Below are 270,953 nucleotides of genomic sequence, written 5' to 3' on the forward strand. Positions count from 1 at the left end.
AGTGCGATAAATGTGGCCAACTGGGGTGCTTTAAAGATACAAGAAGGCAGAGGCATCTTCATTATTGTCAAAGAAAAGGAAGAATCCTGTGAAAGGAAAATGCCCGAAAAATGGAAATTATATGGTGAATCAAGGTTTAGGAACTTGAAGAACAGAAAGTTAAGACAACATTCTTAGGTTTCTTCATTCACTCTTGGGATGTGGGTATCACTTGCTGGCCAGCATTCATTTCCTGTCCCTAGCTGCCCTTGAGAAATTAACGGTGACCCACCTTTTGTACCACTGCAGTTCAACTGCTGTAGGAAGACCCACACTGCTGTGAGGGAGGGATTTCAGAATTTTGATCTAGCAACGGTGAAGGAGTGGTCATATATTTCCAAGTCAGGATGGTGAGCAGCTTGGAGGGAACTTGCAGGAGAGTGTGTTCCATGGATGCACTGCCCTGGACGTTCGAAATGGAAGTGGTCACGGGTTTGGTTGGTGCTGTCTAAGGATCTTTGGTGAATTTCTGCAATGCAAGTTGTAGATAATACACACTGCTGCCACTGAACATTGGTGGTGGAGAGTATTGATTTTTGTGGATGTGGTGCAAATCCAAGCAGGATGCTTTGTCCAGGATAGTATTAGGTGTCTTGAGTGTTGTTGGAGCTGCACCTGTCTAGGCAAGTGGGGAGTGTTCCATCACACTCCTGGCTAGGGCCTTGTAGATTTCTTCCTTTTAGGAAGTCAGGAGGTGAGTTACTTGTTGCAGTACTCCTAGTCCCTGACCTGCTGTTGTAGCCACTGTATTTATATAGTGAGTTCAGTTAAGTGTATGATCAATAGTAACCACCCATCCCCCAGGATGTTGACAGTGGGGGAATTCAGTGATGGTAACACCATTGAATGTCAAGCCATGATAGTTAGATTGTCTCTTGTTGGAGATGGTCTAAACCTGGCATTTGTATGTTGCAAATGTTACTTCCTACTGTCAGCCCAAGCCAGAATATTGTCCAAGTGTAGGTACATTTGGACATGAACTGCTTTAGTAGCTGAGGAGTCACAAATGTTGCTGAACATTGTGGAATCATTGACAAACATCTCTACTTCTGGCCTGATGATGGAGGGAAGGTCATTGATGAAGCAGCTGAAGATGGTTGACTCAAGCACCCAACACTGAGGAACTCCTGCAGAGATGTAGTGGAGCTGAGATGACTGGCCTCCAACAACCACAAACATCTTCCTGTGTACCAGGGATGACTCCAGCCTGGAGAGAGTTTGCCTCCTGATACTCATTGATTCTAATACTCATTGATTCCAATTTTGCTAAGGCTCCTTGATGCACACTTGGTCAAATGTGGTTGTCAGTCTCACCTCACGTCTGGAATTCAGCTCTTTTGTGTTTGAACCAAGGCTGAAATGAGACCAGGAGCGAGTAAGCCTGGCACAACCTAAACTGGGCATCGCTGAGCAGGTTCTGCTTGATAAACACTGTCAATGAAGGTTTCAATCACTTTACTGATGATCAGTAGTAGATTGTTCGCATGGGTAATTGGTTGGGTTTGATTTGGGTGGTTTTCCACATTGTCGGATGGATACTAGTGTCGTAACTGTGCTGGATGAGCTTGGCTGGGGGAGCAGCTAGTTCTGGAGCACAAGTATTAAGTACTAATGCCAAAATGTTGTCAGGGCCAATAGCCTTTGCAATATCAACTGTTTCTTTTTATCACATGGACTGAATCAATTGGGTGAAGACTGGCATCTGTGATGCTGGGGATCACTGGAGGAGACTGAGATGATCTCACACTGGACACTTGTGGTTGAAGATTGCTGAAAAAGCTTCAGCCTTATCTTTTATACTGATGTGCTGGGCTCTTCCGTCATTGAGTGTGGGGATATTTCTGGACCTTCCTTTACCACTGGGTTGTTTAATTGTCTACCAACATTCGCGACTGGATGTGGGAGGACTTCAAAGCTTGGGTATGATCTATTGGTTGCAGGATCACTTAGCTCTGTTTGTCACTTGTTGCTTATGCAGTGTGACATACAATAGTCCTGTTTGGTAGGTTACTGGTTTGACACCTCACTTTTGGATGTGTCCAGTACTGCTCCTGGCATGCCATCCTGCCCTCTGCATTGAACAAGGGCTGATCCTCTTGCTTCATGGTATTGGTTGAGTGGGAGTAATGCTGGGCTATGAGGTTGCAGATTATGTTAGAGTACAATTCTGCTGCTGAAGGTGAAGATAAAGAGAGTCAACAAAGTTTTTGCATAATTGACTTAAAGGTACAGGCTGTTAAGCAGAATTTAATTGCAAAACAGAAGCTGCTAGTCAACAGCTTGCTGCGGTTGAAGTCTGTGAAAATTTGACTTGCAAACAGAAAACGCCAAGGTCCGGGAGGTGCAGGTATTCAGGACTGTGGTCAAATCATGTGAAACTGGATCACAACCGGGAAGTATCTAACTACGCTATCAGCAATATTAACCGGAGGTGTAGAATAGAACAGCTACAACATAGGAGCAATTTTTTGTATGCCTGGCTGTGGAAGCAGCAAGAAATGAAACTAAGAGACCCCACAACCATTTCGTAAGATTGAAGCTCTGCATTCTGAACATCCAGCTGTGAATTGTGGATGTTATTTAAGCAACTATGTGTAGATGATGCTTCGAAAATGTTCCTATCTTCAACAATGAGGGAAAACTACACATCAGTGCAGAAGACAAGGCTAAAACATTTTCAGCTATCTTCAGCCAGAAATTCAGAGTGGATGATCCACCCTGGCCTCTTCTTCAGGTTCTTAGCTGCATAAATACTATCCTTGAGCCAATTCGGTTTACTCATAAAATCAAGAAATGACTGAAGATTCTGGATAGTCCAAAGTTATGGGCCTTGACAACGTTGCAGTGTAATGCTTGAACACTTGTCCTACAGAACCAGCTGTGTACCTAACAATGCTGACCAGTACAGCTGTAACACTGGCATCTATGCAACAATATGAAAATCTGTGCCTATCTACAGAAAGCAGAATGAATCCAGTCTGGTCAATTCTAGAGGTGGAATGAGATTGGCTTCCTTTAATATCAAGGTGGTATTTGACTGAACATGACATCAAGAAGATCTACTAAGTCTGGAGTCAGTTGGAATGGAGGGGAAATTTCTCCACTGGCTGGAGTTATCTGAAGTACGAAGGAAAATGATTACAAAGTTTGAATATCAATCATCCCAATTGCAGGGCATTGCTGCTGGTGTACTTCAGGGTATAGCATCTTAGTCCCAAAACATCATCAGATGCATCATCAATGACTTTCTTACCATGAGGTCAGAAGTGAAGATAATTATATGATTATTCAATTCCATTTATAAATGAAGGGATCCATGTCTAGAATGAAGTACCAGGCAATGATAATTTCTAACAAAGGAGGGTCTAACCTAGCATTCATTGGCATTGACGTCCTTGAATTCCCCACTATCAACATATGGAAGTGGGTGGTCACCAAAATCAGTAAGTTCCCACATAAATAATGCATGAATGAGGGCAGGTCCGAGCCTGGGAATTCTGTAATGCATGGGCTTAATACCTGACTCCCCACATTCTGTCCAATGTCTACAGGCAGAAGTCACAGTGTGAGGGAATACTTGCTTGGATGAGTGCAGCAACACTTGAGAAATGTGACACTATCCAGGACAAAACAGTCAGCTTGATAGACACCCAATCAACACGTTCAACACTCACTTCCTCGACCACCAGTGCACGCTGGCAGTAGTGTGTACCATCTCTAAGATACACCACAGCAGTGCACCAGGGCCCTTTTGACAACAGCTTTAAAGCCCATAACCCCTACGATCTAGAAGGACAAGGGCAGTACGTGTACAGCAGCCTCACCATCTAGAAGTGCCCCGACAACCACATACCATCTGGATATGTATCGGTGTTCATTTCATTGTCAAAATCCAGGAGCTCTTTTCCAAATAACAACGTACATCATGTTCAAAAAGGTGGCTCGCCACCACCTGCTCAAGGGCAATTAGTGACGGGCAATAAATGCTGGCCTTGTCAGTAATGCCTGCTTCCAATAAATAAATGGACAAAAAGCAACATACTTCTTCTAACTTACTGGGCAGTGACAGCAATGAAAATCTTTGTGGTCGGATACCAGAACACAAGGGCAGAGTAAAAAACGTTCCTGCTGAGGCCACTATAAGTCAGATACAGCTCACTAATGATACTGTTCCATGCCTCCGCAATGGCAGAGTGAAAACCTGGCTCCGCTCCCACTTTTCCATTATGTCATCTGAACAAAAGTGAATAATAAAATGAAATAGCCTCTATGCAGCAGTGTTTGGTTTGGCTGACTTGTACTGCTTAGTTCAAATTAGATTAGGCCCTTAGTGCTGAGAAATCACCTTCCATCCCATCACTGGATTAGAGAAATTACTTTTACATTAATGGCATTATGCTAACAATGTGCATTAATTAATTTTACACAAATTTATCATGTTCCACTTTCTAGCAGAATTGCATATGGAGACAGCCACAATGTTAAGGCTATTTAGTTTGCTTCCCTTGTGATTCAATTGATATGTTTGATGTTCAATATTGAACTTAACACACAGATCACAACAGCACTAAGTTGAAGCCCTAATTTGTGATTTAGTGGATCTCGCTAGCTGAGTTGTAGTTTGATCTCAGCATTACTGGTGCAGGGGCAGGGAAGGGGGAAAATGCCAGGGTTCCTTATTATAGTTCAGTGATTACTGTTGGAACGCACTTACGTGGACCTTAGACAAAACCTGGACCAGAGCTGTGATGCCCATTGCAGTTGGGAACATAGAAAGGCAGACACTAAAGTAGGCTTAGTCTCAGTGATAATGGGAACTGCAGATTCTGGAGAATCCAATATAACAAAGTGTGGAGCTGTTATCTTAGGCTGTTAGTCTCTCAAGCTTGACGTTCTTTGCACTAAGATGATAGCTTACCTGCATCTTAACCTATTTACTTCTGCCCTGATTCCATGTTCCAATGAAATAGCAAGTTGGTTCTCGCTATGTAAACTCTCACACAAAGAATGTCGAACTGGATTAGGTACTAGAGGCTGAGTGGAGTTGGGAGAACTGTCCTCAGCCATTTCAGAAGAGGTGGGATAAAACCTTAAGGAATACTTTGCAGTGGAAAGCTTTTACAACAGTATGAACACAAAGACTCTTCCTGGCTGAACTGTTGCTGCAATTTTTTTTCTGCATAGTTGAAAGGGTTTATTTTTGTGCTGTTTTCCCCCTTTTACTTTAGTTAGGTTTTAAGCTCAATTGACTAGTTTACTCTCATGAGAAGACCCCTCACTTCCTCAGAGTGTTTCCATTTCTTCCGATAGTTGCTTGATTTGATAGCACGCCAAGCATAACAAACAAAAAACCTTTCTTCCAATTACTTTAGCTTTAGAAATCCAATCCACACTTCCACTGACTTTCTTTGCCTCTGAGATGTGCTTTTAGATTTTAGCTGTCAAACGGCTATATGAAGTGGTAAATAAACAAGCTGATAAGTATTATTTAGTATCATGATTATTTAATAATTTGAATTCTCTACACTACACAATATGTTATAATCTGATATACAGCAATTATTTTTCTGTTATCACAAGGGTAGCTGCAGAGTTTATACTTTGAAAGCTTTCTACAGATTTATTTTGAAGTTTGTTTGAAAGGTCTTCATTATGTGAAAGCATCAGGTTGAATCAAATATGTTGAAAAGGAGCAAACCGATTTTAAAAAAAAATGATTTTGGAACCTGGAGAATGTAATTGTTCGATAAGAAAGACTTCCAATTACCAAAATATCTGAAAAAAGCAAGCAGGATGCTCATATCTGCATTGTAGGTGCATTGTGTCACTTGGCTCCTCTCACAGGTTTGAAAATAGCTGGTAGTAGTGTCATTATTATGATTCTGAGCAGTCTAGAGCTTAAATTACAACACAGCAACTTGTAAAACTGAATTTAACCGATTTGATGATTTCTGTTCTGGGACTAGGAGTGAAAATATCTATGAAGACTTGACTACTTCACCAAAGCCTTGAAGCATCCTACCTGCTCTATGTTTCCAGTACATGGTTCATGAAATACCATTTGAAGTGGTCAAGCAAGTCAATGAATTATCAAGGACAGTCAATAATTGTGTCTTTGCCAGCACTGCCCATCTTCTGAAGATAAATTTCAAACATTGCTCTCCCCTTTTCTTGAGTGGCATGGGTTCTATTTGCAAGCCAGTTTTTAATGCCTTGGATATTGTGAATAAAATGAGGTAGTCAATACCAAGCTAGAAGTGAAAACAACTACTTCATGTTGTCACAGTGAGTATTCAGGGGCAAAGGCATTGCCTCCTCCTCATATACACATGTACATTTGGATGTTCTGAAGCGCTAGTCTACACATTTGCATAATATTATGTCACAGTTGAGAGAGAGAGTTTGCCTCTGGGATTCAAAGATCTAGTGGGAAGAGGACTCAATCTGTGCCTCATCATAATTTAACTCTCATCAACTGGATATTTATTTTATTTCCTTCCTTTCTGTTGATTTGTTATGACAATAAATCAGACTATACATATTGTACAATGCAATGTGATAAACCCGAGATAAAGGTTTGAATTAGCTTCTGTGCAAAAACATGTGGGATTTTGACAAGGATTAAGCACTAATAACTGCTGAGAAGCTTTCCTTTGTCAGTGATGGACAGCTAAGAGAAAGAAGCAAGGGGGAAAAAAAACATTGGCCCTTTATTTAATACAAATGCCAGTCTGTGTTATTTACTGACTAATATATTTAATGGCGTTTAACTAGATTATATAATTTGTCTTTGTCAAGATTTGGAAATTGGTTTTAATTCCTTGAATGTAGAATATTCTTCACAGTTTTCGTACACATATTTTTATCGTAATAACTTCTCATAAAACTCAAAGGCACTGTAATGTAGAATATGGCACTTCTAAATTCAAATTCAGGGTAATATAGAGTGCTGTATATCTTCCTGCATTTAAAAAAAATGCCAAAACCTTGTTTCAAACTTCAAACAGCTTGCTAGATCTTGAAAGCAAATGTCCTGCACTACGCCTAGATTTCTGGTAATAGCTCAGACCCATGTCGGCTATTTTTGCTCGAACTCATAAATCTGGTCATTTAATCAGACAGGCTTCTCTTTCCAGTCCCCACAGCTTTTGACATTTTGCAGCCAATTCAATTTCATGATTAGTTTTCTGAAGCAAATTAATCCTGGGATGAATCAGAGATTGGCAGAAGCTGGAGTCATTATGTAAATGGTTGTGTTTGAGTTTGGGTACATTTTTAAAAAAAACTTCCATTATACTCTGACAAGGAAAAATAGCAAACCGATGTATTCATTGCTCTCTAGGCTTTCAGATTGCCTGGAAGGAGTGAGAACAAAGTGAACTGTAGTTGGACAGCATAACATTATTAATGTGATTACATTTCAAAAGGTGAAGCTATAGAGGACGTTGGTGAAATTTCAAGATCAGTTTTCTCAATGCTGTTTCACTTTTTTCAGATAGATGACAAACATCCATTTCTTAATGTTTAATAAAAACAGAGAATGCTGGGAACATGCAACTGAAGCATACAACATCAGTCAAGATCAAAGATAGCAAAGTGTGGAGCTGGATGAACACAGCAGGCCAAGCAGCATCTTAGGGGCACAAAAACTGATGTTTCGAGCCGCGACCTTTTTCTGCTGAAGGGTCTAGGCCCGAAACATCAGCTTTTGTGCTCCTAAGATGCTGCTTGGCCTGCTGTGTTTATCCAGCCTCACACTTTGTTATCTTGCATTCTCCAGCATCTGCAGTTCCCATTATCTCAGTCAAGATCAAAGATAGGTTAACAGAGCTGAGTTTTCTCCGTGCTAGCTTGGAGGCCCCTCTCTTTACAGATGTTGGCTGACATGCTGTGCATTTCCAACATTTTCCCTTTGCACTTCAGGTTTCCAGCATTTTCAATTTGGTTGGAATAATTCTGAATAACTTTTAGAAAGGTGTGTAGACCAAGTTAATTGGAGTAGGGGTGGGGGTGGTGGGTGGGGGGCAAAGGTTCCAGGCTGAATGTAATCATATTTTGAGTGCAAATTTTGCAGAAATTCATGGAGACTTCTCTTGTCAGGCCTAGTAAGAGTTCTCACCGTATCCTATATTAGCCTGATTTTATTACATCAGAGTTCACTCTAATCCTTCCTCATCTTCCACAGACTCCTGGAGTTCCATGCCTGGCAGCAGCTTCTGGAAGCAGAAGTTATGGGGCAGCTTGATGATCGAGACGGGCAGGTCATAGAGTCATACAGCACAGAAACAGCCCCTTCAGGGGTCCATGCCGAACATAATCCCAAACTAAACTAGTCCCACCTGCCTGCTCCTGGCCCATATCCCTCCAAACCTTTCCTGTTCATGTATCCATCCAAATGTCTTCTAAACATTGTAAATGTACTTACATCCACCACTACATCACAAAGCTCATTCCATAAGTGAACTACCCTCTTGTAAAAAATTTGCCTCTTGTGTCTTTTTTAAATCTCTCTCCTCTCACCTTTAAAAATGTGCCCTCTAGTCTTGAAATCCCCCATCCTAGGGAGAAGGCAACTACCATCAACTCTATCTATATCTCTCATTCTTTTATAAACTTCTATCTCAACTTCCTATGCTCTGATGAAAAAAGTTTCAGCTTTTCTTTACAATTCAAACCTTCCTTTTCCAGTAACATCCTGGTAAATCTCTTCTGAACCCTCCCCAGCTTGATAATTTCCTTCCAATAACTGGGCAACCAGAATTGGGCGCAATATTCCAGAAGAGGCCTCGCCAATGTCCTGTGAAACTTCAACATAGCCTTTCTAACCATCCTGACTTTCCAATGACTGTGAAGTTCAGAGGGAATGCTGCTCACCACTTGGTGGATATCCTGGGCCTTCATGCCCACCACTTATTGGCACACCCAGACAATAACTGGCATTCTGAAGTTGCTGCTGGATGCCAGATTAATTTGGAAGGATGTCGGACAGGAGGATTCTGGCACTCAGATTCTCTGGCAGGAACCTGGAGGCCCTGCTGGACAGGGGCCTGTAGAAGAGCGGTGTAACTCTCTAGGAGGCCCTGCTGAGAAATCCATCCTGGCTTGAGATTGTCACCTAGATCAGTGCCATTCAATGACCTGGAAGGATGCACTGGAGGAATGAGGTGAATGAGCTTTTCTGTTCTGCCATGGTAAGGGCCACACTCTTCCTATCTACTCTTTACTTCCTTTCACACTGGCTCCATCTTTGCTACTGCACACACCCCTCACTATGGCTCATGCTCTTTCATTCTCACTATTGCACGTACCCACTCTCTCTCCCCTGCTGCACACCCTTAGAATGCATCCCTCCATGCCCCCTGCGCTGCTTGCTGACTCGCTCACTCACTTGGATATCTCGTCATTCCGTCAGCTACACCAGCATGAACAGCTCTACCAGCCACTTTCATTGTGCTCAATCCCTCCCTCTTTCTCAGTCCAGGCGAAAACAAGTCCGAACAAGGGAAAAATAGCTTAGACTTGTGATGGAATACCTGACATTATGCTCCATACCTGCTACGAAGGTGGAATCCTGGCCTGCACTGGGGAAGACTGGAGCCACTCTTACAAAGATGCAGAGATACCCCATATCTTGTCAACCGAGTAAGTACCATTATCCACTGCAACTTAACATGAACTTGATTCAATGCGCATCACTGACCATAATGTCTTCTTTCTCTCTCTCGTGTCTTCCAGGTTTGAGTAAGATGTCAACTGTTTTGACAATCCATCAACAGAGCCGTCCACAAGAAAGTCTGTCCGGGATCTCTGAGGAGGTGAGTTCTGAAGCCTCACACAAAGCATTGTCAGTGCTGCCTTCTGCACATCCCATCAGCCCAGATACAGACACCTCAGCAGGAACATTAGCCAGATGAGAGCTTGTAACACAAACTTCTGACTGTATCACTGCCACATCTCTATAGCTGGACAAGGAATAACTGCCCCCCATGCTGGCACTCAGAGAACTATTGGAGACCAAGTACCCACTCAGCTCCCAGGCAGGAGAGGATCCTGTGATGTTGGCAGTCAAGGACTTTGCCCACATGCACAGGGAGGTACAGCAGCAGTGGGAAAGTTATATGGGAAGCAATGATCCTCATAGCCCAGAGGCTGCAGGACTGCAGCCACGCTATGGGGACCCAGCTGCTTCAAGCATGTGATGATCTGGCTGCCTTCACCAACAGATTGGCAGCTTTTACGGAGAACCAGATCCAGCACTCACACGGTCTGCTGGATACATGCCAAGATCTATATTCCATCACCCCAGCCACTGATCCTCAGCAGAAACAGCAAGGTGGCAGGTGGACAGACCACTTTGACCTTACTCCAGGTGCCCCTTTCTCATGAGGAGTCAGGGTGGTGCCAGGAGGCGTCCAATTGGAAGAAGATCAATACACGAACTCCTCCAAAATCTCCTCTCAGGGCACTCCAGACTTTCCACTTCCATCCTGCCTGACATGCTCAGGGCCCTGTGGCAGTTCAAATCAACAGGGGTGTACTCACCTCTGGGCAGGGCACACTTGTCCCTGAACATCCAAATCTTCGTCCAGGCAGCTCCCCCTGTCAACCCCATAGGCTTCACATCTCAGGTCAGGTCCCTACCTAACTTCACACATGAGCCTGTACCTGTCCACCTTCCCCACCAGGTCCTGCCTCCTCCCTAACCCCGTCCTTGAAGTATGAGGTACTTTAATGTATCCTCCCTTGACATATAACAGGTGCCGCGGTTCATAATCATCATTCCCCTGCCTCCCAGTCTGGAGCCCCCAGGCCCCGCAAGTAGATTCCCTAGTCTCATATCTGCAGCAGTAGACCACTTTATACCCTGCCCCCACCCCCCACTCCCCTTACTCGTTGCTATCATTTGACAGACTGACTGTGGCCCACTCCCTTGAGAGACCTAACCTGACAGTCCTGGATAAAACATGCTCATAGCTTTGACTGATGCCTGTACATTTCCTGACCATGTTAGTTCTAACCTCTGGATGGACTATTAAGAAGCCACAAGACTGATTGTGACCCACTCTTTGGATTGTAAAGGCTCAATCCCCCGAACAGAGAACATGCTGACTGACTGCAATCAAGCCCGAGACTGATTTTGGAAGCTCCTGTTGCTGTGAAAAAACTCCCCTGACTGGCCTTCATGGATTTCATTTCGGACCACTCCCCTTAGAATTTGAAACAAGACTGTGCATGCATTATGTTTGTTGCATCAATTGATGGTACAGTACACAACATGCAATCCCCTTTTATAAAGGTTTAAATACCTTCTGAAAACCCAAATACAGTACATTGCCATGCTAACACTTACTGATGACATTGAGTTTTTCCAAATGCCCAGTTATAAACTTCTCAATGATGAATGTTAACGCCTCCTCTACCACAAACATCAAGCAAATGTTTCTTGTTGCTTCCCACCCCCCACTTCTTGGATAAAATGATCATATTTGATATTTTCCAGCCTAATGGAACCTAACAACACCTACACATCAATTGTCTTATTAGCCATCTTTTTTAAGACCCTTGGATGAAGTAAATCAAGACCCAAAGACTTATCAACTGTGGCTCTAACACGTTACTCCTTACTGGTGATTTGTAATTATAACTTCCCTAGTGGTTATAATTTCAACAATTTCCTCTCTTCTTCCAACCTCCTAATTTATAGGCACTACTGGGATTTATTTTTTGTGTCCTGTATAGTAAAGGCAGAAGTAGTTATTCATTACATTGGCTTTTCTTTATTATCTACTATTAACTTCTTAAGTTTCATGGTAACAAAGTATGGAGCTGGATGAACACAGCAGGCCAAGCAGCATCTTAAGTACTCCTAAGATGCTGCTTGGCCTGCTGTGTTCATCCAGCTCCACACTTTGTTATCTCGGATTCTCCAGCATCTGCAGTTCCCATTATCTCTGATCTCCTTAAGTTTCACCCTCTGTTGGACGAACACTTACTTCAACTACCCTTTTTCTTTTTAGGTAGCTATAAAAACTCTTGCTATCTGTTTTTACATTTCTAGTTACCTGCCTATCAAGCTCTCATTTACTTGTTCTTATTAATCTCTGATTCATGGAGACTCCAGGCCAATCCTAGAGGATTGTCAACCCTAAGATAATAAAATGTGAGGCTGGATGAACACAGCAGGCCAAGCAGCATCTCAGGAGCACAAAAGCTGACGTTTCGGGAAGGGTCTAGGCCCGAAACGTCAGCTTTTGTGCTCCTGAGATGCTGCTTGGCCTGCTGTGTTCATCCAGCCTCACATTTTATGATCTTGGAATTCTCCAGCATCTGCAGTTCCCATTATCTCGGATTGTCAACCCTGCTTGGTTGTAAATAGCAATTTTCAGCTTGGTAAAACACTAAAGAGAAAGCATTCCACTCCTGAACATGCCAGATGTCCTCTTTTATCAAAATCCGCAATTTCCCCTCCTCAGTGATCAAAAATGCCCTCGACCTGGTCGCCCACATTTCCCGCAACTCATCCCTCACACCACCTGTTTGCAATAATAACCAACACAGAATCCCCTTCGTCCTCATGCACCACCTGACCAACCTCCAAATCCAACGCATCATCCTCTAACATTTCTGCCATCTGCAATCCGACCCCACCACCAAAGACAATTTCCCTCCCCACCCTTGTGTGCTTTCCAGAGGGACCACTCTCTCTGTGACTCCCTTGTCTGCTCCACACTCCCCTCCAGCCCCACCACCCCCGGCACTTTTCCCTGCAACTGAAGCAAGTGCTACACCTGCCCCTATACCTCCCCCCTCACCCCAATCCCAGGCCTTAGGAAGACTTTTCACATCAAACAGATGTTCGCCTGCACATCTGTTAATGTTATATACTGTATCTGCTGTTCCCGTTGTGGCCTCCTCTACATCGGGGAAACCAAATGGAGGCTTGGGGACCGCTTTGCGGAACACCTACGCTCTGTTCGCAACAAATAACTACGTCTCCCAGTCGCGAACCATTTCAATTCCCCCCCTACCATTCCTCGGACGACATGTCCATCCTGGGCCTCCTGCAATGCCACAATGATGCTACCTGAAAGATGCAGGAACAGCATCTCATATTTCGCTTGGGAATTTGCAGCCCAAGGGTATCAATCTGGAATTCACAAGCTTCAAAATCTACCCTCCTCAACCACCAGCCAAAACCAGCCCAGCTTGTCTCTGCCTCTCTAACCATTCCTCCCACCTCAAACCCCACCCCCATCCCCTAACCAATAACCTCATCCCCCACCTCTGACTTGTCCGTCCTCCCTGGACTGACCTATCTCCCCCTAACTCCCCACCTAGATTCACCTTCAATGGCTCTAACCTCACCTCTTTGAACTGCCTGTCTCCTCTCACCCTATCTTCTCCTTTATCCATCCTCTATCTGTTTTCCCCGTCTCCCTATTTATTTTGGAATCCCCTGCCCCTCCCCTATTTCTGAAGAAGGGTCCCGAGCCAAAACGTCAAGCTTCCCTGCTCGTCTGATGCTGCTTGGCCTGCTGTGTTCATCCAGCTTCACACCATGTTATCTTAAAGAGAAAGCAATGCTTGTCATTGGGCATTAGTTGAAAACTCAGGGAGTGGTTAATCCTGCCCTTTTATGAATTGACCCTGGCCAATGCTGATGCCAGTCGTGGAGCCAAAAAATTGGGAAAATGGCTGCTTACAGCAGAGGATCCTTCAGGAATAGGACTTGCACTTTCTTTAAGCACGTGCAAGGAGTAGAACTGGAAATCACCTCTTATATTCTTTTCCCCAGCCATTTACTCATTCCTCCTGAACTTGACAATGGTTCCTCTCTAGTCCCATTTACCAGCATTTGGCCCACTTCCTTCTGAACCCTTCCTATTCATGTAACCCATCCAGATGCCTTTTAAATGATGTAGTTGTACCCACCTCCACCATTTCCTCTGGCAGCTCATTCCATACATGCATCACACTCTGCTTGAAAAAGTTACCCCTGATGAAGGGTCTAGGCCCAAAACGTCAGCTTTTGTGCTACTGAGATGCTGCTTGGCCAGCTGTGTTCACCCAGCTCCACACTTTGTTATCATGTATTGAGTTGAATGTGACTCTAATGCAAGTGAGTTCTGAAGATTTTGAGGTTCTTACAAAGGGCCACTGGACTCAAAACATTAATTCTGCTTTCTCTCCACAGATGCTGCAAGACCTACTGAATTGCTTGAGCCTTTTCCCTTATTTCAGAATTCTAGCATCTGCTGGATTTTGTCTTTATTCAAGAGTTTAATATTCCAGCAGGATTTGAATATCTGCTGCCCCTCCATGCCGTGCAAGCTTGTCAGCCATTTGCGTGCACCAGGTGGGTAGAGTATGCATACCACGAGGACCGCAATGGAGCTTTATCAGGTTGGGTGCAATCCAGAGATTATAAACTTGTGACATATGACTTGTCAAGTGAGCAAATTACCATCCACTCTTATTGTTTTGAATGTGAATGTGTGAACTGCGAACAGTTTGATAATCCCTTCCCCTGTTTAGGATTACTCCTGAGGGACTGAATGAAGCTCTCTCTCCCATTTTACAGCATAATTTGGAAAAAAATTTTGAAAGATGCGGCATGCCCTTTCAGGCTTAATCTTTATTTCCGATGTACGAGGAGACTTTAATGAGTATGGTGTCACAGATGCTTTAAATTCCTTGACAGTCAGGCGTTTAAAGGAGTGTAGATTTGCCTGCTACAGTAATCGTTTCAATTTAAATGTATGAAGGTCCAGTGCAGACTCCATTGACACTGAACATCAAAGTCACTTGTCAAAGCGTCTATGAGTCTGCCATTAATATTCTACACATTGCAGAGTCTCGACCTTCCCAATGTCAACTAATTTCTTCGGATGTATCTAGAACTGCATTGATCTTACCCATACCACATTTTTGGCATAATGTAGACAGGCACTTTCAATAAACAGGAGGAAAAATGTTGCAGACATTGGAAACCTGAAATAAACCTTAGATCCCAAAGCAGTCCATGTCCAAATAGATATGGACAACATCCAGGCTTAGGCTGGTAAATGACAGGTAACAAGTGTTAAGCACTGACCACCCCCAACAAGAGACAATCTAACCATCTCCCCTTGACATTCCCCACCATCAAAGTCCTGGAGATTACCATTTGTCGGAAACTGAAGTGGGCCAGCCACATAAATGCGGTGACTACAAGAGCAGATCAGAAGCTAGGAATTCTGTAGCAAGTAACTCACCTCCCATCTCCCCAAAGCCTGTCCACCATTTCCAAGGCACAAGGCAGGAGTGTGATAGAATATTCTCCACTTACCTGGATGGGTACAGTTTCAACAACACTCTAGAAGCTTGATACCATCCAGTACAATGCAGCCTGCTTAATTAACACCCTCTGATACCCTCAGCAATCACGCTGTCAATGCCCCTCCCACCCACCCTCGACACTCACTGGCAGCACAGTGTACCATCTACAAGATTCCATGCAACCACTCACCAAGGGTCCTTTGCATCTTCCAAACCTGGTGACCTCTGCCACCTTAGGAGCACAAAAGCCAACGTTTCGGGCCTAGACCATTCATCAGAAAAGGGGGATGGGGAGAGGATTCTGAAATAAATAGGGAGGGGGGGAGGCGGATCAAAGGTGGATAGAGGAGAAGATAGGTGGAGAAGAGGGTATAGGTGGGGAGGTGGGGAGGGGATAGGTGAACCTGTTCTTCCTCTCACCTATCCCCTTCTTCCACCTCAAGACGCACCTCCATTTACTACCTACTAACCTCATCCCGTCCCCTTGACTTATCCATCCTCCCCGGATTGACCTATCCCCTCCCTACCTCCCCACCTATCCTCTCCTCTCCACCTATCTTCTCCTCTATTCATCTTCAGTCTGCCTCCCCCTCTCTCCCTATTTATTTCAGAACCCTCTCCCCATCCCCCTTTTCTGATGAAGGGTCTAGGCCCAAAACGTCGGCTTTTGTGCTCCTAAGATGCTGCTTGGCCTGTTGTGTTCATCCAGCTCCACACTTTGTTATCTTGGATTATCCAGCATCTGCAGTTCCCATTATCTCTGATCTCTGCCACCTAGCAGGATAAGATGAATGGGAACAGCTGCAAGTTCTCCTCCATGTCACATACCATCCTGACTTGGAAATATATCACTATTCTTCCAGCATTGCCAGGTCAAAATTCTAGATTTCCCTTCTATCAACATTGTAAGTCCACATGCACTCCATGGACTGCAGCAGTTCAAGAAGGCAGCTCAACAGCACCATCTCAAGGGCAATTAAGAATGGGCAACAAATGTGACCTAGCCAGCAAGTAATATATGAAATATATAGATACTAATTGCCAGAACTAATGAATTGCAATGGCAACTTTTGTCAAGTAAGAAACAGTAAACCCGTGACCTTAATCAGAACTGGAAAATGCGAGTGATGTAACAGAAGAGGTGAAATTAAAAACCAGGGGTTAGGAAAGAGCAAATGAGAAGTTCAGATGGCTGGATGGCTGGAGTAATTAAATGATAAAAGGAAATAATAATTGGACGAGTAAAGATGCAAAAGATAGGTCTCAAGAAGCTGAAAATGACAAAAACAGATTTGTTACCTGCAACTACTGTTTTGAGAAAATGGGAGCCATGGTTATGATCTGAAATTGTTGAACTCAGTGTTGAATCTGCAAGGTTGTACAGTACCTAATGACAAGATGTGGCATTCACTTTGCAGTCAGTATAGTTCAGAGATAATCCTGTGAGATTTGCTTCCCCTTTATAAGGGCACTTATATGCTGTGTCTCTCTGGGATTATGCTGTTAAAGCAACAACAACTTTTATTTATATAGCATCTTGGAATGTAGAATAACAGATAAGGAGCATTTTTATTACAAAAACTTTGGCATTGCACAATCTCAGTAAATGCATCAGCTCATGATTGAGGCAACTAACTGTAAGCTGCACATCCATTTTTAATAGTATGTGTAAAATTATAGGCTGTTGTAAACCAGACCAAAGCTCCTAGAGACCAAGATAACTTGACTGATATGTTGTCATAGATACGGAATGAATAAAAGCAAAGCAGTGTAGTCCTTGCTGTGAAGTGTCTACTTAAGTGCATGGGGTAAAACTTGAACACTAAATCAGCAATTCTCGATACAAAGCACATTTTAAACCATCTTGTGAAATCAGTCAAAAGGATACGCTTCTGAATTTGATTTAGCAGTTTGACAAAAGTTTCAACTTTGAAGTAAGGGTGATAAATTGACACTGTAGATAATTGAGATACAAACAACTTGAGAACAAAATAAAAGTGCATGAAAAAGGCAACAGTATTAATTGATATTAACTTATAAAAATTGATACAAATGAATAAGCATTGAGATGTCTTAACGTTGAAACTTTGCTTCATGATTTAGATTACCTGTATGAAATCTCCTCAATTCAGACTTCCAGAAGGCTTTTGATTAAATTGCACACAGGAGACTGTTAGTTAAGGTAGAAACGCACAGAGTGAGGGCAAATTACTGACCTGGTTAAGAAATTGGTTGAGGGGCAGGAAACAGAGAGTTTGAATAATGGGTAGTACTCAAATTGACATTATATATAACTGTCGGTGTCCCACAGGGACCTATATCGGAGCTTCAATTATTCTCGATATCAGTAATGATTTGGATAATAGAATAAAGAGTCAAATATTCAAATTTGCTAATGACACTGCCTTGGATCACAGAGGGTATCCAAGTGATTTTTTTCAGATTCAGTTAAATGTAGTTAAGAGAAGGCTGAACAACAGCAATTTGCTTAAATATGAATGATTAATAAGTAATAGTAAAAGACAAAAAAAGAAAGAAACGTTTATTCAATAAATAAAAAGAATGGATAAAAGAGGGGAAACAATAAAACTCACGCCCTTCTGGGCATCGGGGACGCCTCGATTGACGGCTGGTCTGGAGGCTGACCCCGTTCCTGGCACCATTCATGATCCCAGTCTGAGGTGAAGTCCAACGACTTGGAACAAAACTCCCTCTCTGCTATACAGTTATAACAAACAGCAAGGTACAGAAAACAGCAGGTACAATAGACAAAGCTGTTGGCCAGAACAGAAAACACAGCTACAGAAACAACAAGCTGTAGGTGCTGTCTGTGGCCCATAGGGGAATGTTCATGGGTCTCACTCAAGGCCCTGCAGCTTGCCAGGTATCATCCTGAACTTTCCCAGCCTGATTTCCCCATCCTCTACAATCTGTTTTCCCATGTAGCTGTTGAATATCGTCATTCTGGTTTAGTCCTTCAGCCCATCCTATACATTTCACCCCAATGAAATTTGACAGCGCATATTACAATTGCAAATGCATAAGCAAGTGAGCAACAGCCACATGAGAATGTATAATAAGCGTATGTAACCTACACCAAAAAAATAAAACTACAGTGAAAATAATTATTGTCAATACAAATGAAACAACAACAGCGTGTATCATCAAATTAACAACTACAGTGGTCTTTGGGGACCAACTCTTAAAGATTTATTCCACCCCAGATATACAGTCCAGGCTGTGATGGAACCAGCAAGTTGTGCCACCTGACTGAGGTGATCAGGATATCATCTACATTCTTTGTCAGTTAATCTATTTACATGATTTGCTCTCAAATTCAGTATATTCCAGATTCAGATTCCCTTATTTGTGTTCTTTTTAATCCTTCAATTCCTGTCTACAGATCACTTCACTCAATAACAAGAAAATAACATCATACATGGACTCAAAATTTCTCCAGCTCTCTTCACCTGTATCCATCTTGAGGATACTTCTCTAACATGTTTCCCTCCTTGCCAGCTGTATGAATGTTTGCTCCCTTGAGTGATAGCAGTCTCCAAATGCAGGGTACCCCCTTTTGAGCTACAATATACGTGGTAAACACTGAAGTGTATGCAGCATACAAATGCCCAAGATGGGGTATCTGTATGTCATCCAATGGGCCCTTTCATTCATACCACCACTACTCCTTCCAGATTCCATTTTCTTTCAATTCCATAAAATTTTGACATAATAGCCAATCACACTTTTCATTTTGATTGTAATTCGTTTTACATCCCTTTCACTGACACTACTTCCAATGTTTTAAAGCCAGTTTCTCTACTGTTTTTGTGTCAGAGTCATATCGTTTAATCTATGTTATTGTGCTCTTCCAAGCCACACTAATCCTTTTGTCAAGTCGGTGTACATGTCTGAGATCTGTTCTCCAATGCATGTTTTTTGCTGTCTCATGTTTGTTACCTCCGAGGTAATATTCACTTTGGCACACTTACATCGGTATCACAAGACCATGTCATGCATTCTTGACTCCCGCAAGATCTTACCAAACGATCTATGAGGTTTTACTTATCTCTCCACGTATGATCCCAGTGCCTCAGGTCACCAATTCACTTCTCTTAAAAGAAAAGACAAGGACAAAAACATCACCAAGAGAAAGCTGAGATAACACGGTGTGAAGCTGGGTGAACACAGCAGGCCAGGTAGCATCAGAGGAGCAGGAAGGTTTGATGTTTCGGGTCGGGACCCTTCATCAGAAATGGGGGAGGGGAAGGGGATTCTGAAATAAATAGGGACACAGGGGAGGTGGCTAGAAGATGAATAAAGGTGAAGATAGGGTGAGAGGCCCAAGAGAAAGCTATCAGCTCTCGTCTAAACCTTCTTTTCACGACTGTAATAATTTGATCTGAATTGCTGCTTCAACCCATTATTCTAAATTTTTTTGTCAATGAAAGCAAGCATGCAGGTACAGCAGGCAGTTTAGAAAGCTAATAGCATGCTGGCCTTCATAACAAGAGGAATTGAGTATCGGAACAAAGACATCCTTCTGCAGCTGTACAGGGCCCTGGTGAGACCGCACCTGGAGTATTGTGTGCAGTTTTGGTCTCCAGATTTGAGGAAGGACATTCTTGCTATTGAGGGAGTGCAGCATAGGTTCACGAGGTCAATTCCGGAATGGCGGGACTATCATATGTTGAAAGATTGGAGAGACTGGGCTTGCATACACTTGAGTTGAGAAGGATGAGAGGCGATCTGATTGAGCCTTATAAGATTATTAAGGAATTGGACACTCTGGAGGCAGGAAGCATGTTTCTGCTGATGGGTGAGCCCAGAATCAGAGGACACAGTTTAAAAATAAGGGGTAAGCCATTTAGAACAGAGTTGAGGAAAAGCTTCTCCACCCAGAGAGTGGTGGATATATGGAATGCTCTGCCCCAGAAGGCAGTGGAGGCCAAGTCTCTGGATACTTTTAAGAAAGAGATGGATAGAGCTTTGAAAGACAGTGGAATCAAGGGTTATGGGGATAAGGCAGGAACAGGATACTGATTGTGGATGATCAGCCATGATCATAATGAATGGTAGTGCTGGCTTGAAGGACTGAATGGCCTGCTCCTGCACCTATTGTCTATTGTCTTCTGCCACCAGTTTCCACCCTTAATTGATTTGTCTCATCCAATTTTGCCACTTAACTATTATCACTGTATCTAATTCCAGAGATTTGTAGTTAAAGAACACAATCTTATAGTATTTTAAAACAGAAGTCAAACATTTCTGTTTGATTCAGGCACAACATGCTTTGTTCTTTTTCCAAGATAACACATTTTTAAAAAAAAGTTACTTGAAGACTCATTTTAAACATTTGAGATATTTCTATGTAAATTTGTCCAAATTCAATATTTTGTTTGCAACAACAAGGTGTAGAGCTCGATGAACACAGTAGGCCAAACAGCATCAGAGGACCAGGAAAGCTGACGTTTCGGGTCTAGACCCTCCTTCAGAAAATTTCTGAGGAAGGGTCTAGACTCGAAACATCAGCTTTCCTGCTCTTCTGATGCTGCTTGGCTTGCTGTGTTCATCCAGCTCTATACCCTGTTACATCATTATTTTGTTTACTCCCTAGAGTTACTAACGATTTTTGTATGCATTGAAACCATTGAGATTGTGAACATGCACTTTATAATTTCCCAGAATCTCTTTAAATTTTCAGGTAACTATTCCATTTAAATGTTTTAGAATACCAGGGCATGTGAGTCTTAATATAGTTTTTGTCATGACGTGCTTAAGTGTACCCAGGCTCAGTGGTTTTGAGATTCCTGACACTCTCTACAATTAATATTTTTACAGTACTTCCCCAACACTGCAATGTGTTATTGATGAATGGTTTGATGGATTGAGGGTGCCTCATCTATCACTGTATTGTGACGTTGAAATTCTGCAAATGGGTTCAGCCTTCAGCATCTCCAGTTTCTAAAAAATAGCAAACAAGCTCTATCCATGCCACAGGAAAAAAAATGGGTTAATTAGTATTAATCTACTAAAGATTCAAAAAGAAGGGGGTGGAACATGAACACTTGCATGTAATTATATCATCTGTCTCTCCTCCTCAAATGAAGGAAAAGCCCACAACTTTATTAAATTTGCCTTTCTGAAATTCCTTGTACACTAGGAGTTGCATTTTCAACATTCCAATGTCCTGATCACTTGGATATTAACAATGAGTCAATCTTATCAATGGGAATTAAAGATTTTTGGAAGTTCCCTTCTCTGCTCTAACAACTCATGTTTTCCCAGTCTTTCCTCATAATTGAAGTCTTGCATTGTTGATGCCATTCCAGTAAATCTCTTCTACACATTCTCTAAGCTTTGACATTCTTCCTAAAGTGGTACTCAAAATTTTACACTGTATGCCAGCTGGGGCTTATCCATCATTTTAAAATGTTCCACAAACCTTGCTTTTGGCTATGAAACTTAGGGCCTCATTACCTTATTATAAGCCCTTCTTCAACTTGTCCTGCAACTTTCATTGACCTATGAGCGTACAGTACCAAGTTACTTTGTTCCTGTACTCCCTTTAACATGGTACCAGTTTGTTTGTATTTCCTTACCTCAATCCTCCTAATGAACTATTTCACACTTCTCTACATGAAACTTAGTTTCATAGAATCCATATAGTGCAGAAAGAGGCCAACCGGCCCATCGAGCCTATACCTACCCTCTAAAGTGCATCCCTGGACACTATGGGCAAAAGCTAGAGCACCTGAGGGAAAACCCACACAGACATGGGGAGAATATGCAAACTCCACACAGACAGTTGCCTGAGGTTGACATTAGAGCTTGGGTTCCTGATCTGTGTGGCAGTAATGCTAGCCACTAAGCCACTGTGCCACCCCAATTTGGCACATGTTCATTTCATTAGTTTGTTATCTCTGGAAATCAGTATTTTGTAAAATCTAAACACATTGTATACTGTACACTGTATATATGAAGTTCTGGTCTTTAACGTTACAAAAGAAACAGTGTTCCGACAGCTACAACTATGGGACATCATTGTTGTCTGTCCCTTAGCCAACTTCATTTCCACACAACACTGCCACTTTCATCCCAACTTTACCTGAGCAATTTACCCATTACCTGTTTTACTGTCAAATTGGTAATGTTCTGTCTTCTTTTTAATCAAGATTGATGCAACATATTATCATTTAGTTTCTCAGCCTGTCCCCTACCCCAGAAGAATATTTATTTTCTCATCGCTAATTGTTTTCCAGTCTTCCTTTGACGAATAATTTACAATTAAATTAATATGTTCAGAAAAGACTTTTTGATTCTCTTCTATATTTTCCACCAATTCTGTTCCTTTTGTCCCTCTCATCGACTTCCTGAGTTTTGCCTTGGATAGGTTTGTCTTCAGTTTGGTCTTCTACTGAATTATGAACTTGACAGCTACTGCAATTTTCTTATTTCTGTTTCATTTTAATCTACCTTTCAGCCATTTAAGAAGCTTTAGATTTAAATGTCCTTCCCTTCCCACTTCCAGTCTCTATCAGTTTTACATTCCTTTTTAAATGTGTCCAGTTGTTCACTTACTACTTACCTGCCAATCTTTGATTGTAACACACCTCATCCAGTTCCCTTTTCAACTTAGTGAAATTATTCTGACTCCAGTTGTGTTTTTTGACATTAGATTTTCCTTATCACCATTTCCATAACAATTCTAAACCTAATGTGATTGAAATCACTGTTTCCTAAATGATGCCCCATTGAAACACTATTCGATTGCCCTTGTTCATTCTTTGAAATCAGATCTATTGTTCTGACGAAGGGTCACAGGATCCAAAATGTTAACCCTGACTTCTCTTCACAAATGCTGCCAGACCTGCTGAGCTTTTCCAGCAACTTCTGTTTTTGTTTCAGATCTATTGCTGCTTCCTTTATCATTGGACCAAAGACATTCTTCTTAAGAAAGTTCTCTTGAATATATTTCAGGAATTCCTCCTGCTCTTTGTCTTTTATGCTACTGCCTTTCCCTATCTGCTTCTTTCACGACTTGTATTTACTGCTGCCAGGAGCTCTGCTTCATGGTGCCAGACATGTCTGTCTTGTGCCATCCTCACACATTCACTGTGGTTTGTCTGTAAACTGCTTTGTGATATCAATTATTGAAGTGTGCCAGCTCAACCCTCCTTCCAGAAAAGATCTATGTGGCTTCTTAGCTCAGATCAAAAGGCTGAAATATTAGATTTTCTTTTCTGACTGTCACTTATTATAGCCCTTTCTACTTCTACAAATTTGAGAAATTGTTCACTGGTCTTATGGTCTGTAAGAGAATTTTTAGCATCTGTCATATCATCCATATTTAAAAGGCTTCAATGCTTGAGACCCTCAATATCAGTATTCCAAATACATTGACTTTGTTTTCTGAAATTTACCTGCAAGTTTCCTCCTGCATCTTCATTTCATTATTTGCTGGCTGTTATGGACCAGACTAACGCCCCTGCCAAAATATATTAAGAAGCTGGCCTAAATCCCAAAATTTTTTTTAATTTTTAAAAGCAAGTGTAAAGCATTGTCTTCTGGGCACAATTCAATTGGTCAAACTACTAGGCTTGAAACAACACACACTTTCTTCTTACACCATAGCTAAAATAGAAAAAAAGAGAATTGTAGTCATTTAACTTTGTTAGAAAACTTCACAGAATAACAGATTATTTAACTTCTAAACATCAACTGTTCCAGTATGTTAACATTCCACAGCACACCATTTGCAAGGGGAAATTCAGTGAAACAGATTGTCTTACATGCAATTCTAGAGCAGGAAGAGAACCGAAGCTTTTAACTGTAACAGAGAGAGGAATAACAACTTCTACGTCCAGCTTCAAGACCCCAGATCTGTCTGAAAATTCTGTCAAGGACTCACTGCTGGAGGAGTTCATTGGGTAAAATGAGCTGGACCAAAATCCTGGTTCTGTAGGAGCTTGACTCCACCCCTTTCTGCTGCTTCTATTGTTCCAACTTTTTTGAAAAAACCAAGTCCTTACAGTCCCTCTTCCGCACCTACACAGGCCCCAAACCCCACCTCTTCCTCCGTTACATTGACGACTGTATTGGCGCCGCCTCTTGCTCCCCAGAGGAGCTCGAACAGTTCATCCACTTCACCAACACCGTCCACCCCAACCTTCAGTTCACCTGGGCCATCTCCAGCACATCCCTCACCTTCCTGGATCTCTCAGTCTCCATCTCAGGCAACCAACTTGTAACTGATGTCCATTTCAAGCCCACCGACTCGCACAGCTACCTAGAATACACCTCCTCCCACGCACCCTCCTGCAAAAATTCCATCCCCTATTCCCAATTCCTCCGCCTCCGCCGCATCTGCTCCCACGATGAGGCATTCCACTCCCGCACATCCCAGATGTCCAAGTTCTTCAAGGACCGCAACTTTCCCCCCACAGTGGTTGAGAACGCCCTTGACCGCGTCTCCCACATTTCCCGCAACACATCCCTCACACCCCGCCCCCGCCACAACCGCCCAAAGAGGATCCCCCTCGTTCTCACACACCACCCCACCAACCTCCGGATACAACGCATCATCCTCCGACACTTCCGCCATCTACAGTCCGACCCCACCACCCAAGACATTTTTCCATCCCCACCCCGTCTGCTTTCCGGAGAGACCACTCTCTCCGTGACTCCCTTGTTCGCTCCACACTGCCCTCCAACCCCACCACACCCGGCACCGTCCCCTGCAACCGCAGGAAATGCTACACTTGCCCCCACACCTCCTCCCTCACCCCTATCCCAGGCCCCAAGATGACTTTCAACATTAAGCAGAGGTTCACCTGCACATCTGCCAATGTGGTATACTGCATCCACTGTACCCGGTGCGGCTTCCTCTACATTGGGGAAACCAAGCGGAGGCTTGGGGACCGCTTTGCAGAACACCTCTGCTCGGTTCACAATAAACAACTGCACCTCCCAGTCGCAAACCATTTCCACTCCCCCTCCCATTCTTTAGATGACATGTCCATCATGGGCCTCCTGCAGTGCCACAATGATGCCACCCGAAGGCTGCAGGAACAGCAACTCATATTCCGCTTGGGAACCCTGCAGCCCAATGGTATCAATGGTCAAACATATTTACCATCTGCCATGAAAATTGACACATTGGCTCTAACCTTGTTTCAGCCTGCCTCACATTTCCCCAGTCTTGTCTGTCCAATGTCTGAAGACTCTGCCTTCAAATGCTGTACAGATATGCTAGCTACAAGGAAGCAGAGATGAAAAAGGCTCCAGGAAAGCCTCTGATAATCCAGTGAGCCCTGGCTTTATTCTTGACAAAGTTCAAACCCAACCTTCTTTCTTTAAGAATCCGCAATCCATTAATGGGCTACAGGATGAGTACATGAGGTAGAAAAGAAGGACAAGCCGATTACGTGAAACAGTGTGAATAGGACGGAAGGAGACTCCTCTGGATCATAAGCCAAATGACTTGTACCTGGCGATAAATTCAGTCCAATTCTTTTTAATTGTGTTCAGTCATAAACCTCCTGGAAAAAGCTGACTCAGGATGACTCTGAAAATAAAACTCATTCATCTCACTTTTACAAGCACTCTTTAACAGCATTGCAAAATGCAAATTAATTATTGCAATTACAACTACCATCACAATAGGGAGGGAGGCAATTCAAGACTTATTGGAAAGAAAGGCTGCCAGAGACTCTTGAAGATGGAGATTGAGCTCATGAGGCAGTGGGATATTCAGCAAAAGAAATCCAAAGGCAAGGCTGAGACAAGTAAAGGTTCTACCATCAATGATCAGTGATGAGGATGGACCGGAAGCAAAATTGCAAGAATAGATGTTTGTCAGTTGAGACACAGTTAGAAGAGGTCACAGGATGGTCATGCACTGGGTACAGAGGTAGGGAAGGTCACAGGATGGTCTTATGTTGAGATGCAGAGCTGCAGAAGCTCATGGGTTGGCCTTGAACTGGGACACATTGTTAGAGAAGGTCACTGGGTAGCACGAGTTTGGACTGAATCTGGAGGAGGGCACTGATGACAGGAGTGGGACATGGGTGGAAATGTTTTGTTGTGTCTCACAATTGGAATGCAATAGATCTTCAAGAAGCATGCGAATGATGTCATCACTGTAACATAACATAAAGTCTCAGACTCCATCTTAACTAGGGGCTGACATTCATCTGCATTTAAATGACAAATGTAGAAGGGCCAAGAAATTGGACTGTGCCCAGTTTTGTGCACAACTAGGGTACAGTGCCATTGTACATTATTATAGTTGCTGCAGGTATGTTGGTCCTCTGGTTTCAACAGCACATACCTAGGAACTGTAGACACCAGCCACAGCCTGAGAAAAGATTCACTGAGGGAAGGGCGGCTGGGAGCTGGGGGAGATCTTCCCTTTCTTGAAAAATGCACCCTAATACTTAGTTAACCTTTCAATCTAATTTTAGGTTATTATTTGCCTCTAATCCTTCTTTTCTTACTTTTCAATTTATTTAATTTAGTTCTTGCTGAATTTCCACCCAAAAGAAGGTGATGATAAAAGCCATTATCAAGTTGTTTCTTAATCTTCTGGTTGTTCTTTTGCAATTCTAAATAGTTCAGTACATGTGTATCTGTTATAAAAAAATTGTATTCTCATCCAAAAAACACACTTTGATATTAGAACTCTGCATTGCTTGTTTTCACGTTGTATTACCATAGGCTTTGAATGTTAAAGAATGTTATTCCTTCTCACAGGGAAAGCCAGTAGTTGTGAATTAATAAACTGGAACCTCATTTTACATAAAGGCAATTTTTATGGACTGCCTGACATTTCTGCATTCCCCAGCTCATTAATTATTTTTTCTTCAGCACACACCTGCTTTCAATGCCTTTAATCCAAAAATTGGAATAGCTTTTTGTTCAAAGTGCATAAATATTTGAAGTGACAGATAGATAAAGATTCTCTGGTCTGTCCAGCTTGTCCTGTACAATTGTCATACTCTGTGTAACATAATATGCATCACCCTTCCAAGGCCATTATCTCTCTTATTCCAAATCTGACTGATGACCACAAACTGCTATCACTAAGTTCAAAGATTCCTGCATGAATTTACAGAAACAAAGTAGTGTAGTGCCACTCTTACAGGCCACTGCCTTAATTCAAGATGTGAATGCAGTTGTGACCAGAATATGTAGAGGCATTGAAATAAAGGCCTGGTGTTTCTTGTTTTAATTGACTGATCAATGGATTACATAAATTCTACTGCAGTCACTGACATTCATGATTGCACAGTGCTCACAGGAGAATATGCTCGTAGATTGTTGTCAAAGCTGGAGATGAATTGGGGCCAAATGTACATTTAGGAAAGAAGGATGCTGCATTCATATAGCACCTCTACTCTTTAGGTTCTCCCAGAATGCTGGCCAGCCAATTAACTTCTTCTGAAGTGTGGTCACAGTTCTTCTGAAGCAAAATACAGCCAGTTAGTGCACAGTAAATTAACAGTTATCATTAAACCCTCCTCACAAAAGCTGTCTTTGCTTGCCCTTGCTGCCCTGACAAATACAGCCCTTTTATTACCTATACAGTTCTCTCTTGAATGGAGTTGCTTTCCCAATCCAAGCTCATATTCCACACAGCCCTCTGTTACACAAAGGGTGGAAAACAGAATTTTATGTGACCATCCCACTCTCCTCATCCTCTTGGTTGCTCTGCAGCTTTTGTGGTGGTTGACTACCTCTTTCTCCTGCAGTATCTCTCTGCTGTTGCCTTAATTGTCCGAGATCAACATACAGACAGCAGTTGTCCAGAGCACCCAGGATAACCAGTCAATCCATGCAATTCCATCTTTTTACCTAACTCCACCAAGGACTAAACAAATAGGCTCTGATAATCACTCCAAGTTACATTCAAAGCACTGCTGGGCACGGCATTGGATGTGAAAATCAGAAGAAGGTTCAGCAAGTCTGTCTGTGATACTTTAACTGCAACATCTCATTCCACCATTACTGTAGCTTCAATGCTGAATGACCAGCAGTGGGCACAGTGCAGATCCCTTTGATATAACCTCCACTGCAGTATTTAAACATAGAGAAGTAAGGACTTTGTACACAGTGTTGGTATGGATTCATGGTTGAAGTCTGTGACTAATTTAAATTCTAATTTTAATTCTAATTCAATTCTAATGTGAATGGTGAAGAGTCAGAGAGGCACACTTCCTTGTCTCTAAAAAGAAAAAAGTCATTGCTGTAGCATAGGTGCATTGGCTGGAAGTTGTCCAGATGGAGGTTGGGAGGTGATGGTGTTGTCGTAGTGCCTCTGGACTAGTAATCTCCAAGCGCCGGGCTAATGTCCTGGCAATATAGATTCAAGTCCCACCAAAGCAGCTGCTGGAATGTGTATTCTATGAATGGAATCTGGAACTCTCACCACAACTGTATACATGAAATGATGCCATGAGAGAAGGTGAGGAGATCTTCTTCCATGGATAGATTGGTCTGTTCTGTAGAACTTCAGTTGTAGTGTCAATGAATCTGGCCACAGTTGTACAAACATGCTCAGTGCATTACATAGAATGACAGCTAAGGTCTTACACTGTGTTGTATATATCTCAAGATACCAAAAGAGCGAGAGGACAAAGGTCTAACTGGCCCATGAGAGGGATGAGGGCAAGATGGAGATGGAAGTGGGAACTGCATTCAATGCACTCCAGCTCTCATCTTTGGTTTCCTCTGACTTGCCGCTTCCTGTGCTGGCTGAGTCCAAGTGGAGGAGGCTGTGTCTGGGCTCTCACAGGCTCAGAAACCCAAAGATCATCAGTCAAAAGCATCTCACCAGTTACAGGAGAGATTGGAGTAGCCTCCCTGTATCCCTGGTCAAACCACAGTGTTTACACTGTAGGGAAGAGAAGAGGCATGTAAATGCATGAGGAAAGCCATATGGGTCATTGAAAAATTGTCACCTTGTCATGTTCCTATTTTTTCATAGAGTTGTCATAATGTTACTATTCTTCATCACTTTCTGTCTTAGCCAATATATGGTTGGTAGCCTTTAAACTTGATGACAAATGGGATTTGTGAGGATGATTATAGGCCATTATTCAATGGCTAATGGTTTGGTTGTGTTTTGCATTAGTGGGATAAGGGTTGGACAGGAACGAAACTGCCCTGTTGTGGTAACTAATTGGTTCAGACAACAAGAAGAGAATCTTCAGGCAGCAATCTGAGCAACTTCTGATCCTCCTCTTCTTCATGAACAGGCCGTATGACCTCAGTGCCTATTCCTCCTGCTGCACCATTTCTTGTTGGTCTACCTCATTCTGCAGAGTGGAGCAAACACAACCGTTCCAGATTCTCTGGCTAGTGAGTATGAAAGGGCTTCTCCAGATCTGTCCAGGTACCTTCATGCGCCTTCAACATTTCATGCATAGGCCAGACCCTGTAAAGATGGCAGATTTCCTTCCATAAAGGAACAACTGGGTTTTTAATGATAGTTTCATTGATCACCATTATCAAAACCACTCATAATTCCAAACCTGCTAATTGGATTCAAATTTCCCCTGTTACCATGGTGGTACTTTAATCCATGACCTTTGGGCTGTCTGGATTACTAGGTCAGTAACATTACCGCTGTTCACCATCTCCATTGTTAAGATGTCCTTTTAAAAAAAATGTTTAATTTTAATCAATCTGTATCGGAATGGTCTTGAACCTCAGAGGTAGAGACACAAACATTGTGCGGCACAAGCCTCCTAAAGCTCCCTAGCCAGCTGTAGCCTTATAACGCATTTAGGAGTTGAAGTTATCCACACATTGCACTGTGTAAGAGCCAATTCACCATTTACTTTAGCCAGCAGGTAAGAAATGTTGGAAATTTCTGAAGGTGCCATATTCCACTTGAATTAGTGTGATACCTAATACAGTACAACTAAATTTAAGAACATGAAAATATACTACCTGGAAACTTGAATGTTCATGAGTCAGGAGACTGCTCTATTTATAATAAACACACCATTAGAAGCAGATGGTTTTCCATGAGTTTTCACTCATTACATTTTCGCTTGTAATCACTTTTCCACTTGTGTGATTTCATGTATTTCCCCATTTCCACAACCCTCTTGACCTTTCCAATTTCTCTTTCTCACATTCATTGACCTCTCACATTTCTGGTACAAGTCCACCTCATCCATGGCTGTGTGATCTGTCGAACTGCCGTAGTAAAAACCGGAAATATTCTCATTCACATTGGGCAATAAAACCAGTCCTAACACCCACAATCTTCAGGACCGTTTAATCAGCTACAACAAGTAACGTTTTTGGCAGATACTGGAAAGCTGCAGGAAACTAATTCATCTTGTAAGTGTTGCTATTTTTATTCTGCTTCATTTTTGGTCAACATTTTGAAGAAGATTAAAGAAAATTATTCATGCAAGGTTTATTCAAATTAATTTCCAGCAAGTTGAAACATAAATTATGATAATTATCATCCAGGCTGTGCTCAACTGCTTTGCTCAATGATTTTGTTACAAGCAAAACCTTAATCTTAATTACCCATTGTCCTAATGCAATGGCTGCTTCTTCATTCCCTCAAACCCAACAGACAGTGACTGGGATATTTCTGGCACATACTACCTTATCTAACTTCCTTTATCTTGTGTGTAAGAGCAGCATTGCTACCTGCACTTTGAGATACTGCTCTGGAGCATCTCTAGGCCGTGGGTGTCCGCACCTACATTATTTCTGAATTTTTAAAAATTCCTAATTTCTAGATTCCGCTCTTCCACTCCTGATGTACTGCAATGTTCCTTTATTTACACCTGTACATTACAGGTTACTAAGTACTAAATAAGAAAGCTCTGTTGTATGGAGTCTAAGCTTTTTCTCTTTATATGCTCATTCTAGTTTAATGCCTTCTCTCCTATTCAATACAAAGCCATGTTATCACGTACGTCAAGATCATTTGTAAGAATCTGATTATATTACATCTTCCCCCAAGTTTCTCTCTACTTGAGAAGCATTACTCTAGTTGTTTACTCATTTACATAATATTTGTAACAATTAGGATAATTATTAACATAATTTCCACTCTCCTCATTGTTATTGTCACTATTACCACATCCCTGACCTCCCCAAAAGTCCAAGTCTCACAGGACAGGGCAAATTAGAATTCTCACTGGACACCCTGATGTGGTTTGCTTGTGTTCACCACAAAGGTGATGATGTTGTGCCATGTCTGGTCCTCCTCCTGACTCTTCTGTGTGGCTTGGCAACTCAATGCCTTGAGAAATGCCATCAAATTTGTTGGAGATGTGCATCATCTTGGGGGACAGATAGCACTAACATCAGTGCCTTTGAATGAGCCAATAGCACCAGCATAAAACCATGATCATCTGAAACCAATTCTACTGGGCCAGTCACTTGCTTAGGATATCCGAGTTCTGACTGTCAAAGCAAAATCTTTTTCACCTAGGCCAAGAAAGGCACTCGAGTGAGAGGAGGACAATTAAAGCATTTCAAAGGCATCCTGAAGACCATAAGATATAGGAGCAGAATTCGGCCATTCAGCCCATTGAGTCTATGTCACCAATAAATTATGGCCAATTGTTTCTCAACCCCATTTTCCTGTCTTTTCTGTATAACTCTTGATACTTTAACTGATCAAGAACCTATCTATCTGTGACTTAAGTACACTCAATGATTTGACCTGCATAAACGTCTGTGGCAATGAGTTTCACAAATTCATCAATGTCTGGCTGAAAAAAATCCTCTTCCTCTCAGTTCTAAAGGGCCATCCCTTCATTCTGAGACTGTACTCTCAGGCCCTAGTCTCTCCCAGTATTGAAAACATCTTCTCCAAGTCTAATCTATCCAGGTCTCCTGATATTCTGTAAGTTTCACTGAGAACTCCACTTCATCCTTCTAAACTCCATCAAGAACAGAGCCAGAGTCCACAACTGCTCCTTATATGACAAGTTCTGCATCTTGGGATCATTCTTGGAAATCTCCTCTGGACCCCCTCCAAGACCAACACATCATTCCTTAGATAAGCAGCCCAAATCTGAACATAGAACAAAGAACATTACAGCACAGTACAGGCCCTTCGGCCCTCGATGTTGTGCCGACCTGTCATACCGATCTCAAGCCCATCTAACCTACACTATTCCATGTACGTCCACATATTTGTCCAATGATGACTTAAATGTACTTAAAGTTGGCGAATCTACTACCGTTGCAGGCAAAGCATTCCATTCCCTTACTACTCTCTGAGTAAAGAAACTACCTCTGACATCTGTCCTATATCTTTCACCTCTCAATTTAAAGCTATGCCACCTCGTGCTCGCCGTCACCATCCTAGGAAAAAGGATCTCCCTATCCACCCTATGGCAGAGGTAGTTTCTTTACTCAGAGAGTAGTAAGGGAATGGAACGCTTTGCCTGCAACAGTAGTAGATTCGCCAACTTTAAGTACATTTAAGTCATCAATGGACAAGAATGTGGACGTACATGGATAACCCTCTGATTATCTTATATGTTTCAATTAAGTCACCTCTCAACCTTCTTCTCTCTGCTCACAATAATCCAAATGTGATCTGACCAGAGCCCTATACAGCCTCAGCAGTATGTCCCTGCTCCTGCTGTTGCACTCTAACCCTCTCAAAATGTCTCCTAACACAGCATTTGCCTTCTTAATTGCCAACTGAACCTGCATGTTAACTTTAAGAGAGTCCCACATCGAATTCCTAAGTACCTTTGTATTTCAGAATGCTGAATCATTTCCCCATTTAGAAAATAATCTGTGGATCTATTCTTCATACTGAAGGCCATAATGTCACACTTTCCCATGTTGATTTCCATCTGTTACTTCTTTGCCCACTCTCCCAGCCTCTCCAAGTACTTCTGTTTCCCAGCTTCCTCAACCCTACATGTTCCCCACCTATCTTTGTGTCATCTGCAAACTTACCAACAATACTCTTATTCTTTTGTCCAGATTGTTAATGTATCATCTGTGGTCCCTTTGGGGATGATTTTTGGGGAACTCCACTAGTCACCAGCTATTATCCTGAAAAATTCTCCTTTATCCCTAAAGGACTTGAGAATCTACAGGAACTTCCCAACTGAGTCCTGAGGACTAGTGCTGCAATAGTTTCCTAATACCTTTTCCCCTCAACCCTTAACATCATTTATTTGTAGTGTAACTTGTGTTAAATAGAGTTCTACTAGACCATAGAGCTGATCTCCCTCTACAGAGAGGGATCGCTGGTGTTGTTTAGCCTAGGGGCCATCGTGTCTCAGGCAAGGGGAGAGGGGTCTCCTTGTAGAACTTCAGCTGATGCATGAATTGAACCCATACTGTTAATATCACTCTGTATCACAAACTAATTGTTCAGCCAACTGAACAAACTGACAGCCTCTGCACAGAATTGTGGTGCATGTTTTTTTGTCGAGCCATGCCTATAGAAAAGTAAATTGAGGACTTTACACACTGTGATTTTGCTTTAGAATTGTGATGCATCTGGGAATAGCAGTGTTTGATTTGCGTGCCCGTCCAGTAAGGTGCGACAGAGGTGACTCCTGCCTTCCCGTCTCTTAACCAAACTTTGTGCCCTGACTTTGAGCTTGACAGAGTATTTGCCCTGTTTACGGAATTATCCGATCTTTGCTGCATTTTTTCCTCTGTGCCCTTTCTCCATTAGTTTTACCTTCTTGTGGTCTTGAGTGGTTATGTTTGGTCTGAGATTATGTTCTCAAACTGATACATGTTCCTCACCTCCTTTCCATTAACAGTTCAGCTGGAGAGTATCCTGTATTCAGCAACATTGTTTCATAATCTTCATTCACGAATTGGAATCCTAATGTTGCAAAAATATTTTTCACTTCACTGAGTCTGCTGATGTTGAACAAAGTCTTACCACTTCAATCTTGGCGCACTTTGGCGCCAGAAATTCACTGATGACCCTTGTTTTTCTTGCATCCACTGCAATGGCTTGTTCTTGGATTAAGTATCCTGGAAACGTCTGACCGGGGTTCCATCTTGCCACAAGGCTGCAAGAAAGATCAAAATCATGCGGCATTTCATCACTTCTTATGATGTATCGTGCAGTAGAGCATTAAACCCCTTAGACTTGGTTAGTAATTACATGAGGTTTCAGCTACTGCACATTATTCGCTACAACATTCATCAATAATGCTGATTGCAAAAAGGCCATGCTTTGAAAACACAAATGGCAGGCAACATTGAGAACCGTGAAATTGTTTCCCTCTAGTTTTGAAGATTTTGATGCTTTGACTAGTTATAGTTCCATAATCACAAACTGTCTCCTGTGTGTGTGTGTGTGTGTGTGTGTGTGTGTGTGTGTGTGTGTGTGTGTGTGTGTGTGTGTGTGTGTGTGTGTGTGTGTGTGTCAGTGTCGGTGTGTGTGCATGCGGGTGTGTGTGTGAGTGCTTGCATGTGAGTGTGCATGTGTGTGAATGTGTATGAGTGTGTGTGTGTGTGTGTGTGTGTGTGTGTGTGTGCAAGTGAGTGTGTGAATGCGTGTATGTGTGAATGTGTGTGTGTTTGTGTGTGTGTGTATGTGTGTGAGTGTGTGCGCGTGTGTGTGTGTTTCTGTATATGTGTGTGTGTCTGTGTGTGTGCACACGCACGTGTGTCTGTGTCTGGTGTGTGTGTGTTGGTGTCGGGGGTGTGTGTGTGTGTCTGTGTGCACGTGTGGGTGTGTGTGTGTATGTGTGTGAGTGTGTATGAATGTGTGTGTGCATGTGTGCGTGTGTGAGTGTGTATGTGTATGCGTGTGTGTGTGTGTGTGTGTGTGTGTGTGTGTGAGAGAGAATGTGTGTATGTGTATGAGTGTGTGTGTGTGTGTGTGTGTATGTGTATGGGTGTGTGTGTGTGTGTATGTGTGTGAGTGTGTGTGTGAGAGAATGTGTGTATGTGTATGAGTGTGTGTGAGAATGTGTGTATGTGTATGAGTGTGTGTGTATGTTTATGAGTGTGTGTGAGTGTGTTTGTGTGTGTGTATGTGTATGAGTGTGTGAGTGTGTATGTGTGTGAGTGTGAGTGTGTATGTGTGTGTGTTAGTGTATGTGTGTGTGTATGTATGTGTGTGTTAGCGTATGTGTGTGTGTGAGTGAGAGTGTATGTGAGTGAATGTATGTGTGTATGTGTGTGTATGTGTATGAGTGTGTGTGAGTGTGAGTGTGTGTGTGTTAGTGTATGTGTGCGTGTGAGTGAGAATGTATGTGTATATGTGTGTGTGTGTATGTGTATGAGTGTGTGTGAGTGTGTGTGTGTATGTGTGTGTATGTGTATGAGTGTGTGTGAGTGAGAGTGTACGTGTGTGAATGTATGTGTGTATGTGTATGAGTGTGTGTGTATGTGTGTGTGTATGTGTATGAGTGTGTGTGTGTGTGTGTGTATGAGTGTGTGTGAGTGTGTGTGTGTATGTGTGTGTATGTGAGTGTGTGTGTGTATGTGTGTGTATGTGTATGAGTGTGTGTGAGTGAGAGTGTACGTGTGTGAATGTATGTGTGTATGTGTGTGAGTGTGTGTGTATGTGTGTGTGTATGTGTATGAGTGTGTGTATGTGTATGAGTGTGTGTGTGTGTGTGTGTGAGTGTGTATGTGTGTGTGTGTATGTGTATGAGTGTGTGTGAGTGTGTATGTATGTGAGTGTGTGTGAGTGTGCATGTGTGTGAGTTAGTGTATGTGTGTGTGTGTGTGAGTGTGTATGTGTGTGAGTGTTTATGTGTGTGTGTTAGTGTGTGTGTATGTGTGTGTTAGTGTATGTGTGTGAGTGCGTGTGAGTGTGAGTGTGTATGTGTGTGAGTGTGTGTGTGTGTGTTAGTGTATGTGTGTGAGTGTGTACGTGTGTGTGTGAGCAAGGCTTGGCAAATGGAATTGCAATCAGATCTGCATCCTGCCCTCACCTCCAGACTTACAGAGTGGAGCACAAAGAACCAGACAGAAGTTGTCATTTGATGATAAAATGTGAGGCTGGATGAACACAGCAGGCCCAGCAGCATCTCAGGAGCACAAAAGCTGACGTTTCGGGCCTAGACCCTTCATCAGAGAGGGGGATGGGGAGAGGGTTCTGGAATAAATAGGGAGAGAGGGGGAGGCGGACCGAAGATGGAGAGAAAAGAAGATAGGTGGAGAGGAGAGTATAGGTGGGGAGGTAGGGAGGGGATAGGTCAGTCCATGGAAGGTGGTTACTAACCTCATCCCACCTCCTTGACCTGTCCGTCTTCCCTGGACTGACCTATCCCCTCCCTACCTCCCCACCTATACTCTCCTCTCCACCTATCTTCTTTTGTCTCCATCTTCGGTCCGCCTCCCCCTCTCTCCCTATTTATTCCAGAACCCTCACCCCATCCCCCTCTCTGATAAAGGGTCTAGGCCGGAAACGTCAGCTTTTGTGCTCCTGAGATGCTGCTTGGCCTGCTGTGTTCATCCAGCCTCACATTTTATTATCTTGGATTCTCCAGCATCTGCAGTTCCCATTATCACTTGTCACTTGATGATATTCGTTGTGAATATTATATTGCAGCGTTTAAACTTCTGACCAAATTACAGCAACAATAACAGCCCATTACTTTCCTGAGGTGATTATTGCAGGTCCAATTCAGGATAACCTTTCTGCGTGCATGCTTCTTCAAATAGCAACACCTTCCCAAGGACTGTCTCCTAACTGCTGAAAATCCGTGGTTAATGTTATTGATAAAAGTTTACTTTAACCTTAGTATACAGTGTTGTAAATAGTGCGCAGGGATGAAAATAACTACAGAAGCATGTGGAAGCCCCAGGATTTCATATATAAAATATAGAGTATGTCTCTAAAAGGGGTGCAGCTGCAAAGGGACTTTGATGTACATGTGCATAAGTCACTGAATTTTGCGGGACAACAGGATAGTGATTAATGAGGCTTACAGCATGTACTAATAGCGCAGACAGCACAATGTAATGAGGTTATAGTAACATATAAGCAAAAAGAACTATGGATGCTCGAGATCTGAAACAAAAACAGAAATTGTTGGAGAAACTCAACAGGTCTATCAGCATTTGTGGAGAGAAGTAGAGTTAACATTTCAAGCACAGTAACCCTTCTTCAGAACATTCGCAAATGATCCCCTTTCTATTCCCATTGCTATTGCTGTTCCACTTTTAAAAGATTGTCTGTTTTCATGGGAATGGACAGGACAACAATAGATTACTGCATCCAGAGCCACAATCTGGAAGGTCTCCTGCTGACCTCCACCATTGTCATCCCTTCATCACAAAGACCTGGTCCTTCACCCTGTGTATCCTAAATGACTTTGCCAGGAGCTTTAATGAAAGCTAACAGGGTCCTAAAGGCATTGATCTGCAGGTCAGTTTCCTGACACTATTCTTGAAGTCAGCCATTTTGGAAGAGGGTAGTCAATTATTAGCATTAGCAGGGCCAATTAAAAGAGTTTGAGGTTACATTTTCCAGCTGACCTCCTGTTTTCTGTAACACAGGTTGCCTGAAGGGGTCACCAATCCCTGGGCCACCCCAGAGACCCTTGTTGCCTGGTGAGCCAGTTATATAGCCCCGGTTCACATCATTACAATTTTCTAATAAAAGCTAGTTCTGCCTAAAATGTTGCAGCAACTCAGCAGGCCTGACAACATTTGCAGATGGAAACATTAAGTTAATGCTTCAAGGTCTAATGATTCCTCTTCAGTACCAAAAGTGTCTGAAAAATGTTTCTTTTATTTTGTGAATGTGAGGTAGGAGAAGCAAGTGGAACAGATGGTGAGGGTATCCAGCGCAAAAGATGAAGGGAGTGTTGATGGTAGTGAAGGAGATATTGAGATGCAAAATACATGTTAATGGTACATGCAAACAGTAAAGAGAAAATTATGCAATCAAGACAAGGTGATGGTAGACAGTAGAGGGGTGTAGTAGGAACTGCAGATGCAGGAGAATCTGAGATAACAAAGTGTAGAGCTGGATGAACACAGCAGGGCCAAGCAGCATCAGAGGAGCAGGTCTAGATCTGAAATGTCAGCTTTCCTGTTCCTCTGATGCTGCTTGGCCTGCTGTGTTCATCCAGCTCCACACCTTGTTATCTCAGACAGTAGAGGGGGATGCTTTTCTACTTCTGATTGATTTAGATTGGTCGGAATAAATGCTTAAGCCAGCTGGGATGTTTGAGAAACACTGAATGATGTTTTTCTTGTACTCCAAAGACAGCAGACGACAGAGTCTGAGTAAAGATAGGTTCACAATTAAGAAGGTTGTATCCACATATGATCTATTAATAGGTAAGGAACATTAATGTACCGTTTCTAGATCACAAAGTCAATATCATTTTGAATTCCACATCCAGCCAATGATTACAACAGCTTGCAAACATTTCAGAGCACCATACCTCCAAAGTGTCACTTAAAAAACAGCAATCAACTCAAATGATCATTTAAGATAATAAAATGTGAAGCTGGATGAACACAGCAGGCCAAGCAGCATCTCAGGAGCACAAAAGCTGACGTTTTGGGCCTAGACCCTTCATCAGATGATGATCTCTGATGGAGGGTCTAGGCCCGAAACGTCAGCTTTTGTGCTCCTGAGATGCTGCTTGGCCTGCTGTGTTCATCCAGCTTCACACTATTATCTTGGATTCTCCAGCATCTGCAGTTCCCATTATCTCAAATGATCATTTATCTGTCTTATTAATCAAACGTCCAATTGACTTAATGCCAACAAATTAAAAGATGGCTAAAAAGCAGCAATGAGAAATGAATGTCAACTCCCCTGGGTGAATTAACATTCTTGGAGGCACTGTATGGTTTTGCTGCAAGCATTGAGAATGAGGTTGGGAGGTACTTATGCAACTTGAAGACACCTCAGATTCTACTTGTTGCAGATTGTTGGTTTGATGATTGGGTAGGTTCGAGCCCAAAAGTGGGATTTTAACCACAACCTGCTCATTCAGATGCAAAGTTGCTACCTACAATCGAATAAGTACAACTGATGCAAACCATTGGAGAGTGGTCCAAAATGGGAAACGTGTACTGTACTCCCTGTACACCGACAACTGTGTTGCCAAATTCTGAATAAATGCCATCTACAAATTCGCTGATGACACCACTGTAGTGGGACAGATATCTAACAATGACGAGTCGAAATACAGAAGGGAGATAGAAGGCTTGGTGAGGTGGTGCATTGAAAACAATCTGTCTCTCAACGTCAGCGAAACTAAAGAACTGATCATCGACTTCAGAATGAAAGGAGGCGAACACATCTCCATCTATATCAATGGGACTGAAGTTCCTCGGAGTGACAATAACTGACAACCTGTCCTGAGCTTCCCACATAAACATGACAGTCAAAAAGGAACAACAATGCCTCTTCTTCCTCAGGTGGCTCAGGAAATCTGACATGTCCATAAGGCTCCTCACCAACTTCTACAAATGCACCATTGAAAGCATACTGTCCAGGTGCATAATGGCCTGGTTTGGCAACTGCTCTGCCCAGAACCATAAGAAACTACAGAAGGTGGTGTTCACAGCCCAGACCATTACGGAAACCAATCTTCCATCCATGGACTCTGCTTACATGACTTGCTGCCACAGGAAGGCGTTCAACATTGTCAAAGACCCCTTGCACTCTGCTAATGACCTCTTACAACCTCCACCTATCTTCTCCTCTATCCTTCTTCAATCTGCCACCCCTCTCTCCCTATTTATTTCAGAGCCCTCTCCCCATCCCCCTCCCTGATGAAGGGTCTAGGCCCAAAATGTCAGCTTTTGTGCTCCTGAGATGCTGCTTGGCCTGCTGTGTTCATCCAGCTTCACACTTTGTTATCTCCTACAACCTCTTCTGTCAGGCAGAAGATACAGAACGTGCACACCCTCACAGGCAGGTTCAGGAACAACTTCTTTCTGGCCGCTATCAGACTGTTGAATGGACTGTAGCCTCAAATAATGTAACCTGCAAATGTAACCTGTATGCCTCTAAGTCCTTTTGATCAGTACGTCCTTTGCTTGTTGTGATCTGCCTGTACTGCTTGTAATCAAAGCTTTTCACTATTTCAGTACACGTGACACTAAAATGAATTAATTAATCATTTGTTTTTCCTCCCTCAGTCAAGTACATGCATGAAGAAACTGTAGTGTCTGCACCGAGGTTAACTTTGCCACATTGGATATCAGGGATTCACCCAGAATCCTCTGTGCATTCATCGATGGGAAACTGCTGGAAAGCCAGGCCTGTGCTCCTGCTGAGCGTAACTTCAGAAAATGATCCCTAATGATCCAGTTTGCATAACATGCCATTTTCAGCTTTCAGTGTTTCTCTTTATGGTATTTAAACACCAAGTGTCAATTGCTGTAGCAGCACAGGAAAATGCTCAGTTAATACCTTATTGTATTGAAAGAAAACATCCTCATTTGAATTATTTTTATTGATAGCTATGTAGACATTGCACAATTACTGCTATTATGAAGGAAATAAAGGAGCATTTTGCGAGAACCCTCACCCACCTGCTGTTGCTAGGCAGCAAGCTGCTTATCTCTTGGTTTCCACAGCTACTCAACTGACACAACATGGAGGACAGCATTTGCAGAAGGGAACTGCATAGTAATTGGGTACAAAGAGATTGTTTTCAACTGTCAGACGGCCTAAAGAGAGGCCCTGATTTGCTTTTGATGTTAATCAGCAGCTGGGTCTGAGTGTTCAAACAGCGGCAACCAGATGTCCTGCTGTTTTCTCAGAGAAGGACAGTGCCAATGCTCTTTACATGGTTCATTGGGAATCTCTGCTCTCAATTTATGGCTGCTTCCGTTTATACATCCTGTTTCCCTCGCTTGCAACTCCAGGACTGAAAGGGACAGTCCAAGTGTGAAACATCAAGGGGTTTGCAGTGGGAAGACCGGGGACAGATTGGGGAGAATTGAGCCCTGATTGAGTGAGTGGTTGGTTACGGCTTTGCTTTAACTCAATGTGTGCGGGGGGTGGGGGGGCGGGGGGGTGTGGGCGGAAGCGCGCGAAGACGAGTTGTGTTTTCATGTGAGGGGAGTCCAAATGTACAACCGGAATGAACCTTTTGTAAGTAAGGGCTCCTCTGGCATAGTGAGCAAGTGGGGAGGGATGTGGGGGGTGGCGGGCAGGGTGTGGGGGTTGGGTGGGAAGGGCAGTTGTAGAAGGAGCTGCTCAGGGTGCTTTGTGGCCAAGCACCTCTCCTTTCCTCTCCTGCTGTGAATTGTCTGAAGAGGATGATCTGAAGTATTTTGTTGCGTTGCACTGGCAGATCTGAGCTTTGGTATTATGTGGCGCACAGCAAAATCCAACCATTTGGGGGCTGAGCCTGCTCCATTGTAAAGGATGGTCTGACCGAAACTGACTAGGAACCTAAGGGGTGCTTCAGCATCCTAATGGTTGGTTCAATCGCATATCCAGCGATGATAAGGCATTTATTATGGCATCTCCTTTGCACCATAGCAACAAGCCGGCATGTAAAGAATTATGGAGACCAAGCGGCTGCAACACTGAAACATCAGCTATTTGAGGTTTCATGCCAGCTGCCCGTTAGTGAATTGGATTTCCATGGAGTTAACCACTGCCTATTTTTGCCATGCCTCAAGTTCCATCGGTGCAGTTCATGGTAACCTGCTCCAGCTAGAGAAGTAAAGCCAAGACCCTGATCCATCTGACTGGCATCACCTCGGAAAAAAAATCACATCCACTTCACAATGGTAAGGACCAGTCAGTCATCTGATGAGTGAGCAGCTGACTAGATGTTGAGTATATCTGTGGAAAGATCTGTATGCACAAACAGTAGTGGTAGATTCAATGGCCTGGTGTGAATTGGTGGCCATCCAGTCCAGTCTTTTTCTAGGAGGCAACATATTTCTAACAAGAGCCAACATGACATTCTGAGCAGACCGAGAGCTCAGTTTACTGCAGGTAGGCCCTGTATCATGGGTGGAGCCTCCTACAAAATATGCCTCTGCACTGCACACCCCTCTCTGCAGCTCTTCTCTCCAATGCTGTGCTCACTGCTGTTCCCCAGTATGCTGTTCCCTCCTCTCTACTGTTCTTCTCTCGACTGCACTCCTCTCTCCACGCTTCTAATTATTGTGCCTATCCCTATGTTGGTCCTAGATCTATGCTGCTCCCTTCTCTCTATGTGTCCCTTTCTGCAGTTTTCTGCTCTACTGCTCCCCTCTCTCTGCACATCCCTTTCTGAAGATTCCCTCTCTACTGTCCCTTCTTTCTATATGTCCCTTTCTGCAGTTTCCCTCTCCACCACCCTCTTCTCTCTGCATGTCCCTTTCTGCAGTTTCCCTCTCCACCGCTCCCTTCTCTCTGCATGTCCCTTTCTGCAGTTTCCATCTCTGCTGATCCCTGCTACGTGCGGCTTGCCTCTCTCTGAGGCTTCTCACTTGCTGATACAGGTCTGTCACCAGCAGATGCTATTATTGGTGCTGTTGCTGATTGTCTTTGTCGTTGGTTGAGCTCCAATTGAAGACAGCTAAACAAATCTGCTTTCTGACATGGTACAGCAAACATCTAAACACCTAAACCTCTAAGAAAAGAAGAATCTTGATAAGATCAGTGGAAAAACAAACAGACAATTGCTAAAAGTAACCTCATTGAAAGCATTGCTCCTGGACTTTACAAAGTAAGTGGACAGAGCGGGCATGGTCTCAGGGTTTTCTACTCCTGAGGAGGAAATATAAGAGTTTAGTTTCTTTTACTGCCCACATTCCCCATTCCAAACAGCAAAAAAACCTCAGAATATCATTTATATTGTATTTCCTCTTTTAATACTTATCTCTAAGAACAATGCAAAGGAATAATTATCACAATATTATGGAGCTTAAGACCTCGATTTCTGGTCATTCTCTGCCTGAGTGGTGTGATTTGTTGCTAATGCAAATGGTTAGAATTTTGAAGCAGTTTCCATGTTTTCATTCAAATTATTTTTAGTTTTAGTGACATTAACGATCATATGTTACATTGTAGAGCTTTTGCATTAACTAGACTTCTAGAAATGTTATTGTGCCTTGGTCCAGGGTGTCCAGACTGAAATACTGTGAGGCATGGTTTTATCGTAGTGACCATTAGCAATTTGATTTTTGTAGTTCCTGGTATGTTTATTGAAATGCTAGCTCTGAATATGTGCCACTGTTATGTCCTAACTGCAAAAAAGGTTTCCCTTGTAGTTACAGGGTGTCAGTTGGGTTGGATGGCTGGTTTGCAATGTATTGTGACACAAGCGACGTGGGTTCAGTTCCTGCCCCAGCTGTAGTCACCAGGCAGGCCCTGCCTTCTCAAACTTACTCCTCACCTGACGTGTGGTAGCCCCCACGTTAAACTCATGACCAACTGTGACTTTTTCCTTTAACAGTTCAGGGGACAGACGGTGTTCATTTAAGGCACTCAATAGACATTTATTCTGCCATTCGGTTAAACGATTGCTTATCTCTGTTTACCTACCTGTGTTCCATAGCCTCATCAAATTAAACAAAACAGATATCAACTTCAGCCTTGAAAAGTCTTAATTCGAGGAAAGAGTTACAAATTTCTGGGAACCGTTTTGTGAGCGGGTGCTCCTGATTTTGCTCCAAATACCCTAAATTTTCGTCTGCCAGTGTAAGTGGGAATCAAGTGATGTTTCCTGGAGTTGGCTGCAAAAGCAGTTTTCTCCTGCCTTCCTAACCCCGTGTTATTTTTCTGAAGCTTCTTTGTGGATCAGGAAGCTTCAGGGCAAACAAATGCAGCCTTTGTTTCGGGGCAGGATTCCCATGTGAGAAACACTGAAAATTCAAATTGCCTTCCCTTGCCATTTTCATGTGCTAGTGTGAATTTGGAAGCCTTAAAAAACCCCAACAGGTTTTGAAAGTTCATGACCATTGGGGGAAACATGCTGAGGAGTAGGGAATATTTTGGCAACTAAGCTCTAAATGTTTTGACACTTTCTTAATGTCATTACTTAGTTATAATGTAGGTGTGTCAATGCAGCACTTGATAATAGGGCCCTGTCATGCAAAGGTAAGTTTACCTCTAAATTTACCAGCATTCCATTGATGTTGAAATGTATTAGAGTACTTTTGCCATTGGAGAAAATGCTATCTTCAGAACTATAGCCATGTGTGTTGGAAAACTCTGCTTTGAACGGTGATCTAAATGTTCCTAATGGTTGAGGACGAAACACAATGATCACAATGATTTAACCTGGTGCCAGGGGACCATACCAGTCTGGGGAGGGAACAATTAACAACAGCACTTATACCTCATTGCTAGCCAGTGATTCCTGCTAAAAAGGATATAATTGGATGTTAGTTGAAGACAAAGCCAGATTTAATGTTGATGCATCTGTGATTCAGCAGCCTGGGAACATTCAATGCCTCCCTAGCTTTTTATCAAAAGAATGGTACTTGGTTACTTGATTAAAGTAACAGAAGCTTGTCAGAGCTCTTGAACCTAAGAAGCTACTTTGAGAAAATGAGGCAGGGAGGGAAGGAAAGAAATAATCAATTGTAGGGTCAGTGAAATCACCATGATTTTTTGTTATTCAGAAGCTTGAAAATAGATGTTAACTGGAGTGCTAGCCATGAACACTGATCTGACTGTAAACTGATGAGGCTTAATTCTCTGAAAAGGTTTCAACCAGAATGAAATAATGAGCTCTGGGTAGCAACAGGCAGAGCTTGCTTTAAATCTCATTAAATTCTTCACATCTCATCACAGTGGTTGAGTCTGGCTTTTGTCAAGTTAAGTCTGGGCCAATGACATGGGCGGGGTCTGTTTCTCATGAGCTACAAGATGTTTAAACTGCATGTTAATTCATCTTGTTTTGGCCAGGTCTCGAATGAAATCTGGAGCTGAGCGGTCCTGGAGGAACCCAAATGGAATGTCAGTGAAGGGGTTGCTGCTGAACAAATGGCATACAATCGATGACCCTTTGGTCACTCCTCTGATGGTCAACAGCAGATCAATGGGGCAGAGACCGGTGGATTTGTATATTCCTGTGTTTTGTATATTCCTCAGCAATGTTCACATTTCGAGTAGTTCATCATATTGTATCTAAATGGGAACAGCTTGGTTATTGGTGCTGCTGATTCTGGAGCATGGGTTTTCAGGGTTTTCATAATATTGTCAGAATCTGTACTCTTTGCTGCATCTAATGCCTTCGGCCTTTTCCTGACATCACATAGAATGAATCAAAATAGCTGAAGACTGGCACCTTTAATGTTAGAGGAGGCTGAGTTGGACTATCCACTCACTACTTCCTTTTTAAAGGTGGTTGCAAATATGTCATGTTGTTTGCACTGTGGGGTTGGGGGGCCCCCATTGTTGATGACAGGGATTCTTCAGAGCCTCCTCCTCCCAGTAGTTATTTTACTTATTATTCACCACCATTTATCCCTGGATGGGGTAGGACTCCAGACCCAGGAGAAAAATCACAGGTCCCTTATGTATGCCCCCACCCCACCCCTACATTTAACTCACGACAGTTTCTATCGAATACCTCCTTAATGTGATTTAGGTCCTATAGAATAGTATAGTGCAGCACTCATTCATCAGGAGATTCAGTCTTGCATCAATAACCTTGTGTATTCCAGTTGATCAGTTGTGTATTTTGACTCACACCAAAATGGAATTAGAAGAATTCATCAATATCCTCAATGAACAACCTTCATCAATATCCCCAATGAACAATCTTCTATTAAACTGGAAGCTACAACTCACGGGAAAAGCATTAACTTACTGTGTTTAAATTAGCACCAGACAGCAGGCGTAAGTTAGTAAAATTTTTTTCTTCCCAAGATAACTGATAGACAATTCTATACAAAAGAAAACATCACAGTAAAAACACCTTCTGCAAATGTCACAGCAAATACTTCCCATTATATCTGCACAAAGCTGAAACATTTTCACCAGACACTTACTACTCAATTCACTGCAGGGCAGATCTTAATCCCTGATTAAATTTAACGAGTGACACAGTGTTGATCACAGCAGATTCCATTACATTTTTCATCATATTGTAGCTGTGCAGCCAAAAGCCATTTTCAGTTTCAAGGAATTAGTTATTTCTGATTTCAAGTTCCTCAAGCTTCCAGTTAGTTGAGTACTTCCATAGACTGGTGGGTTTGAAGTTCTCCTCACTCCTTTGAAGGCTCAGTCTCTCCGCCGTGCAGCCTTATACTTTGCCCCCCACAAAAACCCGCTTCTAGCTCTCTAATCCAGCTTGCATTCTCTTCTTGCCCCCAGCTCCTTTCGTAGAGCCTCCTTTCTTTCTTGCCCGTGCACCCCCCATCATTTGCCATCCCATCTCCCAACAGCAACCCTGGCTCCGTACGCCCACTCACACACCTGCACTCAGTTGGATGAACCGCTCCAGCCCACCCCAGACCATGGCATGGCTGAAGGAACTCAACATTTCTCCACCCCTGCTGTCTGGGCTTGGATACATGCACCTCCCCCAGTCTGGATTTGAATGAATGAGACCCAAGAATATTCGTCTCCCAGCTTTGGCTTCTGCACCAATAGTGGAATTTGATGCTCTCTGGCTGGGTTTGGTGGTGAGGCACACTTAATTGGGTGGAATGTTGGTGGCTGGCACCCCGCACTTACCCGCCTATACCTTGACTAAGTACAAGCCAGGAAAGATCATTCACGGTGCTCCCACCCTAACACTGCTGGTAGTGACACAACGGTAGTGAGGTAGTCTTGGGAATCCTGACAAATAGATTGCCTTGAGATTGCAGGCTTCCTCATTCTGAAGAGCCAGGCATCGGGAATAAGGAAACCCCTCCCTGCTGGCCTCCTTCCTCGCTGTGACCCCACCTCATCCTGCGACCCCCATAGTACCTTTACTAACTCATGGCCTGCATCCTCCAGCTTTTGCAGGTCTTGGCTTGCATGCATTTCTGACAACAACCACTGTTCCTGCTGCCGCTGCTGAGCAGTACACATTTTTTGGCCTCTGATTATTGTGGATCAAGGATCCCAGGAAGGTCCCAAAGCTGCCCAGCTAAGAGTTCAAATGGCACTTGAATAGTGGCCTTCCTGAAAAGAGGCAATGTAGATCTCTCACTAGCTCAACAGGCAGGGGGTAAAGCCATTTCCGCCACCATTAAATACCTCCACAACAGGTCTCAATTGGAACTGGTATCAGCAAGTTATGATCTTTTTCTATTTCAATTTCAATTTATCTACCTTGTCAGAAACACTGGGCTTAATTTAATTCTCTCCTGTCAATAATTGGAAGACAGAGGGAAATTCAACAGATGTTCACTCTAGTGTCTTCCTGCCTGTACCTGCCCCCACTGCAGATACTGTAGTGGCATGTATGGTGTTGAATGACCTGCCTGCCAGCGAGTCTAATCAAGATCCTTAAGTAGGTAATTAATTTGGGGCGGCATGGTGGCTCAGTGGTTAGCACTGCAGCCTCACAGCACCAGGGACCCAGGTTCAATTCTAGCCTCAGGCAACTGTCTGTGCGGAGTTTGCACATTCTCCCGGTCTCTGTGTGGGTTTCCTCTGGGTGCTCCGGTCTCCTTCCACAGTCCAAAGATGTGCAGGCTAGGTGGATTGGCCATGCTAAATTGCCCGTACTGTTCAGGGGTGTGTGGATTATAGGGGGATGGGTCTGGGTGGGATGCTCCAAAGACGGTGTGGACATGTTGGGCCAAAGGGCCTGTTTCCACACTGTAGGGAATCTAATCTAATGCCCATTTAAAGGATTTTATTTTGCTGCACCTGGCATTTTACAGATGGCAGTGGGAGAAGTCTAAGCTGGCAGGTTTTCTGCGATGGCAGGAAACAGATGGCATATTCTCTCAATAATGGATCTCTCAGGCTCTTTGAAGGACCCCGAACACCAACCCTAACACCCATCAGCCCAGCAGAAGGTTGCTCTGCCACCCAATGGCCTCTCAGTCCTTAGCTCCTCACTCCTTACTGGAGTCTGGTGAGAAGTTTAAATGATCCAGTGCAGCTTGCTGAAGCCGTTGGAGAGAGACCACAGCTGATTGGCCAGAAGCTCTCTGAGTCGAGACTTCTGGGCCCAAGGGGTGGAAGCTCTATCCACAGCCCATTAATGACTGATGACTAGCTATAGGTCATTACTGGTACACTCTCTCCTACCCCTGCTCTGACCTTTCAGCTAAGTGGTTGACACCTCATACAATTCCCTGTGCATTGAGAAAGAGACTTTGATTTCATACTTTTCTCATTTCTGATGTAATTTTCTGATGCTTCTCTCTGTTTATATGTTCTGTATCTTGAAATTTTGTTATGGCCATCCTGGACCCGAAGTGTTAACTCTGATTTCTCTCTGTAGATGCTGCTGGACCCGCTGACCTTTTCCAGCAATTTCTGTTTCTGATTTGCAGCGCCTGCGGTTCTTTTGGCTTTTACTTTGGTTTAATCTAGGTCTAGGTTATATCCAAGTAGAAATTGGGCTAAGTATGGACTCCAGACTCAAGTTTTAGCAAAACTTTAAGCCTTTGGTGTAATTTTATCAAAAGTTCTAATCTGATCCAATTTCTAAAAATTTATTTTTAATATATCCACCAGTACCTCTTCACCAACTTCCCACACTCACCAAGTTCCTTCACACTTGGATATAAACTGCATTCACATGAAGCTGCTCCCTGTTGACACTCTTCACATGTATCCAATTCACTCTGATTGAAACCCTTAATTTCCTGGCTCTTTTTTTAAACAAATTTCCCAGTTTAGAGATCACACTAATGAGGAACTGTATGGGAAATGCTCAATGTGACACCATAATTTTGCAGGATTGGTTAACCCAGAAGCCTGGGATAAAGTTGTGGATCCAACTCTCGCAACAGCACTGTGTGGAATTTAAATTCAAATAGTAAAACTGTAATGTAAAGTTTATCCTAATAGTAGTGACCATGATAGCTATAATGAATTGTGGTTAAAAATCCATCTAATTTACTAAAAGAAATCTGCCATCCTTGCCTTGTCTCGGCAACATATGACTTCAGATCTTTTGCAATGTGGTTGACGCTTAATTGCCTCTAGCAAACCACTCAGGTTCAAATGTAATTAAAGGTGGGCAATATTTCATGAAATAATAAAAGTATCACTTACAGTGTGAAATTACACTTCGGTTACTCCTTTGCTTATCTTCCTCTGTTCCAGTTTTTGATTCAAATGTGATCCATCCCTCCCATCTGAGCTTTGCATTTCCCAATTTCTCTTCTCTGCTGCTGCTTGAACTTGCCTTTTTCTGCACCTAGAGGCATCTGATAATTGCAAGCTTTCATGGAAATATCAGAAGTACATATTGGCCTATCAAAGTTTTAAATCTTTATTTGCTTAGTGCAGCTAAATGAAAAATTACCTCCTAATGCTACATGACTGGATATTGACAATGATTTTCCATCAGTGAATGACTGTATTTCAGATGGGCCAGTATCAATTTATCAGCCAGCTGCTTCAGACTTTTCTGACTAATTCTCTTGGCCGAAGAAGTTTGTTTTCAACCTCCAAGAATATTGGATTTTTTTTCACACTGCAGAAAAAGAATCCTTGATCTCCTCAAAAATCAGTTTATTCATGATAAACTCTGAGCTGCCTTTAGTTTTATCATGTGTGATTCTAAAATATATAGCAATACCTTACTGGAGTTGCTCAAAAGCAGGTGAGAATTCAACCTGTATCAGGAATTTTCTCTAAACGTGAAAATAAATATTTTACAAACATGAAATTGATAGCAAGGAAATGTCTTGCTATGCTACCATGACTTAAAACATTTCTTCCACCCAGACAAGTTAACCTCCCCTCAACTACATAGTCTCCTGGGAAATTCAAGAACATTATACAATCCTTACTCCTGTCAAGATCCAAAACAAAAGCAAGACAACTCGCCTTTAGGTAGCCCTTTTAATAAAGAAAGGCATTTCAGTTACGTCTTAACTGAAAAACTGATGCCAAGCCACAGAGTCAAAATTTGAGGAACGTCTTTAAGGAGAGAAGTGCAAGAGAGAGGCAGGGGTATTTGGAAAAGGAACTCCAGGTAGCAGTGTCAAGCAGCTGAAGGCATAATCATCAAGACTGAGGCAAAAGAAATTGGGAACATATTACAAACCTGAATTAGAGGAATACTATGTTCTCAGCAGGGCTGGTGGATGTTATAAAGAAAGGAAGAAGCAAAGTCATTGAGCAATATGAATGTAAGACCAGGATTTTAAATTCAAAGTGATGCTGAACCTGAAGTCAATAGAGGTGTTGGAGGATTTCAGAGAGGATTTACTATATTAATAACTAGAATGTGTATGTTGTCTTATGAAGAAGGATTGTAACAAGCTAATCTTTTATCTGTTGGAGTTTAGAAGAATAAGAGACATACAATACCACGAGGAGACTTGACAGGATGGTTGTGGAAAGGATGTTTCCTCTGGTTGGTGAATCTAAAACTAAGAATCATTATATAAAAAGTAGGGATTTTCCCAGTTAAAACAGAAATTAGAATTTTCCTCACAAGATCTCGGAGGTCTACCGGAAAAGACAGCGGAGACAGAATCTTTGAATGTTTTTAAGGCAGAGGTGGATTGATTCTTGATAAGCAAAGGAGTAATAAGTTATTGGGGATAGACAGGTTTGGAGCTGAGGTTAAAATCATATCATCTCTGGGTCTTATAGAATGTTAGGCCTGAAGGGCCGAGTGGTCTATTGCGCTTATGTTTGGGTGATGAGCCAATGGTATTTGGTCTAAATTAGGATATTGGCAGCAACATAATTCATACATTATATTCTCAGAATAACAACTTGCTTTAATATAGTATTTTTAACACAGAGAAATAATTTAAGGTGCTGTACAGAGGGAAGAATGTACGAATTGTTTTCTTGGCAGATGCAGTGATTTTAATGAGGAAAACCAGGAGGACCATTTGGAGATGAGTTTCCTGATTGGGTCTGTTAACTCAGTCCAGTCAGGGAACCCTGGCTGACAGATACAAACAGGAGTGTCAGGAGTTCTGTTCACGCAGAGACCTGGCTCTGAGGGAGCTTGGTGAGTGTCAGACATTGTGTATGTGTAAATAAGGAGTGACTTGGTGATGGGATACCAGCCTCTGGAGTTATTTCAGTGGCGATGGCAGAAGGAAAAAATGCCCCAAAGCAATTTGCTTGCAGCAATCACCTTTGAATTGGGATAAGCATTTCTGGCATCCTGCTGTTATTTGGGAAGTTTGATTCATTTGATCCTACTGTTGAAGACTGGGCCCAGTATGTTGAAGGGATGTGTTATTTTTCCAAAGAAAATGACATTGGGGCAGATGAAAAGCAATGAGTAATTCTCCTGACAGCTTGTGGACCCGCAGCTTTTTTCAGTTATTAGGAGCCTCACTTTTCCTGAGGCATTAAATACTAAAAGATTTCAAGAGTTGACAGATTGAGTTAAGGAAAATTATGACCCCAAGCCTCCTCTAATGCTGTGATGGGATCAGTTTTACTCGGCAGCTCGAGATCCAGGAGAATCTGATCAGGATTTTGACCAAGTTAAGATGACTTGCAGAGATAAGTGACTTTGGTTTAATCCTTAATGAGATCCTGAAACACTAGTATGTGGGATTAATGACACAAAAGCATCTACTAGCTGAAGCCTTCACGACTTTAAACAGATACTACAACTGGCTTTATCATTAGAAAATACAAGTTGACCTTATGATTTAGAGGGTATGCTGATGCACTTGCTAGGCTGGCTGAGCTTGGGGTACACCACTTGAGTAAAGACAATAGCATAGCCTTACAGAGGGACTCTTGATCTGCCCACGCAAAAATCCAGAACAAAGCAAAGCCTTGGCCAAATTGTTAATGTTTTCTTTCGGATCCAGGCTAGCAATCCATTGTAATTACTACAGTAAAAGAGCCCCACTAGGCCTGAATTGAGTAAGAGAACTCATAGGCCAGTATTCAGGACAGTGCGCACCTTGGAAAGTCTATCTACATCTGGTTAGGAACAGTTAAATTGCTTAGCAACATCCAAATCAGAACCAATCAAAATAAATGTCTGGCTAAATGGTCTCCTGGTTCTAATGGAGGCCAGTACTCATGCGGCTGTATCAGCAATTGTAGAACCAGTCTTTAACAAAATTCACTCTAGACTCCAACGTTTAAGTTTGCGTAAGACCTCGGCTAGACTGATAACGGCTCGAGGGGAACCTTTACAGATTAAGGGGGCAACTTTGGTTCTGGTCTTGTATGAGAAGCAATTGTTTCCGTTACCACTGATTATAGTAAAGGGCTCAGGCCCAAGCCTGATGGGGAGAAATTGTTTGAGAGAGATTCACCTTGATTAGTTCAACATTTTTTGATTAGAAAATGGCTGCCTGAGTGAAGTCCTACTTAAATACCCAGGGGTTTTTCAGGAAGGCCTAGGAATTATCAAAGGAGCCAAGGCCACCGTGCATGTTGACCAGGAAGCAGTTGCATGATTCTGCAAGGCCTGAGCTGACACCATTTGCAATTTAAGGGGAAAAGGAGGAGCAGAAATGCCGAGGCTGGAAATCGTCAAACCAGAACAGTTTGCGGAATGGGCAGCATTGTGAAGCCCGATGTGTCGGTTAGCCTTTGTGGGGATTTCAAACAAACGGTGTACCGCTTTTTGCAGCTGGATACGTACCTAATCCTAAAGCTGGCAAGGGTGAGCTATCCTTCACAAAGCTGGACACGAGCTTTGAAAACTGCTATTGCAGTTAGATTGGGATTCCTGGAAGTATGTCACAATTAACACTCATATAAGGGTTTTTAACCAATATACAAGGCTGCCATTTGGGGTATCATCAGCCTGTGCCATTTTCCGATGAATGATGGAGAATGTTTTACAAGGTCCATCCCAGGTTGCCATTTATCTCTAAAAATATGTCCTGGGCTTGCCACTTAGATGCAATGGTCAAGGAGGCACAACAAAATCTCTTCTTCTTCAGCTGGCTCGGGAAATTTACCATGTCCACAAGGTCCCTCACCAACTTTTACATACGGCCCAGGCCCATAACAGCCTGGTACGGCAACTGCTCTGCCCAGGTCGATAAGATACTACAGAAGGTGGTGTGCACAGCCCAGACCATCACAGAAACCCACCTTCCATCCATGAACTCCCATTTACATGGCCTGTTGCTGCAGGAAGGCTGCCAACATCATCAAAGACCCATTGCACCCTGGTAATGTTCTCTTATAACCTTCTCTGTTAGGCAGAAAATACAGAAGTTTGAACACATGCACCAACAGGTTCAAGAACAGCTTATTCCCTGCCATTATTAGACTGGTGAATGGGCTCTCTAACTTCAATTAATGCAGATCTGTATGTACTTACTTACAATGATCTGCTTGCAAACAAAGCTTTTCACTGTACTCAGGTACACGTGACAATAAATCTATCAATCATTTAAAACCAGAAAGACCAACAAAGAGCATTTACAGAATTTGGGGCATAGTGCTTAAATGTTTCTCCAATGTGAGGGAACATCTTAGAAGGGAAAAATACATGTTCCAGGTATCCCAGGTGATGTGCTCAGACTATAGAGTTGATAAAACTGGGTTACACCTGTAGGAAGATAAAGTAAGGGTATTTAAGGTGCCCCAGCTCCCACGTCTGTACCAGAGATTATGTCTTTCCTTGGGCTGGTGAATTATTATGGAAATGTCATACTTAACCAAGTCTCCATCCTTACAAATGCCAATGAAAAAGGGTCATCCTTGCAAATGTCTTGCAGCCAAGATGTAGCCTTCAGGGAAGTGAAGAAGCAGCTGTCACATCTAGGTTGCTGGCATACTACAATCACAAGCGAGATGTGTTGCTGGCATATGATGCTTCCCCCATACAGTATTGGGGTAGTGTTGTCTCACCAGTGGCCCAGTGGATTCGAATGCCCAATAGCATATGCTTCATGGACTTTAGATGATGTCAAATGAAGCTACACCCTGTGACGATGCCATAGCTTTAACAGGTCTATTTTGTCCTTTTATTTTAGACAGATGTTTTAAGACAGAGGTGACAAGCTGTCTCTTTAGAAATCCAGTAAAGTATGCAGCTTGTGAGGCAGTGGGTTTTTTTAAAGTTGGAACAATAGAAGCAGCCTGAATGAGCGTGGTCAAGCTCCCACAGAACCAGGATTTTCAGTTTTTCAGTAGCAGTTATTGCTGGACCTGTTGCTGTAGTACATTTCTCCCTGCTACACTTTTAGACTTCTCTCAATGTTTTTCTTCTTGAGCTGCTGGAGTTGAATGTGACTCAAACTGTTTTCTGAATTTGCCTTTTGCTAAAGGTATGCATTTGGGATGTTACTATATTGGAACAGTTAATTCATTACAGTTACTGTATTTATCTTTCTGTTAAATTTACCAATAGAGTTACAGCTAAGCCAATTTGCATATTCTTTCTTTTGCTGTATTTTAACTATAGTGTATGAATAAATTGTGTTTTACTTATTGTCGAGTTTTTTGAGCAGTCACATTGCATCTGGAACATCATACTTTACATTTACCTTTAAAATAAGGAAAAAGTAGGGTCTCGGCTACTTTCTTGATACATTTTAAGGAGGTTTTGGTCCATAACATCCCAGATAGAGAAGGAAGACTGGGCAGTCATCTTTTGTGTGACAAAGTTTCACCAGTACCTTTATGGATTTAAATTTGTAAAAGTAGTGGATCACAAGCCCCAGCCAGGGCTACTTAAAGATGACAGGGCCTTGTCATGCATAACTTCACGTCAAACTCAGCAGTAGGTCCTTATTCTGAGCGTGTACAACCACAGGTTGGAACATTGTTCGCGAGGCCACATGGCAAATGCGGAAGCCTTGAGCAGTCTCCCATTGGCGGATACATCTGTTCTGGTTTTAAACTTTCTGAACGCTGTTTGAGTCATTGCTGACAATATTAGTCTGTGGACACAAAAAGATCCTGTCTTGGCGAAACCAGACCAGTTGGGGGTGCTAGGGGAAACCAAATGGCTGTCACAAACAGAATTGGAAGCTCTCTGGACCCGGTGAGATCAGACCACTATGAAGGATGGCATGTTATTATGGGGAGCAGGTTTAGGGCAGTCCAGGGGTTTCCAAGATGGAAATACTGGTTCTGAGGAAGGTTCACCGGACGTGAACTGTTAACTCTGATTTTTTTTTCACAGATGCTGCCAGACCTGCTGAGCTTTTCCAGTAACTTTTGTTTTTGTTGTTGAAGATATTAGATTAGATTAGATTAGATTCCCTACAGTGTGGAAACAGGCCCTTTGGCCCAACAAGACCACATCACCCCTTGAAGCATCCCGCCCAGACTCATCTCCCTATAACCCACCCTCCCCTGAACACTACGGGCAATTTAGCACGGCCGATCCACCTAACCTGCACATCTTTGGACTGTGGGAGGAAATTGGAGCACCCAGAGGAAACCCACGCAGACACGGGGAGAATGTGCAGACTCCACACTGACAGTCGCCTGAGGCTGGGATCAAACCTGGGTCCCTGGCGCTGTGAGACTGCAGTGCTAACCACTGAGCCACCGTGCCGCATATTGGTGACACGTTATGCCTGGTGGCCATAATTGGACGTTGACGTGGTCATGTTAATGGTGCAATGCTCAGAATATCACCAAGGACAAAAAAATACCACCAGCAGATCCTGCACATTCATGAGAATGGCTAGATAAACACTTCTCCCCTGCTACATTCTCTCTGACTTTGCTTGATGTTTTTCCTCTTGAGCTGCTAGAGTTGCATGTGAGACAATCTGTTTTCTAAACTTGCCTTTCGCAATGGTATGCTTTTGGGATGTTACCCTATTGAAACAGTTAATTCGTAATAGTTACTGTATTTATTATTCTGCTAAGTTTTCCAGCTAAGCCAATTCTTTTTTTTTATTCTTAATTCTGTTGTATTCAGATTCACTTTGACTATGCTGGTCCTTTCATGGGCTCTTGGTCTTTCATCATTGTGGACACCTATTCAAAATGGTTGGACATGCATGGAGTTCATTCATCAAACATGGAGATGGTGATTGAAAAGCTGTGAGCATTAATTGCAATATGCAGACTCCCGGAAGTGTTGGTTGCAAACAACAGGGCATCCTTTGCCAGCATGGAATTTGGGTTATTTCCTAAAGTCAGATGTAAGGACACTCCATACCGTCCATCACCCTGGTCTGGTGGAAAAAAACAGTCCAGACATTGGAGACACGCTTAAAGGAACAGAAACTGTCACGGTTCCTGTTTTGATCATAGGCTCAGTCCTCACGCAACTTCAGGGGCAGCTGGAGCAGAATTGCTGAAGGGGAGAAGACTGTGCACCAGGTTAAACCTGATGTTCCCAGACCTGGAGGGGTGGAGTGTAAAACAACATCAGGAACACCAGTGCCAGACACAAGATTTCTCTAAGCTAGAGAAGCAGTTTACTTTAGGGACAGAGTTTGGTGTTGAAGCCACAGGAATGGTTGAGGCGAAGTCATGACATACAAAGTTCGAGTAGGAGAGATCATCCTGAACAAGCATGTGGACCATATCAAAGCTGTAAACTCCCAAATGGGGGCGGGTGCAAAACATACCCAGCCCCTCAGAACATCCGGCAGGACTGTCAGGACCCAAGGATTCTCCTCCTTTGCCTCACGTTGAAGAAGCCTCTGAGGATGAGATGCACATGGCAGAGTCAGAGGAAAACGCTCCAGGAGAAGCTACGGGAGAAAGACTGGGCCTACGTGATAATTGGAATGAGGTCAGCAAGGTGGTTCTCATAGAATATGAGTTCTCTGATTGGGAGCTGTTAATCTGGTCCAATCAGGGGACCCTGGTTGATGGATATAAACAGAAATGTCAGGGGTTCTATTCAGTATGAGAAGCGTCATGGGCTCTATTCAGTCTATTCCCCTTAGAATAGAAGAAAGCAATGTTGACGGTAGAATAGAAACTTGATGGTAGTCCAAATTTCCTGCTGCTATCCTGTCTGATTTCCAAGGGGATATTAGAGGAAAATTCTGTTCTCTCTGTCTCCAGAAACACATTTTTTAGAATTTTGTTTATAAAATAGAAGCTCTTTCCGGAAGCAAACTAGCTTTTAGATTCTGGGAATTCCAATTTGTACTTGTCTTAATTTTACAACAAGCACCTTCACTTCATGACCCAACCGTGAACAGCTGGAGCTCAGTACCTGTGTAACTGGTAAGGGCCACTGTCATTCAACCCCACTGGCCCTAGATAGCAGGGCAGGTTCAGCAGCAAGGCCAAAAATAGACTTACAGCAAGGCAAGCAATCATGTGCAAAGAGCAGCCATGGATAATATTACAGAGATACCCTAGGAAGAGTTGACCTGTTTTCAGTCAATTGGATCGAGCAGTGACTGCTGGATGAGGCTTGCCAAGTACAGCAATAAATTGTGCATGTAATCCCAGTAACGAGATAGCAGCTTGGTTCCTTCTGATCAGCTGCTGTGATACAGTACCTTCCCTTTGATTTAAAATCCACAGAGCAACTTTCACTTTACACGCAATTGTCTTATGGTGCTCAAAATTATGAGGCATTTTGATTGGATGCATAGTGTTTCCATTGGCAGACGGGTCAGAAACCAGGGGAAACTATTTTGCGCCATTGGAAAAGAAACCAGGGAGTTTTGTGATTGTGGTGGCCACAGGTAAGGGGCAGATGAGATGAAATTTATTTGCATAGAGAGTTAATACGATATGTGGCGCATTGCCAGAAGGGCTGGAGGAAAGGGATTTGATACAAAGTTTCAAAAGAAAATTAGATGAATGCATCATAAAGGGGAAAATATGCTGACTTTATTGGGAAAAAGGAAGGGGTAGGACTGAGTGGACATCTCTAAAGAACTCACCCAGGCTCGATGCATTGTATGGGCTCCTTCAGTGTTGTAGGTTTCATAAGTGACTTCAATTCTTCAAAGTAATGGGGTCTGAAGTTTTACTCATATTGACTAGCAAATTTGGATAACCTAACTCTCAAAGGTTTGTGAAATGTAGCTCACTTGTGGCTTCATTTTACTTAGACAGCTTTGTCCTTACATCCAACTTTCTAAGTATCAGGAGTTGCTTGGAAAGTGGTTAATCTTGTGCCACTGTTTAAGAAAGGCTGCAAGGAAAAACCAGGGAACTATGGCCTGACATCTGTGGCAGGCAAGGTGTTGGACGGGATACAGGATTTACATGCATTCGGAAAGTCAAGGGAGAGTCAGGGATTAGGGAGAGTCAGTGTGGCTTTGTACTTATGAAACAATGTCTCACAAACTTCATTGAGTGTTTTGATGAGGTAACCAAGAAGCTCGATGAAGGCAGAGCAGTGGACATTGTCTACATGGATTTAGCAAGGTGTTTGAAAATGGTAGACTGGCTAGCAAAGTTAGATCACATGGGCTCCAGGGTGTGCTTGTGAATTGGAAACTAAACTGGTTTGCTGCTGGGAGATGGAGTGGTGGTAGAGGATTGTTGTTCAGGCTGGAGGCCTGTGACTAGCGGTGCTCTGCAGGGATCGGTGCTGGGCCCACTATTGTGGGTCGTTTATATAACCGATTTGAATGAGAATATAGAGGCACTGTCAGTAAGATTGCAGATGGCATCAAAATTGGTGGTATAGAGGACAGTGATGAAGGTCATTTAAGAGTACATTGAGATCTTAATCAACTGGGCCAAGGAGTGGCAGATGGAGTTTAATTCAGTTAAATGTGAGGTATTGCACTTTGGTAAGACAAACTAGGACAGGACTTATACAGTTAATGGTAGCGCCTTGGAGAGTGTTCTGGAACAGAGACCTTGGGGTGCATGTACATAGTCCCGTGGAAGTGGCATCACACGTCGACAGGATGGTGAAGTAGGCATTTGGCACGCTTGCCTTCTTTGGTCAGAGCAATGAGTACAGGAGTTGGGATGTTGTGTCAAGGCTGTACAAGACATTGATGGGGCTGCTATTGGAATACTACATGTAGTTGGGCTGCAGATAAGATGTACAAGGATGTGACTGAGACAGGAGGGTTTGAGCTATAAGGAGAGGCTGGATAGGCTGGGAATTTAAAGCTTTGGAGTAGATCTGTAGCTCGGGTTGTGGGTGTTGAGATTGGTTGTCTCGCCGAGCTGGTTTGCTGTTCCACAGATGTTTCGTTACCGCACTTGGTAACATCCTCAGTGTAGCCTCTGATGAAGCGTCGGTGTGTTTTCCCACCTGGTTTTTAAACTCTCAGGTCCATTGCGATGATTGTTTCACTTCCGGGTTTCCTCCTTACTCAGCAGTAAACAGAGAAGTTCATTCTCAGTTTCAAAGTGTGAAAAATGTGTCAAAGTCAAGCGTCTCAGTTACAGGGCAGTTGAGATGAGTGATTGATCTCTCCCGTTTTTACTGTACCAGTTGATATTTATAAGCAAACACAGAAAGTCCGTGATGTGGGCAATAATGGGATATCTTGAAAAATATCCTTCAAGCAAGGAGAATGTTAAAAAAAACCCTTCATAGTGATGCAGTCAAGGACTGAAAAGTTTGGCATAACACCTACTTTGAACTAACTGATACGGTGCCAAAAACAGGAACTGTCATCCAACTGTCTCTCTATGGCAGAAATCAGCACTCCTGACTCACAGGATCCCTACACTGTGGAAACAGGCCATTCGGCCCATCGAGTCCACGCCTACCCTCCAAAGAGCATCTCCCCCTATCCCTGTAACCCTGCATTTCCCATGGCTAATCCACATAGTCTGCTCATCTTTGGACTGTGGGAAGAAACTGAAGCACCCAGAGGAAACCCACACAGACACGGGGAGAATGTACATACTCCACACAGACAGTCACCCGAGGCGGGAATCAAACTCGGGTACCTGATGCCCTGAGACTGCAGTCTTAACCACTGAGCCACCCTAGTCTTGATGAGCATAGTTATTTAATCTCAATTTCCATTCCCTGTGCTCAGGGAATTTTTTTATCTTTCAATTTCCAGTTCCTTACAGAATCTATGCCAGGATTATTAATCTGTGTTTTTCTGCTTTCAGATGCTGCAAGAACTATTGTGTGTTTCCAAAGTTGTCTAAGGTGGTTTTGGTCTCCTTAAATAGAATTCCTCCTGCCTTTACTAAAAAGTTAACAGTTTACCCCTTTTTTTGAACTGACTGATTGAACAAAGACTATCCACAATTCTGATCTCGATACATCTCATTTATTAGTTTTTTTTCTAATTATAGAATCATAGAGCCATACAGTACAATAACAGACCATTTGTTACAATTTGTCCATGAGAACCAACTTACCCAAACTATACTGGTCCCACTTGATAGGGGATGCAAGCTTCTCTCAACCTTGCTCCATTGTCAAGAGATCATTTCACAGAAATGCTTCTTTAGGTCACATTGTGCAAAGCCCAGCAGCAATGAGCAAGTGAACCTCTGCTACTGTGTAGCATTCTGACTGAGCAAGTGCTAGGGTGATTGCAGTGGGATTTCAGAAACACTCAGAGCTGATGGTAAAATGCTACAATCGAAACCTTTTTCCAGAGATGGACAATTCTGAACTTTTCCATTAAAGCATGCCGTGGGACTGGAGGTTAAAATCCTGATGTTTTACAACAAGGGAAAATATACAACACAGATCTGACGCCTAAAGCGATAGATCTGGAAGCTGTTTTCATAAGCAGTATTTGCATCTGGTATTGAAGGCATAAAACACCAGAAGTTCGATAATGCACTTACTTACTATTTATGGGAAGGCTTTTCAACGGTAGCAAGCATTTTTCTAACAATTTAAATGTTCCAAAGATAGATAATAGCCAAGTAAGTGCATGTGATCTCTCATATGAGTACATGTGAAGCCGGAGGCAATGCTCCTAAAGATAATGAAAAACAAGCAATGGTTAAATTTTCTACTGCTACCAGATGCACAAGCAGCTTTCTGTTTTGATTTTAATTGCCTTTAAAGAAATGGTGAGTGCGCTTTTGGGCCAGAGCACCGAACTGATTTTATTTTGTTCTAAATTTTATTTCCTCTCAGCTCATGACCATTCATCTCCAAACAATGTTCTTGCTGGGAGAGGTTGTGTGTTGGGTGTGCTGCAGTTTATGAATTGTGACACCAGGACATGTTTTGTCCTTTTTTGATAGAGGAAGTTGTTTTGGAGAGTCGATTTTGCTTTCCTCCAATACGTGTTGCTTTGGTTAGATTGAAGATCTGAGACTAGGACCCAGCCTTAAAATTAGAGAGGGTAAATTTAAAACTGAAATGAGACGACATTTCTTCAGCCAGATAGCGGTGGGCTTGTGGAATTCATTGCCACAGAGTGCATTGGAGGCCGGGAAGTTGGGTGCCTTCAAGGCAGAGATCGACAAATTCTTGATCTCAGAAGGAATCAAAGGGCTACGGGGCGAGTGCAGAGAAGTGGAGCTGAAATGCCCATCAGCCATGATTTAAATGGTGGAGTGGACTTGATGGGCCAAATGGCCTTACTTCCACTCCTAAGTCTTATGGTCTATTGAAACTTTTCCTAGATCTGTGAGTTTAACTGTGACTAGCCTGAAAGAACAACCACTCATACTTAACACCTGCATTCCCCCTACAGATGGCCTAAAGACCCTCCGCTCCTTCCTGTCCCAACCAGTCCCCCTCCACTGACACCCTCATCCGCCTAGCTGAACTCGTCCTCACCCTCAACAACTTCTCCTTCAATTCCTGCCACTTCCTACAGACAAAAGGGGTGGCCATGGGTACCCACATGGGCCCAAGCTATTCCTGTCTCTTTGTAGGTTACGTGGAACAGTCCATCTTCCGCACCTACACAGGCCCCAAACCCCACCTCTTCCTCCGTTACATTGATGACTGTATCAGCGACGCTTCATTCTCCCACAAGGAGCTTGAACAGATCATCCACTTCACCAACACCTTCCACCCCAACCTTAAGTTCACCTGGACTATCTCTAACACCTCCCTCAGCTTCCTGGACCTCTCTGTCTCCATCTTGGGCAACCACCTAGAAACCGATATCCATTTCAAGCCCACCAACTCCCACAGCTACCTAGAAAACACCTCCTCCCACCCACTTTCCTGCAAAAATGCCATCCCCCATTCCCAATTCCTTTGCCTCCGCCGCATCTACTCCCAGGATGAGGCATTCCACTCCCGTACATCCCAGATGTCCTCGTTTTTCAAAGACTGCAACCTCACCCCTCAGTGGTTGAGAACGCTCTCAATTGTGTCCCTAGCATTTCCCGCAACTCATCCCTCACACCCTTGCCCGCAATAACAACCAAAACAGAATCCCTCTCGTTCTCACGCATCACCCCGCCAACCTCCGGATCCAATGCATCATCCTCCAACACTTCTGCCATCTGCAATCCGACCCCATCACCAAAGACATTTTTCCCTCCTTACCCTTATCTGCTTTCTGGAGGGACCACTCTCTCCGTGACTCCCTCGTCCACTCCACACTCCTCTCCAGCCCCACCTCACTCGGCACATTTCCCTGAAACCGCAGGAAGTGCTACACCTGCCCCTACACCTCCTCCCTCACCCCCACCCCAGGCCCCAAGAAGACTTTCCACATCAAGCAGATGTTCACCCGCACATCTGCCAATGCGGTATACTGCATCTGCTGTTCCCATTGTGGCCTCCTCTATATCGGGGAAACCAAGCGGAGGTTTGGGGACCGCTTTGCAGAACGCCTATGCTCAGTTCGCACTAAACAACTGCACGTCCCAGTCATGAACCATTTCAACTGCTCCTCCCATTCTGCAGGCAACATGTCCATCCTGGGCCTCCTGCAGTGCCACAATGATGCCACTGAAGGTTGCAGGAACAGCAACTCATATTCCGCTTGGGAACCCTGCAGCCCAATGGTATCAATGTGGACTTCACAAGCTTCAAAATCTCCCCTCTCCCTACCGCATCCCAAAACCAGCCCAGCTCGTCCCTGCCTCCCTAACCTGTCCTTCCTCTCACCTATCCCCTCCTCCCACCTCAAGCGCCACCCCGTCTCCTACCTACTAACCTCACCCTGCCCACTTGACCTGACTGTCCTCCCTGGACTGACCTATCCCCTCCCTAACTTCCCACCTACCCTCACCTTTACTGGTTCCATCCCCGCCTCTTTGACCTGTCTGTCTCCTTTCCAGCTATCTTCTCCTCTATCCATATTCTATCCACCTCCCCCTCTCTCCCTATTTATTTCAGAACCCCCTTCCCCTCCCTCATTTCTGAAGAAGGGCCTAGGCCTGAAACATCAGCTTTCCTGCTCCTCTGATGCTGCTTGGCCTGCTGTGTTCCTCCAGCTCTACACTTTGTTACCTCAGATTCTCCAGCATCCGCAGTTCCTACTATCTCTGAAACACTTAATTTGTACTTGCCCTTAAAATGCCCGAAGGTAATCCATTGGTGTTACCAGTTAAAACCTGACACTGAACCACGTAAGTACACGATAAGCAAAAGCCTGGTTGAGATAGAGGTTTTAATGACCAGCTTAAAATTGGGATAGAGAGGTGAAGATATTTAGAATTCCAGAGCTTTGGGCTCAGCATCTGAAGGCATGGCTGGTAAAGGCAGACTGATAAAAGTTAGGCACGAGCATGAGACCAGAATTGGAGGTGTAAATATCTCAGAGGGCTGCAGTGCTGGTGTAGGTTGTATATACATTTTAGTTAAATTGAGGTCCTTCCATTCACTTTGTAGCTCCACGTCCGTCAGTTCACACCTTCAAGCTATTGAAGGAGATGTGCTCCCCAACTTAATTGTGGTTCCTGAACCAACATAATTGATTTTATTTTAATGTCCAGAAAAGAGCTTACAGATGTTTGTTAAATCATGAAAGGACATGACAAGGGTGAATAGTTAGTGTCTTTTTCCCAGGCCAGCGGAGCCCAAAACCAGAGGGCATAGGTTTAAGGCCAGAGGGTTAACATTTAAAAGGTAACTAAGGGGCAACATTTTCACGCAGAGGGTGGTGCGTGTGTGGAATGAGCTGCCAGAGGAAGTGCTGGAGGCTGGTACAATTATATTTTAAAGGCATCTGGATGGGTAAATGAACAGGAAGGGTTTAGAGGACTACGGACCAAATGTTGGAAATGGGACTAGATTCATTTAGAATATCTGGTCAGCATGGACATGTTGAACCGAAGGGTCTGTTTCCATGCTGTATAGCTCTATGACTCTATAAGTGCTCTTTCATATAAATGAATGATTATTTTCCTCATCACCAAATCATCCATTTTTTAAAAATCTGTAAACCCGTAAATCGTCCAATTGAGTAATTTACATGCAAAACTTGTTTATTCCATCATTTTTTCAGTTAATATTCATCACAAGCAATGGACAGGATTGCCAATCCTCCTGGGTTGTCCAGGAGTCTCCAGAAATATAAGGTTAATCTCCAGGACCCTTCCATGAACATTACACGAGAAATATAACAGAGGCTTTCAAACATTTTTTTGTGTATCTTTTTATTTTTGTTGACCAGTTCTAAAAAAAACCCAGAGAAGGATAAAATAAAATATGCTGATTAACCAGACGGAACAGCTGAAGTAGGGAGGTCTTGTGATGAAACTTTCTGAAATAGGCCCAGCCTGTGTTGTCAACTCTAGTCTTCATTGCAACTTGAATCTTCCTATCATATGTTTTTCCCCCTCTGTCCCTCCTCAGAAGCATCTATTTGGTTCTGCTTGAAATAGGATGGTAGCGTCGGGAGTCAAGACAAGAACACCACTTATGCTTCAATGTACCACCCAATTTACAAGAGCGTCTAGTCGGTAATGTGAAACATTTGAAGTGTACTGGAAAAAAATCTTGAAATCTCATGAAGTTAAATTATTTCCTTGGCTACACAGAGACAAGAGGAAATCCCATCGAGAGTAAAGGGCAGTTTAAACTAATGACGTACGAATCCCTTTGCTGTAAGTTTTATACAAAGAAAAACAGTGTGGCTGACCCTGGGAAAATAAAAATCTTCCTCGTGAATTATTTTGCTTCATGTTACAAACCTGAAACAGCATTTTTAAACTTGATTAAATAGCGAGCTGTGAATTTGTTTCTGGCCTCAAGATCACATTGTCATTGATTGATTCAGTGGGGAATATGAACTGCATTTGCATCGTCACCAATAGGGTTTATGGAATTTGTTAAATTGTTTAAATTCCATTCTGATAAAATGTACTTAGCTTCACGTTGTTTTAGAAATAGGCCTAGAAGCCTGAAATTTCCACTGTTGGGCAGAACCTGGATGCTAGGTCTCAAAATATGTGCATTCCCCCCCCTCACCCATTAACATATCCCCCCACTTGTCTGTCTCACCTATCTTCTCCTCTTTCCATCTTCGGTCCGCCTCCTCCTCTCTCCCTATTTATTTCAGAGCTCTCTCCCCCTCCCCCATTTCTGATGAAGGATCTGAAACGTCAGCTTTTATGCTCCTAAGATGCTGCTTGGCCTGCTGTGTTCATCCAGCTCTACACTGTGTTGTCCCCCACAACTTATGTTGTGTTCAGATTTGCTGTGAATCTTATTAGAATTGCCCAGAGAAGAATGTTATCATTTATTGTGGGATGGAATTGGATACAAAAATAGAGAGGTTATGCTTGTGCAGAACACTGGTGAGATCACAGATAATGAAGGATCTAGGCCTGAAATGTCAGCTTTTCAGCTCTTAAAATGCTGTCTGGCCTGCTTTGTTCATCCAGCTCCACACTTTGTTATCACTGATAAGATCACGTAATGAATGCGGTACATAATATTAGTCACCTTATTTAAAGTAGGGTGTAAATATGCCGGAAGCAATTGTGGGGGAAATTAGATCAAAGAATAGAGAGGTTATGCTTCCATTACAGAGTTCAGTGGTGAGATCACATCTGGTATGCTGTATATGATATCAGTCATCTATTTAGAGTAGGATGTAAATACGCTGGAAGCAATTCAGAAAACGTTTCCCAGACTGTTACCTGGAATGGGAAGATTATCTTATGTTTTAGGTTAAACAGGCTAGTCTTGTATTTGCTGGAGATCAGATGAGTTACCTGCATCTTGGTTGACAGGGCAGCTGGAGAGAAGAGATTTTCTCTTGTGGGAGAATCTTGAACTGAGAGGTCACTGTTCAATTACAAAAGATCATCCAAATTGGAATGTGGCAATTTGTTTTAGGTTTATCATCTGTAGAACTCTCTTCCTCTAAAAGTAGTGGAACCAGAGTCTTGGAATATTTTTAAGGTATATAGATTCTTGAGAAGCAAAGGTTTGAAAAGTTGTCGGGGGCAAGAAAGACTATGGATTTGTGGTTACAATCAGATCTGTTGTGATCTTATTAAAGGGGAGATCAAACTAAGGAGCTGGGTGGCCTACTCCTTGTTCACACCTTTGTTCTCAACATTGATACCAATTAATGTTATTGATCAAAGCTAAAGGGGAAGCATAACCTCTCTAATTTTGTATCCAATTTCCGCTACAATAAATGATAACATTCTACTCTGGACAATTCTAATAATATCAGCATTTTCTTATTGAAATATAGGAATTAAAATCTCAGTTCATTCACCCACTGTTGGACACACACCTCAAATCTGCAACCGAAGAAGGTTCACAATTCTTAATGTGATTTATATTTAAACCATATTTTTAAAACTGCTTTAAAAGGAGCCAAAAGTGCCGATAAGGTCTTAGTATGGATAATCATTCAGAGACAGCAAGAACTGCAGGTGCTGGAGTAGTAGACAACACAGTAAGGAGCTGACGAAGGGCCCTGACCTGAAATGTCAGCTTTCCTGCTCCTCTGATGTTGCCTGGCCTGCTGTGCTCATCCAGCTCCACATAGTGTTACATCAGTATGGATAATGTCTAATTTTTAAAAAGAATTCATAACATTGCAATAACTACTCAGAAAATTGCCTTATTTGCACCTGCACTGGGAAATCTGGCCATAATTTTGTTACAACCAGATCCTAGCTGAGATTCCCATGTTTTTGCAGTTTCAGTCGGATACCCCAGATTGTTAAACTCCTTGGTGATGAGGGATAAACTGAGCCACATTCTTTATTTACATGTCCCTTCAGTTGCTCACAACAAGGTTAATTTACACAGGACCCCTCCTTCAAGGATATCTTCCCCCAGATTAAGTGAATTTATGTTTTGAAAGGAACCAATATAACCAGGCTTCCTGAATGAAAGAGTGAATTTATCAGTTAGTAAACATTAGTGAAATAACAAAATATACATGCACACAGATTTAGAATGAGGAGTGTGTCCAAAAAGGAAACTAAAAGATATATGGATCAGAGTCTCTGGGTGGTACATGAAGAATATATAGTGGAACATCAATAGATGGACAGGCATAATCAGGCTTCTTGATTTTGCGGTTAGTTGAAATCCCTTAGTCCTGTTTCCTTTGATGTTGCTTGGCTGTCAGCGTGAGAGATAACACAGAGCTGGAGGAACACAGGAGGCCAGGCAGCATCAGAGGAGCAGGAAAGCTGATGTTTCGGGTCTGGACCATTCTTCAGAAAAACGATTTTTCCTCTGATGCTGCCTGGCCTGTTGTGATCCTCTAGCTCCACACTATGTTATCACAGACTCCAGCATTGGCAGTTCTTGCTATCTCTGTCAGAGTGAGAGAGTTCTTATTGTCCAGTTTCACTAGGACTGGCTTAGTGGCTCGTTGGCTTCCAGCACTGAGAGTAAGAGAATCCTTTCACTTGCAATGCAGGGGTGATTAGTGGGTAGTGCTTCAGATGTGGCCTCCATGGAACACCAGTACTTAAACCCAGGCTACAAAGCATGAATTCTTAGATTACCAGCACATCATCATTCATTAGCACAGCTTCTTCCATTAGCTCATGCACACCAGGTTTGCAGCCGGGTTACTACTGGAAAGGCTAAAGAAAACACTAAAGAATCTCTGCAAGAAGCGGCTCGCTGAGAGAGCAGGAGATGGCCAATCTCCTTGCATTCTCTTCCTGTTATATCTCTCTGTCTCTCTCCATTTGAAGATTCCCTGGCATTCACTGGGCCTGATACAGGACTTTGCCAGACGGCACTGAGGTTACCTCCTGGGTCCCTTTCCTCCCGTGGCTGTCCGTTTATTAAAAACAAACACACATTTTGGAATTAAATGTTTAAAAATATCTGTAGCGCTTTGGGGTTCTGATCTGGCATATAACAATTTGAAAAGAGCCTCTGAGCAAAGAACAGTTGCTGAAAAGCATGGCGCCTAGCCGCTTGGAGCGAGACCCCAAGGTGTACCTGAGCCAAGGGATCACTGGCCATCGAAGGTTGAGGAACTCGTTTATTCTTAAAATTGTCAAACTTTTAGGCTGCAGGTTCATTATGCCTCAGATTGTACATGTAACTGACTGCAAATACAGAGGATCCCCAGGGTCAGAATATCAACTGCAGCATACTGATTTCTGGAGGTAACTTTTCAGTTGGCAAAATGGCATGGAAGCCACTTAGATAGCTTACCCTCCCCAAAAATCAACATCTCGATTCTCCCCCATTTCTTGCATTCTGCCTGCTGACTCTCTGACGAGCCCGTTGGCACGTCATTGGCTACTCTTGCCAAGTTCCCCAAAGCATTAAGGGTAAGTTTGACTGAGGACTGAGAGAGGGTGAGAAATGTTTGAGCCCAAATAACACAATGTCTCGCAGCAGTGAAAGCTGCAGCAATTTCCTTTGCAGACTTGCCTTTTAAAACTAATGTCTGAGTGTGAAACCGGTGAGATTATCACCCTCCATTCCATCCATGGTGATAGCTTTTCGGGAAAAATATCATGGAGGAAGAGGAGAAACATAAGATGGAACAAAGACCAATCAGTCAGTAATTAAAGATGCTGGACCTCACTCGAGCACAGCACAGCGTTGATGGGCAGAATAGCCTTTTTCTACGTTGTAACCATTCTATGACATTAAACCCTGCATTAGTTAGGCGGCTTACTGGAATGCGGAGATATACATAGATATGCGAACAGTGCCCGAATCCACAGAGGCATTAAGGGCACTGAGGATTGCAAATTGTCCAGTAACATTTGCAACTTCTCAGATATTGAAGGTGCGTGCTTGTGCATGCTGCACTTGAAGAACATATAGACTTGGGATGGAAACTGACATGTAACATTTGTACTACTTTAGTGCCAGGCAATGACCATCTCCATAAAAGAGAATACAAAATTGGCATTACCATCACTGACGCCCTCTTAATCAACACCTGGGGGTTAACATTGATCAGAAACTGAACGGAACTTGCCATATAAATACTGTGGAGACAGGAGAAAGTCAACAACTGGGAATTCTGGGGTGAGTGACTCACCTCCTGACCCTCCAAAGCTTGTCCAACATCTGCAAGGTCCAAGTCAAGGGTCTGATGGAACACTCCCCACTTGCAAGGATGGGCACTGCTCCAACAATGCTCAAGAAACTCAAACAATCCAGGACTAGACAGCCTACCTGGCTGGTACCCAATGGGGTATTTGGAGCAATCCTCATCCCAGTCCTACACTGGCCCTCTCCCAAAACTCTATATTCAGTACATCAACGACTGCTTTGGTGCTACTTCATTCTCCCACAGCGATCTTGAAAAATTGTTTCATTTTGCCTCCAATTCCCACCTCTTTACAGCTTTCACATTGTCCATTTCTGACACTTCCTTTCCAAGACACTTGACTTCTCTGTCTCCATTTCGGGGAATGAACTGTCCACTGCCATCCACTACAAAGCCACTGACTCCAATAGTTACCTTCACTAGAGCTCTTCACACTCTACATCCTGCAAGGACTCCATCCCATCCTCCCAGTTCCTTTGCCTACATCGTATCTGTTCGGATGATGCCACCTTCCGAAACAGTGCTGCTGACATGGCTTGCTTCTTCCATAACCGGGGTTTCCCACCCACTATGCATGACAGGGCACTGAACCGCATCTGTCCCATCACCCGTGTTTCCGCCCTTGCCCCTTCCCATCACTCACAACAGCGTGATTGGTATCGCATTGTCCTCACTTTTCATCCCACCACCCTCTGCATTTAAAGGCTCATTCTCCGCCATTCCAGACAACTCCAGCAGAAGGCCACCACATCTTCCCCTCACTCCCCCCGTGTGTATTTCACAGGGATCATTCCCTCCAGGACACCTTAGTCCATTCCACAACCACCAACATCATCCCCCTTCACACTCCGCCTTCCCATGTAACAACCGAAGGAGCAACATCTGCCCCATCGCTTCCTCCCTGCTCACCATCCAAGGGCCTAAACAGTTTTTCCTGATGAAGCAGTAACATGTACCTCCTCTAATCTTGTGTATTGTATTTGCTGCACCCAGTATGGCCTACACTACATTGCAGAAACCAAACATAGACTGGCTGACCGCTTTGCAGAACGTCTGTGGCCTGTGTGCAAGCAAGACCCTGACCTACCCATTGCTGGTCATTTTAATACAACACCCACCTCACTGCCCATTTGTCTGTCCTTGGCATGCTGCAGTGTTGCAGTGAATTGCAGTGCAAACTGGAGGAACAACATCTCATCTTCAGACCAAGCACTTTACAACCTCTGGACTTAATATTGAGTTCAACTCCTTCAAATTATGAACCAACTCCAATTCTTTCCCTTTCTTTTAGCTTTGCTTCTTACACTCTCTGTCACCCGTGTCTTGTCTTCCTACCCCCGACCCCAGTGGGACTGCCTGCTCCTTCAAGTCTGACAGATGGACACACCATCCTTCTGCCATTCTCACATTCCGATCGATTAATCTGAACTATCAACATCTTTTCTCCACCAGCACTCTACACTCCACCACCACCACAAGCCCCCCCCAAACTATAGCTTAAATGCTGTTCCCTCCACACTTCACTTTAGCGCTGATGACAAGTCATCTAGATTTGAAAGATTAGCTTGCTTTCTCTCCATCGATTTTGTCTGACCTGCTTTGATCGCCAGCATTTATTGTTTTCGGTACAGATTCTAGCATCTGCAGTGAGCTGCTCCTATAAGGTCAATATTAAATCTGAAATTAGAGACATGCATTCAGCAGTCTAATAACAGCAGGAAAGAAGCTGTTCTTGAACTTGTTAGTGTGCGTTCAAGCTTCTGTATCTTCTGCCTGATGGAACAGGTTGTAGGACAGCATTACCAGGATGGGAGTGTCTTTGATGATGTTAGCAACATGAAGTAGAGATGGAGTCCATAAATGGGAGGTTAGCTCCCAGGATGGTCTGTTTCTGCACACAACTTTCTGTAGTTTATTATGATCCTGGGCAGAGCAGTTGCTGTACCAAGCTGTTACATAACTAGATAGAATGGTGCACCTGTAAAAGCTGGTGAGGTTCCTTATGGACATGTTGAAGCTCTTAAGCCAAGTGAGGGAGAAGAGGCGTTGTTGTGCTTTCTTGACCATCATGTCTATGTAGGAAGTCCAGGTCAGGTTGTTGGTTATCATCTCTCCAAGGAACCTGATGCTGTCAACCCTCTCAACCTCTGTTAATGTAGATGGGGTGCGTTCTCCTCCTTTCTTCCTGAAGTCAATGGTCAGTTCTTGTGTTTTATCAATATTGGAAGAGAGATTATTATCTTTGCACCATAACACCAACCATTCTATTTCCCTGCTGTATCCTGACTCATCATTGTTTGATATCTGGCCTACAACGGTGGTATCATCAGCAAACTTGTGAATGGCATTCGTACAAATTTTGGCAACACGGTCATCAGTGTACAGAGGGCTGAGTATGCATCCTGGCAGGGTACCAGTGTTAAGGATTATCATGGAGGAGGTGCAGTTGTCTATCTTCACTGATTGCTACCTGTGGATCAGATAGCTGTGGATCCAGTTGTAGAAGGCAGAGCCCAGACCCACGTCTCAGAGTTTTGAGGTTAGTCTAGGAGGGAGTATGGTGTTGAAGGTGTAGCTGTACTCAATGAGTAGGAGTCTGATGTAGGTGACTTTGTTTTCCATTTGATCCAGGGATGAGCGCAGGGCTAGGGAAATGGCATCCACAGTGGCCCTGTCTCACCTGCAGGCAAATTGCAGGAGATTGAGGCAGGCTGGGAGGCTAGCCTTGATGTGGGCAATGACAAAACTCTTGAAGCACCTCATGATTTTGGAGGTCATAGTAACTGGGAAGTAGTGGTTGAGGCATGTTGCATGTTTTTTCTTTGGTATTGGGATGATGGTGGTCTTGAAGCAGATGGGGACTTCGTATTGTAGCAAGGAGAGGTTGAAGATGTCAGCGAATACCTCCCCTGATGGGATCTAGGTGCACAGTCGGGGACTCCATCTGGATCTGTTCCTTTCCTTGGGTTTACTCACAAGAAGGCCAATCTGACTTCTGTAGCATTGACTGAGGGGCTGTTGGGGCAGCTGACCCTGTACCATTGGCATTGTGCATAAACCGAGCATAGAAGGTATTGAGCACATCAGGGAGGATCATGTTTTTATCTGCTATTTTGTTCCACTTCATTTTGTATCTTGTTATGCTGTGTAGGCGGGTGACTACATGGTTATTTTGGGCCTCTGACTTGGTCCAGTCCTGTCTCTTGCATCTCTAATGGATTAATGGAGGTTATATCTGGATGTCCCATTTAGACCTGGGTTATCCAACTTGAATACACCTGCCTGGTCTTCAGTAGGCAGTGGATTTCACAGATTACAAAGTGTGGAGCTGGATGAACACAGCAGGCCAAGCAGCATCTTAGGAGCACAAAAGCTGATGTTTTGGGCCCAGACCCTTCTAGGCTCGAAACGTCGGCTTTTGTGCTCCTAAGATGCTGCTTGGCCTGCTGTGTTCATCCAGCTCCACACCTTGTTATCTCGGATTGTCCAGCATCTACAGTTCCCGTAATCTCAGTGGATTTCCCAGTTCATCCAAGTTTTCCAACTGGGGAACACCTGGATTGACTACTTTGGCACACCATCCTGCACACACTTGCGAATGAAGCCGTGATGGTGGTGGTGTACTTGTGTAGTGGGTTGCCCACTGACAACTTGTATATGGTCCAGTGATTCCAAGTGGTCCCAGAGAAGCTCTTCTGCTGCTTCAGACCACTTTTTGTGAAGAATCCTCTTGTTTCAACTTCTGCCTGTCAGCTGGGAGCAGGAACACAGTGCTGTGGTCGGATTTCCCGAAGTGTGGGCGGGGAAATGGAACGGTAGGCATCTTTGATGGTTGTGTAGCCGTGGTCAAGGATGTTCAGACCCTCGGTGGGGCAGGAGATGTATTGGTGGCATTTTTGTAGTGCCCTGTTGGAGTTGGCCTGGTTGAAATTGCATGCCACAATGACTAATGCCTCGAGGAATTTCATCTCCAGAGCCTTGTAAATTTCATCAAGACCATTTGTCACTTCTGCTTGGGGTGGGATGTAGACTGCTGTCAAAGTGGCAGAGGTGAATTCACGTGGCTGGTGGTGGGGACGGCATTTCACTGTAAGACATTCGAGGTCCGTGAGGTGTAGTTTGCCAGGTTCACCACAATGTATATACAATATATAATGTATGCTGTATACAGTGTCTATAGGTTACTGAAGATGAATCACTCACTGGTCCATATATATTGTACATTGTTTAATGAAGATGGATCTCACCCTGCTCGGTATATAACGTGCATAGTTTGATGAATGTGGATTACTCCCTGCTTTATATATACTGATAGCTAAATAAACAGTTCTGGTTACTATAACCTGCTTCTAAGCACACTTGTTATCCAGAACAAAGGGGCTTTTAAAACAAGTCCTCGACCATTCAGAGGTCAGTTTTTTTTCACACAGAGGACAGTTAAAAGCTACAATTTCTCCCTCCAATCTTACTGCTAAGGCTGACGTTCAATTTGAGCTTTCAAAACTGCGATTGTAAAATGTTTGCTTGGAAAGGAGATCATATACCAGTAAGGGCTGGTATGAAATACAGACAGTAGAACAAGCTCATGATCTGAACAACCCCCTCCTGTTTCCATATGAGTTCTTTCTCAGCTCTGTGATGTGACAAGTCGGTGTGGTACCGGGGGTGGCCCTACCTTTGGACCTGATTCAGTGCTGAAGGGCCTCCAAAGTGCACCTTTGGGCTGGATGGGGGACCCCATCCCAAGTTTCTGCTCACGCTTTTCACTTCCCATTGATTGATTAGTGATCGGTCCTGGCAAGTGCATTTGAAAATTAGATTTGATTTGGCTGTAATGCTCACTCTAATGAATAGCCAGTGGCTCTCACTGTCTGTTCAGACTAACTTATGCAGACGAGGTGGCCAGCACTTATAAAATGCGTTTAAATGGAAAAGAGGACAGAATAAAACTGGAATGGGGAGGGGATAAGGGTTGGACAAGTGAAGAAAGTCATTTCTCTCCTGAATGAAATGATATCTCATGAACGGACAATCCTGAACTCCTCAGTGAATTTGCATTAACAGGACAAATACACCATAAATTCTCACAAGCGTTGTCAGCTTGACTAGTTTCTGTATGTCCGCTGTGTTTTGTTTGATGATTTACCTGCTAGATTTATGTACAATCCAGGAGTGTCACTTTGCCAATTCAGCCTTCCACAATGTATTTGGTTAGCTAGCCACAGTGTTTTAAATAATTGAATGGAATCACGCACCATGAGGTACTTACTAATTCCTCTGACATTTCTGTTTCTGAGCTATCAGGTTCTGCCAGCCTGAATGGTGCCGCAGTGCATACTGGGTTTTGAAGGATTTCATTGACTAAACAATGAACAGTGATTGAAATTGGCATTTGTAATACAGCAAGTACATGTTGCGCATTCCTAAGGAGCCTGCAATTAAATGATTGTTGATAATAAAACCAGGTGCCTATAGCTTCCTTGTATCCTCTCAGGCAGGGGGCTGAATGCCTCTTGTTTGAGCTCTGAACTTCTACACTTTGCTCTGTGAGACAAGTTTATTTTTCTGAAATATTTACGGGTGAGGGAGGCAGGAATAACCGAAGAAGGTGAAAGTTAGAATAGATTACACAAACAGATGCTTTGCCAAGGATAAAATATAAACTGAATGTGGTCCAGATAGTCAGCGTGTTGGGAGAGGTGCAGAGGTAATGGGTTCAAATTTACCAGCAAAGGCAAAGTTGTGATCTGATGTCGCATTTCCAAGTCCCACCTCCAAACAAGGCTTCTGCATGATGCCCAGCAGAATCTGTGCTCAAGTAGCGACTTATCTCCGTAAATACCATCCAATGCAGGAAGGCAGACCTGTAGAATGGGGATGGGGTGGGGGGAGGGGAGCTGGATGAGGTGACCTCACCCCCCCCCCCCCCCCCCATTAAAGGGACTGCCACCAGGCACCAATGCTCCTGCAGGCAGACTGCATCTTTTACAGAGTATGTGCTAGTGCTACCTGTGTGGGTGTGATGGGAAGTTCTACGATCTTTTTCTGACTCACTCTCTCTTCCTGGAGTGTCTGGGAGAGGTGAGGAGAGCCCAGAGGAAAGTTTTCCCTCCTGACAGTGGAGCTCGCCTGTCTGTCAGATGAAGCAGGAGGTAACTTGAGAGGTAAGCAGTCACAGGGTGGTGAACAGGGCTTGGGTCCAGGGCAGGAGATAGTGAGAACATCAGTGGACTTGATTTCCAGAGTGTGAGGCTGGTGGCTGGTGGAGTTTACATTTTTCAGGCAGCTTGCTTCCAATCTTTCCACCCTTTTGTGGGCTTTTCACCTGGAATGAGAGAGAGGCATTTATCACAGGAGATGGAAGTGGGTGACATACTGTGACTGTCGGTGCAGGTGGGCAGGTGTCCTGGGCAAGTGGCTAAGCAGTACAGAGGGCATGCAGGGATAGTGGTGTCAGGGCAATTTGGGTAACTGACAGTGAGTGGGGGAACATGCGCAAGCAGTAGTGAGAGTGGCAGGCCATGAACATTTTTGGAAGTGGATGCAGGAGCAGAAATAGAGTGAGTGAAATGGAATACAGAGCTAGAGTATGGATGGCTCAGTGGTTAGCACTGTTGCCTAAGAGCACCAGGGCCCTGGGTTCGACTCCAGCCTCAGGTGACTGTCTGTGTGGAGTTTGCATGTTCACCTGGTGTCTGCGTGGGTTTCTGTTGGGTGCTCCAGTACCCTCCAAAGATGCGCAAATTAGATGCACTAGCCAAGCTAAGTTCTTCTGTAGTGTCCAGGGATGCGCAAGCTGCATGGGTGAGCCATGCTAAATGCAGGACTACGGGGGTAGGGTGGGTCTAGGTGGGATGCTCCTCTTTGGAGTGTCGGTGCAGACTTGATGGGCTGAATGGTCTCCGAATGCACTGTGGGGATTCAGTGAGTGTGAGCTACCAGACAGAAGATGGTGGCACTTATGCTGACGGTGTGTTCATTGACCGGTGCATCAAGTCATCCATCAGGACCTCCAGGTTGTTGCCCACAAGGCAGGGCATCAAATCTCCCTCATCTGCCCTAAACATGAGGAAGTGTGTGGGCCAGCTCTGGACTGACAATGTTCTGCTGGTGGGCAATGTTCTGGCTGGAGTGAGCTCTTACAGGTGGCACTCCTGGTTAATCCAGGCATATCCCCAAAGTGACAAGGTGTTCAAACAATGGCACATGGTAAGGTGGGGCTAGAATCTGATGAGAAATGCACCACAGGTTTGGGGGGATGGGGGTGTTGTGTGCGTCAGCCTCTGATTAACACAAGGCAAGGTGTTGTGTTACGTCTCAGTCTAGAATGCAGTTTATCTTTAAGAGACTGCTGGCGATATCATTGCCCTATCATAGCCTGAGGGTATACACGACTCAGTTTGTCCCTTAATTGGAGCCCCTTGAAGCATGACACACTGATGGAAGTGTGTGACTGTTTGTAGCTGAATAACTTATTATTAGCTCAGATGCTGAAGTGCTTGTGTCTGTAATATGTAGGAGCTGTAATAAACAGCAGCTAAAAATTGCAGTACAATGCAATCCATGTTCAACTCTGATGTTACAGGAACTGACATAAATTGTGCCACTCCAGCAACAAATAGCGTTCTGCTGGCAAAGTCTCACAACACAGTGGCACCTAAGTCCTAATTTAGCCAATTGCCTGTGACTCCAAAACTACAGTTAACAAAAGACGGAAGCAATACACAAAACGGCAGAAAATATATTGTAGGGCCGTGAGATTTAAGAATCTGGAGAGGAAGCTGACTGAGGAAAATGACACTGTAATGGGAAGATGATGTGTTAACCTCAAAGTCTCTGAGCTGTCTCGAGCCAAATGTTCCGGCTGGGATAATATTACCTTGTGAATCTTAATGTGTATTAGACTGAATGGGATCAATATCCACAACCTATGGGGCCTGGGAAGAAGCAATGTGAAGCCTTTATGAAGTACAAAAAACAGTAAATGCAAAGAACGAGTTATGTGGTCAGGCTCATCATGTATGCTTCAAAATTGACATCCAGTATGACCAATAGGTTCATAGGACAGGGGTGCTGTTTGGCCATTTTTGTGAATAAGCTTAATTTACCTCGACTCAGCAAGCTTGCAGGCCACATTGCGCTTTCTAAAAATTGCTTATAAATGGAGGGAGGAATCTGGTGAGGTTGCCAGAATTTCCAGCCCTTCAGCTGCACTTTAAAACGAGGGGGTGGGTGCATCTGCATTAGGAGGTACCAGTTTAACTTGGCAGCCAACAGAGCAAAGACATTAAATACAGAATCTTTTAAGACTCAAAACCCTGTGAGTTCCCAGTACAAAAATACTGCAGATACTGGGAATATGAAATAAAAACAGCCAACTTCTTGAGAAACACAGTGAATTGGAGACAATAAGGACTGCAGATGCTGGAAGGCAGAGTCTGTTGTTGTGAGGCTGGAAAAGCACAGCAGGCCAGACAGCGTCCGAGGATCAGGAAAGTCAATGTTTCGTGGTGAGACTGTTTGTCAGCACTGGGGAGGGGGAAAGGAGCCCAGAAATAAATAAAAGGAGGGGGTAGGGCTGGGGGAAAGGCAGGAGAGAGGTGGATGGAGGTTGGGGGTTATTATGATTGGTCTGTGGGAAGGTGGAGCAGATAAGTGAGTGAGAAGATGGACAGGTTAGGTCAGGTCATGAGGGAAAGGGCTGGACATGGGATAGCTGGGGATGGAGGGATTTTGAAGCTGGCAAAGCCAATGCTAAGGCCATTGGGCTGTAAACTCCCAAGGCGAAATATCAGGTGTTGTTCCTCGAATTTATGTTTGGCCTCCCTCTTATAGTGGAGGAGGCCAAGGATGGCCATGTCACCAGGGCAGTGGGAGGGGCAATTAAAATGGTTGTTAACCGGAAGGTCGGCTTGATCACCCCCAGCCTTATCCCATGTCCATCCCTCCCCCGCCTGACCTGACCTAACCTGTCCATCTTTCTTCTCACCTATTTGCTCCACCCTTCCCACAGACTAATCACAAGAACCCCCTCCATGCATCCACCTATCTCCATCCCTTTTACCCTTCACCCCTAGCCCCACCACTCTCTCTCTCTCTGTTTATTTCTCGGCTCCCCTCTCCCTCTCCTTCCCCAGTCCTGACGAAGGTTCTCATCCTGAAACATTTTCTTTCCTGCTCCTCGGATGCTGTCTGACCTATTTTCCAGCCTCACACCTACAGAGTCTGGCTTCCAGCATCTGGAGTCCTGATGATTTCCAAGTCATTGAAAACAATACTGCAAAGTCTCCTCTAAGGATGCCCACCTTGAAGAAGTTTCCCTCCTCCCTCCGATGAGAGCTCAGTGGTTCTACCTCCTACTGCAGCCTCCTGGTTGTCTCCTCTGCCCTGAAGCTGTTGCACCACATTCTGAAGCAATCTTGATTATACATCTATGTCTCCTTCCTCAGTGCCTGTCTACGCAGACAGCTCATCCCCCACAGACTCTGAATAACTTTCAGATCTTCACAATTTGGACCCAACGGTGAAAATCATTATCTGCAGTACCTCCAATTCCTCCAGAAATGGTCGTCCCTATTGATTCTCAGCTCCGTTCCCGCTCCAAAGGGTTTCAGCCCGAAACATTGACTTACCTGCCGCTTGGATGCTGAGTGACCTGCTACAATTCTCTGGCTTCCTGCCTACAGACACTGGAGAAACACAACAGACCCGGAAGTATCTGTGGAGGAAGAAAAACAGGGTTATCATTTTGAGTCCAATAAGACTTACAATTTAAGATTCTAAGATGTAAGATTTAAGCCAAATTATCTGATCATCTGAATGTATTTTTGTGCTCAGTTTCATTTTTTCAGTATTTGGGCCGCTCTGTTTAAAGTATTGGATAATTAGGTATTCTATTGCAACAAAACAACGTCGAATTACCAGGGGTAGGTTGTTCTTTAAAATAGAGCTGATTACATCAAAGGATGAAATAGAAGATATTTCCTGAACAACAGAGTTGAATTAAATCTTGTGGATTACTGATGCGAATCATTCCATACTGATTCTTCATCAGATAACTGATGAAGAGTTGGATTCATTACCATCTATTACCACTCTTTAAAGCCAAATGAAAATGCACAGTAAATGAAGTAACTTAAACACACAATAAAATACTTAGGAATATCTTATTTCCAAAGACTTAACTTTGACTTTGCTCCATCGATTTTCAGTCAAAGGAGCTTTGTTTATTGTTTTCTCGTCTTCTTCAAAATATTCTACCTTTCCTGAATTATTTACATAATTCAAAAGATTTTAATTTTTTTTCTCCGCTTCGCTCAGTGGTTCAGGGCTTCTTAATGTTGAGGTAGCATTTTCAGAAGGAAGAGAGGCTGTGGAATGTCAGCTCGATTGGCTACATAGCTAAGATATGATGCAGAATAACACAACAGTATATATTCCATCCTCAGATGAGTTCTCGGGTCCGGCCTCCTTGTCTAGCCCTGTAGTGATATGGTGGCCTGGGCTAGGATCAACGCACCCACCATAAACAGTGTACTGCAGAGAGAGAGAGAGGGGAGATTATTACTGCCAAGGATCCAATGGTCAGTGCCAAACCAGGATACATTCTAACAATGAGAGGCTGCCTCTTGAGGAGGGTTAGATACAGGTCACCAGGCAAGGGTTCGTCATGTGACCTCATGCCTCCTACGGCTCCACTCCAACCTTTTCATCATTGATTGCTTAAAAGGTTGTACCTACGGTTTTATCACTCTCCCAATCAATTGGAGAGAAATGGAATCTTATGGGATAGTCAGAGACATATTTATAGAAGTCTGCAGCACTAAAGGGCCCTTTGCCCCATCGTGCCCACTCCAGTTCAAAAACTACCGTTTAACTATTGAGTCCTGTTTTCCAGCTTGTGGTCCATAGCCTTGGCATCACAAGTGTACATCTAAATACTACTTCAATGTTCTGAGGGTTTCTACCTCTCTCACCCTGAAAGACAGTGAGTTCCAGATTCCCACCACTTCTGGGTGAAAATGTTTTTCTTCGCATCTCCTGTAAACCTTCCACCTTTTACCTTAAATCTATTCTGTAGTCATTAACCATTCCATCAAAGGGGAAAGTCGCACTTGCGTCTGCCCTATCTATGTCCCCTGTAATTTTATACATCTTAATATTTGTCTGCTGTGCTCTAAGGAAAACAACCCCAGTCTATCTAATCTCTCTTCATGTTTGAAACTATTCAACCTGGGTAATATCCTGGTGAATCTCCTCTGCACCCTCTCCAGTGCTGCCACATCCCTCTAATAATGTGGGTTCCAGAACTGTACACAATACTCTAGCTGTAGCCCAACTAACGTTTTGTACAGTTCCAACATAATGTCCCTGCTGTTAAACTCGTATGCCTCAGCTGGTGGAAGCAAGTGTACTATTTGCTTTCTTAACCATTTTATCCATCTGTCCTGATACCTTAGAGAACCAGTGTACATGCGCACCAAGTTCCTTGCATCCATTCTCGCTGTTCTTCAGTCATCCCTGCCCCTCTAAGTGCGGATTAATTCTGTCCCTTAGAATTGCTTCCAATAGTTATGCCACCACTTCCTCTTGAACAACAGTAACATATTGGTTGTCCTCCAGTTCTCTCCTGTGGTCAGAGAGGAATTGAAAATAATTTTTGTTATTTCCTCCCTTACCTCACACAACAACCTGGGATACATTTCATCTGGCCCTTGGGATTCAGCTCCTCCTAGGTCTGCCAGACAACTCAGAACTTCCTCTCTGTTTATGCTAATTTCTTAAATTGCACATAGATTTTCTTCCAGATTTCTTTCCTCATATCATCCCTTGTGCCAGTGAACCCCGACACAAACTCCATCACCATCTCCAACTCCATCACCATCTCCAACACCACCTCCAACTCCATTCCAACTCCAACAACATCATCTCTAACTCCATCACCATCTCCAACTCCATCACCATCTCCAACACCATCTCCAACTCCATCCCAACTCCAACAACATCTCCATCTCCAACACCATCTCGAACACCATCTCCATCTCCAATACCATCTCCAACGACATCTCCAACTCCAACACCACCTCCAACTCCAACACCAACTCCAACACCATCTCCAACTTCAACGCCATCTCCAAATCCAACACCATCTCCAACTCCAATGACGTCTCCAACTCCAACACCACCTCCAACTCCAACACCATCTCCAGCTCCTACACCATCTCCAGCTCCAACACCATCTCCAACTCCAACACCATCTCCAACTCCAACACCATCTCTAACTCCAACACTATCTCCAACTCCAACACCATCTCCAGCTCCAACACCATCTCCAACTCCAACACAACTTCCAGCTCCAACACCATCTCCAACGTCAACACCATCTCCAACTCCAACACCATCTCCAGCTCCTACACCATCTCCAGCTCCAACACCATCTCCAACTCCAACACCATCTCCAACTCCAACACCATCTCCAGCTCCAACACTATCTCCAACTCCAACACCATCTCCAGCTCCAACACCATCTCCAACTCCAACACAATTTCCATCTCCAACACCATCTCCAACTCCAACACCATCTCCAACTCCAACACCATCTCCAGCTCCTACACCATCTCCAACTCCAACACCATCTCCAGCTCCAACACTATCTCCAACTCCAACACCATCTCCAGCTCCAACACCATCTCCAACTCCAACACAACTTCCAGCTCCAACACCATCTCCAACGTCAACACCATCTCCAGCTCCAACACCATCTCCAACTCCAACACCATCTCCAGCTCCAACACCATCTCCAACTCCAACACCATCTCCAGCTCCAACACCATCTCCAACTCCAACACAACTTCCAGCTCCAACACCATCTCCAACGTCAACACCATCTCCAACTCCAACACCATCTCCAGCTCCTACACCATCTCCAGCTCCAACACCATCTCCAACTCCAACACCATCTCCAACTCCAACACCATCTCCAGCTCCAACACTATCTCCAACTCCAACACCATCTCCAGCTCCAACACCATCTCCAACTCCAACACAATTTCCATCTCCAACACCATCTCCAACTCCAACACCATCTCCAACTCCAACACCATCTCCAGCTCCTACACCATCTCCAACTCCAACACCATCTCCAGCTCCAACACTATCTCCAACTCCAACACCATCTCCAGCTCCAACACCATCTCCAACTCCAACACAACTTCCAGCTCCAACACCATCTCCAACGTCAACACCATCTCCAGCTCCAACACCATCTCCAACTCCAACACCATCTCCAGCTCCAACACCATCTCCAACTCCAACACCATCTCCAGCTCCAACACTATCTCCAACTCCAACACCATCTCCAGCTCCAACACCATCTCCAACTCCAACACAATTTCCATCTCCAACACCATCTCCAACTCCAACACCATCTCCAACTCCAACACCATCTCCAGCTCCTACACCATCTCCAGCTCCAACACCATCTCCAACTCCAACACCATCTCCAACTCCAACACCATCTCCAGCTCCAACACTATCTCCAACTCCAACACCATCTCCAGCTCCAACACCATCTCCAACTCCAACACAACTTCCAGCTCCAACACCATCTCCAACGTCAACACCATCTCCAGCTCCAACACCATCTCCAACTCCAACACCATCTCCAGCTCCAACACTATCTCCAACTCCAACACCTTCTCCATCTCCAACACCATCTCCAACTCCATCTCCATCTCCAATACCATCTCCAACGACATCTCCAACTCCAACACCACCTCCAACTCCAACATCAACTCCAACACCATTTCCAACTTCAACGCCATCTCCAACTCCAACACCATCTCCAACTCCAACACAAGTTCCATCTCCAACACCATCTCCATCTCCAACACCATTTCCATCTCCAACACCATCTCCATCTCCAGCACCATCTCCAGCTCCAACACCATCTCCATCTCCAACACCATTTCCAACTCCAACACCATCTCCATCTCCAACGCCAACACCAATGCCAACTCCAATTCCGGCTCCACGTCCATCCCAAACCCCAGCTTTGCAGTCCCAAAATGGGAATTGGCAGTGGCTGCAGCTGAACACATCTCCTGCAAATGTAGTCACCATGGCGAACTGGAACTCCAATGTGCATTCCATCAATAGCGTGTGAGGGAGCCCTACCTCACTAAATTCACAAAGTTTTTGTAAATGTGTGAGAATTTAATGAAGTCAATCTGATGATGTGCATTTATGAACAGCACCACAAAATCCAATGTGTTGTAAATCTTAAACAGTAACAGAAATTACTGAAGAAACTCAGCAGCATCTGTGAGAGAAGAACACAGGTAATGTTTTGGGTTTGATCACACTTCTTCAGAACTTCCTACAGTTCTTTGTTTTATTTTAGTGCAGTAGGTCTTTCAGTTTTATTCTGCCATATTACTATGCGATGGATTATGGCTACTTGAGGGGCCTATATTTTGCAATGTGCTGTAGTTATTTGTTTTCCTAAATGTTTGTAGTTATGCAATTCTTCAATTATCTTGTATATTATTTTATTGACTGTATATAACTATGTGATGGATTTAGGTTATTCGTTTTATGTGTAATTTCTAATTTCTAATCTGATTCAGCACCTGCATTCATGATAATTTTTCAATAACCAATTATTTATGTACTTTACTAAAATAGCATCAAAATGCTGCTGTTCTGAAAAAGAGCTATATTGGACTGGACACATTAACTGTTTTTCCTCTCTCCATCGATGGTGTCAGATCTGCTGAGTTTCTCTGGCACCTTCTGTGTTTCTATTGATTTTTACTGACTGCCAAATTGCCTTCGTTGCAGTCTGCAATATTTAGTAAGTTCAACTGTTGAAAGAAAGAACCTTATTTTCCAAAACTCCACCATTAAAGCTGTTTGATTTTTCTTTCCTGGAGTGTCTATAACAGCCTTGGAGGGATTTTGTATTCCTTTGGAAGATGTGGGTGTCACTGTTTGTTTCCCTATATTGTTCGTCTCTAATAGCTCTTGACAAGTTGATGGTGATGTGCTTTCTTGAACTGCTGCACTCCAAGTCGTGTAGGGGCTCCCACTGAACTGTTAGGGAGGGAGTTCCAAGATTTTGACTCAGTACGAATAAAGGAGCAGTGTTAGAATTTTAAATCAGGTTTGGGTGGACATTGGGGATTGGGGGCAGGGTGACTTGCTACTGATGGGGCTCCCAAAGCTAGTTGGCAATATTACCAATAAATAAATAAATCTTCGGTTTATTTCCTGCATTACCAATGGCTCGCTGAAATGGAAACGAGTTTCATCCACATACTATGGTTAACCCAGATTTCAGTGTCTCTGTTGAAACTACGTTAAAAGCTGAAGGCAGGGAACTATTTTAATTAAAGCTAAAAGCAGAAAATACTGAGACAAAAATACAGGCTAGGCAGCAACCGTCGGAATATGATTCGTGTCTGAGGTTAATGTTTTCAAGAGTGAGTTAGATATAGTTCTCAGGACTAAATGCAAACGAAAGGCTTGGGGAGAACGTGGGAACAGGGGGCTGATTGGATGCTCAACCAGGCTCATAAAGAATGGTGAAGCAGACTTGGAGGGCAAAATAGCCCACTTCTGCCCCTATTTTCTATGGTATCTCTGACTTTTCATCAGAGCTGGGAAACTTTAGAGGGACAGAACGGTGGCTCAGTGGTTAGCACTGCTGCCTCACAGCCCCAGGGACCCGGGTTCAATTCCAGCCTTGGGCGACTGTCTGTGTGGAGTTTGCACATTCTCCCCGTGTCTGCGTGGGTTTCCTCCCACAGTCCAAAGATGTGCAGGGTAGGTGGATTGGCCATGCTAAGTTGCCCATAGTGTTCAGGGATGTGTAGATTAGGTGTGTTTATAGCGGGATGGGTCTAGGTGAGATGCTCTGAGGTTTGGTGTGGACTTGTTAGGCCAAAGGGGCCTGTTTCCACACTATAGGGATTCTAATTCAAACATGGTGGGCTAAGGGGAATTCCTGAGATGAAGATAAATAAGGCTTTGCAGAAGCACTGTTGTAGATGATTCTATTATCAGAACAAATGCAAGCAAAAGGAAGGGATTTAGAGACTAGAACATGCTCCTTGCAGGGAGTTGAGTGAAAAAACACAGTCCAGGTAACTTTTGAAGGCATTTGGCTTATAATAAATATTCATTGACAGCCCATCACCGGAAATAGAGGAAGAGAAGGCAAGTGAAGAGTTGGAGATGGACCATGTGAAACTGAGAGAAGGTTGGAAATTGGAAACAAGGCTGTCGAAGTTTATCAATTTAGGGTGTTACCAATGTACAAGTAAAACAGCACAGGGAGCAGGTGGTGAGTAAGACTGGAAAAGGAAGTGTTAGGCATACCCTACAAAAAGACAGGTACAGAGCTAGGACCCATGTGCATACCCACAGCAATACCTATCACTTACAGAATATAAATGGAGTCAAAGGAGGAGTGAGTTAAAACGAGAACAAGCTTGACTGGCAGGTTTGGGAGAGGGGCAGATGGCAGATGGACACTATTTAGACCACCTCTTGAGGATTAAGCTGAGAACGTTCAGATTGGCCTGTGGGTGGGGGTGTGGGATGTAGATGTAGAGAGGTCGAACAACACTTAAATGCTCCATTCCAAGCTGTCAGAGTCACGAATGCCCCGGTGTGCTGTACATTTTGTAAACTGACTTCCTGGATGTTGTAAATGTGGAATCTGCTGACAGAAACTGGAAATCACAGCATCATGGCCCAAGTGAACCTTTCAGCTCAAAGCCCAAATGCAAACTCCCCACAAAAATCTAAACAGATAATTCCTCTTTTCTGGAATCTGGTTGCAAGTATTTCTAAGATCAGTTACTCAATATTATAAGTATATTTGGCAACTTTGTTTTTGGAACTACAACAGGTCTTCTCACATGATTGGTGCAAACTGGCAGGAAACTGTTGTTCCCTTTCAAGGGAAGTAACTGATTGGATTGTTCAATTTCTTCTTGCTAACTAGTTCGTCATTGGTGAATTACTGATTTAATTGAGCTGTTATTTTATTCAATTTTAGTCAATTAAATATTTAATTGGTATTTAAGCAGTTTTGGCCCTAATAGGATATAATGCTAATTAATTAAAACATTTTGGTTAACATATTTCTCAGCAAATCAACATTTCTACAAATGCAATGGAAGTTTATAGCAGCAATTCAATATTTATGAAGAATCATCAATCCTAATCCAATCTACTGATTTAAGTCTTAAGCAGTCACGTAAAAGTCTGCAAAACAATTGAGGGTTGACCATTGGATGACAAGAATGAATATGCTATGGAAGTGGTCAATGTTGTAGAACACACAGCCGTTTTGCTCTGTTCATCAGACCCTCCCTTCCAGAACAGTTGACATAAAATGCAAAGTTTTATTCTGGCAACTGGTACACATTGGGTTCAAACTCATGAACCAACATCCACCCCTCCACCGCTGACACTCAACAATACTTACCATCTGCAGAATGCACTGCAGAAAGTGCAGGAAAATGGCAAGGCTTCAAGTGAAGAGAATTAGATGATAAATGTGGTATTCTCATTAACGATTCACTAAATTAAGCTATGGTAACAATTGACAGCCAAAAAGAAGTGCTTGAGATTAATTCAGGAGGAGTAGGGAATTTTGGAATATATAGGAAATAAAGCCATTGCGGTACAATGGGTCTTCTCCTGGGATTTGGGTTGGTATGATGGTTTCTGTAAAACTGTGTGTGAAACGGGGTTTTGGCAGCAATCTCAGTTTAAGTTCTCAAAAGCAGAAATCAGTTCAAGTGAGGTAATGGATTAAAAATAATATTCAAACAGGCCAAATGAATGGCTGGTGTGGAAAATGTTACCTCAGTGCAAGGCAAAGCTTCTCGAGGATGTTTGGGAGAGGGTAAGGACAACTTTACTCTGTGCTAGGAATGGCCAATGCTTGAGCATAAGCCATTCCCTATCCCCTAGCACTGCCACTCACAATGAATCTTACTTTGTTCCATGGGTCATGGAAGTTTCTATAGAAGCAGTCATGGTCCTCACCAACCAGAATGCTCCCCTCATAAGGGGTGAGGAGACAAACGTCCCATCTTGGCTCCTTCTGCCTGATTGTGGGCTGTTTTTTCTGAATGAGACAATGGGAGGGATTGGCTGGGATGTAAGCATCTGGCACAGCTTTGAGTGTTGGAGCAGGTGGGGCAGACGTGGCGAGGCCTTCAATGGAAGTCATCAACTTTGAGCCTACAGAAGCTTTGTCTTGCCTCTGGAGGGAAATCGAATGTGAAATGTCTCAACAGCACATGGGTTCCTGAACAATTCACTTACTCTCCTTCTGGGCGACCAGCAAATCTGAGCTGTAGATTTAAATCTGCCCCCCCCCCTCACTAGGTAATAAACTAACTGTCCATGCTCTCTGGTCCCCAGGGCAGACTGTGTTTTCTTTACCTTGAATGACTGGAAACAATCTATTGCAGTATAAAACAGTAGAAATTGGTGCTAAACACGTGCATTTTCCAGGCAGAAAATGAGGTAAAAAGCATTAATCTTTGGATGTTATGTCTTGAGACCAATCTCCAACTGCATTTGGGTGATGAAAATTTAGCAAAGGCGCTTCAGGCGTGTGCCTTAAATAGCTGTTAGATGTGTTTGACAATGACAACCCCGACTTATATAGGTTGAGCCAATTGATATTCATGTGTCTCATGCTATACAGCAATTTAACCTGGGAAAACGCTGGACTGGAACTAACTGAAGAGGTATCTGTACCTCCCACCATTCAGGGTAAGCACATTAGCCCACAGTATTCAGCACCAACCTTAGCAAGTTTTATTCAGGGACGAGTATCCCCATTGTGACCGTAACTTCGTGATTGCTGCTGCACTCTTTCCTATTGGAACATAATGTTGGGATGGAGCCAGGGACACAAGCAGGATGACTTCTGTCTTTGGGGAAGGGAGGGAACTGACTGTGACATGTGACAAACTCAACCAGCTCAACCTGAGCAAGAAAGTGAAGACTTGATCGGGGCTAATTTACGTATTGCCCGGGGAGTTTCATTTTTGTGGCTCGCTCTGAGGCACTGTAGATTGCGGGCTCAAAGACAAGCTGAGGCCAATTTCAGTGTGTGATGTCAAAAAGAAATAGGGAGCAAAAGTGCTTTCCCAATGAATCAATCTCATGTATTTGATCAGTGAAACTTCATCACGCGTTATAAAGGCAATAAATCACAGTTAGCCATGACAAATCTCTCCACTCACAAGTTATCTAGTTGGCCTCACGTCTACAGATGGTTATCATGCATCATGCCTGGCTGTGTCATTATATGTGGGAAAGGATGACAATTGTTCACAAAGAATAGATTTATTTGTATAGCTACAGTACCTGTATTTGGCTAGTTAAGATGGGTAAAGAAAACACAGTCTCCCTGGGGACCAGAGAGCATGGGCAGTTAGTTTATTACCTAGTGAGGAGGACGGATTTAAAACGACAGCTCAGATTTGCTGGTTGCCCAGAAGGAGAGAAGTTCGGCAATCCATGTGCTGTTGAGAGCTTTCACGTTCGGTTTCCCTCCAGAGGCACGGCAAAGCTTCGGTAGGCTCAGAGTTGATGACTTCCATTGAAGGCCTCGCCACCTCTGCCCCAACACTCACAGCTGTGCCAGATGCTTACATCCCAGCCAATCCCTCCCATTATCTCATCCGGAAAAAAAAGCCCACAATCAGGCAGAAGGAGCCAAGATGGGACGTTTGTCTCCTCACCCCTTAAGATGGGAGCATTCTGGTTGGTGAGGACCGTGACCCACTGAACAAAGTAAGATTCATTGTCCACTGTTATCCTGGTCTCCTATTACCATCAACCTTAAATGCACTCTTAAGAGGCTTGAACATCGACTCCTTTTTACAACATATTCTCTGTTTGTCTCCTGCAGGCATTAATGGACTCTGCAGTGTCTGCTTCAAGACATCCCCTCCTCCCAACTCTGAGGAAGACAGTGCACATGCCTCAGAGGATCCACCAGCAAAGCTGCCCCATGCATCCTGTACCAGCTCAGGCACCGACACCTCAGCGGGGTACTTAAGCTTGATTAGAGCGCAGGTGCACACCTCGCTGCCACTTCTCTACAGCTGACCGAGTTAGAAATGCCCCAGGTCACTGGCACTTGGGAGGAAAATGCTGAAGGCCAGGCACCTGCTCAGACCCAGGCTGGAGACGAACTTGTAGCTATTAGTAGCTTCATTGAAACACACAAACAGTTACAAGAGCAGCAGGCAGGTTAGTTGGAGGCAATGAGCAACCTGATTCAAATGAGGGTGAGCCCTCCAATGTGGTTTGTACCATGCCTCTGTGAGTGAGTGTCTGGCTTCCTCCGTGGACAGGTTAGCAAGCCAGGCCCAGCACTCCCTGAACCTGCTGGGTATGTGTACAGATTTGCTCTCCATCACTCTATCCACTGGAACTCAGCAGAAGCTATGATAGGGGTTGAAGGACCTTGACTTCGCTCCAGGTGCCCCTTCCTCACAAGGAGACAGGGCAGTGCCAGGAAGCCCCCAGCTGCAGGAGGAACCTCACATATGATGCCCAGAAGTCTCCTCTCAGTACATTACAGGAGTGGTTGGATTTTACATCCCCTCCAGGCCTGCCCTCAGGGCCTCTGTGCAGGAAGCACTTTACCATGTCAGGACCCGCCAGACACAGACACCCATGGGGCTGCTTGGTTGAAACTCCAACAGCAATAGACTCCAGACAGAGCTTGCACTACACCAGCTTCAGAGCCTGACATTGCAGCCAGATGTACTGGGAGGGATAGGAAGAAGATCTTGTTTGGATATGTAGGTGGCATCGGTGAAACTTCATTGTAAATATGTTCTTACACCTGTAAAACTAGAGTCATTTTCCAACATCACCTTGAGGGTAAATGTCATTCCAGCTGCAACCACATGAATGAAGGTATTGAGACTAGGCATCTTTGGGCTTCACAATATTTTACAATCCAAGAAATGAGCAGCTCCTGCATCACATGCAGTCTATGGCACCTGTGACCGCTGCTTTGGAAATCTTTCCAGATCTCAGTATGTCACATGTACATCGCAGCCACTTATGGGATTGGTTCATGAAGTTGCATGGTGCTGTCAAGAGGTGCTTGGGGTCAGGGTTAGGACTCCACAGTGTGGGTCAATGCCTCTGGTTCACATGCACGTTGCAGCTAGTGATTGCAGCTGTCTTTCACCTGCATTGGGTAGCCGTCTGGTTAACGCCATTACTCTCTGAAGGGCCTCATGTTGCTCAAAATTGAAGGCCCCTCCTTCACAGAATGAGCAATTTGCTCCGCCCACTCCAAGTGTGGTGGCATCCATTTTAATCTCCTTTACACATTTGCCATTTGGAAGAGGATGGAAGGAAATAGCAATTGTCTTTCATAGAATGAGTCACTGACTCAGCCTCTCAGTTCATTTGACACTTAAAATCGTCATGTTCACTTCATCGTTGCCCTTCCCATCATTTCTAATGGCTTTGATGCTTCCCATGTTTCCACTGAGTCCTGCTCCAATCCATCAGATGGCTGCCTGTCACTGTGCACAAAGCATTTTGGGAGCAGCACCACTGCAATGGAGAGCTCCACAGTATAGCGTTGAACTACTGTGAGGGGATCAGGGATGCAATGAGTCTGCTGTTTGCTCACTGTCAATGTGTGCAGATGGGACGTGCTGGTTGTCACTGCCCAGGGAGTGTGCCCTGAGATATTGGTCTGGAGAAGCAGGTAGTGAGCTGGATTTGCCAGGTAAATGCTCTGATTTTCATGGCAGGAAATGTAACCATCTAATTTCTATCCAATAAGTAATAGAATAGGAAACTGCAGATCAATGAGGTGAGATTAGGTAATTAATATCTGCAAATATATTTCTCGTTCACTCGCGAGATTCGCCATTCAGCACCTGGTTGGAGAATCAGACTTTTGCTCTTGATGTCAAAAATCTCATTACTGCTGACCTCACGTGATTATTCTCAACTTTCTTGGCAATATTTTGGCATCATTCAAGGCTTGGGAAGATTCCACTTTATTTGCCTAAACTAAGGAGTGGGAAACTAGGTTTAGTGAGGTCCATTTTTTAGTGGGTCACAATCTCTGAGAAAATTCTAAATTGGTTTGGATTTAGCATTGAACTGAAAATTACTGTTTAAATTCAACTACACAGGATATATAAACCAATCACTGTGGAACAGCAATAGTTAATTGATTAAGGAAGCTAGTTTGTACTGTGTGTTTGGTAACTTAGACTCAGCTAACTCCTTAGTTTCAAACACATAAATGTAGCATCTGAGTGAGACTGAGAGTGCTGTGAGTTTGATGAATTCAGGGCTAGGTGAAAAAAAAAGGAAATTTTTTATTCCTCTTTTCAAAGAAAAGAATTACCCTGTAGGAATTTGGTGTTATGCTTGCCCTCGAATATTAAATTGATCATCATAGGAGAAAGAACTGATTGGTGAGTAAAGGTAAGTAATTTTAATCTCTAATCTCCAATTTATAGTAAATAGTCCAAAAGTAAGTCTTTGGAATTCTATATCCCGAACACTGTGGAGCTTCAGTCATTGAGTGTGTTAAAGACACAGACTAATTGACTTCCAGAAAGTAAAGATATCAAGGGATATGGGGATTGTGCAGGAAAGTGACATTGAGGTAGAACAGCCGTGATCTGGTGGAATGGCAGAGCAAGCTTGAAGGGTAGAATGGCCGAAAGTGCTTGTTTCCAAGGTGCTTCTTTAGGTTAATAATTGCAATAGCTGGAGTGTAGCATGTTTGTCTCAGAGGCAATGCGTTGAAGTTTCCAAATCCCATCGCAGAACTTAACAGATAGGTGAAACTTCATTACAGCACTGGACATTGAAGGTGACATCTTTTACTTTGAAACATCTGCCTTGGTGATTTGTTCAACTCCAAACATCACGCGGTAATTTTTGTAGAAAGCCTAGTGTACATATAATGTCTGGGTCAAAGTTTTCTCCTTTGAGCAACGTTCTGGAAGCAGATTATCTGTAATTACTGTCTGTGGGATCATGCTGTGTGAAAATTAAATGCTTCATTTTATTCCATTCTTCAAAAGTAATTCACTGGATTTGGAGTATTTCGGAACATCTCAGGAAACAGCAGCCACGATACAAATGTAGTTGTTATTTTCTCTACAAGGGATCATAATAATTCTCAAGCACGCTCATTTAAAAACTTTCACTGCTAAATAAACGCCATTTTGGAATTTGATCTCCAACATCATCAGCAAGGATTCCAGAAACCTCTGGCATAATAATGATTGAATGAGAGCTAATACAGATGAAATTTGCAAAAATGTTGCCATGAATCAAGAAGTCCAGCTACCAGGAATGATTGGATAAGTTGGAGTTTCTGATTGTATCACAGAGGGCTGGTGTGAGTGAATTGAGTGTCGTGGATAGGGAGTGGAGGGGGGGGGGTGTTTGCAGAGGGCTTAATAGCCAGGGAGCACAGACTGAAAGTGATTTGTGAAATGATAAGATGGATGTTATTATCTGCGGAGCAGCGGTAGCGTCCCTACCTTTGGGCTGGAAGATACAAGTCCAAATTCCACCTGCCTTGGCATCCAACATGATGTCAAATTAAAATAATCCCTTCTGCCTGCCTATCTCCCTCCATTCCTTGATTATTCATGAGCTTATCTAAAAATCCAGTAAACGCCCTTATCATATCTGCCATCACCACTACATGTGCTAAGTATCTACCACCCACTGTGTAAAAAAATTGCCCCTTGCATCTCCTTTGAATGTTTCCCATCTCTCACCTTAATGCCCCCTACTACTGGACATTTCAACTCTGGTAAAAAGATTCTTACTGTCTACCCAATCTGTGCCTCTCATAATTTTATAAACTTCTATCAGGCCTCCCCTCAGACCCCACTGCTCCAGAGAAAACAAGCTTAATTTGCCCAACCTCTCCTTGTAACTCGTACTCTTTAATCCAGGCTGGAACCATTTCTGCAAACTTTCCAAAGCCTCCACATTCTTCCTATAATGCGGTGACCAGAACTGAATGGTTGAACATAAAATAGTGTGGAGCTGGATGAACACAGCGGGCCAGGCAGCTTCGTAGGAGTAGGAAAGCTAACGTTTCGAGTCGAGACCCTTCTTCGGAAATGGGGGAGGGGAAGGGAGCTCTGAAATAAATACAGAGGGGGAGGCGGTGATAGAAGGTGGAGCAGATAGGTGGGAAAGAAGATGGACAGGTCAAGGAGGCGGGGATGAAGCTAGTAAAGGTGAGTGTAGCTAGGTGGTGGTGAGGATTGGTTAGTGAGGTGGGAGGAGCGGATAGGTAGGAGAGAAGACGGACAGATTAATGAGGTGGAGATGAAAGGGGGTGCTTGTCTTGGGAAGACGTCGGGGTTGGGGAGATTTTGAAGCTAGTAAGATCAACATTGAGACCATTGTGTTGTAGACTTCCAAAGTAGAATATGGGGTGCTGTTCTCTAGTTTCCAGGTGGCATTGATGTGATACTGGAGGAGGCCCAGGATGGACATGTCACCGAGGGAGTGGGAGGGGACATGATACCCCGCCCCTCTCTATTTATTCCTGAACCCCCTTCCCCTCCCCCATTTCTGAAGAAAGATCCCGACCTGAAATGTCAGCTTTCCTGCTCTTCTGATGCTCCCTGGCCTGCTGTGTTCCTCCAGCTCCACGCTGTGTTATCTCTGACTCCAGCATCAGCAGTTCTTACTATCTCTGAATGGTTGATCAGTTTGATGAAAAATACTGAAGAGTAGAGAGGGATTTTTTTCACCCAGGTGAATTTCTGAGGTTCAGTCTAAATTTGACCAAGCTAATAGCTCCATCTGTGTCATACATGTATTACATTTTGATAAAAGGGCAATTTGAATGTTTCCATCGTAAATTCAATAGTAAAATGATGCTTGCACTTGGCATAACAGACCTGTTGTAATTGTGATCATTCTCTGTTACCAATACCATGGGAAAGCTGTTGCTCTATAACCAATTAAAGATATATTACATTTATATAGTGTCTTCCATGACAACTAGACACCTCAAAGCACTTCACAGCCAATTCAGAATAATCACCGGTGCACTGCAGGAAATATCAATCTTCTAAAGTGTGATATTGATTGAAGGATAACATTGGCTAGGGCATTGGAGAAAATTCCTCTGCTCTCCTTTGAAATAATGCCATGGTATCTTTGACATTCCACCTGAGACAGATCCTCAGGTTAATGTCTCACCTGAAAGTTGGCACCTCTGACAGTGCGGGATACCCTCAATACTGCGGTGGAGTATCAGACTGGATTGTTGCACACAACCCGCTGGGCTGGTTTAGATTGTACAGCAATGTCTCACATTTCAGATATCGCAATAAACTATGGGAGCCAAAAAAATCTTTTAAAAGATTTAAAAGAGAGAAAAAGAAAAGCAAGTACTTTATAGAGGGTGTGAAATTATAATGAAATTTACAGATCCCTAATTGAGTTGAGTTCCAGGCACGTACTTATAATTACCTGCAATCTCACAGGGAGTTCTCGAACACTTGCCTTAAAGCGACTGGTTAGCAACTAAACATCACAAGTGAGCTCCAAGCAGAAGGCTACACGTGAGCAATTTCATTAATAAATCTCCAATTCGCTCTCCCTCGTTTGAATTACTAGCCCACTTTACTAGCTTGTTACAAAGCTGCTTTTACAATATGACTCTATGCGGTGATGCATCCTCCCACAAAGCAGGTACATACTCGTGTGTTACACATTTACCATTCAATGAAGTGATCAGATGGTGGCTGAAGAACTGAGTAATGAGACAGGCTAGCTGTTACACATAGTCTCTTCATCGCTGATAGATATCATGACTGCTAGCTTCAGGTAGCAGTCAGGGTGCTACAGTTCAGCATATTGGTGGGGGGGGGGGAATCAATTCGGACTCCAGTTCCTGATTACTTATCCAGTAAGTCTTGCAGGAAAATGCATGTGCAAGGCAGGGTCAAGCTTCAATAGTGAATAGCACCCTTGGCACTCATTAGTCAAGGTGATGTGTTGGAGGCCTGCCAGACATCTGTGGATCAGTATGGCAGCACAAATCTACACTATCATGAAAAGGATCAGAAAGATTATTGGTGACAAGGGGAAAGCTGTCACTCATATATTCCTGTGTCACAGCATTGTAGCTGTTGTTGAAATGTTTATTACTTAACAAAGCTACCTCAGAACCACGGATGTATTATTTCTTGCAGTGGTCAGCAGCTGTTCTGAGGAAGTGTCACTCGGCCCGAAACGTTAACTCTGCTTTCTCTCCACAGGCGCTGCCAGACCTGCTGAGCTTTTCCAGCAATTTATGTTTTTGTTTTTGACTTTGTGTTAATGTTGGTCACGGGAGAGTTTTGGTTTTCGAACGGTAAGACAGAACTAGCGGCATTTTGAACATTACCTAAATGCAGGTGGATGGGGCCTTAGTCTAAATTAGACCCATGGCAAACCCAAACTAGTGGATTAGTGGTAACGTCCTCTACATCTGAGTTCAAGACCCACTCGCCCTGCAGGTGTGTGTCACAGCATTTATGAACAGGATGATTTCGGCTTTTAAATAAAATGAAAAGGTTAGGGTCTGGTAGGGCACTGAATAATGTGGGTACTTCTGATCCAGCCTTACCTGTCTGAGGTGTGCCAGGACACAACTGAACAGGTTGATTTGAATTAACCAAAAAAAAGTCTCCATCCTATTGTCAGAATAGACTATAGAACTATAGAATAGTTCGGGGCTCAGAAATAAACCACAGCAAATAAACCATTGGTATCCAATGGGAAGCCTCATCAATTCTTCTGCACAATTTACGCCAAAATGTATGAGTTTTAGGCACATTTTGCTTTTCCTTTTCTTTCCTTGCCTCCAGCCGCCTGCAGGCACACATGATCCTTGCTCTGTCAGAAAGGAGGGAGGTATTATTTAAAATGAGGGGGTAGAATGTGGTTGTTTCCAGATTCCGTTTGTGGAGGCTCAGAGAGAGAGAGGTGGGAGTCAAGAGACTGCCCGGGATTGAGATAGCAATGAGTGTAAGCACCAGGAGAGGACAAAAAAAATGTAACAAAATAAACAGCTGGTAGCTGAGTCCCCTCGTTATTGTGGCTGTGCTTGCACAGCGAGGTGAGCAACCTGTTGTATTGGATCGTCTGGCTTTAGTAGAGGAAGATACAAAGAAAGAGAGAGATACATTCAGACAGGACCAGGCGGAGAGGGCAGATGGATGATATACGCAGAGTGGAGAAGGTAAGGCTTAATTCGCCGTTGGATAACAGATTATTAAGTGGGGGGGGGTGAAGAGAAGGGAGGGGGTCTTTCATATCAGCAAAAGGCAACGATAAGTCAGCAGAGTGGAAATGGGGTTGAACAGCAGGCAGATCCACTGACATTTTGAGACGCTGACATTTTGTTTCCAGCATTGTTTTATTTCGGTGGTAACTAACAAACTGTGCTTTACAGCTTGTAATATATATATTCATCAGAATGGGTTTCCTGGGTATCTATCTGCACGTTGCACTTTACACTCCGTGCAAAGCTCGCATCTCTGATTTATCATAGAGACACATCATTGCGAATGAGCATTCGGAGGATCAGGAAAAAAAATTAACTGTGTTAAGACATTTTAATAAGAGTTTTGGGTAGGTTAGCAATTTCCAGCCGCTGGGAGAATTTCATTCCCAACAATTTGATACACGAGTTTTCCAAAGATTTCAAATACACATGGGACTGTAAAACAGGTGGGTAGAACTGCTTTCTGCAAATATTAACTGCTAAATCTATGTCTTTGCTTCATTTTCTGATTTGACTATTCTTTTGGGGATTAGTTAAAGGGCCCGGAAGACCTTGTAACAGTGACACCTGCTGTCTATCCCTGGAATTGGCGTTTGTGGCTTTCATGGGGTTTCTCCCAGTAGAGGAGAGAGGAGTAACGGCATTAACTTTTGCATAAACCTCTCGGCCCCAAACACAGTATAGAGGGGGATGCCCACAGAGTTATTAGGGTCAAGATAAAGTTACATGTCATGCAGAAAGATTTGGGGAACAATTTATTGAGAATTGAAGTTTTTTTGACAGTACTCTCGGTCCTGGACCGCATCAAGTTCTTGACCATGTATTTACTGCAGCCTCTGAAACCCTCAGTGAGAAACTGTTCACTGCTGTGTACTCCCTACGCAGGTCAGTACATTAGCGAAGAAGCTGATTCGCATTTGAGAGCTGATTGAGGTAAATCTGGCTGGAATGGCCCGGCCAGCTAGTTCCTTTTATCTGTGTTTATAAAGCTGTGAGTTGTCAGTGGCAGAAAGCATATTGACTGAAATAACTGTAGAGCCCTAGCCCACTGCTTGTAGATAATATTACTTTATTTTCCCTAAAAAAAAAGCCACTGTTAATAATTTACAAAATACATAATGGCAAAGATGCCCTCTAGCCAGATGGAATAATCATTGCAAGAAATGTTGAGGCCTCGCTGAATTTTTCTTTAAAACTGCTACTAAAATTTGCCATTTAAAGGAGTGGAACTCAGATTTTACAAATGAAGCCTAGAATAAGACATGTATATGGACCACTCCCTTGAGAGCTGTAAGCAAAATTGTGAAGGACCACTCAAAAATTGTCATTATGAAGACTGTGTAGAGTGAGGGTTTCCAGCATGCTTGATTTTGAAAGCCTTGTGTTTTACATATTCACTTTTAATCTCTGTTTTTGTGGACATTTGCAGACCTGTTGAGTAAGTTTGAATTATATTACTGTTTATTTAATCCTGGCCAATATTTTATCTCGTGACCATTGTCACAAAAGCAGATTACCTGGTTGTAGCTTTCATGTTGCATACTGTGTTTCCTGTCGAACAACAGTGAGTGCATTTCAAATACATTAGCTATAATGCATTTTGAGGCTCTCTTGTGATCGTCAAGGATGCACTATAAGTGCAAAGTGTTGCAGATGCTGGCAGTCTGAAATAAGAATGAAAAGTGCTTGCACAGGCTTAGCAGGACTGACAAAATGTACAAATTGTTTTAGGATCTGACAGAAAAGTTGAGGGTAGGATGGTTCCCCTTCCTTGGTGTTAGAATGAAGAATGTAATGGCCTCAGGAGATATGCAGACAGTAAGGAGGACGACAATGATGTCAGATAGTTGATCAGCCAAGATCTATTTGAATGACATAGCTGTCCCAATGGCCTAATCCTGCTCCTATATGTTCAAATGTATGGCATCACCTGTGGAGTAAGATGTACAGTCTCACAAGAAGAATCATTTGCTACTCAAAATATTAACTTTTCTTCTTTGTCCACTGATGCCGCTAGACCTGATGTGTTTCCCCAGCGCTTTTGGTCTACTGTGCAAAAATGCAAGTTCCTTTTTTTTAATGATTAAGCTTCTTTGAAACAAACTCAATTTTTCTTTGGATGGTTCAAATTAGTTACCTAAAGTAACGCGCTTCTACTGGGACAAAAACAGAAATTGCTGGAAAAACTCAGCAGGCCCGGCAGCATCTGTGGAGAGAAATCAAGAGTTATCGTTTCAGGTCCCATTTCGGAACTAAAGACCCCACTTCAAAATGTGTAAACTCCACACAGACAGTCGCTCGAAGCTGCAGTCAAACCCAGGCCCCTGGTGCTGTGAGGCAGCAGTGCTAACCGCTGAGTGAGTGTGTCACCCCCAATTTGATGGAAAAACCATTTTGGTTTGAATACAGAAATGATGAGGATTGTTCAGTCTGGGTGTCAGGCAACTTGCTGACCAGCATGCAAAAAAAAATACTGGCCAATGAGAGAAAGCTGTCAGCCTGTCAGATATCCTACTGGAGCTATGGGAAGGTGAGGTATGTAACTATATTACTGTCTGATAGATGCAATTAGATCAGAGACCCTCAAAGATGAACTATTTCAATCAGTAAATACTGTGTAGGTTTCTTCCAGTGCTCTGGTTTCTTCCCACAGTCCAAAGATGTGCAGGTTAAGTGGATTGGCCATGCTAAATTGCCCGTAGTGTTCAGGGATGTGTAGATTAGTGGGAGGATGGGTCTGGGTGGGATGCTGTGAGTGTCGGTGTGGACTTGCGGGGCCGAAGGGCCTGTTTCGACACTGTAGGGGTTCTATGATTGGACCAAAATGAACTCATCCAAGTCGGCAATTAAAACAGAAAATGCTGAAGGAACTAAACACTTTCATCACACCATCGAAAGTTAGAGATGGATGCATGTGTGTTGGGCAGAGTTCCCTCACTGCAGTAGGCTGCAGGTTGCTGCTTTGTGTAGTTAGAGGGATTAATTGGCTAAAGTCAGTGTTGATCCTGTCGCAGAGAAGGTTTCCATTTTAGATCTTTTGGCTTGTTCCTCCCTTTTTTTTTACATTTTTTTTGTTTCTTTCTCCACCAGTAACAATCCCCTTTGTCTTTTGCACTGGGCCTGCTAATTTTAGTGATGAGCTGGATGTGCAATTATGCTGCTTCATCGCTCGTACACAGAACTACTATTCACGTTTTCTCTGTAAGGAGTGCCGTCCAAAGCTGCAGCTTGCATGTAACAGAAGTGAGAGAAATTGCATCTTTTTATTTCTCAAAGACTTTCTGACCACCCCCCCCCCCCCACCGAGGGAGGTGGTGGTACAGTGGTAATGTCATGGGGCGAAGCGTTTAAAAACCCATGTTCTGGGGGCATAAGTTCAAAGCCCAGATGTTGAAATTTGAATTCAATAAAAACCCAGAATGAAGAACTAGTAGTTACTGTTGATTGTCATTAAAACCCAACTGGTTCACAAGTGCCATTTAGGGAAGGAAATCTGCTGTCTGGTCTGATCTGTAAATGGCTCTAGACCCAAATAAATGACGATTAACTGACTTAGAGTTATAGAGATGGACGGCACAGAAACAGACCCTTCAGTCCAACTCATCCATGCCGACCCGATATCCTAACTTAATCTAGTCCCATTTGCCAGCATTTCACCCATATCCCTCTAAACCCTTTCTATTCATCTACCCATTCGGATGCCTTTTTAATGCTGTAACTGTACCAGCCTCCACCACTTCCTCTGGCAGCTCATACACATGCCACCCTCTGTGTGAAAAAGTTGCCCCTGAGGTCCCTTTAAAATCTTTCCCCTCTCATCATAAACCAATGACCTCTCGTCTTTCCCTACCCTGGGAAAAAGGAGCTTGGCTATTCATCCTATCCATGCCGTCGTTGTGGGCAATAGATACCGGCCTGCATTGTTTTAAACAGTCATGAAAACCTTACATGGGCGTTAGTGGTTAAAGAGAGAACAGGGAGAAAATAATTAACTCTGGCTGCACCAGTCATTGGTTATCCCACTACGATACTGACTGCAGGAGCCTGACTGTGAACCAGCTCCTCGGTTTACACAAATTCCAAGAACCAAATCATTACTCTTGAGCCAGCTACTGGAGTAAAAGTGAGATGGATTTAGCAGTGCAGACTTGGGGAACCAATGCAAGGGCACTGGTCACCGAAATCTGATCTACAACAGGTTCAAAGACTCAACAGAGAGGATCAATCTGATGCATCATCACAGCTGTACAGGGAATGATAAATCAGAGAGAACACTAAATGCAAAAATCACGGAATTCAGAAACAACTTGGTGACTGGGGTGAAATGCTGCTGCACAAAATTAGTTGATGTTTTGTAAACATTGTGTTATCCATGCATAAATGTCCAGCATAGGTCAGAAAGCAGCAAAACCTAGGAATCCAAGGACTCTGTGTCAGTGCCCTTAATGCCAACTCATTTTCATATCCTGTTCCTCAATGCTTCATCATTCATTGCTTGCAATCTCTGCCATCAAGACTTCTTTCCATTTTGAGCACATTTACATTTTCTTTCTTTCCATGTGCCTCAGCAATCACGTATGAATACTTCATCCTTTTGTCACCTCCAGCTTGTTTCCTCAGCCAGTTGCTTTTTATGTTAAAGCAGGTGAGTTCTTTGGTTCAGAGACAAAGGAGCATTATGATTGACACAATCTCACTTCAAATGCAATTCCATTGATGAGAATTTTAAACAGGAATGTATCAATTAATTCATGCAGTTACTTCTCGGGTGGTCAACTGAGATGACTGTAAGTCGCTTAGAAGTGATCTTTGAATAAGATCTTGCTGCGTGGTTTACCGGAACTTCCCATCACACCAAACCTTCTGGTTTCCTGAATGCTCCTGTGTGTGCCTTTTTCAAGGATTTACACACAGCATGTACAATGCAGTTTGTGAAAGAGTTCCCCGGAATTCCCATCCTAATTGGCATTGTGTGTATACCTAACAGTACGTGGACTGCAGCAGCAGTTCAAAAACATAGCTCACCGCCACCTTCTCAAGGGCAACTAGGGACAGGCAATAACATAGAACATAGAACATTACAGCACAGTACAGGCCCTTCGGCCTTCGGTGTTGTGCTGACCTGTCATACTGATCTGAAGCCCATCTAACCTACACTACTCCAAGTACGTCCATATGCTTATCCAATGATGACTTAAATGTACCTAAAGTTGGCGAATTTACTATTGTTGCAGGCAAAGCGTTCCATTCCCTTACTACTCTGAGTAAAGAATAATAAATAATAAATGCTGTCCCAGCCAGCAAAACCCACATCCTGAGAGTGAATAAATCCTCTTCTGGGTATATGATCAGTTATTGGTTGTTTTGCATTGTCTGAACTTTCCATTGGATTAGCCATTTCAAGGATGTCTTTCTATCCTAATGTGGTTACCTGGCTGGCTTTGATCAGTTTGCTGTCATTAAACTTTTCTCTTTAAGGTATTTTCTAATCAACCTGTTCAGAGTTATTTTTATTTAAAAATATATACATTATTCATAAATTTTCTATAAGTAAATGCAACGTTTATGAAATAATTCGATGCAGACTTTGCAGAAAATACAGTGGAATTTTGACATTCTTCATTGGAGCTTCAATCCATTTGCAACAAAAAATGGCATTTTCTGAACATGAAAAGAAACTATTCACACTCTCATTAAGACTACAAGGGTAAAATACAGTAGGGTGTCTCAAAACATAACAGACCCTTGTTATATTTGGCAGAAAGAGCTATGCTATGAAATATATCTGGAGAAGGCGTGACTTGACCCCAGGCCTCCTGGCTCAGAGGTAAGGATAGTAGCACTGGCCCTCACCTGAAGCATGGTGACCCTCAGGTTAAACTCACTGCCAGTCATCTCTCTATTGCATCCTTTGGGACTATGACAACTTTACCATAAGTGCCCCACTGTTCTCTTTAAATTAGAATTGTTCTACTCAATTCAGCAGCATCACTGTAATTAATATGTGAAGTAATTAGCATGTATTATACCCTTCTGCTTTGTGCATTACAAACATTGTTGTAAAATTATAGGCCACCTGTTAACCCTCTCCTTACAAAACATACGTATCTATAATAAAATGCTTTATTTTGTTAGTCTAATCCTTTGTTCCCAGATATTAGTCATATTTTAATTTAGTATTAATAAACATTAATCAAAATTTTGTCCTTGCCTTCCATAATTTTATTCTAGAGCTTTTACTGTTCTTTTATATTCTCACAACTGGTTGAATCTCAAACCATTTACTTCCCCTCAAGTTTCAGATCTCTCAGTCTGGCTTTGCTAATTTTGTAACTCTGTTAAGTTTGCCATTAGCCACGGGGGAGCTCTTTTATGAAATGTACCGCAGAAAGTGGGGTATGACAGAGGGAGGTGGTAGGCAGAAAATACACGCCAAATGTTCTGTTTTATATAATGGAGCAGGCATATGTGCCTTGTGTGACAGGAATTCATTAAGGTGCAGGAGGAATTCTGCAAATTGTTATCTGCTCCCAATGATAAGATGGACATAACATGGGACAGTACACTACAGTACAGGCCCTTCGGCCCACCATGTTGTGCCAACCTATTGTCCTACTAAGATCAATCTACCCTGGATACCCAACATTTTACTGTCCTCCATGTGCCTATCCGAGAGTCGCTTAAAAGTTTCTGACTCCACCACCACTGACGTCAGCGCATTCCACACGCCCACCACTCTCTGTGTGAAGAACCTACCTCTGACATCTCCCCTATGCTTCCTCCAGTAACCTTAAAATTATGCCCCCTCGTAATAGTCATTTCCGCTCTGGGAAAATGTCTCTGACTATCTACTCTATGTCTGTCATCATCTTGTACACCTCTATCAAGTCACTACTCATCCTTCTTTGCTCCAACCTTTCCTCATAAGACCTGCTGTACAGTTCAGGCAACATCCTGGTAAATCTCCTCTGCACCCTCTTTAAAGCTCTCACATCTTTCCTGTAATGAAGTGACCAGAACTGAACACAGTAGTACACAGCAAGCAGCAAGAGGGTGGGAGCTCATCAACATGATTTCTGTTCGTTCAAATGAAAATAAATATAGCTATTAACTAAAAATGATTGAATTAACCCGCGTAAGAATTGGATGTCGAGTGAAGATAGGAAATCAAATAAGGTTTTAGATTTTATGTAAAGGGTTATTTAATACCCTTGCTGTGAAGGAGCCATTGGGAAACAGTGACCATTATATGATACGATTTTGCATTAAACTTGAATGTGATATAGCTTATTCTGAAACTGATGTCTTAAATTTAGACAAAGGAAACTGTAATGGTGTGTCTACAGTCGATGGGGGAGAAAATATGGAGAGATTTGATGGTGGACAGCTTTGGATAGTATTTAAAAAGTATGAGATCGTCTACAGTAGATGTACATTTCGCTAAGTCACAGGTACCCAATGGGAAAAGTGAATCAATTACGGCTAACAAAAGAAGTCAAAGATTGGATTATATAAAAGGTTGTCGGAAAAAGCGATAAGCCTGAGGATTAGAAGCAATTTTGAGCCCAGAAAAAGATGGCTAAGGAATGAATAAAGACAAGCAAGACCAAATATGAGTGCAAACTAGCAAGGACTAGAAAGGTACAAAGATAGAAAGGCTCAGAAGGTTGGGGCAGCATCAAAGGAGAGAAGTCAGAATTAATGTTTTGGGCTCAGTGACCCTTCCTCAGAACAGAGCATCTGTTCTGTTTCTGATTTCCACCATTCACAGTTCTTTCAGTTTTTATTTAGGATTATAGAGGTAATGGAGACTGGAAAATTTATGGTGGAGAACAAGGGAAATGGTAGAGACATTATATGCTTACTTTGCGTCTATCTTCATGACAGAAGATACACAAAAAGTTTCAGAATTGTTAGTGAAACTGAGGAACTAAAAGAAATTAGAATTAGTGGAGAAATAGTGCTTGAAAAGTTAACAGGATTGAAGGTTGATAAATGGATCTGATGATCTTTACCCTATGGCATTGAATGATGTGGCTGTAGAAATAGTGAATGCCCTGATTTTATTTATTGCAAAATTCTGTAGATTCTGCAACGGTTCCTGCAGACAGGAAAGTAGCAAATGTAACACCAGAATTCAAGAAGGGATGGAGAGGGAGAATGAAGAACCTCAGTCCAGTTCGTTTCGAAGAATAGGAGGTGATCTAATTGAAAATTACATTATTCTTTCAGGGTGTGACAGAGTTTCTGTTGTATTGTTAGGCTGTAAGTACTTAATGGGTTCTTTAAGGTCTGATTAAAACAATAACAGTAAGAAATGTGTGCTCAAATACATAACAAACATATTTGTTTAATATACTCAATATGCGTATAAACTAATGAGAGAATCTACTTTGTTAAAATACTTTATACATAAGCAAACTAATGAGCCTTACTACCTTTCAGCTTTTCGGGAACTGGAAATAGCAGAGCTGTATCAGAGATAATGGGATAATCTCTGATGAAGGGTCTAGGCCCGAAACATCAGCTTTTGTGCTCCTGAGATGCTGCTTGGCCTGCTGTGTTCATCCAGCCTCACATTTTATCATCATAGCAGAGCTCTATCTTGTGATTCCATGAGCCCAGTCTGATGAATGTGAAAGTCCAACGCGTGGGGCAAAGTCCCCAGCATTGATACTGTTCTGAATCTAATGTTGCATGTTGTACTACCATTTCTTGGTACTATTGGTACTGTTCCAGGCATTCTGCTGTGCAAAAGGAACTCCAGGTGACTCTGTGAAAATAGCACAAGTGTCTGGTTCCCAGGTCCCAGCTGAGGTCAGTGCAGCGACCTTCCAGCCAAAACGGGCTGTTTTTGCGCAAGGCCAGCTTTCCCGGTAATTTTCTATTCACTTCGATTGCTCATTGTCATGTCCAATTAACCCGAGTGATTAATCCTGAGAAACCTGGTTTGGAGATATCATTTTTAAACCCAACACTACAGCTGTATACAGAATGCCTCCCCCTGATTGGTGAGTTTAGATGTAATCTCAGAATAAGGGGTAATGAGGAGGAATTAGTTCCCTCAGAGGAGGCAGAATCTTTGGAATGAAAACAGAAATTGCTGGAGAAACTCAGCAGGTCTAGCAGCATCTGTGAACAGAGAAAGCAGTGTCAACATTTCGGGTCTGGTGACCCTCCTTCTGTTCTGAGCCGCTGAGTTCCTTCAGCTATTTCTGTTTTTGTTTCAGATTTTGAGCATCTGCAGGTCTTTGTTGTTTGTTTAACAAACCTTTGGAATTCTCTGCCCCAGAGGGCTGTGAAAGCTCAAAATTGAGCAGGTTCAACACAGAGATCAATAGATATTAGGTGACTAATGACTTCAAAAAGTATGGAGGTTGTGTGGGAAAGTGAGATAGACAATTAGCCACCATCTTATTGAATGGTTTAATAACTAATAAACTCTCCTCTGTCCCGATGAAGAGAGGTCAAAGTTCAAATTTGTGGTATTTTAAAATTTCCAATGTGTTGTCCCAATCTCTTGCTACAACTTTATTGGAAGAGTAGTTGGAACCTCACAGTATCAATGGCCATTGTTCAATGTTTACACCATTTTACCCTGGGAGGGGCTTATCACCAATTGTCAATCAGTGGATTTGCTACAAAATACCAGGAGATTATTTTTAGCATCTCTCCAGTCTTAATGTTTTTGCAACTGCCGTTATTAATCCAAAATGATCCAGAAACCTTCAAGTTTAAAATTTTCACCCTTGTTTTCAAACCCTACAATTGGCTCAGTCTTTGAAATCTCTTCCAGCCCCACAGAGCTCATGGGATATTCTGTGCTCCTCTAATTCTGGCCTTTTTATGTTTTGCTGATGAAAGACAATACCTAAAACCTACCTTTTAACTAAGCCTTGAGCCATCTGGCCTCTGGCCTGAAGTTTTTCAGACAGGGCTAAGTACTAACGGAGCAACCCAGCATTTTCCCAGTCTCCATCTTCCCACCCTCCTACCCTGCCACCTGAAAAATCTCAAGCAGCACCTCTTAATGTGACTCAGTATCAAATTTTACTTTTAATGTCCCTGTGAAGTGCCTTGGAACATTCTGATACGATAACTAAGACCATAAGACACATGAGCAGAAATTAGGCCATTCAACCCATTGAGTCTGCTCGCCATTCAATCATGGCTGATAAGTTCCTCAACCCCATTCTCCTGCTTTCTCCCTGTAACCCTTGATCCCCTTGATAATGAAGTACCTGTCTATCTCAGTCTTAAATGTATTCAATGACCTGGCCTCCACAGCGTTCTGTGGCAGTGTATTCCATAGACTCACCACTCTCTGGCTGTAGAAGTTTCTCCTGATCTCCGTTCTAAAAGGTCTTCCCTTTACTCTAAGGCTGTGCCCTCGGGTCCTAGACTCTCCTACTAATGGAATTATCTTCCCAACATCCACTCTATCCAGGCCATTCAGTATTTTGAAAGTTTCAATTCGATCTGCCCCCATCCTTTTCAACGCCAATAAGCGTAGGCCCAGAGTCCTCAAGCATTCCTCATTTGTTAAGCTTTCCATTCCTGGGACCCTTCTCATGAACCTCCTCTGAACCAGCTCCACGGTCAGCACATCCTTCTTGATATTTGGGGCCCAAATGTGGCCTGACCAGCACTTTATAAATCCTCAGTAGTATATCCCTGCTTTTATACGCAAGTCCGCTCAAAATTAATGTCAACACTGCATTTGCCTTCCTGACTACTGATTCAACCTGCAAGCTTACTTTGAGAGAATCCTTAACTAGAACTCCCAAGTCTCTTTCCACTTCAAACTTCTGAATTTTCTCCCCATTTAGAAAGTAGCCCATGCTTTTATTCTTCTTACCAAAGTGCATGACCTCACACTTTCCCACGTTGTACTCCATCTGCCACTTTACTCACTCTCCTAACCTGTCCAAATCCTTCTGCAGTCTCCCCACCTCCTCAATACTGCCTGTCCCTCTAACTATCTTTGTCTCATCTGCAAGCTTAGCCAGAATGCCCTCAGTTCCTTTATCTAGATCGTTAATGTATAAAGTGAAAAGTTGTGGTCCCAACACTGACCCTTGCAGAACACCACTAGACACCAGCTGCCACCCTGAGAAAGACCCTTTACCCCCACTCTCTGCTTTCTGCCAGACAGCCGATCTTCTATCTATGCTAGCACCTTGCCTCTAACACCATGGACTTTATTCTTACTCAGCAGCCTCCTGTGCAGCACCTTGTCAAAGGCCTTCTGGAAATCCAGGTAGATAGCATGTAAGTTGCTCACATCTTACAAAATTTCTGCACAATAGGTGTTTAACCTTCAGCTGCTGAGGTCAAGGCTGTGGAATTCCTACCTTAAAAAAACACTGTAATTTGCATTGCATTGGCCCATTTAAAGTGGCCCTTAAACCAATCTCTTTCCCCAAAGTTTAGACCTCACTTGCCCTAATGTATCCTAAATAGCTCTGTCTCAAATTTCATTTGATAAAACAGTTTGGGACATTTTACTACATTTTGAGTTGCAATAGAAATTCACAAAGTGTGTTGTTGCAAGATGCAGATTAAATTTATACATCGTTCAGCTCGTAATTTATTAATATGTGATGCATTTTGAAGCTCATGTCTTCTGAGAAGTGAAAGAGTAGTTAACATTGTGTTTTTGGAATACCATTTAGGATGAAAAATAATCCTGAAAGCTCCATAGTAAAAATATGAACAATTTTGACAAATGAAAAACTGGTTAATATTAAATCTAAAATATAGAAAAATAAAAACTAATAAAGTGCTGCCAATATATCTCCTCTATAATCTGGAAATGAATGTAAGATGAAAACTTGAAACTTAAAATAACTATTTCTAAACTTGAAACAGCTCTGCTCAAATGAACAGTTGTGTCTTCAGAGTGAACGAGCATTTTGCCTGGAAGATTCCATTTGTTTCACCCCATTGTCCTTTATTATTCTAATCGTGTGTATACAGTGACACTCAGCATTTAAATTGCTTTGCCTCTCTTTGTCATTGCACGAAGATCCTCCAGTGAATTTCACAGAGGTCTTCACCCCAGAGCATGCATGGTTATGGTCTGAATTCAATCCACACAATCGACATTTCATTCCTTTTTATACCTTTGCATTTATTGATGCCAATAAGTGCAGACAAAAACAAAATGTCACAGAGGATGTAATGGATGAGGGTAACAGGAGAGAAGTGTTAGCATGATTTGCTTATGTAAAATGCTGGCATAAATTGAGTTGGAAACGAAGAATTAGTATTTTCCTTTATGCATTCATGCGACAGTAGAGTTGCTGGCAAAGTTAACATATATTGTCCATCCCTAACTACCCTCGAGAAGTTGGCAGTAAGAGTTCTTTCTTAATCAGTTGCAACCCATGCTGCTGTTGGGTACACTCAGTGTTTGGGAGTACAGAGCTCTGCCAAAGAGTGACAAAGTGCAAGCATGCCTTGATGAGACCAAGACAAAAAGCTTCAATTTCATGCCTCTTCACAGCAAGGTTTAACTGACTGCTGTTAGGAAGGGAGTTCCAGCTTTCTGATCCTGTGGTGATGAAGGGATGGCGATGAATTTCCAAGCCAGGATCATGTGGGACATGGAGAAGAACCTGCAGGCCACTGTATTTCCATACGCTCATTATTCGTTTCCATCTAGGTGATGGAGGTCTTAGATTTGGAAGGTATTTTCAAAGAAGGCTTGACAAGTTGCTGCAGTGTATCTTATGGATAGTACCCACTGCAGCTATAGTGTCCCATTGTTGGTGATGGTAAATGTTTAAGGAGGATGGGGTACCAGCCAAGAGGGTGGCTTTGTCTGGGACACTGTTGACCTTCTTGAGTATTGTTAAAGTTGCACTCATTCAGAAAAGTGCAGAGTATTCCATGACCTTCCTGGCTTGTGTCTTACAGATGATGGAAATCTTTCAAAGAGTCAGAGGTGAATCAGTCATAGTAGAATACCAAGCCTCTGATCTGTCTTGCAGCCGCAGAACTAATGCATCTAGTCCAGTTCAGATTCTGTTGAACGGTAACTCTAAGGATGTTGATGGTTGAGAATTCAGTGGTGGCATTACCATTGAATGTCAAGGGGAGATGGTTAGATTCCCTCTTGCGGTCATTGGCTGTCACTTCTGTGGCATGATTGCCACCTACCATATACTAGTGCCTGGGTGTTGCCCAGGTGTTTCAATATGCAGTCATGGACTGCTTCAGCATCTGAGGATTCACAACAGGCATGGCATTGTGGCACAGTGATTAGCAATGTTGCTTCACAGCAATGAGGACCTGGGTTCGATTCCACCCTCAGGTGACTCTGTGTGGAGTTTGCACATTCTCCCCGTGTCTGTGTGGGTTTCCTCCGGGTGCTCCGGTTTCCTCCCATAGTACAATGATGTGCAGGTTAGGTGCTATGGTCAGGTTAAGGCCATGCTAAATTGCCCATAGTGTCTAGGCTGGGAAATGCAGAGATGGGTTCAGGGTGGGATGCTCTTCAGAGGCTCAGTGCAGTCTTGGTGGGCTGAATGAAATACACTGTAGGGATTCTAAAAAAAATTGCGAGATCATTTGAGAAAATCCTCACTCTGACCTTCTGTTAGAGGGAAGTTCATCATTTGGAGTGTAGCATACTGCAGTATGTTCAACATGGCATCTTTATTGCATGTGAGCATGTGACTTCATGGTAGAAGTTACATGACTGCACCAAACCCTGTAGAACATTTTGACATGTTTTCAATTCAATCTAAACATTCGTCTTTTTATACAATAAACAAAGTGTACACCATCATGGACATTTTGAGTTCGCTAAGCTACCACGTGTATACTTGACTGTGCTCATATATTAGCAATTGTTATTCCATCTAGTCCTCACCTTAGTTCAGTGATTTACACATACAGCTCATGTGATCTTAAAGGTGTTTGTGTCTTGTGATGGTGGTTGGCTTTTTCTCCAGCCTCTGCTGGTTGGAAAGATGTGCTGTCTGGTACAGTTCGACTGACTCTTCTGTTTTACACAGTTGCATTAGACACACCTTCCCTTTCATTACACTAGCTGTGTCTGGCAAGGTAATCTTTTCATTTTGTGAGTTCAGCATCAACATTTCTTTGTGTTCCTGCTGTTGGAGCCTATCTGTCTTATACTGTCTGCTTGTCAGCCTATGTGACTGTGAAACACTGTCGAACTCTCCTGGTGTATATCAGGTAACTAGTCATAGCTTTCAACTAGTGTCTGTTGCGATGAGTGGTGCTGTTTTCATGTCTAGTATATGGAATTCCACATCTTCAGATTTGCCACAGAACGGGGTTTTCAGACTAATTTTCCCCCTTGAGGGCATTGTTCTATCGCAGTGACTTAACTTTATCTTCATGGCTTTCACTTTGAATTGCCATTAAGTGTGATTTTGCATGGGTCTGTGAAGCTCATAATGTTGCAGAAAGCAACAGTAACTGTCTGGCACTTCACATACGTTTGATGCTCATGGTCTGCTGTCTCCGTCAAAACAGTTGCCATTTGTAGTTTGATTTGTAGTTGCCAACCTGCTGTAAAGTGTAGGTTGAATGATCCAAATCTTCATCTGACATCTCGTTGGTACCAAGCTAGATTTGTCTGAATTGCTTTCTGACATCAGTGCAACAGTCATCTTTATTGGCCTGTTTGTCTGTTTCCTAGCTAAACACTTGCGTGCAGAATGGCTTCATCTCGCACAGCAAAAACACTTTTTTTTCTTTCTCTACGCTGGAAATGCTCCATGCAGGGTGGCACTGTGGCTCACTGCGCGAGAGACCCAGGTTCAAGCCTACCCCCAGGTGACCAGCTGTGTGGAGTTTGCACATTCTCCTGCTGTCTGCTGGGGTTTCCTCCGGGTGCTCTGGTTTCCTCCCACAGTCCAAGGGTATGCAGGCTATGTGGATTGGCCATGCTAAATTGCCCTGCAGCAGCTAGGGATGTACAAGTTAAGTGGATTAGCCATGGCAATTACAAGGGTTGGGCGAGATGCTCTTTGGAAGGTTAGCGCAGGCTTAGTGGGCAGAATGGCCTCTTTCTGCACTGTAGGGATTCTATGCTTTCTTTTGCTTTGTGTAATGAATAATTGCTTTGTAGTACAGAACACAAACCCAGCTAAAATGAGATAGAAGTTGAAGATCAGAGCTAGGATGCAAAATACAGATGGATAAAAGGAATACTATTTTATACTGCATGAGAAGAAGATGCTGATTGGCTGGGCCATCTTCGACATGCAGCAAGAACAGTTAACTATCGTTCTTAGTTCACAGGCTAGGGTGGTAGATTCAGGTTGGCCAGGATATACTTACGGGAATGCAAAGGAAAGCTGTTTCCAGAATGGAAAAAGGAACAATGTATGTACAAATTCCTTTTGCCTACATAAAAAGGGTTCTGTGCACAAATATGTTAGCTTCAAGCATGCATTGCACTGGAAGTCCGACTAATAGTCTGAAATTAGTTTCAGTGTGACTCTTTTTGGAGCCTGGATTATTTAATTAATGATTTCCAATGACAGATTCACATCTAATGGTGGATATTCGCTTTTCAGGCTTGCAAGCACGTGGTTGGTTGAGTGCGAGTGGTCTGCTACTAATGGTGCCTGGCATTTGCTGTTTAATACGCCAGTCATTGGGATGACCAGCCCAATACCTGGCATCACACCATACTCGAAACTCACGTATCCGCTTGGCAGCCACATCCAGTGATCACAGTGGGGTTTACTGCAAAGCAGTAATGTGAGACCATGTGCTTTGCCTATTGTCCAAATTTTTATGGCAGTTCCCTTTCCAGGGTAATCTGAGGTAGACTGGGCACCACAGCCCAGAGATATGGTGGATTGGCCATACTGAATTGACCAGGGATGTGCAGGCTAGGTAGGTTAAACATGGTGAATGCGGGATAGGGTGGGGATGTGGGTCTGTGTGGCATGCTCTACGGAGGGTCACTGCAGTCCTGATGGGCTGAATGGCCTCTGTCTGCACTGTAAGAATTCTATGATTCATTACTTAGAGTCCAAAGCGATTCACATAGTCCCTGTCATGAGTGTTAGTGAAATACAGTGCTCAATGATTTGATTAGACTGTCTGTTATCACACAGGATAGCTTTTATATGCTACATTACATATTGATCAATGACTCTTTTTCACTTTGGTGCTTATATTTGAATATGTGCCACTCATATGTAATGTTCCCTTGGGGTTCATGCAGGTCCTCAAAGCTTTGAAAATTTCTGCTAAGTGTATTCCTGCTCTTCCAAAATATTTATGGTGAAATAGATTTTGAAACAGTCTTTTCCCAACTATGATAAAAGTGTTACTGAGATAGTAGGAACTGCAGATGCTGGAGAATCTGAGATAACAAAGTGCAGAGCTGGTTGAACACAGGAGGCCAAGCAGCATCATAGGAGCAGGAAAGCTGACATTTCTGAGAAAATTCTGAAGAAGGGTCTAGGCCCGAAACGTCAGCTTTCCTGGTCCTCCGATGCTGCCTAGCCTGCTGTGTTCATCCAGCTCTACACCTCGGTATCTATGATAAAAGTGTAGCGACTTGTAACTGTTCTGCCTTGCTCAACAAATTCATTGCTATTTTATATTTCTACCATTGTGAATTGTGAAAGTTCAGTTTACCTATCACTTGAACAGGGGCTGAGAGGGGGAAAGCTGCAGATAATTTCTTTTAACTAGTGGTTTAACTGTACTTTGCTTTGCTTTCATTTTGTTTTTAAAGCTTTAGATGCAGGTACGTACATCTATCTGTAACTGGTTTGTGACAGCACTACAGCAGTTACCTTAGTATTATTTCCAACACCATATTTTGAGTGTACAATTTCAGCAGTGAGTTCAATATGAGGTATTTATTGAAGTGAATTTCAAATGTCTACCTAAAGAGTGAGGGTGTGTGGGCTTGTGTGTGTGTGTGTGTTCATGGGAGAGGTCACGTGGCTGTGACATGATAAATATTTAGATCAAAGATAAAATGAGGTTTAAAGCTAAGGGCCCCAGTGAAACCCAGAGTGGGCAGTGAGCAGTGTATTTTCAACTAATTATTACTTATGGTAATATCAAAAATGGCTTCTGTCATGTTGATGACTGAGACTAGACTGATAGACTGGGATTTGGCCAAGTTGAACCTTCCTTCAGTTTGTAGACATAAGTTTTCCACTTTGGTGGTTAGATGGGGCAGTGATGTTGTTCTTGAACATCTTGGCTTGATGCCTAGCTAGTCTTAGAGTGCAGGTCCTCAGCAAAACATGGGGATGTTCAGTTTTGTTATTTGGAGTGAATGAAATTGGCTGAAGTCTAGCTGCTATGAGGGTGAGGTTTTCAGGAAGGAATGTGCACTTTGTAATTCTGGCTGAAGATGATAGCAAATGCTTCCAGCCTTGTTATTTGCACTCAACGTAGTGAGTTCCCACCGCAGTGAGGATGGGGGCCTCCTCCCCCCTGTTAGCTGTTTAATCCACTACATTCATGACTAGATGTGGTAAATAGATTATTATGGCTAAAATCAGTCTCATTGTGAAAGTGTGGGTTGTCATGTTACCTTCCAAAGAACAAGAGGAGTAGAAAAACATGATAAAACCAGAAGCTGAAATAAATGGCTTGACCCCAGTGCAAACTATGCATTTAGCCAAATTTATGGGTGAATAGAAATTCTCGTTGGTATCTGGGGAATTTGGACTAATCTACAAGAGCAGTCTGTACAAAAAACTCTCTTCTTTTAAAGTTTACGTCATCACTAAAAATGTAGAACCATTCTAACACATTAAGGAGGGAGCATCACAGGATCTGAGGTGCAATCCTTTGAATAAAGCATTAAAATTGGACGTTTCCAGCCAACATTCAGACAAAAGTAGGAAATGTTCCCAGTCTCTTGGCCAACATGCTTCTCCTTAGCTAACGCCACCAAACAGATCAAGTAGCCGTCTATCTCATTGCTATTCTGTGAGATCTTACTGTGTACAAACTACCTTCTGGGATCGGGGCAGAACATGAATCATCAGCTCCTAGAAGTAACTCCTTTGAGATTGGGTTTGGAGAGACGATATTGAACAATGAGATAAGTGTCTTCAAAAGTAGAAATCTCTCTCCAGCAAGTACATACCAAATCATATAAGTACCAGTTGCCTGCAGCTACCAGTGGAGTAATTTTTAAAACACTCAGCCCATTTCTTTAACATTGGTAGGTCAGATGAATGAGCCACTTAATGTTTTATTTCTCTGATGAATGCTAATGGAATCTAGTTAGCCAAGTTTGAGTTTTCCTAAACCTGAGACGTGCAGAGCACTAACATTACAAATTACGAGCAATACCAGTGAATTTATTGGAATCTCTGAAGGATGTAAAAATATATTGGCATCCAGTAGTGTGTGGAGCATCATACAATTTTACTTTCAGATAATATTTCATGTGAGACTTCTGATTAAGTTGAAATCTCTTGGGAAAATTGGATAATAAATTATTCAATAACTGGAAACAAAAGCCATCGTTTATAGTATCAGTGCTAATTGCACAACTGTATTAAGAACCACCTTGAAAATTGGTCAGACTCTGCATTATCAACGATTTCTAAATATTTTTATTGGTGGTATAAGATTGTGGTTAAACTTTACAGATGACTGTGTGTTGAAAGGAGAAATAACATGATGCTTGTAAGGAAGTGATACAATTTGAACTCTTGCTTTTACTTTGGGTTGACACAAATATATTAACCCAGTTTATGGAAGGCAGGTGGCTCTACAGTGACAGTTTACACTGCGGTGAAGCCTGTTGGAAGTAACCAAATTATGGAACAGGCACTCTAACATTAACTTACCAATGGGTTGGATCTGTATCTAGTACATATGTCAACTTCAGAAACTTTGAAAAAGCCAACCTCTGTCTTCAAAGAGTTTTTTCAGCGCTTGCGTTTCACAAAATCTGTTAACTTAAAAATAACCTTGCGTTGAAACCTGTGTCATGTGAAATCACTTAACTACCTAATAGTACAATGGGACACAACCTGGTAACTTGAGCTGTAAATGTAGTCAACATTTTGAGTTGTAGAGGTCTGCAGCATGGAAGTAGGCCCTTGGGCCCAAGTTGTCCATGGTGCCCAGTTTTCACAATTAACCCAGTCTCATTTGCTTGCGTTTGGTCAATGTACCTCCATACCTATCCCAGCCAGGTTGTCCAAATGTTTGTTAAATGACAGATTGTACGCATCTCCACCACTACCTCTGGCAGCCTGTGCCAGGCTCTCGCCATCCTCTGTGTGGAAAAAAATTGCCCTTCGGGACCCTTTTGTATCTCTCCCCTCTCACCTTACGTCTATGCCCTCCAGTTTTAGACTCCACTACCATGGGGGAAAGCTGTTCGCTATCTACCTAATCTATGCCTCTCATGATTTTATAAACCTCTATTAGGCCGTCCCTCAGTCTCCTACGCTCCAGGGGAAAAAAATCCCATCCTATCTAATCTCTCCTCATAAAATCAAACCTTCCAGCCCAGGCAACACCCTGGTAAATCTTTGCTGCACTCTTTCTAGTTTAATAATATCCTAATAATATCCTTTCTGTAGTGGGGCAACCAGAACTGCACACAATACTCTAAATATGGCTTTATCAAAATCTTGTACAGCTGCAACCTTCTTTTCATATTAAAAGGATAAGCAAAGCATGATAAAGCCTGAAGAGGGATTGAAGTGTCAAGGACAGAAGATACATTTTCTTGTGTAAAGCCCGAGTATGAATCTGCAGGTGGAAAACTTTGATTTTTAAAACTCTATTTGACATATTTTCAAAATTTTTGAGGTCTACATTAAACATGAATTTTGCAATGTTTTAAACCCTAAAGCAATATTTGCATAGTTTTATTGGAAATTACTCTGTCTAGTTGATGTTCAAAAATTAATTATTCTTCTTTATGTTTTAAACCTCCTCCTCCTACCTGAAGCTGTTAATCAATAACTGGAAGAGAAATGTTTTTATTCTTAAATTAGTTAGTTGACAGGCAAATCAAACGTCATCATATTTTCTGTAAAATTATTCCAGTCAGGCTTGTAGGAAACACCTTTAACATTGTGTACATTGCTCACAGAAAGATTCCCCTTTTGCCTCCCATCAGCTGGTGGTGCGTTTGGAAGAGGTATTGGTTTGTTTGCTGGAAAACATTGGTTTTTGGATTTTGCAATTAAATTAATGCTTTCTGGTTCGTTTTGCTTGACGTTAAGTTTAGAGAGGATCATAGGCAAGGCTGAAACATTTGCAAGCACCTTCAGCTCAAAATGCTGAGTGGACAATTCATCTTGTTCCCTTCATGAAGCCCTCAGTTTCATAGGTACCAGTCTCCAGCCAATTTGATTCATTCTACGTGATATGAAGAAATGGCTGAAGGCATTGGGTACTGCAAAAATTATGAACTCTGATAACTTCCGGCGATAGTACTGAAGAATAGTGCTTTACATCTTGCTGAGCCCCTAGCCGCCTTGGCCCAGTACAACGACAATACTTGAATCTGGCTGACAATGTGGTAAATTGCCCAAACATGTCTCATGAACAAAAAAGACTAATCTGGCCAACTGTCACCCCCCAATAGACTACTCTCACTCATCAGCGACGTGCTGGAAGGTGAGATCAAGAGGCATTTACTCAACAATAATCTGCTCAATAATACTCAGTTTGAGTTCCATAAGGGCCATGCAGCTCCTGAGCACATTGCAGCCTTGGTCCAGCCATGAACAAGAGACCTGACTTCTGGTCGAGAAGTGGCTTTCCTTGACTTTAAGGCAGCGTTTTACTGTACGTTGTGAAGCCCCAGCAAAACTGGACTCAATGGGAATGGGGGAGATCTCTCCACTGGTTGGATTCATACCTGAGACAAAGGAAAATAATTGTGGTTCGTCAGTGACTTCTGTCTATCATAAAGTTAGAGGTGGGCAAGTTTGCTGATGATTTCACAATGTTTAGCACCATTCATAGCTCCACAGGTAATGAAGCAGTCCATGCTCAAGCATAGCTTGGAAAATATCCAGCTTTAGAACATAGAACATTACAGTGCAGTACAGGCCCTTTGGCTCTCGATTGTGCACCGACCTGTGAAACCAATCTGAAGCCCATCTAACCTACGCTATTCCATTATCATCCATATGTTTATCCAATGACCATTAAAATGCCCTTAAACTTGGATAGTCTACTACTGTTGCAGGCAGGGCATTCCACACCCTTACTACTCTCTGAGTAAAGAAACTACCTCTGACATCTGTCCTGTATCTATCACCGCTCGATTTAAAGCTATGTCCCCTTGTGCTAGCCATCACCATCTGACGAAAAAGGCTCTCACTGTCCACCCTATCCAATCCTCTGATCATCTTGTATGTCTCTATCAAGTCGCGTCTTAAGCTTCTTCTCTCTAATGAAAACAGCCTCAAGTCCCTCAGCTTTTCCTCATAAGACCTGCCCTCCAGACCAGGCAACATCCTGGTAAATCTCCTCTGCACCCTTTCCAATGCTTCCACATCCTTCCTATAATGTGGCAACCAGAACTGTACGCAATACTCTAAGTGTGGCTGCACCAGAGTTTTGTACAGCAGCAACATGACCTCATGGCTCTGAAAATCAATCCCTCTACCATTAAAACCTAACACACCATATGCTTTCTTAACAACCCTTTCAACCTGGGTGGCAACTTTCAGGGATCTATGCACATGGACACTGAGATCTCTCTGCTCATCCACACTACCAAGAATCTCACCATTAGCCCAGTACTCTGTATTCCTGTTACTCCTTCCAAAGTGAATCTCCTCACACTTTTCTGCATTAAACTCCATTTGCCACCTCTCAGCCCAACTCTGCAGCTTATCTATATCTCTCTGTAACCTGCAACATCCTTTGATTTGTAGTAAGTAGCATTCACACTGCACAAGAGCCAGGCAATGACCATCTCCAGTGGGAGTCAATCCCACCATTGCCCCTTGACATTCAATGGTGTTACCATCACTGAATTCCCCACTATCAACATCCTGGGGGTTACCATTGACAAGAAACTCAACTGGACTTGCTATGTTAACATAGTGGCTACAAGAGCAGGTTGCAAGCTTGGAATTCTGCAGCAAGTAACTCACCTGCTGACTCCCTGAAGCCTGACCAGCATCTAAGGACACAGTCAGGAGTGTGATGGAAAATGTCCCACTTACCCCGATGGACGTAGCTCCAGGAACACTCAGAAGCTTGACACTGTCCAGCACAAAGCCACTGATTGGTCGGATGGTGATGGCTAGCACGATTGGCACCACATTTAACATGCACCATCCATCACCAACATATGGGGGCAGCAGTTTGACCCCTCTACAGGATGCATTGCAAGAGTTCACCATGGCTTCTTAGACAGCATCTGCAAACCCATGATCTCTCCATCTCGAAGGAGAAAGGCAGCAAATCTAAGGAAGCGCCACCCCCTGCAAGTTCCCCTCTAAGCCACACATCATCCTGACTTGGAAATATATCGCCGCTCCTTCACAAGTCCTGGATCCACATCCGGGAACATCCTTCCCCATGGCATTGTGGGTTTATCTGCACCGCATGGACTGCAGCAGTTCAAGAAGGCAGCTGAACACTATCTTCTTGAGGGCAGCTCAGAATGGGTGACAAATGCTGGCTATTGTACAAAGTTGTCAGGCCCTGAATGAATAGGGGAACAATGCAAATGGAGGACTGGTGAACATCAGGGTCTACAGGAGGTCACAATGGAGGAACAAAGAGGTCTTGGAGGGTTGTAAATTTGGCGGAGATGAAGGAGACGAGGAAGGACAAGGCCCCGGAGTAATATGATTGGAATATTAAAATGGATCCAATGCTGAAGCTGGAGACACTGGAGGTCAGAGCAGATATGAGTAATAGGTGAAAGGAACTTGGTTTGAGTTTGAATATGGCAGCAAGGTCAAGGATGAGCTGAAGTTTAGGAAATTCATGTAGACATACTCTGCTCCTTTAGAGTTCACCCTGGGAACATTGATCTCTCAAAACCCAGAGGCTGCCCTCTAGTCTTCACCAAAACCATTTCAATCTTACCTGTTATACCTGGTTGTGATCCACAATGCCACCTGATCCCTCTTTGGCTATTCTGTGGGGGGACTTGTCAGGAAGCTTGCAATCACATTAGAACTTTTCTATTCTTTGAGTTACAAAGAAATGCGTCCTGGAATATAACAGGCTTCAGAAGTTTCCTCATAGCCCTGAACTTATCTGCAAAGTTATAAAATGTGAAGCTGGATGAGCACAGCAGGCCAAGCAGCATCTCAGGCGCTTCTGAGATGCTGCTTGGCCTGCTGTGTTCATCCAGCTCTACACTTTGTTATCTCGGATTCTCCAGAATCTGCAGTTCCCATTATCTCTGACCAGTTATAAAGATCTTTTTCCTTACTTCCTTACATGAGCCATTTTCTGTCAGTTTATGTTATCTCTAAAGACTGCATGACGTTTATAGTAATTACTGACAACACTTACTATATCCCTGAATAAGCAGAAAATAAGATACCTTGCCATGCAGTGCTAAATGATGATATAAGTAATCTTTTTGTCTCCTGTCACCTCAAATGATAATCTCCCTTCGAAAATTTTAAACTTACTCCTTGATTTAAACAAAGCAGTTTGATAGATACCTTATAGAAACCAAGGAGATCTAAATAAATTGAAAGAAAGTTGCCTTCAAGCAGATATTTGAACAAATCGAACAAGATTTGGGGGCAGCACAGTGGCTTAGTGATTAGCACTACTGTCTCACAGCATCAGGGACCCAGGTTCAATCCCACACTCATGATGGTCTGTGTGGAGTTTGCATATTCTCCCCGTGTCTGCGTGGGTTTCCTCCGGGTGCTCTGGTTTTCTCCCACAGTCCAAAGATGTGCAGGTTAGGGTGGGTTGGCTGTTCTAAATTGTCCATAGTGCCCTGGGATGTCCTGAATGTGTTAGCTATGGGGAATGCAGAATTATAGGATGGAGGGGTGGCTCGGAGTGGGAATGGTCATGGGAGGGTTGGTGTGGACTTAATGGGCCAAATGGCCTGTTCCCACACTGTCAGGATTCTGTGACAGAACAAGATTTTACTGGTTGAATTAAATGGATAGTTCCCTGCTCATGACATTAGTCAGAACAAAGCCGAGAATTCTGCAATGCACTTCACGGTTAATGATGTGTTGTCTGGGGTTATCATTATTAACTCTGTTTACATGAACACTGAATCCATTTAAGCAGAGATGTTTCTGATGTAAAGCTGATCTTGTTGATGCCTTGTCTGTTTTGACAGAGAGTAAGCAGCTTGAAGGTTGAATTTTGGACGTAAATGCCCGAGATTGGTCATGTGATCAAGGCATTTCTTCAGCCAGAGAGTGGCGGGCTTGTGGAATTTATTGCCATAGACTGCAGTGGTGGCCGGGATGTTAGGCACCATCAAGGCAGAGATCGATAAATTCTTGATCTCACAAGGAATCAAGGGCTACGGGGAGAGTGCAGGGAAGTGGAGTTGAAATGCCCATCAGCCATGACTTAAATGGCGGAGTGGACTTGATGGGCCGAATGGCCTTACTTCCTATATCTTACGATCTTATGGCAGGCCTGTTTCTGTGTGTGGAGTGAAAGTTGACCGAGAATTCAAAAACATTCTATTTTATATCCAGTTTAAGCGTCACGTGTTCTTAAATCTGGTGGAGCACTGAACCACACAGCCTCTACACACACTGACTGATAAGTCACGCTTGGTGCTACATTTACAGGACTTGGTCTGAATTGGCTGGAAGCTCATTCTTCAACTTGGACCTTTTAGAAACATGAACTCCATAGTCATAGGTTACTGAGGAGGTTAATATCGAGCTAACCGTTGCAATGTCTAATCTTTTTTCCTGTGTGGACGAGTAAGATGAGAAAAGAATATAAAGCCTGATCATTCATGGAATAATTTGATTTCTTTTCTCAGGTTCCCAATGGAATAAAATGGAAACTTTGAGACAGCTGTTTAAAACAGTAGTGGTGACCCAGAGCATAATGTTGTGGTCAATGCACTTCGTGGTTAATGGTGTGTTCTCTGGCGTTATCATTATTAACTCTGTTTACGTGAACGCTGAAACAAAACTTTTTTTTATTGAGAATAAGCATCAGGAGATTTCTTCAAAGAGCAACTAAATGTATTGCAACTGTATTGCAAACGTTGCTATGCTGTTGCTCAACGGGGTTCACTAACTGACTTTCCTTTGAAAGTTTTCACAATGGACCTGATATCTTCATACAGGAATGTGACATTGCATAGTATCATACTAGTCACATTACTCAACCCTCTTAAATGTACATGCGTGACTGATCACAGATACGTGCATTATCGCATATGTTCAAACATTTTTATATTCTACCACGGCCACTGGTACTTTAGGAAATACAAGGTCCTAATCCCAGTTTGCTACAACAGGCACTTTATGGTTCCTTTCAACCTGTTATTAGTATAGCATGTGGAAACACAAAATGCTTTTCACTCTGACAATAGATTCGAGTTTAAGACTTTGTGTATGTGACTCCACTCGAGGTGATGAGGTGGCACTTCTCCTAGTCCAGTGATGTAATGTGACGGTGAACTTAGATGTTTTGTGGGCTGTAGTAGGAAAGAAAACCTGCTTTTGCTTGGGACTAGCTTTCCTGATCCTCAGAATCCCAGGGATGTGCGACAAGAATAAATAAATCACACCAAATCTGATCACCGTGTCTGTGCAGTCGCTGGGAGAAAGGGACCGTATAAGCCGAACCTCTCAATTCCTTGTTTTGACTTGGATCTCCGTCCACTACACATCCCATTGCTAGCTCCTCATGTTCCCCTGAGATGCCTCACATTCATAGTAAGTAATCACACCTCTGGACGCATCCATCCTCCAAAAACACATCAGTTACTAACTTGGCCACTAAATCGGACTTATTCCTTTATAAAATCCTTCAGATGAAGCTTGTCTTGTCAGTGTAGAGCCTCCTGAATTCCCAGTAAATTGGTACATTGGATCGAGACCAATTATGACCCTGGGGTCTTAACTGACTGCTATCAGACTTGTGGGCCGTTTTGAAGTTTGACCTTCTACCAAATTAATTCTAATATTGTACAGCAATTCTGTAAGATTCCTATGTCAAAATAATATTGCCCAGTGCGTGAATTCTGTCAAGTTCATGAATGCCCGCATATACTGAGTTAAACCAAATTGTAGTATAGATGGACATGGGAGAAGAACAATTTCTCCCCTGCTTGGAGCTGATCAAATGATGGCCATTTGATTTCCTTGCCATTGCTATCAATCAATGGAAAATGAACAGTTTTACACAATTTAAAATGAACTTAATCACAAAGATATGATTAAAAAAAAGTGTCAATTGCAGCTTTTCCAGAGTTTCTTTCTTATAGTTTAAAAGGGACTGAATAAAGGACTAAAAAAAAATAGAAAAACCTTAAACGGTTGGGTAGAATGGTACACCAGTAATATTTTGTTCTACTTGACTTTCAGTCTCCTCTTTAGAAATAAAGCAAAGCTCTCAAATGTACCAAGACACAAATACAATCAGATTGAATCAGTAAATATTTAATGATAACTTATTTATTTTCCATTACAGTGCACCAGCTGGATGATTACCACAGACAAATAAGGGAAAGGATTTGAAGAAATGTATGAACTGTCAGCCCTGGGCAAATGTTGGCAATGAGGAACAGGGACCAGAGATTTTCTGAATCCAAAGCTCAACAGGCATAGTGAGGTATTTAAAGGCAAGTAAATGCTTATTACTTCATATTTTAACCTGCAACACGTAACTCATGAGTCAGAGCACCTACTTGTATTTGTGTCCCTCCCTTCCCAAAGCACTCATTCCTGCTGGGGAAATCAATCACTCCTTACCTTAGAAATGCCATGTATTTAGAGTCAAAATATTCCTTAAAAGCTATTAACAGTGAAAAACAAGACAGAGACCTATTTCAATGATGTTTTACAACCTTGCTTAATTGAATGATGCTTTCTTATAAATACACTGTTTGTTTAAATTTTTTAAAAACATTTACTAACTGTTTAATGACAGTGTTCAAATGCTCAAGGTCGAGAGCTGCTTGTTAATGAGCCTCACAGCTCTTGAGCTGCAGGTTTCAAACCTCTGGCCAAAGTGATGATCTTTGACTAGTCTTGCAAGTGAAAGTGTTGATTATCAAAATCCAACTCAGTTGTCAGCAGTTCCCCAGAAAGTGGACTCTCACTAGGGTCTATGGATAGAAATCAAGAAACTGAGATCTTTCTACTTCCTAACTTACCGGCACCAAAACCTGGTGCCTATCTGAAGTCAACTTGTATCACAAATCAAACCTGGAATCATCCAAGTCTATTTGGCATTGCTATGTCATTATAATTCTCATCCTTGTGTTCAATTCTGACCCTGGGCTCATCCCTTCCCCAATTTCCTACATCTAACCATGGGCTACCATGCCTTCAACTTGCTCAGCACTCCATACTGGAATTTCCTCCCTTGGCTTTTCTTTTTCTGTTCCGGCTCTTTGAAGGGGGTCCCTTAAAATCTAATGTTACTAAACTTTTTGATGAGCTGTTCTAAGACCTCCTTACTGTGGTTGCTGTTGAAGTTTGCCTGACAGTGCGGCTGTGAAGTCTCTTGGGACATTTTAGAACACTTGTGGTGCTATAAACATACAAATAGTTCTTCCTTACAGGTTCCAGTCTCAGTTGGCTGAAGATTGGTTGGGGCTTTTAATGGCAATGGGGCTTACCCAACCTGGCCATTTTTCCTAAATGGGAAAGTTAGTGTCATATCTTCAGACCTGGAGAGAGTGCAGGAGTCTGCAGTGATGGAAGGAGACCTCAGACCTAATAAATGTTTCATAGCTGACAATACCATGCTCTACTCTTCATCTTCGTCTCAGTCAAAGAGTCAACAACCTTTTAGACGATGCCCACTCATTGTTTTCTTCTCACATTTTATATTGTTACACTCTGCCACCCCCATCAGTTTGCCAGGAGGTCCGAGACCATGGTGAGGGAAACGAGGTACAGGATATATGCGGAATATGTGCAACCTTTTTCACAAAATGAATGTTGCTTTATTTTTAACTTGCCGTCTGGTTGTTAATTTCCTTTTGTCAATCAGCAAACAGCCTTGACTTTTGATAACACTCTGTATTTGAATCCTGAGGCTCTTCAAACCACTGCTGTTGCTAGGCAGTTACCCAGTTCTTTCAGCTGATTGTTTTGAAGTTGGACTCCTGAATACTGCTCTCCTGTCAACCTCCTGACTGCTCTTTATTCCAGGAGTCCTCTTGAGAGTAGCCGATTCAGCATCCAGACAGTTGCTGTGTTTGTCATGGAGCGAAGTCCTATCAGTATAAGGTATCCAGGGAGCTGGCTGTGTATCTGACTAACTGCAAAGTAATGGAGTCATTACGAAGCTCTGTTTAAATAATGAGGTTTATGCAATATCAGAAGATTTAGCATCCTTTATTTTAAGCATCTCATTTGAATGTTTCAAGGTTGCGCTGAAAGGTTTGATGAAGTCGGAGAGCCATTTTGTGGTGAATAATTGACCAAATATAGCAAATGACAATTTCCTATTTGTAAATTCCATGTAACCCTATATAATATCCTGGCTGTACTCATTACTGTCTTGTCCTCTTCTCTCAGCAACACTTATTACCGCACTGCATATGGACTCAGTTGGGTGAACATTTCCTTGCAGTGGTACTACACTGTACATAACATCAAGTTTGGTTTTGATGATCTGTGCTCAGTCTGTCCCAGAGCTACTGATCTTAACCCCTGGCTGTATTACTGACACAGAAAACTGCCCAACTTCCTTTTAAATGCTTGACCTAAGTGCACTCACGCTGCATGATCCAGTAATTTGTTGCAAATGTCAATGACCTTTTCCAAAAAAAAACCTTCTGACAACTAAATGGCTTCAAAGTGTCTGAACTAGCTTCAGGGGAATGCCATCTGAGTATTCATCAACATCCGGAGGGTTACCATTAACCAGAAACCTAATTGGACCAGTGGTTAGCACTGCAGCCTCACACAGTGCCAGGGACCCGGGTTCAATTCCCGCCTCAGGCAACTGTCTGCGTGGAGTTTGCACATTCTCCCTGTTTCTGCATGGGTTTCCTCCGGGTGCTCCGGTTTCCTCTCACAGTCCAAAGATGTGCGGAGTAGGTGGATTGGCTGTGCTAAATTGCCCATAGTGTTCAGGGGTGTGTGGGTTATAGGGGGATGGGTCTGGGTGGGATGCTTCAAGGGGCGGTGTGGGCTTGTTAGGCCAAATGGCCTGTTTCCACACTGTAGGAAATCTAATGTAATCATATTAATACTGTCAGTACAAGTGCAGCCAGAAGCTGGAGGTTCTGCAGTGAGTCACTCGTTTTCTGCCTCCCCTTAAGCCTGTCTACCATCGACAAGTCCGGAGCATACTGCCCATTCATCTTGAAGGATGCAGATCCAACAAGAAGATTAACATCATCCAGGACAAAACAGCTCACTTGATAAGTGCCCCATAGGCCACAATAAATGTTCATTCCCTCCACCACTGCCAAACATCTGCAAAATGAACTGCAGCAAATCACCAACTCTTCTTCAACAACACCTTCCGAACCTACAACGTCCACCATGTCAAAGACCAGGGACAGGTAAAGGGATGGTTGGAAAGTGGGAGGCCTTCGAGAACAAAATAATAAGAGTTGAGAGACAGTGTTTCTATTAGTGTGAAGGGCAAGGCTGGCACATGAAGGGAATGGTAGATGACTAGAAAAATTGAGGCTCTGGTCAGGAGAAAGAAGGAGACATAGACAACTGGGATCGAGTGAATCACCAGAAGAGTATAAAGGCAGTAGGAATGCTTAAGAGGGAAACCAGGACAGCAAAAAGGAGACTTAAGTTAGCTTTGGCAAATATGATTATGGAGAATCCAAAGAAATTCTACGAATAAACTAAGAGCAAAAGAGTAACTAGGGAGAGAAAGATCAATGAGGCCATCTAGGACTGGATCCACAGGAGATTGGTGAGATACAAAACTACTATTTCACTTGAGTATTTACTGTGGAAAAGAGCGTGAAAGCTAGGGAATGTGGGGAAATAGATGGTGACATCTTGAAACATGTCCATATTGCAGAAGAGGAGGTGCTGGAGGTCTTAAAATGCATAAAGATAGATTAACCCCCGGGACCTGATCAGGTGAATCCCAGAACTTTGTAGGAAGCTAGGAGAGAGATTGCTGGGTCCCTTACTGAGATATTTTATCATCAACAGCCATGGGTGAGGTGTTGGAAGACTGCAGAGGGCTACATGTGGTGCCATTATTTTAAAAAGGCTGTAAGGAAAGCCAGGGATCTATAGACCGTGGTGGGCAAGTCATGGAAGACATTTCGGGATAGGACTTACATGCATTTAGAAAGACAAGGACTGATTAGGGATAGTCAACAGGGCTTTGCGCTTGGGAAATCATGTCTCATTATACTTGATTCAGTTTTTTTGAAGAAGTGACAAAGAAGATTGATGAAGGCAGTATGGTAAGTGTTGTCTTTGTGGGCTTTAGCAAGGCATTCAACTATGCTTCGCATGACAGACTGATTAGCAAGGTTAGATCCTGTGAAACCCAGGGTGGGCTAGCCAGTTGGATGTAAAATTGGCTTGACGATATGATACAGAGGGTGGTGGGGGAGGGTTGTTTTTCACAGTTGCAGATGGAGTTTAATTTAGATAAATATGATGTGTTGCATTTTGTAAGGCTAACTTGTGCAGGACTTGTGCAGTTAATGCTAGAGCCCTGGGGAGTGTTGCTGAGCAAAGAGACCTAGGAGTGCGGGTGCATAATTCCTTGAAAGTGGAGTTACAGGGAGACAGGATGGTGAAGAAGGTGTTTGGCATGCTTGCCTCCGTTGATTAGTGCTTTGAGTATGGGAATTGTGAAGCCAGGCTGTACAGAACATTGGTTAGGCCACTTTCAGAATACTGTATTCAGTTCTGATCTCCCTGCTGTAGGAAGGATATTATTAAATTTGAGAGAGTTCAGAAAAGATTCATAAGGCTGTTGCCAGGATTGGTGTGTTTGAGCTATGGGGAGAGGTTGAACAAGCTGTAGCTTTTTTCTCTGGAGCATCGAAATCTGACAGGGTGACCTTGTAGAGGTTTATAAAATCACAAGGGACATGGTTAAGATAAATAGACAAGTTTTTTTTTTATCTCTGGGTAGGGGTGTCCTAAACTAGACGGCATAGGTTTAAGGTGAGAGGGGAAAGATTAAAAACGGACCTGAGAGGCAACTTTTTCATCTCAGGGCAGTGCATCAATGAAAGGAACTGCCAGAGGAAGTGGTGGAGGTAGGTGCAGTCACAGCATGTATCAGACATTTGGATGGGTACATGAATAAGAAGGCTTTAAGAGGGATATGAGCTAAATGCTGGCAAAGGGGATCAGATCAGTTTAGGATATCAGGGTGGCATGTACAAGTTATATCGAAGATTCTGTTTCTGTACTGTATAATTCTATGACAGTAGATGTATGGAAACACTAACACCTCCAGATCCCTTCTGTGTCTGAGCCAGCAGTTTGCTCATATTGGTGTTGCTCGGAAAAATACACGCGCTCTCCATATGATTTTTTTTTGCCCTGTAATGCATTGTGCTGGCAATACACCCCAGTGACCTATTTGACTTTTGCTATGTGCTCTGTTACACTGGTCACGGACCTTTGGAAATCCATGAAATGTAATGCCCCGTCTGGTTCCAGTTCAGGAGAATTTTTATTTGGAATCTTGCACGGTATGCATGTAGCGTCCCTCCACTTCCCATCTAGAAACACAGAGGAATAATGACCATCAGGATAGGTGCTGAAGAGCTGCAGTATCCGTAACATACCAACACTGACAGATTTAAAACTAATCAGACTGGGTCACTCTTCCATGGGGAAAACAGTCATGGGAGAGCTAATGTTGTGAAGATTGTTAAAATTAAAAAGGAACTTGCTGGGGTGGATGTGGAAGAAATGTTCCCACTTATGGAGTGACACAAAAACAGGGGCTACCAATGTAAGATGATCACTAATAAATCTAATATTGAATTCAAGACATAATTCCTTATGTAGAAGCTGGTTAGAACACATGATTTGTTACCACAGGCAATTGTTAAGGTCGGTAATGTAGAGGGGCTTGAGGGAGGGAAGTGAGGGAGAGAGAGTGCTAGAGGGATACACTGGTAAGACTTGTGTGCAATAAGGATGGGAAGATATTCGTGTAGAGCTTGAACAACAGCCTCGGCATGATGGACCGAGTGGCCTCCTTTGGACCTATAGTTGTCAGATAGAGAGGACTCTACAGATTCCACTCTTCCACCTTCCCAGCTGCAATAATGAGAGACACAAAACTGCTAAATGTGTTCTCTCTCTCTCTCTCTCTCGTCTTGTCTCTCTCTCTCGCGCTCTCTCTCGCCCGCTCTCTCCCTATCCCTCTCTCTCTCTCTCTCTCTCTCTCTCTCAAAACAGAATGACACCAGGGATACAGAAATTGAATTATGTGAGAAGTTGTAGATGCTGGTATTGTTCCCCTTAGGGCAGAGAAAGTTAAGGCAATACTCAGTGGAGGAAATCAAAATAATGAAGGGTCTTGATGAAACAAGTGAGGCTAGCAACTGTTTCCTCTGGCACCAGCCAGCAGTCATAGATTTAAAATAATTTGTGAAGAACTGCAGAGAAAATGAGGAATTTCTTCACACTGAGGAGATTCGTTGTGATCTGGGATGCACTACCTGTTCTATAGGAGTTTTTCAAAAGAAGTTTGGACATGTCTTGGATTGGGGCTAATTTGTAAGATCTTGGGTATTTAGCTCTTTTAAAGATCCAACATTGGTGATGGTCTGAATGCCCTCCTCCTGTGCTGCAAGTTTCTCTAATTCTATTAGATGGCTTAAAGAGCCTGGGTTACATCTGGGTTCCACTATTGCATCTCCATGCCTGTATGAGTGCCTGCTCATTCAGGAAGTACTGGGGTCATTGGAAGCCATTCTAGATCAGCAGAGACGAAAGGAGGCAAGGAGTGAGAAAAGAAATCACTCACATGCTGTGTCTGAAGCTCCCAACAAAAAGATAAATTTGTTTTTGTATGTTCTGAAATGTGCATTATTAGGAAGTGTGTGGCTTTCATCTTAATGGATAAAAATAAGGTTTCCTTCCCTGCCAGCAGTGAAATAGCAGTATTGTCTAACTGCAGCTCAGTGATGATACTGTTGTCATTGTTTAAGGTGTCATGTTCCTGTAGACCTGGTGAGATAAAATGAAAAATGAGAATATCACAACCTGCTATTCCCAGAAGGTCATTAAGAGATATTTGGTATCCCATTACAGCAGCTTTATCTCGAACCACTCTGCAGCGACTCACAGGCAGACAGTTTGTCCATTATATCACACTTAAAAGAAACTGATGACATAAAAATGTCTATGTAGTTGTGTCATTCTGAACATCTCTAACTCGATGATTTCAACCCTGGATCGTCTTGTTGACCTGGTCTTCCACTGCCTCAGTATTTTAGGCTAAATCATATGCTTCAAGATTTGATTCAATGATAATATTCGGAGTCTCTGTAACAGTATTTAGGTTTATTTTGACAGACAGCATTTATATACTCAGGATGGGAATCTCTCCCCAGTGTGGCGTGAAAAATATATGGTATGAATTTAAAAATCTGATTCTCAATGTCAAGAAACAGTTTTCCTCTCACCATTGAGAGGAAACTATTGTTGCCATATATTTGCATCTCGTTAACTTCTAAATTGTCTTACTTATAAGATCATAAGAAATAGGAGCAGGAGTTAGTGATTCTCCCTCTCAAGCCTGTTTGGTCATTAGCTAGGATCATGGCTGATCCAGTATTCCGCATATTCACTTTCCTGTGTTTTCCCCATGACCCTTGATTCCCTGACTGATCAAGAATCTATCTATCCCAGCCTTAAATATTACAATAACTGACCCCCACAGCTTTCTGTGACAAGGGAGTTCCAAAGACTCTCTTCTAAAATTCTTGGAGAGAAGAAATCCCATCTCAGTCTTAAACTGGTACCCTTTATTCTGAGACTGTGCTGCCTGGTCCTTGACTCTCTCATGAAGGAAAACATCCTCCCAGCTTTTAATATGTCAAGCCCCTTAAGAATTTAATATATCTTAATAAGATCACCTTTTATTCTTCTAAATTCTAGTGAGTAAAGCTTCAGCCTGCTTAACCTTTGCTGTTAAAACTGCCCTTCCATACTGGGGATTATTCCAGTGAACCTTCACTGAAGCGCCTCTAATGAGATGATATATTTCCTTAAATAAGGGGACCAAAACAGTTCCAAATACTCAAGTTATGACCTCACCAGCACCTTGCACAGTTGCAGTAGGATTTCCCTACTCGGACATTCTAATACTCTTGAAATAAGGGCCAACATTCCATACTCTTCCTGATTACCTGCTGCCCCTGTGTGCTAGCTTTCTGTCTTTTGTCCACAAGTATCCCTGTGTGTTGCACCTTTCTGCACCACTACCAATCCTCTTCCATTCCTCTTATCTAATCTCCTGGGAAAAGAGATCACAAATTTCTGATGAAGAAATCAGAGGGGAACCTCAGTGACTGCAGCTCACTGATTGCTTGTCCCAGACAACACTGCATCTTCAGAGCAGTGTTCCCGCATTCTTCATGACCACCTGCTTGTTTGACCTTCCATTTATGCCAGTTCATATCGGCAAGCCAACTACCTCACCAAATCATTGTACTGACTCTCAGATACCACTTCACCCCTCAACACTGCGTTATAGAGCTCAGGGACAGCTATTAGTTGCATTCTTATGCCGGGTCACTTTGTGCAGAGGGATGGGACGTACTGCTCACGTGGAACAAACATGTTATGGCTCTTAGCTTGCTTTCTTAGTGAATTGATTTGATTTGGCTTGATTTAATATTACCACATGTTTCGAGATAGAGCAAAAAGTTTTGCTTTGCTTGCTAACCAGACAAAGCAGACCTTATGTACGTACATTAGAGTAATAGAACAGAATGGAGAAGCAATGGAGAAGGTGCAGAGAAGAATCAACTCTAATGTGTGAGAGGTCTGTCATATGCCTGCTAACAGCGGGGAAGAAGCTGTTCTTGAATCTGTTTGTACGTGTTGTCAAACTTTTGTGTTTTCAGCCTGATGGAAGAGAGTGGGTGGGAGGCATCTTTCCCAAGGCAGCGGGAAATGTAGACAGAGTCAATGGAAGAAAGGAATCTTCATTTCCTGAAGAAGGGTCTCGACCCAAAACGTTAACTTTCCTGCTTCTTTGATGCTGCTTGGCGTGCTGTGTTCATCCAGCTCTACACCTTGTTATACTGTCAATGGAAGGAAGGCTGGTTTTCATGATGAACTCACTTACTTCACTCACTTTATTGTTTACTTGGAGGTTGTAAGCCTCTGTCCACTTCACATTGCTTTTAGAACTGACTGATTTTAGCCCTGAGTTACAGGCTGTCCAGCCTTTGTATCATGTGTTGCTTTATAGCACAGAGGAAAAGGGAGGACATTGTAGCCAGTCAGGGGCTGGTACTATTCCAGTGCAAGGAGTTGCTCATGGTCTGTCAGACACTTGGCCCTACCAAAGACTGGGAATCCATGACGTTGCAGCACAGAGCTTGGGCCCATGGCCAGACCTGCAGGTCACGTGCACCCAGTCTAGGGATCAAGGTCCAGGTCAGTCAGGTTGCTGTTGAGATAGCAGTCTGGCAAGGTGTAGGCTGTGGTCAGTCATGGCTGGAGGAGGTTAGTGGGCTGCAGTCAGTCCCTGGGTGCTTGGTCATAATGATCAGAGGTTCTATCAGGCTATGGTATCCTTGGCAATACAGGTAACTCCAGGCTAGGGATCGTTTTTCTTTAGCCTGGCTTACTGAGGGAATGGTGATAGCAAAAGGGCACAATTGGTGACAGTAATTTGGCCTTTCTTGTGAATAGGAGAGGACTGGGAACTCTGGAAGTGAGGTATCAAACAGATCAAAGTGACTTTGGTCTCCACATGGTAGGGGCGCTAGGGCGTTGAATTCTTTGGGATAAAGTGGACAAACCAATGGTTATGTTAAAGGGGCTGATTTACAATAGGAGCCTGAAGGCCACGGGGTGCCAGGGACAGCAACTTAGAAAAGAACATTATGAGGTGGGGGGGATGTTGTGGGTCACAGGAGGAACCTACAAGCCACTCACATTGAAACAAGCTGGAAAGCTGTCCTGTTCAATTGAAAATCATTCATGCAACATCTTCACAAAGTGGACTGACATCACGTGCAAATGGGACAGTAAGGTATTGCTTTATTCATCAGGAATGGAGTAAAACTTTTGGAATTGAAAGAGATCTTTGGGGGTGATTGCCGTAATTGTGCTTCCACTGATGCAGTACTGCCATGCATCTGGTTTTATGCTGCACTTGGTTGGTGGGTCATTCATTGTCCAAGAATACACTGCTCTATCTGTAATTCCCTGGGACATGGAGAGTTGAGCAGTTGAGGTGTACGGTGCTATTGACAGCACCAGTGCTTTAACTGCACCTTACCACCAACCTGCAGAACCCACCAATAGAACAGGCTTCCACTCCATGAATGTCCAAACTGTATGAGACCATTGATGGTACATCCTGGAGATCAGTGTCAGTTATCCCGGGAGCTCATGGGCCTCTTATTGTGGCAGAGAGCTCTCAGGTTCCTGTCCCCTTCTCAAGTCCTCAGACTGTACAGCTTTACAAAACCCTCAAAGTGATGAAAGTTGCTGACGCTTTGACTATGGTCTGATTGTGGTAAAGCAGATTGTGGGCCTCCTTGAAATCACAATTCGGTGGTTGGACCATTCTGGCAGAGCATTGCAGTACCATCCTGAAAGGATGTCCTCTATCATAGTGGCATACTTCTGGCCGAGCATAACTGGAGGCAAGAAAATGAAGGATGTACTGGAAGCAGATGAAATTGGGGAATGACCGCTATCTTCAGACAATAAAGATGAGGCTGAGGATCAGGATGCTGACAAAAAGATCATTTGAGACGGTGTGAAAGGGCAGTGCATCTTCAAACCCTAGAGTCCAGAGAGAACCTAACTGAAACCATTGGATGAGCGGAGTTTGAACTTTGTTACGTTGTTTGAGATTCAGTTGATGCTGCAGTAAGCAGCTCCTGCTTAGTGCAAAGAACATGTGGATGCTGTCATTTTTGCTATCCTTGGCCATTTGTGTTGCATTATTCATGAGCAGAAGATTTCTCCATGGTGGACCAAGTTTCAGAAATCACATTCACCAAAACACTTCTAACTGTAAGTGGGAAAATTCAGCCTTTAGTATAATGTGCATTTACAGCTTGCACTCTGACTTTGGGTAGTTTTCCAATATCACCTGACAAAAAAACACATTGACGACTACTCAACATGTCTCTCTCAATGGACGTGGTTTTTCACTCCAAGTGTGAAAACTGGAAACACAGTCGTCAGCAGGAGGGGAATTTGTATTGTGTCTTGCTGAGAAAATAGATGTTTGCAAATGGGGGAGAAAGACAGTAGAAGGTGGTTAACAGCCATTCAGCTATCACTTGGCTCAATTCTGGCTTCATAAAATAGGAATAGGATGAAGCTATTTAGTCTGTTGAGTCTATTCTGATGTTCACTTTGAGATCAAGCTGATCTGTGACCTAACTCTGTATGGCTGCCTTTTTCCCTTAATGCCTTTGACTAATGAAAATCTATCAATCTCATTTTTAAAATTAACAATTGATCCATTATTAATTACCATTTACAGAGGGGAATTCCAAACTTAAATCAACAAAATTGTGTGTAGAGAATTTAAATTCATTCCTGACAGAGCTGCTTCTATTTTCTTTCTGACAATGCTACCTACTTCTAGACTACCGAATCAGAAGAAATAGTTTCTCTCTGTTTTATGCCTTTAATGACTTGAAAATTTCAATCAAATTGCTCCATAATCTTTGAAATTCCAATGACTAGAGCATTAGAGACATAGGCTTATACAGTAGTACAGCATGGAAACAGGCCCTTCAGCCCAAACTGATCCACGCTGATCATGGTGCCCACTCAGCTAGTTCTAATTGCCCACATTTGGACCGAATCCCTCTAAATCCTCCCATCCACGCATCTGTCCAAATGTTTTTGTTAATGTTGCTATTTTACCTGCCTCAGCCACTTTCTCTGGCAGCTCATTCCATATGTGCACCACCGTCTGTGTGAAGTTACCCTTCAGGTCATTCTTAAATCTTTGCCCTCTCGTGTTAAACTTATGCCCTCTAGTTTTCAGTTCCCGAAGTCTGGGAGAAAGACTATATGCATTCATCCTAACTATGCTCCTCATGATTTTATACACCTCAACAGGGTCACCCCTCATTCTCCTGTGTTCCAAGGAATAAAGTCCTATCCTGTCCAACTTCTCCCTATAACTCCAGCCAATTGGTCGTGGCAACATCCTCGTAAATCTTCTTTGCACACTTTCCAGTTTAACTATGTCTTTCCTATGATGGGTGACCAAAGCAATACACTGTATTCCAGGTGCGGCCTCAATGACTTATACAGCTGTAACAAAATGTTCCAACTATTACATTCAATGTCTTGACCAGTGAAGGCCAGCATGCTAAATGTCTTCTTCATCCCCCTGTCCACCTGTGATGCCGCTTTCAATGAACTATGTACTTGTGCTCCTTGATCTCTCTGTCACACAACACATCTTGGGACCTTACCACTTACTGTATAAGTCCCACCTTAGTTTGACTTTCCAAAGTGCAGCACTACTAAATTGAATTTGCCAATCCTCAGCCCACTTCACCATCTGATCAAGATCCCTCTGTAATTTTTGATAACCTTCTTTGCTATCACTGATACCTCCTGATTTTGTATCATTCACAAATTTACTAATCATGCCTTGTAGATTCACATCCACATCATTTCTGTAAATAACAAATAACGAAGGTCCCAACACTGACCCCTGTGGCACACTACTAGTCACAGGCCTCCAGTCTGGGAAACGACCTTCCACCATCACCTTCTGCTTCCTACCATCTAGCCAGTTTTGAATCCCAATTAGCTGGCTCTCCCTGGATCCCCTACAACCTAACCTTCATGACTAGCCTGGTGTGCAGAACCTTATCTAAGGCCTTACTAGAGTCCATATAGACAACATCCACTGCCCTACCCTCATCCATTCTCTCAGTTACCTGTTCTAAACATTCTAAAAGATTTGTCAGACATGACCACCCGCCCACAAATCCATGCTGACTGTCCATGATCAGACCTTGACTATACAAATATTGGTTGATCCTGTCCCTCAGTCTCTTCTCCAATAGTTTGCCTAGCACTGATGTCAGGCTCATTGGCCTGCAGTTCCTGTCTTGTCTTTGCAACTTTCTTAAACAATGGAACAATATTAGCCACCCTCCAGTTTTCTAGAAATTCAGTAGTGGCTAAAGATGAACCGAAATCTCTGCAAGGCCCTCTGCGATTTCTTCCCTAGCCTCCCACAACGTCTGATATACTTTACGTACATCTTGTCTTGTAATTTAACACTTTGAGGCCTGGAATCATTCTGGTAAATCCACAATGCACTACCTCCAAGACCAATATATTCTTTTTAAGATATGTTGCCTTTGTTTTCTTGAAGTCCTGTATGTATAGTCCATCAGGAGGTAGGGGAAAGGAATCACAGAGTGGGGGGAAGGGAGGGTGGAGGCGTCACAAGGAGAGGGAGCAGGCAAGTCAACAACAAACATGAAGAAAGGACAGGGTTTTTAGCCTGCCAACACCCCCTTCACTTCCCAATATTTTGTTTGTCAATCTTACTGTCACTCTCATTCTGCTGTCTCTCTCTCTCATTTGCCCTTTCTCCCATATATTTCTCTTTTTCCCTGTACCATTGCTCCTCACTCTGCAAAAGTCTATCTGCCTTCTTGCTGGTGGATTTAAAAGACTGCAGGATGCTGTTTCAAGGCGAAGGTGAAGTTTTCCCAATGCCCTGGCTAGAAAGTCAACTAAACAAACATTTATTACTTCGCTGTTTATGCGATCTTGCTATGCATGAATTATCACAGTGATTCTGTACTTGATAACAAATCCAGTAAGAAGTGTCATAGAGCTGCCTGGGGTAATGAAAGCTGCTTTTTCAATGCAAGTTTTTTATTTGCTATCCAAAGAGGCATATTTTACCACAAAATTGCTGTGCATGATTGGTGAGGTTAATAAATCTCAAAGCTTTTGGATTATTTCTTGAGATGTCAGTTGCACTGTCAGCTTGCTTTACATGATACATTTTCGAATGTAAAGGTCAATAAATAGGTTTCTGCAGTTTTAAATCCAGTGACTAGAGTTATCCTTCAAGGTCAATTGAATTTACATCTGGGATGCACTCCCCTACTTACATTTAACTTTACTGTCATGCCCAAGAGCCAAGTTTTTTAAGTCAGATGAGCTGGTCCACCTGATTAACGCTATCTTCGACCATCAGCTACCACTCCTACATAAGGTTCAAACAGGTCAACAAACAAATCTTTTTAACATTTACTTGGAGATTCCCTTGGAAAGAGTCTGCATGATAGATTACCTGTGGACGTGTGGGAGGTGGGAACTGTCCCCCTGTACTTTCTCTGGATCTTTTGTTGAAGAAAATGAGGAAAACATTGAATCATAGCGTTGTACAGCATGCAAACAGACCCTTTGAACCAATTCACTCATGCTGACCGGATATTCTGAATTAATTAGTTCCATTTGTCAGCATTTGGCCCGTATCCCCCTAAACCCTTCCTGTTCATGTACCCATCCAGATGCCTTTTAAATGTTGTAATTGTCCCAGCCTCCACCACTTCCTCTGGCAGCTCATTCCACACACACACCACCCTCTGCCTGAAAAAAATTGCCCCTTAGGTCCCTTTTAAATCTTGTCCTCTCATCTTAAACCTGTGCCCTCTAGTTTTGGACTCCCCCACCCTGTGGAAAAGACTTTGGTTATTCACTCTATCCAAGCCCCTCTTGATTTTATAAACATCGATAAGGTCACCTCTTATCTTCCTGGAGCATCAGAGGCTATCTTTCTGGTTTCTTCCCACTGCCAGTGAATCTTTCGAGGTACCCTTTGATGACTGGTTTCTTCAGCTCTGAAAATGACCCTGTGACCGGCCTGGGTGTTATTGTTAGAAAATAACAAATTCTTGCTGATATAACAAAGTGTGAAGCTGGATGAACACAGCAGGCCAAGCAGCATCTCAGGAGCACAAAAGCTGACGTTTTGGGCCTAGACCCTTCATCAGAAAATTCTTACTGATGTTGAGTTACAAAGTGAGATGAGGTAGGCTTGTGCTCCTAAGATGTTGCCTGGCCTGCTGTGTTCGTCCAACCCGACACCTTGTTACCTAAGGTAGGTTTGGGGTTGTTTTCCTTTGAGCAGAGGGGGCTGAGTGGGGATCTGGTTGAGGCGTACAAAGTTCTGAGGGGTCTAGACAGGGTAGATAGAGAGAAACATTTCTCTAAGTGGAGGGCTCAGTAGCCAAAGAGCACAATTTTGTGGTAAGGCACGTGGAATTTAGGGGGAATTTTAGGAAATCTGTTTGATCCCGCATAGTGCTGTGGGTATCTGTATAAATCGTTGCCTAAAAGCAGGAAATCCTGAAATGTTTAAGAACCGTTGAGATGAACACTTGGCATGCCATAGCAGACAGCCCCATGAACCAAGTGTCAGAAGATGACATTAGAACACATTGATGATGTGATAATGGGAACTGCAGATGCTGGAGAATCCAAGATAATAAAATGTGAAGCTGGATGAACACAGCAGGCCCAGCAGCATCTCAGGAGCACGAGATGCTGCTGGGCTTGCTGTGTTCATCCAGCCTCACATTTTATTATCTTAGAACACGTTGATGTTCGATGACCACTGCAGATTTTTAACATTGGGCTGAAAACCGCTTGATGTCTGTAGCTTCCCCTGCATTTTCAACATGGCCAAAGCTGCGTGCCCATGGAATTGGGATGTTTTCTGAAGGGGAGAAAATTCATAAACTATCTCCAAAGGTTTATTTTTCATACAAAGTGATGAAGTTGGGGAAGTTTGAGCAAGACTGATAAAAGAGGCAAACGTTGTTTTAACCGGTTCCTTAATCAACCGGTACCCTGGATAAACCGGCTCTTTGGACAAACTGATCTCCTACAGTGTCCGAGTATTTCTGCCGTAAGTACAGTATAATAATGATGTGTACACCCCCTGAATTATATTTCTATTACTTAGTGGTGTTTTTACATTGCTTAATGGAAGTATGTTGATGTTTTTGCGTAGATTTTCTGAGGGACGCTGACGGAGTTTTGCTTAGTCAGTGTTTATACAGCGGCTAGGCATGCGGCTTGATTATCCGTAATGTTTGATTAGCCGGCCCACTGCTAGTCCGTGGTGCTGGTTAATAAACGGTTTGCCGTTAATTGAGTCGCCTGAACTACAGATTCATTATTTTGAGTGAAATATTCTAAGCAGTTGTCCAACGTTGATTTTGTTTTATTGTGGGTTATTTGTAGGATTATCTTTTGAGGGGGCCTGTCCAGACATACTGGAGAATATTTCAAATTTGAAATGCAGGTATATCAGAAAATGCCCATACAGTGTTCACGGGTGAATAGATATGTCAGAAGCTCTTCTTTGCTGCCTGCCACTGCCAGTCACTCTGATAAATGGCAGTGCAAAGATATAGCTCTCAGGAGAACAATCTTGTCCACTAGACTAAATGCACTGAGAAGGGCGGGTGCTGGTTTCTGATGGCAGAGATTAAAAATATTGTTGCGTTGGTCTATCTCTTTTTTTAAAAAAAGAGTCTGTCACATATCGTGTGGCTCTTTCGTGATTTGAATGTAGGTTTTGAATAAATAATTGAGTTTTTTTCTACAGCTTTTATTCACGAAGGTTAACAGCTGGCTATAAAGGCACAGGAGACACTCGAGAATTCAATCACAAGGAGGACCGCTTTCAGCAAAAGTCCTCAGGAGCTGATAGAAAAGATAGGTAGCCCCCAAATCAGTTCCCCCTCAATCAGCACACGACAATTGACAATTAAGACTGTACTTTCTTCTGCCTTTGAGAAATCAGATTGATGGTTAAATGTCTGGAGGCTGTTGCGGTGCAGTGATAGAGTCCATAAGTGGAAGTCACTGTCATCTGAGCAGACCCCTAGGGCTGCTCTCACTCACTCATTAGGAGAGAGACAGAGAGAACAGGTGCTGGTTTAACCTAAGGGTCACCACGCCTCAGTTGAGGGGAGAAGTTGTGAAGGAGAGTCCATCATTGGTAACATCAGCCAGTGTAGGAATTGAACCCACACTGTCGGCACACTCTGTATCACTCACCAGCTGAGCTGCCCATTTTCCCCAAGCCAAGAAAGCCCAGTTTCAGCCCCACTTCCTCCAGACGTGTGTAGCAACATCTTTGATTTAAAAAATGAAAACCAAAAGAATTGCGGATGCTGTAAATCAGCAACAAAAACAGATGTTGCTGGAAAAGCTCAGCAGGTCTGGCAGCATCTGTGAAGAAAAAACATCAGAGTTAACGTTTTGGGTCTGGTGACCCTTCCTCAGAAATCTGAGGATATTAGAAAATATCTAGAACAAGGTCTGTAGTGAAATGAAGATGAGACAAATTGAGAGGTTAAAATTGTATCAGAGATAATGGGAACTGCACATCAGCTTTTGTGCTCCTAAGATGCTGCTTGGCCTGCTGTGTTCATTCAGCCCCACACTTTGTTATCACAGATTGAGAGGTAATGTTTCGGGATGTCAGGCTGGGGTTGTATGATTTTGGATAAACTCTTTCAAACAATTCTAGGCAAGTCTCAAAGTCAGGGCTCAATGAACACATCAGGCCAAGCAGCATCAAAAGGGCAGGAAAGCTAATGTTTCGGGCCTAGGCCCTTCTTCAGAAATTGTCTAGGCCCGAAATATCAGCTTTCCTGCTCCTCTGATGCTGCTTGGCCTGCTGTGTTCACCCAGCTCTACACCTTGTGATCTCAGATTCTCCAGCATCTGCAGTTCCTACTAAGCCTCAAAGTCAGAGTGCTTTCACCTTAACTGATATTTAGTTACATTTGTCATAGGAACAAAAAGGTTTCTGAGGTACTGAAATCTGTTCTAATTAGCAATGTCAGCTGTGAAGCTCTGTTTTTCTGTCTCCACAGATGCTGCCACACCTGCTGAGTTTTTCCAGCATTTGCTACTTTTATTTTGGTCTTCTGAAGTTAACTTCTTTCATGTGCAGTGACCCTTATATTTAGAAGCTGAAAGAATACCATCTCACTGTAATTAAGCTGTGACTAGGAAACAGATTTATTAAAATGTAAATATAGCTTTGAACATTAGCAGCAATGTGACACGTATCACAACATGATATATATTTTGTCTATATTATGCATAGTATATGTCACCAATAATGACTGAATTCAGCTAGCTCCTCCAACTGTAAAACAATAACAACTCATTAGCAGCAGGACTAACTTAGTATGTAAATAATAATCCTCACAAAGCGTTTTTTCCTTTTCTCATCAACGGATGTTTTCTGCAATCTCGCTCTTTGGGGGTGGCAGATAAAATCTCTAGTTTGCAGAAGGAAGGCTGATAAATGCCTTCAGCAAAGTGACTGAATTCAATTAAACTTAAATACCTTTGATAAATTCAAAAATGATAATCAGTAATCCAATCGGCACACATTTGAGCAAATTCTAAAATAAGTATACTGTTAAATAACTTGATCACTCCCTTTGTTGGAACCCATCAGAAAAATGTAATAATTGTAGGAATGATTTTACGATGTGAAACTGAAATGTAATTTATGAGATTGAAGCTTTTTTTTCTTCTCTGTAAGCACAACATAATAAATACTGTGTGAAATTGTGTACAGCAACACAGCTTACAGTGTAGGTTGAGATTGTTTGTGTTATTTTGAAGTCCTGTCAGGAATGAGTGAGAGTAGGAAACCACAATAATACCACTTCATTTATACAGTGCCGAAATGTAAAAACATCCCAAGGTACTTCACAGGAGTGAAACTGGACAAAATGTGATATTGTGTCCAGCAGTTAGATATAGAAACAAGTGGCCTTTTAGAGTCTCCTTTTAATAAGAGAAAGCAAAATGCAGAGTAGCATTTACCACAGCAGAGGTTGTCCAATAAAAGCAAGAATCATTGCTTTTGACTCTGGAAGCAACATGTATATGGAGGCTGGATGAGAACATTACAGTAATAGGTTTAGCTGAGGGTGAGTAACTCACAGAGAATTAGTCAATGAAGGATGAGAATTTGAGCGAGACATTGGAGGGGGCGGTTTAGTATTTGCATAATGTAAACAAGAGGTACTTTATTTTGGAAAGGAAACAAATAGCAGGAGCTAGAATTGCAGTTCTACTGAATAACACGTCCTGTGTATATTGCAAAGTGTGCCACACTTCTGGAATTTTAAGTTGTTGCAATGCACTGAGAAATGAAGGTACTGGACCTTCATAGTTTATATATTGAAGGGAGCTGTCATCTAAGATACAACTGAAATCAGATGAAAACAAGGATCAAAATCAAAAGATATACAATTAAATTTGTCTGCCTGGTATGAGCAACTGAATTTGGTGATTGGTTGGAAAGAGATTCTGAAATAACTCCACAGAGGCCAGTATCCTGTCACAAAGTTACCCTTTATTTACATGTACATAGTACTTGACACCGGTCAGATTCCTCAGAGCCAGCTCTCAGAAAGTTTAAAAGCAGAATAGGCCGTCCCAGCGGCAGTACCATCAGTGGTGTATCCAGCAGCAGGAGATGGCTCAAGGCATCTGCATTTGTTACTTGGCCTCACGGACTGTGCTCCCATGTGTAATTATATGCACTTAGAATGACAGTCCGCCACTGAATTCAGCTTGAAGCTACGGGTGGCACGGTCTTGTCCCCATTGAGTAACCCTAGCAGGGCTTTGTAGTCCGTTATTATGACAAATTTACATCCATAAAGGAATTGGTGGAACTTTCCCACACCAAAGATGACTGCCAAACCTTCCTTCTCTACCTGGGCGTCGCCCAGGAAGCAAACACAATTGGGTGTTCCTATCCATTGGGCCACCAGTGCGCCAACACTACTCCGATATTGTATGGGGAGGCACATCATATCAGCACGACGTCTTGTTTGGAGTCAGAGTGTGCCAACGCCTCTGATGACAATAGCTTTCCTAAAAGCGATAACTTGGCTACGAGACCATTTCCAAGGCTGACCCCTTTTCAGTAACAGATGTAAGGGTGCCCGGATAGAGGCCAGGTTATGTATGAAATTTCTGTAACAATTCATCGGCCCAAAGAAAGACTTAAACTCTGGTACAGATGTGGGAGCTGGGGCACCTTTGGTCTCCCTTACTTTATCCTCCAAAGGGTGTAACCTGGTCTTGTTGACTCTGTAGCCCAAGTAGATCACTTCAGGGGGCCTGCAATACACATTTTTGCCTTCTAAGGTACACACCCCCTGGGAGAAATGTGCAAGGACTATGTCTAAGTTCTCTAAGTGCTCTTTATTGGTCTTCCCTGTTATTAACACACCATCCAGGTAAATGGCAACCTGTGTTTTACTCGGTTAACCCTTCTGCAGCATCTGCGAGAAAGTGCCACACAGGCTGACGATACCCCAGATGGCAGTCTCATAAATTGGTACAAATTCTTATGGGCATTAATTGTAGCGTATTTCTGGGAATCCTCATCTAATCGCAATTGCAAGTATACAATCGCAGGCTCATGTCCAGCTCTGTGAAAGACAGCACAATCCCACTGCCCACCTCCAGTGTTGCGTATAAATTCTCTGTACGAGGGATTGTGTATTTATCCAGCTGTGAAAAGCAATTTACGGTTTGTTTCAAGTCCCCACAAAGGTGGACCAGCCCGTTGGGCTTCACAATCAGTGCAACTGGTACTGCCCATTTCGCAAAGTGGCCTGGTTTGATGATTCCATCGTTTTCCAGCCTCCTGATTTCCACCTCTACTTTTGCATGAGAAGCAAATGGCACTGGGCAGGCCTTACAGAACTGTGGGATTGCTTCGTGGTCAACACACAAGGAGCCCTTGACCTCTTCGATAGACCCTACACCTTCCTTAAAATCCTCCCGGTATTGAATTAGAAATTCCCTCAGGCAGCTATTTTCTATTTGATGGAAGTTGAGCCAATCAAGCTGACTTCTTCCGCCCAGTGTCACCCCATCAGTCTTGGGTTGTTGGCCTTTTATTACTGTACCAACTGCTTCTTGTGCGAGACAAGAACTAAAGTTGTACCCGTGATCTGTAAAAGTTCCCTGGTATAGGTCCTCAGTCTTACATTGGTTTTACACAGACTTAAGAGTTTGGGTTCAGAGTGCATTTTGTTAAACATTGGTTCTACAATCTCTGATACATCCCTGCCAGTATCAACTCCATTAGAACCGGGAGACCATTTAACCAGATGTTTATTTTGATTGGTTCTGATTTGGATGTTGCTAGGCAATTTAACTGCTCCAAACCAGATGTAGTTGGTCTTTCCAGGGTGTGCACTCTCCTGGATACTGGCCTATGAGTTCTCTTACTCAGTTTAGATCTAGTGGGGCTTTTTTGCTGTCTGAAGCCTGCATATCGACAGCAACTACTAAGGCTTGCCAGCCTGGATCCTGAAGAAAATATTAGCTGCTTGGCCATGGCTTAGCTTTATTTTGGGGTTTTGCTGTGGGCTGGCCTAGAGCCCCTCTGTTCAGGATATGTCCTGAGTGAGGGTCTCGACTGCCTTCACTCAAGTAGTATGCCCCGGCTGAGTTGGCCTGGTTTAGGGTGTCCACTTCTGTCAGGATACACTGCGACTCATATGCTCCAATTGCTGCATTTCTAGTGACAAGGCCAGTTGTCGTGCCTGTTGGAAGCTCACCTGGGCTTTGGCTAGTAGGCATTTTGCAAGGTTATGTCATTAATCCCACATACCAAATGGTCGCTGAGAATCTCATTAATAGTTAAAGCATGGTCAGATGCCTCTGCCAGTCATTGTAACCTTGTCAAAAATCCCAACCCAATTTCCCTGGTTCTCGAAGTGTCAAGTAAAACCAATAGTGTCTCAGAGGAGGCTTGGGATCGTAATATGCCTTAACTCAATATGTCAACTCTTGAAAGGCTTTATTATCTGGGGCCTCAGGAAATGTAAAGCTCCTAATTACTGAGAAAGCTGCGGGTCCACAAGCTGTCGGGAGAATTACTTGTTGCTCTTCATTTTCCCCAAAGTCATTTATCTGGAAAAAATAACGCATTCTTTCCCGTATACGGGGCCTAATCTTTGATGGTAGGATCAAATGAGTCAAGCTTCCCAAATAATGGCATGATGCCAGAAATGTTTACCCCAACTCAAAGACAACTGTCGCAGTCGACTTTCTTCAGGAGCTTATTTTATACCTTTGTCGCCAGTGAAGTAACTCCAAGAGCAAGTAGCCCATCACCCAGTCACCATTTATTTACACGCATGTAGTACTTGACCCTGGTCGAGCTCTCTCAGAGTGAGCAGAACCTCTGACCCTCCAGTTTATGCTTTCGTTTTCCCTATTTTCTTGTGACATTCAGTGACATTCTGTCAGCCAGGGCTTCCTGATTCGACTAGTCCAAACAGCCCCAAATCATTTTCTATGAGTTCCACCTGGCTGACCTTGTCACAATTGCTGTGAGATTCTTAGTTGAAAGCATTTTAACTGTAGCACTTCCTGAAGAAATTCATTACTTACCTAAGAGGAGCTCACTGTGTTACGCAAGAATGGCTCATTGAACAAAGTTAATACAAGTGGGTGATTCACATATATCACTGGACTAAACAATGAGGGTCTGTGCTATTACAGAAAAGTATGACGCAAGCTTGCTTTTTGCTTCCATGTTTTGTAGGAAATAGAGTCAAAATAACAAAATGTTGCTAATTTTAAAAACATTTGCAGGCGAATAGCATCTTTTATTAATCATTAATGGATGGCTGTCATTGGTGAGGCTAGTTTTTATTGTCCATCCCTAACTGCCCTTGAGAAGGTGGTACTGAGCTGACTTAGGAATGTAGAAGTAGGAATAGGCCACTCAGCCCATTGAACCTGCTCTGCCATTTAACGCAGTCATCTTTCATCGAACACTTCAATGTCCTTCCCTAGCTTTACTCCCATAACCTTTTACAACACTTTTAATCAGAAATCTATCAATTGCTACCTTAAACATACTCCAAAGCAGATCTTCCATGGCACTGCCTGGTAGCAAATTCCACAGATTCGTAACCCTCTGAGTGAAAGAACAATCTTCTCCTCTCTGACTGAAGTGGAATACCTTTTATTTTTAAATTGTTCTGGTTCTCGACTCCCCACCCGGGGAATCCTCTTGCCTGCATCAATCCCGAACATCCCTTTAAATATGTTGCAGATTTCAAATAAATCACCTCTCATTCTTCAAAACTCTAGAGGACACAGGCCCAGTTTCCCCAATCTTTTTGGACTCCCTCAGTAATTTGAGTGAAGGGAAGAGAAGATTCCAGGATTTTGACCCTATGATACAATTCCATGTCAGAAGAGTGTAGTGCAGTTCCTATGTCTCTGCTGCCCTCATTCTTCCAAGTTGTAGAAATCATAGATTTGGAAGGTGCTGTTGGAAGAGCATAGACTTGCAGGACAGTCACTGGATGGTACTTACAGCTATCACTATACATTGGTGAAATGAGTAGATAGGTGGGGTGCAAATCACGCAGATTGCATTGTCCTGGATGGTGTCAAACTTCTTGAGTGTTGTTGGGGCTGCATTCATTGAGGCAAGTGCTGAATAATCCATCACACTGCTAACTTGTGCCTTGTAGCTAGTGGGCAGGTTTTGGGGTGTCAGTAGGTGAGTTACTCACCATAGAATTCTGATGTTTTTAACATGCTGTGGTAGTAACGGTGTTTTTGTGGCTGGTCTGGTTACTTTTTTGGTCAGTGGACACTCCAGAATGTTCATTTGGGGATGTTCATTACCTGGCACTTATGTGGCATGTACTTTACTTGTCACTTATCACTTCAAGCCTGAATATTGTCCCAGTATTGCTGTATATGGAGACAGACTGCTTCGGTATCTGAGGAGTTGCGAATGGGGCTCAACATTGTACTGTCATCAGTGACCATCCCCATGTCTGGCCTTAGGATGGAGGGAAGGCCATTGATGAAGCAACTGAAGATGATTGGGCTGAGGACACCACCCTGAGGAACTCCTGCAGAGATGTCCTGGCACTGAGGTGATTGACCTCCAATAACCACAACCATCTTCTGTGTGGCCCTGGTGGAACTTAAACTGAATGTCCACAGGCAGGTTAGTCCTTGACAAGCACTACTTGAGAGCCCAGGTGATGACCTCTTCTAACATTTTGCTGACGTTGGAGAGCAGACAGACCGGGTAGTATTTGGGGCGGAATTTGTCCTGCTTTTTGTGCATAGAACGTACCTGGGCAATTTTTCACATTGTTGGATAGAATCCAGTTTTGTAACTTCCCTGCAGCAACTTGTCCAGGGGAGCAGCAAGGTCTGAAGCACACATCTTCAGTGATATTGTCAGTATGCTGTCAGGGCATGTAGTTTTTGCAGCAGCTAGTGCTTTTGGGCATTTCTTGCTATCACACGACATGAATTGAATTTGCTGGAGACTGGCTTCAGTTTGGGAATTTCAATGGGGGCTGAGATGGATCATCCACTTGGCACTTCTGGCTGAATGGGTGCCCAATTTTCTTTTGCTAGATCTGCTAAAATGATCTGTCCCATTTAGCTCAGTGATAGGGGCACTGACTACAATGGAGGATATCCTCATTGTCAAGACAGGATACCCACAAGGACTACGTGGTAGTCATTCTTGCTGATACCCTTTGGGATAGTGGCGGGGAGGCAGATAGATTGGTAAGGACGTGGTCAAATATATTTTTCTCTCCCATTGGTTCTTTCAACATTTGCCACAGTTTCAGTCCAGCAGCTATGATATTTAAGACTTGGTCACCTCAACCTGTAACATTGCTGCTGTGCCACTCTTGGTGATGGGCATTTAAATCCCCTACTCAGTGTACATTCTGTGCCCTTGCCACCCTCAGTGCTTTTCCCCATGGAAGAGGACTGATTCATTAGCAGGAGATTGTAGGTTGGGGGTGAGGTACATGGTAATGCATATTCCAGCAACTCATTGTGCTCAAGTACTATGGTATGGCATAGAATGCCAAGGGACATGTCAACGGTTCACCTCAGCTGGACCACCACCAGGTATTGAGTGATACTTGATAATCCCCTACGGTCATACACCCACTTGGGAAGAGTGTGAGACTCAGAATTGGCAATGGGTACAAATGAATATTTACCATGCCTCCCTTTGGTTGCTCGATGAAGATATACTAAAGTGTGGACATTCTGCATGCATTAATTCCAGCAAGCTTTGGTAGAGAAGGGGCACCATCTGGAAAATTGCTTGTGTTCCATCTCTTCAAGATCTGTTCGTCCCTTTTGGCTTTTTGTAATTAAACTCAAGCCTCTGCCTCCTCAGTATTTGGTTTATGCAAAAACTCGGAATCAAGACTGGAAAATAGTAACTATAATCAAAAATATTCCAAATTTTAATGTAGCCCTTCAAACAGTAGAGCATTTTGCTTGTCTTTCCGATAGTTCCATGCACTTGGTGTAGTTACAATCAACCATTTTAAACAATTGGTCGTTTCACAAGTAGCAGAATCTACCAGAGCGTGCCTTAACTGACAGCACTGGTTTAAGAGGAGCAAGAGAGATTCTTAGAGCCTCACTTGGTGGTTCTATACCTACTTGTGACAAGTACAGCATACAGCTCAAAACAAGCTATTCAATCCATTCCAGTGTTTATGCTCCACCTGAGGCTCCTCAAGATCAATTCTGAGCATAACTCCAGTCTCACGTATGTGCTGATCCAAGCTCCCATTAAAAATGTGCCTTATCTATAATGTTGATCTCAACCACAAGTTAGTACCTGAACCGACGGCACTAAATTCTACACTTTCTGTCTTCTGGCTGAACAGGTATATTCTGAATTCATTTCTGGCTGTTTGTCATGTTACCATCCTCACGCTTTGCTCTTTCACAAAGTTGGAAGAGAAAGTTCATTCAGTTGATCCCAGGAATGAAAGGATTTTCTTAGAGGGAGAAGCTTGGGGTTTCGTTGAATGAGATGTGACTTTACTGAAATGTCTTATATTCTTAGATGCTTTGACAGGGTAGATGCAGAGAGATTGTTTCATCTTGTGGGAAAGTCCAGAAGCAGAGGGCATCACCTCAGCATAAGGACAATAGACAATAGACAATAGGTGCTGGAGAAGGCCATTCGGCCCTTTGAGCCAGCACCACCATTCATTATGATCATGGCTGATCATCCACAATCAGTATCCTGTTCCTGCCTTATCCCCATAACCCTTGATTCCACTATCTTTAAGAGCTCTATCTGTCTCCTTCTTGAAAGTATCCAGAGACTTGGCCTCCACTGCCTTCTGGGGCAGAGCATTCTTTATATCCACCACTCTCTGGGTGAAGAAGTTTTTCCTTAATTCTGTTCTAAATGACCTACCCCTTATTTTTAAACTGTGTCCTCTAGTTCTGGACTCCCCTATCAACGGAAACATGCTTCCTGCCTCCAGAGTGTCCAATCCCTTAATAATCTTATACGGAGATATGCTGATGGTGGTGTTGAGGGTATTGTCCATAAGATATAATTCTCTAAAGGACACCTGTCTTAATTTTGGTACAAGCCATCAGATGTTGGTGTGAAGGGCTTTGAAGGATCGTCAGGGCTGATTTGCTATTGTCAGTTCTGGTGCCATAGGTAAATGGTAGGTTGTCCATTCAGTTTCAGTGCTGTTGCCAGACTTTATTGAGATCCGATAACATAGTTTGAAAGCATGAGGTCAAACAAGGGCTTCTAGGGATCTAGGGACAGTCACTGATGGCAAATGGTGCAGAAAGTTTAGTGGATTTTTAAAAAATCTTTTTCACCTAGTTCTAACTATACATGCACATGGAGATAGAGAGTTGACAGCTCAGTATATTTCCATCTTCCTTTTCATTTTATGTCCATTAAAACCGATTGAAATAAATTGGGAGAGATATATAAACCAGTTAACAACATATTGCACAAAACCTTGATCATCTGGGGAGAGTTGTCGAGCAGAGAGAACTAGGGCTGCTGGTTTATAGTTTCTTGAAAGTGGTGATGCAGGTAGACAGATGGTGATGAAAGCATTTGACCCGTTTGCCTTCACTAGCCAATGCATTGAGTATAGGAGTTGGATGTTATCATGGCTGTCCTACTACAGGAAGGATGTTGTTAAATTGGAAAAGTTGCCGAAGAGATCTACTTACGATGTTGCCAGGACTGTAGAGGATGGATCAATTGGGAGTTCTTTCCATGGAGTGTAGGAAGCTGAGGGGTGATGTTATAGAGGTTCATAAAATCATAAGGGGCATAGGTAAGGTGAATAGATGAAGGTCTTTTCCCGAAGTTGGAGCAGTCTGAAACTAGAAGGAATAGGTTTAAGGTGAGGGGGAAAGATGTAAAAGGGACCTAAGGGGTAACTTCACACAGAGGGTTTTTTTTTCTTTATTTCTTCACAGGGTGAAGGCGTCGCTGGCCAGGGCAGCATTTACTGCCCATCCCTAATTGTGCCGAGGGCAGTTAAGAGTCAACCACATTGCTGTGGGTCTGGAGTCACATCTAGGCCAGACCAGGTAAAGATGGCAGTTTCCTTCCCTGAAGGACATTAGTGAACTCATTGTGAGTGAACCAGATGGGTATTTCAGGACTATCGACAATGGATTCATGGTCATCATTAGACTCTTAAATTCAAATTCCACCATCTGCTGTGGCAGGATTTGAATCCAGGTCCCCAGATCATTATCTGAGTCTCTGGATTAATAGTCCAGTGATAGGTGGTGTCTGTATGTGTGGTAGAGGTGAGTACAGTTTCAGCATTCAAAAGATATTTGGACAGTTATGCGAACAGGAAGAGTTTAGAGAGATCTGGGCCAAAGGCAGGCAAATGGGACATCTTCAGTTTAGGAAACTGGGTGGGCATGGACCAGTTGGAACGAAGGGCCTGGTTTCCCTGCTGTATGGCTCTGTGACCCTATAACTGACTCAGCTCAAAACACTCCAGATTTTCAATTGATTTCGCAGATGGTTTCCTTTCCATCATGCCTCACTGAGCAGGGGAGAGCATTAAAATGGGGACCTGCTATTCCTGGACTCGTCACGAAGTTCAGGATTTTGTAAAAGTATGCACAATTCCACAGACTAATCGGTGGTGTTCTACCAGCCAAATCTCCATGCATATGCACCCCTTGGTTCCAGCTGATCAGGGACTAGATCTCCCCCATAGCTTGAAGAGGCATCTGTGTCAGCAGTAATTACAGTGAGTTTCCTTCCTTGTAAAATAGTCCTTTTCCATTTTCAATAGGGAAAAAAAATATGGTTTTTACATTTGTTAGTCCTAAAGCTACTGCTCTTTCACTTGCACAGAGTTAAAAGCATGCTACCACACAATCTACTTAGTGTGGAATTAGCCTCATTTTATTTAATTGCTAAGGAAAAATCCTGCAAAATCAAGGACCATGTAAAATGCACCAATACGTAACGCCACTAACTCTCAAATATTTAATGACATTGATGTCACCCGCCCACTGAATATTAGCTCAGCAGAACAAATTGTAGAAAATAATTAAATAGTACAAATATGCCAAGTTGGTGGTATTTATTATGTGACTAAGTGTCTTCCATTAGCTATTCCATTAAGTGTAGAAGATTAAGGTCGATTTCAGGGAGTTGTTTAAAATACAGATCAGCCACGGACTTAATTGAATTCCGGAACAGGTTCCCGAGGCTGAATGATCGACTCGTGTTTCTATAGCAACAGTCCGAATTCCAAGCAGTGTCTTGTTCAGGAGCTAATCTCAAGATTGCTCCACGCCAGGGACCCAGGAGTGGCAGGGTCCGTTTCTCAGCCTGGGACACTGCACACAGCCTGAGCAATGTTTACTCTCCCCGGGAGAACATTGTGAGCCATAGTCATGTAAATATAAATCTCAGAATTATAATGGAATAGTTTTGCTTTATGCTATTGCCACTGATAGAACCTTGCTAGATATTATTCACTCCCTCATTGGGTAGCCACATGATGGGAGAGGCAAAGACATCTCGGATTGGGACCCTTGCGAGGATTTCGACTGACAGGGATGAAGACCATAAATGGTCCTTCAAACAATATTATAACCTTGATAAATCTATTAACATAATTGGATTTATCAAGGAATTACAATAAGTCTGTTCAGCCCAGGCTAGCATATGTTTTGATTTCCCAAATACCAACTACATATCAGTTTTGGGGAGTTTCATGGACTGATTCTTTCCGTGACTTGTGGTGACTTTTTCTTGAGTAATTTTATTCTCCTGCCTTTAAAAATGCACATCTCCGTGGTGCTGGTCTGGCACTCAGCAGCGGTGACATGCTTTCAGCGCTGGGACCTGCTGGTTTCTGCCACAGGTACCATGTTTCATCCTACTGTCACGTGTTTCCAGCGTGGTCTGAAATAGCCAGCTGGGTCAGCGAGGTGTCCACTGTAGGGAGCAATGCACTGCAATGTTACAGGAAGGTTAATGACCTCCTGCACTCTGAAAGGGACAGGTCCACCATCACCACCTCTGCTAACTCTCACTCACTTTAATTCCACACCCACTTCCTTGTCTAATATTCATAGACTATAGTTCCAAGAAGTAAAATCACATGGGATTTGGGCTGGGCTTGCTAGATGAATATAAAACTGGCTTAGTCATAGAAGACAGAGGGTAGTGGTGAAATGAAGTTTTTCAGAATGAGACGGGTAACTATTGGTGTTCCTCAGGGAACAGCCTTAGGTCCTCTGTTGTTTGTAGTATATATAAATGATCTGGAGAAAAGTGTGGGTGGCCTGATTAGTAATTTTCCAGATGACACAAGGATTGGTGGAGATGCTGGTAGTGCTGATGATTGTGAAAGGAAACAACAGGATATAGGTAGACTGGCAACTTGGGCACAGAAATGGCAGATGCAGTTTAATCCAGACAAATGCAAGGTGATGCATTTTGGGGGATCAAATTTAGTTGTGAATTATATTGTGAACAGCAGAACCCTTCGGAACATTAACACACAGATGGATTTGGGTGTGCAAGTCGGCAGTTCCCTAAAAGTGCCAACACACGTGGCCAAAGTGATTAAGAAGGCATATGGCATGGCTACCTTCATTGGCTGGGGCATGGAGTATAAGAGTTGACGCTCCTTCTTACAGCTGTGCAAAACTCTTGTTAGACTGCGTTTGAAGTATTTTGTGTGCCGTTTTGGTTGCCACATTACCAGTAGCAGGCAAAAGCTTTGGAGAGAGTGCAGAGAATGTTCGCCAGGCTGTTTCCCCTTCTCAAGGGCATTGGCTGTGAGGAAAGGTTAAAGAGACGAGAGATTGTTTTCACTGGAAAGACAGCGGCTGAAGGGAAACCTGATAGAGGTCGAAAAAATTATGAGAGGCATAGATAGGGTGGATAGTCAGAGGCTTTTTCCCAGGGTTGAAGTAATTACAAGGGGATAAAAGTTTAAAGGAGATGTGTGAGGAAATACTTTCACACAGAGAGTGGCAGGAGCTTGGAATGCACTGCCAGAGGTGGTGTTGTAAGCAGGCATGTTGGCAACATTTAAGAGGCATCTGGATGGTTAGATTAATAGGGAGGGATTAGTGGGATACGGACCAAATAAGGGCAGAGGGTTTGTTTTTCAATTTAGTTAGGACTTGATTGGCACAGAGGGCCAAAGGGCCTGTTCCTGTGCTGTAATTCTCTTTTGTCCTTCTTTCATTCTTTTGATGTTGGGAAGATTAAAAGGGTGCAGAAAAGATTTACAAGGATGTTGCCAGGGTTAGAGGGTTTGAGCTATAGGGAGAGGCTGAATACACTGGGGCTACTTTCCCTGGAGCATCAGAGGCTGAGGGGTGACCTTATAGAGGCTTATAAAATCACGAGGGGCATGGATAGGGTGAATAGCCAAGGTCTTTTTTCCAGAGTAAGGAGGCCCAAAACTAGAGGGAATAGGTTTAAGTTGAGAGGGGAAAGATTTAAAAGGGACCTGAGGGACTGAGGGACAACTTTTTTACACAGACGGTGCATGTATGGAATGAGCTGCCAGAGGAAGTGGTGGAGGTTGGTACAATGACAACATTTAAAAGGCATCTGGATGGTATATGAATAGGAAGGGTTTAGAGGGCTCTGGGCCAAATGCTGGCAAATGAGACTGGATTAATTTAAGATATCTAGTCAGGATGAATGAGTTGGACTGAAGGGTCTGTTTCCATGCTGTATAACTCGATTACTCTACTCTCATTATTGCATGCATTTTCCCTCAGTGGCTCTCATCCACCCCATATCCCCAAACTAATGACCCTTCTTGCCTTCTGTGGTTCGTACTCACTCACTTGGCACACCTTTCCTGACTGACTGTACTCCCCTTGCCCAGTCATTGCTGCCAAAGTCAATTAACTGCTTGGCCATCTATCTGTGTGAAAACCAAGGCAAGGCAGAGATGTTGACAGCATCCAAGTAGGCATAAAATGAGTGAACTCTAAGAGACCAGGCTAAGAGCCTTATGATGCACCTCATTCTAATGTATGAGATGGATGCCTGTTCCTATGTGTAAAACAGCCTGTCAGCAGCATCGCGGTGTAAGAGAGCACCAGAGTGTTTGTATTGCAATGCGGAACAACGTAAGTGAGTACCGAATGTTCCAAATGTGGTGAGGCTGGTGCTTTGCCAATTCCGAATGTTGCGGTTAATGGTTACTGCCCATGTGAGCTGGCCTGGAGATGTTGCGGAATGCTGGAGGCTTGGAGAAGATGCTAGTGAGCTGCAGGTACCTGCTCAGATGTTCGTCCAGGAATGGTCACTGCCTAATTTCTCTCCACTGCTTGGAATGAAGCAACCTATCAATGAGGTCAGATTAGGACATTGCTCTTAGCAAATCCCTCTAACTGCATGCTGCTTGTTTTGTCCCATTTAATAGTAGGATTATTCTCCAAATTTTAAAAATACATCAGCAATGTTTAATGAGTTTATTTCCAAACTCAGCAGACCTAAGCATTAAAATGAACACACTTAATGGCATATCTTAACTTAAATTGAAAATCCTTATCTTCATTTACAACTTGGTCTCATTAACTTTTGATGGTTATAGACTATCAACCCATTGAGTCTTCAATGGACTTGCTGCTTTCTGATGGTGACCCATAGCCAGTGGATTCTATTGTCTGTTGTAAGGTACTGGGAGCAGGTTGAGAGCTGCCCCTGCATTTACAGTTACCATGATCTGCATGAGTCTCCTGCCAGTTTGTCAAGAGATATCGAATTGAGAAGTGTTTGGAAGAACATAGAACAGTACAGCACAGTACAGGCCCATCGGCCCACAATGTTGTGCCAATTATTATCCTGCAAAGATCAAACTATGCTGCATACCCTACATTTTACTATCCTCCATGTGCCTATCCGAGAAACGCTTAAAAGTCTCTAAATTATCTGACTCCATTATCACTACTGGCAGCGCATTCCACACGTCCACCACTCTCACAATGGTTTTGGTTTTTAACGATCGCAAACTATAGCATTATTACATCTAACATGCAACAGACTCCCATCAGCAATATCGACCTGAATTCAATTGACATATCGTATAAATGCCTGAGTGAGCGGTGGTGAGAAAATTGAAAGACTGTGGTTAAATTAACATCAGAACTCAAGATATTGTATTTGAATTCAATCAGTAAAACAATGGACTTAAAATTATAAAATTATTGAATGTAACATTCAGATGAAGGTCATTTTGTCCATTGGGACTTTTGCAAAACAAGCTAATTAACTGAACTTCTGTTCCTTTATGCGATTTCTTGCAATTTTTCTTCTTTAGCCATTTTTCCGATTTCATTTTGAAAGTTACTATTGTTTCTGTTTCAACTACTTTTTCCATTTTTATACTGTATTGTATGCGCAACCATTCAATGTATCCAGAATGTGCTGTGTGTATTGCATACTTCTTATTGTGTTGACACCACTCTAATACACTGCTGTCTCAATAACAGTCCCCTTACCTGTAGGTCCCCATATACCTAAACCTACTGCAAACATCACTGCCTGGCAGCTGCTTTTGAATGCATAGAGTTGCAGGAATGAAGTAAGACACTCGTAGGAAAGCTTGCTTAGTGTAAGACTGTAGGGACTAGATTCTGCATGATATCACGTTTTACAGGCTGTACCTGGTCAACTAACAACAGGATTTGAGAGAGGCATGCACATTTGAACAGGATGTGTGACAGAGACTATCTTGGTTGAGGAGTTAGAGTGTATTTGAGGGGCTGGAGCTTGGATAGAGGATTGGCTGACTGACAGAAAGCAGATGGTCGGGATAAATGGGCCCTTGTCCTGATGGTGCACTGTACCTAGTGGGGTGCCACAGAGTTCAGTTCTTGGACATCAACTATTTGCAATCTATATAAATGATCTGCAAGCATAGACAAAATGTTACATGGCAAAGTTCACACATCATACTAGAATAGATGGGAAAACAAGCAGGGAGGAAGAGATCAGAGATAATGGGAACTGCAGATGCTGGAGAATCCAAGATCAGATGAAGGGTCTAGGTCCGAAATGTCAGCTTTTGTGCTCCTAAGATGCTGCTTGGCGTGCTGTGTTCATCCAGCTCCACACTTTGTTATTTAGGGAGGAGGAGATAATGAGTTTACATTGAGCTATTGATAGACTAGGAGAATGGTCCAGAATCTGGCAGATGGAGTTTAATGTGGATAAGTGCAAGGTTGCCCATTTTGGCAAGATTAATAAAAGGGCTTATTATTATTTAAATGGGAAGCAGATTCAAAGTTTATCAATACAGAGGGACCTGGGTGTCTTTGTGCATGTATCACTGGAAGTGGGTATGTAAGTGCAGCATTTAATGAGAAAGGCAAATGGAATTCTAGCATTTGTTGCAAAGAGACTGGATTATAAAAGTAAAGAAGTGTTGTTACTATTATATATGATGTAGTACTAGATCCATATTTTGTCTCCTTACTTGAGGAAGAATGTGGTGGCACTGGAGGCAGTGCAGAGGAGGTTCACCAGTTTGATTCCAGAGATGAAAGGGCTGTCGTATGAGGAGTGATTGAAGGGGCTTATTCTTGCCGGAGTTCAGAAGAATGAGGTGGGAATCTGATTGGGGTCCATTAAATGCCAGACGGGATTGATAAATTGGATATTGAACCAGCTGGTTCCCCCTTGTGGGACAGTCTCATATAAGAAGTCAGAGATACAGAGTGAGAGGAGGTAGGTTCAAAACTGAGGTGAGGAGAAGCTACTTCCCTCAGATGGATGTGAATCTGTGGAACTCACTTCCTCAGACTGTAGTGGGGGTAGAATCAATCAACAGATGCAAGAAAGAAATAAATACTTTTCTTAAAAAGTGAGAGAAAATGCCACAGGGAGCAGGTAGGAAAGTGGAGTTGAGACCAGGAAAAGATCAGCTATGACCATGTTAAATGGTGGAGTAGGCTTGAAGGTCTGAATTATCTACTCCTTCTCCCAATTCCTACGTTCCCATATTCCAATGTGTACATTTAACAAAGGCTAGCATCAAGCACTGCAGAAAGACAATGATGTCTATCAGTGTAGGGGAGATAATGACCGAATGTATTATTGCTGGACTGTTAATCCAGAGACCCAGATAATGTTCTGGGAACCTGGAAACCCACCATGGCAGATGGTCAAATTGAATTCCATAAATATTTGGAATTAAGGATATAATTATGACCATGAATCCATCGTCCATTGTTAGAAAACCCATCTGGTTCACTAATGTCCTTTAGGGAAGGAAACTGCCATCCTTACCTGGTCTGACCTACATGTGACTCCAGACCCATAGCAATATGGCTGACTCTTAACTTCCCTCTGGGCAATTAGGGATGGGCAATAAATGCTGCCTGGCCAACAATGCCCTCAGCCTGTGAATGAATAAAATGTGCAATGCTGCTTTGATGCAACACTGCAATTTTCCAGCTCCACACTGCAGCCACTTCCCTCAGCATGTTGAATAGAATGAATCCTTTCTGTGTTATTAAGAATGATCTTACATGTTAGTTGCTGGACTGTTTCTTCTGGCTGCTGAAGCAGTTATTCATGTCTTTGGCAAATTTCCCATCCTTTGGCTCTGTCAATCATTTAGCCACTCTCTCATATGTCACAGCACAGATCTAATCCACAAAGGCATTCCCACGGTTAGTCTCAGCCACAATAAATCTCCCCTTTAAGGTGTGGGGTTTACCTTTTAATTCGCGTAACCGCAAATGATATCAGGCTGCTTACTGTTCCCGTGGGCCTTGTAGGTAGCCCTCACTGGTGCTGCAATCATACCAAGTATGGTTGGTAGTATGGAATCTCGTGGTGCAGTGGTAGTGACCCTCCCTCTGGGCCAGGAGTTCAAGTTCAAATCCCACCTGCTCTGCCATAACAAGTTGATAACAATAACCAGAAAGCAGCGGGCAGCCCGAACTGAGACACTCCTTATAAAGCATTCATTGGATATGTGACAACAGGACACTGTGCTCCTCTCAGGCCATTTTGTTTGTGAGTTCACAATCACTTCGTAACCAATCATCCCTTGGCACAGTTGGTACCATTCTCAGCTCTGAACGAGGAGTTTGCGGCTGCAAAACCAATTCCTGATATTTGAACCTAACCTGGGGAGGTACTTTCCTGTGGAAGTGAGAGATTGCTGCACTGTTGGAAGCACTGCCTTCTGAACAAAATATTAAATTGGGCCCCTGTCTGACTCCTCAGCTGGATGTAACCATCCATCGCATATTTTTAAAAGGTTAGCGGAGTGGGGGGGGGGATCCTTCTGGTACCTTGCCAATGTGTATCTTTCATTGCCACCAAAAGAAACCAATTATCTACTTGGTTATCTTACTACTGTTTGAGGGACCTGACTACCTGTGTGCAGCAGAACTCTCCTTGTACCTTGTGATAGCTATGGAGTATATAATCAAAGCTGAATCATTGACACTGCATTTCTGTCTTGAACACTCCTTAGCTCATGTATGATTATAGGATATGACATTTTCCAATAACTTCTGTTTCGAATGCCAGGCCAGCTTTCTTTGGTATCTTTGCTTTGAAGATGAAAGATATGTAGATAATGGATTTGGAGCAGCATTCCCAATTCATGTTGGGTAGTGGATAGCAGAAGGACTTACAGTCTGCTAATTATTACTCTAAGTGACTTTGAAGTGTTAAAATCTGCCATATCAAGCATTTAAAGGGCAGAATACTGCTGATGCTGCCATTCTGAAATAAAAAGAAAAGAACTACTGGGAACTACTCAGTAGAACTGGCTGCATCAGTGTAGAGACATGGAGTTAATCTTGTGTTGAAAGAAAGTTGCAGTTTCAAAATCAATACCTGACATTTGTACCTAATCCAGGGAATGAGAGCATTGGTGATGCTTTGTTTCAACAATGAGAGATTGTTGCGCTGTTGGAAGTGCTGCCTGCTGAAGTAAATATTAAATCAGGTTGAAAGATTATTGACCTGAAAGGTTAACTCTGTTTCTCTATCCATGAATGCTGCCAGACATGCTGAGGTATTGAGAGCACTTCTTATTACTCAAGTATTATGAAGGCACTGGTTCATCACATACATGGGTAACATATTGATCTGGAGCAGTGGGAAGGGCTGAGTTATCTGAAACAGAGGGCACAGAATCTGACGGTGCTTTGATAGGGCCGCAAGGACATCATTGGGAAAGACTGAGGTATTTTGGGATCACTGGAAATGCAGGCTCTCGGAAAGCTAGAGTCAGGGATCTGGAATCATTGTGTACGGAGTTAAGGGATCTGGGAGTTTTAGAGACAGTTCGCCAGGGTCTGGGAGTATTGGATATGTTTCTGGAATCTGGGAGTGTTGTGTATTTCACGAGTGCGTCAAGACAGTTTAGCATTGATAGGCAATCTGGTGCTGGGGTCTGGAGATTAAAACAAGGATTAAAGCCATGTTAACAGTGCAGTGTAACATTGAAACTTTGCAGTATTGTCTGAGATGGGGTTAGTTAACTCAGCTGGTTAGAGGTGTGGTGCTTAATGGTACATGGTCAATCTGCATAATGATTGAGATAGTTCTTGGGCCTGCCTCTTGATCCTTCCCAACTGTGAGATTATAGCTTTATGGAAGGACTGTTGGACTTGCAGATAGCTGCAGATCCATTATTAGCAGCCTTCGGACAACTAAGGACATGACATGAAAAGAGGGAGGGATGATATAATGTGCTATAATTCAGGTCAATTGTTAAACCAAAGCTCTGTCAGTCTGTCTGTTCAGGTGGATTTGAAAAATCTCTCTGTGCAATTTTGAAAAGACCAGTATAATTTTCCCACTAGCTAACCCAGTAATGTGTCTCTCAACCAATCATTGCTGTTGGTAAGATTTTACTATGTTCAATCTGGCTCATGCATTTGCTGAAATAACAAAGCAGTCGCTACACTTGAAAAGGAACATATAATAATGTTTTGAAGATACAAATTGTGTCATTGAAAATATGTCCCTTCTTTTATTCAATAAAGGAACCAAGATCAATGAAGTGATGGAAGGAGTCACTAATAGTGCTATCAAACAGCATTTGGTTCACAATAACCTGCTCACTGACACCCAGTTTGCATTCTGCCGGGGCCATTTTCCCACTCAGCTCCTGGCTGCATTACAGCCTTGGTTCAAACATGGACAAAACAGCTGAATACCAGAGTGAGGTGCATTTGACTGAGCGTGGTATCACGGCGTTCGAGCAATACTATAGTCAGTGGGAATCAGGTGAAAATCTCTCCATTGGTAGGATTCATAGCTGGCACGTAGGAAGGTGGTTGAGGGTGTTGGAGGTCAGTCATTTCAGCTCCAGGATATTTCTGCAGCATTTCCTCAGGGTAGGCCCAACCAAGTTCAACTGCTTCGTCTATGACCTTCCTTCATCACATGGTTAGAAGTAGGGATGTTCATTGATGATTGCACATTGTTCAGCATCAGTCATGGATCTTCAGATACTAAAGCTGATGATGTTCAAATGTAGCAAGGCATGGAAAATATCCAGGCTTAGACTGACACGTGACAAGTAGCATTCATGCCTCAAAAATGCCAGGCAATAACCAAGAAAGAATCTAACTCTCGCCTTTTGGTGTTCATTGGCCCTACCATAATTGATTCTCCCACTATCAATATCCTGAGTGGTACTGTTTACCAGAAATTGAATGCACTTGCCATATAAATACTGCATCTGCCAGAGCAGTTCAAAGGCTAGGAATACTGCAGCGAGTAACTCACCTGCTGACTCCCAAAACTTGCCCTTCATTCACAAAGCACAAGTCAGGAGTGTGATGGAATACTCCCCACTTGCCTGGATGGGTGCAGCTCCAACAACATTCAAGAAGCTTAAGACCATGCTGGATAAAGTGCTTGATTAGCATTACATCCACAAATATCTGCTCCCTTCACCAGCAATGTGTATCATCTACAAAACTCACCTCTTAAATTCACCAACGCTGCTTAGACAGCACATTCCAAATTATAACCAATACTTCTGGAAGGACAAGGGTAGCAGATGTATTGGAAAACCACCCTAGATCCTCCCAACTAAGCCACTTACCATCCTGACTTCTAAATATATTCACTGTTGTTGGGTCAAAATTCTACAAATTCCTCCTTTAAGGTCATTCTGGGTTTACATACAGCAAGTAGACTGCAGCAGTTCAAGAAGGCAGTTCATCACCAACTTCTGAAGGGTAACTAGGGATGGGAAATAAATGCTTGCCCAGCCAGTGACACCCATATTCATGAATGAATAAAAAGACCATAGGTTCTACCCTCTTAGCTGTTATCTGCCCGAACACTTTAAAACAGAAAAGAATATTTGTTAATAAATCTCATTACTTTCCCTAATTAACACTTTGAGAATTCATTGAGTGCATCAATGTCACATATTCTCTGCTCCTGTGAAGCATCTTCAGCTTAACTACTACTATCAATGTGCTTTATAAAGCCAATGTTTACAGCTTCAGAGAAGGATCCCATTATAATTCAATATTAAATGATAATGTAAAAGAAATGACACAGAAATGAGACACAACAAATAAGATTTGCTTGATGCTGAAGAAGGTCTCGACCCGAAACGTCAAACTTTCCTGCTCCTTTGATGCTGCTGTGTTCATCCAGCTTCACACCGTGTTATCACAGATTCTCCAGCATTGGCAGTTCCTACTATCTCTGCACCATTTTACCTCTCTGGCCTGCTTCACCATTCAATATGGTCATGGCTGATTATCAAGCTCAGTATCCTAAACTCCTAATCTGCTCATATCCCGTGATCCCTTTAGCCACAAGAGCTATATCTGCCTCTTTCGTGAAAACACATAACGTTTTGGTCTGAACTACTTTCTGTGGTAGTAAATTCCAAAGGCTCACCTTTTCCGCGATAAAGAAATTTCTCTTCATCTCAGCCCTAAAAGGTTTACCCCTTACCCTGAAACAATAACTCCTGATTCTGGACTCCCCCACCATCAGGAATATCCTTCCTGCTTCTAACCTGTCTAGTCCTGTTTGAATTTTATTGGCTTCCATAAAATACCCACTCATTCTTTTAAACTCTAGTGAATATGACCCTAACCCACTCAATATCCCTTTGCACATCAGTCCTGCCATCCCAGAAATCAATTTGGCAAACCTTTACTGCACTCCCTCTGTACCAAGAACATCCTTCCTCAAATAAGTAGGCCAAATTACACACTATATTCCAGATTCTCCTTTAATTGCAGGTCTCACTAAACATTCCCCTCTCTCAATTCACAGCCATTCAGATAGTCATCTGCCTTGCTATTTTCACGATCAAACCTCACATTAATCCACATTATACTGCTTCTGCCAAGCACTTACTCGCTCAGTGTGTCCGAATCATCCTGTAACATCTCCATAACCTCCTCACAGCTCGTTCTTCCACCCAGCTTCATGTCACCTGCAAGTATTGAGTTATTACATTTAATTTCCTTCTCTAAAACATTAACGTATATTGTGAACAGCTGCGGTCCCTCTAACAATCCCTGCAGTACCCCATCCATCACTGCCTGCCATTTGAAAAAGGCTAATTTATCACTACGCTTTGTTTTCTGCCTGCAACCCAATTTTTGATCCATCTCAATACACTACCCGCAATCCTATCCACTGTAATCTTACACATTAATCTCTTACATGGGACTTTGTCAAAAGTCTTCTGAAAGTGCAAATAAACCACATGCACTGAAGGATTCCAGTAGATTCTTCCGAGACTGAGGGGTGACCTTACAGAGATTTATAAAATCATGAATAGGAAGAGTTTAGAGGGGTATGGGCCAAATGCTGGCAAATGGGACTAGATTAATTTAGGATATCTGGTTGGCATAAACGAGTTGGACCAAAGGGCCGGTTTCTATGACTGTATGACTGTACGATTTCTCTTTGTAAATCCATGCTGAATGTCTCTCATTCTACCACTGTTTTCTAAGTGCTCCGCTATAAATGCTGAGTTAATGGACTCTAGCATCTTCCCCACTACTCAGAGTCACTGGTCTATAATTCTGTGTTTTTCTCTACCTCCCTTTTAATAGTGAGTTACATTGGCTACCCTCCAGTCTATAGGAACTGTTGCACGATCTCAAGAATCTCATGACCACCAATGCAGCCACTGTTTTTAGAGCCACTTCCTTAGGTACACTGGGAATAAGAGGTGAACTTACTGAAACATACAAGATCCTGAAAGACAAAATGAATGCTGAAAGGATGTTTTCTGTTATGGAAGAGTTCTGAAGAAGAGTCCTATCTGACTAGAAAAGCTAGCTCTGTTTCTCTGCCTACAGATCGTGCCAGACCTGCTGAGTTTGTCTGCATTTGCCTCTATCACACAGATCCTTTCAAACAGCAAGTCTAGTGAACATCAATGGTTGTGGAATCTTTAACAGGTGCTAATGCAAGACAATGCTCTATCAGTATAGCTCCTGTAAGACAAATAAATTGATCTTCCTCACCCATTGACTGCACTAAAAAGATGATCATTAAATTAAGTATATTAGGATTCCCTACACAGCCTGGACCTGTAAATGGCTTTCTTGGCAAGAGTGAGGACCAAACTTAAAAAAAAGTTCCTCCAAGTTTCCTGTACCCCCTCTGCTCAAGGTACCCAAAGATCAGGGCATACGGCCGTATCATGGTCAAAAAAGTGCAGGAGGAGCCCCTTCAGATGGAGCTGGGGTGTCTGCAGTCTGTATAAACATGGTGCAGAAGGCTGTAGAGGACTTGGAAGTCAATTTCCTGCATGCAACATCCTTATGTTCTCTTTATACACTTAAGAAATAAAAATTGAAATAAACCGACCAAACCAAATTAAAGAGTGGCAGCCCCTTAAAATGGGTACCGCAACAAAAATCAGAAATTTAAAAAGAATTTTACAGAATCAACATAGCATGTGGTTTGGACATTTGGATAGCCTAAGGATCATGGAGCAGGTATCTTTAACCGCACCCCCCAGCATGAAATCATTATAAATAGGAAGAAGGATAAATAAAGGACCTGTTTACTATGAATGACTGTGTGGGTTATACTGAAGCTGAGGAATTCCTTCGTTTGACTCCTCTCCCACCGATCAGTCTTCTCTCCACTAAATATACTGTATCATTTTCCAGCAGGAGGCTGTTTAACTACCGGGAGACCTACTGATTCAGGTAAATAATCCTTTCAGCTTTGGTCAACTTTGGGTTTTTAAGGAGGGGTTTAGCATGCTTTCCTTCATTGCTCAGACCATCAGGTATAGGACTTGACATGTCCTGTTGAGGTTGTACAGGTGAGACCTCTCCTGGCGTATTGTGTGCCGTTCTGGTCCCCCGTTACAGGAAGGATATTCTTAAACTGGAGAGGGTTCAGAAAAGATTTCCCAGGAATGAAAGGTTTGAGTTATAAACGATAGGCTGGGACCTTTGTCATTGGAGTGTAGGAGGTTGAGGAATGACCTTATAGAGGTTTATAAAATCATGAGGGGCATGGATAGGGTAAATAGTCATGGTCTTTTCCCCAGGGTAGAGGAATTCAAAACCACGGGCCATATTTTTAGGGTGAGAGGAGAAAGATTTAAAAAGGACAAGAGGGCATTTTTTTTTACACAGAGAGTGGTTCGTGTGTGGAATGAACTGCCAGAGGACGTGGTAGATACAGGTGTAGTTACAATGTTTAAAAGTCATTTGGATAAGTACACGAATAGGAAAGGTTTGGGAGGATATGGGCCTAGTTTAGTTTGGGAATAAGATCAGAGTAAACTAGTTGGACCAAAAGGTATGTTTCCATGCTGTGTGACTCTATGCTGCAGCAGCCTTTCCTCAACATAACCACCTGCTGGTGGAGGTCCTGGAGAACGACTCAACTCCACGGCTCAGTGTCCTCCATCAATACCGCCACCTGCTGATGGAGGCCCCATAACATTAAATTCAAATGTTGTTTCTAGATGGTGACAATGTACTCCAGTCTCTGCAGTGTCCACCAGTTGCAATCGTAGCACTGGGCACTGTGTGCTCCCTCTCCAAGGACACCATCTACAGATGAAACTGTGGGTCAGGGGTAGATTGCCAGGGAGTATGATCCCCTCCACAGCCTATTGCTCCACTTGCTAAAGGTCACCTTGGTCAGGCCCAGGAGTTGGTCCTTTCTTCGGCTGACCTCTAGGTGACCAGAGATCAGGAGTGTCAGGTTGTGTGCAGCCAGACCTTCAGGAACAGTACCTTTTGATAATGGAGATGGAGATGTGGTCATGTACAAGCCAAACACACATGGAACACAGATTCCTTAAGGCCACAAAAAATACAGAGAGCCTGGGAGTTCATCAACCACTTTAAACACCTCTGACATGGGCCTGTTGATTGTACATTCTTGTGTGTGTCTTTATTTGTACTGCTGTGATATTCTAATGAATGTGCTCCACCTTTATACCCTTAACCAGAATTTAGGTTCTCAAGAATTAGACTTATTTTTTTCTTAGAAGGCTTTTTTTAAAATTTAATGTAGATTTTGAAATTGTGGTTGGATTTGACTCAGCTTGTTTGCTTTGGTCATCTGAACTGGATAGATTGACTTGAAAGACCCTGAATTTAAATGGACCATAATCCAAAAACTGACAGAAGCTTAATTTGCTGCTGGCTAGCCTCAAACCATTGGGAATTCTGGAATGTACTACTTTCTCAGTGGGTCGAGATGGTTTCTCACTACTTTTCCCATTTTCCTGGAGAGACCAAGTTTGCTCCCCACTTTGTAAAAGGGGGCTGATTTTTATCTCAAGTAAACTGACCTTTCCTTCAGATGTCCCAGGTTGTCTCCAATTCCAAATCCCTTTGTCTCACTTCCTCGCCTTGTGGTGTCTGCTTGCAGGCTCCTGCAGGTTTTTGGGCCTCAGGCTTCAGGTCTCATCTGACCTGGTGGTGTAGGCCTCCAAAAATACATTGGGCCCTGTTATGAAAAAGGAAGGGAAAAAAACCCCACAACATCCAGAGTTTCATCCTCAGCGGTGGGGTGTTTGGGATGAATGGAGACATCCGAGATGTGACAGGATGGGGATGAGAGGAAATTGCCAGGAAAATTGGCCTCTCCACCTCAAAGTATTAGCATGTGAATGAGTGAAAGGGAGGATGCCAAGGATGGGAGCTTGGGGATTTCTGAAAGTCATTGCAAAGTGATGAGAGGTGGAAGAGACACTGATGAGGTTGCATTAGAACTGGGAGGGATGCCACAGAGGAGAGATGGTGGAGACAGATACTTGATTTGCGAGTCACTGTCAACTACATATTGGCTGATAGGTACCTTTTTCGCCCATTGGGGTGCATTTCCTTATTCGTGTTGAGGTGAGAATGCAGTTCCTTATCTGTTTAATTTCCTGCTGGATGTGATATATTGAGATTGAGAAAGATCACGCAGTGGGTCAGAGTCCACTGATGGTCGTTACAGGACATGGCATCCTGCGTGTACTGTGAGATAATGAAATTGAGTTTAGTTAAACAGCCAAATCATCAGAGTTTATTACAAGGTGACAGAGATATTGCCCATGTGAGCTGATTAAATGCCATATTTATTCAATATGTGTGTGTGTCCTTTACCAGACATTTCTCTGTTTGCTATTGTGAGAGTATTAAAACAAATAATTTGATCTAAAATTTTTGGTTTGATTGTGAGCTTTTGATCCATGATGAGCTGAATAATAAAATCTAGGTGTCCATATTCTCATCGAGGAGTCCTCCTGGAGCCTGAGAAAAGCTGTAAATTTGTTTGAAAAGACACAAGGACATGTAGCTTGAGGGGTCACTTTCTACCTGATGCCCTTGTCCTTCCAAGTAGTGAAGGTCTTGGAATGGAGAGGAGGCTGAATGTAATGGTGCCTTAATGTGTTAACACATCTTTGGCTGAAAAGACAGGAGCAACAACAGAGTATGAAGAGTGGTGCAAGGATATTGGAATCATGGTTAGCAGAGGCATTAAGGTAACTCTCAGATATTGACCTCCAGAATCGTAAACATTTCTGAAGAAAATGCATAGCAGCATTGGTTGTTCAAGAGTTGATTAACGAAAAGGGCTATCATGTCTTCTAATTCAGGGTGAGCTTTTGTTGAAAACGAATCTACTGTTTTGTTCCTGTAACTCTGTGCTGAGCCGCTGATGTTAGAGTACTTTTTTTGCATTTTAAAATGTATTGGTCGTGATTTTGTAATGTTGTATTTTTGTAAGACTAATATTACTTTGCAACTTTACCAATTGTTGGCTGGACATCTTTCTTGTCCAGTGTCATTGGTAATGTTAATTTAATATGTTAACCTCCCCGCACTACAGTGCAGAGCTTGTCATCAAGCATAGCTGATCAGGCAGAAGTTTATGTTATCTGGGATGTATCATGCAGCAAAGAAGCAGGCCATTTGGTCCATCACTCCTGTGCTGACCCAAATCTTCTTCATAACTCTACAAACTGTTAAAATTCCAATATTTACCCAATTTGAAAGTTATTGAATTTTCAGAGAGTGCCTTACAAACTTGAGGGAAGTATTAGAGTGAGGGCATGATTTAATGTTAAGGAGTTTCCGTTTTAAGACAGAAATGAGGAGGGATGGCAGAACAGATTAAAAGACCTACTCCTAAATCCTAGCACCCCAGATTATAACCAATCACTTTTGTTTTTCCAGCTTTCATCATCTCTGGTTCTTTTGTCAATTATTTGAAGTGCACACTGGCAGAGAAAACAAATGATAATACTGAAGCATGTCACTATTGTGGTTTAAATTGTGAGGAGTCTGCTGGTTTCCTAGAGTTTTGTAGGAAGTTACTTCCGGAGAGGTCGAGTTAGCTTCTTGCGATTTTTGTAAAGCACTTGCATGACATTATTATGCTGCATGATATATGTTTATGCTTCTTTTTAAATTAGAGTAAATGCTTTTTTTGCGTTATGTGTAATTTGTAATACGCCGTGCACTGAAGTAACTGAAAAAGCAAGACCAATGCTACTTAAAATTGAACTGTGTGCTTTGGTAATTTTGTTGTTGATTACACGTCCCGTGGCACAGATCATGATTAAGAGCAGCAACAAGAATCAGATATAGATTCCTGCATCTTATCAGATCAGATGAAGTCAGTAAGGATCGCTAGAAAACCATCGAAGAGGAAAATTAAACTTTGAAAACAACCGAGTCTTGATGGTAGGCCTGGCAGAGTACTGTACACTAGACACTTACGCAAATCTTAACAGTTGGACAGATAGGTTCAAACATCTAGGTTTCATCAAGCTTCCTGAGCCAATGCAACAGACAATATTGTATCTTTGTCTCTGATTTTTCAATAAGTTCTGCAGGTTTCTTCTACGCTCCAGCCCAAGCTGTATGGAGCTAACATTTGTTCCAGTTATACTGGGAATAATATGTGCCCTGACCTCCTCCTTTTGCATCCTGGCAGTAACAAGCAATCTCATTTCCTGAAGTGCTCTGACCGTCTTTTGTGACGCAAATGTCATTTGAATGGTGGAGCTGAGAATCTGGGAGGAGCCGCTGAGGGTTTGTTGAACAGGTTTTGATGGGCTGTCAGGATCTTCAGGCCTGATCTAGAATGTTCTTGCTCTTAGCTATGAAGGTGAAACACATTAGGGACAGGATTGGTAGGTCATGGAAAATTTGCTAAAACAGAAGTGATAGTCAGAAGCTGTGATCAGAGATCATGGGAACTGCAGATGCTGGAGAATCCAAGATAACAAAGTGTGGAGCTGGATGAACACAGCAGGCCAAGCAGCATCTCAGGAGCACAAAAGCTGATGTTTTGAAGGCTCTAGGCCTGAAACGTCAGCTTTTGTGCTCCTGAGATGCTGCTTGGCCTGCTGTGTTCATCCAGCTCCACACTTTGTTATCCTGATAGCCAGAAGCTGATAGGCCTAGCGCTAAAGTATTTTGTTCTGGCAATCCACTTATTCACACTAACTTGGGTGGCACAGTGGTTCAGTGGTCAGCACCAGGGACCCGGGTTCGATCCCACGCACGGGTGCCTGTCTGTGTGGAGTTTGCACATTTTTCCTGTGTCTGCATACGTTTCCTTTGGGTGCTTTGGTTCCTTCAAACAGTCCACAGATGCGCAGGTTAGGTGGATGGGCTGTGCTAACTATGTCCAGGGATGTGCAAGCTAGGTGGGTTAGCCATCAAAAAGGCATGGGTACAGTGCTAGGGTGGGGCGATAGTCTGGGTGGGATGCTGTTCGGAGGATCAGTGTGGACTGGATGGGCTGAATGGCCTGCTTTCACACTGTAGGGTCTCTATGAACTATTACTGATAGGTTCCACCAGTACAAACCCCACTATTTCAGTGTCTAATTGGCCTGAGAGAAAGATATTCCATTAAGGGGTAGTGTTTTTATGTATTCACTAATAGGATGTGGATACTGCTGACCGGGCCAACATTTATTGTACAACTCTAACTTGTCTCTGAGAAGGTGTTGGTGAGCTTCCTTTTTGGACCTCTACAATCCATGTGCTATAGATAGACCCACAACGCTATTACAAAGGGAGTTGATTAAAACAAAATTCATGCTCAGGCTTTTCATTACCTCTGCCTGAAAGATTTTTGTCTGAGATAACAAGGTGTAGAGCTGGATGAGCACAGCAGGCCAAGCAGCATCAGAGGAGCAGGAAGGTTGATGTTTCGGGCCTAGACCCTGGTTTGTTTGTTAACACTACTGTGAAACATGTTGGAGTGCATTAGTACTTTAAAGCTACTATGTAAACACAAAATAACAAAGTGTGGAGCTGGATGAACTCAGCAGGCCAAGCAGCATCTCAGGAGCACAAAAGCTGACGTTTCGTGCCTAGACCCTTCATCAGTGAAGGGTCTAGGCCCGAAACGTCAGCTTTTGTGCTCCTGAGATGCTGCTTGGCCTGCTGTGTTCATCCAGCTCCACACCTTGTTATCTTGGATTCTCCAGCATCTGCAGTTCCCATTATCTCTGATACAACTTTGTAAAACACGAGGTGTGATTGTATGGTGCACAAACATTTGGTGTAGACATTTTGGACTGCATGGCATGTTTGTGCTGTATGTAGTTGTCTGAATAGTGATGCGTTTTAAATAAGTTGACCATCTCTGGCCAGACCATTTATAATTGTCCAGAGGGCAGTTAAGAGTCAACCACATTGCTTTGAGACTGTAGTCATGTCTAGGCCAGACCAGGTAAGGAAGGCAGACTTCCCTGAAGGAATTAGTGAACCAGGTGGGTTTTTACAACAATTGTCAGTGGTTACCTTCTAACTATTAGCCTAGTTTTTATTAATTCCAATTTGTTTTCAAATTCCACTGTCTGTTATAGCGAGACTTGAACCTATGTCCCTGCATCATTAGCCCGAAGCCCTGGATAGATTGCCCAGTGACTTCACCACTATGACACCGCTGCAACCACCTCACACCCACCCCCCTCTGAGAGGAGGCCAGGAGTTACGGCAATTCAAGAGGGGAGAAAAAGAAGAGAGATAACAAGGTGTAGAGCAGGAGGAACACAGCAGGCCAGGCAGCATCAGAAGAGCAGGAAAGCTGACGTTTCTTCTGAATTTTTTTCTGAGGGAGGGTCCAGACCCGAAACGGCAGCTTTCCTGCACCTCTGATGCTGCTTGGCCGGCTGTGTTCATCCAGCTGTACACTTTATTATCTCAGATTCTCCGGCATCGGCAGTTCCTACTATCTCGTGGAGTGAAAAAGAACTATGCAGCACCTTTTGCAACCTCAGGTTGCCCCAAAGCTGTTTGCAATCAGGGAAGTGCATGGAAAGTACTGCCATGACTGTAATGTGGGAAGCACAGTAGCCAATGTCTGCGCAACAAGATCTGATGAGCAGCAGTGTGACAATGAATCAACGATCTGATTTTAATGATGTTCATTAAGGAATAAATACTGTTCAAGGTACTGTCTTTGTTAGGGTTACGGGATTTTCTTACCCCCACAGTAGAGGGCAGAAGATGCTTTGCTTTAACAGCACCTTTTGGTGACCCTGACAGTGTGGCTGTCCTGCAGTGCTGCACTGTAATCCATAGAGGAACTTCTGAACCCTCAATACCTTGACTTCATGATAGCTGCCTGGGTGGCCAGTGCAAAGTTGTTTTATAGAATTTAATTCCAAATTTCATGATGGTTCCCCAGATGTTCTGAAATATCCATGGAAGCTCTCGCACCCACTCATTGCCGACACTCATTTCTGAGAGCACAAGTGTCATGTTTAGTCAGGCCTGGTGTTAATCCACCATTTAGCACTTGCACAGCAGAATTCACTCGTTAGCAACAACAACTCTCCTCCTGCCAAGCTGACATAAAGCCATTAAAAGCCTGTTTTACAGCTTAATGTAAATCTGTTGTCACTGATCCTTTGTTCTGCTGGAAGCAGGCAACGCCTCCGTTATCTGTATCATGGTTCTGCAGCAAGTAAACAATAGTCAGACCATGTCCCTTCCCGCTGTGTGTATTGATTTTTCAGCTCAGATTGTTACATCCTTGGAGCTCATCGATGTATCGCAAAACGTAAAAGTCATGAAATTCCTAATAAGGACTCCCAGGCATGATGCCTGCAGACCAAGTTAATTTGCAGCGGTCCTGTCAGCGTCTTTGAAGAATAAAATGCAGGCCTTCGTCGCAATGTGAACAACATTTAATTTCCGGACCTTATTTCATTGGCATTTAGGAGGAATATTGGGGTGCAGTTGATAAATATGTTGGTGATGGATGGGAAGTCAGTCACTCCGATCCAGAGCGCTAAGCAAACACACCTTTGCAGAGCTGGAGACACTGCGAGCATTATTCCGAAGGAGGCATTTGTAACTTGGTGAATGAGAATAAGGCAAGACAATTTGTTACAGTGGTCTTTCTGTGCTTCATTGCCTGTTCATCAAACACGCCTATCACCACATTTTAACTCTTGGCTTGTCAACAACCTAGGAACTCGTCGTGGTGTTAAAATCAGAGGGACCTGTCAAGTAATTAGGACCAGCTGGTACATTTCTGATTTTTTTTGGCAGTTATGTCGATGCAGTGAAGTTTGTCAAAGATCTGAAGAGTCCTGCGAAATATGAGCACTTTTCCTTTCGAGGAAGTGCGCTTTCTGTTTGTAAGTCAGAAAGGGTAGAGATGCTCATCACAGGGACCTCTCTTCCCAGGGGAACACATTGATGCCGGCTCAAATTGCCATCAGGCCTCCTTCTCAAATTCTCCGTGTGTTGGGATTGTTCACTCAAGACCCTCCCCCACCCCCAACCGGCCCAATTTGCATCTGCCATCTGCACTGAATTCCAGCCTGGAACTCTCTCAGGGCCCTCACTCTGAGGGAAGCCATCATTCTGTCAGTGTTTGTCATTTCACTGGCCTATTTACATTCTACCCCAAAGTTAGTATTCAGCTGTTAAAGGCCATGTCACAATTCAGAGCGGGGCACTGGAGGAAAATCTCAAATTTGGACATTTCAGGCCCATTCTTAATGTCAAATAAAACTGACTTCCTCACCCACCTGTTTCCCTGTCAATTTCCAAACCCAAATCACAGAGTTGTTATGCTGTAGAAGGAGGCTATTCAGCCCGTTGTGGCTGCACTGATTCTATTCCCTGGTCCCAATTTTCTGCCTTCCTCCCCACATCCCCCTGCACCATCTGTCCAAAATGCATCCCAATGCCTTAATTGAACATGCCTCCACCACATTTCCAGACCCCAACTACTCACTGTGTGAAAACATTTTTTTTCTCACATCATCCTTGCTTCGTTTGCACTTCACTTTAAATCTTGTTTTTGCTTCCTTTATCAATAGGAACAGCATCTCTGTATCTGTTCTGTCCAGCCTGCCCATGACTTTTAAAAACCCCAATCAAATTTCCTCCCAGCCTTCTTCCCTCCAGGGAGTACAGCCCCAACTTCTGTATTTATCTTCATAGCTGAAGCTTTTCTGACCTGGAACTGTTTCTGCACTCACTCTGACACATCTGCTCCTGCAACTGTACACAAGACTCTAGCTGAGGACTAACAAGTGTCTTATACTAGCTCAATATCACCTCCCTGCTCTATGCCCCATTAATGAAGCTGAGAACACTGTATGCTTTATTCTTTGCTCCCTATACTTGTCCTGCTGCAGGTGCTCCCGCACTCCCTTGAGAATTGTACCCTGTATTTTATATTGTCTTTGTGTTCTACTGACCAAACTGTATTATCTCAATCTCCTCTGCATTGCACCTCATCTGCCACCTATCCAACGGGCTTCACCAATTTGTCAATGTCCTTTTCCTGATAACGATGCATGTGTGGTAATGTGGATGCTTAAATAACAGGAATTCCCATGGAACTTCTCCCTTCAGCTACCATAACCCTCTTGGAAATTCTGCAGCAGTATCTGGACAAGTGGTTGCAATGCAGTTTGCATAATTTCTCCATGGTTTCCATGGATTTTCACCACGATGGATGATTAAGAGAATCTTCATGTGAATCTAACTTGCACCTCCCCAGAAACGGTGCCCCCTGCCCCTCCGTTCCTGTATTCACACCAGGAAACTGGCCAACGTTTATCCCTAATTAAAGATACTGACTCACCAGCCATTGGCAAATTGCTGTTCATGGGAGCCTTGCCAATTGGCTGCTGCATTTCTGACATTACAACAGTGACGTCACACTGGGAAGCTACTTCATTGGCTGTACCCTGTGGTCATGAAAGGTGCTCTCTAAATGCAAGGCTTTGAACAGGCAACAAGAATTGTATCAAGAGCCTTGAGATACTGTGGACCTGAGGAAGCAGTCTTAAGGTTAGTGTGTAAAGTTAAATACGAACTTGGTGCTGGGAATGAGTTTTCTCTGGTAATTTCTAAGAGGCAAGAGCAGGTTTTGAAAACTACTTTCAGGTGGGGCGGGGCGTGCGCTGGGTGCTCTCCCCATGGACCTGAAGGGAAATAAAATCCCAGGAGGAAGTGATACTCACTATCACCCATTTTACACAATTGAACAATGTCAGACTTTACCCTGTGAGAATTTAAACCCTGCAACACCTACAGATCTTTTCCCTTAGGGCTCAGTTTCCAGGAGATTACATGTGATTGACTTCCCTGGGTATTATGAATATTCATTTGTGTGTTAATTATTTTAAATGATTATTATTAAACTGTTCTGAAAGTCAGCTGCATGCCTCCACTCAATAAACAATGAACTAGTTGCTGAATTGGCAAGGCATCAAGAGCCATCTGTTGAAGGTTTAGCTAAAGTGAACGAGTGTGTGCTTCACTTTCACAAAGTGACACTTTGGGAAATAGTGACGAGACACCACATATTTAATATGCTCATAGGCTTGGCTCCTGTGTGTCTCGTTCTGTATTCCCTGCTGTGCTTGATGTACAGGAACCCCATGTGCTCGTCTACATTCCAACCATTCTTAGGTGTCCCAAATGATCTCTAACTGCTGAGAGAGAGGTTGAAAACTCTATTGCATGCTACAGGTGTGGAATTAACTGTATCACCCAGTATTGAAGGTATTTAGGAAGAGCAGAATGGCCTATGTCTCCTATTTTCTGGGCCTTTTTCTTAGAATTGTATTCCCCTTTTTGTGGTCAGCCATTTATTTTATATACTCGGGGAAAAAAAGACACCAATAAGTAGGATGTCACATGCTGATTCCTCATGGAAATCTATTGGAAAGGCTGTGCCTTATTTAATTTTTATGCCTTTTAAAATGGCAAGCTGGAAGGGGGAAGAGCTGTTTTAAAACGTTATTGTGGAATTAACCCTTTTAGCTTGTCAGGACTTGCTGTTTGTTGAACTTTCTGTACTCTAGGCTCTCCAGCCTGAGTCATGATTTTATAATGTCCCAAAGCACTTTTAGCCAGTGAATTACTTTTTGGAATATAGAGTTGAGCAGACTTCATGGGTCTTTAAAAATGGTAGATCAGATCCAGATGTAGAAGTCACACAGTTCCTATTTTTGCCAAAGAGGTTGCGACTTTACATGATGGTAATCTGAACTCAGCAGAACAATTTGAACTCAGAGCCAAATGCATACAGACCCTATTTTGCTTTTGCAAGCATTGTAAGTGTGCTTGTTGTAAATCCATGAAGTACACATAAAGACTTTTGAAGGCAAATAAGATCTGTTTTAGTGTCATGATCTGAAGGGGGCTTTTCTTTCCTGAACCTCCCACTCTTTAAACTGAAGGAAACATCTGGCAATGTTGTCAGTGATTGTTAAGTTATACCAACTGGTGTGGCATCTGTTCATGAAACAGTTGCTGACATTTCCTTAAATGCGAGTCCATTATGTTAATTTGCAAGTTTAGTAAGTTTCCAAAGCTGCAATAATCTCAGTGGGTAGATCTGAGTTCATCGTTTGATTGGCAGGTCAAAGATTATTAAAGAATGAGCTATTTTTGATGTATTGATAGACGTTTGCTATTATTAGAGGTGAGGCACTTGATAATTAAAAGGTTTGCTGCAGTGTTCCAGCAAAGTTCAGGGCAAGCTGGAAGAACAACACCTCATTTTCCACTTGGCAACCTTGTAGCCCTCCGGACTCATTATCGAGTTCAACAACTTGAGGACCTGACCTCTCCCATGTCCTAGCCCCCATCCCCACCTTCCACACTTTGTTCTTACGTTGTCTGCCATTACACACTACCTATTGTTAGCCACTAATAGTCTACATTAACAGCTATTTACCCTCCTAGCCAGATCGATATCAACCCCTTTGCCTGTCCAAACTGTTCTTCTCTTTCTGTGGGCTCTATCCCCACGTCATTTACTCCTTGCCCCTTCCCTACACCCTAATGTCTGCATTTACACTGACATTTTCCCAGCCACCAACAGTTCTGAAAGAAGACCCAAAACATTAACTCTGGTTTTTCTTCACAGATGCTGCCAGACCTGCTGAGTTTTTCCAGCAATCTCTATTTTTGTTTCCAATTGAAAGGTTTGAACAGGCTCCACAAATGGAAGTTACTTTGCCATCAATTGTATCGTGAGAGAAATTTCTCGAAGTTTGTTTCATTTGATTTCTAAATGGCTGCTGAGGATGGCTAATGGTGAACACTGAGTGAGGTGGTATGGAGGGTAGGAGGAAATGTTGACATTGAGATGACGTGAAGGGAATGCAATGGGCTTGGGAAGGGATGTGGGCAGAAGACTGAATGCAATGGGGACTAATTGCTTGTATTACAAATGCAATAAAGCCCAAAAAAAACCCCAACCTGGGACTAGCCAGGTTTAGTTGTCTCCCTGCCTCACTCTGAGGTGAACTCTATCTTGCACCTATCCTGCAACAGTGAAAATTGTGAGTGACCAGGAGCTTAGAGTGGAGGCAAACGTTCACAATGAACCAATGACTTGCTTTTGGGCAGAAGGCATGTAATTAAAGTGAATGCAAGATTTATTAGTTTTTAAAATGAAGTACAGAAACAGGGAGAGCAGGAGCAAGACCTAAATCATTGGATGACAGGCGAGATTAAATGACAAAAAGTAGTGATGCTACAAGGTAAAAGTGAGTGGCAATGAGACAAACAAAGAAACTAGAGCAGAGACCAGAGGAGATGTAAATAGCAAAGTAGAATCAATCCCAGTAGTTGTTGCCTATTGAAATAGTAGCTGTGCTTTATGTTGGAACCAGAAAATTGTGAAATCCTAATTTAAAAAATGAGGTGCTGTTCCTTGAGTCTCAGTGGAATGATGTGGAAGGATGATAACAGAGAGCTCCTCACAAAGTGTCCTAATGTGAATGTGGAATGTAGACACAAAGGGCCAGTCTCTAGTACGCTGCTTTCAGATTACATCCCTGCATTATACTTTGGCACAATACACAGTTTCTCCATTGCCCAAAGATGCTTTAAAAAAAATCATGATTTGAACTAACCCTTCCCGGGCTGCAGCAATCATATTGAAACCGGCTAAAAACAGCAACCGTATCCAACTGGCACAAAGGCTGTATCATTTTGGTTTTCGATTATTCCAACAAGGACTATTTTACAAGCAAGGATTTTTGAAGGAATTTCTCCACTTTTCGAAAGGTGTTACTGAAACTCAATGAGTGTGATGTTTGCGCTGCTGATTGGGTGAGGGTAAGGATGGAGGTGGGGGATGGTATGGGGAAGGGGTGAGAGATCCATGTGAGCAGCAGAGAGGAAAGTTGTTAAACAGGGTTTAGCTTCCCATTAGGCATTTTAGACAGGATCCAGGCCTACGAGATTGGGCAGTTAGACCAAGCACACTATTTCAGAATGTTTTAAAGGCGTTAGCAGCTGATTGTTCACCCCTGCTGCATCAGAGCGCAAGGTTTTAGCTAGGTGTAGGGCTGGATGAACACAGGCCTAACCTTAACCCTATCTCTGATACAAGATTTTAGCTGCTGGCCCCATGTGGGGTTATGACCAGCGATTTGGGAAGTCCTGCTTTAATGTACAACAATGTTCTGAAGCCTCTTTATTGAAGGAACTAACAAACAAAAAATGACGCAAGGAGCTAACAGGACAGGTTTTAAGGGCTGTCATAAAGGAGGAGAGGGAACGAGAGAGAGAGAGAGAGAGGTGTAAAGAAGAAATTCAGGGGTTTAGGATCCTGGCAGCTAAAGAATGCCAATGATGGAATGTTGAAAATCGGGAATATGCAGAAAGCAAGAATTGAAGAAGCATGGAGATCTCAACAGGTTGTAAGCTTGGTAAATGGCACAGAGATAGGAGGATGTTAAAAACACAGCTGAAAATTTTAAGTGACTCCTTGTCTGTTTTGCAGTGGGTTAGTTATTTGAGAGTAAAATTAACCTGGCTCTAATAAGGAGCAGATTTCAATCCCAAATTCCAAAAGAAAGATGTAAATTTGTTCTGAAGAAAAACACTTCTCTAAAATAAATGTGTTATTCTACAAATAAAGCAATAACTAATGAGATTTTTAAAAAATGATAAATTATAATAGAGTGGTCAAGGTTCACCTGCCCTGGGCACCTGATCTTGTGTGCCACTAGCAAAAACCAGATGTAACATTGCATAAGACGTAGTAAGAACTGCCGATGCTGGAGTCAGAGATAACACAGTGTAGAGCTGGATGAACACAACAGGCCAGACAGCATCAGAGGAGCAGGAAAGTTGACGTTTCGGGTCGGGACCCTTCTTCAAAATTAGTTTAAATTGGGTCCACATGGAATCTTAGTGCACAGGAAGCCACTGGGCTATCATGCTTGTACCAGCTCTTTGAAACACCTATGAATTCATCCTACTCCATTTCAAGTATTTATCCAATTGCAAGTTTCTCTTGAATCTGGTACCATCATCCTCTCCGGAAGGACAAAACATCTTCATGCGTCAGTACATTGCTGTTGTCTTTTACTGACCATTCCTCCATATTCTCCATATTAATCCCTTGACATAAAGTGGATCACATAAACAAGATCAAAGTGGCAAAAGTAAGGAGTTTGAAAATGAGATTATTTCAATGACAGGAATAAAACAAACTGCACTCTTGCAAAATTAGATACTTCTCGGGTCCCAGAGTACAATGTGACATTCTGAAGCCAATTTTTATTTCCTCAATAAAAGCCATTTTTAATAGTTTTTAAAAGGTGCAAACTACAGGTTAAGTGTTGTACTCAAATGTCTGGAGCCAACTGAATTTTTTATATTTGCTTTACACTGGTTGTTTTGAAATGCTAACATTGCTGGATATCAATAAATAATTATTTAGATGAAACATCAGAACCGGCAAAATTCATTAAGATGAATAAAGGGCTCCCACTCGCCAATTAACAGCGGGGAGGTTGTTGCAAACAGCTGTTCTCCATACATATTTTATATTACAGTTAGGAAAAGCAACAATACCTTCATTTTAATTATGTAAAAGCAAACATTTCAAGATAAAGCTACATGACTGTCTGCAATTAGTGTGGAGAGTGCAACTCTTAACAAGATGTTAGCGTGCGTCTATGTCAAATATAGACAGCAAAATTAAACTTTGAGAATTACATGCTTGTTTACACTTCGTTTCAACTCAATTGGACCAATCTTGCCTTTGGCTGTTTAAATATTTGCTGCTGAGCTGCTTTAGTTTAGGCTGTATATGTGTTAACAGATACTGTATATGTGTTAACAGATAACTGTAATGCTCCTCCTGTATGGCCACACAGTGCATTTCTAGTAAGCAATGAAAATAATTTTCTTTTTCAATTGTGAATGAGCAAAAGATTCAGTTGCTATGATTTGGACAGCTAAGGGGGAAGGAATGTGGGTAATATTTAGGTTTACTACTGTCATTACACTCGAATTAGTAAAACCTGTCCGTGCTCTTAAATTTGACAAACCTGGAACTGTTCATTGGATCTACTTGTGACCTGTAATTTGTATATTCCTGAATGTGCCCCTGGGTACATGACTTTGGCGGGAGCACAACTCTGAATAGCAGGGAGCACATAGCTTTGGCCTTCAACTTTCATGCTGAAGTTGTGGGTTTATTGAGAAGGCCTGATATTATTGCCCTTCACCAATTGCCCTTGAGAGGGTTGCAGGAAAGACCCTTCTTGAACCACTGTGGTGTGTATAGCCACACAGTGCTGTTAGGGATGGAACTCCAGCATATTGATCCATGTATTTATTAATGATAAATGATCATACAGAAATTTTTTTATTAGCCAGCACCTATCAGACCAGGAGTGTGCCAATTGATCAAATATTTAGGATAATCAAGAGGCCCACACATTCAATGTAAAAGCGTGCACTAAATAATAGAAATGTAATGCAAGGAGTATACACATCACTGATTTACTTTATTTACAGCATGAAGCACTTAAATAATAATGCAAATTGGACTTAAATAAAACTTCACAGCAGAGAGCCTTCTCACTCTCACCCTCACCTGACTACTTGGACATTGCAGAGAAATTAACTCGAAATTGAATCAATTGTTGATATTTCGTGTGACCATTCAATTGAACAAATATATTTGCACTGGGGGTAAATAAATTTTTAAAAAATTAGATAGAATAATACAGTAAATATCACTGTATTTTAGGAATATAATTTTTGCTAGTTTGTCAAGAGTGCTGGTTTATTAGGTGCTGGTTAAAATGAAGTTTGCTTTAGTTTCAAGTGTGCATTGATGGTGTATGATGTGCAGGGAAACTTGAAACTGTTGGCTTTCCCTTATCTTTCAAGATGATACAAGTCATAGATTTGGGAAATGCTATGAGACAGCAGTACCTGGACAAATAACCTTCCAGCCAGCTGATCCATGAGAGCTCCCTTTAGAGGAATTACAAATTTTTGCACGAATTTTAAATTGGTAAGTTTGTTTTCAAGACCAATTTGGTGAATGATGCAGTTGCTCACTCAGGAGTTCTTCCATGCTACAATGGAAACATTGTCAAGGCCCTCTTTCTTGTTGATAAAAGAATATGCATTTTCATAGCATCTTTCACAATCTCAGGATGTTTTAAAGTATTTTACAGCCGTTAAACCGTAGGCAGTAAATGTGCACATAACAAGCTCTCATAAACACAACAAAATATTGACCAAATAATACAATGTAGATTTTGAGTAAAGGATAAATATTGATCAGAACATTTTCTTCAGATAGTTCATCGGATCTTTTACCTTGGTTTAATAGCGGAAAGACAATGCCTCTGACAGTGCAGCACTCCCTCTGCATGTTATGGAAGTATCAGAATTTTATTAAGTTTCTATATTGGGTTTGAATCCACAACTTTCTCACTCTGAGATTGCACCCTATTGCAATATGGTTGATGCCCAATCGTGGTGATGCAAATGGGATCAAGGGGGAGAGGGGTAAACTCTAAACAAATTTCTTCACGATTTATCAATGGATGAAATCAATAATTGAAGAAAATGGTGACTAAAGGAATATCAAACACATGGGTGCATGGAACCAGGTTTGCGGATTAAATGGTGCACGTACAAAAATATCTTGACTTTTTTTTCTATTTGTGATTTCTCTCTCTCTCTGCCATTTATCCTGTCTGAGGAGAGTGACAGAGGTCACATGCAACCGATGCCCTTTCTTTTTCAAGACCAGGTATATTTCCAACCCAGTGCTCTGTACATCATCAAGCTGACTATATTCCAATGATTAGCTGTGAATTACTTATTAAATTTGATTTTTTTGATTAAGTTTTGTATTTGACTTGAAGAAGCATTGATTTGCTCACAGCTGATTTTATTCAACATTGGGATCTGAGATTAAGGAAGAAAGCAAAAGCCCGTTAACTAGGAGTCTGACTGAAAGCACTAGGCGCTACAACTTCCAACAACTAGGCTGCTTGGACCAGATAATCCTTTTCCTGAAATTACTTTACTACACGGGCAATTACAGCTGATTTTAAAAAGACTTGAAGTCATGATCGAAGAACTGCTGTATGTTTCTGTTCTGCCCCTAGGAGGTTTTGCCTTTCTGGTAAAGAAGATTGAGGATGGCAGCGCTGGGCACAGAAAGTTTCAGGAGTGGCACACCAGTCCAAACACCAGAAGGAAATGTGGTGATGAATTTCAGTTTTGATGGCTACCCACTGGAGGAGGAAGACCCTCAGACTAAAGAGAGACAGCGACAGGGCAGTACAGGCACGTCCAAAGTCAATGAACCAGGTTATATCTGTTTTGTGTGTGAGAGTGACTGTGAGTGTACAGGTGTATTGTTTTCATTCATACTTGGAATGTGAATGTTCAATTCAATTCTGTTGTCTGTTCAGAAATTCAATGTCGTATCATTTAAAATTGCATACAAACAAATAATTCACAATGGTTTTTAAAAAAAGCACATCATGAACAACGAGCAAAGTAAAAATCCCACATTGCCATGGTGTAGGGCCATCCTATCCGTAGGTGCACAGCCAAGTTCCTCCTCTTTGTGAGCAGGATGGGAAAGAGAGTTACAAAGACAAAAGCCAGGCAGCTGAGTTCTTACTTGGTGGGCAATGTTCATGAAGCTGATAATCCTAGATTGCTCAAAGTCATCCAGTGCCAGCTGTATTGCATGTCTTACTGTCAGCTACATACCACCCTGATTTCAGCGTCAGCCCCAAACAGAGATGAGGCCAGCATTTATTGTCCAAACCTAATACAAGTGGTGGTGAGCCTCATTCTGACTTCCTTGAAGGCCATTAACGCACCCAATGTAATGTTGCCTGATATTTTACCGCCTCCTACTTGTTCAAGCTGATTGTGAAGGCCTAGCCTTTTTGCACCAGACTATTACGTCCTAACACTGTTTTCCCCAGTTTGTAGTTTTATTGATCAACATGTTAATCTGTTCTATGGTGAATCTCCCTTTTTCTTTTATACTGCTATCCACTGTTTGAAACTTCAATACCTTAAAAGTTTTGAAATGTTAACGATCAATAAAACTCAGTGTGTGTGAATGTGTGAGTGATAATGGGAACTGCAGATGCTGGAGAATCCAAGATAATGAAATGTGAGGCTGGATGAACACAGCAGGCCCAGCAGCATCTCAGGAGCACAAAAGCTGACGTTTCGTGCCTAGACCCTTCATCGGAAGGCCCGAAACGTCAGCTTTTGTTCTCCTGAGATGCTGCTGGGCCTGCTGTGTTCATCCAGCCTCACATTTCATTATCAGTGTGTGTGAATCTTTGCAATGTCCTTGGTTCTGAAATTCATCCGTCTTCAAAATGATGACAATGTCGAAGATAACCTAAAGCAATTTCAGACATTCCTGCTTTTCTGTGTTTAATAGAGATAATATAATGAAACAAAACATGCTGATATTCTTGAAAGCTTCTGGCATTGTTAAGCACTATGAAAACTGAACTCCAATGTTGGTCACTCTCTGTTCAATTCCACCTCCTGAGCCTAGTTACTGACCCAGAAATTCCCCTAACTAAACACAATTCAGGGATTGATCAATCCCAGGTCCTTATAATCTAGATGGTTGTTGTCACACCACATGCTGCATTTATCTACACAGCTATTAGCTCACCAAGGTGCAGGATGAGATGATAGGAACAGTTTTTCCCTTCCACTAGATGGTAGCCATGCTGCATCCTGGTCTAGATATTAATGAAATGTTCCTTATATAAAAGGTTGCCACTTCCTCTAAAGGGCACCTTCAGAAAGGAGCCTAGTTTCTCACTGTGATCGGTCCAATCATCACATTGAACTCCTTGCTGAACTTTCTGAATTATTGATTGTCAGCCACTGCTGTCAAGAAAGTGGCAAATCCTTTTGTTGCCCATCTGTTTGATGGACATAAGCCTGGGTGCTCCAGCAGGGAAAGTCTCTGACCTCTCACAGCAGTCACTCGGTAACATCACGTTAGACCTAGGCTGGAAGGTCGGAATCCAATTTGAAAGGAAATCCCTCAGCACCACTTTATAAGCATGCATTCTTCAAATGGTGCTTCTAGCTTTAAAGCAAACAGCACATGCAGGTCGTGATCTGATGCAAAAGTGAAACAGGAAAGGTGGCCTTCCCAAGGCTAACAAAGAGAGAAAGAAGGGGCACCCAAACTGGCCGAAGAAAGAAGCCAAGCTAACGATTGGGCTAGTTTAGATTTCAGCAAAGTAGGATAAAGAGACTGATTAAGAGGGGATTAAATAGAATATGAGGGTAAGCTTGTGTGGAATGTGATTGGGGGAGATGTAGGGTAACGTTTGGATGGTTTGGGGAGAATTGGGAGTGAGAAGAAACTTGGGGTTTGCGACTGTTGGCAACAGGACGGTTGCTGAAGTGTTGCCAAACCCAACTGGAACCAGGCTGAAACAAAAACAGAAATGGATGCAGCCTGGCAGCATCGGTGGAAAAGAAGCAGTTTTGTGTTTCTCCAGCAATTTCTGATTTTGTTTCAGATCTTCAGCACCTGCAGTTCTTTGCTTTCTGGAGCCAGACTGAATCTGTAATGGTGGCCTGTGTTGTCTTCCTTTTTAACCAAGTGGTGCCCGCCTCCCAATATAACACTTTCCCATAAACAGATGGCTGAGAGTTGCTCATATGCTCCTGCTCCATTGCTACATAGAGAACAAAGAGGAAGGAGCTGCAATCTTAAAGCAGTATTCTAATCTTTTCCTATGCCTTTACCTTGCAGATGTTGAGTCACAGCCCAAGGACAGCTACCATGGCATTTACTTTGCAATGCTTTTGGCTGGAGTTGGATTCTTACTGCCTTACAACAGCTTCATCACTGATGTGGACTACCTACACCAAAAATATCCAGGTGCAGTTCCTGCGCAAGGAACAATACACTACTGTGTGGGACATTACAGTGCAGCTTAGACAGCTCTGTCTTCCGTAACTAAAAGTCATCAAGATCAGGAAGGTCTCAGAGATAATGGGAACTGCAGATGCTGGAGAATTCCAAGATAATAAATATGAGGCTGGATGAACACAGCAGGCCAAGCAGCATCTCAGGAGCACAAAAGCTGACGTTTCGGGCCTAGACCCTTCATCAGAGAGGAGGATGGGGTGAGGGTTCTGGAAGAAATAGGGAGAGGGGGGGAGGCGGACCGAACATGGAGAGTAAAGAAGATAGGTGGAGAGAGTATAGGTGGGGAGGTAGGGAGGGGATAGGTCAGTCCAGGGAAGACGGACAGGTCAAGGAGGTGGGATGAGGTTAGTAGGTAGGAAATGGAGGTGCGGCTTGGGGTGGGAGGAAGGGATGGGTGAGAGGAAGAACCGGTTAGGGAGGCAGAGACAGGTTGGACTGGTTTTGGGATGCAGTGGGTGGGGGGGGGAAGAGCTGGGCTGGTTGTGTGATGCAGTGGGGGGAGGGGACAAACTGGGCTGGTTTAGGGATGCAGTTGGGGAAGGGGAGATTTTGAAACTGGTGAAGTCCACATTGATACCATTAGGCTGCAGGGTTCCCAGGCGGAATATGAGTTGCTGTTCCTGCAACCTTCGGGTGGCATCATTGTGGCACTGCAGGAGGCCCATGATGGACATGTCATCTAAAGAATGGGAGGGGGAGTGGAAATGGTTTGCGACTGGGAGGTGCAGTTGTTTGTTGCGAACTGAGCGGAGGTGTTCTGCAAAGCGGTCCCCAAGCCTCCGCTTGGTTTCCCCAATGTAGATGAAGCCACACCGGGTACAGTGGATGCAGTATACCACATTGGCAGATGTGCAGGTGAACCTCTGCTTAATGTGGAAAGTCATCTTGGGGCCTGGGATAGGGGTGAGGGAGGAGGTGTGGGGGCAAGTGTAGCATTTCCTGCGGTTGCAGGGGAAGGTGCCGGGTGTGGTGGAGTTGGAGGCAGTGTGGAGCGAACAAGGGAGTCACGGAGAGAGTGGTCTCTCCGGAAAGCAGACAGGGGTGCGGATGGAAAAATGTCTTGGGTGGTGGGGTCGGATTGTAAATGGCGGAAGTGTCGGAGGATGATGCGTTGTATCCGGAGGTTGGTGGGGTGGTGTGTGAGAACGAGGGGGATCCTCTTTGGGCGGTTGTGGCGGGGGCGGGGTGCAAAAATTCCATCCCCTATTCCCTATTCCCAATTCCTCCGCCTCCGCCGCATCTGCTCCCGCGATAAGACATTCCACTCCCGCATATCCCAGATGTCGAAGTTCTTCAAGGACCGCAACTTTCCCCCCACAGTGATCGAGAACGCCCTTGACCGCGTCTCCCGTATTTCCCGCAACACATCCCTCACACCCCGCCCCCGCCACAACCGCCCAAAGAGGATCCCCCTCGTTCTCACACACCACCCTACCAACCTCCGGATACAACGCATCATTCTCCGACACTTCCGCCATTTACAATCCGACCCCACCACCCAAGACATTTTTCCATCCCCACCCCTGTCTGCTTTCCGGAGAGACCACTCTCTCCGTGACTCCCTTGTTCGCTCCACACTGCCCTCCAACCCCACCACACCCGGCACCTTCCCCTGCAACTTCAGGAAATGCTACACTTGCCCCCACACCTCCTCCCTCACCCCTATCCCAGGCCCCAAGATGACTTTCCACATTAAGCAGAGGTTCACCTGCACATCTGCCAATGTGGTATACTGCATCCACTGTACCCGGTGTGGCTTCCTCTACATCGGGGAAACCAAGCAGAGGCTTGGAGACCGCTTTGCAGAACACCTCCGCTCGGTTCGCAACAAACAACTGCACCTCCCAGTCGCAAACCATTCCCAGTCCCCCTCCCATTCTTTCGATGACATGTCCATCATGGGCCTCCTGCAGTGCCACAATGATGCCAAACGAAGGTTGCAGGAACAGCAACTCATATTCCGCCTGGGAACCCTGCAGCCTAATGGTATCAATGTGGACTTCACCAGTTTTAAAATCTCCCCTTCCCCAACTGCATCCCTAAACCAGCCCAGTTTGTCCCCTCCCCCCACTGCATCACACAACCAGCCCAGCTCTTCCCCCCCCCACCCACTGCATCCCAAAACCAGTCCAACCTGTCTCTGCCTCCTTAACCTGTTCTTCCTCTCACCCATCCCTTCCTCCCACCCCAAGCCGCACCTCCATTTCCTACCTACTAACCTCATCCCACCTCCTTGACCTGTCCGTCTTCCCTGGACTGACCTATCCCCTCCCTACCTCCCCACCTATACACTCTCCACCTATCTTCTTTACTCTCCATGTTCGGTCCACCTCCCCCTCTCTCCCTATTTATTCCAGAACCCTCTGCCCATCCCCCTCTCTGATGAAGGGTCTAGGCCCGAAACGTCAGCTTTTGTGCTCCTGAGATGCTGCTTGGCCTGCTGTGTTCCTCCAGCCTCACATTTTAAGATCAGGAAGGTACCTGGTTTGATCCGGCCTCATAGTTGATCTCAAACAAGATATGTCACATGGCCAAATCTGCTGAGCTCTCTCTGTCAAGTCACCTGGTGGCTGGGTGGAGTTTGCGGCTGATGGCATCTCTCACAAGGTGCTGTGGATGTGAAATATAAATTGTGCGACAAAATGGAGCTGGAACTGCTTCAGTGCATCTTAAAAGCATTATTACCTCTTAAAGTAATGTTTCCAGCCCTATCAGCCTGTTTGTAAACAATATATCTCAAAAGTTAATAGATGAATTTCAACAAAACCTTGCTACACAGGGAAGGTGTGGCCCAAGGATTAATTTTTGGTGAAGATACAGATCTGATCCTGGAATTTTTTTAAGAGATGAGTTAATGTTAGGAGCTAGGATGATTTTTTTTGTAGAATGTTGTAGGTTGCTTTGTTCAGATGTTCTCTTGTCTTTTTGGAATGCTTTGAATTGTCCCAGATGCTATTGTGAGATTTATCATGGATATCCAAATGAGAGTAAAGTTTTCATAGCAGGTTTTTGGAGGCAAATTAGCCTGAATCCTCCTCAGTGGCTGTTAATAAAAGGATTTCTATTCTTAAACTTTGTCCCAACGTGCATCAGTTATGCAGGGAAATGATTCTAGGAAGAATTGTGTCATTGAAATGAAAATGAGTTTTCAGTGTGGTGGAGATATGCTGTCTAATGAATGTGCTCCTAACTTGGATTAGTTTCTATGAGAGATGCTCAGCACAGTGTCAGTAAGGCAGGGTTCTGCTGTTTGTGTTGCTCCTTAACATTACCACAAAGAAGTGATATCAGTGAATCATGTACCTCACTCTTGGTTTTCACACTTACATTCCAATTTCCTGATGTTTTTCTCATATATATGTTTCTGCTAATGCCTTTGTGTTCACAGTATTAGTCAAATAATCAGATTAGCATTGAATTTGTGCTATCAATCTTTTTAAGCAACTCTATTTTTACACCTAGCATTGTTTTTCTTTTCTCTGTACATCTTCTGCACCTTTCCCTTTTCTATTTTTCTGGCCTGAATATTTTATTTCTCTCACTGAATATTTTCTCAATTCTTTGCTCCCTCTCCTCTCCCTGTCTTTTTAACTTGCCTTCCTGCTTTTTTTCCAGCAGTTTATCCATACTATATCCATTCCTCTGTCGTCTCTTTTCATTCCCCTCCGCTCCTTGAAGTAGAGCTTTCAGAAATAATAACCTCTGAAGAAAGATCAAGGATTGAATTGATCTTGGTTGTTTTTGGATCTATTTCTGCTGCAGCAAGACACTCTGGCATCAGCCTTGTAATAGCTTTCTGCCTTTTCATTCTGGTGCAGGAACATCCATTGTGTTTGACATGAGTCTCACGTACATCCTTGTTGCATTGGCAGCTGTGATTTTGAACAATGCATTGGTGGAGCTACTCAGTCTTCACACCCGCATCACTGTTGGTAAGTGCAGAAGCATTGTTGAGCTTCATGGTTACACACTTGCACCATTGTGCATGCTGTATGCTCATTCTTCAGACACAAACAGTGTCTCACAATAGAACTTAGACATCACTGTGTTGCTTCAAATGGTACTCGAGGTCAATGAAAAATTACCATGAATGGTAAAGGGCTCTTTTGGTGCAGCGGCAGAGACCCTACGTCTGGACCAGGAGGCCCAAGTCTCAGCTGTTTCAGAGGTTGTCATAACATGTCTGAACAGGTCGATTTAGAAAGGATCTAACCATGAATGGCCAGCCGATGCATTTCATTGAACCAAACTTCATGACTGACAGCATTGAGAAGGTTGGAGAGCATGAAAGCTGGGGCGGCACGGTGTCTCAGTGGTTAGCACTACTGCCTCACAGCACCAGGGACCCCGGTTCGATTCCACCCGTGGGTGACTCTCTGTGTCTGCATAGGTTTCTTCCAGCTGCTCAAGTTTCTTCCCATGGTCCAAAGATGTTCAGGTTTGGCAGCTGGCCATGCTAAATTGCCCTGTGACATACTGGTTAGGTGGATTGGCCATGGTAAATGTGGGATTATGTTGATAGGGGAGGTGTTGTGTCTGAGTCGGATGCTTTTTGGAGAGTGATTGCAGACTCGATGGGCTGAGTGGCCTCTTTTTCTGCACTGTTGGGATTCTAATGATTACTCCTTTCCCGTGGACTGATTGAAATTGGTGTGCTGTTATCTTAGACTCTGAGCGGGAAGTTACAGAAACCTACAGGGCTAGTTTTCTTGGTCTCTAGTTTTTGGTGGTGGGGTTGTGTAAAGTGTCAGGTGGCTATTCGACTATTGTGCTACTCCCCTAAGATGTCTCCCTCCCTTTGCCCCCCTCTGATCCTTCTTGAACATCATTGGAACTAGTATGGTCCCCATGACATATTGGGCAGGGTTTAATGACCCTGTGGCAGGAGCAGCCAGGCGAGCAGGAAGCTACATAACCGAGTGGACAGCTGCCTTTCTGATGCCCCCTGACCAACTCCCCAAGCCACCCCCCCCCCCCAACAACCCCAAGATCTTTGGCCAAAGGGTCAAAGGGCACCAGGGGGTGGGAATTGAGTTGGATGGCTAGCCATGGTCGCATTGAACGGTGGGGCAGGCTCAAAGGGCTGAGTGGCCTACTTCTGCATCTATTATCTACCTTTCCATGACCACCTGCTAACGTCAGCTCAACTGCGCTCCTCCTTGGGTTCAGGTCTGACAAGGTGGGATTTTACTCACTCACCTTCCCCCTGCCCTCACCCCCATCATCATGGCTGTTACCTGAGGGCTTCCCAGTCCTGATTCTCACCCCCAGTCCTCCATCTGAAGCCAGTGGGCAGTGCACCGACTCTGATGTGGCCCCTGACAGGGTATTGTCATGAGTCGACCCTAGTCTGGCCCTTGGGAACCCTCTGTAGGGATCAGAGATATACAGTAGACAATCTGTGGTTATGCTGAAATTGTCTGCACCCAGGAATCTAAGGTGCCATTAGTCCACTAGCCATTTGAAATGAATCTTTAGTCTATTTTGTGCTACGTCCGTAATCCCCATACTGTCACTTTTCTCTTAAAGTGAAGTTAAATGCTGATTGTGCTGCCGATTAAAGGCACCAGGAGCAAAATGTAAGAATGTACTGTTCAGATGAAGCTTTTTTTACTGAACAATTGACTAAGGAGCAACAAGACCTTGCATGTCCCTTTTAAAATGCCAGAAGGCACTTTACAAGAAAATTCAGGCAAAATTTGACCCTGCCAGTGCTAAGGAGACATTATGACACTTCTGTCAAATGGAAAGTTTATGAAGGATCGTCTGAAAGGAGTAGGAGGGAGGTGGACTGACCATGTTGGGATTTACTGACGAGACTTGAGAACTTTAAAACCGAGGAGCCAATGGAGCAACTTAAATTGTTTGCTGGAATATTGCCACGGCAATACGTTTGATGACCTTGAATTATGTTTTGATGTTCCTATTTTGGGTGTTTTCAGAATATTGGGCAGCTGGATTAATTGTGCCATTCTGTAATTATGACAGGAGGGAGCATCACTAACTGCACCAAACTGTTACTTATTCAATTCGAGAAGATACCACTCAGGCAGGTGCACTCAAATCACACAAGGACAGCAGCAACTTAATGGTCATATCCTGATCCACAGCATCCTGTAGATAGTACACACTGCTGCTACTGAGCATTGATGGTGGGAGGAGTGTATGTTTGTGGATGTGGTGCTAATCACATGGATAGTGTTAAAGGTCTTGAGTATTGTTTGGGTTTTAGGAATTGTCACAAATAAACAGAAGGGAGGAGAACATGACCAATTGGGCTATAAGAGGTTGTAGGAACTGCAGATGCTGAAGAATCTGAGATAACAAGGTGTAGAGCTGGATGAACACAGCAGGCCCAGCAGCATCAGAGGAGCAGGAAAGCTGACGTTCCGGGCCTTGGCCGTTCTTTAGATCTCGGCCCGAAACGTCAGCTGTCCTGCTCCTCTGATGCTGCTGGGCCTGCTGTGTTCATCCAGCTACACACCTTGTTATCTCAGTCAGGCTACAAGTTATTTTTCAGAGCAAGGGTATAACATGTTAGCACTGTGACTGGATTCCTGAGTAGCTTCATATCAATACCCTGATTAAAAATCTTACCAGTGAAGGTTTGTTAACATGGAATATGGATGGTTATGATCAGAGAACATCCAAACCTCAATACTTGAGAAAATTAACCAGTTCTCTGACTCCTGCAGTTCTGAATTTAGCTATGCAAGTGATATTATAACCAAGGTTTTAGTTTTAATTGTTTGAGGAAGGGACAGAGCAAGGATGAGACACCTAGTGCGAAACGTCTTGTCTGTTTATATTCTCTTTGACCTGCCGAGCCTCTATATTACCTGAATGCGTTACCTTACCTACTGTAGGAATCACTGTGAGAGAAGCAGGAAATGAACTGAGACCAGTGTTAATGCCGATGATGGTATTAATGTTGGCGCTGCAGGTACTGTGGCTTTACCTGTGTTTTTTGTTTGTTTGGTGACAGGCTACCTGTTTGCTTTGGGCCCCCTTATGTTTGTGAGTATCTGTGACATTTGGCTGGAGCTATTTACAGTACAGCAGGCATATGCCATGAATCTGGTGGCAGTGGGCATTGTGGCTTTTGGATGCACAGGTAAGGCTGCACTTCAGCTTCCCTTTGAGTGTCGCATGCAATTGTCGTTAACTTTCCTCACAGATTTTTTTCCCTGCCTCTTTTGGATTACCTCAGTCCTGAGCCTCAGTGAGTGGGGCTGGGAACTACAGTGCCAATTCCAAACGGCCACTTTGAAATTTGCAGTTGACCTTTCCAATCGTAATTTGGGAAGTGAGTTCTGGATGTCCTTAATCTTTCTAATTTAAAATTGGAACATTTAAAGCCTTCCATTGCCTGTTCCCCTTATCCCAAAAACTCCCCTTCCCATCATACAGCTCCATGTTCAATCTTTCTCAGGCACCACCTTACTCCTCTCTCCCCTCACTGCCAGCTATTCCTTCTAACACTATTCCTTCATTCTTTGCACCTTTCTTCCTAGACGCTCCTCCCTCTCTGCTTTCAAAAACCTTCTTAAAACAATTCTAGATAAATTGTTACAGAATCCTACTGCACCAGAAGAGGCCATTCAGCCCATTGAGTCTGTACACCCTATCTACGCTAACTCCACTTTCTAGCACTTGGCCCACAGCCCTGAATGTTAGGACATTTTAACATCCTTTGTAAAGGTTTTGCAGTTTCCTGCCTCTGCTGCCCAGTGTTTTCTAGATTCTCAAACCCCTCTAAACCTCCTGCCTTTCACCTGAAAATTGCGGCCCCTCATTATTCAGCACTAGCATCAGACGTTCTGCTCCCTGCTCTGCAAAGTGAGAAGAGCTGGATAGCACAAGCCATCCTCCATTCCCTCCACGTCCTTGCATTTTAAACAAAATCAATTCCGTTTTCCCAGCTGAGAAAGGAAAAATCACTGATGCGCGATGGTTTCGCGGGTTTGCTTAGTGCCACATTAGGATTACTCACAACAAAGAGTACAGGCTAAAACTTGAAAAGGCTACCTGCACACACTGATCTAAGTGCTCAGATGAAACTAGGGTGAGAAAGATGAGATGAAATAAAAGATGAGGGTGTCATTAAGGAGTGCACAATATTGCAAGAAATGGCAGAACCTCAGGGCAGACTGTGGCATTCCTCGTGCATTTTTCATGAGGTGCATAAGGTTGGGAGAGGTACTTTATGGATTTTTTTTCCCACCTCTTTTGGATTGTTTCAATCTTTAACCTCAGTGACTGCAGATGGAAACTACAGTCGGTCAGGGCCAATTCTAAATGACCACTAGGTGCAAGAGAAAATCTGCGACACCGCAGTCCAGGTTCATTCCTCATTCTAGTGCTCTCCTGCCCCCGCCCACTCATCTTGCAACACTCTCCTCATTACCCTGTTCATGGTCCCTGTCCCAACATTGTGCACCTCTTGGAAAATGAATGAGGAATGCTCAGAGAGTGGTAAGGGCATGGAACGCCCTGCCTGCCAATGTAGTTAACTCAGCCACATTAGGGGCATTTAAACAGTCCTTGGATAAGCATATGGATAATAATGGAATACTGTAGGGGGAGGGGCTTAGATTAGTTCACAAGTCGGCGCAACATCGAGGGCCGAAGGGCCAGTTCTGCGCTATATTGTTCTATGTTCTATGGCATGTGCTATCCAGCTCTTCTCACTTTGCAGAGCAGGGAGCAGAATATCTGATGCTGGTGCTGAGTAATGAGGGGCCACAATTTTCAGGTGAAAGGCAGGAGGTTTAGAGGGGTTTGAGAATCTGGAAAACACTGGGCAGCAGAGGCAGGAAACTGCAAAACCTTTACAAAGGATGTTAAAATGTCCTAACATTTAGGGCTATGGGTCAAGTGCTAGAAAGTGGAGTTAGTGTAGATAGGGTGGTACAGACTTAATGGGCTGAATGGCCTCTTCTGGTGCAGCGGGGCTCTGTAACAATTTAGCTAGAATTGTTTTAAGAAGGTTTTTGAAAGCAGAGAGGGAGGAGCATCTAGGAAGAAAGGTGCAAAGAATGCAGGAATAGTGTTAGAAGGAATAGCTGGCAGTGAGAGATCAGAAGGTGAGGGGAGAGAGGAGTAAGATGGTTCCTGAGAAAGATTGAACGTGGAGCTGTATGATGGGAAGGGAAGTTATTGGGATAAGGGGAACAGGCAATGGAAGGCTTTGAATGTTCCAATTTTAAATTAAGAACATCCAGAACTTACTTCCCAAATTACGATTGGAAAGGTCAACTGCAAATTTCAAATCTGAGATTGTTTGGATTGCTTTAGGCCAGTTTACTTTGGAGATACAAAACAGCCACAATCTAATGGAATGACACAACAGCTCAAGGGGCTGAATGGCCTCCTCCTCTTTCTATAAAGCATGAAAATCTTGAGCCAGTGTGGCACTATGAGGACGGTGGTGATGGGTGAGGAGGATTTGGCATGAGCCATGAATTATGAATGATCTTGGCTGTAAATTGTAAAATGTAGATTTGGGGGCCCCACCAAGGAGTGTACTGAGGAAACCAGATTCGGTGAGATCTCAGTTGCAGTGAGGAAGTGTAGGCTTGGAAGGGATCAATATCCTGGAGGCAGAAAGAAAACCAGGGAGCATATTGGACAAGTAGTGATTACTCCCTGGGGCTCTGGTCGATGGGTAAACTAACAATGTAGGAGCAATGGGCTCTCATTGTGGTATCATACAAGCTGCGAAACATTGAGCAGCACTTTACACCGTAAGACATAGGAGTGGAAGTAAGGCCATTCGGCCCATCAAGTCCACTCCGCCATTTAAATCATGGCTGATGGGCATTTCAACACCACTTCCCTGCACTCTCCCCATAGCCCGTGATTCCTTTTGAGATCAAGAATTTGTCGATCTCTGCCTCGAAGGCATCCAACGTCCTGGCCTCCACTGCACTCTGTGGCAATGAATTTCACAAGCCCACCACTCTCTGGCTGAAGAAATGTTGTCTCATTTCAGTTTTAAATTTACCCCCTCTAATTTTAAGGCTGTGCCCACAGGTCCTAGTCTCCCCACCTAACGGAAACAACTTCCTACCATCCACCCCTTCTAAGCCATACATTATCTTGTTAAGTTTCTATTAGATCTCCCCTCAACCTTCTAAACTCTAATGAGTACAATCCCAGGATTCTTAGCCGTTCATCATATGTTAAACGTACCATTCCAGGGATCATCCGTGTGAATCTCCGCTGGACACGCTGCAGCGCCAGTATGTCCTTCCTGAAGTGTGGGGCTCAAAATTGGACACAGTATTCTAAATGGGGCCTAACTAGAGCCTTATAAAGCCTCAGAAGTACATCGCTGCTTTTATATTTCAACCCTCTTGAGATAAACGACAACATTACATTCGCTTTCTTAATCATGGACTCTACCTGCAAGTTAACCTTTAGAGAATCCTGGACCAACACTCCCAGATCCCTTTGCACTTCTGATTTGCGAATTTTCTCACCGTTTAGAAAATAGTTCATGCCTGTATTCTTTTTTCCAAAGTGCAAAACCTCACATTTACTCACAATGAATTTCATCAGCCATTTCCTGGACCACTCTCCTAAACTGTCTAAATCCTTCTGCAGCTTCCCCACCTCCTCAGTACTACCTGCCTCTCCTTTATTAATAAAGCATACCCTCCCTACAGTGTCAGCCAGAACATCAGACGCTTCACTACCCCATGAATCTGAAAATGACAATTGACAAGTGTAACAGGAGGTGTAAAAGGTGGGGCTGTAGGATGAGGTGAGTTGATGTACAGAGAGGGCACAACTGTTCTCTTTCTGTGCTGTAAACGTACCAACACTTTGTTTTCTTTATCTGAAGTGCGCTAGCGCTGTAGTGCACTTCCAAACATTTTCACTAAATGATGCTGTGGTGCAAATGAAGCTGTGCTTGTGTTAAAGTTAGACGTGGAACATTTGAGACCACTGCCTGAAAATGGCAGTCAGTGGGGAAAGTTTATTGAGCTGGTTTAATGCTGATGGTTAGATGGAGCATTTACTTGGTAATTTACTCACATTTATTGTGTTTATTTCCTGCTCCGAACTCTTCCCAGCCATTTAGATGTTATTTTTGTCTCCTATTATTCTGGGATCATCCCGTCCAATCATCAGTTGACCCCAGGCCTCTGCTTAAGGTGCGATGGAGCCCACTCTAGAGGCACAGTGAGAAAACACTGCTTCCTGAGGTCCCTTGTTACTTGGTGAGAAAAGACCTCACATTGAGACATTGCAGAATGCCTCCCCCACAGTAAAATTGGGCTTAAATGGAAGCAACAGGCTGTTTGAATCAACAATTTACTTTGTGCAATTTCTTTCTTTTCAATGAAGTGCAGCAATCGAGTTTCTATGGTTACACTGGAATGTTGCCCAAACGCTACACACAAGGGGTGATGACAGGTGAAAGTGAGTACTTTACTTATTTTAAACAATTCCAGTCGGTGGTTTTTAACAGAACTCCAAACATTGATTAAAAAAATATAATTCTTTCTGGAAAAGCGTCTAATCAACAGTTTTAATGCCAGCGATACATATTTCTCATTTAAACACAGCTAAGTGTAAAACATCCTGGGAACTAATTAATTTCTGCTACCATCTGTTGGAGTTGCCAACTCTATCGGACCATTCCTGGAAGTTTATGGTGAGCTCCCACCTCTGACCATCTTTTTGCAGTCAAACAATCTTTCCCCCACGGTCTGCAACATTTTTATAACAAGGAAAAATGCACAAAAAAGGTCTAGAAATTTGCTCCATAAATGTTTATAACAGAATCAGGAGATATACTGTCAATTCCTTGCAACTCCAGAGCAATCCTGGAGAGTTGGCAACACTATTGTCTGTTTCTCTGGACCTGTTGTAATCTAAGGTCGGGCTGCGTTTTATCTGCCAGGTCACATCAATTCATTTTCAGCTTGGAATGGAGGTTCAGCTCAAAGGTGAGTTTGACTTCATAATGCACAAAGCCAAAAGCAGAATTTCACTTTGTCTTATTAACACATTTGTGATTTGTCATGACAGGGAAGGAATTATCCTCAAAAGGGCATGTTTATTGGAGAGGCAGATTTCCCAATATGATCATATGCCATTTCTCCCAGTGGGGGGAGGGGGGCATTAATTTCGAAGCTCAGTCTTTGCGAAGTGAACACCATTTGGAAAGTGATGCCTGTCCTCAGTGACCTGGCCTGGCCAAAGGAATCAGCTGCTGATGCTTCTGTTTGGGCATTCTGTCCAGTTACCCTTGCTGTATATGTGGGCACGATTGTGCTCAGCCATGAATCCCTCATTGTTAAGCAATCCTATTGTTATGATCCCACTTGATGGCAGTGCTGGAGACATTTGATCTCTGAAGTGAACAAAAAAAAGTTGCTGGAAAAGTTCAGCAGGTCTGGCAGCATCTGTGAAGGAAAAAACAGAGTCAATGTTTCAGGTCTGGTGACCCTCAGAACTTCTCTGAAGTGAAATCTGACTTGATAAATCAGAGGGTTTTTTAAAAAAAATTTTGTTTATGATGGTGGTCTGCTATTGAAGATATTCAAAGATTGCCAAAATATCTTTACATAACATAAATAACATTGATGTTTATTACACAAAGAAAACACATTTGATAACTATTCAACCAGCTTCATTGCAAATATTGGAAAGAAACTCCAACCATTACCTTATGGACACTCAAACCTCAGTGATAAGACATCACTGTCACCTCACTAGATCTAAGAATCTTCAGGTGGAGCAGCTATATTTGGTTTCCTTTTGGTAGACTTTTTTGTATTCACTTGATGTTATTTTCTTCGTTTCGTGTCTGCCCTTTAGAATAAGCTGCTAACTTAGCCCGCTTATGGCTTTGTGTGGGTTATTGGACTCATCCTTCGTGGAATGTCTTTCTCTACAACACCTTCGCAGTCTTCTGTTACTGGAGATTTCTTCCCCCTGACTTCTAAAGCAACTCAGGACTACAGAGACTACAACCAACAGCATTTCTGCTGTTGTATACTACTTCTGTCTGAACAAACTGGCTTCTGGCCTCTTGTTCTCTCTTTTTGGGCTGTAAAACTCAAATCAGCAAATACCACAATGTTGATCTTGTAGGCTGTCATTTAGTGTAAATTAGAAATTCTTGGAAATGCTGTTCTGAACTCACTAAAAAACTAATTTTCTGACCTAAAGCAAAAGTTCGACCTTCACAAAACTGGAAATGAAAATCTGCTTTTTCCTCCACTTTAGATTCAAAGTCCTTAAGTAACAACATATTATGAACCTTCACCACTTCATGTGTACAGAACGATTCTGCAGTGCAATGTGGAATGTGCTGAGGTGTGGGAACTAACTTTTTCAAAACGTTAGCATGGGCATGATGGGTTGAATGGCCTGTGGTATCATATAAGTCTATAGCCTTTGCTTTCAACCTTGAGCATTCTATTTACTCTGCAATGGCTGAATGTTTACATATGGCTATTTAGGATATACAGCGCAGAAATAGGCCATTCAGCCCCACAGCCCACACTGGCATTTATGTTCCTCTTGAACCTCGTCCTATGTTTTCTGACTGCAATCGACCATTTCAGACATTCCACTCTCCCTCATATTGACCTTGAATCCCCTTCAATGCTTCTATTGAGTTCAGCCACACCTTGTGGTGACCAGTTTCAAATTCTCACCACCCTGCCTAAAGAAGCTTGTTCAGAATTCCTTGTTGGAATTTTTGGTGACTGTTTTAAAACTGATGACTTCTAGTTATGCTCTTCCCCACTGCATCAAAACTTTGCATCGTTTTGAAAATCAGCATTAGGTCACCCCTCAGCTATCTTGTTTCAAGAGAAAACAGACCTTTGCAATGCACACGTTTCTGGCATATTTGCAAATCTTTTCTGCAGCTTTGCAGAGTGCCTCGATATCCTTTATAAAATATGTGGGCCAGTACTAGACGCAGTAGCTTAAGTGCATTCTAATCAATGTTTGTTGTAGGTTTAGCTTGACTTCCCTGCTCTTCAATTCTCTCTGATATTTTGAATGTTGAATTACCAACACCATAATTAATTAGAAGGAGGGAGGGGTGGGGTGGTGGGCAGGAAGAGCCCCCGATGGGAGGTTGTGAGATAACAAGGTGTAGAGCTGGATGAACACAGCAGGCCAAGCAGCATCAGAGGAGCAGGAAAGCTGTTGGTTTCCACTGTCAATAATAAACACAGTGAGCTTCTTTTCTCCATTGCAGGCACTGCTGGTGTCATCATTTCCCTCAGCAGAATCTTCACCAAGTTCCTGGTTTCTGATGAAAGGAAGAACACCATTGCCTTCTTCTTCATTTCGATCGGAATGGAGAGCATGTGCTTCATCTTGCATTTGCTGGTGAAAAGAACGCAATTTGTGCGATACTATACCTCCCACAGCAGCAGGGGCCACGAGCGACTAAAGGACAAAAGTCATGTGGATCAGGGCCCTGGTTACCGGGTCCATCATAATGTCAATACAGAGGAAGTAAGATTCGTAAGTTTTTACTTTATATTGTAAGAGTGGAACTCTTGGTCTAGCGTGATACAGGGGATATCTCTCTCAGGGACACCGGACACTGGCTTCTGTGATTTGCAAGTTTTTTCTGTTTCACTCATCTTCCAAACGTGCCCTTTCGGGTTAGAGGAAACATGGCTGCCTTCATGAAAGATTGCTTGATTAATCTGTTCCCTGGACAAAAGAGAGGTCCATGATTTCCTTGATACACAGGTCTTGTCTTTTGATTGGAAAAGAATTGATGTTCTGGCACTTACTGGCAGTAAAGAAACTAGTGGAAATTTCACAACATTTCTTCAGTGAAGTAAATTCAGTGATTCACTACACGGCTGAGACCAGACCAATGCAGTTGGTTCAGTCATGGGAAAGTGGTGTGACAAGATTCGAGCTGACTTTTAATTGGGATGCACACTTTGGGAGTGATAGGTTAGTCTTGGGGTGGTGATAATAATACCTGTTGGGATTGCTAGGGAGGCTGTGGATGAGGCAGGGGAGTGTAAGCACTGGACATTATTAGAGAGAAGTTCAACAAAGTTTACATGCAACATTAATCTTATCCAAGATTTCACCTTTGGCTGTCCAATGTAGAAACATTTGATACAATTTTGTATTATTGTTTTGATATGGGTGATTCAGTCAGATACTAGGGAAATGGCCAATTTCTATCCTTGCAAATAAATAATATGACAAGAGTTCACCACACTGATGCTTTTAACAGGATTAAAAAAAAACAGTTGTTTCTTTTTGTCCTCAGCTTCCTACAGCATTAAACTGATGTAAAATTTAGACCGGGTAAATAAAAATAAATTATTTCCATTCATGGAAGGGTTGATAACCCAAGGACACAGAGTTGAGGTGTTGATGAGAAAGCTAGAGGCAACGTTAGGGAAAACCTGTTTGAACAATAATTTAGTTAAGATGTGCACAACCTCACAAGGTGATGGGAATAGACTAACACCTTTCTAAGGAGTTTCAAATTTTATTTGAAGAAGAAGAAATTCCAGGACTTTGGGAAGAACCAGGGGATGTGGGACCAACTAGAGAGGTGTTCAAAAGAGCCCCCACAGACTCAATGGTTGAATGGCTTGCTTCCATTTTAAACTACTCCATTATTCTGTGACACTTGGATGTTTCTCTTTCACCTTCTAAGTCTAAACCAGTAAACTTCTTAAAGGAACCTGTGTATTCCTTGCCTTGCTTTGGCTAAACTAGCCCCAAAACTGTTCTATCTTTAGGAGAAATACGACGTGCTGGAAACCATCAGCAGTTCAAATGGTGCCTGTGGAGGGAGAAACAAAGCTCAGCTCAATGAATTCTCATCCAAACTTTCTTGACCTCCATCCCTTTTTGTTCCCAGGGGTTTGGATCTGCTAATTAAACAGGCTGCCACCAACCCCAAGTGGCCAAAGACTGAGCCATGGCATGCATGAATAACTTCTGTTTCCCCCAAAATAACATTTAAACACCTAACCGGGAGTAATTGAATGGAGATGGTGAATCCCCTCTTGCCCAAAAGCAAATTACTGTGGATGTGTAAAAAAAGAAGATTGCTGGAAAAAGTAAATACTTGGCAGATCAGTCTGTGGAGAGTGTAAGAGTTTATTGCTTGAATTTCTGCGGAGATTGGAAAGAGTCTCTGAGCTAAACTGGTGCTGTAGGTCCAACCAGAGGGAACCCGGCCATGGATTGTGCTTTGCATTGGAAGTAGTGTCCATTTTAAAGTGCAGCTGTCAGTAGAAGATATGAATTTACTGGAGTCCTTTGTGGAGAGGTAGGGCCGGACGATGTACTGTTTTGGATATGGTCTAGGTACAGCCTTGGGAGAAGTCAGATCCACATGGGGATTAGCAGTAACCTTGTGGAGTGATACCTTTTGGGATTGCCAAACATACAAAGAACAATACAGCGCAGGTACAGGCCCCTTGGCTCCCCCAAGCCTACGCCAACATATTTTGCCCTTCCATACTAAAACTGCCTTCACTTACAGGATCCATAATCCCTCTATTCCCTTCCTAGTCATGTATTGTTGTAGTGCTTCTTGAATGCTGCTAATGTGTCTGCATTCACCACCTCCTTTTCGCAATGTGTTCCAGGTACTCACCATGCTTTGTGTGAAAAACTTGCCTTACACATCTCTTTTAAAGTTCTCAACCCCCTGCACACCTTGAACCTGTATCTCATAGTAATTAACTCCTCCACCCTGGGAAAAACCTCATATTATCCACCCTATCCATACCATTCACGTTTTTATAAACTTCTTTCAGGTCATCCCTCAACCTCCTGCATTCCGGTGAAAACAGGCCCAGTCTATCCTATCTTTGTTCATAGCTAAAGTCCCCCATACCTGGCAACATCCTGGTAAACCTTTCCTGTACCCTCTCCAAAGAATCCACATCCTTCTGATAGTGTGGCGACCAGAACTGTTTGCAATATTCCAAGTGTGGCCTAACTGAAGCTCTATAAAGCTGCAGCATAACTTGTCAATCCTTATACTCCATGCCCCTTCCAATGAAGGCAAGCATGCCATAGGCCTTTTTTACGCCCTCAGATACCTGCACTGCCACCTTCAGTGATCTGTGGACCTACACACCCAGATCTATCTGCATATCAGTACTCCTAAGGGTCCTGCCATTCACTGTATAATTTCTACCAGTTCTTGACCTTCACATCTGTCCAGATTAAACTCCATTTGCCATTTTTCTGCCATGCCTCTAACTGATCTATATCCTGTTGTATCTTCCGATAATCCTCCTCACTGTCTACAACTGCACCAATCTTTGTATCATCTGTAATAACTAACAGACTAATTAGATCAGCCATGCTTTCCTTCACATCATTTATGTAGATCTCAAACAGCAGAGGTCCTAGCACTGATCCCTGTAGAACACCACTAGTCACAGCCCTCCATTCTGAAAAGCAGCCTTCCACTGCTACCCTCTGTCTCCTATGTCTAAACCAGTTCTACATCCATCTTGCCAGCTCACCCCTGATATCATGTGACTTCATCTTGTGTACAAGTCTGCCATGAGGGACCTTGTCAAAGGCTTTACTGAAGTCCATGGAGACAGCATCCACTGCTTTTCCCTCATCAATCATCTTCATCACCTCCTAAAAAAAGCTCAATTAAGTTAGTGAGGCACAACTTCCCCTGCACAAAACCACACTGTCTATTGTTTATAAGTCCATTTGTTTAGAAATGCTTATAGATCTTGTCCCTGAGAATCTTTTCCAATAATCTTCCTACCACTTTTGTGAAACTCACAGGCCTGAAATTACTAGAATTATCCCTGCTATCCTTCTTAAACAATGGGACGACATTTATTATTCTTCCGTTTCCTGGGACCTCACCTGTGGCCAAAGAGGACAAAGATGTCTGTCAATGCTCCAACAATTTGTACTCTTGCCTCCCTCAATATTCTGCGATAGATTCCATCAAGACCTGGGGACTTATCTACCTTAATACTTTTTAAGACGCACAACACCTCTCCCATTTTAGTAGCAACTTGGCTTACAGATTCAACACTCCCTTCCCTGAGATCATCCTTCATTCTCTTTGGTGAATACCAACACTAAGTATTTATTTAGGACCTCACCTACCTCTTCTGGCTCCACACATCGATTCCCTTCTTTCTCCTTGAGTGGACCAACCTTTTCTCTCGCTACCCTCTTGCTTTTTGTGTGTACAAAAGCCTTGTGATTCTTCATAATCCTATTTGCTAACAATCTTTCACAGCTCCTTTCAGCCCTTCTAATTCCTTGTTTAAGTTCTTCCCTACTTTCTTCATATACTTCAAGGGCTTTATCAGTTCCCATCCTCCTAGACCTTACACATGCTTCCTTTTTCTTTTTGATCAAGGTCATAATATCCCTGGTGATCCAAGGTTCACGTAATTTGCCATACGTATCCTTCATTCTTGTCGGAAGGTGCCTCCCCTCAACTCTTATAAGCTACTGTTTGAAAAACTCCTACATGTCCGATGTGGATTTACCCTCAAACAGCCGCCTCCAAGCAACATTCCCCAGTTCCTGCCTTATATTGTTGTAGTTCGCCTTCCCCCAATTTAACATATTCACCCAAGGACTGCTGTTATCCCTATCCATGGGTATCTTAAAACTCACTGTGTATTATGGTCATTACTCCAAAAATGGTCCCCATTTAAACTTCACTCACCTGGCTGGCTTCATTTCCCAAATCCAGGTCCATTGTAACCCCATCCCTGTTTGGACTATTTACATAATGTGTCAAGAAACCCTCCTGAGTGGTCCGTCCAAAGTCTGGCCCATCCAAGCTCCCAGCATGCAGTGAGTCCCAGTCAATATAAAGTCAGTGGGTCCAACAAGCAGCAACGAGATTGCTGCTCCTGCCTGTCCATGGACACTTTGCAAAAATGCTCTACCTTAAGAAGCTCTTGCTCTTAATCACTGAGGCAGGGGCAGCCTCAAACATGGCTGCTACCTGCTGATGTCACCAGGCAGACAACTCCCACGTCCTGGAGGCACTCAGTGCTTCTGTATAGGAGCTGTGTTGTCGTGCAGGCCAGCAAGGCTATTTGTAGGTGTAGATCGTGTCAGAAAGTTGAGTTTGTGACTGCTGCACTAATATCCTGGCCCATTACGTCTGTTTCTCGGTCACAGATGATCTGCTGATTTTTTTTTCCAGATTTCTTGCTGCTTATTATTATCTGAGATTGCTGTTTTGATAGCTTCCTGTTTACCTCTCAGTTACATGAGACTCCAGCACATAGATGGTACAAAGATTATAAAACAGGCTCCTTTATTTCACTGGCATCAAATATTTAAAACCATTAATAGAAAAATTTGACTGAGGAGCAAACTATTTTCAAAGGATACTCATGGTCCAGATCCACCTACAGATTGCAAAGAGCTTCATCCTGTTTTTGAATCTACCAGTTCAGTCAGTGGAGTTCCAATTGCCAATCCTACATGGTCACTTGAACCAGATTAGCTGGTGTCCCGGGGTGAAGGGTATCCTCCTGTCCTTGTGGCCTTTCAGACTCTAGCGTTGCCCAGTCTGACTGCCTCGAGCTCCAGCAGTAGGATGGCCGCACCTCCCTCCCGCTTCTCCAGCCACTCTGAGGCTGTGAGCCGCTCTTGCTGCGCTGCAGCTGACAGTTCCCAGGCCTCTGCTTCTTCTCCTTTCTGTCACTCTTTCCCTGCGTTCATAGCAGGTGCTGTGCTGTGTGCTATGCATAGCCATGTGCACACACCACCAGCCTGCCAAAGACAGTCTTCCTGGCACTGACAGCCCCACGGCGGCTGGCCAGTTCATCTCTCTGCCTCCAGTGCCACCTTCTGGTGGAGGCCTTCCTACATCTCATTGATCCACTGATGCTTTCTTGGACCCAGTAGTCCTACCCTTCCTCCGTTTGATAGGTTTCAGCTCACTATAATGTTAAGGTACCCTTTGTTATTATTCATATACCAAAAATAATGGTCAAAAGCCTCACCGTGCAGACGGCTCAGGAAATTGGGGCTAAATTGTTGTCGCCATTCCTCTGCCCTCAGTCATAGACGATGAGCCCACAGTGCGAGTGGGACCTTACCACTGCACCCAAACACCAAAAAGTTACTTATCGAAGGATTCGTATTATTTAGAAGTGAAAAACCTCATTTTGTTCATGAAGGGAAAAGAATGGTAAGGGCTGTTAATTATTGCTTTAGATCCATTTTTACAAAGCTAGGTAATACATGTTGAGTTGCAGCACTATCTTGAGAGGATATGAAAGAGTTACTAATGGATACAAACATTCAAATAGACTGTATTTAAAACAAAAGCCCAATCAGGCTGAAATTAGAAAATCACTGGCTGCGACACTGAAGGAGATTGGAAATTAGACATCAAACTTTTAGACTGCAGCCCTGGAATAGTATAAAATGGATGATCAGCCATCCATTCTTAATATTTTTTCATTTCCATAGAATTCCTACAATGTGGAAGCAGACTATTCAGCCCATCAAGACTACACTGACCCTTGGAAGAGCATCCCACCCAGATCCACCTTATCCCTGTAAGGCTAACTCACCGAGCATAGGCACAATGGGCAATTTAGCCTGGCCAACCCCCCTAACCTGCACATCATTGGACTGTGGGACGAAACCAGAACACCCCGAGAAAATCCACGCAGACGCAGGGAGAACATGCAAACTCCATGTAGTCACCCAAGGCTGGAATCAAGCCCGGGTCCCTGGCACTGTGAGGCAGCCGTGCTAACCACTGAGCCACCGTACGGCCACTTTGTTGTTTGGCTGCAGTCAGTGTTGAAATAACAAAAAAAAATACAGCCCATTTGCTGATTAGGAAGAAACCTCGACATTATATTTGGGACAGCTGCAAAATGAGGCTAGCGCCGATACTCCCAGCAACACAGCAGCAGAGTCTGGCTGTGTGACTGACAGCCTGGAGGTAACAGCTGCTGTTGATATCTGTAAGATTCGTCTGCTCTTTCTCTGGACTCAATCCGACAGCCACTTGGACCTCGCCTTACGCTCTGCCTCAGCAACAGTCTGCTCTCCACCCACCCCAACTTGGATCTTCCCTGTGATGGTGAAAGACTCCAGGGGTTTGTAAAACAGACTCGCTGTCATCTGTGTGGACTCTCTCGCAAAACTAAAATGAGTTCTCTTGAAACAGGAGCAGTGCAAAACTGGTGGAGATTAGCAAATGTTACCACCACTAGCTCCCCAGCCCTACCCCACCATACAGTAAGGGTGAAAAGGACAAGGCAGTAGATAAACAGCCAGTTAGTCTTTGCTCTGTTCTGATCCACCTTGAAAGGTCAATTTGAGTGCCAGTGCTTAAGATGTTGCATTTCACCAGTTAGAGAGCAGTGGGCTAGGGATAATGCCTGAGATGGTATTGATGAGAATCTGCCCCTTCACTACCAAGATTAATTAGCTCAAACTGAAAACGCATCCTAGTCGTTGCTTTTGGAAATGACAGCTGCCTTTCCTGCTATTTTTCTCTTCAGGAAAACGGTATAATGGAAAGCCCCCAGTCTGATGCACCTGACCAGGATATTCCAGCCACTGCAGTCTACATGAGGTTTGATGCACCAAAGTCAAAGTTAAGGAGAACCTGGCCAGGGTTCAGAGGTAATTTTTCATTTTGATGGATGGAAGGTTGGCTTGTGTGATTGTCTGGGGTATGTACACAACTTTCTGTAGCTTCCTATGGCCCTGGGCAGAGCAATTGTCATACCAAGCTGTGATGCATCCAGTTAAATTGTTTTCTATGGTGTGTAAAAGTTAGTGAGGGTCCTTATGGACGTGCCAAATTTCCTTAGCCTCCTGAGGAAGAAGCGGCATTATTGTGCCTTCTTGATAATCACATCAACGTGGGTGGCCCAGGACAGATTGTTGGTTATCGTCACTCCTAGGAACTTGACACCCACAACCCCCTCCACTTCAGCTCCACTGATTTAGGTAGGGACGTGTCATCCTCCTCGCTTCCTGAAGTCAATGACCAGCTCTTTAGTTTTGCTGACGCTGAGGGAGAGATTGTTATCTTTGCACTACCTCACCAAGCCTTCTATCACTTTCCTGTATCCTGTCTCATCATTGTTTGATATCTAGCCCACAACGATGGCATCGTCAGCAAGCTTGTAGATGGAGTTCCGACAAATTTTGGCCACACAGTCATGAGTGTACAGGGAGTACAGTAGAGGGCTGAGTTGTGGATCACATTGTTGTCAACAGCATGGGGTTCAATTTTCCCATTTCAGTAGGGGTGGATTCCGGACTTGGCTACCTACCGTACCCTGTGGAGATCATGGTGCAGTGAGTCAGCTATGTGTATGGATGGAGAATGCAATAAGTGGGCTACAGCACAGGGGACAGACTATTCAGCCCAACAAATACAAGCTGTTACTTATGATCTACTTCAGCTTCTTCTCACTGTTTCTCATCTAAATATATCGGCATAACCCCATACGCTCTCTAGCTTCCCCTTACAGACATTCACCTGAACTACTGTGGTTGTAGGTTTCACTTTACTCATCGTTCTTTAAGGAAGTTTCTTCTGAGTTCCCTTTCTAAATTTATTGGTGATTATCGTACGTTGATGGCCTCCAGTCTCATCCTTCCTAGAGGTAAAGATGGGAGGCAAGAAAGTAACAAACTAGTGATACTCTGAGTACACAGTTGTACTTATAGAATTTATCTAGAGGTCCTGCAAAATATCAATTGAAAATCTGCATGCATAGAATATGGATTAAATGTAAATTCTAAAACAGTCAAAAACAAAAAAGAAGTAATATGTTAGAAGAAAAAGAAGCCAGAAAATTAGAAGAAAATTGAATGTGGATGGCAATGTACACTTGCCTCCAAGATGATTTTACTTGATGTGATAATGCTTATGATATCCCTCTTAATGTAAGACTCATGATATGGATATTGTGGTAATGAGCAATCCAAAAGGCAGTTATTAGACCTAGATATTGTATGTAGACATGACATTTACAGACACATAAGTGGTTGGACTAAATTAAGCAATGATGTGACATAGTGCAGCCAAGCTTCAAATGGCATGTCATGCTTCAGATAATCTGTGGCAGGGTGGAGTGCGAGACCTTTATGTCTGCAGGTCACATGTTATGCTACAGTATGAATATATCTCTCAAGAATATACTGATTTATTGACCGTTAGACAGATTACAGCAGATGGTGTCACCCGGCAATAGTAGGCATGTTTGTCGATTTTAGAATAGAAAGCTCAAGTCAGAAAAAGATAGTAACAGCCAGACATAATTTTGTGAATATGAAGGATGTGTGAAGAACAAGAAAACCCAAGTTTGTAACACGGGAAAAGAACCTCATCTGACAGTACAATCTATTTTTTTCCTGTATCCCTTGGAAACTGGCACAAGAAATACAGATCTTCAGAAGAAAATCGACATCTTTGAAATGTGGATGCTAAGACTTATGCTTAAAATTCCAAATACAGAGCATAAAATAAGTGAAAAGGTGCCTGAATTTTCAAGAGTGAAAGATTCTCCTAAAAACTGACATGGAAAGGAAATTTGTGCCATTTGAATAGAGCTGAAAATCACAGGATCTCTTCTTGAGGGGAAAGTGGAGGACAGCAGAAAAGAAGAGTCACCCTAGACATAGTTAATGATGGATGTCATAGAACAGTTGCAGATGGACTACAGCAGATGTGAGAGAATGGCACCTCTATATCTTTGAAATAACTCATCAGCCAGAATTACACATCATACTTCAGCTGTGAGCCAAACAAGATTCAATTTTTTGTGGAGTCCTGGTTGCCATATTGTAGAAAGGATATTAGTAAGTTGGAAAGATTGCAGAAAAGATTTACTGGGATGCTGCCTGGACTGGAAGCTGTAGGTTGCAGAGAGACATAGATAAGCTGCAGAGCTGGGCTGAGAGGTGGCAAATGGAGTTTAATGCAGACAAGTGTGAGGTGATGCACTTTGGTAGGAGTAACCGGAAGGCAAAGTACAGGGCTAATGGTAAGATTCTTAGCAGTGTAGATGAGCAGAGAGATCTCGGTGTCCATGTACACAGATCCTTGAAAGTTGCCACCCAGGTTGACAGGGCTGTTAAGAAGGCATACAGTGTTTTAGCTTTTATTAATAAAGGGGTTGAGTTCCGGAACCAAGAGGTTATGCTGCAGCTGTACAAAACTCTGGTGCGGCCGCACTTGGAGTATTGTGTACAGTTCTGGTCACCGCATTATAAGAAGGATGTGGAAGCTTTGGAAAGGGTACAGAGGAGATTTACTAGGATGTTGCCTGGTATGGAGGGAAGGTCTTACGAGGAAAGGCTGAGGGACTTGAGGCTGTTTTCATTAGTGAGAAGAAGGTTGAGAGGTGACTTAATTGAAACATATAAAATAATCAGAGGGTTAGATAGGGTGGATAGGGAGATCCTTTTTCCTAGGATGGTGACGGCGAGCATGAGGGGCATAGCTTTAAATTGAGGGGTGAAAGATATAGGACAGATGTCAGAGGTAGTTTCTTTACTCAGAGAGTAGTAAGGGAATGGAACGCTTTGCCTGCAACGGTAGTAGATTCGCCAACTTTAGGTACATTTAAGTCGTCATTGGACAAGCATATGGACGTACATGGAATAGTGTAGGTTAGATGGGCTTGAGATCGGTATGACAGGTCGGCACAACATCGAGGGCTGAAGGGCTGTACTGTGCTGTAATGTTCTATGTTCTAAGAGGCTTGGCCTCTTTTCCCTAGAGTGTAGGAGACTGAGGGATGACGTTATAGACATCCATAACATCACGAGAGGCACAAAAAAGGTAGGTAGCCAACAGCTTTTCCCCATGGGAGTGCAGTCTAAAACCAGAGGGCATAGGTTTAAGGTGAGAGGGGAGAGATATAAAGGGTCCCTGGGTAACTTTTCACACAGAGGGTGATGGAACAGGCTGCCAGAGATAGTGGTGGAAGTGAGTACAATTTTGTCCTTTAAGAAACATTTGGACAGGTTCATGGATGGGAGAGGTATGGAGGGATATGGACCGAATGCAGGTAAATGGGACTAGTTTAATTATGAAAACTGGGCAGCATGGGTAAGTTGGGCCGAAGGGCCTGTTTGCTTGTAGTAGACCTCTCTGACTCTAATTCAAGATTAGCAAAATTTCCTTTCTATGCTGTCTCTTTATAAAGAACCCATCATGTTTCATTTGCTTTATTGTGGTCTTTTTACTTCTAGTTGCCTGTATACTTGTATTCCTGAGATCATTTTGCTCCCCCTTTAGTGTCTTACTTTCCAAATAATGTGTAATCTCCTTATTTTGTGACCAAAAGGTAAGACCTTGCAGTTATCTGTGTTGAGATTATATGACCCTTCTGCAAATTTATGACTATCTTCTTGCAATGTGTTGCAGTTCAACAGGGTACTGACTATCCCCAAATCTAGCTGGGACCCAGATGTTTGTGGAGGGGTCCTGGGAAACAGGGGAATTACCTATCTGAGGTTCAACCTTCTCAGGCAGTTCCTTCATAAGGCCATGTGTTGAGCTTCTTGAAGCATACATCTTATCTCCTACAATCTGAAGTCTGGAAGGCCTGGGCTTTGGGCCTGAAGCTAATCTTGATGTGAGCTGGTGACATCAATTTATTGAAAATACTTAATATCTGTGTCATTCTTGCTGGTGAAATTATCTTGGTTGCCATTTGGATCTTTGACACAAACATACAAAAGCAGTTTAAACAGTTAATTTAGCAACAAAGGAAACCTGTAAAACTTCAGCGTCTTTCACTTCAATGTTCATTTCTTCAGATTTTTTAAAACGCAGAGCCAGTTTAATTACAGTTTTTGAAATAGGAAATGATTTTCTTTTATTCATTCAGAGCATGAGGGCATCACTGCCTAGGCAGCATTTATTGCCCAGAGGGCAGTTAAGAGGTAAACACATTGCTATGGGTCTGGAGTCACATGTAGGCCAGACCAGCTAAGGATGGCAGTTTCCTTCCCTTAAGGACATTAGTGAACCAGATGGGTTTTTAACAAAATCAACAATAGATTCACAGTCATCATTAGATGATTAATTCCAAATATTTATTCAATTCAAATTCCAACGTCTACCATGGCAGGATTTGAACCTAGGTCTACCAGAATGTTATTGGGAATCTCTGGAGTAACAGTCCAGCGATAATACCGCTAGGCCATCATGTCACCTAATTGAAAGATGGTGAAGTGGATGGTGATAGGTGAATGCTCACGATCAAAGGGAATTTGTGGGGAACAAAACTTCAGGAAGGATTAATGGACACATCAGGAAATTTAACCTGGTTGCTGGCAGGCCCAGATTTCCAAGGCACAAATTTGCAAAGTAGTTCATAAGTGATAAGGTGGCAGGACAATTTGGATTTCCGACTTGCTTTCATGAGTGTGTGCTGAAATTTTGAAAAATGGCATGGTAGCACCTCTTAAGTACATTTTCAAAAAAATCTAAGCCACCCAACAAGGAGCAACACCTGTTCTTGCCTCAGGAGTTATGAATGATTAAAGTGACTAATATCCTTTCAGGTCTCACTTGTACAATTCAATAAAAATCACTAGGCTGTAAAATCAGAAAAGCATGAAATAGCATGCATGCAAAATGCATAACTATAAAATAGGAGTTACTTAGCACTTTGTTTTATGAGAATCACATTAAGGCAACTTTAACTTGATTTAATTGATAAAATGCACATGGGAAGAAGCTTTCCCTTGTGTCTCACCTTTAATCATTGCTGAAGTAAAACTTGGGATGAATGGAACTCTGAATGGGAACATTGGTTTCACTTCAGCCCAACAATCATCTTTGGGCTTCTTTTCGTATTGTATAGCCTCTGCTAGAAACAGGGGATCAAAACAGTGTGATCTACTGCCTTCCACCTTAAAAAAAAAAATCAGCTTAGAGGTCAAAAGTATCATGAAGTTAAGTACAGCTGGACGAGGCCATTTAGCTCATCCTCCCAGAGGACAATACATGCCAATGATCTCCTTCCAGGACAAAATTTCCTTTGAACCTTCTGACCCTACTGAAACACAGATCATATTTCCGACTTCAGGATTCTTCTTAAATGCACAACGGTCTCCTGGGATGGAGTGGGGGGGATTCCCATTGCCAAAATGGACCCTGTCAGCAAAACCCAACTCCACATAAAGGTGGCAAAGAATAGGAGGAGTAAAATGACTTCATTTCAGACAATATATGGCAAGTTAAGTCCATTATTTTCTACTGTGCCGCCTTGAGTGCTAGTTATTTGCACTCCTGAAAGTCTGTGATAACAAAGTGTAGAGCTGGAGGAACACAGCAGGCCATGCAACATCAGAGGAGCAGGAAAGCTGACGTTTCGGGTCGAGACCCTTCATCAGAAATGGGGGATTGGAAGCGGGTTCTGAAATAAATAGGAAGAGAGGGGGAGGCAGATAGAGGATGGATAAAGGAGAAGATGGAGAGGAGACGACAGGTCAAAGAGGCAGGGATGGAGTCCGTAAAGGTGAGTGTAGCTGGGGAGTTAGGGAGGGGATAGGTCAGCCCAGGAGGTTGGACAGGTCAAGGGGGCGGGATGAGGTTAGTAGGTAGGAGATGGGGTGTGGCTTGAGGTAGGAGGAGGGGATAGGTGAGAGGAAGGACAGGTTGGGAGGCGGGGACGAGCTGGGCTGGTTTTGGGATGCAGTTGGGGGAGGGGAGATTTTGAAGCTTGTGAAGTCCACATTGATACCATTGGGTTGCAGGGTTCCCAAGCGGAATATGAGTTGCTGTTCCTGCAACCTTCGGGTGGCATCACTGTGGCACTGCAGGAGGCCCAGGACAGACATGTCGTCTGAGGAATGGGTGGGCGAGTTGAAATAGTTTGCGACTGGGAGGTGCAGTTGTTTAGTGCGAACCGAGCGTAGGTGTTCCCTCCCCACCCTTATCTGCTTTCCGGAGGGACCACTGTTTCCGGGACTCCCTTGTCTGCTCCACACTCCCTTCTAACCCGACCACACCTGGCAGATAACCTGCCCCTACACCTCCCCCCTCACCCCCTTCCTAGGCCCCAAGAAGACTTTCCACATCAAGCAGATGTTCACCTGCACATCTGCCAATGTGGTATACTGTATGCACTGTTCCCATTGTGGCCTCCTCTGCATTGGGGAAACCAAGCTGAGGCTTGGGGACCGCTTTGCAGAACACCTACGCTCGGTTCGCACTAAAAAACTGCACCTCCCAGTCACAAACTATTTCAACTCCCCCTCCCATTCCTTAGACGGCATGTCCATCCTGGGCCGCCTGCTGTGCCACAACGATACTACCCGAAGGTTGCAGGAACAGCACCTCATATTCCGCTTGGGAACCCTGCAGCCCACTGGTATCAATGTGGATTTCACAAGCTTCAAAATCTCCCCTCCCCCCCCACCCCCGCCACTGCATCCCAAAACCAGCCCAGTTTGTCCCCTCGCCCCACTGCATCACACAACCAGCCCAGCTCGTCCGCTCCCCCCACTGCATCCCAAAACCAGCCCAGCTTGGCCCTGCCTCCCTAACCTGTCCTTCCTCCCACCTCAAGCCCCACCCCCAACTCCTACCTATTAGCCTCATCCCACCCCCTTGACCTGTCTGTCCTCCCTGGACTGACCCATCCCCTCTCTGCCTCCCCACCTGTACTCACCCTTACTGGCTCCATCCCCGCCTCTTTGACCTGTCTGTTTCCTCTCCACCAATCTTCTCCTCTATCCATCTTCTATCCGCCTCCCCCTCTCTCCCTATTTATTTCAGAACCCCCTTCCCCTCTCCCATTTCTGAAGTAGGGTCCAGACCTGAAATGTCATCCTTCCTGGTCCTCTGCTGCCTGGCCTGCTGCGTTCATCCAGCTCTACACCTTGTTATCTCAGATTCTCCAGCATCTGCAGTTCCTACTAACTCCTGAAAGCCTACCCAGTTTAATATTATTGACCAGTTTGAGCAGTTTGCATTGCAATCTGAAACCAGGTCATTTATGTTGGCCAGTAATAGCTACCTCTCTTCTAACCAATTCTTTATCCATTTACATGTATTGCTTAGCTTTTTGGTTATACATTATCTCTGACATGGAACATTGTGCCTTTCTGCAAGTCTTGCTGCACTATATTTCATGCTCTCAAGTATCTTTTGAGATCTCTTCCTGAAAAGGAAAACAATAAAGTGGGTTATATGGGTAAGATTGACCCCATTGAAATAACATTGAGCCCCATTTACCTGTATTTTCACAAAGATGTGATTCTACACCCAGCACCTGAAAAGCATAGGATTGCCTCTGTATGAGCATACAAGGTATGTGGGACTTGACATTGTTTGAAATTAGATCCCAGATGTTTAGGGATCCAGATGAGATTCCCTCTCTTACCACCCTCTGTCAATAATTTTATACAGTGAAACCTATTGCTGTTCACTCACAAGAGTGTAGATCTCACAATCCTACATTACCTAGTGATCAATCCAATTCTTTGGTGAGCTATTTATGAATAATAGGTTAGTAGCTGTATTTTATCACCTTTGTTGGAAAAGGAATGCTGTATGTTCTCATTTCCAATTCAGTGTGTCCTCGCTTATATTTATAGCTCCCATGATGGCAGACAACACTTTATAGATTGTCACTTGACGCCCTGGGAGTATATACGGATAAATTGGTTTTGAAATCTGAAAATTGTTGGAGCTTCATTCCCAGGCAGCAAAGCTAGAAAATAGCTTCTCATTGACTGTAAAATCCTATCCAGCCAAGTAATAGAGTGGAAAATCGGGGTATTTATTTTAATTGCGGACCTTCCCATTGTTGGCAAGCATGCTACTAGTAGTTAGTCAAGTGGATGCTTTCAAGTGGTAATTGGTTCATACACATCAATTATTTTTCCACAGTCATCTGTGCTGACTCCATTTGTATCCAGAAAGTTTCCCTGTTCTTGCAATTATGGTAAGGGTAGATCTTTTATTGTTGCAATTAACCTTCAGAGCAACACTCGATTGAACTTCCACCTGTGTCATTCTCATTGTCATTTTACATTCTTCCCTGTGGTTTCTTCATTTTTCTCCCTACAGGTTTTGTAATGTGCATTTTTCATTTATTCCTTACTTCATATCGGAATGTGTTACCTCGAAATGTATTTACAGGTCCTTGGCGTACACTGATTCTGCCCATTCAGCACACATTCCTGAAAGATCCCCATTCATTCTTAACTGAATTTTCTTTCTTTCTTTCTTTCAAAACAAATTTTAGTTGAGTTCCTCTCATTTTTTGTGCAATCTGTACATTAGAATTTCGGTTTTTGATAATGGCTTAATATCACATTTGGTGATAATATCCCTCATTCCATTTCCTGTCCTCTATTAATTAACAGATCGAAATGCAGCCCACTGGTTGGCCATTCTTAATTGACATGATCAGACAGAAGTTGTTGCTTATATTCATCCATTCAGATTCTAGACCACTTGGGCACTCCCTGTTTATATAGTTTTATTCATTCTTGGGTTGCAATCAGCACTGCCGAGGATGATACTGGAAGGTGGGTATGGAGGGATTATCTACTGAGCAAAGGTTAAACAGGATGGGACTCTGCTCGCTGGAGTTTAGAAGAATGAGAGACGATCTCATTGAAACATTTGGAATTCTAAAGGGTTGTGACAAGGTGAATGCTGAGGGGGTGCCTCCCCTCATGGGAGAGTCAGGCACTAAAGGGTATAGTCTCAGAATAATGGGACACCAATTTGAGACTGAGATGGGGAGGAATTTGTTTTCTTAGGGCTGAGAGTCTTTGGAACTCCTTGCAACGGGGAGCAATGGGACAGAGTAAGTTGTGTGTGATTAAGTCTGAGATAGGTAGGTGCGTGATCAGCCCGGGAATCAAGGGTTATGGGGAAAACACAGGCTAGGAACGTCAGATCAACCATGATTCTATCAAATGGCAGAGCAGGCTCAAAGCAATGAATTGCGAATGCCTCCTCCTATTTCTTATGATCAGCACTTAATACCCATTGGTGTAAATTATGTAACCTTTCTGTTTGCACAAATTCTTCTTGATGTCCATAGAATAACCCATCCTTTTGTTTACTTTTGTTCTGCCAATGGTCTAAAGAAAGCCCTGAGACTTATCCATACTCCATTTGTATTATATACATGTATCCCCCAGTTAAAGCCCAAGGTAATAGCTGAATATCATTTTAACACAGTTTGTTAAAGCAGGAATACTCCCTGAAGTGTTGCCATTCCATTTGCGTTCTAGCACAGTTCTGAGAATTTTCACTCTATTGATTTAAAAACCCCTGCACTGCTTCAATCCTTGACGCTGTGGCTCCTTGGCTCCCTGATCCAGCCATATACTGCTATCCTCTCCAAATCCTTCTACTTAATACTTCCTCTTCCCAGGGTCTGGGATGGATTGTTGCCTTCCGCCACCTAATAGCGCTGCTGATTTCTGCCACAAGTAGGGATGTTAACATCTCTGGTCAATCAGATTAGCAGAAGTGCAACACTCAATCCAATTGATAAGACATTGCCATGTTATGAGAAAATTAAGAGGGTGGCAATTTAGTCTCCCTCCTTTATGTCACCTGTGGTCACTCCATTCCCTTTACTGTCTGGCCGATTCTTCCTGAGCACACTTAGCCCAAGTTCTTACTGTCCATCTTTCTACAGTGTCATTCATTGCCCTACTTTGCCAAATGTGCAAGAAGATTGGGACCAAACTAGCTTAGTTGAAGCCATTTTCCTTTGAACCTGTTCTGCTTGGTCTATTGATTTTAGAATCTAACTCCTACATACACCATGCTTCTACCCAACCCTTCATCATTTTGACTGTCCATGTGTATAAAGTGAGAGTATTTCTGGGATTGCAACAGTTGTGGTCTTGAAATTTGATTTGGAACCAAACTCCTCAAATAATTTTTGCCGGAGCTGTGTCCTTCCCTCTCCTGCCGTTTGGTCCCCCTTAACAACAACTTCAAGCTCATTTCTCTTCAATTTAGCAACTTTCTTCGTCACCTGCTCCATCCTTTCCATGATTCTGATGCCAAAAAATCAAATACAATCAGTTATTCCTTTAAATATTCTATTCACCTGGACTCACACTGGATCCTTTAAATAATGTCCTTGGGCTGTATTGTTTTTGTCGAATTTACTCTCTTACTCAATCAAAGATGCTGAAGTCAATAGTATAACCTCCATCGTTAATCTAGTTGATGTTGTGTCTATCAAAACTGACCAAGGCTTGGGAGTGAGGACTTTCTGATCTAAATGGCTCAGTAAGGATTAACCCGACGCTTGTATAAGGGTGTAAGGATTTGAAAGGGTTAATGCAGAGGAGTTCATTAGCGCTGACTAGTATGATGCTGTCACTTAGGTTTGGGTGTGGGAACAGCTTAGAACCTTGAAAGAGTAAGACATTTCATTGAGTCCCTCACAGTCTCACTAACAATGTCTGTCTAACCATCGTAATGTGCCTCGTTGCAAATATGCAATAAACTACATCTTATTTAAGACAAGCGCCTCTTCTTAAAGAAGCACCAAGTGGTTTTCCTCCACCGGACGTGGCTGATCAGGCTGTATAAATCCCTACCAGGAAAGAGAATGCGGCGGCAAATCTACCAGGGATATCTTTCACCTTGATGAGCTGTGGTGAGGATTCGTCTTATAACAAAACCTGCTAAGAAGGCCCAAGAGCTAATACTTGCAGTCAATGAAATGTTGGAGGTACAATGCTCCTAGTCAACAAGAAATGATATTGTATGTAACCTGAATGGGTTTACCACAGTTGCTCGCATCAATGTGTATGAGAGGTGGACTTTTGGAAAAGGATAAACTTTTCCAGATGCTTTGAAGGGTTTGAAAATGAATAGTCTCAAATATTTCTGTTTGTAGTATTATTAACCTAAATCTGGCTCTGTTGGTATTTAACTCCTGCCATATCTATTCTTTTAAACCAAAATGATCATATTGAATGCATTGTGATATCTTTTGTCGTTGTAATGCATTTCTTAAAGGTTTTTGTTTTGAATAACAAGACATTTGCTTTCTTTAGACATGATTCTGCACCGATATGTTGTAGCCCACATTATTTGGCCGTACATGCTCTCCATAGCTCTAACATACTTCATCACCCTCTGCCTGTTTCCGGGACTGGAGTCTGAAATTCGGAACTGCACTTTAGGAGAATGGCTGCCGATCCTCATCATGGCCATATTTAACCTGTCTGATTTTGTGGGAAAGGTGAGAGTTTTGATCACTGAATAAAATGCTCCCACAGTGAGAACAGTCCACACAATTAGAAAGAGCTGATTGTATGGCATTTACCATATTGCTGTTCATCAGAACTTTCTGTGAGTGAATTGGCTGTCATGCTTCCTACATTACAACAGTGAACACACTTCAAATGCACATCTTACATGCCATGCTTTGTGATGTTCTAAGGTCATAATAGATGCTAAATAAAAGTATTTCTTTTGTACTAGTGGCTTCCTAATGACAAAAGATAGTCTAACTACAAATAATACTAAATAATTGCACATTAGCAGAACCATCTCCCCTGGTTTCTAACTGCTGCCACTATGAAGATGGCATTTATTAGCTACTGGAGCTTTGCTCACATTATTTGTCAGCTTATCTTTTTAATTTACAATTATTTATTGATCATCTGCACTTGTGTAGAGAATCGATCCAAAATACTAAAATTCTTAATGCACAGCAAACCCCCTGTCATTGATGATGGGAATATTTGTGGAGCCCCCTACCCCCAGTGAGTTGTTTAATTTATTTGTTGGTTGTGGGATTGCTTAGCTCTGTCTATCACTTGCTGCTTTTGCTGTTTGGTATGTAAACAGTCTTGTTTTGTATTTGTACCAGATTGGCATCTCACTGTCAGGTATGCATGGTTCTGCTCCTGTCATGCCCTCCTTCATTCCCCATTGTACCAGGGTGGATCCCCTGGCCTGATGGTAATGGTTGAGTGGGGAATATGTTGAGCCACGAGGTTACAAATTGTGTTGGAATACAATTCTGCTGCTGTCAATGGCCCACAGCGCCTCGTGGCTGCCCAGCGTTGAGTTGCCAGTTTGAAGTCTGTCCCATTGAGCACAGTGATAGTGCCACACAACATGATGGCGGTTATTCTCAACGTGAAGGCGGGACTTTGCCTCCACAAGGACTGTGAGATAGTCACTGTTATTGATAGCGTCAGTAATACATTTACAGCTGGCAGAGTGGTAAGGATGAGGGAGAGTATGTCTTTCTGTCTGATTGGTTCCCTCACCACATGCCCTAGAACCAGCTTAGCAGTATTTTAGGAATCAAACAGATCGATCAGAAGCACCCTCAGTGCTTCCTCCATATGAGGAGCTGTGATCCATCAGCAAGCCTCCTTGCTCATGTTCTCTCTAATCCGACCCAAATCCATCCTACTCACATACGCAACTCACTTCTACCCCATTTGCGCCAACAATAACAACTGTGCCATCTACTTTCATCTCCCTTCATGCCTGCCTCTCTCTCATTCCAGGAGAAAGGCAGCCCCAGTGGAGCGGAATCTTGGCCCTGACATCACTGAGCAGATGACTGTGTCCAAGCCCCTGGACTGGTTATGGAGGCTGAGCCTTGACTTACAGTGCCAGGACTCCTAGAGTGAAGGCTTGAGTGAGGAACATTGACAACCATGACTTTGTACCTGCACAAAATGACCAGGCAATACAGTACTGTGAGCCTGGTATCATCAACTGAGGGGGCAAACGTAAAAGGGCAAATGCAAGGCAGGGATGGGTTTTTTATTCAATAATGGGATGAGAACTTCACTGGCTAGGAAGCATTTATTGCCCACCCCTAATTGCCCAGAGGGCAGCTCAGAGTCAACCACATTGCTGTGGGTTTGGAATCACGTGTAGGCCAGACCAGTTAAGGATGGCAGTTTCCTTCCCTAAAGGGCATTAGTGAACCAGATGGTTTTCCCCAACAATCAACAATGGATTCATGATCATCATTAGATCCTTGGTTCCAGATTGTATTGTACTGAATTCAAATTCCACTATCTGCCATGGTGAGATTCAAACCTGGGTTCCCAGAACAGTATCTGAGTCTCTGGATTAGCAGTCCAGCGATAAAACCACTAGGCCATCACCTCCCCATATGGTGTATGAATCCAGTTAGGCTCAGAGTGAGTGAGTATAAAAGAAATCATGAGACAGCCTGGCCCAGCCCATGAGCTGGGCGCACATCCCTGAGAGCATATTATCCTTGCTCCAGCATTATAATGAGAATTTGCCCTGCAGTGCAGCACTGAGCTATAGAAGCAAACTGTAAATAGATTGGAGATGTGCCATGAGGGGTCTTAGAGGCTGGCATGTATCTATGGGATGCATGTAGTCAGTGATCTGAGATGTTGGTTCCTGAAGTTCAACACGGAGCCTTTTGGAGCAAGCAGCAGGCTTGAGTGCCTAGGTACCCGTTTCTGATTATCGTGTCGAGGTTTTTTGGCATGAATCGTGGCCCATGGCAGACCTTAAGATAGGAAGCTGCATGTTAATCAGGTGACATTTACCGTTAATAAAATCATTAACAAGTAATAATCCCCATTAATAGGCAGCCTGCGACTTCAATCTAGTCTTGATGATATGGAACTTAGCTCAAAAATAAATCAATGTGTTTGTGCCTCACTTCACTTCTCAAGTGGTTCTACTAGATTTCTGGTCCTAATCCGTATCATGCAGGCCCCTGTAAAATTCCAAATCATTTGCCTTAGAAATGTCCCAAACTGTCCATTTTTCCTACATTCATCAAATGTGAATCCACCACACAGTGCAGCACTGAGCTATAGAAGCAAAATGTGTAAATAGATTGGAGGTATGCCATGAGGAGTCTTCGAGGCTGGCACCTACCTATTGGTGCCCTGAGATATTGTCTTCTCATTGAAAGTTGTGTCTGTTTCAAAGAGAGAAGTCACAAGCTTTCGGAGATCTGTCACCTCACCTGACGAAGGAGCAGCACTCCGAAAGCTTGTGATTTCAAATAAACCTGTTGGACTATAACCTGGTGTCTGGTGACTTCTGATTTTGTCCGACCCAATTCAACACCAGCCATGCTTTGATGACGACAGCAGAGTTTTGGAACCAACAGAGGGAACCGGCAAGATAGGACGTTGGGACAGACCCCGTCAGTCCCTCCCTTTGCATCTGCCTATGTCACATGACTAAAACACGACCGACACCAAATCCAAAGACCTGGCATGATAGGAAAGCTTGACGTTTTGGGTCAGGACAAAGGATATGGACCCGAAATGTCAACCTTTCCTGCTCCTCTGATGCTGCTTGACCTGCTGTGTTCATCCAGCTTCACACCTTGTTATCTCAGATTCCCCTGCATTAGCAGTTCCTACTATCACCTGGCGTGATACATGGCTCAGCTTCTACCCCCTTCACTTCCCTGTCCAGCCCAAATATTGTGCTATTACATTGAATTTCCATAAATGTTTTATCATTAACTCCTTTTCCCTGTGCTTCCTAAGATCAAATGCAGGATATTTCTTACTATCCTCCTTCTTCCGAGGGTATTCAATGTTGCAATGTAATATAAGGTCAGAATGTTTCTGATTTTTGTTTTATTTATTCATCTTTGATAAGGCAAGCATTTAATGTCCATCTGCAATTGCCTTTGAGAATTGCTCTGTGCTTGATTTGTAGAGACCTGCACTTCTCAAAGAAAGCACTGTTGTTATAATCAACATTTACTAAAGTTATTTGATAGGCATATGAATTAGGATTTCCGAAGGTACAAAGCAATTCAGTAAAAAAAAGACATTGGGGCAATAAAAAGATTGGTTTCTCTTTGTTTTAATTTTTAGCAAACAGTTTTGTTCACTCGCTATAAAAGAATTAGAGAGAGGGATGGAAAGACTCTGAGACTGATTGGTTAGGAGTCGTCCAATAGGGACTGACGCACCTTCTCCCTTTTTGATTGGCCTTGATAGGCATTGTACCATCTGGATGGACACCTGGAATGACCAAAGGTAGGAATGTGGGGTTGGGACAATTTAAGGCTAGAGGTCACGCAAAGAAACCACCAGGAATACTTTCAACCAAAGCTGTCAACCCAAAGTAATGGAGAAATGCAGGAGAATCCATCTTGACCCTGTGTAATGTACAAGCGAGTTTTTTTTAAATTTTCGATTGTGAGTGAGATTGCAATGAATTCAATAAATCCAAGAAATGGCCTTGGATTGTCAGCAGCAAAGCAGTGCCCCTCAGCATTGTCATTTGCTCCTTAAGCAGCAAGTGAAATAGATTTCGTCTGCAAAGATGCAATTTTCTTATTTATCAATACCCCTTTGTTTTATTTTTGTTGCAGATACTGGCAGCTTTACCTTATGACTGGAAGGGACTTCACCTGCTCATCTGTTCCTGCACCCGAGTGATCTTCATCCCACTGTTCCTCCTGTGCGTGCTCCCAAGTGACCGGGCTGTTTTCAATCATCCTGCCTGGCCATGTGTCTTCTCTCTGCTAATGGGGATTTCAAATGGCTACTTTGGCAGTGTGCCAATGATCTTGGCTGCAGGCAAAGTCAACCCAGAACAGAGGGAGCTGGCAGGTAAACACAGAAATTTAACTGGATCGGGTTTCTCTAGGGAATTACTCAGATGGAGTCTTTGAATTCATAAAATTGCAGTTACCACATACAATTATTGACATAATTTCCGTGGATACAATTAACCAAGGCTATTTCCGCAGAAAAGATTCACTCTGACAATCAAATTCCTGGTCAACTTGTGAAGCCTCCAACTAATAGAATCGCTGACACAGAAACAAAGTTGCCGGAGAAGCTTAGGAGATCTGGCAGCATCTGTGAAGGAGCAAACAGAGTTAAAGTTTCTGGTCCGGTGACCCTTCCTCAGAACTTCAAATGAGCGCAGATTTTGCATAAATTGTAACTACAGCCACGCTTCCACTGTGTCAATCAGATTGACAGGTGTTATTCATTCACAGTGACATCTGCCACTCATTCTATCATATTCATTTCATTCTATTTTGAATAGAAAAAACACCGCTTCAAATATTTACTCACAGTCTGTGTCAACTGATGAATGTTAATCCCGACAGCTCACCAATCTTGGCAATCTGGAGTAAAGATTTTCAATGCGTACGCAATCTACCATCTGATGATTGCTAAGTGTCATCGCTACCTTCCTTACTTTGGAAACTCTGCGTAGTTATGACCAATTGTAAGGAATAGGGGATGCCTTTTGCCATGGGGGAAAATGCCAACATTGGGCCTCTTTGGGCACAGATTTGGCCTTTTGCAGTTCCTCCTTGAGAGAACTTTCACTTGTTCTTTCATTCATTCGTTCTGACTAAGGTAGTAGTCTGAACCCAACTCTGGAAACCCACACGGGCTCGGATTGAGTTGCTGGTTCTCTGAACAAAGGCACTTCTATGGGATATGGCAACATAACTTGGCAAGAGCAGAGTTGGGATTCTCCAGAGGGAATTTTCATGTTGAGACTGTAGCCCGGAGGCCAGACAATATGAGCTTCCACTGTCACTCAGAGAGAGAGCTGCCCCTGGTGTCATTAAGGGCCAAGATTCTAGAGGGCTAGGGTTAGAGTTAAGGTTAAGATTAGGGTTAGGTGAGCAGTTATTGTTAATTCTGCCACTTGTGCTGGCCAAACACAGTCAAAAGGACTAAGCTTTAAGAGTGAACAGTGATGGGCTATTCAATTCAGGGGCAGAATTAGAGTCAATCCAGATCCTAAAACCTCACACAAGGACACAATGTCAGCAGGGTGCATATAAATTTGGCAGAATTTGTGGCTGATATTAGCAGGTTGGTTGGCTCACCGAGCTAGTTCATTGTTCCGCAGAGGTTTCATTACCCTGCTCAGTAACGTCATCAGTGCAGCCTCAGATGATGCGCAGTTGTGTTTTCCTGCCTGTTACTTAAACTCTGGAGTCCACTGAGCTGGATTACCTCACTTCTGGTTTTCCTTTGCAATGGAGTCTAGTTCTATGTGCTTATTGATGGCTTTCTTAGTGGAGAGCCAGGCTTCTAAGAATTCCCTACTTGCCTCCACTTTGCTTGAACCAGGATCCTGGTGTTGTCCCAGTCGAACTGGTGGCTGTCCTTAGCCATGTGGATGGAGATGAGTGAGTATTGGTTGTATCTTTTTGTTGCCAGTTGATGTTCGACTGGGACAACACCAGGATCCAGAGACAAGCAGGGAATTTCTAAAAGCCTGGTTCTCCACTAAGAAAGCCATCAACAAACACATACAGCTCCACCCCATATACACTCCATTGCGAAGGGAAACCAGAAGTGGTTTTTGACAGAGTCGTTTGATAGATTTCTAGCCTAGAGGAACCCAAAATAAGACTGGAGCTTTTAAGTTAGCATTCTGGTTATTTTCTTGGTGATTTCAGCTTTTGCTGGTGAATGCCTCTGCTGTGAGTTGTTATGAATATACTCCATATTTAATCTTGCATGGATTTATGGGGGATGTGGAAAAAGGGATTAATTTCAAGTATTTTGGACATATCTGGAGTGGGTTCTTTAAAGTAGACCTTTGAGTGATGTTTTTGATTTTATTTAACACACTTCCTAGAAATGACATGACTGATAACGCCTAGCTTTCCTGTTGATTCTGTTGTGGAGGTGTTTTGAACAGAGACTAGTTGTTCTTACCTGATTTAGTTAGAGGTAAACCTGCTAAAAGCCATCTGAGTTGGAAGGAAGCCTGCTAAGAACAAGCTGAGATGGAGGAATACTTGCTAGGGACAAGTTGCCCAGCTGATCTTTCCAATTTCTGAAAATAAAGTCTTCTAGCTTGGTTCACCGTGAGACCTGTTTATTCTTTTAACAGAGTGATTGGAAGAACATTTCAAGATTGATGTCTCTGAGCAAAATGTATTTCTAAGACTTTACCAGTGACTGTGCATAATTAGTGGCTTGATCACGCATGCTGGAACATTGGAAACTATTTCTGGAACATTCTACACTTTAACTTTTAGTTTTAAATCCTAACCTTTTAAGTCAAAGTGCTTATTTTTCTTAGTAATCCAACCTTTGCAGAGAAATCCAATTTTTCTGAAGAGTGTAGATGTTTTTGTTTATCTTTGTGCGTGTGCTTTGGGGATATTTGGCAGGATAAGGATTTATATTTTGTCTTACTGACTGTGTATCTTTACCAATTACTGATTTTTTTTTTGTTTTGATAATAAATCCATAATTGTGTTCATAAGAAACTTAGATGCTGGTTCTTTTACTTTAAAACCTGGTATAGAAAGGAATGCACCTTGGTAACTGGATAAAAATAGTTTTTGTTTTATGGTGTGACCCGTGGAGTAATGGGACTAGAGATGAATTCATGCCCTCAGTCTTTTACATAACAGGTCTTTTTTATATATATATAAACTCTAGAGCCTTGGCTTCTTACCTGTTTAAATACTTGATAGTAAAATATTTGGGGATCACACCTGAATGCTGAACTCTAAATGCTGGAGTTGCGGTAGAAAGCTTTGTAGTCTGAAGTATCACAAAATGAAATGATGCTCCATCATTTGTGACACAGTGGTTCCAGTTGCAAAGAGGAACATTACTGTTCCAGCCAACATTTTCCAGCACTATTTTACAGCAGCACTGGGGAGGCCTTTGATCAATAAAACATTGACATGTATTCTTGATTTTGTGGAGAGGTGTAGTGGCTTGAAAGCCACTCTGGAAAATGTACAATAGGTTCCAGAAATAGACTAGCGAACAAGTTACTAGAGGCTTGGACAAAGGGGAAAAGTCTTAACAGAGGAAGAAGAGACAGAGAGGCTGAGCGGGCAAATTGCAGAATTTATAGAGCACAGACTTTCATTGCCATTGGTAGGGAAATTAAAACTGGGCACATGTAGGAGACCAGTTTGGACAGATATATAGAACTCAAAGGGTTACAGAGGTAGAGAGGATTGTGACCCGAAGGGCTTTGAAAATGAGATTTTGAGTTTTTAAAAAAATGAAGACATTACTGAACCAGGAGCCAGTGTAGTTGACAGCATCACTAGATAATCAGTGAGCAGGGTTTTCTGTGAGTTACAATAAGGGGAGCAGAGTTTTACATGATCTCCGTGTCCTGCTTGAGAGCTGTTCCTGCTTCTTTCTTCACAGGTAACACCATGACCGTATCCTACATGTCGGGACTAACACTTGGATCTGCAGTGGCCTACGTCACATACAGCCTGACCAGTATGTCTCATACTTCATGTATTCACACTGAAACCATCAACGCTTCTCTCACCACAGGATTCTAAGCAAAGGCTCTCTTCACATTCTCACGAGGGGTGAGCAAACCTCCAGAATTTCAGTTCAATAGGCCATGTGGCTTGAATAAAACTTCCAAAAGCTTTTGCTCAACCCAACACCAACCTGTGGGGAGAGTTGTGATGGTATACTTCCTCTGCCCACAGTGCTAAGATTGACTTGTGTACAATGTGGATTTTTCCTGCCGTGTTTAAACTGAACCTGTTGAGTTTGAATCTACTGCTTTCGTGTTTCATTACTTCTTGGTCTGGTCCTCCAGCCTGGGATGTTTTAAGTGTCTCCATGAGAGACTCTGAGGGTGAAAGGCCTATTTTGGTCAAATCCAGGCATATAAATGCACAATATTTCTTGAATAAGTAGAGGTTAAATTCACCCTGTGTTATATTAGTGATGAATATCTTGATATATTATTTTTATTCTTTTGAGAGATGAGGACATTGCCAACAAGGCCATCTTGTTGCCCATCTCTAATGCCCCTTGAGCTGAGTGACTGCTAGGCTATTTCAGAGTCGAATACATTGTTGTGGGCCTGAAGTCACATGTAGGTCAGTCCAGATGAGGATGGCAGATTCCCATCTCTAAAGGATATTGATAAACCATAAGACCACAAGACAGAGGAGCAGAATTCAGCCATTCGGCCCATCAGGTCTACTGTATCATTTGATCATGGATGATTTGTGTCTCAACCTTATTTATCTGCCTTCTTCCATGTAACCCTTGATCCCCTTACCAAACAAGAACATGTGGAGTTGTACAATCTTGAATGGACTCTCTAAAAGAATTGTGGAAGCAGATTTATGAGTAGCTTTCAAAAGGGATTTGAATAGATACTTGAAAGGGAGAGATATGTATAGCTATAGGAAAAAGAAAGCATGAAAGGAAACCAGTCAGATAGCCCTTTCAAATAGCCAACACAAGCACATTAGGCTAAATGGCCTCCTGTGATGCTGTGATTTAATATTAAAATGGTTTTTGATTTCTGAAATTAACACTGCAATAGCTTCCCAAAATATAACAATTAGGTTTGAACTTTGAGTTTAAATAAAGTTTTATTTGTTTCTAATTAACAGATTATTCAGTTGTTTAATGTAGGTTTAGGCCTATCACAGAATCTGATTGGATATGTAGAATAAACAGTTTCAAGGATCTATTGAGGAATGCCTCTCAATCTAATCTGTCTCCCTGTCTGCCGAGATCAAGCCTTTGAAGGCCCTGACCTTTGCTGGGTACCATTCCAGTTCTCCGTCACTCAGAGTTGCTAAAACTGTTGGACACGTTCAAATCCAACATTTCACCATTGATACCTGACATATATATTCTTACAGCGCCTTCCGATGCCAATCGTGGAGGGATTATAGACATTTTCTAATCTATCTTCAGAGGCGTCATGACATACCTCTGGAGCGGGTGGACCTTGATCCCAAGTCTCCTGGCTCAGAAATAGGGACACTACCCCTGCACCACAGAAGCTGTGAAGAGAAAATATTCTTTATGACCCAATAAATGATTCTTGATTGTTGCAACCAGTAGCCTATTGATGAGCGATCTATGATATTGATTTGAATTGAAGAGCCAAAATATTCTTTGCTGTTGTATTAAGAAAGTACAAAAAGTGCCAGGCCATAATAGGAAGTGGACCAAGTGCCGGTAAATGGGATTAGTGTCGTTCGGTGCATGTTGATGACACAACATGCTCAGCCAAAGGACCTGTTTCCGTGAGTCTTAAAAAGTCAAGGCGAGAATTGAAATCTCTCTCTCATCCAAAGAGTTGGGGCTGCACTAAATGTCGGAATTTTAACATGGAGAAAACAGCCTCCTTAACCAGTCTCCCTGGATTGCAGCAAATGGAACTCATGATTGAAGCTGTAGCAATATCTGACAGAAGATGCCACGAGTGCAGGATAGTTCATGCGAATTATGTGTGTAAAATCAATCCTGGTTAATTACAGAAGCATAATTGATGGAGAAATGACCCAATTGTCTGCACTCTGCCTGGGGATTGTAATGTGACTTTTCTTTTAGGCATTGACCGGTTATTGTTGAGAAGTCAATTTAATGGTAACTTTCAAATGAGAAATAGATAAATACTTTAATGAAAAAAATACACAGGCTTCTAGAAAGAGAGCAGGGAGGGAGATTAATTGAGCAGCTTTATGCATGAACCAGCACAGTGACACTGGTTTGAGTGGCTTCTTCTGGCACATTATCATTCTATTATTCTATATTGCCTGAGAGAAAATAGGATTTTTCCATCTTCCAAAGAAGCAGCGCATAGGAGTGGCATAATACTGTTTATGTCCATTAAACAGTGGATTAATTGGTCATGGAAATTCTTAACAGATTGAGCCTGATAATACATTGTGATCAAGAATTCTCCTTTAGTTACTGATGCATTAAGATGTTTCTTTTTCCTTGCAGGCTAAATGGAGAAACGCTAAAGGGTATTTAGATCATCCCATGGAAACATTGCGTGGTGCGTGTCATCTGAAATTCATAACAAAAACTAACACGTCTGGGACTTTGTTCTTGCTCTGCCCGTCCGAGAGAATTGAATGGCATCACCTTCATGAACATGAAAAGCTTCTGTAAGAAGCTCCAAGTGGAAGTGTTACCCACCAGAATCACGGACAGCCTTGACTTTAATTGAGATTGCAAACACTCCTGAAATCTCATCTAAGACTGCCTGCTTATTGTTACTTTGTTTGCCAATACCTTCCGTTTAGAATTGCGCTCCTCCAGTTACAGAAGGGAACTGCTGTCCTCTCGAGTACAGCTTTCTCGAGCAGTGTAAGAGAAGTGGGTGAGGGGTTCTGTAATTCTATGGTTAATGTTCTCCAGCATTTTCCAGACCAAAATCTGAATGTACATTTGATTCAGCAAATTAATTTCTCAAGCCCATCGCGATTTAATCTCTGAGGATTCCATGAGCAGGTCTACACTGTTTTTAAAAAAACCCACCAAAACTGATGATTTGGACATTCCTTTGAGGGTACCTGAATGTCGCTTTAATCATCTTTCTTGCATTTTGTTTGAATGCATTGCAGTGAATACCATCTATTCTGAGTAGGATTATTTCAGGTGAACACAAGAGCATGCCAGTTTATATATAATTAGAGCACTGACGTTTCCAGAACGTACCTGCTACGTCAATCAAAAATGACGCATTCACCCGTAAAAATAATCTCTGAACTCATTACACATTAAACTTTATAAAGACACTCATTGCAACTCATTTCCAAGGAAGGGCCAGTCTCAGATTGGAAAGCTTTGATGAAGGACACAATTTCACAACCTGCTTAAACACATTAGTTAATCAGTCCAGAGGCTCGAGAAAGAAGACTAAGCAGATGGGGTGACATGAAGAGTGGTGGAAGATGTTTGTGTGGACCAGTTGACCCCAGAGGCCTGTTACTATGCAGTAAATTCAGTGCTGAAGCTTCATTTGTAAGGAATCCTGCAAATTCAAATAGTGATGAGAGCCATTAACCGGCTTGTGATGGGGGCAGGGTAGTGACAGGGGAAGCAAAATGTATGGATCAGGACTCTGACTAAAAAACTTTAAAATCCCTGCAGAAGAACAGGTATCATTTTCCTCAAACGCAAGTCTGAGCTGTTCATGGTTAATGATTGCTAGGAGTGAGAGCAGGTTTCCACGCAGCTGAAGTGAAATTGGAATGAGAATTGGAACAGCCTCACAGCACTTCATAAATTCTAGAGTGGCTTTCAATCATTCACTTATTATTACTGACACTTGAGAAAATCCCCAAATGCATGAAACCAAACAAGAAACAGAATTCTGACAGAATCCAATTGAATAATCACACCACCTGATGCATTTCTTTTAATGTCTTAGATCTTGAAGCCAGAATCTAGACTTCTAGGTAAAATAAGGCTGATGTGTTGTCTAAGCTGCTGAAAATGTCTCAAAGAGTATTCTCATAGCAGAGATTTAATCCACCTGAAATGTGCCACTTTGCTGTTTTTACTTTGTGTCTCTTTATCTGGTCTTTTGGTATTGTGCTTCATGAGAAAAGTAAATCACAGCAGTGGGAAGGTATGCTGTCTGGTTCCTGGCTGTAACTGGTGGACCAGCATTTCTAAACAAGGAAAATAAGAATTGGAGATTGGGAAAAAAAAAGACATCTTTTGCCCCATGGAGGGGACCATACGTTGTGTAACACTGCCTTACAGGACCTGTCACCTCCACCAATAGCCATGATGGTAGTGACCAATGGGGGGAAAAGTTGAATGTGCATCTGCCATCTGTGCCACCATTCTGTGTCAAGTGCTGTGTCCTTGTATAATCTTTCCTAGTGCCTTGAAAATTATTCCAGTTTGTCGAACTAGCAGGTATAAATTACAAAGCCAGGACCGCAATACTGTCCAACACTGGAAAGATGCTTTAACATGTTAGTGCCGTTGTCAGTCCCAACTTGACATGTGGAACTCACAACTGTGTAGAGGAGCGGCCAATACGACCAAGGGGAACCTAGGTAAGTACATGTTGCAGAAGAGAATTTGAGGTTATGTTGCTGGGGTAAGATGGTGCAAGTTGGAAGGATGTGGAGCATAAACACCAGTTGGGCCCAAAGGCCTATTTCTGTGCTGTAACTACAATGTAAAATTTCTAGCATTTGTGTAAAAAGGTAGAAAAACAATATGATTGCTGTTAGGTTCAGAAAATATTGCTCTACCAGGTCTGATCATAGAGTCTGAATGTGAGCCACAGAGACCATTCATTCCAGTTAACTCACAGCCATAATAATATAGTTAAACAGGAAAAAGGATAGTGCTCATGTACATGTGGAATATAAAGATGTTTAGATATGGTAGACCATGCTTGTTCCTCTTTCTCCTGCATAACTTAAAGGCAGATCTAAAACGAAAAATATTAGGTATATATGATCTGATTTTATCACAAATGTATACAGGGCAGATCATTTGCCCGACACCAGGCTCTAACAAATACATTCTCTTGAAGCCCTTCTCTCTGTCTTGCACCCTAATGACCATGTTGAGCTGTTTCACGTGAATATTCAGAATCTTCTGGTGCTGTTTCCACATTCCGTTGGTTCCAGATTGTGTTGGTAATCTTGTGGAGTTACTTCGTTACTGTTTTAGGGGAAGTGAGCAAAGTCAGTATTTATTGTCCCTTTCAAATGAATGGTTTGCCAGGCCATTTCAGAGGGCGGGGAAGGACCGACCAAAATAATGTGGGACTGGGGTCACATGAAAGCCAGACCAGGAAACGGAGGCAGATTTCCTTCCCTGGAGGGCATCTGTGGAGAAAATAGGTTCCTTACAATAGTCTCACATCAAAGAGATTGGCTTTCGATTCGAGATTAGTTAATTAATTAATTTACCGATGAATTTAAATTCCACCAGCTGCTATGGTGAGATTAAACCCATATCCCTAAGCCTCTGGGTTCTCGTATTATGTAAAGTGTTCATGTGAGGATTACAAACAGAAGACAACTACCCTTGTAAACCTTCATTTTAGTGACAGTACCAACTTGGACAGCCACATTTGATCCTTACTCCAGGCATCAATTTTTCATCAATCCTTGAATGAGCACACAGCACTTGAACCTGAACCCTTTCCCTTGATTCAGTATCATTTGGCTCGTGATGATCGATGTGACTTCCCAGGAACTTTTCTATACATTACTGCAGCCTTCTTCCTGAACTATTTGGAAGCCAGTAGCTGTGAATTTATTCTTGATCAGCTGACCATAATGCTCCTCCTGTTCCAACAAGCAAACAGGCGTGTATTCGTGAAAACACAAAAGTTCTTGTATAATTTCTTTGGAGAGCATTGTTAATGTTTATAATTGTGATAGATCAAATGGTTACCCATCAGAGGAAATTCGTAGATCATAGGAACTGCAGATGCTGGAGAATCTGAGATAACAAGGTTTAGAGCTGGATGAACACAGCAGGCCAAGCAGCATCAGAGCAGCAGGAAGGTTGACGTTTTGGGCCTAGACCCTTCTTCAGAAAAAGGGTCTTCTTTCTGATGAAGGGTCTATGCCCGAAACGTCAGCCTTCCTGCCCTTCTGATGCTGCTTTGCCTGCTATGTTCATCCAGCTCTACACCTTGTTATCTCAGAGGAAATTCGTATGCCAGTTTTTATGTAAAGATCTCTAGGTACCAATCCAGCATGTTGATGTGAAAGAGTAGGGCTCTGTACACATCCTCGTTTTGCACCATTCAATAAACCCTCAGCCAAGCATCATATTGTGGACCGATTTTACCATCAGCCCACTCCGAATCACAGGATTGTTACAGTGCAGGAGGAAGCCATTCAGTGCATTGTGTCTGCACAGGCTGTCTGAGCATTTTAACTTGGTACAGTTCAGCTGTCTTTTCCCTATTATCCTGCACACTATTTCTATCTAAATAGACATCCAAAGCATTCATGAATGCCTCAATTGAACCTGCCTCTACCACCCTCCATTCAGTGCATTAACCATTCACTGAGTGATTTTTTTTTTGTTATTCCACACTTGCTTCTTTGCAAAACGCCTTTAAAGCTGGCTCTCAATTAGTTTACATGTGGCAATAGTTTCTCCTGAACTGATCTGTGCAGACCCCATATGATTTTTGAAAACTTGTATCAAACCTCCACTTAACATTCTTCTGCCTAGGGAAACCAAACCTAACTCTTCTAATCTGCCTTTGTAACTGAACTGTCTCATTGCTGGAACCATTTTCAGACACTTCATCTGCTCTGTCTCTCCAATGTAGTCACATCCTTCCTAGAGTCTGTAACATCTAGAACTGTACACAGTACTTCTGCTGAGGCTCACCTAGTGTCCTAAACAAGTTCAGCATAGCCTCTGTGGTCCTGTTCCTTATGCCTCTATTAATGACACCTAGAATGCTGTATTCTTCATTAAATACCCTTCTACCGGTGTTGCCACCTTTAATGGCTTACACAGTATACACTCTGTGCCTCTGCCATGGCTAAAGTAAACTCTAATTGTTGGAAAATTAGTGATAACCAACAACTTCTTCCATGGATAATCAAACATCCTGATTAGCCTTTAAAAATGGCCTGTGTTCTAATTGCTACAGAATATACAATATATTGGTCTTTATTTTGAGCCCTGTGTACATTTCCTGAATTGGGCGAACAATGAAGATCAAAACTATGGAACTCAGATAGTCATTTGATGCTGAAGTGTAACCCCCATTATATAATAAATCTAGGAGCAAGAGATTGTACAGAATTGGGTTGTTAGCTACAAACTAAGGATATTTAACGCCCCCAGCCAGCTGCCCTTGTTCTTGCATGTTGCAATGGTGCTTATAGTTCTTGATTTTCTAAGTTTAATGAGTGTATCCCCACACCAAGTTAACACTTCTGGCAGAGTTGGGCAGTGGGGAAGGGTTGTACATTTGGGCACCGTGCCATGGATGCTGTTGCCAGTGCCTACTTACCACCACACATGGTAAGGGTGGCATGGCAAAGTGTCCTTTATGCTGCTGGGATTTTGCCCTTGGCTTGGGAGAAGGGCAGCTCCATGTGTTCAGCCACCAGGCCTGATTCGATGGCAAAGCAACAGGGCAAAGTGGTGAAGGTGCCTCGTTTGTAGATCCCTGCTTCCATGGGAAGCCCCTCTCCAAGTTCTGACCACCCCTGCAATTTTTCTGTACTCCCGCCTCCATCTCAGGGGCTTGGCAACCTGGCCGTGGTGAGACTTTAGACGAACGAAGTGCAGATTCATTGCTTCAGGCCTCTCTCTGGAAATGGTCGCAGTGCCAGCATTGGCCTGCACTATCGGTGGTGCTGTTGGAAACCAGAGAGCTGCCACCTGTTTGATTGGCTGGCAGCTCTCAGAGGTAGGAGATCCTCTCAAGACAATTATGGGATGGCTGTCACAAAATGACTATGGTACTCTCCAGGGCCCTGCTGCTGTCCGACAACACACCCTCCCCTTCCCTGTCCCACTCTGCATAAAGCTCAGCCCTTTCTCTCTTGGATAGATGCTCAGGAGGAGCTCCAGGAAAAAAATCCCGATAGAAACCACTCTGAATATCAGCTGGACCTGAAAATGCGCTTGATTGGATTTGTCACCTTAAGTTACGCTCCAACCAACCAACCGTTGTTGGTTTCATCCAAAACCACCCCTTTTCGGAAAACTTTGCCTTTTTGCTGTTGTTTAAGTAAAAATAGACCCAAATTAAAATATAGTCACAAAATAAAGTGCTGATCAGACAAAACAAGCTCTCCTCAGCTAGCGCAGATCTTTGACAATTCGCTAGGATCACAGTCTTTACTGCTTTTCCACTGTGCCTGCCTGTCACCTTTGCAGTCATCATCTATCTTTCTTTTCCAGGACTACCTCACAAAGTGAATGTCTCCTTTCTGCTTTAATATCATCTGTCCTCCTCAGCCTGTGCTCCCCGCTGTCTTTAACTTCCTTGGTTTTATGTAACTTGCTACTGTAGTTTCAGCTCACTTTACAATTCCCTTTTTAATCAGAATATTTCCCACAGAACTCTCAGCATGCTTTCTCCCTCTACTTTTTCATGCATTCCTCCCAGTTCTTCTTCTAGATGTCTACCTTCTTCCCTTCCCCTGCCTTTCCAGCTGGGGGGGCTGATACTGATGGTTAACACTAAACTACTCACCCTGTCTGTCTGGTAGTTAGCACATTATTTCCGTCCCTGCCTTTTCTGCTTTGGTTTACAGCCAGGCAGTTGAGGTTTGCAGCACGCAGGATCCCAGAGGTACATAGCGAGAGTGTGGGGAGGCGCTTGGGGGCAATATTTAATGCATGAATGGTTTTAACATGGTAACTCATTGCCCACCTAGTTCGATGGGGTGAATGTATTGCCAGAACTGTAAGCCCTCAAAACCAATACAGTCCAACTCTGATACTCCAACAGCAACATTTAGAAACTCTTGGGTTCAGTTGGAAAATACATGGTAATGGACCTCAGGGAGAACCCGGTTAGGCTGTGACATCCCTCCCACTGATATTCACCTTGTAGGATCACTGATGAAGAAGGGTGATGCATACCAAGGATCAGAGGGCGACATCAGTGGGACCCTACCCCAGCAGGCACCTTCTCCGTTAGAAGGACAAAAAGGATCATGGGTTGCTCGGTGTGGAGGGAGGGTCATTACAAAAGCATTTTAGGATTCAGCAGTGCAAGAGATTTATAAAGCAAGGGCCATTTCTGTCCTGCAAGCAGGAGTGCTATTATTTTGAAGCCGTGAATGTTGTACATTTTGCTCCCACATGCGGTGCTTGCCATCAGAAACATTAGAAATCTTACATTCACACAGTGACACTGCAAAAGCTGGTTTGATCAATATGTTTTTGGGGGATGTTTCTATGATGTTGTGCAGAATAATTTCAGACCGAACTGTGAAATTAATAATCGAGAGACTACAAGTTAGAGCCATTGTTACTCAGTCATTTCTTTTTAAAGCTCCATGGCCCATAAAGATTCTGAGCCCAGCCTTTATTGTGATAAATGACTAGCATTTCCTGCATTTCCTGCTATTCATTGCTAAGGGTTTGCCATTACTCGGCTGTGTTTCATGCACATATCTCCCTTTGCAACAAGGAGCAAGGCACACAGAGTAAAAGATGACTGCAACATTCTGATGGAGCAATGAATTGGAGCAACATGGTGAGTATATAGAAAGCTTGTGGGGGGTGGGGGGGGGAGGCGGTGGGGAACAGGTGAGTTTGGGCCTGCTTGTTGTTCCCAAAGCTTTCCATCATTTTGGCATTTTCCTCGCCCCATGCCTGATCCTGTTGTGGACTCATTGATAGAGTTTGATGGCCAATTATGTATATTCCACAATCAGATGACAAACAAGTCAAGCCCCTTATCTTTCATTGTCTATCAATTGCTGTTTATGTGAGACAATAACATGGACTAGAAAACCGAGAGTGTAATCAAGTGGGGAATACAAAGTGGAGCTTCAGTCTGTTCTTTTTGCCTTGGGTTTGCCAATACATATTGTTATTGCACAGCACATTGATGGTTTGTCAGGCTCTCCCTACGTGGTGGTTGGATCAGCGTATTGGGATCTCGAGCCAATACTCGTGCTCCAAGGATCAGTGGTCACTGTGGCGCTCTGACTGAGTCATTGCAGTCGCATGGCTCGCCTGTAGTTCTCTCAGTTCTGACTGAAGAGTTGTGGCAGTTCTCAAGTGGGGTCACAGAGTGGGTTGGCGGCAGAAAACCTGGGAAGCGCTGAGCTGGAGGAATTAGCATGGACTGACTTTTCATGCGATTTTTAAATATCTGAGGTTCCAAGTCTTTATCTTCATAAAAACCTAAAACGAGTTGAAAAGGGGAAAACTTGAAGGGGAAACTGACATTTATTCCTGTGTTAAATGTTTGAGGCTATTTTATCCTGTTTGTAAGTGCACTACTCAGTTATGTCATTATTTCCACTTTGTATTGGTGTCACATGAAGAAAGCATACTAGCAACATCTAGTGGGACAAATCACACACTACAGCACCAAAATGTTACTGCTACAATTGGATTTCAACGCAGTATTTCATAACAATAACTTGAATATATTTCTGCTTTTGTAGCTGACTTGGCCCACTCTTCCAGAGCCTAGTGAGTGGAATCTGTCCAACCCTGGGTTAATTCAATTTAGGAAATGCTTAATCTATGATGGTGAACAGTTAATAGAAACTAAAGTACAATAGTACAATAAAAACAAGATGCTGAAGAAGTGAAACCAGAAAGTGCTAGACAAACTGAGCAGGCCTGTCAGCATTGGTGGAGAGAGAGAAAAGAAGAGCTAACATTTTCAATTCCATAAAAACATCAACTCTGCTTTCTCTCTCCTCAGATGCTGCCAGACCTACTGAGTTTCTCCAGCACTTTCTGCTTTTATTACAATGGTAAAAATTGTTTGACTACTTGCCATGATTGAATAAGACTATGTTTATACCATGTAACCATAATATAGAGCAGTTGTTAGCTTAAAGGGGCTTCTTCAATGAGCTGGTAGGCCTTGGTGTTATTTTACGTGGTGTAACTGTGGTTGTATCTCAATCGCAGAATGACATTGTGGGATGCGTCTGTGCATTTCATGTATAGTTTAATGAATTTAGTGCAACGTTTAAAAAAAGAACGCACTGGATCTATTAGTAATTCAGAGACTCCATTTTGCACACCTGATTTTTGGTTCTTCAGAAAGTGACCTTTCACTGTACAGGCCTATCATTCAAAAACCATGAATTGGTGACGGTTGGTCGATACTAATTGTTTTAATGACTGTTGCAGTTCTTTGACGTTTTGTGGCTATTCTGTCTGTTGTCATAGCAATCTGTGCATGTACAGCATTGTGCCAAAAGAGTGATCCAGTTGCTCTCCATCAAAGAAATAAAGAGCACCGTTACCATGGGACACAGCGACATAGTCTTTACTTGACAGTCTACCTACAATACTTTCCTTGTTCGACAATTGGCCAGAGCTACATTGGGCCCCTCATGTTCGCCTGTCCTACTACACTGCTATTCAAATTATTAAATTCTTTCCCAGAAATTGCTGGGAAAGCTCAGCAGACCTGGCGGCACAACGTGGAGAGAAATCAGAGCCAAAGTTTGGGGTGGAGTGACTCTTCCTCAGAACTGATGGTAGCAAGGAACATATCAGTTTATGTGCAGAAGATAGTGGTGGGGGAGGGGGTAAGGAGTAAACGATGGATGGGGATAGAGCCCAAAGAGAGAAAAAAACAGTTGGACAGACAAAGCCACGAGTAAACTGATCAATGCTTTAAACATTGGTTTATCTTAAAGCAGCAACAAGATCACCAATTGTGAAAACTTAAATGTACCTGGAGGTTTCTTGGAATGACACCAACAAAGATAAAACTAAACTGTAATGTTGCACAGGAAAATTTGAAAGAAAGGATGGCAGAATCAAAGCAGGATTGGCCAGTCAGCCCCTTGAATCTGCTTTGCCATTCTAGATAATGGCTGATCAACGATCTCCCCACCATTTTCATGCCCATTTCCTTGATGCTGTTAGTATCTAGAAATCAATTGATCTCCGTTTTGGATATACCCAATGACTGAGCTTCCAGAACCTTTGAAAGTTGAGAATTTTCATGACACAGTCCTCCAATGAAAATGTTCCTTCTGATCTCTGTTTTAAATGGCTTACCCTTTATTCACAGGCTGTGTGTGCAGGTATAGAATTTTCTCCCCTTCCTGCACCCACCTTGTCCATCCCTTTAAGAATTTAAGAACTGTGACATGGTATTGGCAAGAAAGTTGGGAAAATGTGGAGAGAGCTAAAATTTCAGAATTTCAATGTGAAGGAGATATTTTCCAATGTTTCCCCTTCAATGTTAAACAACAAGTTCAGAAACTTGTGATTGGCCAGCAGTTACCTTATTTCCATGCATTTGCATTTGCATTTCACAATCAGTCAAACTCACATATACTTGCAATTCTCCTCTACTTTCTTAGAAACTAGACAGCATACATTCAAATCAGAGCGGGTAGGCCTGGCATCTGCAGCTCATTGTTTGTTTGCATCAGCTAGCATCCAACTCTGTCTTCAATACATTGTCCATGTGACTTGCCACTATCCTTCCTGACCCTTCATCCACGCAGGCTGGCATCAGCAAACCATCAGTCTCACCACAACAACATTTCTCTTCATGATCGCACTAGCGCTCCACTTCAACTCTCCACTCTAGAGCTCAGGGACAGCAATGATTTGCCCTTTTCTATCGGGTGGCGCTGCAAGAACCTTGTGCATCTATGCGGGATGCATCCTGTGGCTCATGGTTTCATTTTCATAGTGTCCGCTCACTTTGCATTTGTTTGCAGGCTGCCAACTCTGTGGCTTGTATTGCTTCTCTGCTGACGAGGGAGAGGCAGGTTGCTTGACTCGGTTCGGAGCACTGCACAGTCAGGAGGGCGAACGTGGGCTTTGTGTGGCACCAGGCGACATTGATGTCAAACCTGCCCATGTGCCAGCAGCTTAGTGGCAAATGTGCTGCAAATGCTCCAAGCAAACAGTCATGTCTGAGTGACAGAGGGGAGCTGTCCTTGATTGGATCAAAAGGGGACCTGTGTCAGTCAGAGGGTACTAGTCAATCAAGGGGCTTGTCCGATTCCAGTCCAGGGGGTTTACCACAGTCTGCCTGGTGCTTGAACCCTACTCGAGGCCAACATCTGGGCCACAGTCCATCTTGCAGCTCAAGTATAACCACCCTGGGGAATACCGGTTTACGAGTTGGGAATCTGTGGAGATATCAATCTGGCTGTGCTCTATAGGGATATTCTGTCAAGTCCGTCTCAGCAATGGCCATGAATCTTACCAGGACAGTGGGGAACTCAAATCTGGGGATGGCATGGGATCACTGAGGAAAGATTACAGTGAAAGGGGACAATTCTAGACAGAAAAGTATGCCCTTGAATCACGGGTTACCAGTTCCAATGTCTTGCTTCCAACCACTACTCCATCTATACACAGATAACAAGGTGTAGGAGATAATAGGAACTGCAGATGCTGGAGAATCTGAGATAACAAGGTATAGAGCTGGATGAACACAGCAGGCCAAGGAGCATCAGAGGAGCAGGAAGGCTGATGTTTCGGGCGTAGACCCTTCTTCGGACCCTTCGGCCCAAAACATCAGCCTTCCTGCTCCTCTGATGCTCCTTGGCCTGCTGTGTTCATCCAGCTCTACTCCTTGTTATCTCAGATTCTCCAGCATCTGCAGTTCCTACTATCTCAATCTATACACAACCCCTTCAGCTCCAGTTCCTCTTCAAACTGCTTCCATCACTGGTTCACAGGCAGAAGTATAAATGGTACTCACCATGAGTACTTGGTTTATTTGCTTTCAGGGATGATTGAGGGTAGAGGTTGAGGGAAGAACTCTCAATGATCATGTTTTTTGATGTGGAAGCTTTGGAAAGAGTGCAGAGGAGATTTACTAGGATGTTGCCTGGTATGAAGGGAAGGTCTTATGAGGAAAGGCTGAGGGACTTGAGGCTGTTTTCATTAGAGAGAAGAAGGTTGAGAGGTGACTTAATTGAAACATATAAAATAATCAGAGGGTTAGATAGGGTGGATAGGGAGAGCTTTTTTCCTAGGATGGTGAAGGCGAGCACAAGGGGGCATAGCTTTAAGTTGAGGGGTGAAAGATATAGGAAAGATGTCAAAGGTAGTTTCTTTACTCAGAGAGTAGTAAGGGAATGGAATGCTTTACCTGCAACGGTAGTAGATTCGCCAACTTTAGGTACATTTAAGTCGTCATTGGATAAGCACATGGACGTACACGGAATAGTGTAGGTTAGATGGGTTTCAGATCGGTATGACAGGTCGGCACAACATCAAGGGCCGAAGGGCCTGTACTGTGCTGTAATGTTCGATGTTCGATGAAACACGCAGCAACCTTCAGTTTTAAAATAGTTCTTTCCTCGCTTCCAATTAAAAATACAGAAAGATAAAAAGACACAAATCACTGTCTTAAACTGTGAAATTCCCAGCTGTCACTGTCTTCTCACTATTAAACTCCAGAACTCATGGTCTCCATCCACTCTCTGGACTTTAAAATTTGAAATGCTCCATTCACGGCCCACTCATTGTTTTTAACCCAGGACAGAATCTTATATGGGCCTGAGCAGCATGGGCTATAGCACGATGTGTTGCAGAATGAGGTAAGGAAATGCAGCGAAACTCATTGATGTCGGGAACATCCTGCAATGACTTTATGCTTTTCACGAGCAGTGAGGAATTTCTCACTGGGCAGTGGCCAGTTGCCATTTGACAGAATTTACTGGTTGTTGAACATCTTGTTAACCGGTGAATACCCAGACTTTCATCTTCCTGAGATCACCAGTCAAGCTAGAGGTCGGAAAATCCCAGCGGGGAAACCAGACTGAGCCGCTGATGGATTCAGCTCAAGGCCTGCTCCAAACAGGCAACATCATTTCAGAGTCTGGCACATGTTGAATGCTCTAAGACCCCTCATAGCACATCTTCAGCTCTTCAATATGGCACCAGCAACCACCATTGAAAGACTGCATGCAGCAACGACACTGGGGCACTCACTTCACCTCATGTTTTTGCACTTTCTCCTTTCAGCCAGAGAGACCAGGCTCACGTTACTGCTGCCATTCCTTGCCATTTAGCACAGCCACAGAGACAGGAAACTTGCCATAGTCGTCAGAAGCCCACAGTCTTATCAAGGCTTGTGGTCTTTGCTTAAGGGGTCCTGGCATTGTATGTCAAGGGTAGCCTCAGTATCCATCCAGGGCTGGGCCAAGGCACACAGGGGCAGGATCCTTTCCCCACAGGGAGTGAGGGTTTGAATGTAGGGCAGCACAGCGTCGTCTCAACTCCTTCTTCATTATTGTGGGCTGTTCTCTTCCTGGAATGAGAGAGACGTTTGTGATGGGAGATGACAGTGCCTAGCACAGCTATCACTATTGGCGAAGTGGCCCAGGCGAGTTAGTAGGCAGCGCAGAGGGCCTACAGAGTTAGTGATGATGAGTAAGCGAGGGAGCGGAAATATTGCAGGCAATAGTGAGACGGGTAGAGCCAGCTCCCTTGGTGGGACGTGGGTCCACTGGCAGAGGTAGAATGTGAGGTATCAGAGAGAAGATGCTGGGCCTAACACTGTCAAGTGTGCAGAAGGTTAATTACCTTCTTCCTGAACAACTGGGCATTTCTCCAGACTGCTGAAACATTTTTAAACCAGGTAACAACCTCAGAACAGGCTGCACGTGGTCCGTTGTCATAGCAATCACTGCTGACCCTGAGGAAAAGGTAGTCCTTCATTTGCATTACTCCATCCAGCAGGACGTCCAGTACCCTTCTGTTTTAATCTGTGAAACTCACTGCTCTCTATCCACTCACTGTTGAACTGAGAAAACCTCCTGTTTAATACCCACTCACTATTAATCTGTAAAACTCCCTGCTCTCTATCCACTTATTGTTTTAAACTGTGAAATTCCCAACACCCTATCCACTCATTATTTCAAACTGAAAAACTCTGCTGTCAGTCCTGTAATTAACTGTGAAACTTCTGTCCAATACTGCGTTAAAACATGAAATGCCTTGCGCTCAATGGACTCAATGATTTAAATTATGAAACTGTCTTTTTCTGTACTTACTGTATTAAACTATTAAGTTCCTGTTCTGTATCCTCTGTTTTTATCTGTGTAACTCCCCATTTTCTAACCATCGCTATGTTAAACTATACAACACCCTGCTCTCTATCAAATCAATGTTTTATCCCGTAAAATGCCCTGCTCTTTATCCACATGTTGCTTGAAACTGTAAAACACCTGGCTCTCCATCAACTCACTCTGTTAAACTGTGAAATGCACTGTTTGTGTGCTCACTGTGTTATGCTATGAAGTCTCTGCTCTCTCTTCACTCACTATTTTAGCCTGTGAAACAACCAGTGCCCTCAAAATGTGAAACACCCTGCTCTCTACCCACAATATTGTTGTAAATTGTGGAACTCCCAGTTTTCTATCCACACACTGTGTTAAGCTGTGAAACTCCCACCTCTGTAGCACTCACTCCTATAACCTCTGTAAGCCCCTGCTCTCTATCCACTCACCATGTTAAACTGGGAAACTCCTGTCTCTGAGATAACAAGGTCTAGAGTTGGATGAACACAGCAGGCCAAGCAGCATCAGAGGAGCAGGAAAGCTGACGCTTCGGGCCTAGACCCTTCTTCAGTAATGGCGGAGGGGAAGCAACTCTGAAGAAGATCTAGGGCCAAAACGTCAGCTTTCCTGATCCTCTGATGCTGCTTGGCCTGCTGTGTTCATCCAGCTCTACACCTTGTTATCTCAAATTCTCCAGCATCGGCAGTTCCTACTATCTCTGAAACTCCTGTCTCTGTTCTCCTCTCACTGTTTTAACATGTGAAACTTCTGAATCTCCAGTTCATCCAGATTGTGTTTCCCATTTATCCTGTGGCTCATGAATATTGAAGAGTATTGAAGGGAGCCTGAGGAGGACTTGAAGAGAATTTGAAGATTAACATGAGAAGAAAATGTTGCTGTAACTTGACGACATGCGAGAAGCTCAAAGTAACAAGTAGACAAGATGATACACTATCTCATCAAAACTGAATTTCATTCAGGGCACATTTTTGTTGATATATAGGTTGGGGCTTTTTACACGAGCTTCCTATTTCATGTCTACGGGAATTTGCAATCTAACACAACAGAAAACAGGATCTGTTATCTCGTAAAAACAGACAGCATTGAAGTAAACAGATTAATAAAAATGGGCTGCTATCTTGCAAAGTTTGAGTCATCGGCTGTTGGATCAGATACTTGGATAAGGCAGTTCCACATTAAAAACTTACTGCAGCGTTTCAGAATTAAGGATACACTTTCTCAGTCACAGGCCAATGATTCTAATATATTCCTTTCACACAGGAAATAGAGGTGCTTGTGGGCTCCTCAGTGACTGCCATTTCTCCCAAGAGGACATGTTTTCTAATACTTCAAAATTCTTAATTTCTCAATTACTAGGCTTTCTTTGGTTGCCCCTTCCATTGCCAGCTGGTAGGAAAGACACCTCAAGGTGTCCTTTGCAAGTGCAGATTTCAGGTGCTCACATTACAGGAGGGTCCTTCACCTGTCTGAGATTTGAGAATGGTCAAACCTAGACACATAAGCATAATGAAATGACCATTTTAACATGCCTGGGAAGCCATAGCACTTTTTAACATGCATTCCTTGTGCATTTGAACTCTCTGCACTTTTTACTCATGAGCTATTCTCTGATGAATAGACAGATGTTACGTTTCCAACTCATGCTGAAGTGAATTTCCAAGAGGTACACAAAAACATCTGCTTGACCATTGGTCTTGCTCTGATAAACTATATCCCCTCTATCAATTGTGGCTTTGTAACTGGTATGTAATGTCAGCATGATCAAATCTCACCTTTACTATGGTTTTGATACTCCTTCTGCCTTCTGTCTCTGTTGCATTCCTTCTGCAGTCTGACAGACCCCCGAGACCTCTTGCACATCCCAACCTTGCTCTGCTCCACCAATGCAACCACCCAGCAATTTATGGTCTGGTAATCCTTCCCTATCATTCTGTCCTCTTTCTCCTCCCTTAGAACACTCAGAAACTCAACTCTTTGACAAAGCCTTTGGTCACCTCTCTTTATAGGATCCTGTGTTGAAGTTTTGGAGTCAAGGGTTCTGAGCTGTAGATAGGAAAGTAGATCGAGACTGTACAGGATCAATTTGATCTAATTAAGGAGCAAACTCAAAAGAGCTGAGTAGCCTACTCCTGTTCGTAAATCCTGTTTTCCTCTGTCTGTTAACATCGCTGGCACATTTTTACTACATTCAAAGCATTTTATAAATAGGTGTGCTATTCCTACACCAATTAGATGTAATTTGAAAGAATGGCATCACACTATTTATTCAGTACAGCCTATGTGCTGCGTAGGCTTTGAATTTCACAAGGGTACCAGGAACTGTTATGTAGGCAAACTATAAGCTTGCATAATTGGAGCAAATATACTGCAGTCCTCAGTTATTTACTGAGAAAGTACAGTGCACAACCCTGGAAAACCAAATGCGGAATATTAAGGGGGAAAATGGCTGACCTGTTTAAAATTTTTAATGAAGAACAAAGGTACAAAATGACTATTTTTGATGATCAGAGAAGCCAGAACGTTAACGCATGATCTTTATGAAGAAAAGCCGTTGAAGTTCATCAAGATGAAGCAGGTGAATGGGAATTGCAGTAAAGATCAGCTCTGATCTAATTGAATGATAGAGAGGGGCTGAAAGACCTGTTCTATTTAAATTCAATCAGGTGATGTGGGTGTCATTGGTTGGGCCAACCTTTATTTCCCATCTCTATTTGTCCTTGAGAAGGTGATGGTGAACTGTGTTCATGAACTGCGGCAGACTGTGTACTGTAGGTAGACCCATGATTTCATTAGGAAGGGAGTTCCAGTATTTTGACCCAGCAACAGTGAAGGGACGGTGATATATTTCCAAGTCAGGATGGTGAGTGGCTAAGGGGGAAATTTGCAGGTGGCCCAGTGATTCTACTGCTGTTATTCTTCTCAATAGAAGTGGTCATGGGTTTGGAATGTGCTGTCAGAGGAGACTTGATGAATTGCTACTTTTTCTTTTGCTCTTTTTCAATGAAACAACATAATTGCCCCAGTGAGAGAAACGAGGAGATGGCCTGTTTAGCTATGTCAGCTGAGGGATCAATATCTCCATAGTTCAAATATTATAAAGATGGCTTCACCGAAATGACTCCCAGGTTTCTGCTAATAGAAACAGAAACATAAAAGTAGGCTTTTTGTCCTCTCATGCCTGCTTCCCCCATTCATTATGATCATGGTTGTTCAGTGAGCTCAGAACCTGCCCCCCATCCCTTCTACTTTACAGTTGTCCACTCAGTCTGTCCAACTCACACTGCAACATCTCTGCATCCTCCTCACAGCTCCACCTTCCATCTCGATTTGTGTCATCTACAAATTTTAATAGGTTACAAATGTGGAGTGTGAGTGTCAGGCCCTGGGGATTTATCAGCTTTCAATCTCATCAATTTCTCCAACACCATTTTTTACTAATAAAGATTTGTTTCAGTTCCTTCCTCTTGCTAAACCAATCAAATGTTTCTCTTCATCTAGTCGCATGTCCTATTTATGTGGCAGTAAAATTTTTAGAAGTTTCTTTTCGATGAGGCAATTTCCAAGCCCACGAATCCTCTCCCATCCTTATCTACAAGTGCTACCCTGTACAAGACTGGGCTTTCCCCACTCCAACAACAATTTCATAGCATTAATTTATGTAACCCCCTCCGCAACCTCAGTATGTTCCAAAGGATACTCCTTTTGAAGTAATGTTTAAAGTCACTGCTTAGTTACAACTCTCGCAGCCAATTTAAGCACAGCAAGCACCCACAAACACCAAGTAAATAAATGACCAGATGTTTTAGTGACTCTAGTTGGACACAAGGGCTCTGGGAGAAGCCTTCTGCTCTTCTTCAAATACTGTAATGCAATCATTTGTATCCTCCTGCAAAGATAACCGAAAGTTTAACATCCCATTGGAAGGGGAATATCTGTCAACAACCCACTGGTGTGTCAGCCGAAGGTTACTGCTGGAGTATAGCCTGGACCCTTTAACTTTCTGAGCCCAAGGTGAAAGTACTGCAGAGTCAAGGTAAGCGTAACGATGTTACAGTGATCCAAGTGAGCCAAAGTGAAAAGGGGTTTGAATTTACACAAGATTGGAGCCCACAGTCAGTGCTGTCACATTTCACCACGCTGTTTATGGCCCTGGATTCACTGAGGTCGACTTGATGTCAGGCTGCAACCAGCAGGTCTCAGCATGGACACCATCATAGACACATGTTGCCATTTTGACTGAGCTGCCTGTCCAAGGTTGATACCTCTGTCTATAACTACTGAACAAGCATGGCAGGCCTGGTTCTGGCTATCAGCAATTAATTGCCACCGGTATCCACATATTATATGCTCTATTGGAATCATCTCTTCATTGACAATAATAGAATGAAAAATAGAGTGGAAAAGCTGCTGGCCCGCTCACTGCCAGAGAGTGTCTGTCACTGGTAAAGCATAGAGAGGGGAAGGAGCTTTAATTACAATTTACTTTCAGTTTAGAATAGTACAGGGGCATTTTACTTTCTGTTGAAAAGAATAGAAACACAGAAGACAGGAACAGGAGTAGGCCATTTGGCTCTTTGAGCCTGCTGTACCGTCCAACTGATCATGGCCAATCATTGAGCTGAAAACTTTAGTCTGGCTTCTCCCCCGACCATCCCTTGATCTATATCTACCTCCTTCTAGGAAACGCTTACGTTTTGGCCTGAACCACTTTGTCTGGCTCACCACCCTTCCCAAAAGCATCTTATCCAGATCCACCCCCTTATCCTACCCTGTAACCCTACATTTCCCACAGCCAACCAACTAACCTGCACATCTTTGGACTGTGGGAGGAAACCTGGGGAGAACATGCAAACTCCGCACAGATAGTCACCTGAGGGCGGAATAGAACCCAGGTCCCTGGTGCTATGAGGCAGCAGAGCCACCATGATCCCTGATGGTGCAACATATATAGTTGCCAAGTCGGCCCCTGTGTTATGTACTCCTGCAGGTCCAGCCTCATGGCAGTTCTACATCTCCTTTCCAAGCACTTCATATCCCAGTCTGAGCAGCTAGCACTCACCTTTAATGCACTGCCTTCATACACACATACGCTCATGTGAACACATGGATACATGCACATGCACACTTATATGCACACACACACACCCATACACACACGCATACACACACCCACTCATACACACATGCGTGCAAAGACACACATGGACAGACACACACCCATATACACACACACATACACACTCATGCTCACACACATGCACACTCACACACATGCACGCACAACCATACACACACACACAGGCACACTCACACAGCCACACACATAACCATGCACATAAACACGCACACACACACAAACATATACAGACCCAAACACACACACACACACTCACGCTCTCTGTCTCTCTGCTTTCCCTGAAGGAGAAGGGTGAAAGCAGCTTGGCAGTAGGCACTGCCTCTAGGTACATGCCAGCAGAGAGTGTTATTCTTGTGCCCCTTGATAAAGCAGCAAGAGTGCCATTCTCAAAGACTGGAGAGGACATTATTTGATATTTTTAGCAGTCATGTGGATAACCACCACTTTAGGAACTGACCCAGATATGTCCATGTCTGCAAATAATGTTTTTGTGCATTATTCTTAAAAAATGCAACACACAACAGATTTTAGTTGCAGTTCAAGTAAATAAACCTTTTTTTTTAACTTGAAATTCATATTGCAGAGGTGGTTAATCAATTCATTATGCTAATCAGTCCCTTCAAAGAAATATCCATTTAAGCTCATTTTCCCCGCTACAAGTTGCCTTTCCAAATGTTTACCTGAGCATTTTGACTGAGTTTTTAAAAAAACAGTTTAGGCTAGAAATTGATTTGGCCACAATAATAATAGATGAATGCTTTGCACATTTGAATATCTTTTCCCTATTAGCTATTGGAAAAAAAGAGACACAACTTATTTATTTGAGATAAACCAAGTTCAATTTCAAAATAATAAACAAAAGAGTGGACAATCAATTATTATAACCACTGGCAGTAACAAGATAATGTAAATGTTTGGAGTGTACAGAGGATTAATCAGCATCAATTAATTATTTATTAGTAATAATTAATTATTTATCTATTAGGGACATAGGAGTAGACCAGTCATCTTCTCAAGCCTGCTCCACCATTCAATGAGATCATGGCTGATCAGTAGCCTAACTCCATTTACCTATCTTTGGCACATATCCCTTTGTATAAGTAGCCTTGCTTAACGAAACTTTATCCACTACAGATTAAAAATGAACTGATCCAACACCAATGATCATTTGAGGAGGAGAGTTCCAAACAATTACCATTTGTGTGCAGAAGCGCTTTCTAACATTTCTCCTGAGTGCTCTGGTACTAATTCTCAGACTATGCTGCTTATCCACAACCAGTGGGAATAATTTCTCTTTATCTACCCTTTCTATTCTGGTTAATATCAGGAATTGATGGACGGGCAGAGAGGTGACAGATGAGGATCAGTGCAGTGAACTATGAGGTGATGAGTAGGCAGAACATGGAGAAGCAATAGAACATAAGGGGCACAACTCTAAAAGCAGAGCAGGCAGAGAAATAACTGAATGTATTTGTTTATCATTTCATACATGCAACAAGTGGCACAGGTCTGAAGAGCATTGCCAAGAGTCAGGTCCACCTAAGGCACTAAAAAGGGTCTCAGAAGATTTAATAGATACTAAAATGTGCATGAAATTAGTCAATTTGGAAGCGAGTTAAAAATACAACTTGCCCTGATTCACATTGTTAAGCATTGAGGGTACAAATAAGAAGGATGGGCACTGTGTATGTGTACAGCTGGGTGTGACGGGCACTGTGTATGTGTACAGATGGGTGTGACGGGCACTGTGTATGGGTACAGCTGGGTGTGACGGGCACTGTGTATGTGAACAACTGGGTGTGATGGCCACTGTGTGCGTGCACAGTTGGGAATATTTTGAAGGACCTGTAACACTTCTAAAACTATCTACCAATCTGAATATAATAAAATGTGAGGCTGGATGAACACAGCAGGCCCAGCAGCATCTCAGGAGCACAAAAGCTGACGTTTCGGGCCTAGACCCTTCATCAGAGAGGGGGATGGGCAGAGGGTTTTGGAATAAATAGGGGGAGTGGGGGAGGCGGACCGAAGATGGAGGGAAAAGAAGATAGGTGGAGAGGAGAGTATAGGTGGGGAGGTAGGGAGGGGATAAGTCAGTCCAGGGAAGACGGACAGGTCAAGGAGGTGGGATGAGGTTAGTAGGTAGGAGATGGAGGTGCAGCTTGGGGTGGGAGGAAGGGATGGGTGAGAGGAAGAACAGGTTAGGGAGGCAGAGACAGGTTGGACTGGTTTTGGGATGCAGTGGGTGGAGGGGAAGAGCTGGGCCGGTTGCGTGGTGCAGTGGGGGGAGGGGACGAACTGGGCTGGTTTTGGGATGCGGTGGGGGAAGGGGAGATTTTGAAGCTGGTGAAGTCCACATTGATACCATTGGGCTGCAGTGTTCCCAAGTGGAATATGAGTTGCTGTTCCTGCAACCTTCGGGTGGCATCATTGTGGCACTGCAGGAGGCCCATGATGGACATGTCATCTAAAGAATGGGAGGGGGAGTTAAAATGGTTTGTGACTGGGAGGTGCAATTGTTTATTGCGAACTGAGCAGAGGTGCTCTCCAAAGCGGTCCCCAAGCCTCCGCTTGGTTTCCCCAATGTAGAGGAAGCCACACCGGGTACAGTGGATGCAGTATACCACATTGGCAGATGCGCAGGTGAACCTCTGCTTAATATGGAAAGTCATCTTGGGGCCTGGGATAGGGGTGAGGGAGGAGGTGTGAGGGCAAGTGTAGCATTTCCTGCGGTTGCAGGGGAAGGTGCCGGGTGTGGTGGGGTTGGAGGGCAGTGTGGAGCGAACAAGGGAGTCACGGAGAGAGTGGTCTCTCTGGAAAGCAGACAAGGGTGGGGTTGGAAAAATGTCTTGGGTGGTGGGGTCGGATTGTAGATGGCGGAAGTGTCAGAGGATGATGTGTTGTATCCGGAGATTGGTGGGGTGGTGTGTGAGAACGAGGGGGATCCTCTTTGGGCGGTTGTGGCGGGGGCAGGGTGTGAGGGATGTGTTGCGAGAAATGCGGGAGACGCGGTCAAGGGCGTTCTCGACCACTGTGGGGGGAAAGTTGCGGTCCTTGAAGAACTTGGACATCTGGGATGTGCGGGAGTGGAATGCCTCATCGTGGGAGCAGATGCGGCGGAGGTGGAGAAATTGGGTATAGGGGATGGAATTTTTGCAGGAGGGTGGGTGGGAGGAGGTGTATTCTAGGTAGCTGTGGGAGTCGGTGGGCTTGAAATGGGCATCAGTTACAAGCTGAAGAGTTTTGCTAAGATTTCTTGAAGCATGTTAAAATCAGAATGGAATAAAATGTACTCATCACTGCAAGCAATCCATTGTGTTAAACGTAGTGGTAAATAATTTTCCCTCAACCTTCAGGAAAACAAAATAGTTCAGCACAGGAACAGGCCCTTCGGTCCCCCATGTCTGTGCTGACCATGATGCCATTCCAAATTAATGGTCTATATCTCTCTATCCTGTCCTGTTCATATGTCTGTCTAAATGCCATTAAATATTGCTGTTGTATTTGCTTCCACCACCTCCTCTGGCAGCTTGTTCCAGGCGCCTACCAACTTCTGTGTAAAAATCTTGCCTCACACATCTCCTTTAAACATCTCCCTACTATTTTAAACTTTCACTCCCCAGTATTCGACATACCCACCCTGGGAAAGATACTGCGGCTATCCATCATAACCAAGCCCTCGTTACTTTAAATCCTTCGATCAGGTCACGCCTCAGCCTGCAACGCTCCAGCAAAAACTATCCAAGTTTGTCCAACCTCTCCTTATGGTTAATACTCTCCAGTCCAAGCAACCTCTTTTGCACCCTTTTTCATAGCCCCCACACCCTTCATATAATATTGTGATCAGAACTGCACACAATATTCCAAATGTGGCCTAACATTAAGTTTCATATAACTGCAACAAGACTTGCCAAGTTTTATATTCAAAGTCCTTACTGATCAAGGTAAGGAAACCATATGCCTTCTTTATCGTCTTATCCACTTGTGTTTCCACTTTCAGGGAGCTATGTACGAGGACTCCACAATCTCTCTGTATATCAATGCTCCTAATGGTCTGGCCATTTGCTGTAAACTTTCCTCTTGCATTTGACCTCCTGAATGCATCACCTCTCACTTATCCAGATTAAACTCCACCTACCAGTTTCCCACCTAACGTTCTGACTGATCTATACCCTGTGTACCATTTGGTAATCTTCCTCGGTCTCAACAACTAGACCAATTTTCATGTCATCTGCAAACTTACTGATCAGACTACCCAAATTTTTATCCAAATTATTTACATTTGTATTACAAATAACAGGGTCCCCAGCACTGATCCTTGTGTAACACCATGGACACAGACCTCCAGTGAGAAGAACATCCCTCCAAAACTACCCTCTGCTATAGTAGCCAAGCCAATTTTGTATCCAACTTATCAACTTACCATCGCTCCCATGCGATGGAATCTTCGGGACTAGCTTACCATGAGGGACCTTGTTAAATGCTTTGGTAAAGTCCATGTACACAACACCTACTGCCTCACCCTCGTTAATCACCTTTGTCACTTCTTCAAAAAACTCCATCAAGTTTGTGAGACAAAACCTCTCCACATTGACGATCCCCAATAATTCCACTCTTCTCCAAAGGCATGTCAAGACTGTCTCCTAGAAGAGACAGTAAGGACTGCAGATGCTGGAAGCCATAGTCTATAGGTTTAAGGCTGGAAAAGTACAGCAGGTCAGACAACATCAGGGGAACAAGAATGTCAACACTTCTGGCTGAAAACCTTCATCAGGACTCCTACAGACTCTATCCCTAAGAATCTGCTTTCCAAACCACTGATGTGAGGCTGACCAGCCTATAATTTTCTGGATTATCCCTGCTGCCCTTCTTAAACAAAGGAACATTCTCCAGTTCTATTTTCTAGTCTTCTGGGATCTTACTTGTGGCTAAAGAAATACAAAGACCTGTAATCCAATTTGACAAGCTTTGAGGGCAGCCCGAATCTCCAAAACATTTCACATGTGAGATCATGAACTTAACACTAAGCCACCTCACCAGCTCTTGGAAGAAACATCCAAAATGTTCCCTCAAAACAGGTATGATTTGCAAAATCACTTTACAAAGTGGTTTTGAGGGAGTATTGAGACAAATCTTCAGCTGACTCTCAGTACTCAGAATGACGCACTAATTTAGGGATATTTCTAAAAGTTTAGCTAAAACATCTTTGAAAAATGGGAAGGAGAGGCCATGGACATAAGGGGTAGGGTTGGTTGGTAGTTGAATTAACTATTCAGAGGCCTTGGCATAGTGTTTGATAATAGCACTTCATCTCACTGAGTCAGGCATTCAGTATCTCCATAGCCCTGGCACTGACCCATTTTATCTGTCAGCCAGGGCTCCCTGATTGGACCAGATTAGCAGCCCCGATCTGGGAACTGATATTCTATGAGGTCCAGTTGGCTGCTCTCGATACAATCACTACGGTGGGGAAGGGTGGTGGTGGTTGTAAATGATTGATCCAGAATTGGTGTCAACTTGGTTTCAGAAATCAAACGGTGATCCCAGGTCTGGATGCCGTTTCCATGTGTATATTTTTCAATCTTTGCCCTGCTCCCAGTGCTGCACAAACAGCCAGTCTCCATGTTGTATTTTAAGCTTTCAAAGGAATCCTAATCAGTCAGATTACAAAGAGCGTTTTCAAAGTAACAATGTGTGGAATTATATCGCATGCAGCGGTGGGCCCTTTCGAAAGGTTGAGAGATGAAGTACAGAGGAAATCACTGGAGGCATGAGTCAGAGTTTAAAACTGGGCAATTACAGCGTGCTGGCTTGCATAAATTTAGCATGTCTTAGATCCTCTAGCAGAGTGACAGGTCCAGCAGATAGGAGCAATTGTCTCTTCAATAGCAAACTCATAAAAGCGACTATAAGACCATTCATTTCTGTTAGCTGAGTGCCATGTCATTTTGGTTACACTAATAACAATTCACCTTTGTTCAGCACATTAATGCAGGCAAACCAAAAGAAAACATAAATAAAAAGGCAACATCGCACTAGCTCCCAGGTGAATTATGACTTTTTTCAGGCATTTTATCTTTGTAGACCCAGTTACAGTGTGCATCCTTGTGCAGTTGGATAAAACTTTATAAAGTGGGGAGATGATGGCCTCGTAGTACTATCACTGGACAGTTAACTCAGAGACCCACACAATGTTCTCGGGACCCAGGTTCAAATCCCCAAAACTGCAGACATTGGAATTTATCTGGAATTAAGAGTCTAACGATGACCAGAAAACCATTGTTGATTGTTGAGGAAAAATTCATCTGGTTCACTAATGTCCTTTAGGAAAGGAAACTGCCATCCTTACCTAGTCTGGCCTACATGTGACTCCAGACCCACAGCAATGTGGTTGACTCTTAACTGCCCTCTGGGCAATTAGGGATGGGCAATAAATGCTGCCCAGCCAGCAATAACCTTATCTTGTGAATGAATAAAGAGAAACTAAATTGTGAAGGAAAAACTGAAGGTTTATTCTAACCCACAAATGAACAATTTCTTTCCCTCTTTCCCTGCTAACATCTCTTTATTCTTAATTCCCTGTTTCCTCTTTAGGGCTCTGTGCGCTATCAGCATCAGCCAATTTCACTCTTTGGTTTCTGTGAAAGGATCTTTGTAGCTCATTTGTGGTCTTACTTTTCCAGCGGCAACTATTTTAGATCATTCCGCGTGAGCATTTGCTTCAATAAAACAATAAATGTCCCAGCCATATTGTTACAAAAACAATAGCATTGGTGGTTTAATTTATACCATCTTACCGGTTTTCTCAGGAGCTACATAATGCAAGGTGTATGGTATCATCACAGACAAGTGACCTAGCAAACAAAACATCAGTGAACATGTTTCTGCAGCATCTTGGGCCAGCTCAGCATATCCAAAGACTTTTTAAAACCAATGGAATACTTTGGAAAGCTAATCTGTGCAGAGCACACTGCAACAAACCAAAACAAAATAAATGATCAGAGCATCTGTTCTGAGTGACAAGTGATCAGGAGACTGGGAGAATCCCACTGATTATCTTCGCATAGTGTCTGTTCATCTGACAGGGCAGATGGGGCCTGAGTTTAATGGTGCCTCATTGGAAACACATCCCATTTGCAGTAACGCTACCTAAAAGCATATCAGCCACAGATATCTGCTCTGCATTTGTGTTATTGCCATGTGGGGAGCAGAATGGCAAACCCTTTTTAAATGCATTATTGTTTGTATTTTTCCATCATAGCAACTACATAGGTAAGTCAGAGGCTAGGAATTCAGTTGTGAGTGATTCATGTTCTGACTCCCCAAAGGCTGTCCCATCAGTCAGGAATGCGATGGGTGTAGCTCCAACAACACTCAAGACGTTTGACACCGTCCAGGATAATGCAGCACCCACTTAGTTGACACCACAACCACAAGCATCCATGCCCTCCATCACCGACACTCAGAAGCAGCAGTGTGTGCTATCTACAAGACACGCAGCAAAAATTCACTACAGATCCTCAGGCAGCACCTTTCAAACCCACAACTTCCAACATCTAGAATCATGGAGGCATACATCATGGAAACAGACCCTTCGGTCCAACTACCACTGACCACATTCCCAAACCAAACTAATCCCACTTGCCTGCATTTGGCCCACATCCCTCCAAACCTTTCCTATTCATGTACCCACCTAATATGTAATTATACCCGTATCCACCACATCCTCTGGCAGTTCATTCCACATGCGAATGACTCTGTGCAGAAAAGTTGCCCCTTAGGTCCTTTTTAAATCTTTCTCCTCTCACCTTAAAATGATGCCGTCCAGTTTTGAACTTCTCTGCCCGAGGGAAAAGACCCTTATTCATTATTCACCTTATCGACACCCTTCATGATTTTATAGATCTCTATTAGCTCATCCTTCAACCTCCTATACTCCAGTGGGAAAGATCCCAACCTCTCCAGCCTACTTTTATAGCTGAAACCCTCCAATCCCAGTAGCATTCAGGTAAATCTTTTTTGAATCCTCCCTAATTTAATAGTTTCCTTTCTATAGCAAGGTGACTAGAACAGTACTCAGTACTCCAGAAGGCCCCATCAATATTCAGTACTACTTTAGCATGATGTCCCAACTCCTCTTGACCACCCTGCCTACATGAGATGCAAATTTCAATTAATTAATTACTTGAACCCCCAAGTCTCTCTACTCTACAACACTACCCTTGATTATATAAGCCCTGCCATTGTTTGCTTTACCAAAATGCAATACCTTGCATTCATCCAAATTAAACTCCATCTGCCACTCCTCAGCCCATTGGCCCAATTGATCGAGATTCCTTTGTAAGCTTAGATAACTTTCTTCACTGTCCACTAATCCACCGATCGTGGTGTCATCTGCAGACTTACTAACCATGCCTCCTAAATTCTCATCCAAATCATTTATGTAAATAACAAACAAGAGTGGATCCAATACCATTCTCTGTAGAACACTGCTGGTCACAGACCTCCAGTGTGAAAAGCAACTCTTCACCACCTTTTCTACTGTCAAGCCAATTTTGTATCCAATTGGCAAGCTCTCCCCGAATCCCATGTGATCTAACTTTACCAGTCAGTCTACCATACGGAAACTTGTCAAAGATCTTACTAAAGTTCATGTGGATGACGTTTACTGCTCTGCCTTCATCTTATTTTCTTTCTTATAAAACTCAATCAAGTTTGTAAGACATGATTTCCTTCACAACAAAGACATGCTGACTATCCCTAATCTGTTGTCTCTCCTAATGCATGTAAATCGAATCCAGAAGGATAGGGGCAACAGATACATGGGAACACCATTGCCTGCAAGCTCCCCTCCAAGCCGCACACCATCCTGACTTGGAAATCTCTCGTTGTCCCTTCAGTGCCACTGGGTCAAAATCCTGGAATTCCTTCCAGGATTGTGTGTGTACCTACAGCACATGGACTGCAGCAGTTCCACGTTCTCAAACGCCATAAGAGGCAGGCAATGAAGATGTCCAGCGATGGCCATGCCCCATGACAGAATTTTAAAAAAGAGGAAGCAAAAATGCCCAATTCAGGTGGCCCTGCAAATTCTGTAACTCTGGATGCAGTAGAACACAATACCTGCTTCAGGTAGCAAAGAAATGAATTGTCCATCAAACTGTGACTAACATTAATCTTCTCAGATCTCTTAAATCTACAGCAGCCCTCAAAAGGGAGTGGTTCTCTCCTCATCCCTTATCTCCTGTACAAGGATGTTCACTCTTTCTGTCACAGTGTTGTCCAGCAGGATAGTGACTAGAGGTTTTTGCATCATCATAAAGTCATGAGTGACATAGATAGTGTGAATAGTCACAAAGTCTTCCTGAGGTTGGGAGAGTCCAAAACTAGAGGGCATTGGTTTAAGGTGATAGGGGAAAGATTTAAAAGGGACCTAAGGGCAACTTTTTCTTGCAGAAGGTCCTGCGTGTATGGAATGAACTGCCAGAGGAAGTGATATAGGCAGGTAAAATTGGAACATTTGAAAGGCATCTGGATGGGTACATGATTAGGAAGGATTTAGAGAGATATGGGCCAAATGCTGGTAAATAGGACTAGATTAATTTAGGATATTCTGGTTGACATGGCCGAGGTTGGCTGAAGGCTCTGTTTCCATGCTGTACAACTTTATGATTCTATTTGGTTTTGATTTGATTTGATTTGATTTGGTTTATTATTGTCACATATGGTGAAAAGTGTTGCTTTGTGTGCACTGCAGGCAGATTGTACCATACAAAATGCATCAGGGTAGCAGAACAGAGTGCAGAACACAGCGTTACAGCCACAGGGAAGGTGCAGAGAGAAAGAGAGGTCAGGGTTAACATTTGAGAGGTCTCCTTGAAAGTCTGATAACAGCAGGTAAGAAACTGTACTTAAATATCTTCGTACAATGTATTCAAACTCTTATATCTTCTGCCTGAAGGCAGAGGGTCGATTAGAGTATAAATGGGGTGGGAGGGGACTTTAATCATGTTGGTTGCTTTCCTGAGGCAGTGGGAAGGATACATAGAGTCAATGGATTGGATGCTGGTTTTGTGATGGACTGGGCAATGTTCACAACTGTCTGTTGTTTCATGCCATGCTGGCAAAAACACAGGTGCCATACCATGTTGTGATATGTCCAGATAGGACACTATATTTGCCACATAATAGAAAATCAATAGTATCCTTGTGACACTGGAGGAGGCCCAGGATGTGCAAGTCACCCAGGGAATGGGAGGGGGAGTTAAAGTGTTTTGTAACTGGAAAGTGTTGTTGTTTGTCATGTGCAGAGCACAGATGCTCTACAATATGGTATGTTAGCAAACTGTACGTTCGCCTTCATAGCAACAGGATTCGAGTTCAGGAACAAGGATGTCTTCCTGCAATTATACAGGGTCTCAGTGAAACCACACTTGTGATAATGTTTGCAGTTTTGGTCTCCTTATCTGAGGAAGGATGTTGTTGCTTTACAGGGAGTGCAACAAAGATTTACCAGACTGATTCCTGGGATTGCATAACTGACATATAAAGAAAGATCGAGTGGATGAGGATTGTACTCGCTGGTGTTTAGAAGAATGAGGAGAGATCTCGTAGGAACCTATACAATTCTAAGAGGACTATATCAGTTAGATGAAGGCAGGGTGTTCCTGATGGTTGGTGGGGGAGGAGGAAGGGTGGTGGCAGAACCCAAGGCTTTTAGTGTTGAAATGAGGAGAATCTCTTCATCTTGGGCCTCCTGCAGTGCCACAATGATGCCACCCGAAGGTTGCAGGAACAGCAACTCATTCTGCTTGGGAACCCTGCAGCCCAATGGTATCAATGTGGATTTCATAAGCTTCAAAACCTCCCCTCCCCGGGCTGCATCCCAAAACCAGCCCAGCTCATCCCTGCCTCCCTAACCTGTCCTTCCTCCCACCTATTCCCTCCTCCCACCTCAAGCCTCACCTCCATCTCTTACCTACTAACCTCATCTCACCCACCTGACCTGTCCGTCCTCCCTGGACTGACCTATCTCCTCCCTAACTCCCTACCTACACTCAGCTTTACTGGCTCCATCCCCGCCTCTTTGATCGGTCTGTCCCCATTCCACCTATCTTTTCCTCTATCCATCTTCTATCCACCACTCCCTCTCTCCCTATCTATTTCAGAACCCTCTTCCCCTCCCCCATTTCTAGAGAAGGACCTAGGCCCAAAACGTTAACCTTCCTGCTCCTCTGATGCTGCTTGGCCTGCTGTGTTCATCCAGCTCTACACTTTATGATCTTAGATTCTCCAACATCTGCAGTTCTACTATCTCATTCTAAAATAGTGGCTGGGAAAGGATTGTGACTGTAAGCACTGCTCCTTTTTTAAGGTTTTTTCAGTGCTGGAGCTAATTTCCTTGCTTTCTTGGAGCAGTAGTGATTGTTTTTATAACCTGTACTTGTTATTGGAACTTTTAAAAAAAATCAAAAACAACAATTCTTTAAATGGGAAGAAAGCAGGAGATGAAGTTTCAGGGGAGCTGCCATGTGGACAGGTTGGAGAACAGCTCTAGTGATTAACAAGCGAACATCTTCTTCATTTAAATATCACAAACATAGTCAAAGTGCAATTCTGTAATTCCTACACTAGTATCGAACTACATTGTCAGCAACTGCATATAATCTCACAAGCTGGGACATCTCAGTCCATATTTTGATAACATAACAGCTACTGTTAGCATGCTATTCCAATTTAACTCTGTTGGTGCAGTGCCCAGCTTCAATTCCCAGCTTTTGCGAGGGTTATGAAATGGCATGGGAAATATTGTGGGAGTTGTAGCTTTCTGGCTGGGATAGCATGCCCTTTTCAATGAGTCTGTATCTATGAAACTTGCAGAACTAATGCAAGGTCAACAGTGGGAACAGTGTACTTGCCAGCATAACTTCCCATCCTTAACCAACTTAGCCCTTCAATGGTTTCTTAAAATGTTTCTTTGTTTCTTATTTTGATGCACATGTTCCAGAATTGCAATTGAAAGTCTGTGTGTTTGTCTGCAAACAGGGCGTTGATGTGCGTCACACACAACTCGTACAGCTCAACTTTTCCAAATCTTCACTTTTGTTGGTATGTGTTGGTGCCATCCTTTTATCAATGGCACAGGTTGACACTGTAGGACAGATTTAGGGCTCTGAAGACGGCTCATGGGTCTCCCAAGGGTAACTCTGCTTTGTCCTCACAGACCTGCTGAGTTTCTCCAACAATTTCTGTTTCTTTTTATTCATGGGACGAGGGCATAGCTGACTATGCAACATTTATTGCCATCCCTATTTGGCCAGAGGACAGCTCAGGGGCAACCACATTGCTGTGGGTCTGGCGTCACATGTAGGCCAGACTAGCTGAGGATGGCACTTTCCTTCCCTAAAGGACATTCATGAACCAGATAGGTTTTTTCCTGACAATCAGCAACAGATTCATGGTTATCATTAGATTCTCAATTCTAGATATTTTTATTGAATTCAAATTCCACCATCAGCCATGGCAGATTCGAACCCAGGATCCAGAATGTTATCTGCGTCTTTGGATTAACAGTCCAGTGATACCACCACTAGGCTATCGCCTCCCCATTTCCAGCATCTGCAGTTCTTTGTTTTATTTACGGAAATATATCCAACCTTAAAGGCAGAGTGGTAGCTTTGTGGTCTGACCAACATATGGGGAAACAATTAAATATTATCCTAAATATTTCTGCTTTGTTATGGCATGGGTTCATTGTAACTCTGGTTTAAGTGGTGACATCCTTAATTCAAGTACTGTACAAATAAACACAGGAAAAAGACATGATGTTCTTGTTCAAACAGCTGTTGCGCACATGTTGAGCTTTTTCACTCTTTTGAGGTGGTTACATTGTATGATGGATGAGCATATTCCCTTCCAAAAACTGCTAAATCTCCATCATTTTCTCTTCCGAAAACGGTACCTAGTGTCATGATGAGGGAGTGGTAAGCAATTTTACAACTTGTGTCAATGATTATGACACACATTTGAGCCAAGATGGCAGCTTTTCCTGAGTGATCATTTCAGTCTCACTGTAAGAGATTTGCCCATATAATCCAAACTGACAGTTCAGTGCATACTGAGCTGCTGCTGCTTTATTAGGAGTGCTGTCTCTCACATGAGATGTTCAACAATCTACACCCGGGGGACAGAAACAATCCCACAACACTGTTCAAAGAGCAATCAAACACACTTGCCTTTGTCATGTTGTTGTTAGTATGATTTTGCTGTGTGCAACCTGCTTGCTATATTTCCGACACTACAACTGTGACATGTTTCAAAAGTATGTTACCAGCTGAACATTGCTTCGGGATGCCTACAACCATTACAAAGGGGCATTAAAAATCCAACTTTTTCTCCGTCTATTCCCACAATACTTTTGGCACAGTGGCTTGGCGATTAGCATTGTCACCTCACAGTGTCCACGACCTGGGTTCAATTCCACTGCTGGCTGACTGTCTGTGTGGAGTTTGCATGTTCTTCCTGTGTCAGTGCGGGTTTCCTCCCACAGTCCAAAGACATGAAAGCTAGGTGGAGTAGCCATTGGAAATGCAGGGAGATAGGATAGGGTAGTGGGTGTGGGTCTGGATGGGATGCCCTTCTGAGGATCAATGTGGACTGAATGGCCTGCTTCCACACAGTAGGAATTCTATGATTGCCTCAGAGGGCTGAAGCTAATTTCAGTTTATGGGTTTGGGGGGTAATGTACTGACATGGATAGAGGAAGGGTTGCAGATTGGAAACAAAGAGGAGGAATAAACAGGTAATTTTCCAAATGACAAGTAGTGGCTTGTGATGGACAACAAGAATCAGTTCTTGGGACCCCAGTTATTCGCAATCTACATTAATGATGTAGATGAAGGACCTAAAAGTAATAACTTCTAGGCTGCCGACAGCACAAAGCTGGGTGAGAATATAAACTGTGCAGAGAATGCTTCATTGTGATTTTGGTAAGCTGGTGATGAAGGTAATCGAGGCGGGTGGAGCAGTGGATGTTGTTTACATGATTTTAGAAAGGCTTTCAACAAGGTCCTTTATGGTAGGCTCATCAGAAGATTAAGATACATGGGATCCACAGTGACTTGGCCGCGTGGATTCAGAATTAGCTTACCCATAACAGACACAGGATATTGGTGGAAGGATGTTTTTCAGGCTGGAGGTCCATGACTAGTGGTGCTCCGCAGGGATCTGTACTGGGACCTCTGCAGTTTGAGATATGAATAAATGGCTTGGATGAAAACGTGCATGGGTGGGTTAGTAAATTTGCAGATGATACAAAGATCGGTGGAGTTGTGTAGGAGGTTGTCAAAGGATGCAGCAGGATATAGATTTGTTGCAGATACGGCAGGGGGAGAAATGGCAGATGGAGTTTAATTTGGGTAAGTGTGAGGTGCTACACTTTGGGAGATCAAATGTTAAGCAAACGTTACAGTTTGTGACAGGACCCTGAGCAGCATTAATGTACAGAGGGATCTTGGGGTTCAAGTCCATAGCTCCCCAAAAGTGGCCACACAAGTAGATAGGATGGTAAAGAAGATGTATAGCATGCTTGCCTTTATTGATTGGGGAATTGGGTACAAACATCAGGATGTCATGTTGCAGCTTTATAAGGCTTTGGTTAGGCCACACTTATAGTATTGTGTTCAATTCTGGTCGCCACATTATAGGAAGGATGTCGAGGCTTTGGTGAGAGTGCAGAAGAGGTTTACCAGGATTCTGTCCACATTAGGGGTTATGAGCTATAAGGAGAGGCTGGAAGAACTCAGGTTGCTTTCTCTTGAGTGGCAGAGGCTGAGCAGAGCTTTGGCGGAAGCCTATAAAATTATGAAATGCGTAGGTAGGGTTGACAGTCAGAATCTTGTTTCCAGAGTTGGAATGTCTATACAAGGGGTATCCATTTAAGGTGGGGGGAGTGGAATTCAAAGGAAATGTGTGGGGCAAATGTTTTTCCACAGACTGTGGCAGGAGTCTAGAATGTGCTGCCAGGGGCAGCAGTGAAGCCAGATAAAATAGGGGAATTTAAAGGACTTTTAGATCAACACATATATAGGCAAGGAATGGTGGGATATGAACCAAGGAGAGGCAGAAGGGATTGGTTTAATTTGGCATTCTGTTCCTGTGCTATACAGTTCTATCTTCCATGTTCCATGATGAGTGAGCAAATGCATTGCAGATGCAGCATACTGTGGGTAATGTGAAGTTATCCATCTTGGAAGTAAGAACAGGAAGAAGCAGATTATTATCGGATTGGCAATAGATTTGCAAAAAAGAGAAGTGCGATGAGACCTGTATGTCCTTGTACATCAATCACTGAAAGTAAGCATTGAGGTGCAGCAGGCAGTGAAGAAGCAAATGGTGTATCTGTCTTCATTGTGAGAGGATTCAACAGCAGGAATAAGGATGTCTTGCTGCAATCATACAGGGCCTTGTTGAGACCAGACCTGATGTATTGCGTAAAGTTTGGGTCTCTTTATCTGATGAATGGTGTTCTGGCTATGGAGGGAGCACAACAAAGATTTATCAGATTAAAGAAGGGTCATTAGCCCTCAAAACGTTAACTCTACTTTCTCTCCACAGATGCTGCCAGATCTGCTGAGTTTCTCCAGCAACTTCTGTTTTTGTTTTACAGACTGATCCTTGCGAGGGCAGGACTGATGTATAAATTTTATAGTGCAGAAGGAGGCCATTCGATCTACCTCGTCTATACCAACTCCTGAAACAGCTACCCCAGCTAGCCCCATTCTCTGGCCCTATATCTGTAGCCCTCTAACTTCATGATTTTCAATATCCTAGAATCATAAAATGATTTAGTACAGTGGAGACTCTTTAACCCATCAAGTCTGTTTTGCCAAAAATATGCTACTACTTACACTAGCCCCACTTTTCTGCACTAGACTCTTAGCCTTGAATGTTTTGACACATCAAATGCTCATTCAAATGTTGTAATGTTTCCTACTTCAACTCCCCTCCCAGGCTGTACATTCCAGGCCCCTATCACCCTCTAGGCAAAAATGTTTTTCCTCAAATTCCCTGAAAACCTCCTCCTTTCACCTTAAGATAGTGCCCCCTTTGTAATGACCCTTCAACTAAGGAGAGCTGCTGTTTTCCATTCACCCTGTCCATGCCCCAAAAGAGCCCTCCCAATAACTCACAGATAATAACCCTACCAGTACACCTCCACCAGTGCCCCAAGCAGTGCATTCCAAATCCCAACTCTGAGTGAAGACGTTTCTCCTTATCTCACTGCTAGCTGTCTTGCTGACAATCTTGAAATTGTGACCCTCTAGTTACCCACATACCAACCAGTGGGAACAGAATATCCTCCTTTATCCTGTTGAAGTGGTTCATAATCCTGAACACCTCAAAAAACTCACTCCTTATTCTACTCTGCTCCAAGGAGAATAAACCTAATTTCCCTAATCTTTCCTTTTATATAAAACCCCTTATTCCTCATGCCATTTTAGTAGATTTCCTCTGCACTCTCTCTAGCACTTTAACATCTGTCCTGAAATACAGTGCACAGAGCTGAACACAATACTCCCAATGTAGTCTGACCAGTGATCTGTTGAAGGAAGTATCACTTTCTTACTCTGAAAAACGATGCCCCTATTTATAAACCCAAGGATCCTATGAGCCTTCTTAACAACTGTTCCAACTTGACCAAAAAATCACCTGGATTCACCACATAAACACAATGGTTACATGAGCAGGTCAGAGGTGAGAAATCCTGCAACGAGTAGTTCACCTCCTGACTTCTCCACAGCCTGTCCACCATCTACAAGGCACAGGTCAGGAGTGTGATGGAATACTCCCCACTTGCCTAGAAGACTGCAGCCCCAACAACACTCAAGAAGCTTGACACCATCCAGGACAAAGCAGCCCGCTTGACTAACACTACATCCACAAACATCTACTCCCCCCATTGACGCTCAGTGGCAGTGTCTACTATCTACAAGATGCCCTGCAGAAATTCACCAAAGACCACTTCCATTTATAAGGGTAAGGGCAGCAGATATATGGGAACATCACCATCTTCAATATGCCCTCCAAATCTCACACCATCCTGTCTTGGAAATATATAGCTGTTCCTTCAGTGTTGCTAGATCAAAATCCTGGAATTCCCTCCCTAATCACATTGTCGGCCAGCCTACAGCACATGGGTTGCAGCAGTTCAAGAAGGCAGCCTGCCACCACCTTCTCAATGGCACCTAAGGATGGGGAATAAATGCTGGTCTAGCCAGCGACATCCACATCCAACAAGTGAATAAAAGAAAATTGCCTGGCCACCTTCAGAGAAGAGAGACTGCATCAGTAAGAACTATATTCACTGGAGTTTAGAGGAACGAAAAGGGATCATCTCATAGAAATCTTTAAAATCCTAACAGATTAGACAGTGTAAACACAGGAAAGATGTTCCCAACGACCAGAACCAGGGGTCATGGTTTAATGTTGCAGGGTATGCCTATTAGGACACAGATGATGAGAAAGTGATTGAGGCCAAAAGATTGAATGTTTTCAAGAAGAGGTTAGATGTAGTTCTTTGGGTGAAATGGATCTAACGGTAGAAGGAGAAAATGGGAATAGGGTGTATTGAGTAGGATTATCAGCCACGATCATATTGGATAGGAGAGCAGGTCCAAAGTGCTAAATGGGCTACTCCCTCACCTATTTTCTCTGTTTCTCTCTATAACTTTTCTCAACAGAGTTCAGAGAAGTTGACATTGAGTCAAACTTGAAAACGGAAAGTTGGAGATTGCATGAGCTTAGTAACGCACACAGCAATAACCCCTTGTCCACTTCATCTACTGAATTCATAGCTACAGCTTCATGTTTGATTTAGGAAAGTATGGGCTTTGCACTGGGATAGAATTAGAAAGATGTCCTCTTCTCTGCAGCAGCCTTTAGCACAACACATTGAATATAGATTCTGCAGCTGAGGAGAAGGTGGTTTGGTCTACATCTTACTTGCAGTTTATGCTCCAGGCAATGACTCAGCCTCTTAATAAAAATTACTAATAAATGCTCATAGGCAGACATGTTCATGTTTTTAGCACAATACTACCTATCTTCGAGAAAGTATTCTAAATCATCACACTCGAATCCAAAGACAGTGATGTTGACATTGTACAAATGACCATCCTTTTCCATGATGGAAATTTCATCAATCACTACACTGCAAACATATTGAAATGCTACAATACAGAACCAACAACTACCTCTTCTTTAATGAAATGTGAGAAGGATATCAATTGACCTTGCAAGCTGTATACAAAACTGCCTGGAGGAGTCAAATCAAAACTTTAATTGGCTTTGAACTTGCAAGAGAAACCTCCTCCCTTCTGAAGAGATCAGTCCCGCCCACGACTGGCAATCCCATAAACTACTATTTGCCTTTAATGACAATGAATGACTTTTGCTCGTTTTCAAAAATGTCAAACTTTCATTTAGGAAGCTCAGAATGTGACAATGTGAGCAGGGGAGGAAAGCCCTTGGCTTACTGAAACAATCCATAATGAATTGGTACCAAAGATAAAAATGCTGTAGGCATTCAGTAAGTCAGGCAACTTGTGTGAAAACAAATCATTTAACATCTCAGATGTAATTCTTTGAGGAGATCAAAACTAAAATACATTTAGTTGGGAAAACCTGATTTGTCATTGAATTTTCATAGAATCTGTAGAGTGTGGAAGCAGGCCATTCGACCCCCATCTGCAAAGCATTCCAACCAAACCCACCCCATCCCTGCAGCCCTGCACTTCCCAAGGCTAATCTTCTTAAACTACACATCCCTGGACACTATGGGCAATTTACTTAACCTGCACACCTTTGGATTGTGGGATGAAACCAGAACAAACTTCACACAGATAGTTGCCCTGGGGTGGAATCAAACTTGGATCCCTGGTACTGTGAGGTTGCACTCAGCAACTCCAAATTTTATTGCTACTTGGTACTGATCTGACTTCTGAAAGATTTTCTTGCATCTTAACATCTTACTTAAACATAAAACTGATAGTTTTGTTCCACTCTGCAAATTATTGTCAAAGAAAGCTACTGTGGAGGGAAGACTATCAACTACCTTCTTCTGTTAAGATGAAGTGGTTTTTGTTGAAATTCACTTCAAGCAGCTCCAGAACACAAGACTTGGTGCTTTGTAGTCTTTTCCAAGATATGTCCTTTGAAGTGGTCACCCTTAACATTTAATGGCATTACCCTTGCTGAATCTACCACTATCAGTATCTTGGGGTGGTGCCATTAACCAGATACTAAACTGGACATAAATATTGAACATTCAACTGACCAAGTATAAATATTGTGGCTATAGGAAAACATCAGGGGCTGGGAATCCTGTAGGGAGTAACTCCCCTCCCAACTGTCCAAAACGTCTCTACCATCCGCAAGTCAGGAGTGAGATGGGATGCTTTCCACCAGTGTGCACCATCTTCAAGATGCATTGCAACACATAGAAGACAGAGGGTAGCAGTGGAAGGGTATGTTTCTGAATGGAGGGCTGTGACTAGTGGCGTTCTTGAATCAGTGTTGGTAACTTTGCTGATTTGGAGAAGAATGTAACTGGTTTGATTGGTAAGTTTGGGAATGACACAAAGGTTGGTAGAATTGCAGATAGCGATGAGGACCATCAGAGGATACTGCAGGATATAGATCGGTTGGTGACTTGGGCAGAGAGATAGTAGATGGATTTTAATCCGGAAAAATCTGAGGTAATGCATTTTGTAAGGTATAATCCAGATTGCAAATATACGGTAAAGGATAGAGCCAAGGGTAGAGCCAATGGCCTCATGGTATTATCGCTGGACTGTTAATCTGGAGACCCAGATAACATTCTGGGGACCCAGGATCAAATCCTGCCACGGCCGATGGTGAAATTTGAATTCAACGTAAGTCTGGAATTAAGAGCCTAATGATGACCCTGAATCCATTGCCGATTGTCGGGAAAAACCCATCTGGTTCACTAATATCCTTTAGGGAAGGAAACTGCCATCCTTACCTGGTCTGGCCAACATGTGACACCCTGTGAATGAATAAAGACTACTGATAGGCAGAAGAATCTGGGTGTACAGGTGCACAGGTCACTGAAAGTGGCAATGCAAGTGGAGAAGGTGGTCAACAAGGCACATGGCATGCTTGCCTTCATTGGCTGGGGCATTGAGGTTTAAAATTGGCAGGTAATGTTGCACCTTTATAGAACCTTAGCTAGGCCTCATTTGGAATAGTGTGTTCCATTCTGGTCGCCACACCGCCAAAAGGATGTGGTGGCTTTGGAGAGGGTACAGAAAAGATTTACCACGATGTTGCCTGGTATGGAGGGCATTAGCTAGGAGGATAGGTCGGTGAAACTTGGGTTGTTCTCACTGGAAAGATGGAAGTTGAGAGGTGACCTGATAGAGGTCTACAAGATTATGAAGGGTGCAGACAGAGTAGACAGTCAAAGCTTTTTCACAAGGTGGAAGAGTCAGTTACCGGGGGCATAGGTTTAAGGTGCAAGGGGCAAGGTTTGAAGGGGATGTATGAGGCATGTTTTTTACACAGAGGGTGGTGGGTGCCTGGAACTCATTGCTGGGGGACGTTGTGGAAGCAGATATGTTAGTAACATTTAAAGGGTGCCTTGACAAACACATGAATAGGATGGAAATAGATGTTGTCCCCGGAAGGGTAGGGGGTTTTAATTGTGACGGCCAGCAGGTCGGTGCAGGCTTGGAGGGCCGAAGGGCCTGTTCCTGTGCTGTAATTTTCTTTGTTCTTGTTCTTTAACTCGCCAAGTCTCCTTTGCCAATGACCTCCAAACCCAAAGACAAGGGCAGCAGATGCTTGGGAACCCTACCATGTGTAACTTCCTCTCCAAGCCAAGCACCATCCTGACTTGGAAGTATAACATCATGCCTTCACTACTGATCAGTCAAAATCTTGGAATTCATTCTAGCAGCACCAAGCATGTACCTACGCCACATGGATCACTGTAGCTCAAGATGTTTTTCACCACCAATTTCTCACAGGAAATTAGGGATGGATGGTGAATCCTGGCCTAACCAATGGTGCCAGATATCCTGTGAACAAGTGATAAAAAAACTTAACTGTTGTTGGGGTACCACCAAATCACAGAAGAATGCTCTTTGAGCTGCCTGAAATCTCCTGGTATTGCAGCGTGGAGCAGCTGTCAATGACTGAGTACTGCATGTTGCAAGGTGGAGGGCCATGTGCTGAGAGGTGCACTCAGTCAGGTGCAGCTACAACAAAGCTTCAATGGGCCACAGTCGAAGGCCTTCCGGCCATTTTACATCAAAAGTTATTAAACCAAGTAAAACTCCTTGGACTGTCCGCACCAGAGCATGTTTGACGTGAAATGCAACCATGTATTGTAAATAAAGCTATAATGACAAGTGTGGTCAGGTACCTCATGTCAAAAGCAAGAAATAGGATTAGCATAGTCAGATTTTGGTAAACGGTGCAGAAACAATGGGCCAAAGGTGTCCTTCTGCATTAGATATTAAGGAGTTGATGAGTCTATAGTTTTAATTGCAATTTCTGTATTGCCAAATTTGAACTGTTTAGTAATGTCCTTTTTACAAGCTTTACAAATAAAGTGTACTACTTGGAAAATAAAGCCAGTCAGGAATCAGCAAATTTTATTTTTCTTTTTACACTTCTTAATCTGAGGCTATTTTGTTTATATTTTGATGCTAAGGCTTAACAAGTGTAGTATAGAAAACGCAGGGGTCACAAAATGTTCATCCTTTCGGTTCAGTGTTATGAGAGGAGGGGAACAAAGTAAACAGCATTGAGGCCTATATTCCCTCAATTTGCATCTGGAATTTTGGAAAAAGTAACAAGTAAAAATCTGGGATCTGTAACTGGATCTGCTTCTCCACCAAAATTTGACCAACTCTACTTTTGGGCCATTTCCGATGTGTGTGCCAAGTTTTATTGGAAGCTGTACATTAGTTTTTGAAGATATGTTATTTGCAGACAAGAACAGACTAACTTATGGGTGAAAACACTGGTGTTTTAGCTTTTCAGTTCTTAATACAAGATGAGGCCAGACATTAAGTTTTCTTTTAATATTATCAATAAACATTGTTTAATGTAAAAAACATACCTGATGGTGAGGCAGCAGAGAAACCTGCTGTAAGCTGTACTAGTTCTTACCTTCTAACAGAGTCTCTAACACATGACCACAAAGGCTACATTTACGTCAGAAGCTCACATGCATCTAAATTAAACCCCACTTTGACAATTCCCTTCTCTCACCGTCAATGGTGAAGGTAATCTTGGGCCTAGAGTTGGGATTGTTCCTCCCGACATCACAGAAATATTGTCGCCTTCTGCTTCTCAGTTCTGGCTCCACTGATAAGTACCTGGTTGGAGAAGGGTTTGTAAAGCCTCTTTCCCAAGTCGCAAAGGTTTATATAACTCAGAATGTATGCTAATCTTGGCTGAACGCAGTTGTGGCGGTGAACGGTGAGGCAATAATTGGCCTATTGTCTACAAGGTTGCTTTGACTAACTTCTATCCAATGCCCCCAATATGAACTTTGAATGAGGATCTGAATTATGTTATGATTGCTGAGTAGAGTGGGTCCCTTATGGGTTAATAGAGCCGAGGGTTGGTCATTTCATTATATGAGTGTGACACTCAGTTGCTTCTAACCCAGAGCCACTGAGCTCAAAGTATTCTACTGAATGATCTGAAGTAACTCGGCAGTGAATGGATTAAAAAAAAGTGAACAAGAGCTCTACATAGATAGTAATTCTTTTTTATTTAATATGCATTAGATTGCTGTTCACTCAAATTAACTCAACAGAGGGTCACCAACGGTTTGAATCTCCTCTTCTTTTATGTTTAAAGATTTCAGAAAACTTCAGATCCTCATTTAAACAGAATTATCTGCTCTCCAAGAACATTTACCTCTCCTCCATATGGTTGAGGTTTTTACAGCAGCCAGTATCACACTGGTTTGAACTCAGCATTGCGTTGAAATGGCCTTGATCAGCTTGGATTTCCACCCTGTGTGAATCGTACCCCATTCCCCCACCAGCGAAAGCAAAATCTGTCTGGTTTATGATTGCTGTTTTGGCAAGCATTTCAAAAGTTCATGCAATGTCCCAGGCCTCTCAAAAATCCATCCCGTGATTAAAACATCCACCAGCCAGCTGCTGCTCCAAGTCTATGTTTTTTTCCCTTGATAGATTTACAATGATTAAAAACAGTCTTCGTAGTTACATCACAAAATGTACTAAGCTGCATTCTCAGAGGGATACTAGACAGAAACTGGCAACAAGCTAAAGGAAGAATCACTGGGATAGAGGTGAGCTGAGGGTGTCGGGTGTAAGAAGCACGCACGTGATAAAAGAAGGGTCAGGGTGGCAAACATACAAACATTTAGGAAAGGAATGGCAGGACTCAGGGACTAAATGTCTGAAGACA

At 43.1% G+C, this 270,953-nt stretch overlaps 1 protein-coding gene and 2 long non-coding RNA genes across 10 annotated transcripts; all 3 read left to right on the top strand.

Annotated features, from left to right (window-relative positions):
- The first annotated feature begins 9,401 nt into the window (after positions 1-9,401).
- Positions 9,402-14,363, top strand: LOC132210896 (uncharacterized). Its single transcript, XR_009447114.1, has 3 exons — positions 9,402-9,681; positions 9,775-9,854; positions 14,234-14,363. It is a non-coding gene; the product is annotated as an uncharacterized LOC132210896 (long non-coding RNA).
- A 26,431-nt stretch (positions 14,364-40,794) lies between these two features.
- LOC125462399 (uncharacterized) lies at positions 40,795-47,954 on the top strand. Its single transcript, XR_007249656.2, has 3 exons — positions 40,795-41,279; positions 41,813-42,066; positions 45,182-47,954. It is a non-coding gene; the product is annotated as an uncharacterized LOC125462399 (long non-coding RNA).
- A 48,609-nt stretch (positions 47,955-96,563) lies between these two features.
- Positions 96,564-232,105, top strand: slc29a4a (solute carrier family 29 member 4a). 8 transcript variants are annotated; one of them, XM_059653913.1, is made up of 14 exons: positions 96,564-96,910; positions 123,578-123,728; positions 164,814-164,852; positions 182,050-182,230; positions 184,707-184,835; positions 188,705-188,818; positions 191,872-192,000; positions 196,242-196,316; positions 199,120-199,391; positions 206,402-206,525; positions 217,929-218,116; positions 222,236-222,476; positions 226,032-226,204; positions 228,603-232,105. In XM_059653913.1, the coding sequence occupies exons 4-13, from the start codon at positions 182,083-182,085 to the stop codon at positions 226,172-226,174; spliced, it is 1,563 nt and encodes a 520-aa protein (XP_059509896.1). In that variant the 5' UTR covers positions 96,564-96,910; positions 123,578-123,728; positions 164,814-164,852; positions 182,050-182,082; the 3' UTR covers positions 226,175-226,204; positions 228,603-232,105. The 8 variants fall into 8 exon arrangements, with proteins under 8 accessions (XP_059509896.1, XP_059509895.1, XP_048408778.1 ...); XM_059653912.1 differs by having other exon boundaries at positions 164,817-164,852; XM_048552821.2 differs by lacking the exon at positions 164,814-164,852.
- Positions 232,106-270,953: the final 38,848 nt, after the last annotated feature.

The sequence above is a fragment of the Stegostoma tigrinum genome, chromosome 23, assembly GCF_030684315.1.
Source record: "Stegostoma tigrinum isolate sSteTig4 chromosome 23, sSteTig4.hap1, whole genome shotgun sequence".
NCBI lineage: Eukaryota > Metazoa > Chordata > Chondrichthyes > Orectolobiformes > Stegostomatidae > Stegostoma > Stegostoma tigrinum.

Excerpts from the sequence above, each read along its gene's own strand:
- slc29a4a (XM_059653913.1), top strand. The coding sequence starts at position 182,083 with ATGGCAGCGCTGGGCACAGAAAGTTTCAGGAGTGGCACACCAGTCCAA. Across the intron at positions 182,231-184,706 it reads ACAGCGACAGGGCAGTACAG|ATGTTGAGTCACAGCCCAAG; the intron begins GCACGTCCAAAG and ends TTTACCTTGCAG. Across the intron at positions 196,317-199,119 it reads AGGGGTGATGACAGGTGAAA|GCACTGCTGGTGTCATCATT; the intron begins GTGAGTACTTTA and ends TCTCCATTGCAG.